The following is a 274,491-nucleotide window of genomic DNA, read 5'->3' on the forward strand; positions in this document are numbered from 1 at the left end:
CATGGCCCAAAACACTCCAACGGCGAACTTTGGGACACAACTTCGCCTCTTAGATCCCCCAGAGAGTGCTTGGAGCTAGTCTGGGGTGCTAGTCTGAGAGCAAGGTCTTGGAGACGGTCCTGGTGGAGGCTTGCAGATGGGTTCCCTTCTTGAAGCGCTTCCTTGAGCCTCAGGGCACAGACAAACGGATGCCTTTTAACGGAGATTAGAAAATGATGCCCTGGAAAAAATAAAGGACCCAACGCAAGACCTTTGCTAGCCAGAGGAGGGCATGAAATCCAGTCTGGGCTGAAAATTCGTAGGGGGACCCACTTTCTCCATTCTACCCTCCACACTGCCTGGGGGAGGAGTGTGTTCCCTGCAGTTTACTTTTTGTGTCCCAACCAGCAGGTGCCTTGCAGAAACTGAGGCTAGCAGCCACTTCTGGGCCACACATAGCCTAGGGAGCGTCCTGACCTTTGCATGCCTCATTTTCTTCATTGGGGTCCTCCAGTTGCACAAATCTGGTAGAGCTAGGAGGGAGAGGTCATTAAAATGAGGACAGAGCTCCCTCCTTCTGGATAGCGACTGGCCCATGGCAGGGCATCTGTCTGTGCAGCAGACTTCAAACTCTCCATATCTGTCCCACCAAGATCCATTCTATCTCCTTCACTCCTTACCCTGACCCCGGTCAGGTCTATGGTGCCCGCACCAGCAAGCAATTGAACCTGGGATTCCTAGTAGCCCTGGGAGGCTCTCTTGCTTGAGTATACTCCAACCCTGCGCAGGTGACTTTACACACAGGAGACTAAGTTAACTTTCCCACTGTACCAATAAAGCCTGGGAAAGAAAGGACCACTGTCCACGGGATCAGGCAGCAGTCTTCTTCGCCAGCAATGCCCAGAGGAGGGACCTGCCCCAGAGGCTTGTGGGTCAGTCGCGAGCACTATTTGGTCTCTTCAGAGAGAAGCAACTCTAACCTTGAGCATTCCTCCGCACTTGCTTTTGAGTTGCAATATCTTTCACCAGCCCCTCCCCTTCCTCCACCACCTCCTGGGCACACTCCCAACTCTACAGCCCCGAAGAGTGACATATTTTTTTCTTTTTATTAAAAACAAAAGTCACGGATACAGTCTCCCCAAATTGGCTCAAGATGGTCGCCATCTCGTGAGTCAGTTGTCGCCCTTTAAAGTGCTGTTATGTTACACAACAACGAAAATCATAAAGCAAAATCCAAAGAGGAATGAATGCAAAATGAGGACTGGAAACGGGCCGGGGAAGTAAAATAACTTACAGCATAAATAAAGTGAACCTAATACTGAACCAAGAGACTCACAGTCCGTTTATATCCATTGCACATAGCCACGTTGTCGTTAGGAACAAGAGTTTCAGAAGTGGATGGGACGGGGAGCACACAGCTGCAGCCAGCGAAGATGCTACAGTGTATTAACAATCCGGGTCTCAGGACCTACTCAGGCCGGAGTGGGGTGTGTGTGAAAGCGGTCTTCCCTCTCCCGTTTCTTTCCCTGGTGGGTCCAGTTTAACCCCTTGAAGTCTGGTGCCTTGGAGTTCAAAGGAGGGGCAAGGCAGTATTTACAGTGGGAAACCGAGCCGGGCCCGGATGGGGACCAGCGGGCAGGCGGCTGTATTTACAACGGTCCGGTCCTAATGGCTTGTTCCTCGCTCTGGGCCGCCACAGCAGCGGGTATTTACAGAAAAGAGCAGCATGGCTTGAGGGCGCGTGGGCGCGGCCAAGCCGGCGCTAGGGCAACAGCGGGGGCTTGAAGGAGCAGTTGCCGGTGCAGTGCCGGGGTGTCAGCATCTTGCAGGAGAAGTGGTGGAGGGCGTCGTGAGCTTCTGGAGAGAGAGTCGCACCAACCATGTTGGCCACCTCACCTACCTCACTGGCGCTCGAAGTCCACCAGTTCCCCCGCACCCCCCCCCCCGCCATAACAGAAATTCTTAGTGGAGCAGAAAGGAGGTAGGAGGGCAAGAGTGACACCCTTGTCAACGTCAACCAGAACCATTTCTAAGGTCAATTAGCCTCATTTTACAGAAGGGGAAACTGAGGCACAAAGAGGTCTTATTGTTTAAAGCAAATTTTTGGATGCTCAGAGCTCACAGGGTTCTTTCTTCCTACCTCACAGTTACAGAAAATTTCCCTCATTTCATTGAGTTCCAAGTTCCCCTCTGATCATGTGGGCCTGGGCCTCCTTTCTTACAAGCCTGCCCATCCATCCATCCATCCATCCATCCATCCATCCATCCATCCATCCACCCAACAGTACAACCAACAACACCCACCCAAAACTCATTCATCTTTGTTTCTGGGTTCACACCTTTTAATTTCTGCTGGATGGCATAGCGGGCCTTCCTCTCCTGGTCCAGTTCGTTACACAGCGTGTCTGGAAGACAATAAAAGTGCTATGTATGAGACCACCCTCCAACCAGACTGTGCAGGTCACAGCCAGGGCCACAACCTCTCCTGGGCAGAACTAACTCCGGAAACTGAGAAGAGGACACTAACACTTCAAACTGCAGGCTGGGGATGGGGGAAGGGGGGGGGAGGAAATGGCCTGGGATGGCGCTTAAAGGCAGACGGATCTAACCAAAATTAAAGCAAACTTAGGCATTACTTTCCAGGTAATTTTACGCCTCGATTTTTAATTTAGAAACCATGGAAATTGCCGCGCTAAGAAGTTCAATCACTCCACGTAATGATGCCTGCAAGCCGTTTGCTGGGCTCGCTTGCCATTCTGAGGCTAATCAGACTATACAAAGGATATTAAATAAAAAAAATAATTGTTAAATTACCTTCAATTTAAATCCAAATGACTGAGCCAACATTGCGGCTCCTGCCAGACGAGAGGCAGTTACGGCAGTGCATGCGCTCACCTGACTCCCGTCTTACCTCTGACAATTTGCAGCTGTTGCACCATTTCTTCCCGATAAGCCAATTCCCTCTTCATTTGATCCTGAAAATTATCTGTGCAAATTGATTAAGTGAGAGCTGTTAAGCACAGCCTCCTCTCCCAGCTCCACTCCCCGCTCCCTCCCATCCTCACCCCTACTCCCACCCCCATCCAGTCCTTCACCTAGCTGGAAACTGGAGTTCTCCTCTGCCCCGGGGGCAAGTGGTGGCTGCAGTCTGCACCCAGTTCCTGGGGCAGGTTTGGGAAGTGGCGTTGTGGGGTGGGGAAGGGCATACCTTTGAGACTCTGGAATTCCCGTTCCAGCTTCTTTCGAAGCTCCATCTGCTCCAGAAGCAATTTCTGCAATTCTTCTGTGAAGGGAGACAGAATAAAGGGAGACTAAGGAAATCCAGAGCACCTGCAGGGGCCAACAGTCCTGACACCTGAACAGAGGCCTTCAGCACTTTGGCTTTCATTTTTCATCTGAACTCCAAGACTTTGATGGAAGCTAGGGGCCTTAGGGAATAGTCCCAGGATATTCAAATTCAAAATAATTAGAAACTATTTTGCATTTCTGGACCATGGCTCCAGGAAATAGTTGAAGCCTGGGTCTGCTTTAAGTTACTTCTAACTCCCCAAACTCAGAAGATGACACACAAAACACTATTCCCCATTTCAAACTTCTAATCTCCCCTTTAAAGACAAATCAGGGAGAATCTGATCAGATCCATGGATAGCCTTCCTAGAGAAAAAGACAAACACAGAAAGTTTGTTTACAGTTCCAAGGGGTGGCTTTGAAGCTGTGGCATATCCTGCAAAATCTGCAACTAAGAAGAGTGGAGGACTACTGCTTCCACACATCCCACACCCAATTTCTACGATCTTCCATTGGTCTGTGTGGGCAAGGCCCAGTTCAGTTCCTCTAGAAGCCTGTTCAGGGGGAGTGGAAGGATAAGCTGCCCCCAACAGGAGGCCACTAGTATCTAGGTCCTCCCAAAGGAAGGTTCCTCTGCAATACAGGAATGTAAGATGCAGGGCCAGAGTAGAGTTCAAAACCACTGTCCTACTGTGCCTTAAGCTATCTCCCAGTCAGACAAGACAGCAACCAGAGGAGGTGTGTACTGATCAGCAAATGAGCTCCAACATTGTTGCATGAAGGGTTATGCATTAATCCTGTTGGGAAAAGTAGCCTTTGAAACATTCCTGAAACAAACACCTGTCCACCATCTTGTTCTTCAGGAAAAGTTCTGTTTTTCATGGGATTAGAGAGATTCAAACTGCCCACCAGTTAGAAGTTCTGAAAATCAAGGCTCATTCTTCCTTTTCACTGGGCCCTTTAAGGCAGGTCATGAGCATCCAAACTTCAATAAACTTCCTGGGCTTTGGTCCACACACCCTACTCTCATGTGAACCTCTGTCCTGTGCATCCAGAGGGTTATCTTTTCTACTGGGTGAAATGAAAACTGACTCTCCCACAGTTATGCCTTTGGCACACACCCACTGCAGTTCCTCTCCTCAATGAACCCATTTACCTCAAGCATCTTATAGCTCCATTTCACAGATTGAACCTCACCTCTGGCCAGGTTTTCTATATCTTTCTCCACCAGTTGAGTTCCTGTGACATCCAAGGTGAGCCCATCTTCACCTAGGATACAAGGGCAGGTAAGGGGGGGTTCTGTCCAGAAGAGCCTGGGAACTCTGCCAAATTAAGGACTTCTGCCAGACCCGCTGCATTCCCACCTTTCAAAACACTAATTTGGGGGGAGAAGGAAAGTGGGTTCAGGAAGATAAACCCTGGCAGGAAGCAGCACCCTTTGATCTATTCTAGGTGAATGAGGTGGTCCCTCTTCCCTTTCCTTTTAGTAGGGATTCCTCCCTTTCTCAGAAGAACATCAAGGCCAATAAGGAAGAAACTAGACCTAAAACCTGGCCTGCACCTTCCCCACAACATTAGCTATCAGTTCAATGGTACAATTTCCTCACGATTAAAACCTTCCTCCAAGCATGTGGTGACCCTGACAAGTTAGATCTCAGCTCAAGGCCACCGGTGAGAGCGAGATCGAGGACTGTTGGGGCTCACCTCGCTCTGTATTTGCAGGGCTTGGCTGGGAGACACTCCTTTGGTCTGATAAGGATTTTCTAGTGTCCACGTCGTCAGCTGTCGTCGAGTGATTGTCTTCCTTATCTGGCTCTAAAAGGCAGGCTGCGTTTCAAGGAGGGGCAAAGAAACCGTGACCCGGATACTACAGAGCGGCCTCGGTTGGGGCGCCCAATCCCTAATTAAAAACGTAGTGGCTGCCTCTGGTTCCCGGCTGTGCGCCCAGGAGCGCGCCCTGAGGCCTTGTGCCCCGCATCCCCCCCCACACACACACACAAGGTCGGCTCCATCCCAGCTTCACGCCCTCGCCCTAGCCTCTGGCCCCCAGGAAAAGATCAAGACTAGCAGCTGAGACCACCAGGGACAAGCGACCTACATTGCGCGCGCAGATACTGGGGCACTGTGAGAGCGTGCGTGCCTGCCAGGATCGTCCACGCGACTCCAGCGGAGATCGCAATCCAAGGGTGACCTTCCGGGTTTTGATGGTTTAGGGGGACATTGTCCCGCACCAGGCGGCAAAGGTCTGCTTGGATTTCTGTTGCCCACCTCCCCTCACCACCACCCCGCCCTGCTCTTCCTCTGCTAACAACCTAGTCCTAAATGCAAATGCAGGGTTGCTCTTTGATTGGGGCCGCAGCTATGCCAAGCTTCTGGGGTACCCAAGCTCACAGCCTGTAGCCCTCACCCTGCACCCAGATAAGGCCTCGCCACCACGCAGTCAGAGGCTGAGCGCGTTTCTGGATAAATGAAAGGACCTGAAGGAGACGCCTGCCAGGCGTAGGTTTGAGAAAGGTTTACATCTCCGATAAGGTGTGCTGGAGTGTGTGCACACGTGGAAGTCAGGAGGGTGGGTCGTGATTGCTGTTCACACAGAGAAGGGGAGTTCGCAGTTTCCCTTTTCATCTATTGTTTTTATTTCTTCCTCTTTTTCTCCTTGTCTTTCCGCCCCGCCCCGTCCGTTTGCCCCCTCCCTTCCTTGAAAGGCCCAACTTGGCTCTGGGTTCTGGCTGCACTCCCTGTATTATTAGGGACGGAGGCCACGGGAGGCATTACCGTGGGCCTCCGGGGTGCAGAGGTACGAGGCCGTGGGCCCCAGCGCCGCCGCCGCCGCTGTACTCTTCACGTGTTCGTCCCTCTCAGGCGCATACACCTGCGGCAGCCGAAAATGACAGGTGATTAGGAGGACAACAGTGTCCAGGGGATGGGGTGTCAGAGGCTAGTGGGCTCTGTAGGCCTGGGCACGCAGAGCAGCCATGGCACACTTTGGTTGATTTGGGATAATCTTTGATACACACGAGCAAATTGCTTGAAACCCAAAGCCAGTCTCACAAGCCATCGGCTGTTCAAAGTCACCCCCTCGATCAGCGCTCCTCCTTTTTAGCTACTTTCCCTCCCTAGGTCGTTCTCTGCATAAACGATGCCTTTCTCACAAGTCAATAATTCTTGTTTTAATAAACTCGACGTAAATGTACAGGTGTGCGAATCTAATTTCAAAACAGCCAACCCTCTCTGGCCTAGTCACAACTCACTCTCCAGCCACGTTCCTGCCAATCAGGGAGCCTGAAAGACTAAGCTTGCCAGCCAAGAGCTGTGTAGTTAGTTCCTTAGGCCTGAGTTTCAAAAGGCTCAGAAAACTGCTAGTTAGGACGGCGAGGACTCTAGAGATCTCTTGGCAAGAGATTGTCCTCTTCTCTGCCTACTTTCCTGGTGTTCCTTGGGTGTCATCCTCAAACATGCAGGCACTCTGCGGCCTCCAAAGCGCCTTTCTCTGGCTTAGGGTTCCTTTCTCTCCTGCTCTTTCTTCCTCTTTTGTTTTTCTTTCTGGGTGCCTAGCGGTCTCTGCAAGGCTCCTACCACTCCATCAACAAAACCAAAATGCACTCGCTGTTTCTCAGGCCTGCCCCCCGGATTTTCCGAATCCCTCATCCCGGGGGTCCCAGCGAGCCCACTTCCACAGCGCGCCCTAAGCTGGGGCTTTGAAGAGCTACCGGGACCTGCTGCTCCAACGCCTGAGCAGAACAAAGTCCCACTTCCCTCATCCGGCCGCGGCTGCAGTGTTCGCAGGCAGAATGAATAAGGGAGCAGGCGCCACCCGTGGGAAGCCAGGCTCACCTTGGCAGCCGCGGGGCCTCCCAGGGGCCCGCAAGACTCTCGTAGCTCATAGCCGCCGCTTGGTGGGCTCCTCTCAGTTCTCCGCACCACGTCATCGGCCACCAGTTCCCCGAATGCGGATCTGCCAGCGGGCGGTGGCCCAAGGCGGCGGGGAGGGCGAGGGCTATCGCCACCAGGAGAGTCTGTGGGACCCTCTGCGCCTGAGGATGTGACAGATGGTGGCCCTGCGGACTGGTCACCGTCTGGGCCACCTCCCGTGCTGGGTGCCCTGGCCTCGGTGTCGTCCTGGGCGCCTTCCTCATCGGGAAAGCGGTTGGACTCAACGTCCACCTCAGGTTCGTCCGCGGTGTCCACGTCGGGCGAGGCAGAATGGTAGCTGGAGCTGCCCTCGCTCAGAAAGTCCGGGCTCACATAGCCTCCTCCAGTTCCCGTGCCCGGCACTGGCCCACGAGCAGGCCCTGAGCCATACGCCTCGCGTGCGCTGCCGTAGAGTTTAGCGATGCTCTCCGCGTCCTTGACCACGGGTCGGAAGGCTGACACGTAGGAGCCTTTGCGGGCGGGTGGCGGTGGCGGAGGGGGCAGGGGGCCCAAGGTCTGAGGCAGTGCTTCGTCCGCGCCGTCCTCATCCAGGGGCCCGCGGGACAGAGCGCTCGGGCAGCGCTCCTCCGCACTGAGGCTGCCCTCCTTGGCTGTCTCGGCCCCGTCCAAAGACTCCGGGCCGCCACCGCCAGCCGCTGCCGCCGCCGCCGCAGCAGCAGCAGCCACCGCGGCCGCTACGGCTTTGGCTTGGCTCTGTGCGGCAGGGTAAGGAGGCACCGGGAGGCTCCCGGCAGCTGGCCAGAACATGGGAAACGTCGGATACACAGTGGCGGCGGCCGCTGCTGCAGCTACCGCCGCTGCGTCCTTGGCTGCGCCGGAAGGTTGGTGTCCCCAAAACATAGTGCCGCCGCCGGGGCCCGGCCCGGCTCCCGGGGGCAAGTGGCCAGCCCCCGGGCCACCGGAACCCGCGGCAGTGCCGGCACCCCCACCGTTCCCGGTGCCAGGGCCGCCTTTGGGTTCTCCGGTGACCAACACTGGGTCGTCCTTTTTGGGACACAGGCCGAAGGCTGTGGGGAAACCGTAAGGATGTGGGAAAAGAGGCGGGGGCAGCTTCTGCAAGAGGCCAAAGCCTTTGCTGGGCACTGGAATCACCGGGTAGCTACGAACTCCCGCGCTGCCCCCAGACCCTCCAGGTCCCGCAGGGCCGCTAGCTGCCGCCGCCAGACCTAGTGCACGCTGCGGATGCGGTGGAGGTGGCCCCGGAGGCCCAGTCACCTCGTCTTCACCGCAGCGCAGACTTTTGTGAGGCGGTGGGCCTGGTGCCATCTCTACGCCGCATCCCGGACCGCCACCTCCACCTCCACCAGCACCGCCCTTCCCTGCACCACCAGGCCCACTATTAGAACCGCCGCCGCCGCCGCCGCCTTGCAGCGAGAAGGTCCGCTTGCGCGTCCCGCCATTAAACATAGCCTTGACGTCCTCCCAAGCGTGGCTCAGTTCGTCGGTGGCCGACTTGTCACTGAGTTTGAGGTGCCGACGCCACGAATTGAAGTTGGCAGCATCGGGCTGAGTGTACTTGGCGTCGGGTGTGCGGTGCGAATGGAAGATGAACTTGTTGGGTGAAAAATACATGCTGCAGTAACCGCACTTGATGCACTTGGCCCGAGAGCTGTTGTAACGGGCAGGAATGAAGCTTCCCCGAGAACCCCACGCGCACTCGTGCACCACGTCAAAGGCAAAGTTCTCAGGCAGTTTGGGTGGCTTGTGCTCCCCCAGGAATGATTTGCACAGGCGTTCGGCCTCTCGTTTCGTGATCATGCCACAACGGCGAGAAGAGATGGGCATTGCCCCGGCCCGACGCAGGATCTCCAGCTGCACCGGCGTGCACTGCACACACGTGATGCCCAGGGCCACGCGGCGGTTGTGGATCTCATTGTAGCTGTAGTTTTTGAGCAGGGTGTTGGAGATCTGGGCTAGGCACAGGCGCTCCTGCCCATCAATGACCAGCGACACGATAGGCACCCCGTACAGCGACGTCTCGCCCACCTGGTTGGGTTTAAGAGCGCTGGATCCCGAATAGGGCTGCAATTCTTGCTTGGAGTTGGGAGAGGAGCTGCCCTCGCGCCCCGGCCCCAGCTGAGTGGTGAGAGCCTCCATGCCGCCGCTCCTGCGAAATAGAGAGAGCAGAGAGCAGATGAGCCATTTTTAGCGCTGCTACCTCGGTTCAGGCCCGCCCAGCGGGGAGCAACATGTAGAGGGTGCGAGGGGGTTACTTGGCAGTGGGGAGTCCAAGCTCATTCGTCCCCTGGACTGGCCCCTTTTGTTATTCAGACCCGTGCCTAAGCAGAAACAAAAGCACCCGGGGGGCTAAGGGAGGAAAAGGGAAAATCGAAACCTCAGGAAAGCCTGGGCTGCCAGGAACCCAATCTTGTTTTCAGATTGGGAAGGAAGTGAGACCCAGAGACGGAGAGTGACTTGCCCAAGGCCACACAGCAATGCCATAGCCAAATCCAGGCTTTCCGGCCAGCACGCAGGTTCTCTTGCTTTCAGCCACCTCGCAGCCTTCCCTGTCGGACAGGGTCCTGAAGCCCGGACTTCGGGGACCAGCGGGGCCCCTCTGCTCAGTCGCGCATGCACGCGTAAGGGCGGGGGCAGTGAGGGGAGAGGTGGAGGCGAGGGAGGGGCAGTCACTGTCCGTCACCAAACTGGGGGATTTAGTGATGAGGGCAGAGAGAAGGAGGAGGGATGGAGGTTGAAGAAGAGGAGGCCACCGCTGTTCGCGGTGCTGACCCCTACCCTTTCCAAAGCTTGTCACCTGCACCGCAACCTCGGGTGGCCCCCACTGCACCCAGCTTCAAGATGACCGGCTTCTGGGAACGACAGTACCGTCTTGCACAAATCTGGACTTCTCCTTTGACGCCTTGCGCCCCGTGTTCCTTGAGCAGAAAGTGTCCAGCTGGATTTATAAAACGCTTTCTTGCCAGCCATTAGTTGGGCCAGGATCACACAGTTTTTAAACACATTTTCTGCATTTTAGCTGCATTCCAAACAAAGCTGGCTTCTGTCTGGGTCAGCGTTTGGGACAGAGAGGTTCTCCCAGAGGTTCCTCCGGAGTAATTTCTTAGCTTTTGAAAACAGTCTTCCCTGAGCCATTCTCTTTCACATATGCCTAATATCCTTAGGTCAAACACCCAGACTCTGGACTGCCTCTTTTGTGGGGGTTCCCACTCTTGGAGTATTCTTCATGCCCTGATATCCCAGCTCAGATGGGCTAGAAAGAATCTTGGCCACTCTTGGAAGCCACTGTAAAACTCCAGGCATAAAAAGTTGCTGGTGGTCTCCCGCTTTGGTCTATGGAGGAGGCAGAGAGGAAGCTGTGCCCACTGACTAGCCTGGTGGAGGACCCAGAAATTAATATTTAGGGCCTTCTAGGTCGCCTAGTCACCCCACTTCATATACTCAGAGCTCCAACCCAATACAAGGCTGCAAGTGCTCTTGTAGCCCATTCCAATCCCTAGGTCTCCCTCCCCTGAACTCGGCTGGAAAGGCAAATCATTTCGGGGGTGGGGTGGAGGGCAGCTTCAACCAGGTAAGGGCTTCGAATTCTGAAGCCTTCAGCGAAGAACCTGAAATCTTTACTCTGTAGGTCTCTCTCCCTTCCTCTCTGTTTGCTTAGATTCTCCTTATGTCGATCTTATCTGTCCCTGAGCTGTCTGTCGCTGCCAGCTCACTCCTCTTTCGCCCATCTATCTTGTATCTTGTTCAAGTATCAAGCAATTTATCTATTATCTGTTTCATCTCTTCCAGTCAAGCTGAAGCAAGTTGATCCTCTCTTCACACTGAAGTCCCCGCTAACATTTAGGAGGCAAACAAACCACTGTTCTAACTCCTTGGCTGAGGGGTCAACAAGGCAAGCCAGGCATCCCAGGCTGCGGAGGTGGTTGGGGGAGCGTGCAGCTCTGGGAAATGACGATGGCTTCTTGGTTTTCTGGGCAAATGTACCGGCCCGCTTACACTGAAGAGGACACCCTGAGCCAGGAGCGTCCACCTGAGTCCCCAAGGGGTTTGCCCAGAGGGCTTCCGGCCTTGGAATGCGGAGAAGTGGGGAGCCCTAGGAACGAAACAGCATTTCGAGGGCCAAAGGAGAAAGCGTCCGCGAAGGGCCGCACTTAGCCACAAGAAGCAGCGGTCGGGGCGGCTTGGGGCAACCCCTGGCCGGCTCCCGGGGCTTGAGGAGCGAGCCTGGCGAGGGTAAGGAGGCGGGAGACGGGCAGCGGCGGCAGTGGGACTGTGGAGTCGTTTAGTAGAATAGATAACAACAGCCACCGAGTCTAAAGGAGAAGTCAACGAAAGAAGCGCTGGGGCGGCCGGCGCCGGGGTTGCGGGCTCGCGATCGTGGGTACTCACCGTGGGGCGGCCGAAGCCGGCGAGCGGCGAGCGGAGGTGCGCGGCGGGCGGAGCAGCGGGCGGGAGTCGGGGATCCGCCGGGCTCTCCGGGTGACGGCGCGGCCCCTCCCCGCGCGCGCGCACAGCCGCGCAACCCGGCTCCCCGCGCTGCCACCCGCGGCCCCTCCCGCTCTCAACAGGCGTGGGGCGCCAGGGTCCCCGGAGCGGAGCCGGGTGCCTGAAACCGATGCCCCCGAGGCCGGGGACTGGCCCGAAAAAGAGGCCGAAGCCTTGAGCTCATGGCGCGGCAGCGGGTACGGTCGCGGTCACTGGCGGGAGTGGCGAGGCCGGCGCACGGCTGGAGCGCCTGACAGCTGCGAGCCGGAGCGCCACACCCACCACCCCTCGCAGTTACTCGCGCCCTCCCCGGGTGCGCCCGCCGCCTCTCGGCAGCCCCAGGGCCTGTGCGCCCCAGGTAAGCGGCCGCCCACCTGCGGCCCCGCGGCTCGCACCTGCGGCCCGAGGCAAGCCAGAGAGGTTGAAAGGGAGGAAGGGCCGGGGAACCCGAAAGTTCGCCACCCCCCTCTCCCCCGAATCAAGTGCTGAGGGTCCGAAGCTTGCCCTTGCCAGCAAAGGATCCCTAGTGGGGCAGGCCGGGGCAGAGTGACGGAGTTGGGGTTGACTCAAAAGAAAAGGGAGTGGGGAGGGTCACATTACTCTCCCGCTGAAGGGACGGTGCCTCTGTGAGTGGCCCTGGAGACTGGGAGTGGCGGGCAAGAATGGGCTAGGGCACTGAGCACTGGGGAGCGCAGCCGGGAAGGGGCCAGTGGGAGCAGGCTAGAATGCACTGTACAGAAAGTCACCCTCCTTCCTTCTTCACTGGGCAGGGGACTGGGGAACTGGGTTTGTGCCCCAACTCCAGTATCTCCCGTCATCTCTAACAGGCCTAAAGCACGAGCTTAGTCATAATTGGGGGGAGGCATGAGGTCAACTACAGGGTCGTAGTTGCTGTTTCCTAGTGGTGAGAAGTCCATTTTCTGGACACACGGGACACCACCCCTTGGTACTTTCTTATACCCCAAAGCGCTCAGTTTCTCTCCTCTCCTCTCCTCTCCTCTCCTCTCCTCTCCTCTCCTCTCCTCTCCTCTCCTCTCCTCTCCTCTCCTCTCCTCTCCTCTCCTCTCCCCTTCCCTCTCCTCTCCTCTCTCTCTCTCTCTCTCTCTCTCTCTCTCTCTCTCTCTCTCTCACATTTATTTCCTTATATCAGGTCTCTCTTCATCTTAATCTATGAGTTACTAGTAGCACACCCTTCGCCTATTTTCGGGGGGCTCTCAGCCATTTTCACCTCCTCTTCCTGCCCCCGTGGCATTGCGTGTTCTTAATGGACACGTTAATTAAACTGTAATTAATCATACTGTCCAACCCAACTTTGAACAATTACCCTAATCAAACAGAAGTTAATAATGGCAAGGATGGCCCGGGGCGCGGTGGGCTGCCGGGGCAGGGGGCGCAGCGGCCACAGCGGCTACTGGCGGTGGCAGCAGTGGCGAGTGCAGCCTGTCCTTGGAACCTGAGCGGCTCCATAAATCTTCCGCGGGTAGCGGCTCGGGGTCGCCCTCGCCCCCGCCCTCTTGTTTTTCCTTCTGGCTCTGGGTTATGGGTCCTCTTTTCTCCTGTGTTTCAGCTCCCATGGGTTCACTCCGGTTCTCTTCCACTTCTCACTTGCTCCTTTCCTGTTTTCTCTCTGGCTCCAGGAGACCCCACAAAAGGACTCTGGAGTACAATTAGATAGCTCAAGCCCTCGGAGAGAGGAGGTGCCAGGCCTGGATCAGGTGCCCAGCCTGTTCTCTGAAGCCTCCCAAGCAAGTTTCTTCTAAATGGATGTCTCTCTTTCCCCTCCATCAGTTTCTATTTCTCTTTTGCTTTCTCCCCGCCTCTCACTTCCTTCAGCCTGGAGCCTGTTCGGGCCCTTTTTTCTGGCTATCCCTTTCTGCCCCTTTCGCAGGTGCTGTCTCTGCCCCACTCCAACTCTGCACTTTCATCCTCCCCGCCTTCTTTCGGAGGCAAACGACCTGTTTCCTGTCCTAGTACTAGAGGCTACCCTCAGCACTCCTACCCCTGCTCATCTCTCCTCCCTCAGCCCAGGCTCCCCCATCCCATAATTACAATCCCACTCGGTAATTATTCCTAGAATCCTAATGATTTTTTAAAAGCAACCTCAGAATTCGGTATGGTGTGAAAACGATCGGATCGAGAAGTCCGGCGCCCCCAGGGTGGTGGAGTAGGAAGGGGAGGACAAAAAGTCCCCCTCCTGAGGGGGCCTGTCTGTTTTGCCTTTATTGTACTGCCAGGGCTAATAACGCCTCCGGGACTGGCTTAGAGTGAGCCTGGCAGCTAGGAGGCAGAGCCCCTGGGGACCTCTCATACAAAGGGTCCTAACCTAGGCTACTGCACTAGCGGACTACCAGTGTCGCGTCTACTCCCTGTTCAGCACCAAGCTAGGGACAGCTCCCAGCCCCGTCCTTGTCTTCATCTTGGCAGCTTCCAATAAGCCGGTGGAAAAGCTGGGGATCGCCATTACTTGGGGTTGGTCTCTGGAGAACTTGTCTGGGGATCCGAGCTCGAGTCGAGTTCCATAGGGACACTACTACAGCCATCCACATTTTAAGATTTGTGAGCCTGTTCTCACAGCAGCCACCATCGGATCATTTATTCCCATTTCACAGGAAAAGAGTCAGGCACTGGAAGCCAACAGAGCCAAGGTTCCTCAGTCAGTAAGACAGTCGGGCAGGCTGAGCTACACCCAGCATGCCCTGTCTGACACTCTGCAGAGGGGGTCTGGCTGGGTGAAGGGACGGGGAGAAATGTGCAAACTCAGCCTGGGTATGGAGCAAAGAAGCCTAATAAGCCCAGGTCATCTGCTCAAGTTCAGAAGGCCAATGGGTGGACAGAGCTGGCACTGAAACTCAGGTTCAGATGCGGTATGTGACACCCCCACCTCCCCCCTGCCAGTGGCGGCTCTGGGTCCTGTGGCCCTACCCGGAGAGCAGGGGACATTTCACTGAGTTGCTGCCCTTGGCCCATCTCTCTCCAGTTCTTATTGGGGTTTTGTTTCTTTTATCCGCTCTTGGCTGTGCACTCCTCAGTCCTCGTCAGTTCCGCGCTGTCCCCTATTTCCGGCGTCGGGTCCACATGGGCCCCCAGCCTCTAGCGCCCATTCGGATTCTGGCTAGGGCAGGGCTGTGCTGACGTGCCTCCGTCTCAAGCACATATCTTTTACCAGTTGAATTAACGGCAGTTTTCGTCAGTTAATTAGGTTTAATTTACATAATTAGTACAGTATAAAGAGGATTGGGGATAATCATGGGGTACGTAGCGCTTTCTGTGTAAACACGTATTCTGAATTAAAAATCAGATGTAATTAAGGCGCGCAGGCCCTGTTTAGGCAGGGTTTTAATTGTAATGAATTTCTAATTAACACTCAATGATTGCCAAATGCAAAGGGCTGTAGAATTTTCTTGTAGTTTTGTTAATTTATTGTTTACTTAATATCTGGATATTAGTCCAATGGCCAAAAACAGCCCAGCTTAGTTCTGCAGCCTTGGCCCCAGAAAGAGAAGGCGCCTGGGCGGGGCCTGCTGGACCCCTACTAGAGTGAAGCATCAGGCAGAGGAGGAAGCCACAGAGAAGCTCATGGCCCACCTCATTCTTGGTGTCACTGAGGCCACAAGACAGTCTCTTCTCAGGCTCCAGGTTCTCGTTGGGAACAGGGGAGAGAGCAGTAGACTGTCGGGAAGAGACACGGGTCCCTGGTAGATTCTTCCATTGATCTTTACAGGAGGGCCACACACCTGACTTTGTCTCTGGTTGGTGGGCACTGGCCAGTGTAAGGCTCTTGGGGACTCCTCCCAGACACCCCATCTGTGAGCAGTTTTCAGATGGGATTCTGACCTGGGGGGAAGGGTGATTTGTTTACAAGTAGCAAGCTTATTATAAGTAGAATGCTTAAGCTTGGGGAGAGAGGGGCAGAGACTGGAGGCCTGGGAAATGGTCTGGAGGTTTTTGTCCCAAGGTTCCTCCTGCACTTAGAGATGCAACCTAGGCTAGGGGGAGGAAGAAAGGAAAACTAGATGGCCTCCTTTGCCCCAGCAGGCAGCAAGCTGGGAGGCCTCTAGTGAGACCTAATGGAAGGAGTGCAGGAGCAGCCGGCTAGCCTGCACTTTTCCCAAGGGGCTCTCCCTTTCCTTGGGACTCTGGGTTGGGTTCCAACCTATAGTCCAGCTGGCAGCCTGGGAGAGGAGTTCCCATCCAGGCTGCTCCAGCTTCTCCTTTGGTTTGGAAGACTCTATTCTTTGTACTTAGAAGTTTACTCCGATGTAAGAAAACACACCAGAAAAAAACATTAGCATGACCCAGAGGCTCCTGCCCAAAAAGCAGGTGGCTTTAACTTCTCCCTATGTGACAGAATCTCCTCTAAACCTGACTGCTGCTGCTGCTGCTGGCTGTTCTGTTTTCATCTTTGGTTTATGATCACTTACTTGTGTTTTCTGTCTCTCACACTAGAGTGAAACATAGTGGCTACTCACCATGTTTGAATAAACAGCATTTGATAGTGAGGGCTATAAGGAGTCTAATGTCCAATGTGATACCAAAGTTCTGTCCTCCCAGGTGCTGTTTAAGAGTCTTGGGATTCCCATCTTCCACATGGACTCAGGCAATGCCTGACACCTAACGGCTTGCAGAACTCTGGTGGTTGCACAGGACACTTTTCCCAGGGGTGACTCAATTTATTCTCCTAAGGAAGCTGCAGGAAGAACAGACTCTAGAGCCAGCAAGATCTGTTCTGGGCTGGGAGTGGTAGTGGATGCCGATAATCCCAGTATTTGGGAGGCTGTGCCAAGAGTTCAAGGTCAGCCTGCACTACAAAGTAAATTCTAGGCCATTTCCCACAAAACCAAACAAACAAAAGACCTGGTGTGTTACTGTCTGTGCTGGTCTGAATGAAAGTGGCTCCCATAGGCTCATATGTGAATGTTTGGTTCCCAATTAGTAGTCTGTTTTAGAAGGATTAGGAGGCGTGGCCTTGTTGGAGGAGGTGTGTCACTAGGGGTGGACCTTGAGGTTTCAAAAGTCCATGCCAGGCCAGTCTCCCTCTCTTTTTGGCTTCTGCTTGTGGATCAGATATAAGCTCTCCTGCCAGCCTGCTGCCCCACTCCCTAATGGTAAGCAAGCCCTCAATTAAATGCTTTTTTTCAGAAGTTGTCTTGGTCATGATGTCTCTTCACAGCAGTAGAGCAGTAACTAAAACACTGCTGAACTTGAAGAGATGTCATAAAGACTGAGTAAGACGCTGGGTGTGTGACACATAGCCAGGTATGGGGCCTCCAGGGAGGTGCCTAGGATGCAAAATTGGTAGGTACTTTCTAAATTTTAGAGTTCTTCCCTAGTTCCCACCCCATGTAAGTATACCTCAAAAGTGTTTCCTCAGCGTATTTGAGCCCCCCCTTTCTCCTTCTTCCTTCAGGAGGACTGTCTTTGGAGTTCAGTCTGCCTTTCTGGAACAGGTCAAGGAACTCTATGCCCAGATGCTGGGCAGACCAGCAGATGTTACAGCAGTTGGAGGGATGTTTGGGATTGTAGGCCAATAGTTCAACATGGGCTCACTGACCCCAGAGAAGCAAAGTCAATATTCCACTCACATACATATATGATTTAAAGCAAACAGGTCAAGCTTTCACATCTCACAGCACTGTGAAACTGTGACCACCATTTACCTTAAGGTATTCCCATCACCCTAAAGAGAAGTCTCATGCCTTTCAGCTGTTACTCTTCAGACCCAGACAAACTCTAGTCTTCTTTCTGTCTCTGTAGGTGTGCTTGTGGTGGATATTTTGTGTAGATGGAGCCAATAAGACAGTGTGAGGCCCTTTCATGACCGGCTTCTTGTGCTTAACATGGTGTTTTCAAGTTTATCTTATAGTGTTCATCAGAATTTCATTCCTTAAAACTTTTCTTTTACTTTACATTCATTCATTCATTGTATATACATTCATCTGTGTCCACCATGATGCACTCATGGAGATCAGGGAACAAATTGTGGGAGATGATTTTATCTTTCTATGGTGAGAGTCAGGATTGAACTCTGATCATCAGACCTGTAGGCAAGCACATTTACTCACCGAGATGACTGTCAGATCTCTATTCATTTTCATTGTCAAACACTCTTCCACTATATGGATCTCACATTTTGCTTATTTTGGTGGTTATTTGGATTGTTTTTATTTTGGGGCTTTACTGAGTGATGCTGCTATGGACATTGGTGTGTAAGCTTGTGTGTGGCTCATGTCTTAATTTCTCTTGAGGATATACCTAGGTGTTGACTTGTGGGGTCTTGAGACTTTATGATTTGCTTTTTAAGGAACCTCAAAAAGTTCTTTATATTTTTAGACAGTGTCTGTTCTGTCAGGAGAATGATCTATGATAGCCATACTTTTGGTTTTGAATGAGTGAGTTTATTAAGTATGTAGCAAGCAAAAAAAGGAACACCAAGTAGCAGATGCATATACAGCATTATCCAGCTGGACACTTAAGTGTCCAGTACAAATAACCCAGGGAGCTCTGCAGAAATCATGACATTAGTGTTCCTGACGGAGGCATTCCTGGCAGAGCAGAGCTATCTCTGCATGGGTGAGCTTCTTCCTTCTTGGTGACACAGCAGGCCTTTTTACATCTATGTATTTAGAGGTGGTGTTGTGTGTGTGTGTGTGTGTGTGTGTGCTAATGTGCTGTGGAGGTGAGAGAACAACTTTTGGGGGTCAGATCTCTCCTTCCATCTTCTGGGTTCTGGAGAACTGAACTCGGGGTTGTTGGGCTTGGCAGCAAACTCTTTTACCAGATGAGCTATATCACCTTCCTTGGCTGTAAGAGTTCTCCAGGCTCTCTGTACATAGGTCCTTTGTCAGCTGTGTGAGTGGCAGTCACTTCTCACTATGTGACTTGGCTTTTCCACACACTCTATTCCTCTCCTCTTACTTTTGCTTTGTGGTACCAGAGACCCACCGGGCCTCTTCTAATGGCATTCCATGGAATAGGAACATTTAAAATTTTGATTTTTTATTTTTACATTTGGCATCATATCTAAGAGGGCTTTAAGGGCTGGAGAGATGGCCCATTGGCTAAGAGCTCTTATGATTCTTGCAGAGGATCTGAGTTCAGTTCTCAGCATTCACATGGTGTCTCACAACCATCTGTAACTCCAGCTCCAGGGGATCCAAAACCCTGTTCTGGCCTTCACAGGCACCCTCACTCACATGAACATACCTGCAAACAGACACACACATGGAATTAAAAATGAAATAAATCTTAAAATATCTTTGCCACAGGAGTTACTCCTACTTTCTTTTTTGTTTTTCCTTTTCTCCCTCCTTCCCTCCCACCCTCCCTACCTCCCTCCCTCTCTCCCCCCTCTTTCTTTCTCTGCCAGAATCTCTCTAAGTACCTCTGGCTGTCTTAGCGCTCACTCTGTAGACCAGGCTGGCCTCAAACTCACAGATCTGCCCGCCCCTGCCCCCCAGTGTGGGGACAGAGGTTTATGGCTTCCCTTATCTTGGTCCTACTTCCCACCCATCTTGAGTTAGTTTTGGTGTGTGATGTGAGATTGGGGTCCAAACTCATTTTTTTCTGCATGTGATTAGATCACTCTCAGTTGTCTTTTGGCTTTTCTAGCCTGTAGAAAGGACTACATTCCCTTCCCAAGAGAGATAGACCAGCCTTGCTGGGATTTCCAGCGAGCAACTGGGCAGCTCCAGCTGGGACATGGGATTTAGATATGGGGTGACTGAGGTGCTTGGATTCCATTACTGGAGTGAAGGCCATCAAGAGTGTAGCTCCATCTTAGAGCAGCAGCTTCTCCTCTCCCCCTCAGTCACACTGACACAGGAGAATGGCAATGGAGGCCCATTCAGACATCACACTGCAGAAGAGGGGAGCAGGTTTTCAGTGGTGGGGAGGAGTGAAGGGAAGCTCAGATAATATCAGCCCCTGAGCACCTGCAGGAAAGGTCCTTGTGGGGGTAGCTCCCCCTCTCCTAGGGAAGATGAGAGCTATGGAGGCTGTCATATGGATGGGTTGTGTGAGTCTGTGTATGTAGGCATAGGGTCACCCAGCAAGAGGAAGCTGGGGAAACTGGCTCTTTACAAGTCTGTTTATGAATGTCACAATGTGTGGCAGGGATGGTTGGACAATGACCTCCAAAGACTAGCATGATTTCATGGTACCGATAGGGAAATTGAGGCCCAGAGAGGTTAGGCATTCTGCCCAGGGTCACACAGGAAGTCAATGGAGAAACAAGACTGGAACCCAGGGCTGCATGGCTTCAAGTCCCTTCCCTTCAGAGCTCTGTTCCATTACTGCCTACATGGACACTTTGGGACAGAAGAAGGCTCTGTCTGGAATCTGCCTCTCCCATGTGATCTGGCCAGGGGGATTAAAATGGTTTAAAAATGGAATCACGCCTGTATTTTTAACAGTCTGGAGGTAGAGGCAGGAAGACTGCTATAAGCTAAAGGCCAGCTGGGGCTGCATAGCAATACCATCTTTCAGAAGGCCACACAGTATGGTTGTATAGCTTGGTGTTCTGTCGGGACTCCTAACAGTAGGAGTGGGGTACCTCTGACTCTTTCGCCTGCTTTGGAACCCTTTTCATCCCAGTGGGTTGCCTCATCCAGCCTTGATTTGAGGGTTTGTGCCCAGTCTTTTTGTACCACATTCTGCTGATAACCCTGTCGGGTCTGCTCTTTTTTTCTTTTTTTTTTGGAAAAGAAACAGAGGAGGAGTGGATTTTGGGGAGAGGGGAAGTGTAGGGGAGGATTAGGAAAACTAGAGGGTGGGGGGAAAGGAGGTCAGGATGTAATATATGAGGGGGGAAGAAAAAAGGGATAAAAAGAAGAAACTAGAAAAGGAAACAAAGCAATACCCAAAACATTTTGTTATAGAAGTACTACCTGTTCATCCCGTTACCTTTGAAATCTGCAGACCGATCCGATATCGATATCCAGGGAGAAGAGCAGCCACAGTCCTGCCATGCTGGGGACCACACATGCAGTGCCTCTGGGGAGGCTGGAGGCGAGGGCACAAAGGCTCTGCAGCCCTAGCTGCCTTGCCAACCTGCGTCTAACCTCAGTTTCTCCAGCTTGTGACTCTTCCCAGCTTCTCCTTAGGCAGCTGGTGTGAGAAAACAGCTAAGCATAAAACACTGTGATTAGCAGGGAGAGGCCTCCCGAGGAACAGCACTGTAGCAGGGACTGGAGGATGAAGACAGGGAAGCTAAGCTGTCCCAGGCTGATAGCAGCTCAAGGCAGCAAGGGCTTGGCCCAGTCAGGGAATGTTAGCATTAGTCTCATGGGAGGAATAGGGAGGTGGAGGTGTTGTCCCAGGCCCTTTCAGGGAGCCAGAAGGACCAAATCGGACCAGGATGAAGGTGGTTTGCCATGCTCAGCCCACAGTAGAAGACCGATAGGATTTGTCCTCTTTCTCAGAACTTTGCTTTGTACACACAGTGCATGTGTTTGAGATGTGTGTGATTATGTTTGTGTAGGTGACATATTCCTATGTGTGTGAGGAGGCAAGAAGACATCAGATGTCCTTGAGGAAGATTTTTCACTGGATCTGAAATTCCCCATTTTCCAGTCAGCCAGAATTGCTGACCAGCAAGCTGTAATGACCCCGTGTCTGCCTGGTGACCCCATGGTGCTGGGGTTACAGCCACACTTGGCTTTTACATGGGTGCTGAGATCCTAGCCCAGGTCCTCATGTGTGTACAGCAAGTATTACCTTCTGAGTATCTCCCCAGACCCTTTCTCAGAACATTTTCACCTGCTACCTCTCTTTTCCACATGTGGGCCATTGCTCTTGATGTCCCCATTCCCCCAGAAGTCGGGGGAGGGGGAGGACAGAGAGAATGAACTCCTAGGAGGACCCAGCAACACAGTGAGACTGGCCGCCTTTAACCAAGTCTGCGGGCAGGAGAGACTTTTTATCCCCTGCAAGTTAATGCAAGCTGTTAGGGAGATAAATAAATGACAGAGCTGCCGATGGACTGTTGGGCTCAAAGCAGGAACATTTGTCTCACTTTAGAAGAAGGACCTGGAGGGCTCAGTCCCATCGACTCCTTCATTGTGCTGTTATCTGCCAGAGAGGTGGTGACACGGCTGCAATTAAGACAAACTTTAGTCTCTAAGTTCCCGCTTGCAATCTTGGGGCTTCAAAACAAGACAAATGATCCCGCCAAGGGAGGAAACAAAGTCTTTTCCAGACTGTGTCCAAAGTCACAGTGAATATTTGTAGTTGTTCAGCAGAAAATTTGTCATTATGGGGCTTGGCTCTGCTGGCTTCCACATCTTCAATGCCCTCCGTGCTTTGTGATGGCCCAGGTCATCTGCGGGACCTCGCTTGGCCTTCCCAAGTGGCTTTATCCCTTGCCAGTCCCCAACTTCTCCTGCCAGCCTGCCGGTTTGCAAGCTTCCCTAGTATAGCAAAGATGTAATATTTGCCAAGGCAGGGCTGATAAAGTCAGTGCCTCTGCAGCCCAGTAATGCCAAGGAAGGCACTGGTTTTGTCCCCTATCCTACACTCTAGTACTTAGGCACTCACCCACGAGGATTACTTAGGGCCTGCATCCTAAGATGTTGGCTGCTTCTGCTTGCCAGGCCTCCCTTATCCCACCATCACAGCAATCATTCTCTGCCACAGTGCCTGGCCCTGACACTGGCCTCTGTCACCCTCCTGCATGGCCCCCCACCTTTGGATGTTATTTTCTAGCTGCATGGACTGAAACTCTCTGATTCCCTCAATGTGGACTTGGTCCAGGACCAGTCTCAGGGGCCAACCTGACCCAAAGAATGAAATCAGGGCCCTGTGTAAGCTGCTGTGAGTTCACAGCGCTCCCGTTCCCATTACTTAGTCCTTGGGACGGGGTCTTTGTTCTTTCTCCTCACAACCTCCTTCCCTGACCTTCTTCCCCACTCCAACTTGTATGTTAGGGGCTGCACAATAGCATATGGTCATGAACTCTGAGGTTAAGGGCCCTGTGAGTCCCCAAACTGAACTCTCTCTCTCTCTCTCTCTCTCTCTCTCTCTCTCTGTGTGTGTGTGTGTGTGTGTGTGTGAGTGAGGGTGCATGCAGGCATGTGTCTGTGGATGGGCGTATGCAGGTATGTGCATATAGATGGGTGCGTGCAGGTGGGCGCTTGTTATTATTCTGGGCTGGGGATGCCCACAGGGGACCATGGTTCAAGCCAGAAGAACTTGTTCAGGAGGCCTGAGAAGACTGCCAAGACTCAAAAGCCCCACCACTTCACGACAAACGGAAACTGAAGGCCAGAGGGTCTGTGTGAGGCTGGTCTCTGAGTCTGGCTCAGAGGTGGTACCTCTTCATGTTGCCATGGGAGTCACAACACGACATTCTTGATGAGCTGCTCAAAGAGCAGACCCCAGGCTCCACCGAGATCCCAGGCTCATAAGAGCACACTGTCTTTGCACTTCACAGTTTAGGGGCCTTTGTTTTGGCATGTGAGGTACATGTGCTGGAGCTCGGTTTGGAACCCTAGCTAAGAGTGAGTGCCAGACAGTAATTTTCTATTTACTTGTTGGTGACCTTGGGCAAGTCATTTTGCTTCCATGGTTTTGCTTCTCCATCTGTGAAATGGGCAGAAGAGTAACACCACTGTCTCTCTCAGGGAGTGTGGAGGAAATTAACATACTGAGTTCAAAGAACACAACCTGGTTTGCAACGACTACTCTCTCCCCACACTTCTGCTGAGATGGAAGACAGATATAGCTCATTTTGTAGAGTGTTTGCTTGCCTAGCATGCCTGAGGCTCTGGGTTCAATTCCCAACACTATAGAAAAATGGGTATGATGGTACATGTAGTAATTCTCAACATTCTGGATGTATTCCCAGTTTAGAGGCAGAAGTTCGAGGTCATCTTTAGCTACATGTTGATTTGGAGGCCAATATGGACTATATGAAACCCTATTCAACCCTCTACCACCAACTGTCAACAACAAAACCAATAATAGCCCCCACTCACTTCTGCTGAACTGGGATTGGGGGACAATGGTTGCTGATGCATCTTGTAAGAACAAGGCTGATTGCTAGCTAGTTCTGGTTTTGGGGTGGTCAGGATCAAGATGCCTCTCTTACAGAGCTCCTCTCATTAGGAAAGCTACCTTACACATTGTTCGCAGAACTTGTCCTGGGCACTGGTCCTAGGGTGCATGGTCTTTAAGGCTCGGGTCTCACTAAATTCTATGGCTGCATCAGGCCCCGAGTGATGGCAGGAGCTTGGTGAGATGAACCCTGAGGTCTGGGCCAGCTGTAGGCTGGCACGCTGAAGTATCACTAAAATCATACAGCCTCTCCCTGGAAGGGCAATAAAGCCTCGCTCAAGGTCCCATCCATGGAGCACTGGACAGGGCACTGGTTGTGAGTGACAATTCCACCATGGTGGTCATTTGGCCAACAATGTTTATCAGGAGCCTCCTCAGCTAAGGTTGTTTTTCTAGGTCTGTGGAAAGCAGGCCAGAGCCTCTGGCTGGTGAAACTTCCATTTTAATGGAGAATGGGAAGGTGTAAGTAAACAATGGGTTTATCATGGTTGCCAAGAAGGGGTACCAAGTCCTGGGAGCACGTGCACTTGGAGGACAGAAGTTGACACCAGGTGTCTTCCTCAGCCCCTTCCCATTTTATCTACCAAGACAGGATCTCTTGATATGTCCTGTGTGTTTCAGTGGTGTGGGTAGTAAGTCTTTCTGGGAAGCCGTCTGCGTGAAGACCTGTAAGGTGAAATGGGTCATATGTAGACAATGGTGAGAGAGATTACCAGGCAGGCCAAACAAAGGTCTGCAGGAGTTGTCACATACTGATAGTAACATGAAAGCCCGAACAGATGTCTAAGCCCAGCTCATTTAATATTCATTGCACTGAATTTGAGGCTCAGGGTCCTCCCACCACTCTTCAAACTCTCCCCCACCCTTTTGTAGTTGTCTGTTTTCCTTTGTCAGGAGGATGGAGATGGGTAGGGCCTGAAGCTGAAGTTTCTTGGCCATCTTCCCATTATTGAGAAGACCTAATCAATCACACAGCTCCCTATTAAACAGGGGTTTTCTGGGAGATGTAGTCTTCCCAGCTCCAGCTCCATGTAATGGAGGGAGTGTGGGAGTGTGAACACTTAGTGGCTTTTGCTTTGGACCTGAGGTGGCTGCAAAAGAAACAAAACTGGAGGCAACAGGAATTGGAGTCACGGATGACGTCACAGGCATGTGTGCATCTGTGGCTTCTCCCCCTCCCATTCTCCCTTATCCTTGTATACCTGTGGTGTGCATGCACACATGCTCGTTACCCGTATGTGGGTCATGCCTGTGTGTGCATGTGCATTTGGAGGTCAGAAGTCGGCATCAGGTATCTTCTCTGATAGCAATTCACTTTATTTACCAAGGCAGGATGTCTTGATGGTCCTACCGATCGGGCCAGTCCAGTTAGCCAGCTTGATCAGGGGATCCTATTCCTTGAGGCCTGGGATTACAGGCAGGCTGCTACACTTACCTTGCTTTTATATGGGTTCCGGGGGTCCAGACTCTGGTCCTCATGCTGGGAGGCCAGCGCTTCATTCGCTGAGCCACCTTTCCATCCACTCCCTTCCCTTGTTTTTTTGTTTGTTTGTTTGAGATATAGTCTCTTATGGCCCAGGCTGATTTTAAACAGAGAATGACTGTGAATTCCTGATCCTCCTACCTCTAGCTCCTGAACGTTGCAGGCATATGCCTGCCCTTTGGCTTGCTCTAAGTGGCTTGAGAAACTTTGAAGGTCAGGATCAACTCTGCATGGTGTTAGCTGCTATGAAGGGCTGCCTTCAGCAGAGGTGGGATTGGAGCTTGGTAGGTAAGAGGCATGCTGACTATCCCCCCATCCCAGGCATTACCAAAAGGAGAGAAAAAGCCCTCAGACATGGATGGAGTAGAGGACAGGAGGCATGAGAGAGTGGACCACTAAGCCTAGCTCCCGCTGCACACTCCTTGGGCACTGTCACTGAAAGGACACAGCAGTGCACAGAAGGCCATGGATGGGATTGGAGTTTGTGTCTCGGCAAGCGGGGTTGTCTCTTAGACCAGGTGGCAACTGGCTTCTCAGGGCTTCCTTGAATCCTCTGCATAAGGGGTACAGCCACACTTCCTCTAGGTGGCTGCAGGATTCCCTCAAGTGGTCACAGGCAGTGAGAGGGACTGGTGGCTGGTGTGAGGAAGGGTTCTGAAGGCCTCTAAATTCTTGCACCTCACTCTTGGTGTCCAGTTTCCTCCCCCTGGCCCCTGGCCACACCAGTGTTGGTGTTGCTTTGCTGCTGGGCCTGTGGCCCGCTCCAGACCAGGAGAGGACTACATTATAACCCAAAGCTTGGGTCTGGACCTGGCCTCAGTACACCTTGCTGTGGGACTTGGTGCAGGCACCTCTGAGCACTGATTTCTCATGTGACAACTGAGTTGGGGCATGCGCCTCAACACAGGAAATGCACAGGACCTTGCAGGTGTCCCTGACAAATGGGGATGTGTATGACAGACTTGTCAAAACAAACCCATTCCAAAGCAATAACAATAACACTTTTACTCTCACCAGTGCTGCCAATGGGGCCTGACCCTTTACAATGAACAGCAGGGAAGGTACCATTCTCAAAACTGCATCACCCTCCCCCCACACCCTCTGTACCATCTCCACCTGCCACATTCATTACCACCCTCTAACCCCCAGATTCAGGGTTCAGCAGAGGCTCTCTCTCGATCGAGGGCTCCCTAGGTAGGGTAGGAGGTGAAAGCAGGAGGCTGGGCCCAGGGCAGCTCTTCCCAATCAGGCAGCAGATGGAGAGGGGTCATGGCTTGTTGTGTCCTTGGTGACTGGTCCTGGGTAGTCAGTGTCCTGCTGAGGCCTCATGGGGGGCCCTGCTGGCTCCGCCTCTCCTCTAGTGCTCTGCACACCCACATGGACACCACAGTGGAGTTTCCATCATTGAACTGCATGATGAACGGATGGCCCTGTGGGTTAGAACAGTAGGTGTGACAGCAGTCTCCAAGCTAGGTGCCTGGTGCTGAGGATGTAGCTCAGCTGATAGAGTACTTGCCTAGATTAATGCAAAGCCCTGGGTTTGATCTCAAGCACCATATAAACCAGGTATGTTGGTATGTGGCTGTAAACCCAGAACCTGAGAGGCAGAGGTAAGAGGGTCAGAAGTTGAAGATCATCCACAGCTAGGTCTTGTTATAAAAAGATAGAGGAACAAACAGATCAAACAAAAAGACATCTAGGCATCTTAGTACGTATTCCAAGGTGTGTTCTAGCCTGGACCTGATTTCTTTCTTTTCAGTAACCCTTCATGGTAGGAAAAGCAGACTAGAATCTTGAGATGTCTCAGCAGGTAGCAGTGCTTGATGGCAGCCTGGAAGACTCCTTGATCTCTGGGACCCACATGGTGTTAGTGGAGAACTGAGTCGGGAAGCTGTCCTCTGATCTACACAGAGGAAGCCAAGCATCTGAGACCTGCCCTAGGAAGCTTAAAGGCACAGTCTGTCTGACTGCTCCTTTCCCAGCTCAGTTTCATGCCAGAGCCACTAGGCCAAGGCCTGGCCCCTGGGCGGCCAGCTTTCCGGTCCAGTTGCTGCCCAGAGAGCAAAGGATCATCTTGTCAGAGGTGTTGTCAATCCCTATTAGTTTCCTCCTTTGTCTCCTGCCCCACCCCTGTAAGTGACTCAGTCTGCAGACAGCAAGCTCCAGGGGGAGGTGGCTGGCAAGAGGAGGGCTGAGGAGTGGCCGTGGTGGTTCAAGGCAGAGGGCTGCACTTCAGAGGGCCCAGCTTTGTTTCCATGTGCTCCTTCTCCTGTTCTAACCTACTTAAGCCCATAGCCAGGCCAGGCTATATTTAGCTGGCATCCTCCCCTCTGTTCTGATACACTAAGATCAACGTCCCCAATCTCAGGCTGTCTGGGGGCTTCCAGGGAGGACAAGCCACAGGGCTGTGAGAGCCACATTGGGGACGAGACTGGAAAGCACTATCCCATTCACCAAGTAGCTTCCTTGACCAAAGACCTTCAGCAGAAGCTTTGTAGCCTCCCTGGAAAACAGGCGCTGGGAAGTTATAGTAAGTGAGCAGGGAGATGAGGGGCCCTGATGCTCACCCTCAAGCCCCTGCTTCTTTTCCCTTCCAGCTGCCTCTTTCTTGCACCCTGGCTTTTCTGAGCCTCTCTCTGACTGTCTCTGTTGATTCATAAGGCTTTGAGCTACTTTTCCAGTGTACCTGTGTGTGGTCCTGGGAATGTGCTAGGCACCTTAGTGCCAGCAACATCTCAACACATCTTCTGCCCCATGGCTATGTGGGTCTACAGTGTCGTGGCCCCCAGCATCTACCAGGATCTGCAGAGGAGCAGGTGGAGCTTGGGGAATGGGAAGAAATAAACACTACCCAGGCCTCTCCAAACTGGCTGATGGGGGGTGGGGGGGAAGGAACGGTCTTTGGAGCTTGTGTTGAGGACTCAGAGCTATGCCTAAAACCTAGCTGGGTACCCTGTTATTTCTCAAGGAACACTGTGGGGGGTTTTCAGACATGACTATAGGACCCCAAGAAAGAAGCCAGGCTGGTGGGGGACTGTGGGTGGCACATGCTTGGGTGGGGTGAGATGAGAGACCCTCCATTTTGGCTTCCATATGCTTTCCTGCCCAGCCTCTGCCTGCTTTCGTGATGGCTTCCTAGATAGAGGACATCCTTCTTGAATTCCCGTGCATGTTCTTTTCTGGACTTGGGAGAGGCGACCTTGTACCCTTCTGAAGAACAAAGACAGAAGCTGTGCTCAGGAGGATGGGCCCCTCCCCCCCAAGCCCAGGGTAACACAGTGTCACTTTCCCAGAATGCCGGGTGACTTTGGGGCCATATGCTCCATCACGGTTATCATCTGTCTGAGAACAGGCAGAGTGGAACCGCAGGAGGGGAGTGGAAGCATCCCTCCTCAGTCCAGCAAGGGCTGACGGCTGCATGGCCGGCAGCATCACCCGGCTGCCCTGTGAGAGTTGGGAAGTAGAGGGACCACCAAGTTGCTGGCCTCCTGGTTCTGTGCAGGCACCTGCCCTTTCCTGACCCTGCCTGGGAGCTGACTTCCATCTCTTGTGTACCACTGATGAGGCGTGCCCTCCCCTGGGTTCTTATATCACCTCACAAGAAAGAGAGCTTGACAACAGGTTTTGTCCCCAGTCAATGTTGACTGGTTTTAGGCACGTAGCTGAAAGGCAGTTAAGGGGGTGAATTGCAGGAGAGACACATGTATGAAGCATGCCAGCAGCCCTGTCTGCAGAGCTTGGCAGGAGCTGTGCAGCATCTTGCTGGCTTCCTCACCAGGCAGTAGGCGCTCTCATTTCCTGTTCTCTTACAGGGCCAAATGCAACAACCGAACTGGCAGGGGCTTAAGTCTTCTGCAACACGTCACAGAGGATAACGATGTAACGAAAGCAGAGATCGGGGCTTGAAGAGGTAGGATGTATTCAAGAGTGGGGCAGTGGAGCGAGCAAGATGAGCCAACAGCCAGAGATGGCTAGCATCATTCACTAGAGATACCTTCCAAATAGCAGCAGGAGGAGCTGTACTGTCTGACCGGCCTCCCCCCCACCCTAGCCTGCTACTGGTCTCTGATGTCCCAGCTCTCAGCTGATGCCCTGCTTTCTGCTCATTTTGGTCTATTGCAATGAGAACTTTCCTGCAGGAGAGACAGCAGACCCTGCTGAGTCTTAGAAAGGCACAGGTGCGGCTGTTATACGGCAGGGCAGGGGCTCCAAGCCTGCCTGCCATGACGGTAAGTGCTACCTGAGACCCAGCCTCTGGATTCCCAGTCTAGTGCTGAGTGAAAACTCCCTGTCTGCTATTAGTTGCCTGAGTTTCCTGCCATATAAGAATTTACCTTTTGGAGTCCCCATGTTTCCCCTCTCTGTGTAATGTTGCTAAGGAACTCCCCACATTTGAATTGAATCTGTGCCTGGGCTGCAGGACCTGGTATGATGTATGATTTGCAACAGGACTCCACACACGCTTGTGGTATGGGAAAATGATATATGTGTGTGTGCAACCTGTATCCACCCTTACCTACCAAGCCTTCACTCTGTACAGGTACTAGCAATTCTGCATATGTATATAGCTAACTTGAACTCTGCTGTGCAGTTATTACTTTGGCTAGGCAAAGATGTGTTACATTTATTTATTATAATGCATTTGTTTAACTATGTAAAGATGTGTTACATTTGTTTATGCTGCATTTGTTTATATAAAGATGTGTTACATTTATTTATGCTGCATATGTTTAACAGTGTAAAGATGCCTCACATTCCTTTATGCTACATTTGTTTAATTATGTAAGGGAGTGTTGCTTTGTCTGTCTAAGGCACCTGTTGGTCTAATAAGAAAACCAACAGCTAGTCAGAGGAGAGATAAGTGAGGCTGGCAGGCAGAGAGAATAAGTAGGAGGAGAAATTAGGCTCCAGAGGAGAGGAGAGAGGAGAAAATGAGGGAGAAAGAAAGAGGGATGCCTGGGGCCAGGCAGTAGCTAGCCAGTCGGGCACAGAGTGGGACATATAGAACGAAAGAAAGGTAAAAAGTCTCAAGGTAAAATGTAGATGAAGAGAAACAGGATAATTTAAGTCAAAGAAAGAAAAAAAAAAAGCTAGCCAGAAATGAGCCTAAGATAAGGCCAAGCATTCACAGCTAATATTACATCTCTGTGTCATGATTTGGGAGCTGGTTCGAGGCCCAAGAGAAGAAAGCCTGTTTCAGAACTCCCCTACCACTAAGGCTTCAGAAACTGGAACAGGGCAAGGAGAGAGCAGGGTGGTTTAAGACCAGGGCACTCTCTCCATGCCGCTTGCCTGCCTGCTGGTATTCTTTGACTTAGGGCACAGTCAGTTTTAACTTTTTGTTTAAAGATTACTGTACATTTCAGGCAGTGACACATTGACTTTAGTGTGGGTTAAAGCCTGTTTATACTCTCCTTATTGAGATTTGTGTGCCAGGCACTGCCAACCATTTATTATTTATACAGTAGCTACACTGAACATTAACATTCCCATTTTACAGATGAGGATACAAGGCACAGAAGACTAAGGCAGCTGTCTAAGGCCACAGAGCTAACCCTTTCTTCTCACTGTCTCCAGAGTCCAACCCTTGGATTACACCATTCTTTCTCTTTAGTGTGGGATGGGGTGGTGCCTGCAGGAAAGCCTGCAGTGACATCATCTGCCTGCTGATGTCAGCTTCTCTGGCTCTCGGAGCAACTGGGTCCAGACTTGGAGGCCAAGGCAGAGGAGCCTCCAGAAACACTGGCTAGTGGCAGCTGAACTCCCTCTGTGGAGTTTGCTCTCCCCAGAACACATTCTTGCTGTTCTTCTTGTGGCACACACTCTCCTACAGGTGTCCTTGTCACCTGAGCATCTGGTCCTAACTCCAATCTGGCTGACAGCTATGGTAGGGCAGCTCTAGCCACAAAGTACCCCCAACAAAGCTTGTGATCAGCTGAGGTTGATCCAGATCTCCTCTGCAGGGCTCATCCTTTTCCACCAGCAACACTAGGTGGGAGAGGATAGCCAGGACCCTCAGTACACAGGTAAAACTGGCTTAGGTGTCTCAGTCATACCCCAAATTAGCAGAGTCCAACAAGCTGCTGTAAGCCTGACAGACAGGGCTGTCCAGTGGCCAAGCAGGCACCTATAAAAGTTGGTGTGCCTGGAGAGGGTTCTGTGAGGCTTGTTGGGAGGCTTTGGGCATCTTTCTGGAGCCACAGACAGTGGGGCATGCTGGCTTCTAGAGATGTTGTTTCATTCTAATTCTGTTAAAGGATACTCTAATCTATGTTTTAAAAACTCAACTAATGCTGGGCAGTGATAGTATATGCCTTTGATCCCAGCACTCGGGAGGAAGAGGCAGGCGGATTTCAGTGAGTTCCAGACTAGGCTAGTCTACAAAGTGAGTTCCAGAACAGCCAGACTGTTACACAGACAAACCATGTCTCAAACAAAACAAACAAACGAATAAACAAAACCCTTTCAACTAATAAAAACAGCATGTGCTTGGCCTTGCTCAATTCAAAGTACAGCAATGAACACCTTGTCTTTTGATGTTGTTTGTAGGTTTTAGAGGCAAAGCCAGTCAATTTGTTGAATCTGTGCACCACTGCTGATTTCAAATGTATGGGCTGTGTGGTACACTGGCTATCTGAAAACACTCAGGGCTGTGATATGCCACTTTGACTGTACCTGAGTATAAAGTCATGTGAGCACATCATCAAAGCCTAGGCACATGGTCAGCCAAGTGACACAATGAGGTGGGGAGTGGCCAAGGCTGACTGTCTCACAGCATCAGTTCTAAAGCCTGGAGCAGCTCTGTCTGCACTCTGTGTTCACACAAGATTATATAAACAGTGCATACTGTCAGTGGCTAAGTCTTGAAATAAAATTTTCCAGCTATTCCTTTAAAGTTCTTAAAATTAATTTAATTTTAATTATGTATGTACATGTATGTCTGTGTGTGGCTATGTGTGTTTCATGAGTGCAGATGCCTGTGAAGTCCAGGAGAGGGCATCTGATCCCCTGGAAGTGGAGTTATAGGGGGTTTTGAGCTGCCTATGTTAAGGCCGGGTCTGGCAACACAGGCCTAACAACTCCAGCTATTTGGGAAGCTGAGGCATGGGTATCACAAGTTCAAAGTTTGTCTGGGTTACAGAGTGAGTTCTTGGCTAGCCTGGTTAACTTAGTGAGGTTCTGCCTCAAGTAAAACAAAAGCTAGGGAATACAGCTCACTGGTAGAGGGCTCGCCTGGCAAACACAAGGCCCTAGGTTAAATAACCAGCATCACACATATACACACTTGATGGGAGATGCCATTCTGTAAATATGTTTCTCTTACTGGTTAATGAATAAAGCCCTGTTGGCCAATAGGGAAGCAAGATAGATGGGACTAGGAGACAAGGAGGACTCTGGGAGGTGTAGTAAAGATGAGTCAAGATGTAAGATGTAAAAGAAGAGGTCTGGACCCTCTCTCCAGTAAGCTAAGACCACATGGAAACACTTAGATGGATAGAAATGGATAGAATCTTTAAGACAAGCTAGCCAACAAGAAGCTCAGACCTTGCATGTAACACAAAGGATTGAGAATGATCAGTTCTTGGGTGTGGTGATACATAACAAAAAAACTCACTGTTCTGGGGAGGCAGAGGCACAGATCCCTGTGAGTTTGAGGTCAGCCTGGTCTACATAGTGAGTTCCAGGACAGCCAGGGCTACATAGTAGTGAGACTCTGTCTTATAGAAAGAAATGAAAAGAATCAGTTTTATTTTCCATTCAAAATTGTATTTCCTTTTCCATAAAAAAAAAAAAAAAAAAAAAAAAAAAGTCTGTCTAGGAGAAAAGAAGCAAACTGGTTGAAAGTTTGGATCACCAAGCCCTGTGCAGTATTTTCTAAACCAGGACACGAGGAACTTGTGATACTTAGCTATTCTATTATTGAGTCACAGTGCTTTGTAAGGGGACACTGAAGGGAAATGAATGTGTAGAGCCCATGTGCTTCTGTGGCTGCGTGTTCAGAGGCAGTGTAGCTGGCCATGAACAGGCTGAATGACAGAGCGGGCACACTTTGTCTGGTTATGAGGGCTGCTTTTAGTGTGCCCGCCTCACTGTTAAGGAAGGCAAAGGGGCGATTTAGTAATAAGCAATGTGTTCGGCTTTTCCAGGAGACTTGAATTCAGCCAAGCTCTCTGTGAAGGTGCTGGGGTTGAGCTATGCCTGGGCTTCAGGGCCCTGGGGCTTTTTATTTGGCATTTCATTCTCTTTCCTTCTCTTATTTTAGACAGGTCTTATGTAGCCCAGATGGCCTCTATACTTACTACATAGCCAAGGATACCCCTGAACTGCTGATCCTCTGTCTCTACTTCCCTTATGCTGGGATGATGGACATGTATCCTATGCTCAGTTTTATTTATGCTAGGGATGAACATCAGGGCTCACTAAATGCTGCGCAGGCATTCTGCCCACTGAACCACAAAGGCACAGCCCTCTCTAGCACATGGTTATTTGGTGACCTCAGAAAATAACAACACCTCAACAATTTGACATCCAATTTCATTACTAATTTAAAAGCAAAGGATCATACTGCCTCTCACAATTTATATAAAATATTTTGCTTAATTTTATTTAGTGAGACAGCTTTTGCTTCCAGATCTACAGCTGCTGTGCAGCTTATGCCACTATCAAGTAACACCTCACCTTAGACAACGAATCTGGAAGTTAGACTACAATTTGAACCTTTGGTTTTTATCAAGTTCTTCAAGGCACTGCTCAAGCCGATTATCTTGGCTTGAAGACTTATTTTTGGGACAGGGTCTCTCACTGCAGTAGGAGCTCATGTATTTGGCAAAAAGGCTGACAGTGAGCCCCAGATCTCTGCTTGCCCAGTGCTGGGATTACTGATGCACAGGCCATGATGCCCAACTGTTTTATTTTTTAGGGGAGTGTGTGTGTGTGTGTGTGTGTGTGTGTGTGTGTGTGTTCGGTCTCTGTGTAGCCCTGGCTGTCCTGGAACTCACTTTGTAGAGCAGGCTGACCCTGAACTCACAGAGATCCGCCTGCCTCTGCCTCCCTCATGCTGGGACAGCTTTTGTGTGGGTGCTGGAATTTGACCACATCTTCAAGCTCATGGCACAGCACTTTATCCACTCTGTCATCTCCACAGACCCTGAAGGCTTAATTGTAACAAGGGCAGCCTCCCCTTCTTCAATCTCAAACACAAAGAAATGACCAAATACAAAAAAACAGAGAAGTGATGGTGCAGAAGGGAGAGCAGGGCCAGAACTATGCAGCACCTATTAGCAAAACTACACAAGGAGGATGAAACTGAAAGACGGGTCTGGGGTCAACCAGCCATCATGGGCACACGGCTCTATACATGGTAACAAAGAATCCCACTCAAGGGCAAGAACCTATGTAAAGGAATTAAAGAATCAAAGAAGATGATGTCTCCAGAAGTGTAGATATGTAGAGTCTTTAAAAAGGAGTGTGTGATACATTTTAAATATTTATTTTTTCAGATTTGTTTTTATTTTATGTGTAGTGGTGTCTCCCCTGCCTGTCTGTCTGTCTGTGTGAAGGTGTCAGATCCCCTGGAATGTGAGCTGCCATGTGAGTGCTGGGAATTGAACCTGGGTCCTCTGGAAGAACAGCCAGTGCTCTTAACTGCTGAGCCATCTCTCCAGCCCCTACATTTAAAATCTTTAAAATATAGTTTTCCTCTCTCTCTCTCTCTCTCTCTCTCTCTCTCTCTCTCTCTCTCTCTCTCTCTCTCTGTCTCCCCCCCACCCCATGTCTCTCTGTTAGGTACTGAGTTTATATGGGATTTGCTTTAGTTATCTGGGAGCTTCCTGGGATGGAATAGCTCATTCACCAGAAAAACTGAAGTACACACTCTGCCACCTGAATGTTGGAACACCAATATTAAACACACCAAAAGATATCATTTTGCCCATGGCCTTTCTGGAACATTCTCTAGGAAGCTATGTGTGTTGTCACAGGGGCATAGAGACCTGCCATCCTATAAATTCAGTAAAGACATATGGGGCACCTAGGGTCCAGGTTGCTCTTGGCTTCCTCTGGAGTTTGGTTACCTCTAAGATTTATGCTCACAATGGAGGCAAAGAGGAAAAAAAAATGTCTCCTAGAGTAGATATATAACCTCATTTTGTTTTTTAATAACATTAGGGATGACACCTTCTGACATAATCCTGGAACGATTGCAGAACAGCTCAGAAACTCGGTGGGAAGTTTTATATTTTGGCTCTGAAGCATTTTGTGGTGGCAAGGTCAGGTAGAGAGGGCCAGGGAAAGGAGCCAGAGAGCTTCTGAGAGTGAGTGTCAGCTGCTTTAATTTTCTCTGTCAACTGTGAAAATTAGATAAACAATGACAAACCAGGCTTTTTAAATGAACTTGTCACTTCTGGTTTTCTTGATACAGGGTAGCATTTTTCAAGTCCTTGTAGCCCCAAAGACAGATTTAACCCCTGAGAGAGCCACCTAAGCTTTTGAAAGGCCTCACATCTGAAAACAAAGGCTTTAGTCCAACTTCATACCCCTTAAAAGAAAGCAAAATTCTCCTTGAAATCCAGGCATTCCTCTCACAACATTAAGGGGACTTTGCCAGCAGGTGTTTCAGGGTGTATAAGGCTGTGGGAGGGTTTGGGAGGGCCTCAGGTCCCTTCTCACATCATCATCTTTGTTTCCCAGACCAAGTCAGTCCTTCATCATAGTCCCTCTGCTCTTGCCCTCCTTTCCCAGTGGAAGTCCTTTCCCAGTGTTCTGGAATATAGAAGGTCGCACAAGTCCCCACCATCCCCTCCCCACACAGGTGAGCACAAACCGCCTCCAGAGTGCTGGGGATTTTTAATTACAATTACTTGCTTGCTTGCTTATTTATTTATTTATTTATTCATTCATTCATTCATTCATTTATTGTGTGTGTGAGCTTGTGTGTATACATGCTATATCATATATGAGGATATCAGAGGTCTACTTGCAAGAGTCAGTTTTCTCTGTCTACTGTGTATGACGTCCCAGAGACTGAGCTCAGGTTATCAGGTGGTGTCAAGTGCTTTTATGCACAGTGTCACCTTGTCAGCCCCAGATTAGTGGCCCTTTCTGCCTTCACAGCTTTTGCTCTTGGGGCAGCTATTCTGTGATGACATGACTTAAGCATGCTTTGAAGAGAATGTTTACAGGCAGTGGCTTCTGGGCAGGTGTTCATTCCACAAAATGTAGTCAAGTTCCTTCTCACAGCTACCCAGCTAATGGCACTGCTGCTACTCTGTTCCATTTGTTTGTTAGAAAACTAGGCTCAGCCATGCTAATTGATTTGGCCAAGGCAGGTGTGAGATTTGAAGTGGAGAGGCTCTGAATCTGTGCCTTTAGTTCTAATGTAGCAACATCACATAGGCTTACAACAGGTCAAGGGCCCATGTTATCACCAAAGGCCCTATCAGAAAGTTATATCAGCCAGGCATGGTTCAGCACCTGAAGGACAGAGGAAGAATGAGTTCGAGGTCAGTCTGGGATACATAAGGAGCTCCTGAGTTATGTAGCTAAAAACAGACAAAGACAAAATGAATGAATGAATGAATGCTAACTTCTTTTACAGGCAGAGCTCCTGCACTTAGAGGTGGTGATGGTGATGCTCCAGGCTCAAATCTCATTGGCTGGTGCCTAACCTTCACCTTCTCAGTTTCCCACTACTCTTGCTCCACATCCTACAACCTGTAGAAAGAACTCCCCTGCACACCAAAGTTGCAGATGCCACGTCTGCCCTGGAGAAACGTTACCGTAGGTGCTACGAAGCCATCTGATCCCTCTGCCTCAGCCTCATCTTTGATTCTGAGGCTGTTCTGTTCACTGGAGGAAGACATCCTCCTCTAAAGAGCCCAAGATTCCAAACCATTTCTGATGGCAGCCAATGATCTGGAAAGGGCTGTGTGTGTGTGCTCACTAAAGAGGTGCCGTACGGGCTGACCACCATCTAAAGGTGCATCGGGGCTGTATGAGGAAGCAGGGAACAAGCTACCTGTGGGTCCCAGGCCTTCTTCGTTCTGTGAACACTGTCTCCTAAAAATACAGGAATAGTCTCACACCTCTGTCACAGGGAGATGGTGAGAAAGTCAGTGCAAGCTGTCCAAGGCCAATCCTGTGGTCGTGACATCAACTGGCCTCAGTTCTGAAGCACCTATCACAGTCTTCTTCAAGAAAAGGTACTGCACCCAACACCCATGCTAAGAGCAGTGGACACTAAGCCAGGTTTTGACATGATTTGCTGACCTTACACAGCACACAGGTTGTAAGATGGGTAGTGGGGTCTGAGACTCTGCTTTCTAAGTACGAAGGCCCCTCATCACTTGGAGGTGCAGCCCTACCCCCTGGAGTCTTAGCCTTAAAGAACCAACTTGCTCTCATGTGAAACAAGGCCAACCTGACTTCTCCTGGGCTCAGCTGCCCATGTGAGAAAAGCACAAAATAGAAACAAGGAATCCAACTGTTGCACCCACCAACAGCCTACAGACAAGACTGCAGTGCCCTCAGACAGCATTTCAAATACAGTTTATTAGTGTGTGATATGAAAAGGGTATTTTTATTGCATGATATAATGCAATGGGACCTTGGGCGCTCTGTGGAAAGACCTCACACTCAGAAGTGTAATGAACCCATAGTCCCAAAAACATTATACTGTACATTAACCTATCATTAATGGCACATTAGGGCTAGGGGCATTGCACGCTTGCTGGTCAGGGCTCCATCAGGACAGTGTTGAGAAAACCACACAGTCTTCCCAGGCTTAAAACAAATAGAGAAAATAAATATTCCTGATATCTACAGACAGCTTTAAAGCAAGTTCAGTCCTAGCTCTGCCTTGCAATTTCAAAGCCTGCTTTTGAAAAAAGGAAGTTACACACTGAACAAAGAGAGAAGAAAATGACTGTGTTGCTCTGTACCCCGGCTAGTAGTGTACCCCAGCTAGTGGCTACACAGCCTCAGTGCTGGCTCAGCAAGGTCCAGAGCAGAGAATACCTCTGGTAGTGGGAAAACTGCCTGGAGGGGACACAGATCTTGCAGGGGTGGGAAGGTGCCTTGGCAGCCACGTATCCATACTCTTATTTTCCAGTCTGGGAAGTCAGGCTCAGAGATATGAAAAATGGGAACACAGCCAAGCAGAGAAATGGCAAATGATGTAAAAACAAAATAAACAACAACAACAACAACAACAAAAACCCCAACTAGCCAACAAACAGAAGAAAAACTTCTCATTCTCAACTTAATAAAAGAAATGCCAATCAAACAACAGACACACATTTAAACACTGATCAGAAGGCAAAAATTAAAGGCTATCTACAATTTATCTCAGATGAGGTAAGGAAACAGTTTTTAAAATATATGTAAAACAATTGCCTTAAAAATTAAATGTATGGGCTGGAGAGATGGCTCAGTAGTTAAGAGCACTGGCTGTTGTTCCAGACAACCTGGGTTCAATTCCCAGTATCACATGGCAGCTTAAAACTGTCTACAACTCCTGTTTCAGGGATCCAACATCCTCACAAGGATGTACATGCAGGTGGAACATCAATGTAATAAAATGTAATAAAATGCAAATAAATTATTTAAAAAATTAAATGTATGTATGTATGTATGTATGTATGTATGTATGTATGTACATATGGTGCAGAGGTCAGAGGAGAACCTGTTGGAGTTGGTTCTCTGCTTTTCCAATGTGGGACCCAGGGGTTGAACGCAGGTAGTCTGGCTTGGCAGCATTCACCTTTACCCACTGAATCATCTTGTCAGTCTGAGAGTCATCATCTTAATAGTAAAAATACAGTAACAGCTAACATGTTCTAGGAGAGTTCTGGTTAAATAAACACAGTACAGCCCTGTTATGGAATACCAAGTATTCACTAAGAATGATGACTTTTTGATGATGTAGGAGGATCTAGAAGGCATGTGCAAACAAAGAGCAAAGAGAAGAATGAAAATAATTTAAGCTTGAGGATATACACTGGTGGTCAGCTCTGGGGATGGGGCTGGGCCCCTGAAGTACAGAGGAGCCTGGCTTCTTGTCCTGGGTGAGGCATTAACAACAGTTTACAATCTAGTTTTGGGACACGTACTTGGGAACCTAGCACTTCCCATCACCTGTGCTGAGCGCTTTTCCCGTGTGCCTGACCTTGATCGAACTTTCACAAAATATCAACAGTGAGTTGGTCACAAGGATCCTTTCCAGGAAAGTGGAAACTCCAGGACATAGTTCTTTCTAGATACCCCTTTTACTGACCTCTCTTCACTAGAACGCCAACATTTACAGCATAGAGGAATTCTTCCCAATTCACAGCAGCTTCCCAGGCACCTCCTGGGTCATCTGACAGTGACAGTGACAGGAAGGAGGACATGGAAACTGCGAAAGGCCAGGGCTCTGACTTTAGCTGAAGTACAATCAGATTTCTTTCTGGAAACATCTATCTCCTTAACAGAAACAAGGAGAAGACCTGGGGCCCAAAGATTAAACACTGCTTGTATAGTGTTCAGGACACCTAGCAGGGTGTTAGGCAGGAAGGTTGCTGGCAGTCCCTGCTGTGCTGAGGGCTAAGTGGTTTCCTCATCCCTTCATCTTTCCATCTTCTTGATATTTTGGGGTGAGAGACTTGGTGGCAACAACGTGAAACCCTGGATTTTGTTTGTCCCAGGGTTTGGCAGCACACACGGTAATTAAAATGTTGATTAGTAAACAGTTTCAACATATGACAGACAATGCGGCTAAAGCCTACAGTTAGGTCAATAAGTGATTTAGACTTGCCATTTAAAAAAAATCTCATTTAAATTTTGCATACATTAATCACTACCATACTTCAAGGTTCTGATATCCACCTGACTACAATATTAAAATAAAACTTGCTGCCCCAGGGAAATCCTACTTATTCTTAATTGTTTCCAGGCTTTGATGGGCTTTTAATCTAAGATTAATTTATGCAATTTTAAATAACTCTTCTTATGATTAATAAGCTTGAAAATTAAAAGGAGTCTAAAGCAATTATAATGAGCATTTGGTCATAACCTCATTAGATGAAGGAGTGAAGGGTACAGCTTTGGAATTCTTACAAGACTACAATTTAAGGTTACTTTTACAGAAGTCAAATCCAGTCCCTGCAATTGCAAAGGCAGGTTAGCAGGGGTCAGTGTTAAAATGATGGCCGGCAAGATTAGCATAGTAATGATGTTCGCTGACAGAAGGAAAGGACGCTGGGAAAAGCAGAGACAAATGGCATGACGCCAAAAGGCTACAGGCTTGGAGCTCCGTTTCCGGTCCCCGGTCCCCTTGGTTAGAGACTTTCAAGGGGTTTTGGAAAGACAAAGAGGGCTAGGGCAGTTTTTGCTAGAAGATCAGTTTTGGGCTAGAACCTGGCTCCTCCATTCCAGCCAGCAGAACTCAGCCTTATGTCCTTCTTGCTGGCTGCCTGTTTGTTCAGAGGCTCCTCTGCTGGACAACCTGCTTTACTGTTCCACTCTGGAAGGTTCTTCCACGTCTAGTCCAGCTAATGTTACCTACAACACATCCAAGGTCATCTTTACTTTGGCCAAGGTGGGCTCCCCACTGTCCTGTTACCTCTAGTCTCAGCCTGCTCTGTTTTCTCTCAACTCTTTAATGACACTTTATTGATCACGTACTTTCTGTTAGGCTGTGCTAAGCAAGGAACATTTTTTTTTTAAATCTCATCTAAAAGTGATACTGTGGGCTAGGGAGATTGCTCAATTGGCAAAGCGCTTGCTGTACAACACGAGGGTGTGCATTCCACCCCCAGGATGGGATGGGGGATGTGTCGAATATGTGTAATCCAGTGTTGGGGAGGCAGGAAGCAGGCATACCGTCCCTGAGGTGTTAAGTTTCAGACTACTGAGATACTCTGTCTCAAAACAAAAACAAACAAACAAACAGTCCAAGTGCCTTGGTTAAGGTTTCTATTGCTGTGATGAAACACCATGACCAAAGCAACTTGGGGAGGAAAGGGTTCATTTGACTTATACTTCCACAGCACTGTTCATTACTGAAGGAAGGCAGGACAGGAACTCAAGCTGGGCAGGAACCTGGAGGCAGGAGCTGATGCAGAGACAATGGAGGGGTGCTACTTACTGGCTTGCTCATCATGATTTGCTTAGCCTGCTTTCTTACAGAACCACCAGCACAGAGGCGGCCCCACCCACAACTGGCTGGGCCCTCCCCCATCAATCACTAATTAAGAAAATGCCCCATCAGCTTGTCTACAGCCTGATCTTATTGAGATATTTTCTCAACTGAGGCTCCCTTCTCTCTGATGACTCTAGCTTGTGCCAAGCTGATATAAAACTAACCTGGACACCAAGGTTGACAGCTCCTCAGAAATGAAACCTGGGATTGAAGTCTGGCCTCTATATACAATCATACACACATGTGCACACACACACCCTCCTCACACACAGTCATGCTCTGTGGAACTCAGGCAGAAAGTGGGGGGCTGGAGGGAGCTGCTTTAGCACTTTCTAATTCCTGAACTTAGGTCAATTTCTCTACCTGAGAGGCTGGGATGGAGCTGAGCATTCTCCCTGACAACTATGAATCCCTAACCACACCACCCCGACCACCACTCAAGAAGGGAGTGCGTGGCTTGTCTAGTTTCTCCGAATGTCACCAATGGGTGTGCCTTGGCTGCTCCTGAGGACAGTGATATCCTTTCTGCTCCTGGACACATACTCTTGGTAATTTCCTCCATTCACAGGCTCATTACATCCCAGTGCTGATAGGAATGGACACAAACAGTCAAGATTCCCAACGGTGGGGAGCAACAGTACACCGGTCCCCTCTAGAGAGACTGCCAAACCAGCAGATGTTAACTGCAAACATCCCATGTGTCTGTATTTGTTCCAAATCCAAGAAGTTACAAACTGGAGATGTCCAGGTATCTTAGATGTGAAAACCAGAACCCAATGAGGCTGCATGAGTGAAACCTATGCATGTCAAGCAATTAACAGTTTAAAAACATACTTTGATAAACTCCACCTTACGCTGGAAGTTCAAAGCAAAATGTTGCCCTATGACATGGGCATTATCATTTCCACCAAAATTTAGTGCAATTACTATTTTCAATACAGGTTCTCATGTAGCTCAGGCTAGCCACGGAACTTGTTATATATAGCCTCGGGTATCTTTGAACTCCTGTTTTCATTGCCTGAGTGCTGGGATTCAAACCTAGGGCCCTGTGCTTGCTAGACAGGCACTGTGCCAGCTGAGTTGCACTGTCGGCCCCACCTCTCCCATTTTACAGGTGAGGCATGCACTAGCTAGACAGCTGGAGCTCCCCCACTTTCCTAGAGGTAGTGCCTGTCCTGGAAGCTCTGCATTGGATGTCTAAACTCTGGCTTACCAGGCTGCTGGTCTCACCAAGAGAGGGAGGCCACACAGATGTGATCACACACTTTTGTTCACAAGCCTCTCAAAGCTCTTGCCAGTTTTGCATCTATAGGGTCTTATGTATCCCAAGCTAGTCTGCAACTCACTATGCTGCTGAGGGTGACCTTTGTTCCAGACCCTTTCTGCCGCTATTTAAAGTGCTAGGATTCCAGCTGTGTGCCCCATGCCCAGCTCTACAGAGCATTGGTGGTTTGCTTTTTAATCATTTATTTAACTGAAACCACTGAAGACTCTTTGGTGCCTTTACTGGGACAGCTGCAGGGGCTACACTGACTGCCCTCTGCCTTCTCTTACAGCCGTGCAACTCAAGTGGCTGGCTTGGAGCTGCTTGTGCCCACACTTCAGGAGACAAGACTAGAAGCTAGATCCCAGTGAAAGCTAACACGTGGCTTCTTCTACAGAGAAGTTCTGACACAAGGCAATGTCAGTTGCTTCAAGCAATGCTCTCGGGCTTGATTCCTTTGCTTGGTGGCTGGACTCAAGAAGCAATAAAGACACCATACTGTCCACCGCCCAAACTCTGAGCACATAAATCTGTATCCATACATAGTATGTCTTCAGTAAAGTCAGCCAGGTCACAGAAGCCTCTCCAAGGGGAACCGATTATTTCTATAATGGTAACCGGGATCTGGAGAGTGGTAAAGTTGTGACTAGAGAACTAGCTGGGCAAACTTTGCCCTCAGTTTTTGGCACAGGTTGCCAGAACCAATGAACACTAAAACCTTCAAGTGCTCTTGGCTTCCCTTTTGATAACCACTTAGCAGATCTGGTGAAAGCAGCTGGCCGTTCCAGTTTCTCTCCCTGTTGTGCTGTTTGTACTAAGATTCTGGCTCCAAGAAGGCCTCGGCTGCGCATGTGCAGACCTGCTTGCGGCCTTACTCAGAGTCCTGCAGACGTGGAAGGGTTTATGGACCACAGCAGTGAGCTGGGCAAAGCATCCAGAGGATGCGCAGGAACTTGCTTTGGTAGTCTGACACATTTCTTTGCGGAATATTTATACTTTGTTGTTCTGGAATAGTCACTTGGCTGAAATCCTCAAAAACCACCCAGCTGCCTACTACACACTGGTAGGGGACACAGCTCTGATGTCCAGTACAGCGCAGCCCTGTGCTCTTCCCTGGGTGGAGCGAGTGGCAAACCTCTCAATGCCTGCTGTATGCATCGCCACCATGGAAGGAAGAGTAAGCCATAGTATCCCCATGGAATGAAAATGAGATAATGCCGTGGAAGCACTCTAACTCTTGTTATTAAAAGATGTCATTGGCTTGGGATAACTTCCTTTTGAGATCTTGTTTTTATAAGCCAGGGTCTCTGTGCCACAGCGGCTCTCTCAAACTCACCGGCTCAAGAGAGCCTTCCACCTCAGCCTCTCAAACAGCTGTGACTGCAAACCTATGCCAATAAATACATACTTACTTTTTAAGTCAGCACACACATATTCTATCAGAAGTCTTCCTTAATGCATCACAGTCACAAGGTTCTATGCAATCATCATTTTTATGTCTGTCAAGCTGGTCCTGGGGAAATAAACTGAGGGAACCACACTGGCCAGTGTGTGGGTATCAGAGAATGGTACTTTCCCTTAGGAGCTGAGCTGTGTTTCACATTTGTACGTAGAAGTGGCGATTGTACATAAATACCCGCCCTGTCCTGTGAGGCCTGGTTTACTGGCCACTCCATTCACAAAGTCTCCTTAGATATCCAGAGCCAAGGGAAATCCTTTCTTCTCAGAACTCATTTTACCCATCAAATAAATTCCTATTATTTCAGTCCAGTAGCCATTTGCTGAGTGTTGGTCTCAGGCTGGGCTAGATGCTACAGATCCAAAGAGGGTGATAAATGGGACTTATGTGTCCTCTAGGAACCATGATTTGGTTTATGACTATCACCAGCTGCAGTGGGAAGGTAACACACTAGAGTAAGCCACTTCCTTCACCACAGCAGCCTGGAAGGCAGCAGGGAAGGCTGAGTGACAGTTCACCATGTTGCTGGGGAGTGGGCTATGGCAGAGCACAGGACAATGCTCCAGGCACCCAGAGACTGTCAGAACTGGTGGCTGAGGCAAGGAACAGGGGTGGGGTGTCTGAGGGAGGGCTGGGTGCTCCTGTCAATTCCATCACCAGTGGCTGATTTATCCTCATCTCTCCTGCTGGACTGCAGGCCAAGTGGAGTCAGGACCCAGGGTCCACATTCCCCCCCCCCCCCAAGCTGGCTGGGATACACTGTACTGAGTTGGGGCTCAGGACACAAACTTGCTTAGCACTCACTGGAATTCTCTCTATGCCCCTCCATGGCAGAGAAAGTTTCTGAAACAGCCTGTGCAGGAGGCTATAATCTCCCTGGCCCCCAAAGCCCACCATGCTTGCCTCTGGATGCTTAACCCACTTTTCAGGAGCCCAGCCCAGGCTCTGCAGACCTTCTGACAGGGGGCCAGACCTGCTCTGGAGAAAGACTTTTCCAGCATCTGCTATCTTCTAGGGTTGCCTGTCTGCCTTCTGAAAGCTAGAGGGAGAGCATTCCAGAGGCAAGGCTGTGGCTTAAAAAAAAAAAATCATGTTTAATTTAAAAATTAGAAGCTGGAGCAGGCTGTGAGCACAGGGGTTGATTGAAACAAAATTTAAATTCCTGTCAAGCCCATTTAAACACGGGGGCCCTTCATAGACAATTAGCTGCTCCCTGTGAGTGCCGAATAAACTCAGGCCTGGTCACTGTGAGAACAGAGGCGCCTACTGCGAGGCGCTGGAAAAAAAATTAACTAAAATCAGGCGGTATGAAATATTTAGCCTTCCAGTCTATCACAGGGGTCTGCAAGTGTAAACAAGACAAAAATCGATTCCTTGGTGCCCTCAAATCAATCCCCAAAATGGCGAGGGCATCTGCTTTTGCTAAATTTTGTTTACATCGGCAGATTTGCCTTAATTGCGGTTGTTTATCTCTCATGGTCCCTGGGGCCCTAATCTCCCGATTACTAATACTTAACACTCATTTCACATCTAAAGCTACTTCTAATCCTCAACAGGTTTGGGGGGCTCTTAAAATTATTGAAGCCACAGAGGCGGGGGACTCAGCCTCTTTGTGAAAGGCCCATTTTCCTATCTACTACCAGCTGGGCCCAATCATCACCAGGGAGCTCACAACAAAGGTGCTAAAAGGCTTCCCTCCACAATGACTGCTGCTCCGCTGGGGACTGAGCGATGAAAAGGAGCTTTGATGGGAAATCTGAACAAGAGGCTAAAGCAGTCCAGCCAAATAAAGTTACTGTCATAATCAAATGCTGTCAATCACCATGAAAATCCAATTAAAAAATGTCTCAGCACAGCCCTCTTAAGTAGAAAAATGTACCCTATTTATACAAATTTTTGTCAACTCCACACCGATCCCACAATTAGAAAGTCCTGCTATTAATTGAATCCCCCCCCCCACTGCAACTTTAGACAGAGATGCAGGTCGCTCTGAAGCCTTCTTAGGGAGCCAAGACAAACACAGGCTATTGGTGTACAATTAAGAGTTAATCGGGTTACATTTGAAAATTCCATTTTTATTTGTACCAGGGGAACCTTTGCTCGAATAAATGAAGGGTTCCTATTCTCCGGCTTCAGAATCAGTGACCATTTATACGGAGAGAGCAGAGGAGTGTGGTAAAGCAGGGTACAGGGAAGAAACTAGTCCATGCTCCAGCAAATGTCTCTCGGTAGACCAGGGCTTGATGTTTAATTCGAATCTTGAAAATTAAATAGAGGACAGAAGGCCCAAATGTCTGCATTGCCTTCCTATAGTCTCTAAATGGCCATGCGAACCTCAAATTATCTGCAGACAGGTTTAGCACCCCTCCCCAACTGTATCTGAACCATAAGACTCCCAGTCCCCAAAGGTCTCCCTCAAAACTGCTACAAATTAAAAAGCAAACAACCCATTAAACAAATCCAGCTGGCTACAACTGTAAACAGGAGGCTTCTCATATTCCCCCCCCCCCAGCCCCTGACATTGCTGGTTAGATGCATTAATAATTGATAGGAATTGCATCTATTTATCAGTGTGTTCTCACAGGGAAAACAACTCTGCTGTCTTCAACAGAATTCCCAAGTCCTGGGGAATGGCTTTCAGATCCTTCTGTAGCTTCAGCGACCTGACACTACTCCTGTGAGCACCACACCAGGGTGGAGTGCTCACCATGGAGACCTGGGGCTCTCCTGCTATTATCTCATTAGGAGAGGAGGGTGCAGGCCAGCAGGTCTCCTCTAGGCCTTCGCTTGAGAATGGTCTCTTGATTGGGAATTAACAGTTGGAGGTGAGCTAGCTCTCCAGCGGTCAAATGACGGTGGCGTGGAGCAACCCCTGCCTAGCACTCTGGGCTGTCCTCACCTTCAGGGTAGGATGAGACACTGTTTGCTCTGCTGTTGATGACCATGTCCCACTGGTTTGTAAAATGCTTTGAATATCATGCTGTGAACACAGAGATGTCTTAGGAAGCTGACTGGACCCACCCAGATGAGCTCTCCCAGCAGGGAGTCAGACAAAAAATTTTAATCAGATCACGTTCTACCGTATGGGTGTGTCATAATTTCCAGGGATTGCCTGTCCTTGGGTGAGCTTCTCCTGGGGACTTGTCCTGTTTGTCTTCAGCTGCTCCTGTCAGAGCAGCGTTTATTGACTGGATTATTGAGAATGGTGCATGCAAAGAATGATCAATAGTATTTAGTCTGACTGATAGGCAAGGCCTGCCTGAGATGGGCACTGAATTATGAGACCATGCTTTTCCTTCAGCAGACTTGTAATCTAGCTAGAGAAAAAAGAGAGTTTTGTTAAACAGTGAGTGTTCCCTCTGGCTGCCCCTTCTAATCACCCAGAGGGCTATAAAAGACAAAACAAAATATATCTGTTCCCTGACCAGAGGGTTGGGGATGCTCAGTCTAGTTAGAGCCCTCACAGTTCTTACCCAAAACCTCTCAGCTGATTCTGATGAGCTGTGAGGGTTGACTGCATACACTGACTGCCTCTGGACAGATTTGTGTGTCACTGGGTGCTGCTCAGAGTGGGGACTGAGCCCTGCCAGGGGTACACCTGCAGGAGGAGTAGACCTTAAGAAGGAACAGGGCCACCTTCTAGGCTGGACACCCAAAATCAGAATCTGCAGGTATCTCAGTGCATCCAAAGAAGGGGATGCAGGCCAACAGTGCCCCCAGCAAATCTGACATGAAGGGAAGAGAAGGCCAAACCATTCCTCCTCCTGCACTATCTATCCCCTTTCCTTGTGGGCTGTGACTACAACGCCTCCTTGTGCCCTGAAGTGAGATGCTAGGAAGGTAACAGCTCCATGAAACATGAAGCACTGCAGGCTAATGCTCAAACAACTGCAGTCTCAAACAGGAGAGACATAGTCATAATAACAGATCAGAATTGGAGCCATCGGGTGGCTCTCCGGTTAAGGCGCTTGCTGTCAAGTCTGACCTTCTGAGTTTAATCCTCAGGGTCCACATGGTGAGACGTGATCCCTGAAAGTTATCCTCTGACATCCACTTATGTGCCATGATGCTTGCACATACAAAGAACAAACAATCAAATACATACATACAATACATATGTGTAATTAAGAAAGGGATCTGACTTAAAAGATGGGGGAGTTATCCTCATCTGAAAATAAGAACTGTCAGATCACCACGACTAAGGCTAGGCTGTTTCCATCTGTATCTTGCCATGTGCATGCATAAAACACACACATGAGTATACATACATGTGTTTATTCTTTAAAGTCTCATAGTAGTCCTATGTAAGGAGGAAAGAAGCCTGTTTTCTAGGGTTGTAATCCTTCTTGCTGAAGTGCTAACATGGCATCAGAAATTCAAATTAAAGCTGACTGATTTAGCACTGTCTCAGGCATCCAGCCCATGACTCTAGCATTGTAATTATATGCAGTTAAAGTGCTAACATGGGTTTCATTAGAGGGTTCCTGTGCACAAGGAAACACAGACATTACTCTGATGGCCTTTAGAACCTGTGGAGAAAAAAGGGATGGCATGGCTGTCAGTTGGGCCCTGTTTGGAGCCACCACCATCCAGCAATAACTTTTGTGCCCATAGGGGCCCCCAATCAGTACTTTCACCTGTACATTCTGGGTGTATAGGCAAAGTACAGAACCCAAAGCGAAAATGAAGTCTGTAAGAATGAGCCACACACCCAGGAACATTCTAAAAGCAGGATTGTATGTGGCAGGCATATTGGTATAGGTCTGTAATTCTGGACTGGGATTGAGGAGGACCTTAAGGAAGGGGAAGGAGGTGGGGGGAGGAAAACAAACATATTGTACTTGACACAGGCAACAGCCAGATGTAGTGAATGGCATTCCCATTCACAAGAGCTTGCTTACACCCTTAGTATTTAAAAAGTGTAGGTTTCCCTTAGCACAGTGGTTCTTGAGCACCCAAGGGGGCTGTGGAAGTGTACCTTTTCCGGCCTTCAGCATCTTTAATAGGGTATAGTGCTGATGCTGGACAGGCTGGGTTCTGTGCTTCTGGCCTTCAGCCTCTTTAGTAGGGTGTGGAGGTGATACTGGACAGGCTGGGTTCTGTGCTTCCAGAAAGCTCAGCATCTTTCCTCTTTGTGTCACCCACAGAAGACCTCCTGGTCTTAGAGATGAGCCCCTTCTCTGCCTTTCTTCAGCTCTTTTACCTACCTCTATGGAACCCTGGTTACCCCCTTTCCTTTTGGTCTTTCTGGTTAATGAATGTTCTTGTTATTAAGATAGCAAAATAAAAATTATCTTAGTTTTCCAAGTGCATTTTGCCTTTCCCAGTGATCAGAAGGTCTGTGTCTCAAGGCAGGCAAAGATATGCCTGTGAACCCCAAAGTCATGCTGGGGTCTGAGCACAGGAGGGACAAAAACCTAATCCGGCGACTCTTCACTTGTTGAAAGGGACTATACAGATGTCTGATTTATCATACACTTTGATTAACTGAGAGAATAACCAACCACAGTATTTGAAAATGTAATTACAATCAGGTTCAAGCAAACAGAAAAGCTACCAGTGACAATTTAATTTAGAGGAGTTAAACAAGTTAACATCTCTTTGCAAGTAATTAAATGTTTAAACAGGTTTTTTCTGGAGCAGTTTGGTGTTTATTAGCCCCCAAACACTCCCACCCCTCACACACAAAACCTTCATGGAGAAATTTGAGGCCTTCATGTTTGCAGCTGGGATCAGGTGGAGGGAGTGAACATCCAAAAACCCTGTTGTGATTATGGCTGAACCCCTCCCCTAAGGCCCACTCCTGCTTGTATATCCAGCCCCACAATTTACGTAGTTCCTAAGCAAATAGTGACATTCTAATCGCAAACTGAGCCCCAGGTTGCTTCTTAGGAATGGAAAAACCAAACTGGGGGGAGTCTAACATAGGATACCCTGTTCTGGAATGCACAGAGAGATGCACAGGGAAACACACAAAACAACAGGCATTATTAGAACCTACAATGAAAACCCATGTTTTTAAACAGTTACCGAAGCAGGATAGTAATAGCATAAAGACAATTTCTGTGCCAGCTTGTTTTTCTGAAATTCTCTCTGTCACTGAACGGCGAGAACAGATAATAACTATTAGTAAATCAAACTCCTCTGCAATATCCAGCTGTGCCTCACACATTTACATACAGATAGAATGGGTATATGTTTTTAATATGTATGGGATCCGTACTTTTCCCACAGCCCAAGTGCTGGCTACAAAGGAGGAGGAGAATGGATTCAGATCAGCATGAGATAATAAAGTGGCCTCGATAAAGTATTAGCCGGCGATTGATCTCAAACCGGGACGCTGCTTTCTTCTGACCTGATTACTTACTATGCATAGATTCCATTAAATAGAGCTTAGACTAGGGAAGCTAGGAAATGCTCTAAATGCACCGAAGGAAGGATCTTCTGAGCTGAGCCCCTGATTGTAACTATGGGTGCCTGTGGCCCTCACCCGCCTGCTCCTGACTGATGACCCTCATTGGGGACAGGCTGGGAGGTTAAAGGGTTGCCTGACAGCTGGTGGGAGCCTGGCAGAGTCCCACTGGGAGGACACTTCCTTTCCCTCCCCCAACCCTAGCAAGCACCCTCCCTGTGACTGGCTCCTCCTGAGCTGCTTATCTGGCCTTGACAGCAAACTGGAAAAAGCAAAATGGGGGTAGCCTGGGAGCTGAACAATCACTGAGGGTCAACAGTCCCTTTGAAAAACTGGTGACAACTATGAATTCCTCTTTTCAGGAGAAAAGAAAAAAGAAAAAAAAAAAAAAGCAAATCTGCACACGAACATAGGCTTTTCTGCCTGTGATCTCGGGCTCCTCATAGATTTCGCTGGCCAGGCCCTCTGATCCACTATATCTCCTGGCTTTGCAGATGAACATGCTGACATGGAAAGGGAAAGTCATCGCTTTGGGGTGATACAGAGAAGAACTGTGGCTCAGATCCTTACCAAGTCACAGCCTGACCCTCATTACCACAGACTCTAAAAGGAATCATTTGCTTTAGATGCAATTCTTTGTGGTTTGCAGATGCAAAATGTCTATGTAGGAACGTTCTGCATCCTAGCTTCTTAAACATTTGAACATACAAATTGAATAGCAAAATAAGTCTAGAATGCCTATCTCAAGTTGCCCCTCTGTGCTTTGGCACGATGGTCATCTGAAGTCCGCTGAAGGGTTTGTCTTCTACCTCATTAGTTTCCACTGCCCAGAAGCTCTGTCAGGGTTTCTTGGTACAAGGCTACAGAGCCCAGCAGCATCATTTGGCTCTTCATATGTGGACTTAAGTTTACAGGAGAAGAGAGAGCTGGCACATCAGCGTGCTGAAGGCTCACTGTGGCCTTTACTTCTTGGGGTATAAGGCTGACTCCTGATTTATGTATTAGGCTCTAGGTGACTGAAGAAACCTCATTGTCCCCAGCACAAGTGACTTCCCTGTAGTTGAACAGGATGTGCAACTCAAGAGCACTTACTCAAGAAGAAGGGTTTACAAGGACAGACTCTGTGCTGCTCGATGTAGCGTCAAAGTGTTTGGATCAACACTGGAATTGGCAGTGACTGACACAATGCCCAACTCAACTCCACCTTTGTGGGTTTGGAAATCTACAGGCCAAGGTCAAAGGTTTCTGTGCTTCCCCTGCTCTGAGAAGGTGTGGGGTGCACACACATGGGTGCTTTGCCCATTCTGTCTTGTTAGCCTGGAATGGACCTTGAAAATGAACACAGCTCAATCCACCCTTCAAAGGCGCTTTCCACACACTACCCTCTCCACATAGAACTTCCCCTAACCACCCTGGTGGGTTCCACCTATCTCTTGTTGCCCCTTTAGAACTGCTACTTCCTTCTGGCTGGCCTGGCACCTGCCCTCTCCCCTTCGATACTCTACCTGTATGGTTTACTGTCCTTTGAAGGAGCTGCTGGGACAAGTACAGACTCTGCTCATAGTGGTCTTTAAATATCTGAATTTGCTTATTTGCCAGGCTCTGTGATCTCAGAAGAGGATAGCGGTGTGTGTGTGTGTGTGTGTGTGTGTGTGTGTGTGTGAAAACTTGGAGTCCATTATTACCTGTGTGTTGTATGCACACATGTGTGAGAGTGTGCCTAACCTGTGGAGGCAGAGGCTGGCAGTGGATGTCCCCTTCTATCACTGTCAACTTTATTTTTTGAGACAGTGTCCCTCACTGCACTTGGAGCTCACTGATTAGCTAGACTGGCTGGCCAGTGAGCCCCTCTCAGGAGCCTCCTTTTCCCACTTCCAGCACTGGAATCATAGGTACATGCCATGCTCCACTTTTAAAATTTATTTAAGTTTTATTATATTTGTACATGGTGTGCTTGTGTGAGGTGTACATGTGTACATGCATATGCGGGCCACAGAGGGACATCAGATGTCCTGCCTGTCCCTCCCCATCTTATTCCTTTGAGACAGTGTCTCTCTCACCTGAAGCTCTCCTTTTCAGCGAGGCTGCAGGCCAGTCATCTCCTGACACTTGGCTTTGTTTGTTTCTTTTTGTTTTTTTGAGACAGGGTTTTTCTGTGTAGCCCTGGCTGTCCTGGAACTAGCTCTTATAGATCAGGTTGGCCTCAAACTCACAGAGATCCTCCTGCTTCTGCCTCCCAAGTGCTGGGAGTAAAGGACAAGGATTTTTAAAGCTTGATATTGGGTACTTGGGTCTGAAAGGTTATTTAACTAAATACTAGGTCTGGATGTTGCTAATATTCATGGCCAGAACCTGAGTCTATGGTGAGCTGGACCACCCATCCTGCACTCAGATTTATTTAGACAGGTCCATGTTGTATTCCCAGCCACAGCCACAGCCACAGCCACAGCCACACCTGGAGTTCATATGAGAGTTTCTTCCTGTGACTTGGAAGATGCTGACCCACAGGGAAATGTTGACAATTCTGTGGGCCCTGAAGCAAGCACAGCCCAAGTATAGCCCTCTTTGGCACCCTGCTGGCTGGGGTTACTGTACTTGGGACATAAATTGCTCTTTTTTTTTTTTTAAAGGCACAGATTCCTCCCGTTCCCCCCCCCCCTCAACTCTCCCAGTGACAAATAGGCTCTATAGCTCTTGTATTCCAGAGGAGGCTCTTGTCTTCAGAGGGAAACACCATCTAATAAGTTGTAGGCAGAGAGGGTAAAGAGAAAATGAAAGCTATTAATATGTTACAAGGAGTAAAGAAATGATTCCTTAAGGCTAGGTCTCTAGGATGTGACTCAGGCACAAGACAAGGGACAGCCCACTCTCTTTCCAACTCCCTACTGGGTCCAAAGGACTTTTAACCAAAAGCAGACAGGCAAGTCTCCATTACCTCCACCACTGTGGCTACCTCCACATTGTTACATTGTTTGTTCCCTCTTCACCAAGTTGCTGTTTTTTTTTTTTGAGACAGGGTTTCTCTGAGTAGCATTGGCTGTCCCGGAACTCACTTTGTAGACCAGGCTGGCCTGGAACACACAGAGATCCTCCTGCTTCTGCCTCTCAAGTACTGGGATTAAAGGTGTGCACCACAATTGCCCAGCTCAAACAAAGGTTTGCCTCACTTCTGCTATACCTCTGGGGATAAATTCTGCCAAAATTTTAATAGTGAATATTGTTAAAGAGAAAATTAAGTACAGGGCAGTGTTTCCTGAGACTATATTTTTCAAAAATATATTTGTTAATTGAAAAGATGGGACAGCACATATAAGGGATTAAAAAGCTAAGTGCCTTCCCTGTACCCTTATTTTTATGACTTGTACCCTTCTCCTCAGGGGGCATTCCTCACTCACACAGACATCTACATGCATTATGGATGCACACATGAGCTGCAGCTGTTTTGTTTCTAAGTGGCCAGCTCACTAGAACATCGAACATACAGTTGCACACAGGTATTTGTTTTATGAAACCCTCTTATTTGTTTTAATAGCTGAGCTATCCAGCCATAGCACAATAATGACCAGGTAAATGAGTCTCCATTTCTTGAACCTGCTCCAAGCTTTCTCAAATGTGACTAACTGCAAGATCTCCCAAACCATCAGAGACCAAGCAAACAAAGCCCAACAACAGATGAACAATAAAAACCCCAAACCATTTAAATAGCAAACCAAACAAAACCTCAGGCCCCACCTTCAGTCTGGACATAAGACCCACAGTTACAAATTGCAAAGGTTTTGGGGATGAATTCTTACTTTGATGCCTTTAAGAAAAGTGAGACCTAGTCCAGTGTGACATGAAAGAGAAATGTACCTGTCAGTGATGTCAAAGGGACATGCCTTTTGTGATGATGGACTCTTGTACATAGAAGTTGGATGCTTATAACAAAATCCAAGGAACAAAACCCTCTGAACCAAGAGGAGTAAAACGCACCTTGTTTAAAGAGGCCGTGGTTGGCTGACTGCAGTCACCTGAAGACTAATACCAAGTGCAGGATACTCACTGTTACCAATGCTCTATCTACCCAGCCCTGTTCTAATAGCTATCACCCTCAAATCAACAATCTGTAGTAAATGGATGACCATTTGGAAATTGAAAGGGACCATCTCTGCCCCTTTCCTTGCTTGAGTAAAAATTGTCATTTGCAATCAAGGCAAGCTTGCATTGGAGCTGGGAACACAGCTCCAGCCACCTCACAGTATCTGTTTCTGAGGAAAGACCAAAGATTCACAGTAAATTGATCCCATTTCTTTCTATGTGAATCAAGAGGGTACTGATTTCCTGGAGGACTGCACTACACACTACAGACTTCTCTTGCTGCCTTCTGTCCCCAGCCCTGGGACATCAGAAAGACAGTAACAGCAAATGCAATAAGATGTGATCCTTGAGTGAAGTAGATAAAGAGATCTCTTCATGAAGCTATGAAATGGTGGGGTTTTCAAAAGTTAAACTTAAGTCCCAGGGTCTGAGCTTGCAAAATACCTACCCAGGGCTGCAGGTCAACAAGAGAGCTTCCTGGTTCAGTTTCCAGCATGGAAAGGAAATAAGAAAAACCCTACCCAATATGGTAAATAATGTTAACTCTCTAGCCTGTGGATTTCTTAAATGTCCAGGTTTTAGGGAGGCTGGGGTTGGGGGCAGATTTATGTATCAGTAGGCCTTACTTATAGCTGAGGATAATCCTTCAGTTTCTGATCCTCCTGCTTCTACCTCTCAAATGCCACAACCCACAGGCCTGTACAACCATGCTAGGTTAGCAGGTGCTGTCGACGGATCCCAGAGCTCTGAGCATGCTGGGCAAGTGCTCTATCAAGGAAGCTACATCTCCAGCCAGGTTTTGTTGTAATGTTGAACATAAACACCCATCTGAAGAACTCTAACATGCCACCTAAGAAGATTTCACTCACCATCAGTTCCTCCGGTGCTGGTCTTTCTTTGGGCTGTTTCCTCATGCTGCAGTAGGAAGACAAAAGACCCTCATTCATATTGGTAATTTTTTGTTGCTAATTTCCACCAGTTTCTGCTGGAATCTGAATGGTTGCAAAATGTTTCGGGATATTTGATCACACTATGAATCTCAGAGACTATGTTAATAAAATTAACCTTGGATCTGGGGTGGAGCCAGCATCTAGTTGACTGGAATTGGGCTATAGTGAGGTCAGAGGAGACAGGAATACGGATAGAGAGATGCACAGGAAGGAGTAGGGAGAGACTTAGAGATTCTGCCATCTTTTTGGTTTGTGACTAGTGGAGAGACACTTCTCTTGTTGGCTCTTCAACCAAAAAGAAGGTCAGCTGGCTACTTCTGGGCTTTTCTGATCTAGCAGGTTTTCGCCCAACATTTGACTCCTGGGTTTTTCTTGGTAACAGAGTGATAGATACTTAGTTAAAACCTACATTTGGTGACTGTGGCAGATGGCTACAGATGGTAGTTAAAAATATCAGTAGATTCTGGTACAGCTACTAAGCTGACAGAAAACCAACAGCAAAATCCACCAGCTCAATGCTTGTCCAAAGTACTAACACACATTCCTCATCTTATGCTGGCCTTGAGTCAGACATCTGGGAACACCATGAATCAGAACTCTTTGTTGAAATAAAGGTAAGTTATTATAATTCTATTTTCAAAAGATATTTATGTGTTTGTTTGCCTGTCTGTCTGTATGTACAGCACATGCCCGGAGCCGACAGAGGTCAGAAGAGGTGTCAGATCTCCTGGAACTGGAGTTTCAGGTGGTTGGGAACTGAACTCAGATCCTGTACACGAGAAATAAGTGTTCTTAATCACTGAGCCATCCATGCCTCTAGTCCTATAATTCTATTTTTGAAATCATCGTGGAAAGAGGAGCCATATTCTCTTCCTCAGTTGCCAATTTATTTCAATTTTAAATTCAGAGAACAATATACTTGTATTTTGATCATTGGGATAAGAAGGAAACAAAATGGTGGTAAGTCATATGAGAAAGCACTAGTTGGTTCTGGCGCTCAGTCATGAGCTGTAAATACAGGCCAGAAGTATAGATGATGCTACAAGACCACAGATGGCTCCTTACACATCTTCTTGACTTGCATTTATTTTAGCTAAAATGCAAGGTGATAAATCATTTCACAGTTGTAAGACAGTTAAGTTTAGTTAAGCCCCTAAAAATCCACATTCTTCATGAGAACTCTTTCCTGTCTTCTCTTCAGGAGCTATAATTAGTAGCAGTTGCATCTCCTTAGCTGTGTGATGAAGGACCCCAAATGGTAGGGAGGCGACTGTGAGCAGCTGCCTACCTGTAGCCATGTTTGTTTTAAACTCAGAGCATTTGTGAGATGAAGTCATGAGAAGAGACTGCTGCATTTGCTGATAATAGTTTTTTTTTTTAAATAGAGAGATTTAATGATTATTTGGTAAACAAGAACCATAGCTATGAACCATTAATGACATCGAGGACATTTGCCTTCCCTATAAATAACCATATGCACCTCTCAAATGCTGCATCCATTAGCAAGTGATTCAAGCTGTCTCGCCAGTGGAGTTGGTAACAGTCCTAATCTGACATTCCAAAGTAGCTGTATCTCTTGGGAAAACAAGGCTATTACCCACAATCACTTCTGTTTTGGCTGACATCTGTGGAGATTTCGACACAGGTTATCCCTCCCCCATCTCCATAAAACTTTTATATAACAGCCAATTAATGTTTTGGATGGGAGGGTGGTAAAGCTTCTCGCCCTGCTCTCTCTGGTTACTCAGCTTGTTCCACCTCCAGGCTGGTCTCAGACCACACAGAGACCATGCAGATATCGGAAATCCAACCTCTCTTTGTGATGCCCAAAGCCAGGGCTCCAGGCAGCCTGGAACTGAGTTTGTTTCCTAATTTCTGCAGAAAGTGGGCATGATGTACTTTGTGTTTTCAAGAATTGCAGGTATAGGACATTAAGAGCTTAATCTGTTTCTGGACAAGGGCTCTGGCAAACCGTTTTAATGAACTTCAAGAGCTCACAATCCTGGTGTTTAATTAATAAGCATTTTCCCCGAGTATGGCATGCTTTGGAAACAAAAGATTTTTTTTGGAGTAAAAATAGTTCCTAAAAGCTACAGAATATGATGTAAGTATTTTAAGTAAATAGAAGCAATTACAATTTTTAGATCTGAGGGAAATTTTCTCCCTCATTTGTTTCTGGTGGAATATAAACCGTATGAGACATTTTCATTAAGAGGTAACATATTACACTCAGTCAAAAAGGTGATAAAGCTTGACATTTATATTAAGGAATATTTCTTGGTTTCACTTTTGTGTAACCATCATATGGATCATGAGAGGGGGGAGGGGACAGCACACAGCCACTCTAGTTGAGCAAGGACTTCACGCAGCTGCCCACACCATCTCCTGGCAGCGGCTGCCTGTGCACCTTGCAGGGAGGGTGAAGGGGGGGGGAGAGAAGCCAGGGAATTAGGAAGGAGTTTCAGAATGGTTGGCGTGTCCTGCCTCCTGCCCCAGAGGTCACCATCCAAGGGTCCCGAATTGTTTTCTCTCTCTGGGGTAATTCCCCATGCTGGGGTGAGTCTGAGGGCAGTGGCACAACTGGCCTCCTGAGGTTACACCACAGAAGTCACCAGGACTGGGGAGAAGGTGAAAGGGCTAATAAAAGAAAGCTGTGTCCTGTCCAGAGGAAAAGGCAGAGGGCTGGAAGAAACTGGGGTGGAAACTGTTTCTTCAGGGTAAAACACTAAGACCTTGCTAGAAAGATCCAGTGACCCCTTGTGCAAAATCCTGGATTTCCTCTCAGTTCCTCCAGGACTGGAGTGGGCTCAACAAAGGTCTCTATGGTCTCTTTAACACCAAACTTCAGTGAGTCGTGACCCTAGGATTGTGTTTAAAATATACCTGCGGACAAGTTATTTACTGAGAATCAGGTGAATTAATAAACAGCTGCTTATGCTAAGTAACAGGCAGTTTTATGGGTAACGAGGTTAACATTAAAAAAAAAAAGCTTCATAGGTCTACTAATAGAGGTTATAAAATTATGTATATTTTGGGAAGAGAAAAATCAAAGAGGATAGCAACAGTGCCTGTGTTGGAGGGACCCCCTTCTCAATGGTTCATTAAGGGGCAAGGGGTTAGGGAAGGCTCTGAAATTTATCCACAACCCTTTGTGTAAATAACATTTACATAATTTAAACAATTTCTTGGCTTTGATGATCCAGCTGCCCAAGGCCCAGAAGTCTCTCCCATCTCCAAAAGGAAGCAGGGAGAGTCACAAGGTCTCCCAGAGCCTTGGAGTTAATGGCATGTAGCATTTACATTGAGGGCATGACGGGTTTGCAAACGGGGACTCACCACTGAGTGATGAAATGTACGAATGGCTCCGAGAACTCTCCAAGCGGAAGGACTGGTGAATCCTGGGAGGGAGGAGGAAACAAGTCACCCAAAGTCACCACAACACGTTCTTATTCTTTCCTCTTCCACCCTCCACCCACACATCACAGAGGAGCTGAAATGGTGGAAGGCCTCATCCAATTAAAAGGACTGGCTGCACCCTCCTCCACACAGTGAAGTAAAGATGCCAAATTTCAAGCCACACACATTTTACAATGGTGAGAAACAGAGAGCAGAGAGGGAGGGGAGGTGAAAAAAGGACAATGATAGCCACAGGGTAGGAAGGAAGGTAGGGAAAGTGTAAATGAGAAATTAATGATTATTTAAGTAACACACAAATGGTCTTGTAATTAACAAAGAACTGGGAAATCATTCTTGTTTTGACCTTTGTTTCTTTTCCTGGATTTGCTATTTATTTACCCTTCCTGTTATTTACATTTTATTTGTATATCTGACTGCTTTTAACTGCTTGCCCCTTGCTGCATATTCGAATAGTGCTTTTGTGTCTTCTAATTTAAAAGTAAGACACTTTAGAGGGTGGGTTGTCTCCAGAAAAGGGGGTTCAGCCTTTCTGCCAGCCTGGGCGACCGTTGTGTCTGGAAAGCTCGTGAATTGGGGATGTAATGAGAAACTCCCACTTCTGCAACCAGACAAAAAACCAGGAGTGACGGTGGGAGCAACTCAGAAAGAGCTGAAAACTACATGGCAACAAATGACTGGGCTTCGTGACCCAGGGAGAGAACCCCATTGCCATTCGCAGAGGAAGGCTTTAAGAATTTAGGAGTTTTTCCACGAGTGACAGAGAGCGCCGCTGTGTTTATAGCGTGGCAGCTCAGGATGTAATGAAATTACACTGCAGAGTACTTCAACAGTCATCTCATTAGGCCTACAGTTGGAACAAGAGAGCCACATAAAGTAGGCAGCTGCAAATGACTCCATTCTCATCTCTTCTCATTTGCTATTAAAAATACCTTTCGGCGCCTTTTCCCCCTCCCTGACATCCCTACACAAAGTGCCCTGCAAAGTATGATACATGCACCTATTTAAATTAACAAAGGAATGACTTATTTTAATCTCACTGTGCTTTGGAGTGCTTTGGCCATTTGGATGAGCAATATATCATTACATACAACCTTCCAGCGCTGCAGGCTAGGAACTCAGAGCATGCAGCATTTGGTGGGAGCCAAACAATTTCTCTAGCACACAACTGTGTCAAATGCATGCATGTATTCATTATGGAGAACGAGAGGAAATAGCTTTGATGTCGTGGAAAGGAGAAGAAGATAAAAGCACCTCTGCACTATGTGTGTCATTATCAATGGTGGCAGATAGACACAACAGCACAGCCTCCTATGTGATTAGTAAATATACATATAATTGCTGTGGCCAATTATCAGAAAAATGAGATCGGTAATTACAAGACAGAAAATTAACTAGAACTCTTATTAAGGCTTTGTTTCCGATTCAAACAATTTGGAAACTGCTGGAAAATACAATTAAATCAAAAGGAACTGAGAGGGCCAAGGCAGTCAAAAAAAAAAAAAAAAAAAAAAAAAAAAGGTATGTGTGTGAACAAGATTTATATTGGCTTTTGCAAGTGTACCCTCTGAATTTATTCATTGAGATGGAGGGGACGGCTGCAATTCCAAACTTGAAATTGTCATCAGTAGAGAAAACCTTCCAGGAGGAAAGAATACAAAGGGAAGGGGGTGTGAATAAAAGCTCATCAAGTTCAAAGCATCACTCACAGGCAATACACAGAGCAGGGTAAAGTGGCCTCTCAAAAGGCACAAGCCCCACAATAGCAGACTAGCCTCAACAACACTACTGCAAAATGGCCACAGACATCCCCATTGGTTTAAAAAGCAAAAATAAAACAAGGTGCCAATCTCCAGCCCAGTCTATTCTGAGGAAAGGCACCGTGTGTGTGTGTGTGTGTGTGTGTGTGTGTGTGTGTGTGTGAGTCCCAGTGTTCAGGAGGCAGATGGATCGATCGATCTCTTGAATTTAAGGCTTGGCTGATGATTTCCCACATAGCCAAGGCTATATAGTGAGACCCTGTCTCAGAAAAGACAAAGAAACCCCAGAAATGACATTAGTGTCTTCAACAACCATGACTGAGAATGTAGTTAAAAGTTGAAAATGCAAAACCATTACAAGTCTCTTATCCATGAAGACACACCTCTAAATTGCCCTTGCATGGTCCTTTTCTTTCTTGGGTGTGTGCCAGTTGCTTTATTAATTAATTTATTTACTTATTTATTATTTTTTGAGACAGGGCTCTTATTCTGCAGCCTTTGTTGGCCCTGAATTCACAGATCCTCTTGCTTCTGTCTCCTGAGTCCTAGTACACCATCAAACACTGTCCAGGAGTTGCTTTCAAACCCAGTATTTAAGAAAATAAAGCTTAGTGCTTAATGTGGCCAAATATTTACCAAGATAGTTAAACTTCTGCACTGGATTTCTACAGTGATCCTGCTTAAAATATGATGCTAATGAAGACTTCGCTTCAAGATGGGATGCCGGAAGTCAACTATGAACCAGAGACCCGGCAGCTTGATGAAGGTGTCATTTTAACACAGCAGAAGGGAAATGAGACATGCAGCACCTTGCATGGATGTTTAATTTTATTTAAGACCTAATATTATATCTTGTTACACCTATGTTAAAACTATGGAACACCGGGTGGTAATCGTGAATAATTTATTTTACTTCTGAAAACTCTAGCCCATGTTGAATTTGGAGAGCCATACCACCATAGTGAGCAGATTCTCATCTCAGTGGGGCCTGGAAGAAATCACTCATCAGAGATGTGTGGGGGACATCCTCATCTCATGTGCATGCTGCCAGATATTTCTTTTTCATTTTAAAATCCCTCTCTTGCCTGCCTCAAGGAAGGATGTTCTGAGAAGCAGAGGACTTGCTAGAAGGCAGGTGGGGGAAACCACACAGAAACAGGCAAAGGTGGTCCTCAGTCCTCAGAGAGCTCTTTCCTGTCTTCTTCTTCCTTTTTTTTTTTTTTTTTTTTTTTTTTTTTTTTTTTGAGACAGGGTTTTTCTGTGCAGCTCTGGCCATTCCTGAACTCACTATGTAGAGCCTGCTGGCCTCAAACTCAGAAATCTGCTTGTCTCGGCCTCCTGAGTACTGAGATTAAAGGTATATGCCACATCTGCCCAACCATTTGTTCTTTTTAAAAGAAAATAGAATAAGAAGTTAGTGTAGCTCAGGATGAGAAAGACTTCCAGGAATCTGCCTATTTTTTTTATTTTGTTCAAATTTTAGGGAAGGAGGGAAGTCAGGCACACACTAAAATTTGAGTTCTGGCTTCCCTAGGGTGTTCCAAAAGGGGAAGCCTCCCATCAAAGGGGCAGGGAGCTGGAGGGGCTGAAACCCATCCTGAGGGATTCAGAGACTCCAGTAAAGAAGATGCTATTTATCAAAAATATCCTCTTTTGAACTGGGCAAGAGGGAGAAATGCCCTGGAAAATCTACACATTGAAGAAGCCGGTACACTACCTCCTCAAGCGTGCTGGTGGGAACTGGGGTGAATGGCCAACACAAGCCTTTGGGCCCTGGGTACTGGGTGTCACCTTAAGGGTTTTGTTTTTTACAAGCTTTCTGTAAGCACCTAAGCATGAAGGTCTGGACCACAAGAGTAGGCACAGCCTTAGCCAAAAGCTTTAGCCTGAGATTTAAGTCCCCAAACAACTTTACAGTCCTGGTAAGGACCACAAGCTGGATCCTGTCACCGAGCAGGGAACTGCTGTAGGACAGCAGCCACCACAAAGCATTTCAGTAAGCAGTTCTGGGCTTGCAGGGGGACAGTCTGCCAGTCTCAGAGGTTTCATAACTATCTGGTCAGTTCCTTCTGCTAAACAGCTGAACACAGGCGGGCCACACACCAGAGAACAGCGAAGGACACTGGGAAAAAAGTTTGAATGATGCCTTTGCCTTGTGAGTAATGAACAGTTCAGTGAGGTCAACCCATTACAACTGAAACTGTTTAATTATTAATTATGCACAATCTCTGAGCAAAGGGACAAGTCCAGAATGTTTAATGTGTGCCAACTTCAACTGGACTCTCTGGGTATTTTGTTATTAGCGCTTGTCAGCAAGGTACTCAGGCATAAAAAAAGGCAAGCAGCAGAAAAACGTTCTCTCTCTTTCTCTGTCTCTCTCTGTGGTACGTGTGTGTGTGTGTGTGTGTGTGTGTGTGTGTGTGTGTGTGTGTGTACCCGTGCTCACTCATTGAGGTGGAAGAAGGAAGAGGTTTAAAGATATCTAGTCCTGACTACAGCTGCTGCCAGCTCGCTCGCTCACTCACACACACACACACACTCACACACACACACACACACACACACACACACACACCAAATCTTCCAATGAGCACACTTGTGACTATAGGGGCAGGAAGGTGGGTATCCAAATACAGATAGCATAAGTGAGAAAATGCTTTGGAAACAACTGACTTAAAAGGGAGGCCACTTGCTGGGCATTGGTGACCCACACCTTTAATCCCAGCACTTGGGAGGCAGAGGCAAGTGGATCTCTGTGAGTTCGAGGCCAGTCTGGTCTACAAACTGAGTTCCAGACAGTCAGGACTATCACACAGAGAAACCCTGTCTAAAAAACAAAACAAAACAAATTACCCCCCCAAAAAAATTATTTGAAAGGATCTGTGCCATTAATGCTTATCTGTAAAACCTCCTTCCCCATCCCCACCAATAACCACGTTATACTGTAAAATCCAAATAAAGCCAGCACCCAAATCTGTGCCCATGTTGGCTTCTTGGTTACCATACCGAGTTAGACTTATGAGATTCGTAAGTGAGGAAATAGGTATATTTATTTGTAGTGGGATATTCACTTTGTCTCCTTCTGTGGCACTGACCACGCCCATTGAGGGGTGGAGCCATGGGCGGAAGTGACCTGTGGAAGGAGGTCGGAGGGGGCCAGGAAAGGCTTCTCTTTCTGGCGTGACTCAGACAGGAGAGGATCGGGTTGAATTTCCTGGTGTTCATCTGTCTAGGTTGTAAGTTATTTCTCCCTGAATAAACATCTATTCGGCCTATTTGTTTATCCTGATCCTTATTTACCGCGATATTTATTGTCTCCAACTGCATGTGAATCTAAAATTATATTAAGTGAGAATGCCTAAAAAGAAAAAGCTATTGAAAAATTCCTAGGAAGCTCAAATTCTTAGATTTCTGCTTTGTCACACCTGGAAAAAAGGTGATAGACAATTGTTTAGAAAATATTTTTAAGGACTTCAGCTTTATATTCTCAAAGAATTAAAGACTAAAATAGACTTTTATAACAATGTGGTGGTTCATGCACACACTGCTAGTCAACCATGAAGTACCACCCCAAATGGTAAATCATATATTTTCTCAGTCATGTGATAATTTTCTCAACTGAGCATCTACTATATATTGAAGGCGATGTGAACCTCTGCTCTTCAAATGCCTTCCTTCCCCACTCCAGAGAACACACAGGGTATGAGCACCCTGAACATTTCTATTTGCACAGAAACAGATGTCTCTCCAAATGAAGATTTTATTTTATTGACATATAGAAGACAGAGGGATAACTAAATAATTGTCCAGTTATTGACTTTATTTGGGAGTTCTAAGGCCAATGTTAAATAAAATGCAATAAAGTCTTCCAGTGGGGGAGGGGCTGGAGAGATGGATGGCTCAGTGGTACACAAGGAGGAGGACTGGAGTTTAGATTCCAGCACCTGCGGGCCCTGCAAATATCTGGAACCCAAGTACTAAGGGGAATAGACACAGGATGACCATTAGGGCTGGCTGTTGTCAGCATAGATGAAAAATGTGAGCTTCAGGCTCAGTGAGAGACCCTGCCTCAAAGGAATGAGGAGAGTAATAGAGGGCTCCTGACTAGACAGACCTCTGGCCTCAACATACGCATCCTGTGAACACCTTACACACATGTGCCTGTACCCCTCTCTCCTTACACACAAGAGTAATATTTCTAAGTTGTTTTGTTTATTTATTTATTTTCAAACAGGGTCTCTCCACAGAGCCCCAGGTGTCCTAGAACTCATTATATAAGATAGGCCAGCCTCAAACTAAAGGCTTGTGTCACCATGCCAGCCTGCTTCCTAAGTTTTAAAATAGCTCATTTTGAGATATATTGTTGCTACAGTACCAGTACCAAGACAGTAAGTAGTTAACATTAGAGAATCGCGTGGAGCCAACACTGAATCATGTTCCACATTTAAGGTTAAGTCTTTTAATTCAAGTCTCATGCTCCTGTGGCTTGGCCCAATCAGAGCTGGTGTTAGGTCCTGTGGCTCACACTAATTATCACAGCTCTCTTAGATCACTCCATTTCTACTTATGGTGCTGGGTCAAAGGCTTTTTGTAACTTCAGTGGCTTCAGGTCAGGCACAATAGCATTTTGCTGTCAGATCCCAAATTGGTTTTTGATCCTCACTGTTCATTCCTGATGGTAACCCCCTCTGTGCAATGACTGGCAGAATTCACAGGACAATCTGTGCTCTCCTGGGGAGGAAACCTAGTTGGTTTAAAAATGAAAATCAGGGGTCAGAGATGCTACTCAGCTGGTATAGTATTTGTCTAGTATGCTTTAAGCCCTGGGTTACATCCACAGCATCAGGAAAAACTAGGTGTGGTGTCACAGGCCTGCAATCCCAGCACTTGGAAGGTGGGGGGCAGGAGGATCAGAAGGTCAAGGCTATTCTTGGCTACTTAGGAAGTCCAAGATCAACCTGGAATATAGAGACCCTGTATTTAATAAATAAGAATCCAACACCAAAAGAGAAGAAAATTAGACCTCCCCCCTTTTGTTAAATATGTGTAAAGGCAAAAGCTGGTCAATAAACCAAAAGCTTCCTTTGCAGTGGGTAGTTGAGGTCTTGGGTGGATGGGCTCAATGGATAAGAGGGCTTGCTGTGCAAATGTGAGATCCTAAGTTCAAATCCCAAGAACCTACACAGAAAGTGGTCATATGTAGCTGCATGCCCAGCCCTATGTATGTGTGGTAATGGTGCTAGGGCAAGAGTCACCTGGGCTCGCTGCCCATCAGTCTCCCTCTGGGTTCAGTGAGTGACCCAAGAATGACAGAGTGGGACACCCAGTGACCTCTTCTGGCTGCTGTGCTCACACAGGTGTGTGCATCCACATACATGTGTATATATGCCTTATATAAATACATACACATGCATGTTCTCACACACACATATTTAACAAAGACAGTGTTATGGAGGGGTATGAGAAATTAGTAAAGTTTTCATATCTCAAAAAATCCTTGAGGTTGGTATCTGTACATGACTGAATCAGGAAAGGGAAGAGACATGTAGGAAAAGGGGCACAGCCGTTCCTGGCTGGTTAGCTATCCTGTTACAGACCAGCCATGCTTCAGCAGATCAGTACAATGTCAAGGTCTGACTGTCAGATGTAGAGTTTATTTAGAGCATGGCCACTTCATGACCTGAAGTGCATTCATTATTCCATGCTGAGATGAACTTGCCCAATCCCGGGAGTATTCTGGGACCAGCACTGGGGCGGGAATGAGGCTCTGCATTACCAAGGCTTTCGAAAGATGTCAGCAGAGAAGATGCCTCTGAAGGCTCAGCTGGGATCCCTCAGCTACCCACTCGACTCTACACTAGGCCTGAGTGGAGAGAGTGAAGGATGATTCAATTTCCACCCTGGGTCACTCCAAGACTGGTTGTGCCAGATGTGACAAATTACACGAGTGGGCATTTTGGTGTGAAGTTCTGTCTGCTGGGCCTGGGTTGACAGTAGCAGTTCATTTAACTTGTCTCAGATGGACCTGGAACTAGGGGCTACCGAAAAACCCACCCTGCCCATAAACCCTCAGTCAAGGGAAACAGCTGTTAGCCAAGAAAAGGCTACCACCAGATGGCTTATACAAGCGAACAGGTCTAAAGGAATTCATCTTTAGGTAATTGAAACTGACTTCACAGATATTTTTTTCAGTCACATGCATTTTAGAAGTTCTTTAATATTACAGCGAAAAAAGAAAGATATGCCTCTCATCAATGTCACAATGAACCTTTTGCTGTCATTTGAAAGATTTACATAGAGAGTTTCTAAACACGGCAAAGATTGGGTGTTTTAGAACATTCTTTGAAAACAGAACTGGAAAGTGGGTTCACTTTCTAAACCATGTCTGAGGTAGCTCCCTTCTCAAAGCAGCTAGCATCTTTTCTCTTGTTATTCTGAGTCTCTGGCTGCTCACAAGCTACAGGGAGTGGCATCATTTAGCGGTACCTGTGTGAACAGCACCCTGCCACCCCCAATATCCCTCCCTTGCCTGCAGCTCAGACACAGCCGCAAAAAGCACACTTTGTCTCATAGCGATGGGGTTTCATGTACAACCCACCACTATCCTCACTCTCTGCGGCTTCCCAATGCATTTCATAAAAACACTGCTGCAGATAATCAAGCGTGACCACTGACATGCACAAGATTGAGTTTTAGGGACCATTAAATGAGCTCACCCTCATGGGAAGTCTCCTGCTCAGGCTGGTCTAGAGGTAATTATTCAGCAACTCCTACCTGTGGTTTTACCTAGTCCCCACATAGTATTTGAATTCCATACATTGGTAAGGTCAAGCTTTTCTTCCTCAGGAAAAGTCCAGCTACACGTGTTGGAGTCAGGATCCACATTATCATGCTAATATACGCAACTGGCATTTCACCAGGTTCTGACTGTAGAAGAGCTGACTGAAAGGCTCTAGATGAAAGCATAGCACAAGCTATAGTAAGCAAAAACAGGAGAGGAAATAACTCTCCCTGGGTTCCGAAATGGAGGACCAATCCCTTTTTGCACATCCCCCAGATGCGCAAAGGCACCTGATCCATACACACACTGCTCAATTCAAGAACCCGGCAGGTCCGTGTCCTGAAAACTCAACAAGCCAGAACACTATCAAGTCAGACTCTGAGAATTCACTATACACCCAGAGTCCGCATCGCACGGTGTGTCCTCCTGAATGTTCACTCGACTGTTAGGATAATTACTGCCATTTGCCACCTGCACTGTAAGCTACGGATAAGGGAAAAACCAGAACTTCAGTGGCTCGTGGTGAAGGAGCTTGGGTGGCATCTGCTTACATTTTTAACCAAATCCACAATCGCAAGCTTGGGATTGTATGTGAAACTGCTACACTTGGCTCCGGAGAATAATTAACAGGGAGGGAATTTAAATCTGGCTGAAGGAGATATTGTATCAGTTTAAAATTAGTTTATATGAGAGGAACAAAGGGGGGGGCAGATATGAAACAAAACAAAACAAAACTACACACTGTGAAATGAACAAGTTCAGTTAGAATGTTCACTAGGATTTGGAAAATCATAATGCCATCTGCTACTCTGGACCTCAGAACATCAGGGATCTCAGGGGCCCAGACGCTTCCATTTCCAGGAGGAAGGAAGACAGCCGCCTCCTCCATTCCGGAATAGAGGCCAATGCCGAGCTGACCAGTTTGTGGTCTCTTTTGAGGGCATTTCACTTCTCACGCGATCATTTCCCCTGGTTTAGGGAAAATTAACAGCAGGCAGCATCATTACAGCAACTGACCCTGGCAACCAACTTGGGTTCAGGGTGTGAAGGTCCCATCATGGTGGATTAAATGAGCACCGTCCTACGGCTGGGTAAGACTTCACAATAGCGCAACACATGTTAAATGACAGCAGCCAAAAGTGGCCCCACCGGGCAACTGCCCATTCACACGATGCTATTCACAGGCCTCCGTCGCCATGAAATTAATTCATTAATAATACATCAGGCTTCGTGGACAATTCAAAGAAACAACACAAAGCTACATATCCTGTTTGGTCTGAAGATGTGGATCTTCCCTCCCAGATCAGACTTGATGAAGTAAAAATCACAGTGATAAAATATGTTAGTATTTTTGTTAGTAAAAAAGGAAAATATGGGCAAAAATCTCCAACTGAATTTGTTCAGTGCCGCTAAGAATTCATAAAAACACAGACTTTTAGCATTAGTTAGTAAAACATGATTTTATATAACTGTGTTAAAAATTATTTTTTTTTTCCTCCAAGTGACTTTAAACATCTTTCAGACTATGAGAGGAAAAAAATTTCTTTTACATTGTTTTTCCTGTAACATTTTTAACTCATTTCTTTCTTATTCCTCCCTCCCATGAACTCATAAATATGAATTAAATATAATTATAAGTGAACAGAACATTAACTTTTGGATTACTGCTGTGTTTTGGTAGAATGTTAATGTCATTTCTAAAGAAACGGTTATTGTCAATAGAAGAAAGTAATTACTAACGGAATCTAGCCTTAACCTATTTGCAATCTTCAAACCAGCCAAACTGCATTAATTTAAACACACTGGACGTTTTCAAAGGCGGTCTCTAAAGACTGCCTCACATAAAAAAGGAATATTGGGTGTCAGGCTTCCAATGAAACAATTTCTGGTCATGGAGAGACAGGCCTAGTTAACACAGGGCTGGAGAACACCAACACTGTGAGCATCCAGGTGCACTGGCCCTCCCAGATGCTGAGGCCTCTGCTATCAAACCACACAAGCTGCAAACCGCATCTGACAACTTCCCATTTGCCAGGGAGGGGAGGGTGCTGATACACGGTCAAAAGCAGTGCCTGCACGGGCTGTGCTCAGGTGAGGGATCTGCTGTCTTTTTTGAACACGTGTAGTCATGCGCTGTGGAAGATGCAAGGACCCTTCATGTGCTGTCAGCAGGGGAGGTGGAAGCTGTTCTTTTCCATTCTTGCTAGCTTGGAAACCCAGGAAAAAATAGCAGGGTGCCGTTCCTCCTGCACTTAATTGCACTTTGGGAATTTGGAAGGTACTGTTAGCTGGTCATCTTCACCAACCTCCCCCTAACACTGCTTTCTGTTCACAGCCCAGAACCTTCTGAGTCACCCTGTTAGGAACGATTCATTCTGCAGAGAATGTCTTTCTTTCCCTTGCTCTTCCTTCCCCTTTCCTCTCCCTCCTGCTTCAAAGAGAGCAGAAATTCAAAAGAGCCAAGCCACTGAGCCACATCCCAGACACAAACTATACAGTATTTCTTAATACTGTATACTAGTATTTCTGTAATCATTATATAGATGACAAACAAAACTGAATTCTCTCTCGTTTTTTCTTTCTTTCTGAGACGGAGTCCCATGGAGCTCAAATACCAGGAGATAAATGGCCTTGAAATCACTATGCAGGTGAGGTTGACCTTGATCTTTGGGGTTGACAGGGGTAAGGAATGATAAAGGGATAGTTTTTAAATAAAATATTTATTCTTTTAATTTATGTGGACATGTGTGTATGTGCATGGGTTTATGTGTATCATGGATTCCTGGAGGCCTAGGGACATCAGATCTAATACAAGGGAAGTTGTAGATGGTTTCTGAGCCACCTGATGTGGGTGCTGGGAACCGGGCTGGGTCCTGTGCAAGAGCAGTTAGCACCCTTAACCACAGAACCATCTCTCCAGCACCAATAGTCAAGGTTTTAAAAATTGTAATCCATGGAGGTCTTGTACCCGATGCTGTGGGGTGAGGGGCAGAAAGCTAAGTCACTCAACAGCGCATCAGCTCAGAGTAGCTGCATGTTTGCCAGGGTGGGCTTGAGTAACATAAAAGAAGAATTTAAAGGTATGTGAAAACTGTGTGTGTGTGTGTGTGTGTGTGTGTGTGTGTGTGTGTGTGTGTGTGTTGGCACTGAGGACCAAACCCAGTACCTCATGCTTGATGCATTCTACCATTGAGCTAATCCCTAACCCATGAAAATGAACTCTTGATACAATGGGAAAATAAATCCCATTTGTACAGGTTGTTTAAAAGTGTGATACTGAAAATAATCAAAACCATAATGAGCTCAGAATGGTGGTACAACTATAATCCCATTATTCCGGAGGGAAAGGCAGGACGATCATAAGTTTGAGGCTAGCCTGGACTACTCAGTGAGTTCCAGGACTGCCTGAGATATAAAGATGCTGTCTTAAAAGCAAAACAAACCAACTAACCTACAGTGCCATATCACTTCAAATCTGCCAGCAATGGTTAGTAGCATATATATGTACTTCTCTGGGATTACACCTAAGGAGTGGAATTGTTGCATCGCTTTCAACAGGCCAGATTGTATTTCATAGCAACTAGCTCACTTTAAATCCTACAAGCTGCTGAAAAGGGGTTCTCCCTCTTTCCAGCCTGGCCAACACAAGCTCTTACTGGTGCCACAGAAATTACAGGTATTCTTCTGGACTTGCTCATAACTGGGTGCGTGAGTCTCCTTACTGGCTATTCACAGGCCTTTGGAATAATACTATTTAAATCCTTTTCTCATTTGTCTTTTCTCTTTGCCAGTGAGTTGTGTGTCATTACATACTCTGGATACTAGATCTTTATCAAATACATATATTTAAAATAAATACTTTCTCTTAGCCCCTAAATGCTCAGGATTGTTTTAAATGTATGATCCTCTGAGGGCAGAAATTCATTCTTTTGCATATGAAGAACCAGTGGTCAACGTAGCTGAAAACACTCTGCTCCTGCCATGGGATAGTCCTGACACTTTTGTCTGGAAACATGGCTATGCACACCCACACTATTTCTGGCCTTCTGGCTCTATCCTAGGCACCTTTATGCCACTGTCACACTACCTTGATTGCTGTAAGTTTTGAAAATACACCAACTTTTTTTCCTCCTCCCTAATGGTTCTGGATGAAGATTTAAAAAAACTTAATTATGTGTATGTGAACATCTGTGGCTGGGCCGCTGACCATGTAAGCCAGAACACTGTGTCACCTCAAGCTGGGGTTGTATGTAACTATGAGCTACTTGCTGTGGGTGCTGGGAACTGAACTCTGGTCTTCTGCAAGAACAGCAAGTACCTTTAACTGCAGACCTCTCTCTTCAGCCAGATATTTTGGCTACTCTTAACTCAGCATTATGCATATGGATTTTGGAATTGGTGTATTCATTTCTGCATAAAAGTATCCCACTGGCATTTTGACAGGAATTGCATTGGTTTTGCACATCAGCTGGGACATTATCGCCTTTTCCAAAAAAAAAAAGTCAATTAGTTAATATGTTTATTTAGTGTAAGTGTGTATGTGTGCTCTTCCCATGGTTTTGATGTGGAAGTCAGAGGATAAATTGCAGGGGAGTCAGTTTTCTCCTTCTACCATGGAGGTCACAGGGGCCAAACTCAGGCAGCCAGACTTGGTGACAAATGTGTTAACCTGCTGTGCCATCTCATCAGTCCAATGTCACTTTCTTAGCAAAACTGAGTTTTTACTACATAGAATATATTTTTCTTTATGGTTTCAGTTTCTTTCAATATTCTATAGTTTCTTTTGTTATTTCTTTTTTTTTTCCTGCAACTACAACATGATCTGCTTCGCACTGTTCCTTATGTGTATAGAGACTGTAGTTACAAATGATGTTTGTGCATCTGTCCTGCAGTCTTGCTGAAGCCATTCACTGGTTAAGATTATTCTGTGGCTTTTCTAGGGCTTTCTTTCTATAATGACAACATATGTAAATCCAGTTTGACTTCCTTCTCTTTGATCTGGATGTCCTTCCACAGACATTCTAGTTCAGTGCTGAATAGAAGATGCACTTTGTCTTTTCTTGACTTTAGGAGAGGGAACAGCCCTTTACCATTACAATGTTAGCTGTGGGTCTTCGACTTCTTATCTGGTTTGGGAAATTACTTTCCAGTCTAAGTTTATTGAATGTTTTATTGTAAATGGATGTGTGTGGTTTTCTCAAGTGTTCCCCCAACCAGTTCTATTGAAGTAATTATGTGTTTTTGTTCCTTACTGAATGAAAATGGTATAGAATTGATTTTCACATGTCAGACCAACCTTGAATTCCTGGGATAAACCTCACTTAGTTAAGACATTGTCCCTCTCTGATTTCTTTTTACTGCTGTGATAAAACACTGACCAAAAGCAACTTAGGGAGTTAAGAGTTTATTTCAACTTACATTTTCAGTCATCATCATGGGAAGCCAAGGTAGGAACTCAAGGCAGAAACTTGAAGCAGAAACTACGGAGGGGTGCTGCTTACTGGCTTGCTCTGGGCCACATTCAGCTACACTTCTTACATAGCCCACCATCCTAGGAATGGTTACACCCACAGTGGTGCCCTCCTACAGCAATCAGCAAATGCTCTGCAGCCATGCATGACCATGTACAATGGAAAAAAGAAAGCATCTCCAATAAATGATGCTGGCCTAACTGGATGTCAACATATAAAAGAATACAAATAGATCCATCCATATCTATTGCCATGCAAAAAAACTCAAGTCCAAGTGGATCAAAATCCAGGTACACTGAACCTGATAGAAGAAAAGGGGAAAGTGGTCTCAAATGCATTGGCACACTTCCTGAACATAACACCAGTAGCACAGACACTGAGATTGACAATTAATAAACGGGACCTCCTGAAACTGAGAAGCTTCTGTAAGGCAAAGGATACAGTCAATAAAATAAAATGGCAGCTTACAGAACGGGAAAAGATCTTCACCAGCCCCATATCTGACAGAGGGCTGATTTCCAAAATATACAAAGAACTCAAGAAACTATCACCAAAACACCAAATAATCCAATTTAAAAATGGGGTGCAGATTTAAAAAGAGAATTCTCAACAGAAGAAACTAAAATGGCTGAAAGACATTTAAGGAAATGCTCAACATCCTTATTCATCAGGGAAATGCAATTAAAACAACTCTGAGATATCATTTTACATCTGTCAGAATGGCTAAGATCAAAAACATTAATGACAGCTTATGCTGGAGAGGATGTGGAGTAAGGGGAACACTCCACCACTGCTGGTGGGAGTGCAAACTTATATAACTGCTTTGTAAATCAGTATGACGCTTTCCCAGAAAATTAGGAGTAAATCTGCCTCAAGACCCAGCAATGCCACCCTTTGGGTGTATTGCATACCCAAAGGATGCATAATCTTACTACAAGGACATCTGTTCAACTATGTTCATAGCAGAATTATTTGTAATAGTCAGAACCTAGAAACAACCTACATGTCCATCCATTTACACAATGGAGTACTACTCAGTGGTAAAAAACAATGACATCATGAAATTTGCAGGACAATGGATGGAACTAGAAAAAAACACCCTGAATGAGGTAACCCAGATCCAGAAAGACAAACATGGTATGTATTCACTCACTCATAAGTAGATGTTAGATGTAAAGCAAAGGGTAACCAGACTACAGTCCACAATCTCAGAGAAGCTAGGTAAATATAGGGACCTGAAGAGGGACACATATGGAGGGCCCCAGGAAAGGAAAATAGTCAAGATCTCCTGCGTAAACTGGGAGGGGCAGAAGAAGGGAGAGGTGGGGGATGAAAACATGAGGGATCAAGAAGATCAAGTTGGGGGACAGAGGAGGAGAGTAGTGAAAGATGTATCTTGATAGAGGGAGCCTAGTTTTCTTTCTTGTCAAGTCTTTGGGCTCAGGTATCAGAGTAGTGCTGACTTCACAGGAACAACAAGAACAGTGTTTCTCTTACCCCTATTTTAGAAGCATCTAAGAAGGAGGAGAGCTGTTAATTCTTCATTAAACACTTAGTGACATTCACCATTGAAGCAATGGTTCTGTGCTTTTTTTATTTTTTTGTGGTTTTATTTATTAACTTTATATTGCAATTTGTGCTTCCAGGAGTTTGTGTATTTCATACAGTTGTTTTAATTTGGTAGCATACAGTTGTTTCTCAGAGTATTTGTTCCATTCATTCGTTCAGTCATTCATTCTTGAGGCAAGCTTTTCTGCGTATTCCAGGCTAGCCTCAGACTTGGGGCAATCTTTCTGACTAAGCTTTGAATGCTGGTATCCCAGGCTTACATTCCTGACAGCTTGGCTGGAGGTGCTAATGGGGAACTTGGGGTATATGCCCTTGACTAAAGGTCAAGCATGCAGCTTCAAGAAAGGTACACAAGGAGCATCAGGGGAGGAAGAACACCCTCCTCGTTAGCCTCCAGGTGTGCGTTCCTGATTTCAGAAGTTGGAGTTCTCCTTCTGTCTCATCATTCTAGCAGAAGCCTGACATTTTAATGGTCTTTTCAAAGAACCAATGGCTTTGTTGGTTTCTCTTTCTCTATATCATTTATTTCTGCTATAATCGTTGTTATTTCTTCCTCCCACTAACTTGGGTTCAGCCTACTGATCTGAGATTTCCCTCTGTGCACTGCAGACTTCCAGCTCACTGCCTCTGTGCACTGTGGATGCCTACAGATCACACGCAGCCTTCTGTACACTGCTTTTGCCGCTGTCCTGGCAGTTTTCTAGTGGCCTCTTTGGTTTTTTTCATTATTCCACTGAATGTATATTTTCACCTACTTGTGAGTTTTCCAGGTTTCCTTCTGAGCACTTCTGCTTCCTACCCATTGTGGGCTACTGGCTCACTGGTCAGTTATCTGGTTCCTGGATTTTATATGTCAGTGCCTTATCAAAGCCCTACTCCCATGGTCACCTTCCTTAGGGAGTCTTACTAGAGAAAAGAGAGGGATGTAAGACCAGCATCTTCTGTGAATGGGGAGAAGAAGCAGCATCCTCAGAACCACTCAGTGCCTAATCCAGGCCACTGTGCGCGCGCGTGCACACACACACACACACACACACACACACACACTCACTCACACACTCACTCACACACACACACACATTCACTCACACACACACACATATGTGCGCACGCACTTAGAGTACTAATCTATTTTTCTAGTTGTCATATTTTAGACAACAGGAACATTCTGTGATCTCAAAACATGATTCATTCATAAGATAGTTTCAGGTCCTTCTGCCCCACACTAACATTTCCTCCATTTTTGGTATAGGCAATACCATTTATCTTTTAATACTGAGTTTAAATGCAATGCCTCCTTACCCCAGCTCTGGGTTCTGTAACAGTAACCCTACACTGAACCATGCTTATTTGCTCTGTGTACATCTCTTGCCCAAGGCTATGGCCCATGTGGGGTCAACAGACTCCCAAGCAGGGTTCCCTTCAGACTTCCTAGTTCTCAGCCCCTCCATCCATTGGCAGCTCTACTAGCTGGCTTGAGAGATCTTAGGCAGACATCTGGTCTATCTCTATCTGTATCTGGTGTATCCCAGACATGCTGGGAGCCCAGAAACTGAGGATGAGGGAGCCTCTAGTGCTACAGTGTGAGTGTTTCAATGTTTTTGCCTGGACATCTGGTGGCTAACTCTGTCTCTGCCTCACACTTCCATCTTTGACTCTCATCTGGCTCTAACATTCACCTCTGGCCACTTGATTAATCACTGTCCAATCTCTGCTATGGTCAAGGTCAAGCTGAAGCCAGTAACATAATACACCACACTAGGATTTGCTACTGGTATGTTGTATATGACCCTAAATGTGTATGAATTAGGATCCCTTAGTGTGGGGGTATGTGCACACGAATGCTGGTTCCCACTTAGTCCACAGGTCTGGGCTTCCTTGAAGCTAAAGTTACAGTTAGAAGTCACCCAAAGTAGAAGCTGGGAACTGAACTTGAGTCCCCTCCAAGACTAATGCATCATTTTAGTCACTGAACCATCTCTCCAGTCCCTGGTGATACTTTTTGCCCTGAAGGAAATAGCACACACTAGCATCAGGTCCTCAAACCCAAGTAGTAAAATGCCTCACTTCACTCACAGAAGCCCTGAAAGTCAGAAACAAATCAAGTTGGAAGAGAGCTCACAACTCTGTGGGACGGAAATGAATAGAAGCCGTCTACATTTAACATGAGTACACAGTACCCAAGAGGCTAGTGCATTGGAAGTACCACCACTAAAAAGTCCAATGACCTGGGTCCAGGACTTTGTTTGTTTGAGATGGAGTCTTACTATAATAATACCCTAGGCTGGCCTCAAACTCACAGTCTTCCTGGTCAGCTTCCAGAGTACCAGGAATATAGGCATGTGCTTAGATTCTGCATTTTTGATGAGTCTTCACTATTTTGAAACAGTCAGCCATTGGATCACTATATGAGCAATACCCAGAACATAGTGACAATGGACATAGACAGGGACAGGAATACAAAACATAACCCATGCTTTCTTTGATGCCTTTATGTACTGTGCACAAGGAGGTTCATCTGGCTGGTCCTTTCCTAATGATCTTATCTGATTTAAGATTGGAGAGCTTCATTCTTACTGATGTTGGTATAGGATGTCACCTCAGTTTTAAGAGCAACCTGGTTTAGTGAAGACAGTGTCAGCTTCCCAAGTTTCTAGAAAGAGGTGTTTTAACAGGATTTTGGAGTAAGCAGAGAAACTAAGCTCTGTTTTTCCTTAGCCTGAGGGAGATAGGCTATAAAGAAGAACATGACATTTAAGCAAGATACTATTGTCCTTCAGTGTCACTCTACAATCTTTTCAAGTTTCATGAATTTACCCAAATTAAACAAGCAACATATTTTAAATGTATAACAACCATCATGTCTTGAAATAAGGAATAAAAACATCCATTTGATCCATAAAATCTTCAAATTAGCTCCCTGGCAACACACGCATCATTGGTGAGGAAGACACGTACCTGAATACCCATGTACTTTTGATGTCTATGAACCAGGCACACCAAGAGTCGTGGAGCCCAAGAAATAGTGCAGGCTATGTACTGACTGACTAGGCCAAGTTTCCCAACTGGAGGGGGATTCGGGAAAATGGCTTAATTAGCAGGATTCTGATGGGACAGGATGCTTTTGGAAACTACGATGACAGAGATATTGATGCGCTATTAGGTCCAGGAGGCCTGTCTGATATTGAGATATAATGGAATCTCCATTTGTTTCAGGATGATGCCTTCATTTTCGCACCAACATGGTTTATGGCTTGCAGGGGATAGATGGACTGGTGGATGCAGGCATTAAGGATCTGAGAGTCCCACTCTCACTCCTGCTGTGATGTGTGTGTGCTTATTCTTTTCCTAGGAGGATCTTTATTTTTTCTCCCAAATCTCGTAACTGGTTATGCAGATGTTTAATTGAGAAGACTAGCTATGAGATTACTGTTTGTTTGTTTTTTCCTTTCAAACTTTCCTATCTGGACCATTTATTGTCTCTCTTTTCTATTTACAAATACTCTAAACATTATAAAACTAAAGTTTTAAAAATTAAACTTTGCTAGGAGGCTAGGGTTTTAAAAAGGTTCTGTGTCTCCATTGAGAGCCTGGCATACTAAAAGAAGGCTAATATCAAGAAGAGATGTATGTCAGAAAAAGAAGTAGAATCAGTTAGTTGAATGAGTAGATGAGCTCCATGGAGGCAGAGGGACTCAGGGAAGGATGCTCAAAGCAAGAGAACTTAGTGAGAAAAGTCTCCTCACTGGAATACTAGAAGACCCAAGAAGTTAGGGGCCGATTCTCCAGAAAATGCCTCATGAGGTAATTAAAGCTCAACTATTGACCAGAGCCTTGAACAAGCCCCTCCTTCATTTTAACATGGTTTGCTTTGATGGATAAAATCAGAAGGGCATATTTTATCCAGCCTATGTTGCTATTCACTCAACTCTGACCCTTCTCTATGAAATGCCTTTCAATGTCTCTATGGAAGAAGTGGTACCACTTTAATTTCTAACTCCATCCCCATCTGGCCAGGAAGAGGATCAATTAATATTATCATGTTTTATCTTCAGGGCCTCTGACATCCCCAAGGACCAGCCTGTGGGACAGTGTGTCATCACAGCGCTTCTCAGCCCAGACAGGAAGAGAGCAGGATTCAGGACAAGGCCAGCTCGTGTAACACAGCTCAGAGCATACCACACAACTTGCTTCGAGGATGTTGGGCATTGTGCTTCATTAGGAAACAAAATATAAGCTTTCCACACCATTAGGGATGACTTTAGGAGTGGAAAGCACATAAGACGATGCCTCACCTCATCAACAATGCACTGCAGAAGCTGGAGAGGCTGCAATGGGGAAGAAGAGAGGAAAAAGTATTAGCCTGTGTGCAATATCTTTACAGTGGAGTGGAAAGAAAAAAAAATCATTAATGCAATAAAATATAGCAAGATTAATCAACAACAGCAAACTCTTATAAAAACATGGATGCTCAGGACGTCCTATTATTTCTAATGGTACCTAATCTAATACAGGCAGTTAAAGGTTTGCATTTTCTTCAAAATGCAATTTGCTAAGTTTAAAACAAGGCATTCAAGCATGCAAAGGAAGCAGCCATCAGGAAAAAGAAAAGTGAATTTTTTTTCTGAACTCATAAAGCTTACCATTAAAGATCCCTGGTTTTTCTGAATCTGAAAAAAGGCAATATGTAATTAGCATGTCATAATCAAAATGACTCACTTGGACACATTATGATCACTGAGAGAAAATTATTGCATTGCTGGTGGCAATTTGTGGGCATGTGTTAACACAATTTACATAATGAAAATACACAAATGTTAATAGCTCGCTTCTCATTTATAGGCGAAAGTCAGCAGAATGTTAATTTCACACAACACTTTTTAGTACCCTCCAGGTTGTATTAGAATAGGGAGAAAAACCATAATCCATTTCAAAAGGCTGTTTACGATTCAGATATAAATAATGTTTTATATTGCTAGATTGTGAACACTGGGCTTAATGTTGCAATCATTGCTAATGTTATGAAGCTCACTCTTTTTAAATTAAAAACCGATTTATTTAAAATTGAAATTAAATCATAGTCAGAAATTAGAATTTTGGATTCCTGCCAGCGTCTGCTCACAATCCCCTATTTTGTGAAGAAAACTTTAATTATGTGGCTGAAGTGTTTGCTTGGAACTAAGGAGTGGGGTAAAAACTCTACCCTTTTCAAAGTTCTTTTGGTCTGCTTCTCGAGCAGCAAGGCTCTCTGGGAAAAATCAAATGCATGAAGTTTAACAATGCTTTGCTAGGGTGCCTGTTCTCACTCAGCATTCTGTGGGCAGGCTGCTCACATCTAACACAGACAGTTAACCAAATGTGACAAGATCAATCAACTTCAACTTACTACTCAAAACATTAAACACATCACTGTCCCCCCAGGTACCTACAGTTAATGTACCCAAACCCAATAGAAACTGAGTCCTAGGTCCAGCATTTTGTAAACAGAATTTTTTCTTTTTTTTTTTTTTACAACAGGCCAGTTGTTTTCTGGGATACATGAGCTCCGAACAGCTGGTTAGATGGGAAAGAGTAAAATCCTGTTTTCCTGTAGTGCTGGGAATCAAGCTGGGGGCCTCAGACATGATGGGTAGATGTTCTACCACCAAGCTGTATTCCAAGACTCTGTTTTTTTTTTAGTGGTACTGTGTATGTTTTGTACATGTGTATACGTGTTGTGGAGGCCAGAGGCAGATATTGGGTGTCTTCCTCTACTTCTCTCCACCTTATATTTTGAGGCAGGGTCTCTCAGAACCTGGAGCTCCCTATGTCAGTTAAGCTGGTTGGTCAGCGAGACCCTGGGAGCCATTTGTCTCTGTCCCATCAGCATTAAGATTACAGGTGTAGGCCATAGCACAAGGCTTTTACATCCGTTCTAGGGATTCAAACTTTACCCACTAAGTCATCTCTTCAGCCCCTTAATGATATTTGAAAAGTTCTTTGTTACACATACTCATTTGACCAAAACAACCAATCCAAAGGTATGCAGGGGTGACAATCTCTATTCTATGTTGGGGACATAAGGCTGGAGGTGCCAAGCCTTTCCAATGTTTCTTCACCTGTAGAATATCTGCCTATGATCACAGCAGTCCTTAAAACAAAACAAAACAAAACTAAAAAACCCCACAAAAAACGACAACGACCACCACCAACTGGACATCATGCTTTTACTTGCATGGTATGGAAAATTAATGTCAATGGTCTAAGGATTGGGGTTTCAAGGGTAGGTGATAGGTGTATGAGTTTCTTTTACACCAGTGTGGCCGATCAGCAGTCCTCCCTCCCTCCTCCCAAGTCTTGCCATGGGGCCCAGGCTGGCCTAGAATCCACTACCCTCCTGCTCACCTCTTTGCTGGGGTTACAGGTGTTTTAGAAAGCATTTCCCATGCTCCATCTCAACTGGCCAAGCTTCCTGTTCATGTGTAGCCACCTTTCAGTCACCACACTGGGAAGCAGTTTCCTGGGGGCCTGGTTCTCAGTTTTCACCACTAGTGCCTGACTGTCCATCCCAGACTCCAGACAAGGATGGCAGGTGGAGATTCAGTCTACAAGGGGAGGTTGAGCTGCTCGCCCCTTAGACTGATGAGAAATTTAGTAATGATTTCCAAGAGCCGGGTCCCTTCTCCCACTGTGTTTGTTTTTCTTTTGTTTCTTTTAAGCACACACAGGTAGCTGTGTGTCCCATATTAAAAAAAGATATATCTACTTCTGCAGCCGAGCTGCCTGTAATAGACAAAGCATCAGAAGTATTTCTTTTAAGATTTATTTTTATTTTATGTGCAACGGTGTCTTGCCTGCATGTGTTCCTGTGTGAGGGGGTCCGATCCCCTGGAATTGAAATTTTACAGACAGTTGTGAGCTGCCACGTGGGAGCATGGGAATTGAACCTGAGTCCTCTGGAAGAGCCAGTGCTCTTAACCACTGAGCCATCTCTCCAGCCCCTAGAAATCCATTTTTGACATCAAAGAACATCTTTCCCCACAAACTTCCAAAAGTTGGGAGATTATAAGATTCTCTGAGGAAAATGTGGCAAAAATTCTCTGAGATGCCTTGAAATGAGGTTAGGCTTCGTTTGTGGCACTGCCTTCAGGAACAAGAGATGTGTGGACTAGACAGACAGAGGGGGAGAATTTCCTCATGACCCTAAACCTTACAGGGCTCTACTGCCTTGTTTTGCCCTATCTTGCAGGTTAGAAGCAGAATAACTTAAAGACAGCTTAAGATTGCACTACATTGACTGGACCAGTGAGGTGACTCAGCTGGTAAAGGTGCTTGCCAAAAAGCCTGATGACCTGAGTTCGATCCTCAGAATCCTCATGGTGGAAGGAGAAAACCCCCTCTGGCAACTGTGGCATGCAGGTGCCCATACACAAATAAATAAATGTAATTAAAACTGTCCTATATTAAGGCTGCAACAAGAAAGTGAGGGATGACCACTCGGTCTCGGTCTCTCTCTCTCTCTCTCTCTCTCTCTCTCTCTCTCTCTCTCTCTCTCTCTCTCTAATGATCCAGTTTTGCCCTGGATCTTAAGACATGCTGTGCCAGGGTTTTATTACAGTCTTGATAGCAACATACTACAGTATGTCAACTTCATGCATTTTGTATTAAGGTAGCAGAGCCTGAACCTGAAATTGATTCAAAATGCTTATGGTACTCAATTACTTCTGAACATTGTTACACAATTTGATGACTTATGTCTTCCATTTCACATGGGTCTGATGCGATGATGCAACATCATCATAATTGATTCATTTTCTCAATTAAATAAAGCTACTGTGCTTTTCTTTATAGAAGTGCCACACAAACCATGGAGGCAGATGTATTATCTCCTTGCCTTGTCTCAGATATATTGCCTTAAAGGCTATGTTGTGTTCCTCTGTTAATTCCACCAGAAAAATTTAATGCCATGGTCATATTTTTCAAGTTCTAAGCTGCCAACATACACGACCGTATTTATATTAGGCATATTTTTCACTGCTAAACTCTTTGTTGTTTACCTTTTTCAAGATCATATTACTGTCTGGGCACTGTGACTCTAAAACAGATCTGAACCAAGTCAACCTCTAGCCACCACATCTGTTTTTGTGCACAGTTCATGTAAAATCACAGCCCTTTGTTTTATAGCACATTAAAAGTGGTACTGACTCAGTGTAAAACGCCTGCTCCATGGATCCCCATCTTTATGCTGGATTTGCCTCTCCAAAGGCCTGACTGAGAGTGCAGAGTTCAGAGGCACACGGTCATGTTAGTGCTGATGTACAGCCTGTGCCGAACAACATCTCCGGCACTCTTTGCAAGTGGCCTGCCTGAGCCCACACTCCTGCGAGTATATTTTGCTTGTGTTGAGGGTTTTTGTAGCTAACTAGGACTTTGGGACAACTATCAGAATTAAATTGCTCCAACACTTCACTCACCACGCTCTGGAATTAGTAGTGTTTTTATACATTAATGAGATGAACTTCCTTCTTCTTCTGGCCTTCTTTTTTTCTTTTGTCAATGGTCCTAACAGGAGAGTTAGGCCTCCTGATATAAGGCAGACCCTCATATGTTTAAACAGGATGGACGACTGGTAAGGAGGCAGTCACAAGAACCAGCCAGGCTTTGCTGACTGCATTAACATTTATTGTATCTCTCTTTGCAAGAACCACACAGGTGGCAATTAGAAAGCCCCATAACATCACTCAGGACTCTGGAAAGTGATCCAGGAAATGAAATCGTTAATGCAAAGGCTGGTTGGTGGTGGTGGTGGTGGGGTCTCAACTACTTGTCAATGGTGCTAGCACTGAAAAACAATTTTGGGAGTTTCTTTTTCTGCTCCCCGCTCTGCACACAACAGCAAAACAGACCTTGCTAGCAGGTCTTTCACATCATATTCAGAGGCATAATCAGAAAACCAGAGTGGGTCCACTGTGGAGCTGAGGGAAGACACCAGCCAGGCCTTCATTTCCCCTCTGAAATGATGACTTGCCCTGCAGCTCTTGTCGGAGAGATTTATGTATGACCTAGGTCACATTTTCCAATATCAGTTGACAAATTTTCTCTTTACATATTTACTGCTTTTCAAGCTTGTGTTATTCTCTCTTAGACAGAAAAAAGAAGTCTGAAATTACATAGTATGGTTGGAATTTTTAAAGAATAGCAGCTTCATTTTGTGTGACTTGAGCCATTCTTCAGTTTTCAGTGTTAAACTCATTGTCTGTGTGTGTGTGTGTATGTGTTTTTCTTTAAAATTTAACCCAAATGTAAGGATCTGTAGACAGTTTACAGATACTCTTTTCAAAGCTGATGCATTAAGCTACAGTCCCAGCTAAATCTACAGTGATTATAGTGAACTGGGATTTTATAGTCTACATGAAGAATTAAGACCTAAAGAATTTTTCAAGTGGAAAGGACCTCAGAGATGCTTAAGCTCAATCTATTTACTTTGCCCTTATGGAAATTGAGGCTCAGAGAGGAATAATATTCATGGTCCCAGATACAGCCTGGCCTGACAGCTTGCTCAGGATCAGGAGGCTGCCCATCTGGGAAAATGCATGGACCTGAGAATTAGAAAGATCCATGGAATTCCAGGCAGATATCCACTGCCTCAAAATCCTCCTTCCTACACTGGGGCTATGGACCATTCTCTGTACAGTTCAGGGCCAAAACAAAAGATCCCAAAGCCTCTCTGAAGATGACGTTCTCCATTCAGGAGCTGTGCTGTTCACCTATGCCGGGAGAAATGGTCCTAGCTTTAGAGTCATGCCAGGTACTAAGAGGGAACACACCATCCCCAATCCATTATAGATAATAAAGCTTCCCGTAAGGGTACAATTTACTTCCATAAGCTTCAACCTGTTGCCTTGTGCCACTAAAAAAGCTTCCAAATGGCTGTTTTATAAAAAGGAATAGAATGAAATTTATTACTGGGTCTAACTATGAGTGGGAATGTTCATAAAATGCCAATTTTCCTGAAGGCAATAAGAGACAAAATAAAAGACAATATACATTGTTTCCAATGAGCTAGCATAAACGAACATAATAGCTTTGCTCTTCCTCTCTTCCCAGGTCACCAGCCTTTATCCTTGCTCCCCTTCTTATCACTCGCAGGAGTCGTGTATAGATAGGGTTTAAAAAATATTAAATCATAAGAGGTTTATCAGACAGATCCTAACCAGGGCAGAATGTGCTTAAAATTCCAGTCTAAAACCCACTTTCATGGGCTGTATATAGTGGCACATGCTTTGAATACCAGGAATAGAGAGCCAGAGGCAGTTTTATCACTGTGAGTTCAAGGCCAGCCTGGTCTACACAGTGAGATATCCCCCTCCCGTGTGTGTGTGTGTGTGTGTGTGTGTGTACACAAAAGTAACTGACTAAATAATTAAAACAAAAGTTTAAAACAAGTATTTAAATTCAGTTTCAGACCCTTTCTCCGTCACCTTATCTCTGCTGCAGCTCAGACTGCAGCCAGGGCTTGTACTTGGGAGCTACCAGCTCTGAAAAGGGAAAACTAACTGGCCAAGGCTGGGTGTTACAGAAAGGCTCCAAGATGCCTATAGCAGGGCACGACTCAGATGGGGCCAGATAGAAAAACCACCAAGGCCATAAATTAGATCACTTGGCTCTTGCGGCTTCCCAAGGATCAAGGACAATGCATTTCTATACAGAATACAACAGCTGGAGCACTGAGGTGCAGGACGACATTACTCATCTGCTGGCTCTGCCAGGCAGTGAGCAGGAGAAAAGGGCCTGCTCGCCAGTCTCTTCTCTACCCTTTGTGTATTTAAAACTGACATAGCTCATGTCCCACTCCATGTACACAGAGAGCAGCCATAAGCAAATTCTCCTTTGGACAAAAATTCACTTCAATGTCTTGACAAGAATGCAATTTAAAACAGATGAGAGTGTCACAGTGAATTTGTTTCCTCATGATTCAGAACTGGCCAAGGTGTTCATTAACTATTTTGCTTTGAGAAGTTGTTAGACACATTTCTGTCTCTAACTTAGTTCCTCACTTTCTTTGTTTTGTCAGGGGGATGAGCTTGTGTGAATCTATCTTAAGACCATCAGAGGGATGTGTGCATGCTTTTGTATGTGGGAGTGTGGTATAGGTGTGTTTGTGTGGGTGGAGTGGAGAGAAGTGTGATGTAGGAGATGCAATTGTTCTGGGTAAGGCCTATGGATGATATCAATGTTCGTGGTCAAATAAACCTGACCCAGTGAAGATGCTAGACAGGGGTTTTCTGGACCTAGCCTTCAATTTGATTCTGTCAGCTTAACCCGCCCCCATGCTATGGAACCCAAAGTGATGCTGGCTTCACCTGGTCCATATCTTTGCCCACATGGAATCTTGCTTTGTAATATTCCAGGCAGAGACATCTTCTAAGGCTGGAATTCCAATGATTCTATCTTGGGAGCAGGAACTGTTGGGAAGTTTCCTTCATGAATGTAGTGTACAATTGTATTTTCTTCACAACAATAAAAATCAGCTTTGAACTGGATCGCTGGCCCTTTGTAGCTCCCAGTCCAAGCAGCTTGTGTCTCTTAACAGACAGCACCCTCTCACATCTGCAGTTAGGCTCACTACACTCAACCACCACACAATCTTCTTCTCTGTAGTTTTAGTCTTTTTCCAGAAAGTAGGCTTCATCTACCTGCCATAGCTACACGGCTTCTTGTCCCCTCCCTGGACACACAGGGAATCCCTACTATTCCTGTACTGTGTCACTGTGGGGCTGGGGCTTGCCACCTTCCCTGCAGAAGTTTATGGAGTTTTAGGAAGGCTCACTACATTTTCTGGTATCTATCAGCACAGAAGACTGCTAGAAAGTTCGTTTTCAAGTCCAATTAAAACTTAAATGTAAGTCTGGGACCCTTGAGCTGTGGTGAACAGAACTAATTTCAGTTCCTTCCACATTTGGAGAAAGGGACCACCATCTTCATCATCCTCTATGCTGAATATGCACAGGGTCCTTCCTCCCCAGGACCAGCTGGAGCTCTTGATGCCCTTCACCCTTCCTCCTTCCACAGTAATGGCACTCTGGCCACATGCTCCACCCTCACAGCCCTTTTGCTTGTATCAAGATGACTCCACGTGAGACAGTAGATGGGGCATGGGGCTCAGGCCTGAAGTATTAAGCACATGTACATCCTCTGGACGCAGAGAATTAAACAGCTATCAGGTACTGACGGGGAAACAGAGTTGCTTATCCCAGCAGAAGCAGGTTACTCTGAGAGCCCCAGAAGTCACCATGGGTCCAGGAATCGAGCTGAATCCTAGCTGCGGTGGTACACACCTTTAATCTCAGAGGCCAGGCTTGTCTACATAGCGAGTTCCAGGCAATCCAAGGCTAATATGGAAACCTTGTCTCAAACAAAACAAGAGTGAGCCTAAAATCACTGGGTAGATCTACCGTTCCCCAAATCAGAGGCCAGGTTTTCACTCACTGAATTCCTCTGTGGCTAAGTTGACTTTGAGCTGTTTTTTTTAAAAAAGCTGCCTGAAGGACCAGCTATGATTTTATATCCTGTCACTTGTGGTCAGCTTCCTCCAACTCTATGTATATGGATGACAGCCCCTCTTGTCCTTCTGGCTATGATTCAGGACCGTTGGTGGGAGCCTAAAATCCTACTCATCCCTGCCCATTCTTTGTCTTTACCTATGTACATACACCCCAACAAGCTTTCATCTTTCCTTTAAAAGGCTTATTTTAGGCACACTATAATTGCCACTGTCACTCTTCTTGTGCTTTGGGACTCTTACTAAGAAAACCAGTGTTACCTGAGTACAGTGCTGTGGCACCTGACAGTTGATCTGATAACTGAGACACTTGCCAAGTGATTGGCAGGTGGGTAATGCATATAACATGGAGGTACTGCACAAAGGGACCATTCAAACACACAATGTTACGAAATAGGGTGACATGGGGTCCATTAGGCCACTCTTAGTCATCTGCTGCAGAAAACTTAGAATGATTTTTATAAATTTCTGCTTCATATTTCAGACTGAAGTTGACTGAAGGCAGAGACTAAAATGATGGATAAAGAGGAGACGGTCAAAAGTTCCTCATAAAGCAGGGTGTCTGCCCCTGAACACACACTTACTTTGCCTTGACTGGTTTAGCCCTCTGTGTTCTGGCTCCTGTGGCAGAAATTCATGGAGGCTAAAAGTGCAATGGGTTTTTGGTAGCCACATCACATGGTTGACTCAATTGAGAGAAAGTAAATAAAAAGAAGCACTATTCTCTTTCTGCTGTGTCTCATACAGACATAGTATTAAAAAGGATGGTTTAACTAGTTAAGGACCCTGGGCAGATCTGAAGAAGCAGCTTCTTGTGCCTCTTCCTCAGGACAGACTAGACCCGCCTTTTTGTTTGGTTGGGAAGAGGCCCACCAGCCCTGCAGCAGCACAGACTTCTGGGATCTGAAAGAACATCAGAGGTTTTTGAATACTGCTTAGCTCCCATCTGTTTCTGATCTTTGAAATCTTCTACTGTCTGGATTCATTTGGTAAAGAGGAGCTTACTGTTTCTCCACCCATCCCCTCTATCCTTGGTCCCATCTGGACTCTCCTGAAGGACCAACACTCACTTTCTTTAGAGAAAACGATCATGCCTCTCAGAAGGACTTGTCCTAAAGAAAGAAGATAAAACAAATAATAGGGAGCCTTGGGATTTGAGTTTAGTTCTTGGCTCTTTCTAAATACAAAATTGGTTTTGCCAACATATAAATTAGTAAAATTGAGGTAAATAGTCTCTTTTCTGATTTCATTTATATGTACCAAGTAGTCCTCTAATGTCTGACACTATAAGTGACTCTAGAACCCAAAAGGCAGGAAAGACACAACTGCTGGTCTCCAAACATGGATGACTTACTAAAGTTCCCTGGTACTAGCCAGAGCTAAGACTTAAGTATAGAGCTTGTCTTTCCTCTAAATGTCACTCATTACTGGGACAAAACACAACTACCTAGGACTAGAGAGCTGGCCCAGTAGTTAAGAGCACTTCTTACTCTTGTAGAAAACCTAGGTTTGGTTCCCAGCACTCACAAGGTGGCTCACAACTGTCTGTGACTCCAGTTCTGGGGACATGACACACTATTCTGACCACCTCAGCCACCATGCATATACGTGGCATATAGACACACAGGCTAGCAAAACAACCATACACATAAAATAAACAAGTCTTTAAAAAAAAAAAAAGCCCCCAGCTTCCTGTGTTTTGCTGCTTTCCCCCAGGTCTCCAAGATTTGTAAGATCTTTTCTTCTACCTCACCCTAGCCTGGTTATATTTTCAGGCATCCCAGGAAAGTTTGTTTCTTAATCTAGGCTCTAGGCACTACATATCACTGTATTTTAAAACCCTCACATATGTGACATCAGTTTGGCTTGCTGAGCTCCTGTGACAGCTTCAACAATAGCCCTACATGGTTCATGTGGGATGAGGGCAGAAAGAATTTGGACACATCTCACACATATCTTTCAACCCACATGTTCCTTGTTGCTTTGGCAAATGAAATTTAAAAACACATGTGGAGCAAACAGCCACAGCTCCAGATGAAGTTGAACTATGTTTGACTTTTCAGAGTTCCAGTTCACTCTTTTCTATCAATCCCAATGTAGCAATGAGAGGAAAGCTAGGAAGCATGCTCAGTTTGTTCAATTCCTTTCGAGAATTAGCAGGCTTTTGAAACAAGCAAATCTAGCTGAAATGCCCCAGTATCTTGTGTCTAGGTCTGGGTGGCATGCCACTTGCTCTACACACTGTCTTCCCAGGAGGTGGCTAAGGCCTGAAAAAAGGAAGGTCAAAGAGCTAGTAAGAAATGCCAGGCCCAGAAATCAGGATAGCTTTGCCTACACTTGGGTGGAAGTCATATACCAATGGTAACATACACTGTGACCTGGGGTGGTGGATATCATTTGCTGTCTCTGGCTCTCTCTGCCCAGGAGTCTCTAGCTAATGAGGAGGCACAGAGATATCCATAGCAGATGAAGGAAGGCCTCTGGTCAGTAACTTGGTTTTGCTTATGGCATTTGAAACTGGACTAGTCCTGTGGAGGAGGTGTCTTCAGGCCCACAGTGCACTGCTGCATCCCATTTCTGCTCAGAATTAAAACAAGCTCTATTACTTACTTCTGTCTTTCCTCTATGTGCATGGACACCCATAACTTCCCTCATCAGGCTGTTCTACTGCCTGATGTCACTATATACAGACAGTGAGGCACAGCCTAATTGAGTCCACACTAGATTCTAATTGGTTCCCACAATCCTTAAGAGCTTGGCTGTGTATACAAAGGCCCCTGTCTTGGCTCCCAGTTGTGTCCAGGACCTCTCTGCTCCTGGCTGTATTTCAGCCATTCCCCAGCCCTAACCTTCATCAGTTCTTGGCTCCTTTAGAGACTTGTGTTTTTAATGGACTTGTCTGTTTTATTGGCTCTAAAGAGGGTGGGGTTCTTAGGATCATTAACATTTTAGTTGAAGAAGATTCTTCAGCACCCCAGGCATTAACCCAGAACTATTAAACATTTAAAAGTAATCTGTGATCAAACAAAGCTTGGCCAGATCTGCCCTCTTTTAACTTAGATGCCAATGGACTCCTAGCTCCAAATCTATCCCAAGTTCTCCACGTGGAATGGTAATGAGCAGAACAATTGAGAACAATAAAAGTTGATGCCTTTGTTACTGCTGCTGCTGCTGAGACTACTTTCCTCCCCAGGAACCCTCAGTATCCAGTCAGCAATTACCTGGTAGGCAGGAGCATCCAGGTACTGTAATTTCCACCGCTGTAGATACACCAGTTGGAGGCAGTACGTGAGTGGCAGGATGTGTAAACTAAGAATGGCTATTTGGGATCAAAACCTCTGGGTGCCTTATCATACATCCTGTCCCCACCTTCCTCCAGACAGAAAAAGGCACTGAACTAGGAGTAGGAGACAGAAGCCCTGCAGGTCAGTTAATGGCCATGGTTCCCATTCCCTCCTCTGCAAAATAAAAGCTACATAAGGTCTTCCTGTATCTGAAACTCTAGGATTTCTTGAGGTGGCAACTACCAATAACAATACCAAGGGACAAGAACAGAAGTCTCTGGGGTCTAAGCGGAAGACAAGATGGCAAAGTCATCAATTGGGAGCCAAAGTGGGACATCAAGGTCACTGCTTTGCATTTCAATCTTATTTCTTGGCTGATTATTTAAAAAATTGTGAAAGAATCATGGCCCCAGTTACTGGGCTAAAAATGACTATATATAATTCTGTGTATTATGACTGTGAATGACAAATTGTAACTCAAAAGAGAAGGACTGGACAAGAAGGCTCTGGTGGGATCAGAGAAGTAATTCATTTCAGTCCAACCTAGCAGGAGACATAGTCATATATTTTCAGAGCTACATAGGCAAATCCCTGAAGTACTTTCTGGAAATATAAATAATACCACCATTGACTTGGTCTTGTTAACCACATTATACTTTTCAAAGTGCCTTTTTAGGTCTTGGCTCATCTGATCATGATAATTCTGTCCCAGGAGCCTAGAAATTGTCCTGGAATGTGTCAGGTCAAATTCACCCTAGTTGGGGAGAAGCTTTCAGGCATATGGCAACTACCTTCAGGGCACAGATCTGGAAATGCAAATCCTTCCAACCTCAGATAGGCTCAAAAGGACTCATGACATTCTGGAGCCCAGCTTCTGTAATGGTCTGTTACAGGGTCAGCTACACCCTCCAGAATACTGGAAAGAGGCTATATGCACCCATGTTTAGATCTGTGGCTCTTGGTGAACATACCTCTGATTTGAGTGCTTAGACTGGTCCTTTGCCGCCTTACCCCAGCTCAATCATCTCCTACTCTATGAAGCAATCTCGGCCTCTTTTAAATAAATATTACTTTCATTATTTTAAAAATTATGTGCATACAGGTCCAGTGTGCTGGCACATGTTTTTAATCCTAGCACTTGGGAGGCAGTTAGGCAGATCTCTGTGAGTTCAAACTCAGCCAAGGCCACACAGAGACTTTGTCTCAAAAAAAAAAAAAAAAAAAAATTGCGTGCATGTACCTGAAGAGGCTAGAAGTGTTGGGTCCCAGTGGAGCTGGAATTACAGGTGGTGGGGAGCTGCCTGATGTGGATTCTGGGATCCAAACTTAGGTCCTTTTCAAAAGCAGTACACACTCTTAATAGCAACCCATCTTCCCAGACTACATGATTTATTTGCTTTTTAACTATGTGTAGAGGTTAGAGGTTTAGAATACCCTGGAGCTGGAATTACAGGCAACTGTGAGCCATGTGATGTGGGTGTTGGGAACTGAACTATGGTCTTCTACAAGAGAAGTATGAGCTCTTAATTGAGCTATTTTTCCAGCCCTGTCTTGGCTTCTTAACCACGCCCCTTTCTGAGGCCAGCATCTTAGCTCCTGGAGGTTCCATTGATACAGGCTATCAATTGTTCTACACTTTTCTTTCTCTTGGAATTGGACTTCCTCTGCTGCAGTTCTACCCGGTGTTAGGCACTGGGTAGGTACTCAATGACAGATAAACATCCGACCAAATTAAGATGAACACCATAGATATTTTAGATGGTGCTACAGAACCTGGAGTTGGCTTATCCATCCATCCATCCATCCATCCATCCATCCATCCATCCATCCATCCATCCATCCATCATCTGTCAGCCTGTCTGTCTGTCTACCTATCATCTATCTTATCTTATCTTATCTATCTATCTATCTATCTATCTATCTATCTATCCATCTATCGGCAGTATTAGGGGGTCAAACCTAGGGCCTCCTCAAGCTAGGCAAACGTTCTACCACTGAGCTCAGCCCTAACCCTTCAGGTTTGTTTGTCTCTGTTTTTTTTTTTTTTTTTTTTTTTTTTTAATATAGTTATCCTTTACCTGGCTGGCTAAGCAACCTACCTCAACTACAGTAGTAACTGTGATGGGAAAATACCATCTTTCTAAGTTTCCTAGACTCTAGGGACAATCTTCCATTGTTGCTGTGTGTGTGTGTGTGTGTGTGTGTGTGTGTCTATGTGTGGAAGCACATGTGCATATGTATGTAAGTCAGTGGGCAATCTCAGGTGTCATTCCTTAAGAGCCAAATATTTAGTTTCTTTCCTTTCCATTTTCTTCTCTCTCTTTTAAATATATTTTAAAAAGATTTATTTATTTTTATTTTGTGTGTATGAGTTTTGCCTGTACACACACACACACACACACACACACACACACACACACACACACACACACACACGGCATGCTTGGTGCCCATGGAGGCTAGAAGGCATTGGATCCCTTGAAACTGGAATTAGAGATGGTTGTGAGTCACCATGGAGGTGCTGGGAATTGGACACATGTCCTTTGTAAGATCGGCCAGATGTTCAGCTACATCACCAGCCCCATCTTCCCTGCCTTGCTGGCCTGCAGCCTGACAGAGTGGCTATGCTGGCTGGCCAGCGAACCTCAGGGATCTGTCTGTCTCTGCTCTCCAGTGCTGGGATCTGAAGTGCACACTGCCACACCTTGCTCTTTGATCTGGGCTCTGGGGACTGGATTCAGGCCCTCATGTTTGCAAGTAAGCACTTTACTCAATGAGCAGGATGGGGCAGCCCCGTTGTCTCTATTTTACAGACAGACTAGGAACTCACCTGTCTTAGAAGTGGAGGAGATAAAGTGACATCTCTAGGTATGTCTGAGGTGGAGACTTCCGGGAGACTTCGAGGAGAACTAGGCAATTTAAAAAAAACCTGGGAACAATCGAAGGGTACAATGGACTATCTCCCCACATCTCAGGTGTGCCTCTGCACTTTATGGAGCAGCCATCTGATTCTATGGCTGAGGATATTGGTATATTTTAATTTATGGTTGTGAGCCTAGCCTTTAACAGCTGAGCTATTCCTCCAGCCCTAGTAGATATTGGCATATTTTAAGTAACTATATTTTAAATAATAAAGCTAGTGAATAAAAATAAGTGCTGGTGGAAATCTGTTTAAGTAATAAATTGCACATCAGTTAAAAGGGAACACTCATAATTTGGGGGAATATCCACTGTCTCTTTTTTTGTTTGCTTGTTCTGTATGAGACTTAACACAAAACAACAGATACTTACAGTTTACTTAAATCGTTGATGCTATTAACTTCAAAAAGTCTGACCATGGATGATTCCAAAATCATTTGTTTAATTTAGATATTTGCAGTTCTAGGTATGATTATAATTAGGAGGTAGATCACATAAATAAGACAATGATATCTATGGGCTAAATTTAATATGTTTATTATATTATCTCTCTCTCTCTCTCTATATATATATATATATCTGTAAAATAATATTAAATGATCAATGTTGGCATTAGTAACAATTATACCAGTGAAAGGCTTTTAACACACACACACACACACACTTAAATGTAAAAAAGTCTAGTATTTTGGCACTAATTTCACCACTAAGGAGGTTGAAGAAAAAACATTGCCAGGAGCTTGAGGCCTGCCAGTGCTACACAGTGAGTACTGGTCTGCCAGGGATCCGCAGAAAGACCCAGTCTCAAAAAACACAGAAAACTCCTTCAGTGTTTTGACATCAGTATTTGAAGAGTGCTTCTTAGTGTTTTAAACAGCTAAGAACACAGGCTCCACTCTATTCTAAAGCAATACTCTGTCCAAGGAAATGTTTACTACTACTAAACAAGCGAAACATCAAAAAGCCAGTCTCTAATTGACAGGGGGAAGAAAGGGGAAAAACATTCAAAAAGCAGACTTCTAAAACACGTTAAAATATTTTCTTCTTGACAAGTTGCTTCTATTTACATGAAAACAGGGCAAATTTGGTCAATAATATGGATTACATATAATAAAAAGGGCCTTAGATCACATTAATACTAGAATCAAAAAGCAGTAACTTCAATTAAAACCACCCAATTATTTAGCAAAATTTTAGGTACAGCAAATAAATCAATCTGTTTGCAATGTAAGCACCTCATAAACAGCTGACCTACGAGAGGGTCTCATAGCAGTATTCACGGAGAAGCCAGAATCTGCTGAAGTAGGTGAGGGCCCCAAATCAGACAAATGCCCTATTAATCTAAAAAGCATGTGCAGAACACAAGCAAGGGGCTTGGACTCAAATGCCACCAACAGCTCCTCTTGTACCTTGACAGGTTGTGTATGGGATGAATATACACGGCTCCTAGCCACGAGAAGCTGGGCATCTTGGTTGTAACAAGCGATATTTCCATTTCCGTACTGTCTGTGGGAAGGCTAGTGTTGATACACTTCACTTAGGGCTGCCTTCTTTCACTAAAGACTGTCTATAATCTATTTATGTGCAATTTATACTGGGGCTGAAGAATTCCTCTTGGGTTGGGACTAGAAATAACGTTGTTCCTTTGGCCGGCTAATAGCTGTGACAGCCCTGTGTCCTCCAGTTCAGAGCAGATCCCTGTATGCACACTGGTGGCCAAAGCTGGCAGAACACAAGAGAACTGGCCAGTTGATAACAAGGCTCATAATCCCTAAGATTAGATGTTCTTTTAAAACTTAGACTTACTTATTTTCTATTTGGTCAGGTGACAATAGAAATTTTTTCAATAAGAATGATCTCTTCATTGCAATAATTTGATGCCATTCTTACATATTTCTAATAGATGATGCCTCTATTCACCATCCTTTTCTCTTTTTGATCCCTTTTTCTACTTATCATCTTCTTTATTTGAAACAGATTCTTAACAGATAATCTTGATCGTTACAACAATATCTTACTTGCATTTTATTCAAATAATTCTTAAAAACAGCTTAAAAAGCCGTTTGGAATAACATCAAGCTTGCCATCAATCACAGGGAAAAATTCCGCTGGCGGTTGTATAAACATCAGATCAAGTCTGATGTCTTCAAGGATTTCAGAGTGAACCATAAAAAACTCCATTAACTTCTGACAAAGAATGCAAATTAATCACAACATGGGGTGAAATGAAATTAAAGGCTCTTTTCTAATCAATGACAAGGCACGATGAAATATATGTTACTATCTCTGCACCAGGGCTGCCGACAACGTCTGCATGATGCTTGCCAAGCCCCAAATGCAAGGTGTGGGCACAGAACCACCCACCCTGGGCTCAGGCCCTCCGCCCCTCCCCCAGTGTGGGCAGCTTACAAGTCTCAGAGATTCACAGCGCACACTAATCATCCGAATCTCAGGTGCATCCAATTTGTTATTCACACTCTCCCATGCCAGTGAAAAGCCTGGCGCCGACAGATGCACCAGGAACCCTAAATGACAGTTTTGGCCTCCGGAAGTAGGATCACTACAGCAAAATCTAGTACAGCCTCCAGGTGAAATGTCTGGAGCTCCATATGGAGCAGGGGAAATTAACAACAAGATGGAAATCACTGCAGCAGCGGGGAGTCGGAATTTTTGAAAAAAAAAATGAAATTTAAAGATGAAGAAAGAGAAGTAATAAATTAATGGGGTGTGAAAACATTCAAAGCTTTACAATACCAGGGGCACTATTTGCTCAGATCTCCCCCACCCCCTCCCTTTTTAACTCGGGGTCATTTTGATGTAATTTATTAACCAAGATCAGGAATTGTAGCCAAAACAAGAACAATATTTTTACATATGCAAAGTACTTTAAACACATTTGTGTCTGTGTTAGCTTTACTTTCCTGAGGCATCCTGCCTACCACATCCCCTGGTGCCCTATTGGGGCTGGCCCCTGAGAAGTCTCCCTAATGGATTTACCATTGTCCAAATGCAGGGCCTTGCCACAAAGTTTGAATGAAGGATGGCAATGTTTAGTGGGCAATCATTTTCATTTCTCCCAAATTATGGTGTCATTAAACAAACCATTGCCTACTGCCATGTTTTTAAGTCAACTGACTTTGGATCTACATGACCAACTACACACGGTCTAGTTCTTGTTGTCTAGACCCACAGATCTTTCCATATCACCATCAAAGCTGAATTCTTCAATGGAGTTACCTTTGAGATGCTGCAAAAAGCAAATACCCGCCATCTCGTTATGGGATACGCTCCACAGGCATCCAGAATTTCAGGGCACTGGGCTTGGTGAGGGCTCTGAGGCCATCTGCATCTCCCTGTCACTCTACTAAACACATAACAAGAAAAGCAAAAGGGCTCTAGGGAATAGCCTTGTCATCTACATCAGCACAGCCCATGATGCTCATTCTCCCCGTACCCTCTGGCAGGAGGCAGGGTGAGAGCAGGGCTTGGTGAACTTCCCAAGAAGGGGGGCAGAGTTATGAACAGCCACCAAGCTGAGGTGACATGAAACAGCCAGTCACTGAGTTTAAATGCCTCCAAGTCCTAGACCTAACTACCCCCACTCCTTTTTAAGATGAGGTGTGTGGCCTGTTCACTGGGAGGCTGGAAATAATATTTCCCTGTGGTGGGACGTAAGGCTTGGGATCCAGGCATAGAAAGTGCTCCCTACCCAGGAAATCTGGGTAGGAAAGGTGCTGGGTGACTTGAAGACACCATTCCATTGTTTGTTTGTTTGTATGAGACAGTCTCCTGTATCCCAGGCTGGCCTCAAGCTTGCTACACAGCCAATGACGTTCTTGAATGTCTCAGCCTCCTGTCTCCACTTCCCAGATACTGGGTTGTTAGGTCAGCACTCTACCAACTGGGTCACATCTCCACCGTTTTCCTTGTGACAGCAGCAATAATGAAAACTGCTGTAATGGAGGCCCCTAACCGTTTTCTTAGAATCCAGACTGCATCCCCATGAGCCTGTGCTACTCCAAGGCTGAAAGGGAACCCTGCAAGTGTTGCCAAACAGCAAACACCCAATTACACAAAACAATGACATTCACACAGAAGGATGATCTCAAAGAAATCCATCCTTTTCCCTTACACTGTCCCTGGCCACGGACTATCATATCCAAGCCCTTCTCCCTCATCTGCACCCCACCTGATACAAACACCCTGTCACCAGTTGGAAGAGGGACTGCTAAAGATGTTGTTAGCAGCACTGGTGCTGGGCCGGAAAAAGGAAGTCTGGAAGCTTGCTGCTCCTTCCTCTGCTCTGCTCTGCTCCAGAGGGGCTGAAGGTTGTTCAGAGGCAAATGCTGTTTTGAGTTACAGTCTGCACTGGGGGCCATGGTGGCACTGGGAGCTCTCTGTACTTGCCTAAGTGGCTTTTATCCATCACTTCATTTGAGCAGCATAATATCTTAAACCAGAAAGAGAAGGCAGATACCATGAGTTTCCTCTCCAAGATGGGAAAGATAAGGTCTCAAGGAACTTACAAAGCAGGAGTGAAGGATCAGTGACTTTATGGTAGGGCCAATTCTTTGGATGCAAGTTCAGACTCACCTCTGCATTCTCAACTAGCTTCTAAGGAAGAGAACAGCAGTCTGGGGCCTTGGTTTGACTTTGGGAGCAGAACTCAAGTCTCTGGCACTATCCCCAGTCCACGTATGGAGGGATTCAAAAGGATACAACCCAATCGGTCAAAAACCATATGCAAGGTACCAGAGTCTTCAGTGTGGTGGACAGAGGACTGCTGGGTAAAGTGTTGAGCTTCTGGTCACTCAAAACAGTCAAAGGCAAGGAATCTGCTTTTTTGATACCATGGTGTGGTTTGACTTGATGACACAATCCTTTTCAACTCCAGTCTATGGCTCATTCCTACCCACCCCACTTGAGAGTTAATGTTACCGAATCAGACACAATTAAGCAGTCAGTAATGGTGACTGTTTATGTCACACAGGAAGGATGTCTCACAGCACACAGAAGTTCAAGTGTGGCATCGTGGGACAAAGTAAAGGTGTGCTCTCATGATCGGTCTCTGCAACACCTCAGAAACATTTACCTTTACATCTGAGGGAAGAAGAAAGGAGCAGAGAGACAATAATTGACAGATTCGTTTTTACATGTGTGTGTCTATGTGAGTTTATGTGCACCACATGCAAGCAGGTGCCTGCAGAGTTCAGAAGACAGCATTCGATCCCCTGGGGCTGGGCTTACAGGCAGTTCTGAGCTGCCCAACATGGGTGCTGGGAACCAAACCCTGGTCCTCTAGAAGAGAAGGCAGCAAGGGCTCTTAATTGCTAAGCCATCTCTCCAGCCCCTGGAAAGCATTTATAAAGGATCTCTTCCCAACCTTTCAACAGCAACATAAAGCCTGTAAATGTAAAAGTCATTACTGATTTTCAGTAGTGAATCACCCAAACTTCTGATGAAAGATCTGGGGAAGGACCTGATGGCATCAAGGCTACTTTTATTTGAAATAAAAGCATCATTTTGGTGATAGTGCTCTATCATATTTCAAGGAATAATCCCCTACCTAGACATACCTTGGCGTAAAGGTTATTCCTAATGAGGGAGCTCAGACTATTAGAACTTTCCAACTTCCATGCAACTGATCATGTGCAGGGTACTTCGTCATTCAGTGAAGTACACCTGCCTGTTCCAAATCCAACTGTGGCATTCAAGGGCTCCAGGTCACACAATAACAATCACACTGAGACTTCTCACTCAGCCAGTGTCACTGCTTACTTACTCTGCATATTGAGGACCTCAAGGATCTGGCTACAGTTTCAGTTTTCAAAATTTAAAACACATTTTATTTATTATAGAGGGAGGTACATGTATGGAGGTGGGAGGTTACTTGTGAGAGCCAGTTTTCTCCACCACCCACTTTGGGTCCCAGGGATCATACTCAGGTCAACAGGCTTGCATGACAAGCCATTTTGAGGGCCCTTGATCTTTATCTGATGGCTTTTTAAGTGTTTTATTAAGACCAGTTTAAGAGTTGGGTCATGAAGGGCCTCATGTTCATTTCCACAGTCTTATAGGATTACATGCATTAGCCAAACACTGGATTGTTTACAAATTACCGACAGACTTAAGAGGCTTAACAAGATAAATATTCAAATGACTATAAATCTTGACAATGTGATTTTAATCTGATGGACTACCTATAGAGCTGAGTGGCATGGCTGTGCATGTCAAGATCTCACTATGTGCTTGTATGTGCCAAGTGGCTGCATTCTAGCTTTTCTCTTTAAAGAAAAAAGATTATGCTTAAGCAAAAAGACTTTCCAATTTGAAAAGTGAGACCTAACAACATGGATGTTTTCTCTTCTACTTATCTGATGATTTTAATTGTGAAGGAAAAGGGCTTCAAAAGAGACATTTCGGTGAGTGAAGACTCTTTAAGTCCACATGGGTACTGGGAGAATATGCCGAGAACTGCTTCTAAAGGTGGTTAGGGAGAAGGAGCCCCTTCCTATTATTCAATAACCATGTTTGTGATGCATCTGCATAATCTAACCATGCATAAATTAGTATGTGTAATACAACACTTATTTGCATAATAATAGCAAGTTAATAGATGCTTAAAGAGCAGAGACCAACACCACCTTTAAATCAGACATGCCTCCAGGCACTTTGGCCTGTTCAGACCAAGATGCCAGAAAAACAGCACACATCAACCAGAAGAGACCCGTCAGCCGCTCATTTTTCATCCCTCTGGACATTTTGCTCATAGGGCCCCCAACAGCAGGGAATCATTTTCAAGCCACAAAATAGCTTTATATCTTAACGGGCAGCATCCCTCTCTAGTAAAAATTGTGAAGAAATTATAAAAATTTAGGATTTTTATACTTGATATACTTGATAACAAACTCTTTGTGAACAGGAAGAAGCAAAATGCAAAAAGGTGCAATGTGTTCAAAATCACAGGCACAGGAGACTGGGGCCTGTGCACCCCATAAAAGCAATGACCCACATCAGGTATTTCCATCCTTTGTTTTCATCTTTTAATCCAAACAATTTCGATTGACTACAAAATGCTCATAAGAAGTATGAAGAAAAGAGTGGGCCCCTCTTGCAACCTTGGCATGAGATATGGAGCTGGGCAGGAAGGACAAAGAGGAGCATGATGGTCTCAGTCAACTTCTGACAAGGGAAAAAGTCGAGGTTTTTTTCCCCCTCCCTCAGTAAAAATCCAGTGGAGACTTCTAATGATTCCTTTAAGATACTACTTTTCATTTTAACAGGACAGATTTATTTGTGTGGGGCTCAAATGTTCACAATCGCTTCCTGTACCTTCATACATAGGAATGAATGTCACAGTGGCAAATGGCAGTAATGAACAATCTTACCTGAGGATATGGAAACCTCCCAAGAGCAAGCTGGGAAAGGAAATAATATTTGTCTAGTTATAGATTTGCATGCAAGGCAGATCTCCTTAAGACAGACAAGGACTACATTTCAAAATTGCATCTAGCAAACAAAAAAAATCCAGAACTAATGTACGAACTAAATTATTGCTGTAATTACATTATAAACTGTATTTAGAATGGACCTCTTTCACAGACAATATTTTATCTCTGATAAAAACAGCCCAATTTTAATAACTGAACATTACCCCACATACTTTCTTGTAGGTACCTTCTCAACTCTGGGGGTATTATTAACGTGTGTGGGGACAGTTGTCTTGAGACAGAGATATACAAGTCTGTGGGACTTCCTCCTGTGAGATGGGATGGTGGTACAGTTGGTTCTAGAGCACAGCTCTGTGTTTTCAGGCTACAGGGCTGAAGGAAGGGTTGTAGGAAGTGGGAGTGGGCTGTAATATGAAATTGAAACTTGGACCGTTGTTCTCACCCACTTACTGCGTCAAGCTTTCCCATCAGTTAGGGCCCTACTGGTACTGAACAGGCCACAGAGGGCTGTGAAGGTGGAACTGGAGGTCTCATCTGAACCTGGGAGAGTGAATCCTCTCCCCTGTGCCCGTTTTGGTTCGTGTACTGCTCTTTGTTTCTGGACTAGTCACTTTTGTTAACCCACATGTAAAAACTAAATGACTTAGACAAGTAAAGGCTTGATATGTAATAAGATCAGACTGAACAAAGAAACTACAACCTATTTACATTTATTTATTTATTGAGACAGGGTCTTTGCATATAGTCCTGTTCTGTCCTAGAACTCACTCTGTAGACCAGGGTGGCCTCAAACTCACAGATCCCTCTGCCTCTACCTCCCAAGGGCTGGGACTAAAGGTGTGGACCTGCACACCCAGCTTACCAAAACCTACTTAAAGGAAATGATGGTGAAAATGTGCAGCTTCCCAGTGTGGCCCACTCTCAGTTCTGAACCCCACACACATCTGTAACTGCTTGCAAAGTAGAAGTGTAACACCCAGGAAGCAAGGATGCATCCAAGCACATGGACCTATAGGGCAGACACAAATCCTAGAGTCCCTCAAGGCATTCTCACACGTTTAGGCAAAAGAAATCTAGGGGCTGTCCCCAAACCTGTTTTCAATCCAGTGTTCTCCCAGCACACAGCGCTATCTTCCGAGAGTCTGACAGTTACATATTTGTATCAAAGACACTGCTGTTGTGCAAACACTTCTGAAACCCCTCTTTTAAAATGGTGTTTAAAATCATTTCATGAAACAAAAGAACACCCTTTTCACTTTGTGAGAACTAATCAAAGCTTAGATTTAAAGACACTCCTCGGCTTGGTGATCATGTGACTCCTGTGTAGCCTGATGCCTGAATGACCCATGTATGTTCAAACCCCCAATACCAGCAAAGATCACGTGCTAAGGGCAGGCTGAAGGGTTGAAGTTTTCAAAATTCTAAAGACAGTCTGAACAGAGATGTAATAGGGACAAGTCATATGACTTTGTATGGTGGACTCCTTTGAAAAGGCCAACACTCATTTGGATATTTGCGTGTGCACATGTGTGTGCTGTGTATAATGGAATATCTAAGTGCCATCTTATACTCATAGCTTACATACATTAATAAGTGTGTGTATTTTCAAGATATAAATTTAAGGTATCATTAGTTCATTTGATGGATTTCCTTAATCTTTTCACATAAGATGTGAAAAATAGTGTGACTGTCAATGAGAGTGTGCACACTGACTCAGGGGTCACTGTGGTCCTTTGTGGTGGGTATACCATTCTGCAATGACACAGCAGGCAGTGAGGAGTGACCAAAAGCTGTGACCTATTATCACACTGATATGTGGAGTATGACTTTCATCTGGGGTAAAGAAACAGCAAAGGAAGGATCTCTCATCTAAAATGGCTAAGAGCCTGATAACTGTGGTGATACACCTAGAGCTTAGAGAGATGTCACTATTTGTGTGGGTACATGTTGAACACATCAATGGGGGCCATGGAAGATTTCTGCTCACACAATTTACTGGCAGAAGCAACATGCCTGCCACACACACTATCAAGATCTAAGAAACCCACAGTGCCAACACTCTTGGTTCTTACAGTATAAAGAACCAAGAAGGAGACAGGTGTGATTGTGTTTGTCTGTGATGTTAGCCCTTTAGAAAACTGTGGCAGTAGGATCCTGACTAACATCAGCCTGGGCTACATAGTGAGGTCCTTTCCCGAAACAAACACAGACAAATACAATCAGCAGAAGGCTTAAGAAACAAGAGCAGACTAATGGGAGAATAGAAACCCACCCATCTTATCACAGGGTTACTGACTTGTCGGTCATCATTGGCCTACAGCTGGGATCCAGCAGACAGGAGTATGTGCATGCATGCACCTGGCCCCTCTTTTATAACAGGGAAGCAAGGATAACTGCTGTCGTTCATTTAAGACACCACTATGTGGGGAAGCAGAGAAGACTTGGTGTGGCAGGCTGGTGGCTGTCCCTTTGTTCAGTTTGTGTAGGAACAGTTAGCAGTGGCTGACCTGGGGCAAGCAGCATTTTTGGGTTTAATTTTGTTTTGTGTTTCCTTGGCATTCTATCCATTGGGACCTCAATCCTACCAGACATCTTGCAGGTGTGATCTCTTTGGATTTAGACGACACAGAAGGGTCTCTTGCCCTTGGTACAGGGTGATCACTTTTTTTTTTTTTTTTTTTTTTTTTAATGGAGTGTTATCACTGGGCTGCTGTGGCAGCAGGCTTAAGGGTCCCAGCTCTACACTAGTGAGCTCAGGCAGAGTGTGACTGGGTTGCATTGAAGGCAGTTGTTTGAAGGCCCCTTCAGAGGATTCTGCCTTCCATGTGTGTCCTTATCCCTGGGTATAACGTAGCCCCAATGCTGTTCACTCCCACAACCTGCCTATGACAACGAGGACGGAAACACATGGGTAGGCCCCAGAACCTCTTTGCCAAGCTATTAGGTGGAAGTAGAAAGCACACTCTGAGCAGACATGGCTGCATGAAGAACTTCTTCACAAAAGTCAGAATAAACGCCTCGGGGGAGGGAGCACATATGCTCTGAGCATTTCAGATGGCTGGGCCTGGACTGGTTTGTGTCTTTTAGCCTACTGGCCTATTAATCAACTTGCATTTCCCCAGTTTTTATTGTCAAGGTATTATAAATTAGGAAACTTACAAAAGAGAGTATGTAATCTTCTCTGAAATGGCCTGCAGATATGTCACTGTACTAAATGTGTTTCAGATTTAATGAAGCTTTAATGTCCTTTTTAATTTTGCCTGTTTCTGTATCACCAGGGGTCGGGCAAGGCAATCAGCACTCAAGAGGGTGGTTTGGTTTAAAACTAGGAAAAAACTCATTTGCTTATGAGTTGCACTGTATTTTCTTAATTAAATTTACTGAGTAAAATGGTTTAAGTTCAGCCAACCAATGACCTCTGTGTGTAGATTTAGATTTATAAATAGGTTAACAGTTAAAGTAAAGGGGGAGGAAAAGAAAGATTGAAAAAAAAAAAAAAAAGCAAACAGATTATGGCTTAGCCAATAGAAATCTTCACTGGCTCTGTCACTTTACATGGGAAGCACTTAAATATAGGCAACTTAAGTCTAGTGTTTAAAAAAAAGCATATTGAAAAATGAAGACACACCAGCAATCCACCAACAGACCCTCTTACCCCCTCCATTCTCAGGAGAAGAATGGCTGACTCCAAGGACCTGGACCAGGTCTATTTTTGGGTGGCTGGGGTGCAGGTGGGCAGGGCAGGAGGCAGGGAAAGGATTCTTTTCAGTGTTAAATACACAAGTGCATTTAATTCCAAACACTTAAGAGCCAACAAACTGCTAAAGAGGGGTTATGGGACATTTTTTTGTGTAAAGCACAGGAAAAGGAGACTGTGGGCATGGTCACAAGTTGGGAATACATTGAAATAACAGGAACCACTTACACTTAACTGTGAAACTAGAAAGGTTCCTTAAAGTCATCTATTGATCTTTGATTTGACCAACCATAACCTACGAATTGTTCTTGAGGTAGCAGTACTAAAGTATGGTGGGTTTTATAGTGTAAATAATATATATATTTGGGCCTGTTAGACAGACAGACAGACAGACAGACACACACACACACACACACACACACACACACACACACACACACACACACACGAGAGAGGGGGGAAACAAAGAGAGAGGGGAGGAGACAAAGAGAGAGGGGAAGAGGGAGGGAGGGAGGAAGAGAGAGAGAGAGAGAGAATGAACTCTCTGGTACTCTGGTATTTTTACAGAAAGTTAGGATAGAAAATATTTACAAAGTAACATGACAGGAAAATAACTACCATAGTGGAACTATAAAGAAAGAATGTGATGTAGCCAGAGCAGTGGCGGGAAGACTCAGATCAGGGAGCCTACTCAGGCCATGGGCAATGCAATGGGACAAGTTTTAAGGTTACACCTGCACTAAAAAACACTATTTTTTTTTTAAATTCTTCATTTAGACATATCCTATGTTTCTCTGCATATCTGCAAATTGAAAATAAGTGTTGTTTTCAATATAGCTGAAGGGAGACTTTATAGTCCAAAATGTCTTAAAATTTGTTCTTAATTACCTTGTACACATTTTACACAATTAAACTTCCATCTAAGGGTTTTGCATTTAGATTGTACGCTGCAGTTAAGCCTCCATTTCATAAAAACTCGATAGCTACTTGGTGCATCCCGACACAGGGAAACTTCAGGAAAAAAAGAAAAAAAAAAGAAAAAAAAAAAAAAAACCAACAGACTTAACTACTGAATGACACAAAATTCCCCAGGTGAGGTTTCATCCTTAAATCAATTTGCTCAGGTTGAAAGAAAGAGTTTAAATCACCTCCAACTATGTTGGAGAAGACCCACAATAAATATTAAACACTTTAAAATCTACCCTACGATCTGACTTTTCTTCCCATGTATCAATTTCACTGTCCGCTTACGAAATGGTTTCAAGACAATCCGAAGGATATAACAGCAATTTGCCAGTGTTAAAGAGCTTCGGAGGTTAAACTGACAACAAAGAGTGCACAAACACAAAGCGTCTTGAAGTAGGGTTTCAATTAAATGCACAGGATTTAGCAATGCAGAACCAAAAAAAAAAAAAAAAAAAAAAAAAAAAAAAGAGTTACAAATTAATTTAATCTTCTGCCTATAGTTTGCAGCTGCACTCCAAAGTGTCTAGGGCTTAAGAACAAAGCCTTGCAAGGCCTTGGAGTAAGGGAAGCTTCAATTTTTAATGTATAACGCCATTAGCTGCTAACTTGTGGAATCTGCGACCCCTGTGGAGGGGCATAAGTGCGAGTAACAGAGACTGATGAAATGACATATCTGTTCCTGTCTAGAACCACGAGGAAGAGGGTTATTACTAACACCATCAGGCCCCACAGAAATCTGCCCTAATAACCTTTGGGACCCTCCACATCCTCAGCTCTCACTACATCAAATATATTGAAATCAAAACCTAATTCACTTTAATTAAAGACAATTAGTTTGTTTTACTATTATTGTTTAACTCATGTGATAATGCATTGGAAATTAAAGATGGGATAATAAATGCAATGAAGGTGTCACTATACACCTTCCCATCTATGCTTGGTGAGATTAGCTTCGCACTAGCAGCTATCTCAGGGATATTATCATTAGAAGCCGCATAGAGGTATCTCATCTGCAGAGAATGTGGCAGAGCCGCTGTCTTTTTCCTTATTCAATTTATACTTATCTTGACATAATGCTTTCCTACAAACTCCAAGGATTTCTTTAACACAAACAGAATTATGGCCCAATGGAGGCACCAGAAGCTTAATTAATTTGCCCAAGGTCATACTGTAAGTTGGTGGCAAAGCTTGTTAAATTATTAGAACGCTGGGCTCTACAGATGTTTTGGCAATGGCAGGGAACCCTGTCTGTGAAGGCCCTGGAGACTTCCGGTGCACTGGGTGAACCTCAGCAAATAACTCATTATGCCTGCACGAAGAGTGCCAAGTGCCCCTGAGAGCTGGTAAATAACATTTTTCCACCTCTTTGTGTAGAAAAAGCCTAACTGGGAGGTCCCCACCAGGCTCACTCCTTAACATGTGCCAACGTTTCTAAAGAAAATCCTCATCTTCGCCAGACTCCGCAGATCCTGAGTAGATTTATTGTAACTTAAGGAGCCCAAACACAGTAGCACAAAAGGATAAATTGAGCACTTCTCCATTACTCAGAAGGTTCTGTATTCTACTACTACAGATTACCAGTAACCATGGAGGAAAGACAGCATTACAAAGAAATGATTCTAATACAGCGTTGCTGTTTTTCTAATTAGAAATGGGCTTATTACAGTGGATGCCACAGTAATTCACAAACACAATATCCTAATGCTGGTCCTTTAATTGCTTTGTTTCACTGTTAGAAATGATTGCTTGCTGTGGCCTGATCGTGAACACTCAAAACCATGATACATGGAGGTCTCAACCTGGGCAAACTGTACCTAAACTTACACTTTATTGCAGCTTAGTTCACAATCTTCACCTAATATAGGGTTATATCCCAGTGCAGCAGGAGGATAAATCATCCTGGAATATTACTCCGGCAAAGTTTAGCTGTGACTGCAGCATATGTGTTTTCGAGCCACTGAAGCAAAGGCCCATAAAATACACTAATTACTGGAAGTTATGGTCACTGAGTGATTGATAGCGCTCTTCGAGGCAACTTCCTCATTTTCAACTCTTTTGACGGGCTCATCCGCCACATAGCAATTACTAATTCATGACCCACCCCTGAGGCGGCAGTACCTTTACTCCTAATTCTGCTAGCAAACTACTGCCAGGGCTGGACAGTGTCTTTTCTTCATCCTGAGCAGCAAGGATGATAAAAAGTAGATTCCACGCTGAATGCAACTGTTTTGAACCTTTAAAGGTTGCGAGGGTTTCTTAACCCTGCTGACCTGAAACACAATCCTTCTCCTACGCTGTTTTACCTCCATTGCTTTTTCTCTATATGAATATGTACCTGTGTGTGTGTGTTTGTGCGTGCACGTGTGAGTGTATTTGTCTATCTGTCTGTCTATACAATATTAAACCAAGACCTAGCTGAAAAACTTTTGGACTGAATACTGTGTTTAAAGGTAATATATAAATTTCAACTAGGCCACAGTAAATATGAGGGTGCTAATTGTTAAACTTAATAAAAAAAGAGGAGAAAAGAAAAGCCTCTCAATTTAAAAAGACTCACTTTTATGGCCTTGTACACATTCTAATTGTTCTGTGCTGATTTTCATCACTAGCTCTGCTATCAGAAATGCTAATTAAAATATCTGGGCACATAACAAAATCTCTAAAAGTCACTTGGAAACAACTGCAAAAAAGGTCCTCTTTGATGGCAGTCCTTGCATTAGAGGAGATTTGGTGTGAGATTTTGAATTAGAAAGATGTAAAGTTGAGTTAGGATGGATGAAAGCAACCATTTACGTTTCTAATAGAAAAATCATTGTTCTTCAAATGACTGCACAGCCCTGACTGCCGGAGAAAGGGTGGTTCCTATAAGGAACCTTAGCCTGTGCGACAGATGACAAATGGAAACTGCTTGTCTTTCAGGACATGGCTCCCACACAGCCTCTTGTTCCTCCTCTATGGGGTATCTGTTCTGGAAGACTCTGGCCACACCTGTGCAGATGATTCCAACCTATTCCTTGCCCACAGTTTTTCCTCAGGGAATTTTACCGCAACCTACCTGGTAATGGCCAGTATACATCTCCCCGTGTCTCTAATACCCAGTGGATTTTAGCCTTGTGTACAAGCTAAAACAGCCTAGAGCTTTTTATGTTCTCCACCACACAAGAAATACTATTACGGCCAACAACAGGCATGAGATGTTTATACTAAATCGGGGTGGAAACACCGTCACTCAGCCTACATGGGGATGGTTTGGTTGCTTCTAGCTACCAAGCTGGACCACACTACGTGCTCTTGAGCATCAGGATCTGATGCTTAGCAAACAGGCCCTCTTATATAACACATCTCTACTTAGAATGATCAACAACTACCATTTTTACATATTTAAGCATTATAATTAATTCAGATGGATTATTTCTTATTAAAGACTTAGAAATGGGAACACATCCCATATGTTTAATTCTAACTACAGGAAGGAAGCCTTACAGGGATTGGGAAATGACCTCCTGTAAGGTGATGTGTGATGCCGGCCTGTTCTCTCACACAGCACCTTTAACCATGCCACCTCTCTTAGAGGGCAGCTTCTGTGGGCTCCCCACCCAAACTGGTCCCTGATACCATGCAGCTGCAGATATTAGAGAATACATCAGGGCTGGGGTTTAGTCTACTGAGCTTCTATTTCTAGTTCAAGGTAAAGGGGGTCAAAATGGGATACTACTATAAAACCTCTGCCTTTGGCACCTGCTGCTGCTCTAGCTGGAAAGTTATCTTTTCTATCTGCCCCATTCATCAAAAACTTAGCTCAACACCATTTCTTCCAGAGAGTCACCTGCAGTGTACTGTTTCCAGAGGTAGACTTCACACAACCCACTAAGCAGGATGCCTTTACAGTGTGGTCTTGGAGCTTCCTTATCAGTAACCTATGTTGTTTCAGCAAGACATGGCAGAATCCATTTTGTGTCATTTTTCTAGTTGGAGCTCAACAGATCTGCAGCTTTCTCCAGCCTATAACATGAGGTACCAGGAAGTCTACGCTAGCCATGAGGTGGCAAAGGAGGAGAGTGTCGGTGTAAGCAATACCAGAGTAGCCATGCCCCAGCCTCCCATTTTCCACGCTGGTGAAGCAGTGTGGATCTCCTACTCTTATATACTGCCTGAATGCAAGCTCCCGAGGCCCTACATGTTGAAAGGGATGGCTGAACCCTGCTAGGACTCCTGACTCAGGAGATCCTGAGTAAATAAATGTTTTTTTTTTTTTTTTTTTTTTTTTTTTTTTTTTTTAGGACTAATTTGGAGTGGCTTATCAAACAGCAATGGAGAAACGCATGGTTCTCCCAGACTTTCATGGCGGCCTTCCCTCTTATCAGTGTAGCTACCAAGCCAGGAGTTCCCAGGGGCAGAGACTGGATTCGTAGTGCCAACGCAGGGCAGCACAGGACAGATGGTCGCACTGCACTCTTATCCACACACTTCCTACTAATCCATGAATAAAATAAACCAGGCCTTGGTTTCTTGGCGAGAACAGGCACCTTGCAAAGTTCTGTGAGGCAGGCCTGCCATGAAGGCATTGTACAGTGGTCCTGGGAAACACTCTTGATCAGAAACACAGCCAGCCTGCCTTGGCCTTTACATAATGTCCTGCTCACTCGCTGTCCTTCTGTAACTGGACAAAAGCAGCACACCTCATACATGAGGCAGGAACTGGCTGCTCTATGCACTGCATACAGCCATTTAACATTCTGGAAAAGTCCTTCCATTTCTCTGGATCTTAGCTTCTTCACTTAAAAAAATGGGACATTTGACGTTTAGAAAGTAGAACCCCTTTTGAAAACAGAAATCACTAATATCTCATCATTTTCCATCACTCCAGGCAGAAGTTTAAGTATCAAATGACAAGTATCAAATGCTTAGTTACAATATCTGAACAAGTAAAGAGCTACACTGTCACCTTTTGTTGCCTGATAGTTTGTGTTCTAACAAATAAAGCTTGCTTGGTCAGAGGGCGGAGCTAGCCACTAGTTAACTACAGAGGTCTGTACAGAGAGGAAACAGGAAGTGAAAAGTTGCCCTTTTGGGCAGGAAGGGGCAATGGCTGCTCCTCTGCTCTTCTAATTGTTAAGCTTTTCACCCTGATATCTGACTCTCCGGGTTTTGCTGTTGCTGCTGTTTGTTTGTTTTTCTAGACAAGGTTTCTCTGTGTAGCTTTGGAGCCTGTCTTGGAACTAGCTCTTGTAGATCAGGCTGGTCTCAATCTCACTGAGATCCACCTGCCTCTGACTCCCAAGCACTGGGACTAAAGACATGTGCCACCAATGCCCGCCCGGCTGACTCCTGGTTTTTATTGATAAGATTAATTAGATTTACACTTAAACCCTTCTTATTAGAATGCCACTGAGCAGAGGGATGTCAATAGCTCTAGAGACTTAGGAGTACCAGTCTTCATTCCTGAAAGCCTCAGTCCCACAGGGGTGCATGGTATAAGCTATGTGTGGGCACAAGCCAGTGCTAAAGGGAACCAGTCATCGAGTTCTACAGTCTTTACATGGTTAAAAAACAACACTCTAGTTTCTAAGTAAAACATAAGGGGTGTGAAAGAATTTCCTAGATAGATATTGTAGGCATGTCGAAGTTACTGTCAAGTTCAGAACTGAAGTACCTAAGGCGGTCTACAGGACAGAGAACAGGATTTTAAAGTTATCCCTAGGTCACTGGCTTGAGGAGAGGGAGGATTCTAGGAACAGTGAGTGGGTCTTGCCACGGGGTATCTCAAAGTTGAGCTGCTACGGTGTCCTGAACTATCAGTGTTGGGGGACACAAGCCACAGGAGACTGCTTTCCTCAGATTCTTTTAGATCTCTACTCAGGAAGTCATCACATGACACTAGCTCCTCATGTCACCCCAGGACATCTGCCTGAGAAATTACAATTGCCAGACACCCTTCTTTAAACTGTGGGCTCCATGAAAGCGGGGCCTGCCACATGGTAGTTGGGTGATGAAATGTGCAAAAATGACTGCATCTGACCTATGCTCACACTGTCCTACGAAGACTTTCTTCTGGGACAAGTGGCTAGTCAACTCCAATTTAAATGTTCTTAGGGACCATTCCATCATTGAGTGGAAAGAGTATTGGGATTCATCTATTAGAAAAGTATTTTGAACTAGGCATGGTGGCACACACCTTAGATTCCAGACTCAGGAGGCAGAGGCAGGTGGATCTCTGAGTTTGAGTCCAGCCTGGTTTTCAAACTGAGCTTCAGGGGTACACAGAAAAACCTTGTCTTGAAAAACCAAACCAAATCAAACCAAACCAAACCAAATCAAAATGACAAACAAAACAAAACAAAGCATATTGAAAAGAATACTGAGGAACTTTTTCAATTGCTTTGATTTTGCTTCTACCTTGGGAAGGTTTGTCTCAGTGGACGTATATCAGCACTTGCTTCTGCTCCAACAACAGTACTTGCAAAGAGCTGTCAGAGGTCAGTAGTGTCTTATTTCTTTATTGTTTATATCAAGACTATTGAGTCTGTGTTTTTTAAGACTCAAAATGTGATGTGTCTGTGTCTATTCCTGAGGTGACGTTGGTGTGTAATGCTGGGGGAAAAAAAAAAATCTTTCAATCAGCCTGAAATACATCAAGATGATAAAATGCTTATCCGGGATTGCATGTACCTGCCCTGCCCTGCTTTGTTGGCCTATGGCTGCTGAATGTACTGAGCACAAGGCCAGCTCAATGGTGCTGCATCCAGGGAAGCTGCTAGCTAGCTCTGTCTGACAGTTCCATATTCATGCAGTCACTGATGACCTTGAAAACGCACATTTAGGCATGGCAAGCTGAGACAGCTGGATCCCTTCACAAACCTTGCAAAGGACTGGACCAGCCGATCCATCATCTGCTAAAGTCACTTCAACAGCTTTCCCCCCCTCTAGCAAGTTACATAAAACATCAGATCAAAAAGTCACAAAGTCTGAAAACAACAAGTTAAGACTAATTACAGAAAGATGAGCAAGAGTGGGGGATGGGTGGCAGCACAGTTAAATGCTCCCTTTAGCCATAAGATCCAATGGAAAGGCAGGAGGCCTAGACATGGGCTCTGGGGCCACACCCTTCCAACTTGCCCATGCCAGTTTCCTGGCAATGTTCTGTGATGTGTGTACTCTCTTAAATGGGGATACCACCTCACAGATGCAAGGGCAAACCAGCTCACTGCAGCAGAAAGTTCAACTTCTGCTTACATTTTTAAAAAGGATAGAGCAAGCCAGGCACAGTAGCACAGGCCTGTTATCCTAACACTGGTGTGTATATGGGTTAATGGTTGTGGTGGAACACAGAGGCAGGAGGATAGTTGTAAGTATGAAGTTAGCACGGCTTATATAGCAAGTCCCAGGCTAGCCAGGGCTACATAGTAAGACCCTGTCTCAAAAAAGGAAACAATAATAAATTTAAAAAGGAAAAACATCTGTAGCTTAGCAAATCATACCAAAGGCCAAGTTTTTCTAGGATCTAGGAAATTGGACAGGAGCTGCTACAGGCCACCAGAGCCTTCTGCTGCTCTTCAGACCAGGCTTACAAATCACAAGGGGCTAAGCCAGGAGACAAAGCCTCAGCTTATGCCCACCTAAGACGCCTGTCCCTGTGTGGGTTTGTTTTGCAGTTTTGGCAGGAGGTAGAAGACTTAAATCTAGAAAACTCAAGACTAGATAAGCCTAGCTCTCTAGTTTTTGTTACCTGCCAAGAACAAGTCACACACAGAATGCTAGTCCAAAGAGCTTATCTTCCCCTTCCTATTTCCTCTTTCTTCTCCTGTCTTGAAGGCAGGACCTTGAGGTGGCCCAATCAGGTGAGGACCCTGCCTCCTACTTCCTCATGCTGGAATGACAGGTATGTGCCATCTTACCTGGCTGAGACTTACTTTTAAATTTTATTTATTTATTTAGAGATAGGGTTTCTCTGTGTAGCCCTGGCTGTCCTGGAACTTGCTCTGTAAACCAGGCTGGCCTCAAACTCACAGAAATTCACCTGCCCCTGCCTCCTGAATGCTGGGGCTAAAGGTGTGCACCACCACACCCAGCTGTGGCCTACTTCTTAAAGTGATTTTATGGGTTTCTTAATGTTAAATATTTATAAAATAGCCCAGATTATTATGCTCTCATCTTGATTTCAAGAATCTGTTGACTTGTTGCCTTGTAGGTACAACATGGAAAGGGGTTGTATTTCCAGCATGCAGTAAAGGGTCTGACAGTCTCTCTCTCTTTCTCTTCCCCTTTCTCTCTCTCCCCCAACCCCCACTTTCTCCTTTTTCTTTTCTTTTTTGTAGCCCTGGCTGTCCTGGAACTTACTATGCAGACCAGGCTGGACTTGGACTCATAGAGATCTGCCTGCTTCTGCCTCCTGAGAGCAAAAAAAGAAATGTACTATATATGTGTATTATAAAAATTCACATTATGAGGGTAAAAAAATTGCCACATGCCACTTAGAAAAGAGAGTAGTGTTTTATTTTCTCCTATTAGAAGGTCCAGGAGGAAGGCAAGCTCAAACATGGCTCTCTTAGTTACGTCTTAGTTCAAACACGTTCTCACATTACACTTGTTCACCATGTTTTCTAATTTTCCTCCCTCCCTATTTGTTTTGCTTTTCTCTGGAGGTTCTCTTCCTACAGCAGCCTGTTGTCCCTGGAGCATAGTATTTTTTCTCTCACTCCTGAGGGCATGCTTGATTGTTCATTTTTTTTTTTTCTCCACTGCATAGGTTTTAGGTACCCATATTGCTTGTTCTCAGTTATTGTAGGCCTCTGTTCTCACTGTAAGTCTTTCACACATATCTCATTAAGTATAAGCCACAACTGTAACCCTAGCAACTCAAGATGCAGAAGCACAAGTTCAAGGCCAGCCTGGTCTACATAGCGAATACTACATCAACTTGGGCTACAGAGTGTATATTTTCTTGTGTGGAGAAAAGTAGACTGGCTGAGAGTTTCCTATGAGCTTCATCTGTGAAGCACCCAACCTCTGCATCTATTAGACTTCTGGGCCAGAGTTCCCTGGAGAAAATCCCTGCCAATCTCCTGCCTGTGGTCATGGCCACAGGTAACCTAGGAGCAATGCAGAGCTATGCAGTATTCAGAATCTCTTCTTGGTTACAGGACCAGGTTTTTATGGTCCCAGATGCCATCTTTCTCTTAGAGCCTCTACTCTGTCTCATGTTGGGCCTGGGGAGGGTCACTAGTTTGTTTCATATGCTGAGTTAGGGAGATGGTCTGTGGTTAACAGCTTTACTGCCTCTCAAACAGACTCTGAGGGCTGGGGGCTATGCACTTGCCTAATGAAAAGCCTTGGTTTAACCCCACAAAACAGAGAAGAAACAAACCTCTGAAACACTTCTCTAGCTCCTAGCTTTAATCCTAGCTCCAAATATCAGGAACACCAGGTGTGGAGCTTTGGGGATGTTCTACTCCAGCAAGACCGCTGCCCTTGCTTGTCCTGATGCTGATGGAGGCCTTCACACCCCACATGTGCTGTTTTTTCACCAAATCACTGTTTCATTACATCCAAAATCTGATGGTGGCTGTTTCCAACCATGCTGTGCCTACAGAGACTGTCTGGAAACGCAGCACAGAGGCTAACTGCCTTATCTTGGGTAGTTCTATCCCTCTCGAAAAGCCATTCTCTGTCCAACTCTGTGTCTGAATGATCATCTTGTGACTAACAGATAGGAAGCTTTTAGAATCTGTTAACTTAGCAGACCACTAGTTTCCACCAACCCAAAAGCTAAGGACATTATCAGAGAGCATCTCGGGCCTATAAGAAAGCTTCCCCCATCCCTCTGTAACTGCCTTTCTGATATACCACTGATGTAACCTGCCTTGATTTATGACTTCCTTTGTTCTGTAAAACTAGAAAATATCCCAAAACTGCTTCCACATTGTAATACAGAATTTGGGATAACCTAAATCTGTGTTCTGGGACCAATGTTCCAGAATCAACTGTTGTTTACTCCCTTTAAGATGAGAACTGTGGTTTTTGTGCTGACACTGAATCCCTTGATGAGTCTTTATGGTACCAGGCCTCAAGGAGAGCTTGAGGTGAATGGAAACTAACACCCACAATCTACTCATCTTTAGTCAAATTGGCATAATTTTTGACCTAGATGCGAATATTTTAGAAGCTGCTTCCTGTTGAGGAGAGGGCAGATAACACTTCCATTTTCTCACTGTGACTTGTCCCTATACTCCGGAGTGGAGCTGCCACATTAGATGAGGAAATAGGTCCTGAGAGCCTGTACTGCAACCAAGGTTTAGCTTAGGCTGCTGTGGCCAATGTGGAATTTGAATCTTGCTGTTTTGACAAAGACAAATCACTTCTTCATACATAGTGTCAAGTGATACTGCACAAACATGAATGGGCACTTATCAAACTTAAACTCGGGCCTCTAGGACTACTTTAAAACTATTATAAAAGTTGGGAAAATACTGAGCCCAAAAGATTCTTGAGTACTTGCTAGGGCACTAGAATGGCACTGTAGGCTGTAAGAGAATCAAACTGAGTTTGTATAAATTACTCAGCTGTGAAGTAGGAAATGTTTATGTGACTGGCCAGATGGAGATGACGGTCCATATGAACAAGGTGTTCCTCCCAGCTGCCAAGACCAGGGTCAGCATCATGAAGGATGCATATTTGAATTATAACTCAGGCAGATGAAGGAGAATAGTATTCATATGACAGGAGAGTGTCTTAGTACAGATTTATTTTTGTAAAGGTAATGCTAAACTTTGAGAAAGGGCTAGGAATACAGCTCAGTGGTAGAACATGTACCCTATGGAATGCCATCTCTAGCATGCACGCATGCGCGTGGGCACAAAAAAGCCTTAAAAAAAACTCTTGTCAAAACAATGGAGCCCACAGAAATCCTTAGACAGTGGTGTTACTTTGATGACAATGACCTTGTGTGGCTCTCTGAGTATGCTCTCCACCTATCTGGAGACATGTTTCTAAGCCGTGGCCCTTGTTTTCATCATTTAACACATCAGTCAAAGCACTTCAATAAAGCAGTGCCCGTGCTGAAGAGGGGCCTCGCAGGACCGGATGACACACCAATTAACCAAGCATGTCGAGCCAGCCTGCTCTGCGCCTCAGACTCAGGAGACTAGGAGGGAAGCTGCAGACAAAGGCAGAAAGAGTGGGGACAAAGTGAAAAGAGCAAGTGTGTGCTGGAGAGGACTTGCAGTCTGGCTCCCGCAGAGACATGGATCAGGATGCCACTCAACCCAACCTTAGCCAGGTTTGTGAGAGCCCTCCCAACAGTCCCTCAGCAGAGCCCGCGGGCCTGGTGCCTTTCCAAGGGAAGCTTTTGCTTGTTTTGTTTACTGCATTTTAAATGGTTTATTTATTTATTGAGACAGGTTTACACCACGTGCCCTGGATGATCTGACGCTTAATCCAAAGACTAGACAAGATCTGTCTGCTTCTGCCTCCCAGTGCTGGGATTAAAGGTGTATTCTACCATGTTCAGCTTTTAACCCCCACTCCGTGGTACGTGTGCGGTGTGTGTATGTGTGGGCCACAATAAATGTATTGGAGGTCAGAGGACTGCTTTGTGATCATTGTACCTTTAGATAGGTTGCAAGGAACAAACTCAGGCCATCGGGTTTGCAAAACAAGCACCTTACCCACTGGGCCATCCCAGCAGCCTCATTTGTTTTTTAGAGATAAGCTTTTACTATGCATGAAGCCTCAAACTCAAGATCCTCCTACCTTCATCTATGGAGTACTAGGGTTACAGATGGGCGCCACCATGCCAGGCCCCTGGTTCTTTTTTATTTTAAACACACATGCTTTCTGCTGGGCACACAGGTTAGAGGAGGCAGTGCATTGACTTTCCCCTCTAGAGAGACCATCTTTTAAACAGCCAGATGTTTACTTCCTGTTTAGCCATTTATGTTGTGATTCAAATGGTATAACATGAGCAATAATCAATATAGTGAAAAACCAAGGGCACAGACCCTCCTCAGCCTTTCTCTGCAAGACTAGGTAAATACTGCATTGTTTAGGAAATGAAGATGCTGCCCCAGTGTGTTTGGAACCCCCACCCTAACGATTAGGAAAATCCCTCCAGGCTAGGTGAAAACAAAGCCAAGCCTCCAATGGCCCTGAAGTACTGATAACAGTACCAGGTGAACAAGTCTAAATCACCCAAGTCATGGAGCCAGTGCGAGCTTTTTAAACTTGTCAAACAAGTCTCCTGAGGTGGAAGGGAGCTTCCAGCTCTTCACAGCTCGGGATTCTGTGGTCTTGTTGGTCTCACCTCTCCGTCCACTGCTTTACTCTCTGCATTTCCACACTCTTGGTGCATTCTAACGGAAGAATTTAAGTCTGCATGGGATCTCTTCCCACTACAAAGTGAGCCCACACAAACCCATACACTGAGACTTCTTTTATTTGGCTTTATAACCAATCCACAGGAGGGGAGCCACAAACACTTAAAAGATCTGTGTGAAAAACCGTAAGCACACAGCAGACAAGGGGCAGAATCTCTCCACCCCCTCCCAAGAAGCCACTGTCCTCAATCAGGTTAAACAGTCTTATTTCAATCTTTGTGTTACTTTGCCAACTCCAAATACTTCACACAGATGACATCTGGAGGAGACCCACTCTATCCCGGGGGCAAAGGGCTGCTGACCTGAGAGGAGAGGGGGACAGATAAAAGATAGTCTGATATTAAAGGTTCTTTGCTTAAGGCACAAATGCAGCTGTCTGTGATTCTTTTTATCTGCACACTTTAGTGGTATGTAGCATCATCTCTTATGAAAGAGTGTGGCAAGAGGTCTTGTTATGACTTCCTATAGGACCATGACAGCATATGAACAGGAAAGGAAGGGGCAGCAGGAAGGAGCTGCCAAGGATGAACCTTAGAGAGGAAGGTTTACAGAACAGGAGGCAGGGTCCTGGGGACCTCAGCAGACACAGGAAGCTCCCATTTGTCTCTATTGCATCCCCGGGTGATTCTGGGAAATGCCCTTGCTTGGCTTCCTATTCTGCTGCCCATCTTTTATTCTTTACCACAGATTATCTATGGGAATGAACCGTTTGGCTCAAAACACCCTGAGAAAGGTGTGTGAATATGCCAGGAGACTGTTGTGAGACTTTACCTTCCTCCCTGCCATCTAATCTTTCCTTAGGGGTTTACAGTAGTCTACTTCAGAGAGGGCTGAATGGGTAGGAAAGGATAAGCATTTAGTCCCTCCTTCTCCTGGTGGCAGGCTCCCTTCAGGACCAATTCCACTCTGATGCCAACCTCTTGTCAACCTCCTGCCTTCACCCACACCTTTGCTGAAGCCTGTCACTTCAGGGTTCTTGCATTTTTCTTCTCAAAGCATCTTCCTAGTTATGTGGCCAGTGCTCTGCAGAACCAACCCATGGCATTTACACTGGTGAAAACTGATGAATGAGAGAAGGCTTCTAATCTTGAGAGGACACACGGAGAGGAAAAGCTCTTTGAATGTGCTGACTGTGGTTCAGGATGCAATTTGTCCCTCAGATTTTAAAATGCCATTGCAACACATATGCCTGCCTGTTGGGTGTTTATGTGTGTATGTGAAGCAGTATGTGTGTGTGTTCATGTGTGTGTGTGAAGGCAGAGGTCACCCTCAGGTAACACCCTTTAAGTTTCAGGGGATTTTAACACAGGGTTCTTCAATTGGAGCCTGAGCTCCATGATTAGGCCAGGCTGGCTAGCTGGTCACCCTGGGTTACTTGTCTCTGTCTCCCCAGTGCTGAGAATATGCACATGCTCCATCAGCATGCATTTCTGTGTGAGTGTTGGGGACTGAACGCAGGTCCTTGTGCCTGTGTGGAAAGTGCTTACTTAATCAGCTATCTCCCCCGACCTTGTGTTTTCTTTCTTTCTTTCTTTCTTTCTTTTTTTTAAATGTAGCTCAGGCTACCCTGGAAATCATGATCTTCCGGCCTCAGGCTTGAATGCTAGGATTACATGTAGTGAGATAGTCCTTCTGTGGCACTGACCACGTCCATTGGGGGGTGGAGCCATGGGCAGAAGTGACCTGTGGAAGGAGGTCGGAGGAAGAGCCAGGAAAAGCTCTCTTGCTGGCTGGACTCAGACAGGAGAGCATCCGGTGGAAATTGCTGGTGTTCATCTGTCTAGGCTGTAAGTTATTTCTCCCTGAATAAACATCTATTTGGCCTATTTGTTTATCCTGATCCTTATTTAACCGCAATAATTACAGGCTGTAGTGGTTTTGAATAATATTCATCACATTTAGACCAACTATACTCTGATAAAAAGAAAGAGGAGCCCTAGCCTTGGAGTTCTTATTTTGACCTAAGTTCTAAGGCCCTTTGGATGGTGTTTTCCTCACACTGACCCCAAGAAGGAAGGTATCCTGAATACCACAACACTTCAGCTACAGAATCAAAATCTTCTCCCTCATCATGCATTTCTTTACCTTGGACCCCAAATACATTTGGTATGAAATATGTGCTGGAGGATGTACTCTATTCTCTAATGACTTTTGCTCCACTACTTAAGCTGGTCACATGTCACTTGCTTAGTGGGTCAGGAGCTCTAAGAGGACAGGGACAGCCACCCCATATTCCTCTGGATGATACTTAGTTAAACACCCTGTCCCTCTTGGCCACTCCAAGTACACTTCACCTTACAGCCTACCTCACAACTCATTCCTTCTCATCTACTTATGAACACAGAGCATTGGAGAGCCTACCCCTCCCTGGCCCTTATCCAGTAATGGGGTTCTCCTGCTCTGCACTTCGCTATACTCCTGGCACCCAGTCACCCCACACTCAAAGCTGACTTTTCTCACAGTTCCCTATGCCCAGTTCTTCTCAATTTTACAAATGCAAAGAGTCTGTTTTCTTCAGTGTCCCAGAGATTATTTCCAGTTTGCCTCCAGGGCAAATACACACACTGGCAATCTCCCTGCCTACAGTACACACACTGGCATTCTATCTCTCTGTCTACAATGCAGTGCCTCTTTTTATTAGGCTTCACATTCCCAGTACCTAGTAAGACAGTGAGGATACATACTTCAATACATTATATTTATTGGGCATATTCCAATCTTTCTACCCAATCTTTCTGATCCCTGATTCCACACCTGTCCTCCTACAGTCATGTCCACAGAGCACTCTTGTGATCTGATAAAAACTGAAGTCAGATCACTCACTCTCAGGGCAACATCTGAAGCCCTGAGCCTGGTGGTATGTGACCTAGCCCCAGCTACCTCTCTGATTTATTTTTTCCCATCTATACCTTAATAACTCTAGTCAGGTGGGGCTCTCTTTTTCTCTTTATGAGACTTGTCAAGTACAATAGAGAGAAAGAGGAACAACCAATTAATATCATTCACTAATTCACTACTTCCTTCAGACTAGCTTGGACATGCCCTCTCTCTCTCTTTCTCCAAGACAGGGTTTCTCTGTGTAGCCCTCTGGCTGTCCTTGAACTCATAGAGATCTCCCTGCCTCTGCCTCCCAAGTACTGGGATCAAAGGTATGTGCTGCCACTACGCAGCCTGATATACTTTCGTAACAGTACTTTTTTTTTTTTTTAACACAGGATGCTATCATATAGCCCAGACAGGCTTCCAACTCACTATGCATCTGATGAGGATGATCTTGAACTTCTGGTCCTCCTGTCTCCATCCCTGAATGCTGGAATCACATTCTAGCAAGTAAACCAGGGCTTGGTGCATGCTATGTAATTACTCTCCCAATTGAGCAATATTCCCAGCCCTCTTAACAGTGCTTCTATGCTTCCAGGAGGTGAGGGTGCACCTCTACCTCCAACACACAGGAACTACAGGAAAGATAAAAGCAGCAGAGCAGTGGAATGTCAGTCTGCACTGGGGCTCAGACCTCACTATTGCACAGAAAAGGAAATGATCCTGCTGGGCACTGCAGGCTGGCCCAGGACCACCTAGGAAACTATTGCTAGTACTACAACCTGGGCCTCCTGTTTCCAGCATCTGATTCTGAACTATGTGACCTCTCAATTGTTCTGCACTGTATCTGATCATTTATAAAACTCAACCAATGAGGATGATTAAAACACCAAAGGGAAATTTCATCCTAGCAAAACCTGAGTCCCACCGATCACAGTCAGTTTCCCTTAAAACAGGCTAATACTAGAACAAGCCTCAGGTTACTGCTGAGGGCTAGACCCCGAGATCTACCTGCTAACTTCAGCCTCTGGGCTGCTGTGCACATACTACAGTTTCTCTTAGATTACCTTTGGGGAAAAGGCAGACGAATATGGTTTAATAAACATTGAGCATTTGACTTTGGCATTCTTCCTGCTGTGCAGGTGAGCTGGGTCTGAAGATATTTCCTTCCAAGTACAATGGCATTCAAGCGTTACAGAGATCATAGAAAATGTATTTGACCAAACAAAAGCAATGGGGTTGTGATGGAAACTTGATCTGTGGTGTTATTTAAACATGTTTCTTTCTTTCTTTCCTTTTTTTTTTAAAGGCATCCTTGATGGGAATAGACGGAATTGAAAAGCTGTTCTGAAAGCCCCAATGAGTGCCCAGGTTGTCTAGAAGTGCAATTCTAGTAAGCCAGGTGTCTTTCTAATGTGAGTTGTATGGCTATTTCTTAGCATGAGTTCTAATGGGGCTGCACCTGGCTCACTAAGGAAAAAAATCCATTCTAAATACAGCAACAAAGAGTAAAGACATGAAATGATACTACACACACATCCCCATCACACCACCTCCACCCCACATGTCATTTTTTTTCTTTAAGAAAGAAAATGATATATGCCATATGTTCAACCGATGTATCCACATGACTATAGCTTATCTTATAAAACCATCCCCTTTGGATGTCACACATGCACACTGCAAGGCTGCGATCACCCTGTGCTGTTATGGAATCCCCTTTCAGAGAACGGGACTCCAGGCCAAGCAGGCTCCCACCCAGTGAACAGTTCCCACACACATTCTCAGAGCCTTCGGCTGACCTGGTCTTGGTCAGGGCTAGCAAAACAAGCACTTCAGGTATGCCTTACACAGGTGACATGTGAGAAGCAGTGCTCTAGAATAATGCAGACTCAGACAAAAGTCACATCAGGACTTCAGAGTCAGATGATGCATGTGTGCACAACACCCTGGGAAGTGCTTGTAATACTCTTTCAAAGCCTCCATTCTTCCCAATGGGATGTATTAGTACAGATGTATCAATGACAACAAACAAAACCAAACATACCTCCATGAATGAGATTCCTAAGCTCCACACATCAGAGTGGATGCCATACTGCTCTCCTGAAATTCTTTCTGGCTGTAAGAAAGCAGGAGGGAGCTTGTAAGCTGCTGAAAATTACCCCAGGCAGAACATACTGAATGTGAGCTTAACATGGGGAGCCACCAAATTTGCATGGCATTTACACTAAGCAAAACAATTTCCCATATATGTATATATACATTCTAGAAGCAAGTCCCTACGAGAAAGACCATTGTCACTGCTTCATCAAGAAAGTGAAGGTAGCCAGTTAATGTGACAGAAACCAAGGTAGCAAAGGAGCTAGGGCTTGGACACTATGTCCATCTCCCTCTAATCCAAAGATCTTAACTGGGGATAGACAAATTGTATAAAGTTGTATATGACTTACTTGGATTTGGACAGAAGGGTCTCAAAGATTATAGCTCAAGTTTTATTTTTAACTTTTTATCTGAAAATAATTTCAACTATACAGGAGGGTGGAGAGTCAGGCTGGTGCAAACAGCAGCCATAATTTGTCTCCCTAGATTCACCTCCTGTCACTGTTTGATTCCATACAGTAGAGTTTCTTCTGACAGGAATCAAGGTGCCTCATGGGACTCCTGGCCCTTCCCTTAGGTTGTGTAGCAGGTGCCTGGTCCAGGAAGCTCTGGCATGCACAGTCTTCACCAGGAATAGCTGCATACTGAGTGAGTGACTACTGGTCTGTTCTTCCAGGATTTGGTCTCCCATAGATTACTTACAGAAATGTTTGCAATGATCAGACAAACAACTGAATTAAAAAAAAAATGAGGTTCCACAAAAGTACAATAGTTCCTCAAGTCAGCAGAGCTAGTCATGGCAGGGCTGAGATCCTAACCCACACCCCATTATCCAGTCCTAGTCAGTTTGACAGGTACTAGGAGGTATTTGTGTGGAAATGGCCATCCAGTTATGGGAATAACAGCATGACTACAATTGTTATCATCAACAATGCCAGCTAGTCTAGCCAAACTGGTGGGCTCCAAGTTCACCAAGACCCTGTTTTAACAAAATGCAGGTGGAGACAACCAAGGTTGATCCCTGGCTTACACACACATACCCTGTGCACATACAACTACACACACCTCCATACACACAGAATACCGTGCATTACTTTCACTTTTAGTTGTCACACTGCACTGCAATTATCCCTCTCCATGTCTACTCCCCTCACTGGGAGCCCTTCGAACCCCAAGCCACTACTGGCACATCACAACGAAGCCAATGAGTGCTGTTAAGGGACCATCACTCATGTGGTTCTAAGGATGGATTTAACCCTTCATATATATTATAGCTATCAAGTCCATCAAAAACTTGGAATGAGGGCCAATAGAATGATTCCATAGGCAAAAATGCTTGTCTCCAAGCCTGATGACTTGAGTTGGGGTCCCATAACTGACATGGTGGAAGGAGAGAATCTTCTCCCAGAAACTGTCCACTGACCTCCATGTATGCTGTGGGTATACACACACACACACACACACCACCACCACCACCACCACCAAGCACACACGTATGCGCGTGCACACACACACACACACACACAGTCTCCTGCACAATTTAAACAACAAAAAAGAACTTATGATGATGCTCTTTCTAACATTAACCCTGTAGACTTGTTAAAGAAACAAGCAAATGTTGTCTCCCTCCCTATCCTTTTCCCCTTCCCCTCTCTGGCTTTTCTTCCTATTGGATGACAGTTCTGAAGCTGTTGTATTTATCTAGAATACAGAGAAAATAAACAAAGAGAAGTGGCACTCTCATACAAAGTACCTGGGTGGGCTGGATGATGAGATTACATACATTTGCTTCAATTACCCACTGAGCTACCAAAACAAATATAAACTGAGAACTGAAACTAAAACACAGAAAACTGAATTAAAGGAAGAAAAATATAGAGTGAAAACATTCACAAATATGAGGTGGCAATAAGAGATGTCCTTAAGACAAGGTTCTGAATGCCTCTAGATGGAGAACTTATTACAGCATGCAGCAAACCAAGATCACTCACTGGTGGAGGACAAGCAAATGTAGGCAGCAAGGTCTGAGGCCCACTCTACAACACACAAGGCAGACTCAGGCCTCTGACCAATTTAGGCACAGGATGAGCCTTGGAACCTCATGAATGTAGAGTTAGGATGACAGCCTGAGGCTTCATAATCTAAAGCAGAGCTCACACTGCAGTCATAGTGTCATGCCCTTTCCCCTCCCCTCAAGTACAATATGAAAGAAGATAAAACCTAAAACCAGGTACTGCATTGCTGACAGAAGGGCTACAGTCAAAAGGCTGCCTGGTGTTACTTCCTCACCCGACAGCTGTCAGCAGTATAGAAGCTATATAATAAGGACAACACAGCTCTTGTCTAGAGCACCTTTGTGTGATTAAGCGAAGAGCACATAAAACCAAGCAAGCCAAACAAAAATCCTGGCCAGTTTCTGAATATACCCCAAAAGCTGACTCTCCAGAGGATTTTCAAGGCAGCATCTTCAAACTAGCACACGCCAGTCCCTCCAGCTATTGCCTGTGACTGGGCATTTAGCCAGGACCCATATTTAGTTAACAGATTCCAGGACTGTTTACAGCACAACACTCCTGGGTATAACTGTCAGGAGCATGAAGATAGCAAGGTACATATTTTATCTCTTCTGAAGAGGGGGTTGCTGTTCTGTTGGGCTGCTCGGAAAATTACCAGGCCAGGTGCATATAACTCAGGGTAGCATGCTATTCACAGGTGTACCAGGGTGACTGGAGTTTTCTTTTAGGTGGGCAAGGCCAGATCCCCACAGAGCAAAGCAAAATGGTCAAGCAGAGTCAGTAGCAGTACTGCAGACTGAACTTCCAGTTCACTAATCCTCCTGCTGCTGTGTCCAATATGCTATCAGGTCAAGTGAGACCTTTAAGAAAGATGTAGTTTTGGTGTGTGTGTTAGTGTATGCGTACACGTACACACACACACACACACACACACACACACACACACACACACACACACACACACACGTGGCTTTGAACTGCCTGATGTGGGAGTTGCAAACCAAACCTGGGGCACCTGCAAGCAGTGATGCTTACAGCCGCTGAGCCATCTCCCCCAAGAGAATCTGGGGACTGCACATCCACTGTCCTCTTTTAACTGTGTGATCCTAAGTCTGTATGCACCTGCTGTACTCCCCAACCATTCTTCATGCTGCCTTGTCTGTTGTCTTTCCTTTGTCGGCCTTGGAGGTCTGTTGCTGTTCCTTTTAAAATCTGGGGATGTTTTCTGCAACCTAAGGTGGAGAGGCCACTCCAGACCACGTTCTCGGCATGCAGTCCTGTGTCCCACTGGCTCATGTATGGCCAGGCAAAGCTGCCCAGGTCCAGCTCTGGTCATAGCCTGTTCTGCTCTCCTCTCACTCTTCCTTCTCTGCTCAGCTCTGAGGTTCCCTCTGGTTCTGGACGGGGAGGAGCAGCTTCCGAGTGTGTGTGCTCCTCCCCACAAGGGAGCAGGTTGGGCTTCCAGCATGGAGGGGAAGGGGAGCCTGATATTGCCTTCAGCATCATGTGCTCTCTTCTGTGAGACTTCACTCAAGACCTGGTGGGGGAGTTCCCTGTTATCTCTTGAGCTTTTTAGTGCTTTCTGGATGGTTTGGAGCTTTTTTTTTTTTTTTTTTTTAAGATTTTAAAAAAATTGAAATCTATTCTATAAATAAAAATTTAACCTTATTATATATTTATTTTATTGTTTTACATGCCTGAATATATGAGCGCCATATATGTGCCTGGTGTCAGAGGAGGTCAGAAGAGTATATTGGATCCCCTGGAACTAGAGTTATGGGCAGTTGGGAGCCATCATCTGGGTACTAGGAATGGAACCCAGGTCCTCTGCAAGTGCAGCCAATGTTCTTAACAACTGAGCATCTCTGTAGTCCAAGTTTGACACGTTTAAAGCTAGCATTCCTTTTTCAGTGGTGGAGTTGGTCCAAATAATGTTTTATTTGAAGAAATGAGGGTATGATGTCTTAACTAGATCCTGCCTCCAGTGACCTGCCAACTCTGAGACAGTGGTGACAGTTACTTCTTCTGTGGACTTCTCTGTAAAATGAAAGTGACAATAATGTGTCTGTAGCACAGCACTGTGTGAGGATAAAACGTTATGTCCTCAACAGAGAAATACCATGTGGGAATGCCTAGCAAATACCAGGTCTTTGTGATGGTCACCATAGCCAGTTGAATTAGAGCATGCAATCTGAGTAGGCTCATGCCCAGCTAAAGACATTTTCAAGGACATCAAAGCCTGAGCATGGAAACAAAAGCAAACTCCTAAAGCAGTCACATAGGGGCTAAGAACAGTCAATTAGGCTCTGATCCCAAAGGATAATATTTGAGAAACATCCTTGAAAATTTTCAAATTTCCAGATATTCAGTAACCATAACATCAAAATGTTTGACTTGATTACTCTGTATTTATGTGTGTGCAGGAACATATAGAAGCCAAGGGAGGGCACTGGGTCTCCTCTAGCACTCACTGCCCTATTCGGCTGACAAAGTCATTTCTTCCGCAGCTTGAAGCTCATGTGTGCTCCAGCCCCCGAACCTTCCTGTCTCTGCCTCCCAGTGCTTGGGTTACAGGAACCAGTGAGAGCAGCCCAGCTTGTACTGTAGTGCATGGATCCAATCTCTGATCTTCATACTAATGCCACAAGTGCTCTCCCTGCTGAACCATCTACCCAGTCCCGCCTTCTCCCGAGTCTCAGCCTATACACAGTACTCTACCTCATGCTCCTTTAAAACAAACAAACAAGCACCAAGAGATCTAGTACATTTGCCAGTGCCTTCTGCACATCCTATTACAATTTCTATGTATATGCTTGGTACACTAAAAATCCAATTATGCCAAGTTCAGTGTTGCCATATATGAGGGTGTCTTTCCAATTTTACCCGTGTCTCCTCTGGATTCACAGCATGGAATGTGATCAGTGGAGACCAGCTCAGGTAGCTGAAGGTACTTGATATGTGCGTTACTGACATACACCAGGGGCTGGAAAATGCTTTTTTCTGTGAAAGGCCAGCCTGGAAATAGTTTTCACTTAGAGGGCTGCACGCAATTGTACAATTGCTGCTGCTATGGTACTACTGAAGTCACACCCAGGTACATTCCAGTAAAACTATACTCACAAAACAGGCCTGGCCTGGGTGTGGTGGTACACACTTTAATCCCAGCACCTGGGATGCAGAGGCATGCCAGCCAGAGCTACACAGGGAGATCTTGTCTTGAAAACAAACAAAAACTTTAAAATAATTAATGAATATTATAAATAAATAATACAAATAAACGAAGAAATGAAAAAAAGCAAGTGAACAAACAAAACAGAGGCCCAGGAGCTATAGTTTGTTAACATTTGGCATAGAATCCCATATGGAATGCAATACTATAGACTATAAGAGTTAAAACAGAGGTTTACATAAAGCTAAAGAGCCCCGCCCTTCTCCCAAGAGACTAGCAGCATGGGCAGCAGCTGGATCAATACTGCACTAGAGTATTGAAGGGCACCCCCATGGCCAGCCTTTGGCAACTACTTGGCCAATTAGAGCCTACTAAATTAAGCAAAGCTGCAGCTTTTACTCTCACACTTTCATTATTTCCCTCCTTGGCTTCTTAGGCTTTCTACAGCTTGAACTACAAAGTTGATGACTAGAATTCACTCACCCAAGAAACAAAGCAATTTCAGCTTTGCCAATCTGAGCTAACATTTCATATTTTTAATCCTCACACTTTCAATTAACATATGGACGCATCACATTCATCCATAAACGAAAAGGGAAAAAAGTAATTTCTTTAATGTACACCTGGGAAAGACAACTGTAATCTGGATTTGTAGCTCAGATGTGATGCAATTTAATTATCAGAGCAATTTAAAGCTACCAAGAACATGATGGGCAGTTGAGAAGTTGTTTCATGGATAGCTTTTTTTCCTTTTCATATTCACAGAGGCCGACATTCAGGAGGGCTCTGTTAACTAGAAGAGTAACTCACCAATGTCATTCACCCTGGGATAGGCATGGAGGAGACTAACTTTTAAAAAGAGACACAATAACTTTCATGACTTATCTACTTTTTCCACATTAATTAGAGGAAACGCAAAATATAAATTTTCCTAAAAATAATGAAAACTGAAATAAACTATTTTGACCATCTAAAAGAAAATGAAATGCCTTGTATTGTTCTGAGGATAACAAGCTGTAGACCCAGTTCGGCCTACATCAAAGATCTTTTAATGATGATACCATATGGACAAAAAAAAAAAAAAAAAAAAAAAAAAAAAGAAAGAAAGAAAAATACCGAAAATAAGGTCCACGGCTTAGGACTGGCAGGATGGCTCTGCAGGTGAGGGCAGCAGCTTCCAAGCCTGGCACCCTGAGCTGGACCCTCAGGGTCTACATGGTACGTGGCACCTCTCAATAAGTAAATAAAAATATAATATACTTTTCAAAAGATCTACATTGCAGAGAAAATTAAGTATGGAACCTTAACATTGGGAGATCCATAGGTAAAGACCGGTAACATCAGTAATTCAATTTTGATCTGGTGACGAGGCATGTTCCTATCCTTAGAACAAACAACTGACTGATGCCTTGGCATTTATTAGGGTTTATTAGGGTTAATTAAATAAGCACTGTGAAAAAATTGCCAAGATACTATCAAGTACAATTTTTCTGTAGGATTAAACTTCAAAACTCAGCAATTTCACACTTGAACAGACCAGTTAAGTCAAGGAAGTCAGATAAGTAGATAGCTTGAGCACAAGGCCTTGAATGTTCTCAAACAATCTGAAAACTGGAGAGTGACTGGGTTGACTTTGTAATTTATAACTTACTAGTCTGAAGTGGTGGAATTAATTTAAGAATTATACATTTCCAAGTACATAAAGATAAAGATGTTGGCTTTAAATGTTATTTTTGCATAAGTTTACTTACTGCCATATAAGCATTTGTTCCAACATACGTCTTGGCTATAGAATTCACCAGCTATGAGACAAAACAGTCTGTTAGAACAATATAAAGATAATGTGAAAATAAAATGGGCAATTATTCCCCATTTAACCTACAATCAGCTCTCCAATAAATCAACTAAAAATTATGTAAAAGGGAGCAAATTCATCCACAAAGGCATTAAAAATGATTAAATCTCTCTTTTCTTTTGGATGTGATTTCCAATTTAAACAAGCACAACATTATGGTTTATAGCAGATAACCTTAAACAATTCACTTAAGCGTGATGCTCAGTGCTTTAGTGCCCCAAACCCGCCTGAAATAAAAAGTCAATTTGAAGTAGAATTTGAACACCCTCATCTTTCAGTCAGATGGCTCAAGATGTGAATGGAGCCCCACACGTTCCTAGAATGAGACAAACTGAAGAGGCTGGAGGGATAACAGACTTTGACAACTCATAATGCGAAGATGACCTTCGCTTTGGTCTTCATGTTTGGATGGGAGGAAAGGTGGCTGCAATTCAAATCAACATCACAGCACGCGCATGGGTCACTATCACTGGGGTTCTCAGGGGAGGCCCAAAATGGAAATTAATTAAAATTGGTGCTGCACATCGTAATGGCCCTCCACTATTGTTGCTCCCAATATTAATTTTTATTGTGGGCCAGTTGGTCTCCCCAGGCACGGCTCCCTCGCTGTCCTCCCTTTTGTCTGGCCAGAGCGCTTTCATAGCCAAGCTGCATAGCAATGAAGTTTGCTATTCGTAAGTAGTAATTACAATATCAGCAGTTTTTACTGTCATTAAACAATGAACAATCATATTCTGGTGAAGGAAACCCGCTCAGAGATTTAAAATGAATAATGTGTGCCTGGCGATGAGCAGATGCACAGTTCCTGTTTGTCTGGAATCTAGGTGATTTTCAATCCACGGGGCAGGCTGAACAGCAAAAAGACCTACCTGTGTGCTAACGCCAAAGTCACAGAGCTTGACTTGTCCACCTGTGTTTACAAGCATGTTAGAAGGCTTCACATCTAAAAGGGATCAGAAAAGATGCAGTGATCAACTCCATATTGACACAGTTTGTTTTTAAAAAGGACACATGTGCACCATGTAACACTGTAGAAATGGCATCCTAGGTTCACCCAAACTTATACCACAAATTTATTACAAAGCTTTTAACTGAAAGCAGAAGGTCAAAAATGAAAGTTGACTCAAATCTTGACTTGCAACAATAGGAAATACCCCAGTCAGTCACCCTGTCCCATACTTTCTTAGAAAGAGCAGCTAGATCAGAAAAAAATGCAACCTTTTACAACATAAATGCACTAAAAGGGGTTGTTTACACTGTGGGTGTACCCACTAACTTAGGGCTTCCATATAAGAAGTAGTAAAGTCAAAGGGGGAAGTGGGAAAAACAAAAACAAAACCTTCATACATCACCAGTAACAGGTTCTAGCTGAGAGAAACAATGAGAAAATGACACATGATACCACTACCTGAGTTTTTGGTGACAAATGCTATTTCTGATAATAATTAGAAATTGACCTGAAGAAGCTTGTCACATATGCATGCACTATGAACCTTCCTTTCATTTATCCTTCCCCTCCCAAAGTCATTTTTGACTACTGTTACAGTTAACAAAAGAATGAACATAGCTTTGCCAAGGCAGTCAGTCAGCCAGTAAATAATGATACAAAAGGTCCCTGTGAGCATCACCACTGACAACAATAAGCCTTTTCTGGAATTCAGGGAGATCATAAAAATGATCTAAGAAAGACAAGATCAATGGAACAAACAACATATGTGTTATTTCATCTTGAATAGTAAAAGTAGTCTAGCACAGGCAGCTAGTCATCCAGTACCCTTAAGTAGCCTAAAATTTTCGGTAAAATATTTAAAAAATAATTCTGCAGATGAGTTATTCTTCCCTTATCTTCTAGCCTGCAGTAAGGTATACCATCAAATTATCTTGCTTCTTAGCAAGATGCATATTTAACTTAAGTTTCAAGTTCCAACTCCAAAATGACAGCTAACGTACTTAGTACGTGAAAGGCAGTGAAGAAGGGGCTTCTTACATACAAGCTTATTCAGTATTGTCTGACACCAAAGGCAAACTCCATGGAAATAGGAACTTGACCTTCTTCTATAGACTGCCTCCTCCCCATCCCCTGGAAGAAGGACAGGCAGTGACCAGTGATCAGCAAATGCTCAATGAAAGGAGGAAGTATAATGAACGGAAAGCATGAGCTCATAGGATCATCTTTATGGGGCTATATCTACTTTAGTGAGAAGGGGGTAACTGTGGAAGCTGTCTGTGCTCTGCCCTTCAAGTGAAGCAAATTATAATGAAAGCTGAGGTGGGGAGAGACTCTTTGGGTCTAAGTTGGTGCATACAGGTTGGCACAAGCCTTGCCAACTCTCAACCTCTCTCTCTCTCTCTCTCTCTCTCTTTTTTCCTGATTCCCATATACTTCTTACAACACCACCATTTTAAACCTTAAGTATGCCACTGACCACATTATTTCTCTCCTTAACGACGAGGTTAAATATATTCCTTGACATTTTGCACTTTCCAAGAATAGAGTTATAGGTTTGTGTGTGTATTGGTATGTAGCCTAGGCTGGATTCTATCTGTCCTAGCTTGTTTTCTCCTGCTCTGACAAACACCATAACCCAAAGCAGCTTGGGGATAAAAGGTTTTTATTCCATCCTACAGCTTATACTCCATGACTGAAGGAAGCCAGGGCAGCAGCTTAAGCAGGAATTTGGAGGCAGGTAAGAAGCAAAAACCACGGGGGGGGGGGCGGGGGGGAAGGCTACTAATTGTCTCGCTCACATTGGTTTATTCAGCCTGCTTTCTAACATAATCCAAGATTACCTTCCTGGGATGGCTCTGTCCACAATGGGCTGGGCCCTCCCACGTCAATTAGTCAAGATTGACTGCCTACAAGACAATCTGATGGAGGCATTTTCTCAGCTGAGGTTTCCTCTTCCTAGATAACCTGAGGTTGTGTCAAATTGACAAATAAACAAACAAACACTAATCAGCACACTTGTGGTCCTCTAGCCTTGGCCTCCTGAGTGCTCAGATTATAGTACCTATCAACATACCAGGTTCCACGTTGAACTTTCAAGTGTGCCTCAGAAGTAAGTAGGATATGGCATAGCCAGCCAGAGAGGTCTGAGCCATCCATTGCCAAACTGAAGCTCATCTTAAATTCTACTTAAGCTGGCTTTATCTTGCAAATAAAATTCTTATTATAGGCTCTCAACTTAGAATATTTTAAATTTGGATCATCTACTGTCTTAACGTTTTGAACTTAAAATTAATTTGTCTACCACAAGTCCCTGCCTCCCTGCTGCAATAACCTCTCAGGCCACCATCATGACTTCCTTTGAAGCACTTGTGTGAAACTGAGCAAGTCACCCTTCACTAGGTATTTACTGCTCTAGTGTCATCACCACAAGAAATAAATTGACAGGGTTGGAATATGCTTCACACATCTTCATACCTATTCCCTTTGCACACAGGGTCTTGCTCACTGGGGGATGTTTTAAGAAGACATGAAACTTACTAACATAAATGTCCCCTTTCAAGTATAATCTTCAAGCATAATCTGAACATAATAAACTCCTTTCACAAAGTCAGTGGATTCATGTGGAGACAGAGTTGTACATCTGTCTTTTTGACCATACACAAACTTGCCATGTGACTTTGGACTTGGCTTGTAACATTTTAGCTTCTAGGTCTGCAGGGAGATAATAGTTACTTTGTCAGAATTGAAAAACTGTAAGGATTAGCTGAGACAGTGGATAAAACAGTGTCTTTTAAATGGTCAATGCTATAAATCAAAGTAGAAAATAATTTCCAAAGCACAGTTAAGTAGAATTTATAAAACAACTTGACATTAAGGAAACTTTCTTGGCAGACGAGCGAACACATTCCTCCAGGGACTACTGAACCAATGTCCCCAATTTTATACTTCTATAATCCCCGTTTAAAACAACAAAGTGATGCTTTAAGACCTATGCCAAATATGAGCTGATGTCACCTCTGTACCTCCTGCCCTGCCCATTCTGGCTCATCTGCCAGCCACACTCCTGCTCAGTGGCTCCTAAGACTAGAGAGTTCTGCCCCCTCATTTACTCATAGCTAGCTCCTTCATTTTCCTTAAATTCCTGCTTAAATGTTACTGTGTAACTCAGACTCACAAGCCTACAGCTCCCTCCCCTTTTCCTTGGTTTAATTCTCTCCTTAATCTTTTGCATTATTGACACCCTGTTATCTTCACACAGAAATCTGCACTTCCTGTTTCTCTGCTGGGGAGGAAGGCTCCATGAATGTATACTTTTCATTCCATTCTGGAGAAGTTGACACAGGAAACGTGTTAAAGCTATACGGTGAAGGATACTGTTCCTTGAATGGGCTGGCACACTCAGCCAAAAGCATGCATTTGGTCTGAGAAGGTGGTGCATCTCTGACTTAACTGAACACTCTTTAGAATGGGTACATTGTTAAATGAGTCTTCATTGTGAGACAAGTCCACAGTTGTTTAAAAAAAAAAAATGTTCACACAGCAAATGTTTACCGTTACTTCACCATATAAAGACTTTGTGACAAAAGTGAGTCAGACCCCACCTCTGGCCTCTGAAGGCATGCCCACAGCTATGCAGGGGTTGTTGATATATCCCAAAAGATTGCCCAAGAGACAAAGAACAGCTTATTATCTGTCACTTCCCTTCTGAACAAAAAGCATGATTCTTACAAATATAGTCAGTCATGTAACTACATGGCTCCCAAGCCAGGCTGTGCTTTTATAAAACCTGAACCTTTTGGGTTCCATCTCAGACTAAATCAGAAACTAGTCCGCTAGAGCGTGGAGTCAAGTCAGCCTTGAGAAAAGACCAAAGGAACCCACTTCTCTTTGCTTCTGAGTAAACGTCTGCAAAGTTAAGGATATGTCAAGAATTTTTGCTGTTGTTTTATTTCACTTTAATTTTAAGAGTCCCTTAATTCATTTTTTAAAAAACAGTTTCACTGCAATCACTCTGAATGCTGTTTGAGAACCTGGCAGATATATCCACCAGGTGACCACAACTGAGGCAGGAGTCATTTCCATCATCCTCAAGGTCATCTGTGTTCTGCTGCAGCCCACGCTTCCCTGACCTTCAGCTTTGGTCAACCATTGAGTGGCTCCTGTCATTACCAGTTTGTCATTCCTCACACATAAATTCCAAAACCTGCTGTGACATCTGCTTTAAGACTGGTGTTTGTTTGCTTTAAGAAGCCTGATGACTGATGTTCATCAACTGTCATTATACTAAGAGATTCTTTTTTTTTTTAACCTCTAAACATGTATTTTACATTTTAATTCATTATTCGAGAATTTTATATATAAATACAATGTATTTTGATAACATCCATCCCTCTCTACTCTCCTCCGACCATGTACCCCTCCCAACTTCACGTCTTTTTTTAAAAAAAAAAGTTTTTTGAATCCTATTAGTGCTGCCTGTGTGTGTATGGTTGCAGGGCCATCCACTGAAGCCTGGAGCATGGGCAATCTACTGGAGACATACCCCTGAAGAAAACAGGCCCCCTCAATTGCCAATAGCTCCTCAGCTAGAGGTGGGGCCTTGTGAACCCTTCTATCCATGCAGGATGTTAACTGGATTGATCTTGTACAGGCAACCACTGCGAGCTCGTAAGTACAGTGTGGTGCGGTGCAGTGCACGAGTGCACATGTGCATGTGCATATGATGTGTGTGTACATGCGTGCGTGTGTGCATGCGTGCATGTGTGTGTGTGTGAACTTTATGGAGTTGATTCTTTCCTTTTACCATGTGAGTCCCAGAGATGAAACTCAGGTTGTCATGTCTGGCAGCAGGTGCTTTTATCCACTGAGCATCTCAGTGGGCCCTCATTTAAGAATTTTATTTTAGTCCCTTATCTGTTACTCTGACCTCAGAGCACAAGCCAATGTAAACTGTTCAAAGCAGTGGTTCTCAAACTCCCTAATGCTGCAACCACTTAATACAGTTCCTCATGTTGTGGTGACTCCAATAAAATTATCTTCCTTGCTACTTCATAACTGCAATTTTGTTATTGTCGCTAAATGTAATGTAAATATCTGATATGCGGATACTACATCAAGTTTTCATATCAAATACGTAAATTCTATGCCTCCCAGGAAGAGCTCCAGGAATACTGAGATCAATTTTCTGTTTTACGAAGAGATACAGATATCTGATTGGGTATAAAGATTACTTTAGAGGAGACAGTTCTACGTGCATTTATTTTAATATAATGTCAAGTTATAAAAAAGAGAAGCAACAGAAGGCTCGAAGCTCTCCCTTCAGCTCGCCTAGAAACATCACACCTGCCTTCTGTAAGCAGAGCACAAAAAAGATGAGTCATTAAGCTGACTGATTATAAATAGGAACCATCAGGGCAGATGTAAGACATTTTGGTTTAATCAGGCCATTAATTATTAGGGTTTATCAATTAGTTTTATTGAAGGCAAGGGAGCTTAAATGAATGGTAGGACATTGATTTTAACTGAGGCATCTCCTCAAAGAAAATACAAATGAGGATTTAGAAGCCTGGGATCACCTGTTTGTTTCAAACCTTTAAAGAAGGCGATGCTTGCATTAGTGCCATGTAAAATCTTTAATGAAAAAGAAAACCAATTCCAACCCCCTTTAGCATTAAGCATGAGATGTCGTTTGCTTATGTACCCCGCTTCAAAGTCTGTTTCCAAGAAGTGGGTATCATGCCGGAGAAAGTGAGATAAGGGTGAAGGCAAAGTGGTTTACTTTAATGCTCGATGTTCTAGATCACTTAGTTATGATGGGCTTTTGTTGGAAACAATGTAGATCCTCTCAGAGGAAGCAGAGGGGTGCTATGCAAAGTGGCTGATGAACTTCATCTAAGACCTGCTAGTAAGCCCTGCACATGGACTGCACCAAACAAGTCATTAAGGTTCTGAGCAGAGACAAGTCCAGTCTCACTGAATTCTCAGACCACCCTGAACTCACACTGGCAACATTCTGAGAGTAGGAAGATCAGCTACCAACCCAACTGTGCCTATACATGATTGTATCTGGATATATCCTCAGGTTTCATCTTCCCACAGTGACAAAATTGGTGGGAGAGACTTCAGGGAAGCTGCGCTTTTGCATGGCCTGGCACAGAACTAAGTGCTCAATGCATAATGCACAGTCTGTGAATCAAGGTTCCCAATACTTCAATGTACTATATGTATTGTGAGCTTGTGTTGAGGAGCTGGCCACACAACCCCCACTCCACGAAGTCTGAATGTGGACTGTCTGAGGTGCTGTGCCAGACCCAAGTGCCAATCGAGGTTAACCTTCATTATGCCAGCTCCAGCTCAAAGCAAGCCTCTCTAAGAATGGCAGTGCTGTTCCACTGGGGCCACAGAGAAACCAACAATTATCCTGTTACATCATGTGTCTTGTCAAAGTATTTCTCCACCCCCTCAACAACACTGCCCAGTGAGCAGGACTTTTTCATGATGATGTCATGAATGTGATCTGCAGGAGTGTCACGGAGATGATGGGTGGGTCTCAGCACTTCTGACCAATATTGTTAAGTGCTTAGACAACTGAAAAAAAAAAAAAAAACCCAGAACAGGCAGAATGTTGGAGTTTACAAATGATGTTTTGGTTCATGTTAAGGAGCACACCAGGTTTCCCCACTACAGGAGTCTATAAATGAATAAAAACTAAAGCATCTTTAAAAGTTAAACATAAGCTGTATGGTTAATAAACCAGGTAATCCCACCCACTCAGAAAGCAGAGGTAGGAGGATGGCTGAAGCCTAGGAATTTAAACAGCATGAATAATTGTGAGGTCCTTCTGTCTCAAATAAATAACCATAAAACTTGGTGATCAAAATGCTTCCCTGTCTTTAGCAAAGCATGAAACCTCAGGCAGTAACACTGACTGCATACTGTACAGCAATGGTAAAATACCAAGTTCTTAAACTCTGAGATTGTCTGAATGGCTGTGGATTACAGATATTTAAAAATCAGATACTAATTACACTCTCTGGTGTCTTTTCAATAAAAAGAAACAGACTCTTCCAAATACATATGCACACTGCACAGGGCAGACATGCACTTAGCACTTGGGAGGTGATGGCAGGAGGCCTGCCTCAAGTTTGCAGCCAGCCTGAACTACCTAACAAGTACTGGACCAGCCAGGGCTACATGGTGAGAAGCTACCTTAAAAATAAAAACCACCAACATTAAAAAAAAAAAAAAAACACATATGCAAATAGCAGCAGTATTATTCCTAAGAGTCCCAAACCAAATACAATTATAAATGTACCTCCCTCCACTAGTAAATGAATAGATAAGGTACGGTATACCAATATAATAGTACTCTGCAAATAAAGGACTGGCCAGCTGACAAATGTTACAACATAGGTCAACATTAGAAATATGTTACATTAACTAGAAAGAGCAAACACAACAATTCATATCATATGGTTCCATTTATGTCCAGAAAAGGGAAATCTATATAACCAGAAATTAGACTAGTGTTCCCTAGAGAGTGGGACAGGACCTGGGGTTGGATGGGAGGGGGACAAGGACTGGGGACATAAGGAGGGGCGGTGACAGGGGCTGACTGTGAATGGGTATGAAGACTTTTCTTTTTGGTAGGGTGATGGGATATTCCAGGACTATATTATAGCAGTAGTTATGTAATAGTATAAATTTATGTAGCTCATTTTCAAATCACATCCTTAAAATGGGTGTCTTTTATGGGGGTATAAACAACATATCAATAAAGTTATTTTTAAAAAGTCTCAAAACACAACTTACAAGTAGCAGTACTATTTCCTTACCAGTAGCAGTACTATTTCCTAGAAAACTAGTTGATTTAATCCATAGTTTTGCAGATACTTTCCAGCCACCGTGGTCACTTGCCACAGTGGGACACACCACTTAGCCACCCTTAATTTTTTATAAGTGGTACAATGGCTACTTCCTCTTCATAACTTGTATGTACTCAAAAAATAAAGCCTGGGTAACTGCAATGATTAGTATTTATTAGTATTTTTAAAAAGGTACTAATTTGACTGTGTCATTTTGTATGTATGAGATTTTCCCAAATGACCAAGGCTATGCCTACAAAACACAAAATGAACTGGTTCAAACATGAAAAGCTCAGTCAGGCGACCACGGTTGCCTCAGTAACCTCCCATAACTGTTCAGACTGATTTTTCAGGATGGTCTGATTTTTTTCCCTTCCACTGAATTGACCAAATTGACTGTGGAAATTGGTATCATGTCGACACGACTCATGTTGCCGCCCATTAAGTGCCTCACACAGGAAACTGGATCTTTACACAGACGGCATCAATTAGCCATTACAGAAGCTGCACAAACAGCAGTAAGATCGGGCTTGTTAATCAAGGCCGAGCCCTCAAAATCAGCACTGGCTGCAGCTCTTCACAGGGCGTCTCCTGCCAGCTCTGCCCCACACACCACTAAGGATCAGGGTTTGGCTGCAGGCTCCAGACACAGCAATCTGCACAGGGTCTAAAGAGGTGACTTCTGGTCAGAGCAGTGTTGGGGAAACTGACTCTGCATAGAGTGTACGCTTTTGTCAGAGAAGGAAAGCAGACAGACGGTGACCTCTGTGAGCTATTTGCCACAGGTGTTGGTGATGGCACTTGATCTCCATTGTATGTTGGCTTGCTTTGTCTTTCAGGGTCACCTCACTGAGTGTGGTGGTCTGAATGTAATTGGCTCCCATAAGCTCATAGGGAGTGGCACTATTAGTAGGTGTGGCTTTGTTGGAGTAGGTGTGGCCTGTTGTAGAAGTGTGTCAGCTTCCCCAGCACCACCTTGCAAGCCGCCATGATGATAATAGACTAAAGTTTTGAAACTTTAAGCCAGTCCCAATGAAATGTTTTCCTTTATAAGAGTTGCTGTGGTCATGGTGTCCCTTTACAGCAATAGAAACCCTAGCTAAGGCACTGGGTTATTTTAAAAGCAGGCATGGTACAATTCTTTTTATTTATATTTATTTGTCTTGTATATGCATGCATGAGCATAAGGATGTGTGTGCCATAGTGCAGTCGTGGAGTGAGAGGACATCGTGCAAGAGTAGGTTCTCTCCTTCTACCATGTGGGTCCCAGGGATCAATCTCAGGCCATCAGGTGTGGTGACAAGCTCCTTTACCCACTGAGCCATCGCTCCAGCCCCCATGATAAAATTCCTAAGGAAATATCAGTCAGTCGGAAAATGTGCCACACAACTCTGTTGTAAGACCATGTCAGAAGCAGGACTAAACTTTTCTTTGATGTTCTCCCTCCATAAAACTACTCTTCATTCGTCAGGAATCAGGGGACACATCGAGTGTCTCCATTCTCAGAACCCAGCTCTGGACTAGGGCTCTTCAGCAATATCCCTTCATTAGGTTTAATTGTCTTATGAACATAACACTCGATATATATCTCTCTAGTTATTTCTTAGGGACTGCACTCTAATGAGTGAGAACAGCAGGTACAATTAACTACAGTCTGTGGTGACACTGCATTACCGAGTAATCTGCACACAACAGGAATGAAGAAAAACTACCCTGCAATATCAAAGCTCCTCTAAGCACTCCATCATAGAATAAAGAGTGGTCATCCAAACATTCTTGCAAAAGCCCTAAATAAAATTAAGCAGCACAATTAGTTATTCTAAGTGGCGGCTACTGTCTAGAGTCTCATGATTCAGTTTGCAGGAGGAACAATATATGGCTTTCCCTTCTTGTTGGTCAATAGGAGACTTATGTGAGGTTAATATTAAGGACACAAGCCTGGGACTCTCAATTTCCCTTTCCTCCAAACTTCATTTCTGGTTTTATGGTGCTAGGGCCCAGCTCACTATGGGTGGTGCCATCCCTGTGCTGGTGGTCCTGGCCTCTATGAGAAAGCAGGCTGAGCAAGCCAGTAAGCAGTACCGTTCCATGGCCTCTGCATCAGCTCCTGCATCCAGGTTCCTGTCTTTTTTGAGCTCCTGTCCTGACTTCCTTCAATGATGGACTACACTGTGGAAGGGTAAGCCAAATGATGTCATGGTGTTTTACCACAGCAATACTAAACCTAACTAAGACAGTTGTTTTGAGATAATCATAGAAACATATAGTTGGACGAAACAACAGGGACATAGCATACTAGCCTCTATGCAATTTCCCATGATAGTAGCATCTTGTTTAACTATATAGTACAATATACATACCAAGGGGCTGGATTAATAATACTCTCAAGCTGGAGAACATTTCTATCATAAGAGTTATTCACTGTGCCCTCTGTAGGCAGGCTCCCTTCCTTCTTACCCCTGCGTCTCCAATCCCTGGAGACCACTAATCTGCCTTCCATTTCTCTAGCATTATCACTCAAGAATGCTACATAAACTGCAGCAAAAACTGTGACTACCTCCTTTACTCTGAATAATTCTCTGCAGGTTTATCCAGTGTATTGACAACAGTCCATTCCTTGCCACCACTGTGCAGTATTCCACTGTATGAATGCACTAGGGTCCGTTTAACCATTTGCCTGTCAAAGAACATGTAGGTTATTTCTGGTTTTGTGTTAATGTGTTGCTGCAAACGTGTATACAGGTACTGTGCGGACTTAAGTCTTCATTTCTGAGTTATAAAGGCAGCTGTGTGCTTAGTTTTCTGGAAAATGTCAACAATGGGACTATCCCCTCTTTCGCTGCTGATAGCAACACACCTAATTCCTCTGAGGCCTCCCTGGCACTAGCAGTTGTCACTGTTGATTGTAGCCATTCTCAAAGGTATGTAGCAGTGTCTCATGTCAGTGTGGGTCTACGTTCTCTAGAGGACATTGAGGGCGGCCTTCTTCTTTATGTGGTTATTTGTGACCTGTACAACCCCATGTCCATGGACTGATGTTTTTGTTTGTTTTATTTTCCTGTTGAGTTTTTTTAAACACCTTTTTTTTTCTTGCAAAACAGAACACTTTTAAGTAACAATGTATAGAATTTATCCTTTAAAAGTCATTATTATGCATACAGAAATCTCTGTAAACCCAAAACAAAGAGAATGAATGACCAACAAAAGCAAGGAGGCTTGATTTCTAGAGATGTTCACGTATGTAGTCAGAGCTGGAGAAAAATCAACAACTCACTCTTTAGTTTGTCTACTTCAGTTAATTGGCTAAGTCAGCTCATGAGTTACGATCTACTATAGCATTGGCACATAATGAACACTTACATTTAAAGGATATTTAAACAGGCGCCAAGGTCTAATCGTGGCTCTCACAACTAATACTTGTTCAACACAAACATCCCCTACCAGATCCGCCTGACTAAGCAGCCCCAGCACTAGGAAGAAGGCGCTCACACCCAGTTCTCCCGTCATTACCCTCAGAGACATAAAACCAACTGGGGATGACTTCTTTAAATTGACTTGGATCGCTCAAATGCTAACCAGTCCTTGAAAAACAAAAGCAAAGTAAAGTAAAGCAAAACAACAAAAAACCCTCTGGTATATCAGGAAGCAGAAATTTAGCTTGGGCCACTTGAGCTCCCTATAACCTGAACTGAAGCCCCAGCTGTCTGGTCTCTGTGAAGAGGCTGTTATGGAAGCACTATATGGTTCACTATATTATGGTTCACTATAAATCACTTAAATCAACCAGGCTGATTTTCTATTGGTGGCAATGCCACACCAGTAAGAAATCACTATTGGGAATGGAGTTTAGTTTCCTACTTACTGTTGTCCCAAATCCCAGCTTCACACACACTTAGACAGATTTAAACACCCTGACCTTGACACCAAATGCTCTTTTCTAAGAAATTTAAAGATTTTACTTCTCTTTTCTCTTCTCATGGACACAATAATTTTGGAGTAGAATAGGTTTACAGTGGTTTTGTTTTTTTTTTTTTTTTTTTTTAAATCTCACAGCCTGCATTGCTGTAATTTAGAAGATCCTGGCCACCATATGACACAGGCCAGCACTTTCCTGGTTACTCTCTTCCAGATGCCCAGCCTCTGGTCCTCTCAGAATCTTTGTGAGACATCTCTGCACATGCTTTTCTGGAAATTTCTTAGGAATCTACAGTTATTTCAAGTTAATACACCCCAAGATTTTCTTGATGCTTTTCATCCAAGTTGTGCCTCTATTTGTCATTCTTTATTAGGGCCAGTGAGATGGCTCAGAGAGCAAATGAACTTGTCACCAAGCCTGATGATCTGAGTTTGACCTTTGGGACCTGAATGGTGGAACTGTCACATGCCCATGCACACATACAATTAATGAATTAAAATTTTTTAATTAAAAGTATCTATTAAAGACACTACTTTAAGTGCAAGCATCTAGGTCACTGGTAAGACCTAACAAGAATCTTTGTGTGTGTTGTATGTGTGTGTACAGATACACGTATACCTATGCACACTGGTCAGAGGTCTACATTAGGTATCTTCCCTAATAGCCCTCCACCTGATTTTTTTTTCCCTCAAAGACAGCGGTTCTCTTTTTATTCTTTACTGTCCTAGAACTCACTTTGTAGACTAAGTTGGCCTTGAACCCAGAGCTCTGCTTGCCTCTGCCACCTGAGTGCTGGGATTAAAGATGTGTGCATCCACTGCCAGGTGTCCACCTGATTTTTTGAGGAGCTTACTGATACGGATAGACTAGCTGCCAGTGAGCCCCAGGGACCCTCTTCTATCTGCCTCCCCTACTGTGGGGGGTCACAGCCCGTCTTCTTACAGGGGAGCTGGGGATCCAAACTCAGGTCCTTAAATTTGTTCATCAGGCACTTTATTGACTAAGCATCTCCCCAGCTCAGGAAAGTTCTCCTTTGCTTCTTTCCTTAAAAAACAAAATACCCCACCCCAACTGGTTCCCTGAAGCTTGACTCCTCTAAGCTCTCCTCATGTTTTACAACCACCCTTCCTAGGTCAACTACTAAGGCTTTCCATGCTCTACCTTTCCCAGAGTACTGCTTAAATGGAATCTCACTCAGTGTCTGAGATTTGCCCATTCAGAGACAGTTCAGTCACTTTACTTTGGAGTCACACCCCACCGTGTGGATGCTCCATGATGTGCTTACCTGTTAAAAGACTGATCAGTTATTTCCAATTTGCATCATTTATGAATAAAGCTACCGGGTAAAGTTGCCCACTAGTTTTTGTGGGGGGCAAGCTTCATTTCTCCTGTGTAAATGTCTAGGAGAGGAGGTGATAGACCATGCTGTCGGAGATATACGGGTATAAGCTTCATCTATAACCACCTTCTCTGTGAGCACCACAGAATCAAGCCTGCCATGCCACACTGCAGTGCTGGACCTACGAAACACTTCCTTCCTTTAGCAAACCACTTTCTAGTGTATTCTATATTTACTACTGTAGTTATTATTTAAGAATCTTTCCTTCCTTCCTTCCTTTGCCATTTCACCCACCCTGCTAAAATATATTTAATAAATGTAGGAAGCTGGTGTCACATGTGCTGACATCTCCCAAGCATTTACAACAACACCTGAAACACAGGTAAATAGTTATGGAGTAAATTAGTATTAGCTTAGACCCTAACTAAGATAGCACCTGAAGAAGTCCAGGTGTGGTCAATTTTAGGAGGGTAACATCCGAGGAAAATAAGACCTCCAGTGTGTTTGCTGACACTGTAAGAGCTGGCTTGGTTTTTCAATGAGATCAGATGAGATCCGGTCCATTCGGGGTGGTATGGCCACAGACAAAAGTTTGTTTCTTTATACAGAGATCTTGCTGGGCAAAAACTATTCTACAAAGCTGCCCCCCACCCCACCCCACCCCATTTAAAGAGAGCGTTTCACCTATAGCTCAGGCTGACCTGAATTCACAATCTTCCTGCTCCAGCCTCCCACAGGCTCGGCTTACTGGTATGCACTATGCTCAGCTTTCCTAGTGGAGAAGGCAAGTAAGAATGCCCAGGTTCATACATAGAAAGGTATCCTGGGGTACAGAGGTCTAGCTTTCTCTTTCTATAATTTTCTGCATCTCTGTACAGTGGCCCCCGCTGACAGTGGCTTTATTTTCTTAATCTAAGCTCTATTCGAATTACCCTTCCATTCCTTTTTTATCCTCGGGGAAAGCAAGAGCAGTTACTGCCAGGGCATTCTCACGTTTCCCACAGAAATGGCATAGGTGTTAATCTTGTATTTATGTTTGATGTGGGTAATGATGGCTGTGACTGGAGCCGTGGTTTATTAATATGCAGGGCTCTCACCTCATTAGTGGTGATGTGTGTTTTGAAGTTAAGCTGCAGTGTTTGCTGGAATGTCGGATGTGGCCCAGCACACATTCTCACTGTTCACTTTCTTTGTTTTTACTCACGGTCAGCACAGGCTGCGCTCACAGGGAACTCACTTATATCTGACAACGAAGACAGCTTTTCCACAGTAGTTAATCTTCGTAGGCATTTCAAACATTTTAAATAAGTATATTTTCATGTAATGTCATCACATTTGCTTTAAGCTTAGAAAAAGGAATTATGGAATTTTTGACCCTGTATCACAAAGCACAATAAACTCTCTCCTTAGCTGGATTTGGTGATGGAGTATTCTTATTGATTGGATGAAGTGATTAATTCATAGTGACAATAAAAATCCATCTACAGGACTAACATTTGATCATACACAAAGTCATCTAACATCTATCATCCCAAATATTAAAATGCTATACAAGAGAAACAGCTGGCCGAATAGAAGCCTTGGTGGTCCAGCCTGGAAAGTAGCCATTGACCTCCAGGTCCCACCATTTCCAGGTGACACAATGTGCAGCCGAGTTAACTAATGGGACCCGACTAATAAGCATCATGGGATGAAGGTTCAGGGCCGCTTCTTGTTTAGACTTTACTCTGCTCTACCGAGAAAAAAGCTCTGGACTTAATTCATCCATTTTTCTGTAGTAGTAAAAAAAAAAAAAAAAAAAAAAAAAAAACCCAGACACCAAACCAAGCCATTTACACGGGAGAAGTCTGTTCTTTTGTATCAGGCAAGCAAACACGTCTCTAGTTCTGCATGTTCAGAAGCGCGTGCTCCTGAGTGTAAAGTAATGTCGTTTTAATAATTCTCTGCTGATCAGAGGAGAACTCAGGTTCTCAGTTCTCAGACCAACACAAAGCAGGACAGCTCAGACCACTCATTAGTGTTTTGTTCCTCTTCTTTTCACCGGCTGTCTTCTCACATAGCCTAGACCAGACTCCCCAGCCTCCATAAAAGGACCCCGCTTTGATTTGACAATGTGACACATATTCAGATGTATTCCCATCATCAATCAGAGGAAGCAAAAATGAGTCTATGTGTGTGTAAGAAGGAACAGCAGTGAGCGTATATACAGTACAAGTGTATAAACAACCGTATTACCTACTTAATTGCCTTAGCTGAACTTAAAAGCTCTGATCTTTAATTGCCTGATTGAACTCATCTAGAAAGCTACAATTTTTTAATCAAGGAGAAAATTAAATAGCTTTTTGGTAAATAAAAAGGCATCTTTAATCTTATTTTTATGAAATCCAAGTTATTAAATATGGACAAAACCTATTCAATTTAGGCTAAGTTTCTCAGCACAGCCCTTTACAAAAGTCTTCAGGGCTCCGACTTCTTTCACTCTACAGTCAGAAGGTAAAAGCCTCGGTGAATAGCTATGTGACTCCAAGGCCAAACATGTAAAACTATTGTGTGAGGTGTATCACCACAGCATGCTTTCCGAGACGGGGTGCCTATTATTAGGCAGCAACAGTCACCATCCTAACTAGGCAGCTGCACATTACTTCCCTGATTTGTGCTTAAAACTGAAGTCCCTGGAGAGGGCTTGAGGCACCCCACCCAGCCCCATTGCTCTTGCGGACCCCTCCTGAAGTAATATTTTATGCAGGCTTACTCTGGGTGTTGAGTGGGCCACAAAAACCTGACAAAAGACCCAGGATTCTCTTTGGAAACCTCTGTATCAGCAATCAGCCAAGGCACCACAACCGTGTCCTACAACATACCAAAAAAACCCATCCTTTCTGAGCCCAGGCTGCAAACAAGAGAAGTATACACTGGTCAGCAAAGGCTCTAGTCAACTGTGCCTGCCTAAATGACCAGAGGAGAACTTTCCTGGTAATCTGACCCTAGGCTTTATTTTCAGAGCCCCACAAATCCATCTGAGACATGTCCACCAGTTACACCATATCCACTATAGAGTTACAGCTGGGGAGAATTCATTATTTCAGAATGATTCTGTCTGCCTAGAGTACAGAACAACCCTAAGTTTCAATTTATAACAACACTCCCATTTCCACAGCACGGTCCTTTTAATGAAGGCTTTGCTACTGAGCATTGATGCCTTCCCTCAGATCCCATGCCAAATGAATAGCAGACGTCTAGAAAAGGCAAGCAAAGGCTAGGTACCGGGCACTGGCTGTAATGGCTCCACGGGTGCTATACAGGGGCAGAAGTACATGGAAGAGACAGCAGAGCTGCCAACCAGGTTAAAATGTCTCCTTTCTTTTACACATTACTCACCAGATGTGTTCACATATCGACACCCAGGGAAATGATACTAACCCAGCGCGGCTCACTCTCTCAGCCACCACTTCGGTAGCATTTACACTCTAGAAACAGAATGGTTTCACAGGGATGGAGGAGGGTGGGGGCAGGGGCTAAGATTTCATTTAGTCAGCACGAATGCCTTAAAGAACTGAACATTATGCTTTTCCAGATGTAGATATTCTCTTTAAAAAGGATGAAGAAGATTGGAAGCATGGGGCTATTGAGACCATCTACAAAGAACACAGGCTGGGTAGGAGCCTTTAGCTGAAGATAGGGTGAGTTCCCCCCGCCCCCAAAACTTACACTCGCTTTCTTAGGGAAAAAAAGAATTAAAATAAATAAATAAATAAAACCTTTAAAAACAACAACAAAACCCCTTTCCTTTAATTGCATCTCACTGTACCCCTCTGCATTACCCAAATATACACAGAACCAGGATAAGCAGATATGTACTAAGTTGAATTGGTGGCTTGGCTTTGTTACCATCTCTTTCTCTTTTCAGAATTTGCTTCACATGAATTCTGATGTTTTGGGAAACTAAACAAAGAAAATGAGGCTTCTCCTGTAACATGCAACAGTTACCAGATCATTCTCTTTCATGTCACCAGAACAAGTGAGCAATTCTGATTCTTCCCTAGGGCTTTGTCTAAAGTTTCATTTCCAGGGAACAAGGAAGCAGTCTCCAGGAAGACACCTGCAGTTCTCTAAGGAACTGTGGAAAGGGGAGGGCTGTACCCAGAGTTAAATAACACAGCTTGCCATTCTCAAATAGTTCAAGATCTGTTTTGCATGTTTGATAAACATGATTCACAAAAATATAACTCCCTAGTCTGCACTTGCAACAGATAAACAAATAAATAAACAAAAGGGGGAAAAAGATGGAAATAAGAGGGAGAAAATAAAAAAAGTAACATTTACAAATAATCACATTTATGGTCATATTAGCTGGCTGAAAAAAATTTTTTTTTTTTTGTTCTTTGTTTTTTTAACCAAGTTAATTGCAGAGCCTTCTCCATTCCCACAATAGGTTGATGTGTGAAACCCAGAACATACCTCTGTGTAAAATCTTTAAACTCCACAAATAGGTAAGGCCTTTAACAACCTAAAATTATGAAAGAGAAAACAGAACAATTATGGACATTATAGGAGATACTCCACAGTTAAACAAATCCACCACAAATTTTCCCTGAACCACTATTAAAGGGAACCCACCTCTTGAACACCCCCATCTGTGTGGGCTCTCTGGGGTACCAACTGCAGAGCTCCATAGCTCTTGCTAGCGGCTAACTATACTCTGAAGATTGGGTGTGTCCGGAAAGAGATGACCTTGTGTCACAGAATACACTAAACCCACAGTGGTGCTATGGGCAGGTTAGGAAGGCAGAAAAGAGGAAGAGGAACAAGGACGTTTAAAACAATTCTTCAATATTTCTGTGTGTGTGTGTGTGTGTGTGTGTGTGTGTGTGTGTGTGTGTGTGTTTTCCAGACAGGGTTTTTCTGTGAAACTGCCCTGGCTCTCCTGGAGCTAGCTCTGTAGACAAGGCTGGCTGGCCTCAAACTCAAAGAGATCCACCTGCCTTTGCCTCCCACATGGCTGGGATTAAAGACATGTGCTACCATGTTTGGCCTCTGTGTAGTTTTCAAAAAAATTATTTTTATTTTATGCGTGAGAGTGTTTGCCTGCATAAATGAATGTGTTCTATGTGTGCTTGGTGGTCATGGAGGCTAGAAGAGGGTATCGTGTCTCCAGAACCAGAGTTACACACAGTTGTGAGTTGCCACATGGGAACTGCGAACTAAGCCTGGGTCGTTTTAACTGCTGAGCCATCTCTCTGGTCAGTCCCTGAGTGACTTTTAAAAATCATGCTATTTATGATAAAGGACATTTTTTTATTTTTATTTTTTGATAATGCTGGAGCGTAGGCCCAGGGCCTGTGTGCTGCGTTGATGAACGACATCTTTAGCCCAAGAACATGTGAAAAAAGTGACTCAGGAAAGGAAGCAGCTAAAGCAGAGATCACTTTTCCCAATAGCAGCTAGGGAAGCCTGATCAAGATCCCAGGTCTTGAGTGGCAAACTTAACTGACGTGAAAAAAAGAGAGAAAGCACTGGGCCAAGCCAAAGATACATCAGTCAGATGTGGAAACTGTTCTGTTCACTGGTGGACTCTGACCTGGGCTCTGTGGGAACTCCTAATGATTACGACTTTCAAAACCTTTCTGGAATCTTAAAATAAAATAAAAATTAAAAATAATTTTAAGAAGGGTTGTAATTACTGTACAGGAAATAATAAAATGCACCGAGATGACTGTAGAAGGCACATTTGGTGCACAAAGCATGCATGGGGAGCAAATAAGCAGACAGCATCAGGGTGTAGGCTGGAGAGGAAATGGGCAAGTAGCATGGCATAAATTCCACCCCATCTTCCTTTTTAACTGCCAGAGTTAAGAAAGATGGTTGGATAAAATTCTGAAAAAGACTTGAACTATACAGGCTGCAATCACTACTTTCTCTATGGAAAATGTAATCAGAAATTGCCATTAGGATCTTTCAGTCTTGAGCTGAATGTGTGGTGGACTAGTAAAGGGTTTAGCTAGGCGGCAGGATATCCTAAGTACAGATCATAGCACATTAAACAAGTAAAAAATAAATCTTCAAAACAAAGTGGTTGTTACATGAAATGCATGTTTTATTTACAGCACGTGAACAGAAACTTACATTTTCTAGGTTTAATATTCATAATCAGATTTAAAAGAAAAACAGTGAACAAATTGCTGTTACTTAAAATGTACTTAGAAGCATTTAATAGAATGCTTCTGTTTGAGTCAGGACTATGTAATAAGAAAACCCACCATGATGAGAAATAACTAAGGGGCTTGTGTACCTCAAACATGACTTTAGAAAAGGAGGGTTAGGGCTCCATATACAAAGGATTTGGTTGATCAAAAAATGACTAATAGCAATAGTAAACATTGGAAATACAAACAGAGAAAAGTAATTCCCAAATGTTAAAGACCTAGAAACCAACTCCATGTCAGTTAATGCTGAAAGAGGCCAGCCTGAAGGTACTGGTGGGGGGGATCAACTAATAATACAGTGCTCAAGTCTATTCCTTATTTACCAGAATACATTTTTTTCAAAAAAATTTTTTAGAGATAGGGCTTCTCCTGTAATTTGCTCTGTAGACCAGGCTGGCCTTAAAATCACAGAGATCTGACTGCCTCTGCTTATAAATACATATAAATGTTATGATAATAAAATTAGAATATGCATTTAAAATAAAAGCATAAACGATGATGATAGTTTATAATCAATGGAAATAAGACAAATGTTTATAAAAGAAATCAGCAATGAAAACAGCTTTTCTTTGAGTAGTAAGGGGAGGCCCCATGGTTAGTGTGGGAGCATGAGGAAGTAGGGTTCAACTTCCTGACTCAGAAGCTTAACTATGTACTGTGAGATTTCCCTGTTACAGGCTGTGTTTTACCAACGCTAGCTCAACAGCAAACAAATGGTCAGAAAACACACAGACAAGATACAACCCACTGGATTCAGATTGCAAAGTGGTAAAAGAAACACAATACTGATTTTATGATAGTTAGTAAACCATAAATTTTATTAGAGATTAAAAAAGAACTAGTATTTCTCCAACTTGGAAAATAGATGATATCTCCCTTGAATGTGTGTATACATGAGCAGGAAATCTGTCCACTAATCTGGAGTACCATTGTAATTCAGTAGGCTAGGCTGCATGAAAGCTCCTAACAAAGCCTTGACACTAACAGTACTTATATCTGCTGTCAATCATTCACTCCTTGACATGTCAAGTGCTCATCTTTTTAGGGACAATGTCAATCAACATTACCATTAGCATTCAAAGTACAGCACAGTGTGCCGCTGCTTTAGACCTAGGAAAGAAATAAATGTGGGGCAGTGGAGAAAGGCACTCTTCTTTGTAAGGAGCTAGATCCAGTGGACAGAAGTCTAGGAGCTGGGAGGCTAAGATCAGGTACATTTTGTAGATTTCTTCAAGGGAAAAACACTCTCTTTCCATATATCCTACAGGAGAAAGTTTGAGCCACATCTCACAGATGCTGACATAGTCATCTGGGGATGGCCTTCAGGTCTGTGAATCTGCCTTGCATGCAAGATTACCAGGAACCAGGAAAACTAAGTTCATTTTGGGGTAAGATCCATAAAAGAGAAGATCTTCAGGCTGAACACAAGCCTGGAGTCCCAGGGGACTGAGGCTTGGGAAGGAGCTGAGCCCAGGCAATCAGAACCCCCAGAGCAACATCTTCTTTTCAGGATGCCACTTGAAAAAAGACTCTGAAGCAGCTGTGTGTTTGTATATGCTTCTCCACTATTCCCTCATTCTTATCCTTACCTTTTTCTCCCCCCCTCCCTCTCTGTTTCAACCTGCTTTCCTCTTTAATTCCTTCTCTTCCAACCCCTGCCCCAACTTCTCAGAAAACAGGGTGAAGGGTCAGTGGCCCTGCATCTAGGATAGCACTGGTCGGGGTAAGTTATTTAACTGTCTTAACTGTTCTGTACTGAAGTGCTCAACCATCCTTACATTACAGAGCTGCTCAGGTGGCATACTCAGACATAAGTAGATCACAGAGAATGGCACTCAAGTACTCACACAGACACATCTGATTCTGTTGTTGGGCTGGACAGAGCCGAGGCTATTTGATGTGCCTTCTTGGCCCCACTGAGGAACTCAAAGGAATGAAACTGATGCTATCTTTGAAACACTCAGGAAAAGTAACCAGGGAAACTGGGAACCAGAACCGGCTGTATGCACATGCATCTTATAAGCCACAAGGGACCACCCATCAAGGTGATAAGATGCTATCCCGAGGCCAGAGTGGAAAAGGATCATCCATGTTTGGAGTCTATCCAGACTATACACACACACACACACACACACACGCACGCACGCACGCACGCACACACACACCACTCTGAAGGTACTACACAAGTGTAGGGCACCAACAGAGTTTATAAAACTGTCAGAAAAGCAAAGTTGTCCAATATGTGTCTTCTGCTCCTACCACTAAAGCTTGTATCCCTGGGGCCTGGAGCACTGCAAAAGTGGAGGAACAGGCCTTGTTTTGTAGAGTCTGCCAGGGATTAAAAAACCTGGACTAGCACTCATTTTAATGCTTCTAGCTAAAATAGTATTTTGCAATATTTACAATCACTGAAAATCCATATTTAAAGCTGGCCGTTTTTCTGCTGACTCAACACTTTACAACCTTCCCATCCTGGTTCAATCAGAAAGCCCAGTGGCCTTGTTTGTACTCTTTGAGGGAGTGAAGCAAGATTGATGAGGTCGGGAAGAACACGCTTCTTTACTGAACAAGGTGGATTTCTATTTTCCCAAGTTCAGTAGAGGAGAGAAACACAGGACTCGTGGGCTCCCCTGGTTTCCAGCAGCTCTCTTGCCTCTTTTTGCCCTTTATTATACACGTTACTAAACTCTAGAGACAAGAACTGCCAAAAGCCACAAAGCAATCATTCCCCTCGGAGATGAGAAGAGGAAAGGAAACATTTTTATTTTCATCTAAAACTCTGATTTAAACACTCAGATTGCATCCTGACTAATCTGCCTCATGTGTAGATTAGAAGCTGCTCCGCAGAGGCAGACAGAAAGGAGAGTGTGTGCATCACCCTGGGCAGTTCACACCAATAATTAGAAAGAAAAAAGGAAAGCTGTGAATTACAATGAACTAAGCCTGAATAAGTGTCCATGTTGGATTAAAGAATTTGAGTTGTCAGTTTGATGTATAATGAATGTGAAAATAAGCCATTTAATTAAATGGTACATGATATAATCACTTTGTTCTGCATTAAACCACTTAATTTAACAGAGCATCTTTACTTTAGCAATTGTTTACGATTACAACACCCAGTGACTCTTCTTAAGACACGGTTAGCTTACATTATTCCAAATCTCAAATCTGGGGCTTACATAATCATGCCAGTTTAGATGATATAATTTGTCTATTTATGAGTACAGAAGACAGGAAAACTGCTTTTCCTCACGAAGGGCACAGAACCCTGCATAAAGTCTTTAAAAGACAAGATAAAGACTAAAACCAAAGCATAAGAAGACTGAAAAACCATTTAAGAGAAAATGTATTTTGTTCACAGACTATTCCACTAATTTATTTTCAAATTCTGTAACTAAAAATGTCCTCTGTATCAGTTTTCTCTTTGATGAACTTAGAAACCCAGGCACTGAAGTCTCTGTAATCATAGTACTGACAAGCCAGAGGGACTATGCTGGAGGTTAGCCCACAAAGAGAAGAAGACAGAAACAATGGATGGTAAGAAGGACACAACAGCCAGCTGGGACAGAAAGAAAGAACACATCTGAGGACAGAGGAATAGACTTGACTGGAAGGATTAAATAATCAAAACCCTCTTAGGTGAAGCCAATATACTTACTGCCACTGCAATTCTTCCCAGGACATGCTCTGGAATTTTCCTATATACATCCAAAGAACCCCCTGTAGAGACAAAGATGTTGTATTACTATAAATGAATCACTGGCACAGTGCTCTGGACTCTCCTTTGTGCATGCCTCGTGAAAATGTGCTTTCCATTTTCTTATGACACATTCTACATATGGAGAGCAAAGTTGGGTTTTAGTTCTGCTTTGAGGAATGATATAATTGTACTCCCGGAAGAGCATGGCCAGTTACTCCCATTTAAAAATTCACAGTCATTAAAAACTGAAGAAAACTAGAGGGTAGACTACAACCTGCCCTCTACGTAAATGTAGATGGAAACAAAACTATAAAACTGAACCTGATGGCCACACTGGCCATCATGCTTCATGTGCCACTTTTCCATGTGGGAACCCGGAGACGCTATCTCAGAATTTTCACACTCATCAAACAAATGTTGGTGGGTAACTAAGTTTTCTAACTGAAGTTACTTTGACATTAGGTAGCATAAAAAGCAACTGGCCATCTCCTGGCTCCTTGATGAAAATCAATCACAAAAACAAAACAATCTCTTCAAGTTCTAACGCGTTTTATTTTAATTATATTTCATTTATTTGTTGTGTGTACGCATGGGATGTGTGTATGCAGCTGTGGAGGTCAGAGGTCAGCTTTTGAGAGCATGTTTTCTCCTCCCACTGAGGACTGAGCTGAGGTCACTGGGCTTGGCTTGCAGGTGACCTGGCTTGCAGCACCATCTCACTGCTTCTCCTGTTTATTTTTACAATACTGTGACTCGTTACTGTACTGCTTTATTTGTTAACTTCAACTTTTGTTAAATCCCCTTTGACAATTTCCAAAACCGAAAAAACCACTAAACAGATCTGTCCTATTGTCCTTTCCATGCTCTTCGGCGATGAGCATTGGCAGAGAAAAAAACAACACGGCACAGCCCCCCAGAATCAGGAGACCCGCCACCTGATGAGTGCTCTGTGTAGCTCAGGCCTTCTTGAGTTTTTTGTTTGTTTGTATGCTTTTGACTTTGAAACAGGGTCTCACTATACAGCCCTGGCTTGTCTGGATCTCACTTTGTAGACTAGGTTGGTCTCACACTCAGAGATCCAGCTGCTTCTGCCTTCTGAGTGCTGGGATTAGTGTGCTCCATTATACCTGGCTAGCCATTCTTAGGCTAAAAATGGCAGAGGATTTGGGTTTAATTCTTACTCAGTTCCACTATCATTTCTGTCCTATACATCAAGCCAAAAAGGTCACTCTTAGACTTATCAAAAGAAACATCAGTTCTAGAAGAAACACTAATCTCACTGACTCTGAGGCTCTGAAGCAGCCTCTAGAAAAGGACTTTAAAATGAGCACAGCAACAGCATCACCACAGTCCCCAGAATAAGAGCCCAACTCATTGGGAAGTACAAACAGGAATGTGTGTTAAGAATCTCAACAACATAACTTATATACACTCTGCAGGGAAGGAATACTTTACCCACTAACAATACGGTGAGAACTAAGTCAAAAATACATAATATCTCCTTAAGAGTCAAACTGAGGTGTAGTCTTTCATTGCTATGGAGAGGGTACCTAGGATATTTGGGAAGTAACTTTTTTTTTTTGTTTTTGTCAAGGCTAACATTTCACATCTATGATGTGCCTACTGATAATTTTAAAAACACCTAAAAAGGTTTGAAGATGAAACATGTCACTTTTCTGAAAGGCAGCTAAGGACAGCCTCTGTGCAAATAGACTATTATGGTATGTCATGTTCCCCAAAGCTACTGTTCTGTTAAAAATGGCACACATCACAGAGGTATATATCTTCCTATGTACCCTGATGAAAGCAGGTGTAGGAAAGCGATCCCTCCTTTAGATAACTTCTTGCAGATCCCAGACTCTCAGCACAGGCTGAGTAACCAGGGTATAACTAACTTTATGCTATGGCTCCCAGAGATACTAGGAGATATGAAAAAAACAAAACAAAACACTCATGCAGTGAGTGGAAACATCCTTATTTACCAAAACATTTGTATTATAGATGTAATAAAAGTGAAAATGTGACAGAAAAACAGTTGTGTTCCCATTGATTTTTTTTTTTTCCAGGTAAACTGGTAGTTGCACGGATGAGTAAGTTCAGGATGAAAAAGCTCGACATGTGGTATCTGGAAAAACGACAGTATCAGCTTACTATACCAATTCCTTAGGAAACCAATGGACTCAACACTTGGGGGAATGAGTGACCCTCATGCACCAACAAGGAGTCCAAGAAGGGGATTTAGTTTATGTAAGTTATAGAAGAGGCTATAAGGACCTAAGTGGACAGTAGTCTCACCAAGCTAAACTAAACCAAAGGTGACATGACAACCATTACCAATAGAATAAGAAAAAAGGAATCTTATTTGGAGGTAGTTCACTGGCACTTGTAAACACCCCTGTAGTCCTCAGCTGCCCATCTGGACAGGCCGTTATGTAGCTGGCTCTGTGACATCAGGTATACCCCACCCTTCCCATGCTCACAGAGATAAATTAGGAGGTGAAAAGCTGATATTGCAGGTCCACTCGGTCAAGAGAGCCTGTTAATTCCAATGAGACTCACTTTCAGCAGGCTACATGGCGGAGGGTTTGGGTTAGTCTTCAGTTGTTTCAGTACCAGCTCTATTTTATACACCACTCCATAAAAGGCAACTTTTTCTTAGCACGTCATAAATGTCAGTGTTAGAAGGAGTGTTAATGATGAATCCAGAAGGAGAGGCAGGTGTTTCTCTGTGAGTTCGAGACCAGCCTGGTCTACAAGAGTTAGTTCCTGGACAGGCTCCAAAGCTACACAGAGAAACCCTGTCTCAAACACATTCTTCCCCTCACCCCTCCAAATGACAGACTCCATCAACCTTATTCAATTTTATTTGAAACTAAGTCCCATAAATGCAAATGTAGCAATCACACGCAAGAGTCAGCTGATGGCAGAGTTCAGAGAGACCCAAACCTCTGAATTCCCCAAACAAACTCCCCTCTTTCCCAACATGACATAGCAATAGAATCGTGTGACCTTTATGTGCATCCTACATCTCTGCCACATCATATGATGCCACAAACTGATAGTTGTATGTTGCCTGAGATTTGTTATTCAAGACTGTGTTTTGACTGGACTGAGGATGGGTCCTGGGATCTCGGGCACTCGAGGCAAAGCCCATCCCAATGCCTTTTGGAATTCACTTGTCTGTGGTTCCAGCATGGGAACTTTTAGCTCCTTATTTAGGTCACAGGCTTGTTCCTTATGAGTGTCACTCTGTTTTCCCTGGCCATCCCCACCCTCCACAACCACTTATTATACTGCATGCCACCGTCTACATGTAAGCCAGAGGAAGACTGCTCATAGAGCAGCAGAAACCCAGGTAAATTACTGAAGAGCCATGTGTTTCTGCTGATAGATTAGGACTACCATCTTCACTTAAGCAGAGTTAAAGTTCTGTTCTAACATGTTACAATATCTAAACTGCCAAGTAGTGTCTTTCCACATAGGATAAATAAGTAAGTATAAATATGAAGTGAGGAGTGAGAAGCAATGATACCATGATGATAATCTCTAATCTATCTGAAATGGCCACAGTCATTATCGAGAACAATGTGAGCAATAATAATAATAATAATAATAATAATAATAATAATAATAATAATAATACAAGATCTCTTTAAAAGATTTTACTAGTTAAAAATATAAAAACTCTTTCCTTTTTTTATAATACAGGATTTCTTTTTTTCTTTTTTTTGGGGGGGGGAGCAATTTATTTCTGTGACAATGACCCAAACATGTTCGTACTCTGAGATCTTCCAGCTGGATATTTCTGAGTAGAATTTGTTTTGACTGAGTATGAGGTTGGGTCACATTCTTTCCCTAAAAACCTTCCCAATATCTTCCTAATAAATTCAGCCTCAAACATAAACTCCTTGACATAGCCTCTGTGGCCATGAGGTCTTGATTGGTTCTATGCTCTGCTCATTCATGCCTCCTGGCTAGCCTCTGGTCCTTACAGCATCACTCTCTAGCCACCATGGTGGTCTTGCGTTCATCTGGAAGTAGTATACATGCTACTCCCTCTGTCTATAAGAGCATCCCAGTGATCCTTGAATACCTCAATAAGGTTTCTGCTCATTGTCACTTCTGTCTCTGATGTCCCATTCAGCACCTGCACTATTAGCCTACCCATCCTGTTTCATGCTCTCATGAATTCTCCCTGAGAATGTACCATATGTCTTTAGAATATACCCTGTGAGGACAAGGGTTACTCTAAAATACGTATCCTATGAGGACAAGGGCTAAGACTTAGTCACTGTGTTGTCAATAGGTTTAGAGCAATACTGGAAGAAAATGTTCAGTAAATATTGCAAATAGATCATACTATGAGATAAATATAAGCTAATCAGAGAGGAGGTTGTCCAGAAATTGGACTGCACAGGAGAAGGAATAAAATATAGAGGGTGACACACAAATTTATAGTGATTTTTGTGTGCTTTTGTTATATATGACCAGAAGATGGTACGCTAACACCCAAAACGCCCTATCTATATAACTAAGATAAACCATATTTAAAGACATAAAGGGAGGTATGAAGCTAGCACCTTCTGCCTGAAACAGATTATTAATAAAGAGTTAGAAATTACAAGGAACAAAACAGGAACATCTGAGGTTAAATGTAGTTACTGAAAGACAGGATCAATAGCACAAGAAGGCATAAGAAAGATACAATACAGAACAAGCATTCCTGCTCGCTGAGCCCTCTTGATGGCTGGGGATATGTCCTCTCTTGGTGCCATGCACACCGTAGTACACCACTGTGTATGTGTGCTGCTGGTCAGTTCTCTTGGGTTTCTGTAGTAGCAGACTTGGTAAGGCCTGCGGTAACTTTAATTTGTGAACAAGTGTCAAGCTGTTTAGTCTATTTTATGCCATTTCAGATTCAAACCAATTTTGTCTGAGGATTCCAACTTCTCCATGCCTTTGCCGACAATTATTTTTACATCGTTGATTTTGGTTTTTAATGTGTGTATGGTCTCAGGTGTGAACATGTACTTAGTTTTGATTTAGGTTTCCTTAACCACTGCTGTTGAATATCTTTTCATGTACATATTCCTTTGAGAAATACACATTCAAATCCATTGTCTGTTTTTTAAGTGGTGTTTTTATTGCTGATTTTTTTTTTTTTTTAATTATAGTAACTGCAAATGATTTGAACACTGACAGACTGGAACACCTTGAAAGTTCCTCAGAAATGAGGAGTTGCCACAGGTTCTGGCAACTTCACTACCATCAAGCCCGATGACCTGAATTTGATCCTGGTGACCCACGTGGTGGAAGGGGAGAGTCAGCTCCCACAAGCTGTCCTTTGACCTCCAGTGGCAAGCAGCAGCACACATGCATACTTGCACGTGCATTCATTCATTCGCACAGATACACACCACAAAAAAATACACTTTTTAAATGTAAAAAGTGGAAATACCTCAAGTGACCATCGACTAAAGAAAAACAAATGCTGTATAGCCACTCAATGAAATACTATTCAGTGCTGAAAAGGGATGGTGGACTGCTACTGATGAACTTGGGAACAATATGCATAGCCAGCGATGCCAGGTACAAAGGCTGTAATCTACAGGATCCCATTGATGTGCAATGTACAAAACCCAGAATAGGCACATCCAGAGGCAGGAAGAAGACTGATGACTGCCGGGGGAGATAGAGGGGATGAGATGAGCAACTTATGTTGGCTGGGGATCTCTCTTCAGAATGTTTTGAAATTAGACAACAATAATTTGTAGGTTTCAAAAAGGTGAATTTTATAGTATCTGAATTCTACCTTAATAAAAACTATTTTATGTAGATCTTAAATGGTGAATGTTCAAAAGAGTGACCTGTACTGGGATTATGAATCCATGCTTTCTAATCAGTGTCCATCTATACTGCCTATGTGGTTATGTGATTTGGTATCATTCCAAGGATACCCAGAAGGGGGGTGTTGGTGTGTGTGTACCTGTATGTTTGAGTGTGTGCATGCATGTGTGTATACGTGGCATATGTGGTGTGTGTGTGTGTGATGTGTATGTATGTATATTGTGTATGTGGGGTATATGTGTATGTATGGTGTATGTGTGTAGTGTGTGTACAGGTGAGTGCATTTGTATATGTGTGTGTATATGTGTATGTGCAGTGTCTCTCTATGTGTATGTATGTATATATGTGGGTATGTGTGGTATGTATGTATGTGTGTGTGAATGCAGTGTGTTTGTATGCATATATGGTATATTTGAGGTATGTGTGGTGTGTATAATATGTATGTGTGTACGGCGTGTGGGCATGAACCTAAGAAAGTACAAAGGCGTGTATACTACATTTTAATAAAGGCTAGATAGTGAAAAACTGACCTTGTAAAGGTGAAAAAAATTGTCCAGATTTAAAGTGGATAGCCTATAATAATGACAAGACTTCGGTGACAGGATTCCCAGAAGTCTGTATTCTGTCACAATACTCAAATCAAGGAAGAGCTACTGATAGCAGTGAATGGAAAGTAAGGGAGAGCAGGGCTGAAGTCCAAAGAGAGCCAAATGCATCTCGGCTAAACAGCTGTGTTGAAAAACAATTTCTTGTCTAGCAATTAAGAACCTATTTCTTTCTGAAAGACACAGGACATTGGGTTAATAGATTTCTTTAGAAGAAAATCTGTTTTGGCGACTGAAACATTAAAAGAACAGAACATCTGTTCCCCGGCAAAGGCATACTGCACAGAAGCAGCAAGTACCACACACTGACTGGACCTGCTTGCCGTCTGTCCTATTTAAATTTTTAGTAAAAGGAAACCAACTTGCCTTCTTGAAATTATAGCCCAGCTCCAAATACTTAACACTAGGACCTTTACAGGAAGAAAATTATTAGTGTAACGGAAATAATAATTAACACACTTCAATCATTCTAAAATCTCAACTTCTATATCAAAACCAAGTTTAAAGCAACCGATTCCAAAAGTCATTTTTAATATAGTTTAAAGGGAAGAACTCACCATCCATGAATTCTGTACAAATTGAAATCCTATTTTCTACAAAGAATGCCCCGTAAAATCCTATGATATACGATGAATCACACTGCAACACAAATAAGACAAAAGTGGATTAAGACCTGGAAGCTAACACATACACATGTTTATAGATAAAAGTGACCAAGAAAAAAATTACCTTATAAAGAATTTCCAACTCAGACATGATCTGCTTCTGAAGCTCCAGTGTAATGTCTAACAGAATAACCTGAGTCAGACATACAACAGCATCAGCACATATCTACCTTTAAGTTACACAGCATGTGAAATACAAGAACTAAAGAAATGTGGTAGTTTCTTTATGTAGCTCCCCCCCAATTATAATCCCAGCACCAAAAATTGTCTCAATATCTGCCTAAGCCTTTGTACAGGAGGATGCGGTACAGAAGTGATTGATGGGACCCTGGAAGAAGCCAGGTCTCAGAGGTCAGTATTAATGGCTTTAAAAGTCAGTTAAGTTATAACACTCAATTTATGTACCCTATTTTAGCCACACTGGTTATTTTCAGAAGAAGATCATTAAAAGAGAAGAGCCCTGAGTGCCACAGACTCAAAGATAAGCAGAGGGGATGGTAAATAAAATAACATTTTAAAATGGGATTTTTAGAAATAAAAGAAACTGGAGTTTAAAACCCTGTCACCTTATTTCCTCTCACGGGGGTAACACTTCTTCACAAATGCTGACAGAATGGAGTGCTAAACAGCTTCTCAGGTCACCTGATTCCACGCTTTGCCAGGGCCTCCTGAAGTGTGCTTTTCCTTAAGGGTGCCACTAAGGTGATTGCCTAGGGCACGCTCAGGTTTAACTCAGACTCTTCTCTTTCCTCAGGCAGGTTTGTGCACTGGGGCTTGAACTCAGGCCTTCTCACAAATGCTGCTCAAGGCTGCTACCACAGAGTCATACCCCAGCTCAACCACTAAACACGTCAGTGGAAATAAATTTAAAACGTTGTTCTTTAGGCCAAGTAGTGGTGGCACATGCCTTTAGTCCCAGCACTCAGGAGGCAGAGACAGATGGATTTCTGTGAGTTTGAGGCCAGCCTGGTCTACAGAGTGAGTTGCAGGACAGGCTCCAAAGCTACACAGGGAAACCCTGTCTCGAAAAACAAAAACAAACAAACAAAATGTTGTTCTTTTAAAACTATATTTTCAAAAGACAGTAATGACATAAAATAGGTGGATAACACTTTTTAAGAACTGTGGCAGAGTTTGATTCTAAACAGTTCTAGGTAAAAACTTAACATTCATGATTGCCATAACAGCATCATTCTACAACTTACACTAAATTACACTGTATCACAAATGAAAAATAAGTATCATTACACTGAATACAACAAAAATTAGGAATTACAAACTACAAGGATTGAAAATGACTATCTTAATAGACATATTTTTGTTGTTATTTTTTGGTTTTTGAAACAGGACTTCTCTGTGTACCTCTGGCTATCTTGGAACTGTCTTTGTAGACCAGGCTGGCGTCAAGCTCACAGATACACCTGCCTCTGTTTCCTGAGTTCTGGGATTAAAGGCGTGAGTCACCACCTCTGGCTAATATGCATATTATGTATATTTTTAATGCTGACACCCATTTCAGTAAGAAAGAAAGGCATGCAGGGGGGGGGGGTAGGGTTGGGTACTGCCTTTTCTATCAATGCACACCCCCTAGTCAATACTTTGGAATTAATCCCAGTCTACAGAGATCTGTTCTGTCCCTTGATTGAGAACCTTGTATGAGTTTCCATCACCTGGAGTAAACTGCAACTCCAGAGCACCAGGAGGTTGTGCCTCGTGCTAACCCCTCCCCTTACTTGTCCTACACAGCCTCCTTCCTGCCCATCCACATCACCTTACTGGTGTTTCCTCTCTCCACTCCACAGTCACTAATTACAAAAGCCTGTTTGACCTTTCAGACCCAGCTTGAATGCCTCACCACCTCCAGACACCCACCTCAAATCCGAGTTCATCTCTGGCTTGACCCTTACTCATCTTTACTACAGCTGGCTTTAATGCCCCCAGACATCTCCTCAAAGCTCCCAGAGCAGAGTGCTATACGCTTAGAGGGCAAGGCGGGCTCTGAGTATTCTTTATTTCTCAGCACCCAGCACAAGGGCTCACAGTAGCACCCTTCACTGAGAAGGACCTTAATTAAAGTGTTCCTTAATAACAGACCTCCAGACACAAGGGATGTCTGCAACTAAACCAGAAACCAACAAACTAAAGTGCCTCACTGACCAAGACTAGAGTGGGGACTATTGTATTCATGGAGCTGGTCTCTAATGGGTTTGGAGCTCTCTTCCATAATCCAGAAAAAGCACATCAGGTCATTTTTTGCAAATTTGAGAGGGGAAATCCTCTCCATGCTGCCACAGTGCATGTGCATTCACTCTGTTTCTGGGAGCCTGGCACTTGGTGAAATGTTAACTCCTTTCCCCTGGGCATTCTTACTAGTGAGCTTCAAAACTGCTAAAAATAAACAGACCAATCCATCCTCTAAAGGTAAATGAGAAAAGCACAGTGAATGTTGATTTTTCCTTTTGAAGTTTGGGGACAGTGTGGACTGCCTGAGTCATCACTCCTCGGGCAGAGCCAAGTGCTTCAGACTGAAGAGAAGGAGCTAGAGAAAAGGTTCGGCCTGCATGGAGGTACCTGCCTGCCTTCCCATTGCTCTCCCTCTGCTAACACCTCCAGGACACACAAGGATGCGGATGTGCTGTCAAGTTAAATACAAGCAGTCAAGTGACTGAATTATAATTTACTCTGTGCTCAATTTAAATTAGTGTGAGACTATTAAAATATACAGTATAAATACGGCAATTCATCACAAGCTGTCATGGATGACTTCATTTATTTGCTGGAGTGGCGTGCGCTCCACTAAAGGCAAGGAGAACAAAATCACAGGTCAAATTAAGCTGCTATTCTGTTTTAATTCACTTATTTAATCTGTGGCGACATAATTGTCTTTTACAGTATGTACAACTCAGAAAGGAAATTTGGGAGGATTACAGCCAGGATACAAATGATTAATCAAATGGTCCATTTAAATGCTGTTTTAAAAGCTGCAGAAATCCAAAGCACTCGGGGAATGATAATCAACATATACATGCAAGGCTAAGAAATCCCGTTAGATGGATTCTTTTCCCACTTAGAAAACAAACAATCTCGGGGAATCCAGTAAATTCCCCAAGCATTACTATTGGAAAGATTTTATAGGAGGCATTAATGGTAAAGAAAGGTTCTGTTTGCTAGATGGCTAGCAGTATTTGTGTTTGTTTTCTGCTCTACTTATTTGCAATGGTCTCACTACTGATAGCAAACAAACAAAAGCTGGCCAAATGTGTTTCAGTGAGTATGCAGGTGGGTATCAATTATTCCTAACATGAGGTTAGCATCATTTTCTACATGTGCATTGTGAAGTAGGAAAAAAAAAAATCTAAATTGCATGGTATGGAGAACTTCCGATTTTTCTTAAAATTAGCTTCTTTTTAAAAAATTGCTAAAAAGTTCTCTTGTCACATCTCAAGTCTGAGGGAAGAAATGCTGCCCTGTGCTGATTGTCTTTAAAAAGTAAGGCTCAATTAAAAATGTATAAAATTGTAAATGCTATTAGCAGACGCTTGAAGTGTGGCCAACTGACCAGTGAGTTGGGAAATAAACTCCCAGGGCTCCAGGCGGGCAGCAGAGCCCTGCAGGTGATTCGGATCAGACAAGATTTGCTGCTCTGCACAGTTCCTCTGTGACACCAGGCATCTGGGGTCATTGAGAGGTTCAAGTGACATGCTTCAAGTCACACAAAAGTCAGGAGAGGGTCAGGAAAAGATCAAATGTGCTTCTAACTCTTAACCTTCCATTTCACCCTTTAATATAACAAAAGAAGCTAAGAAATATTCTGGGGGAGTGCAATGGCCCATACAAAGAATACTAGCAGGTATTCTGTATATCGCTGAACCTGTTTTCAGTAGGTTACTTCAAAAGATAAACAAACAAAACAACAAAAATGAATGAATGAATTAAACAACAATAAAAACTATATTCAATCAGTAAATTATGTGTTGAGACATTCACTGCATGTAGTGCTGGGCCCTATAGGTAAGGCAAGGAAATGTTTAGTTCGGTTCTCCACTTTTAAAGAGATTTCAGTACTTAAGGGGAAATGGACATGATACTAACAGACATGTGCAAGGTGGCATGTGCTCACCTTTAAGAATTACATGCAGAGAATTCTGGAAGATGGCTGGCAGATACAACACATGTGACAGGGCTTAGGCAGAATCAGAGCAGGCCCTTGAAGGTTGTTAGGGATTCTAATAGTTGAAGACACGGATGAAGGCATTCTAATTAGGGAGGCGCACATGAATTAAGTGTTGCAATGGGGAGGAAAAAAAAACAAGCCCAGGTTCAGATGAGGTCACAAGTTCAAGTAAAACAAAACAAAATGTACAGAGATCAGGAAACCTAAGAACATACTATAAAAATAATAGTAGACTGCAAATGCACTGTGGAGGGTTCCACCTTCCCTCCAAGAGGGTTTTCAGTTTGTCTAGGCTGTATGGTGGTTGATATTGCTTGTTTTGTATTGATTGATCTAACTAACAGGTCCAGAATCACGAATCACCTAGGAGACGAGACTTTCGGCATGTCTGTGAGGGAGCTGGACTGGGTTAACTAAGAAGGGAGACCCACCCTAAATGTGGGCAGCATGACTCCATGGGCTGGGATCCTGGAACAAACGTAAGAAAGAAGAGGAATGGAACACACAGACACAGAGTGGCCAGCCACCTCACACTCCTGCTGCTGTGATAGCTACACCCTCCAACTGTACGACAAATAAAGCCTCCCTTCCTTAAATTGCTTCTCTGAGGCATTTATCACAGCAGTGAGAAAAGAACCAGTAGAGAAGTAAGATGGAGCCTTTAACACTTTTGAGAGAGGAACTATGCTTCCGGGAACTGAATCTAAATGTGGAGATCAACAAAGGCAGGGGTTTCCGTCCTGGCTCCAAGGTTCTCTAGGTAGAGGACCTTGGCCAAGCTGTTTAACTGTTCTGTGCCTCAGGTTCTGCATCTGCTAAATGAGAAGCAGTAACAGTAGCAAAGGTCATAAATGAAGATAATATATGCAAAATACGTTGTAGCATAAGTCACCAATAAGTTGACCCTTCTGTTCTGAAGCTGGCTGACAGTCTCATAATAGGCCAAAGGCAGGCATTTGGATTACAATGGTGACAAGAAAAGAAAGGAACGAAAAATCAGACAAACAAAATAACCCAGATTACTGAACATCTTGGCACACACCTTTAATGCCAGAACTAGGGAGGCAGAGGCAGGCAGATCCCTGTAATTTGAGGTCAGCTCAAACTACATAGAAAGCTACAAATAAGCCAGGGCTACATGGCAAGACCCTGCCTCAAAAAAGAACAACAGCAAAAAATTCACAAGCTCCTCTCCAACAAACCACACACACACACACACACACACACACACACACACACACACACACACACACACAGAGCAGTAGCCAGAACAGCACAACCTAGAGCATGAACCTTAGGCTGCTCAGTTCCCTGACTCCTGGTCCCTGTATAGGGTGGGAAAGCAGGCGGAGCTCACAGTCTCCTTAAACTAAAAAGACAGCCTAGGAGTACAGCCGACCAACACTGCTAGGATTGGCTGGCAGAGTACCAGAGGGAGTGCGACAGACCTTAGAGTCCACAGCAGAGTGATGAGCTCTATGTGGAAACAGGAAATTACCCAGGCCAGGGAGAAAGAACCAGAGGGGAATAGCCCTGCAGCCTGCAGTTTGTACTCCTTCAGCCAGGGTGGAATCAGGAATCCCTTCAGGAGAATGGGGAAAATACATTCCAGGCTGATTGTTGGGTTTGCCCTTCACATAAAGTTCAGAATTAAGTCTTAAAAAAAAAAAAAAAAAATCTGATTGTCTCAAAGTCACTAACATCTCAGAACAAATTTTTAGAATATTTATAGGAATGTAAAACTATCTAGCTACCTGTACTACATTGTCAGTATCCCATAAAAAAGAAATACAACCCAAAACGAAGAGAAAAGAATACGCTGAAAGTAATCCAAAAGTGACATTGCACAATAGCATTAGCAGCTATGTCCAGTTGTTGACTTGTCTGTCCTAGTCAGGGTTACTATTGCTGTGTTGGAACAGCATGACCACAAGCAAATTGTGGAAGAAAGGGTTTCTTTGACTTACATCTCCACATCACTGGAGAAAATGACTACAGGAACTCAAGCAGGGCAGGAACCTGGAGGCAGGATGAGATGCAGAGGCCATGGAGGGGTGGGGCTTACTGGCTTGTTCCTCATGGCTTGCTCAGTCTGCTTTCTTACAGAACCCAGGACCACCAGCTCAGGGATGGTTCCACCCACAATGGGCTGGGCCCTCCATCAATCACTAAGTAAAAAAACATCCTATAGTCTTGCTTACAGACCACTTTTATGGAGGTATTTTCTTAATCGAGGTTGTCTCCTCTCAGATGACTTCAGCTTGTGTCAAGTTGACATAAAACTACCCAGCACAGTTGCCATAATTATTTCATATACTCTAGAAGGTTTAAAAAAAAAAAAGGTTGGGCACATCAAAGAACAACATGGAAAATGTTCTTAAAGCAAAAGGGCCTACTTAACACTTCTAGGGATAAAAAAAAAAAAAAAAAAGAAAGAAAAAGAAAAAGAAAAAAGAATAAAAGAGTATTTGAAATGAGGGAAAAAAACAAAAACAAACAACCACACTGGGGCAGGAGGAAAAACACATTAGACAATGAAGAGGAAAAGATCAGTGTATCGAAAGGTTCTGGAGGAGAAACATTGCACAACTTAAACAAGTAAAAGACTGAAGTGAACAAACAGGCCAAGTTCTCAATGTGAGAGCATGATTTGATGAAAGGTTACAGTGTTCCAAATCTGATGCAAGCTAAAATCCAGAATATTCAAGAATTTCAACAAACCTCATGCATATTGAATAAAAAAAGAATCACAGTCAAGCCCAGCATACCTTTGTACTATACACTGTAACCATGACCTCTAACAAAGAAAGAACTCAAAATGAACAGACGCCAGAGAAGCCAGGTGAGGAACATGCAGAAGAACTAACACAAAGGACAGCCAGCACTTAGCTGGGAAATGTAAAGACAACATTGGGACAAGATCTTTAAAATTCAAAAGAAAAGCCCAATTAGTCTAGATCCTGCCTCTAGTGACGATCCTGGACTAACCCTCTGAAAGTGTAATCAAGTCCCCAGTTAAATGCTTCCTTTGATAAGACTTGCCTTGGTCATGGTGTCTCTCCACAGCAACAGAGAACTAACACAGTTCCTATTGTAAAAATCTTATATGATAGACAAAAGATGCATGCTATAAACTCTAGGCAACCATTTAAAACAGTGGAGGCGGAGTGGACCCAGTTACTTAACTGGGTGTGGCAAAGGACCAGTAGCTGGTCCAGAAAGGATTAAAGGTCACTCTTTTAAGAATATATTTTTCAGAAGTGCTGAAGAGATGGTTCATTGGGTAATAGCACTAGCTGCTCTTCCAGAGGACCTGGATTCAATTCCCAGCACCCACATGGCAGTGACTACTGTCTATAATTCCAGTTCCAGGGGATCCAATACCCTCACATAGATGGTCAAACCACCAATGTACATAACATTTTTAAAAAGTAAAAAAAAAAAAATATGCTTTACAAAATAGCTGTTATAGTTTCACTATATGATGAGGATGGCTGGAGTTTACAAATAAGCCATTCTCTAGGCTGTACCTTTGAACTGGGCTTTCTAGCAAGACCTGTATTATGCCTGCAAATCAAGTCAAATGGTGATTGACTTTTGTGTATAGATTTGGTCTTGATATCCAAGCAAAAATCATACAGGAAAAAATATCATACAATGGTTATAATTGGATAAAATGTACCATTTATTCAAAACAGCCAGAGTGGTGTATTAATTCTTAGAAATTTATCATTTAGTTTCCAAATATTTGGAGAATTTCCCAGTATTTTTCATGGCCTAAGAACATTTTGTATAATTGAGATTATTCTAAGTTAATTTGGCTCAAAATATGGTTTCTGTTTGTGAATCTTCCTTGTGCACATAAAATGAGTCTACAATCCAAAGAATATGAAAAGTGTTGTGTAAGCCTTTGTTTGCTCAAGTTGGCTTTTGTATCTAAATAGATTTTGTTCTACTTGTTCTATTAATTACTGAAATCAGTGTTAAAATCTCCAACAATAGTTGGACCTTTAGTTTGGTTCTTTATTCTTAAATTTCCATCACTCTTTGCAATCATTTTTTTGAAGTTGTGCTATTAGTTTCAATAGGGTTCTTATCATTTAGATGAGTTGGCCTCTTTATCTTAATGCAGTGACTGTTTTGTTCATGGCAATCTGCACTCTGAAATCCATATTGGCTAATATTACTCTAGCTACAACAGCTAGATTTCTGTTTATGTTGGCCTTTTCCTTTGAACATAGTGCATCTGTACATTGGAAATGAGTTTCTTGTAGACAGCATATGTTACTTTATTCTAGATATACTAGATCTTACTTTACAATCTAGTCTGATGATCTCCACTTTTTAATTAGAGTGTTGGAACCATTTATATTTTCTGTGATATGGTATGATTGGATTTATATCTCTTATTCTGTTCATTGTTTTCCATTTGTTCTGGTTGTATTAAGTCCAGCACTGTAAGAGGAGGAGACAGGAGGACCAGTCTAGCTCCAGGTTCAGTGAAAAACCCTGTCTCAAAGGAATATGGTAGTAATAAGGAAGGTCTCCAAGCATCCTCCTGATTTCCATGTGTACATAAGCCACATGGACCACACACACACTTAGTCACTTACAAATTTGCTTAAAATATACCCAATGCTTACCTTTACAGCTAAAATTTTCCCACTTGGGACATGATATGCTCTATAAGAAGAAAAAGAAAAAAAAAAGAAAGAAAAAAAATTAGTTGATATCATTATGTAATCTACAGAATGGCTAAGGACATGGTGTCAACCCAAACATGTTTGCAACAATGGGAGATATACATGGTACTTTCAAGGCAAATGGCCCATGCTAGCAACATATATTTCTGTGGTGCTAGATGGTTTATGTTTACTAAAATATTGCTCAAAAGTCACACTGTTATCATTACTCTCCTCTTAAAGATAGAGTGCTGAAGCATGGGAAAGTTGGCATTTGCCCAATGCCCAGTAGCAGAACCAGACCTAGGGATCAAGTTTTCTGGCTCTAGATCCCTTGCTGTGTCATTGTGTGCATCTATAGTCATGCATAAGCAGCAAAATGAAGGTTTCACTGCATTTCATCAAAATAATCACTAATCACAGGATGGATTTTAATGTAATTTTTCATGAGACATACCGCTATGAGGCTTGAGCATGTGGCTCATTTTTCCTCCTTAATCAGAAGTAGGGTCAGTGTGGTATTTGAATGAGGGTGACTCCCAAAGGTGCATACATTTCAATGTTTGCAGTTGGTGACACTGTTTGAGAAGGATTAGGAGGTGTGGCTTTGTTGGAGGAGGGGTGTCACTGGGGCAGGCTTTGGGTATTCCCAGTGTCTCTCACTCTGATTTCAAACTGCAGTTCAAGATATAACCTCTCAGCTGTTCCTGCAGCCATCCCTTTGCTCCACCATCACAGACTCTATCCCTCTAAAATCATAAGCCATGAATTAAACGCTTTATTTTTAAAGCTGCCCAGATCATAGTGTTTTATCACCATAACAGAAAAGTAACTAAGACACTCAGATACACTGAAATAGCATAACCTAGATTAAGAAATATTAATAGGATTGAAGATATAGCTTGTAGAGTAATTACTTGCCCAGCATTTACAATACACACTATTATATCCCCAGCACAAGAGAAAGAAAAGAAAAGGAAGCATTCATTCATTCATTTATGGAAAGTAAGAAATTAAGATGTGCAGAAATAAAGTAATTTTCCATCAAGACTTAATGTATATAAATGAAATGGGACCTTTTACTACACACTGCATAAACTACAATTCTCACTATTAATGGGACACAAACTATTTTATATATAAAAAATTTAATGCCTTTAATCCCAGCACTCAGGAGGCAAAAGCAGGTGGATCTTTGTGAGTTTGAGGCCAGCCTGGTCTACAGAGTGAGTTCCAAGATAGGCTCCAAAGCTAAACAGAGAAACCCTGTCTCAAAAAAACAAAACAAAAACAAAAAACAAACAAAAAAACCAGTTAAAATGAACTATATAACCCAAGCAGGTATTGTAACTGCAAACCCACAAAAGTACCAAAAGCAAATGCCCTGGGAAGAACTACATCAGCTCCACGGAAGATTTCACAAATTCCCATCACTCAGCTAGTGGCTGAGATGTCAGTGGACAGGAACAGTGTCCACTTACACTATACTAGTATATAGTATATTCTATATTTTCCCCAGTGGCTGCAGAAGTTCTTGGACTATGCTCCTTTAAAATATATGTGAGGTTTAGATGCTTTTTTCCATGTAAATATAAATAATTCAATATGTACTATAAAATAATAACACTATTTCCACTGGTGTACCATAACTGCTTCCAACTTCAGCTTTTTAAAATACTGAGTAGTAAGTCACTAGTCAAGGACTAAAGAATGACTAAAATTTGAAGCTGTGGGGAGAGCAGTGCTGGTACTTTGAACAAGGGGTAACACATGGACTTCTGAGACCAGCTGTGGCGATAAGAACTTGATTAGCTGAGAGCCCAGCATACATACACCTCACCAAGCAGTTTGGCAACTTAATTACCTTGTCAAGAAAGCTGATCTCTTTCCCAAAAGAAAGGGTTCCCATTTCCAAGTGAATTAAAAGGGAGACTTGATGATTTAATTATGACGGATGCTAATTCATCCATGCAAGTTTGGGTTCCATTTCGAGCAATAAAAAAGCCTTGTGGCTTGGTTTACAGTCTGGTGACAGGGCCGATTTCACATTTAATCATCAGGGAGAAATGGACAACAAAGGCAATGCCAGGCATGAGCTAAGCCAACTCCCTCTGCAACTCTGCAAACAGCATCCTACCTGGAGAAAGAGTTTGTTTACTTTCAGCAGATAGTACATCTCAATTGTCTTGACCTTCCTCAGCACATTAACTGTAAAGTGATTAATGAAGTCTGAATGGAGGCTCTGGTTACACCAAAAGACAACTATACACCTCTGCAATGTTTTAATTAACAGCTAACGCTTCAAATTAGTTTGTTGTTGCCACAGTAATTACCTGTTCCAAAGAGCTAAGGGAGGAAGCATTTGTATGAGGCATTTCTTAGTGCTTCTCCCTGTGTGCTCCACTTTGTCTTTTGGGACTAGAACCCCTGGAAAACTGAACACCTGGGGATGGCACAAGATATAATAAATAGTCTGGTGTAAATGTCTGAATGTGAGAAACCTGTGAGGGTTTTTTTTTTTTTTCCTCGTAATTAAATCATTTCAAGTGGGAAGATACACCTTTAGTTCAGCTCTTTTGAGGTGGGAAGATTCACTTTAACCTAGGTCACAACTTCTGCCGGCAGCCTATGTAAAGGACATGGAAGAAAGGAGCTCTCTGGCACTGGGAAAATGCCCAGAGATCTACAAGGATGACCCCAACTAACAATCTAAGCAATAGTGGAGAGGCTACCTTAAATGCCCTTCTCCGATAATGAGATTGATGACTGACTACCTTATATGCTATCCTAGAGCCCTCATCCAGTAGCTGATGGAAGCATCCACAGCTAAACACTAGCCAAACTCCTGGAATCCAATTGCAGAGATGAGCAAAGGGGTCAAGACCAGGCTGGAGAAACCCACAGAATCAAGGGGAGCTCATGGACTCCAGAGTGATAGCTGGGAAACCAGCACAGGATGGACCCAGACCCCCTGAATGTGGGTCTCAGTTAGGAGGACTGGGCAGTCTATGGGGCCTCTGGTAGTGGATCAGTATTTATCCCTAGTATTCCAACGGACTTTAGGAGCCCATTCCACATAGAGGGATACTCCCTCAGCCTAGACACATGGTAGAGGGCCTAGGCCCTGCTCCAAATATTATGACAGACTTTGAAGACTCCCTATGTAAGGCCTCACCCTCCCTGGGGAGCAGAAAGGGGATGGGATGAGGGTTGGCAGTGGGGGGGCAGGGGAGGGAGGGTGAGGGATCATAACCATGTGTTTCTCCAGTTCTAGGGGATGACAACCTCTTCTGGCCTCTTCAAGCAACTGCATCCATGTGGTACATGTACAGACAGTCAGTCACACAAAAACACATGAATAAAAATAATCCCCCAAATATTTTACAGATTCATTTTATCTGATTGTTCAATTGTTGATTGCTGGGAGATATTTTCCCACTGTGTGAATTTATCAAATGTTCTGGGTAATTGTATAAGATTTTGTTTCATGTAAGATGATATTATTAATTACATATTAAATATGATTGCTAAGTTAGTCTCCTTTCCTTATACCAATGCACAAGTCCTTTTCTGTCCCTAATAATTATTTTTGACTTTTAGTTTGTCATATATCAATATATAAGCTTTTAAGAAAAAAGTTTTGTGGTTGCTATTGTGTTTGTCTATCTTTTCCCACTTTTTACTTTTAACCTTATTGTGTCTTTGTGCTTTCAAAATTTCTTCTAAACTAATCTAAAATAGCTATATTTTTTAAAAACTCAGCATAACTAATATATTAAATGGCAATCTTTATTTGTGTTTATTGTAACTACTTATATATTTTGGGTGTATTCTCACCACTTTATTCATTTGTTTTATACTCACTCTGTCTACTATATTGTTGTCGCCTATACCACTTTTAGAACTGGAGCAGATTTAAAATATAGAGTTAAGTGTTCTCTATCCTTTTCCAAATAATATAAAAACCTTAGAATGCCTTAATTCCAATCACCTCTCCTCATCTTAATACATCATCTTATGCAAGCAGTGACACAAGTTCAAAGGCCCAGGGTAGAAATGTGTGTGAAACAAGGATGAACAACACGCCTAACTGAGGGACAGGAGCCAAAGAGGCCTTGGGAAGCTGGGCTGTGTCGCACTGCTTAGGTCACAGTGAGGTCTCTGGCTTTTATTCCAAATTGTAGAAGGCACAGATAGAAGCAGAAAGTGAATGTCTGAAAATGCACACTAGCTGATGGATGGTGAGACTGAAGCTAAGGGTGTGCTGAGAAACGATTGCAATGATCCCTACAAGAGGTGCGAGGGACATGAGTTGGAGGGGCACAGAAGGCAGGGGTGAGAGGAGATTAGCTTCCTATCTAAAGATTGATTCATGTATTTATTAAGTATTCAGTGTTCTGACCTCAGGCCAGGAGAGGGCACTGGATCTCATTACAGATGGTTGTGAGCCACCATGTTGTTACTGGGAACTGAACTCAGGACCTCTGAAAGAGCGGCCTGTGCTCTTAACCTCTGAGCCATCTCTCCAGCCCTCAGCTTCCTATCCAAACTGAGGCCAGAGAGAGGAAAGGAGATGGCCAAGGACATGAGAAGGGATTCTGGTAAGCCTACAACAGACCCTAGAGGCTGTGAGTGCTGGTGTTATGTCTGCCCTTTATACCAAGCACTCAGTGGCTGGGCAGAAAACATGGAACTAAACAAACTTTGGAACCAATGCAAGTGACTTTATTGTTTCCTCTTTCAATGCAGCTCAGAAGGTGGTAAGTGTGCTTACTTCATCTAACTCCTAATGAAAATTTTAGGAATGATCGCCACAGGCTGGAGAGATGGCTCAGTGGTTAAGAGCACTGGCTGCTTTTCCAGAGGACCAGGGTTCAATTCCCAGCACCCACAACAGCTGACAGTATTGCCCCTGTCCTGTGAGGGCTGGCTTGTTTGCTTCATAAACCATGCCTACAGGAGCTCTCCCCACAAAGCTTATGGCAGAGGTTAATGGAAGGAGGGAGGATCATTTGATGAATTCTTCAAAAAAAAAAAAAGCTATCCACTGTTGGGCATCTCTCCATACAGGTGGAAAACCAAGGAATCACCTGGCCAAGAGGCAGAGAACAACAGTCCTGAGAACAGGAAGTAGACAGTGGTGCTGGGGTGGGGGGATGGTGCTTATTTTGCTTCCTGGATCTCAGAGGGCAGATGGATAGGACCAGAAAGAGAAAAGGCTTATTCAAAAATAAACAAAAGTTACAATGCCAGCCACTGTGTTAGCTGGCTGCCCAGACAGCAGCAGCTCTCCAGAATAATAAAACAGGTTTTCTGCTCTTCAGACAATGGTGTCACTAGTAGGTACCCAGATGTCTGCCTTTCTTTCTGTAGTCCTGGAGCTTCCCAGGCTATACATCAGACCAGGGCTGGATGCCAGAAGGTAGGACCAAGGAGAAACATGGGAGATTTGATTGGAAGAAGACAAACCATTGCCTAAAGGGGGATTTAGGGTTAGTCATCCACTTTACTTAGGCAGCTCTCCATTCTTACTAGCACAACTCTAACTAAGAGCTGTCACATTCAGATCCATTATTAAATGTAACCTCTTATCAAAAAGATGGCAGTCACTAAACCACCCTGAGATGGAAGCATCAGTTTCCATATTTACATATGGTATTTTAATTGCTGTTTAAATGACATCTATCTATATATATATATATATATATATATATATATATATATATATATCTTCTTTTATTAAAAGTACATATGTTTTCATTCAGGTGTGTGGTAGTACGTTCCTGCTATGCTGGAAGAGCCAGAAGAGGCCAGCCTGGGCTAACATGAAGACACTGTCTCAAACAAACAAAAAGAACAAAGTAAAAATAAAAGTTCTTGTGATTCCATGTAAACTTAAAAAACAAAACAAAACAAAAAACTGGATGAAGTGTTTCTCTAAAGTAGGTTTTCCCATTTCCAATCACAAGAAAGAGAAGGAGGAGGCAGAGCCCCAAGGCCTAAGGAACCACCCACAGGACCCATAATGGAATCTGCACCCCAAACTCCTAGGCAGCCAAATCTGAAGCCAATACAAGTAAGCCCTTCCTTATGGAAGAAGTGAAGTGCAAGGATGCCTGGACAAAACCAAGCACTTTCTGCTGTTTTCACAGTCATTTAAAAAATTATTTTATTTTAATTAGTTTTTCTGCATGTCATCTTTGAATTGCAATGGCATCACCAGCAACCAGCTGTGGGGTCAGTCAATGAAAATGCTAGTCTAATGCTTAGTCCTTTTCTTTGGAGGGTGGGAATAACAGTCAGCTGGAGTATTTTAAGGAGTACAGTTGCACACTAAAATAGCCATTCACAAAGAGGAAAAAAAAAAAAAAAAGTTTCAGGGAAATCCACATCGACAGTTGTTGCCTTCCATAATAGATAAACACATTAGCCAGGCTCTGGCTGTTAGAACAGAAAATCCAAAGTAAACAGCAGTTGTAGAGAGAAGCTTCAAATCATGAGCTATGCCAATCTTCTTCTGCCCATTACAGAAGCTTGATTGCCAACTGTAAGATAATCTGTGCTTAAGTAACACCCCCCCCAACTGTTTACACACCAAACCAAACATGTTATTAGGTTACAGATATGAATTCCAAGATATACTAGTTGTATATAGGCCTCATAAATCAACCCAACATAAGACACTGGGAAAGTTAGCTTGGTTAAAAAGATTTTTAGTCAGGAGAAAGGTGAGAGCAGCCTCATGTTCACGCCTCTCTATTTAGTTCGGTGAAACACACCTTTTCTTCTCATACTTCCCTCAAAGTTATTGTCGCTAAGCTTCCATTTTTCTTTTGTAAGTTGGAGAAGCCTGCTTTGAGCCTCTAACACTCTCCACATTAACTAGAGTAATGTCTTTTAATATATGGCCTAAATACCTTTGAGATAGGGGAAGCTCCCGACACAGTGAACTCTCGATCATAGGTTCTGAAGGAAGACAATGGGCAAAGCAGGGAAACAAGAGTCATCACAGCAGGAGAAGTAGGCTGAGTGGCTAAGCGATACATGTGGGGAAATAGGAACACACCAAGGATTAAGAAGATAGGGACCCCTCTCCAGGAATGCCTTGAGTACAGGGTGGTCGCTGCTCATAGATCCTTGTAAAGTTAGCAGCAAATCTCTTCTCCCAAACTGGCCACAATAATGGGTACTTCAGAAAACCTTCAGTCAGGGCTCAGCCTTTGATTGTGTATGGTTCATAAACTTTCCAATTTTTCCCTATTTTGAGAATTTCACACATGTATACAACGAAATATGACCATATGCACTCCCATTTCTCACCTTCAATCTTCAAATCTCTCTCTCTCTCTCTAACCCACAAAGTCCAATTAAGCTTGCTGTCCATATGTGCATGGATGTAGGGCCAACCACTGGAGCATGGGAAACCTATCAGTGAATACATCCTCAAAGAATGATCAAGCATTTATTGCCAATAGCTCCTCAGTAAGCATGGATAGCACCTATCCTACCTCATTTATACCAGAGGTTTTGCTGGCCTGATCTTGAGCTGGCAACCATGGTTGCTGTGAGTTAGGATCACCACAGTCATGTCACATCCAGAATACAACATGTTACAGCACTCCTCCCATGCTCTGACAGCCTATAGGCCTTGGCATTGGGGTGGGTCTCTCCTCCTTAGGACTCTGGTCAGCCATACATCTCTCCATTGGCTGTCGTCCACTTGGAAAACAAGCTTCTCTGACCAAGGCTGAGAACAGCCCAGATCTGCTGGCACTGGGAGCTGGGTGTGGGGAACATGAGAGGGAAGTCTGGCTAGGAAATAATTTTATAGAAAGGCTATTCGCATTGTACAAAAAAAAAAAAAAAAAAAAAAAAAGAAAGAAAAGAAAAGAAAAGAAAGAAAGGAAAGAAGAAAGAAAGAAAAGAAAAAACAAAACAAAACAAACAAACTTTGTCAGCAAGGTATCTTAGCCATTCTACAGCCAAGGAGTCAAGGCCTGGTGAGGTTTATGGCAGCTCCAAATTTCTGTTTGATAAATAGAATAGGAAGTAGATCTGGTCCTTGGAAGTCAAACCCAAGCTGTGTGTGAGCGTGAACTGCTTGCTTCTGGAGAGCTCTTTCCAACAGTCTTCCAGGCTCTCTGGATATGGTTGGTGCTGATTTTTAAAAAGCAATAGGAGAAATCGATTGAATGCCTCACTTTTCAGGGTTGCATTAACTTTTTCAAGCCACTGGGGTGCAATTTACTAAATTACCTCTTCTAGAACACTAAATAGTACCCTGGTGGGTCAAAGAGTAAGTGCACCTCTGAAAAGTGAGCCATTTATTCCCTTCCCTGTAGTGCCAGATGTAATATGTCCCTTATGACAGAAATATCAACCTGCTTCCATTACAAACCAAGAGACTGTCTTACACTAGATAAAACGAGTGTGGGAGCCTCAGAAGTGGGGAGATGACAAAAGTCTCTCCTACAGTCCTACTCACAGCCCTGTTGAAAAGTCAACATGGGCGTGGCGTACGTGAAAATACTTTTTAACCATTCAGTGGAGACTTATTTCACTTGAGACCTCAAAACAGTGAAAAACATTTGATCTGATAGTGTCAAAGCCAGAGACTCACAGACTATTTTGATGGCTTTTTCACACCTACTGTGTGTTAAAACTGAGCACCAGCACCCACGGCCATATAGAAAGACAAAACACAAAGAGATGGCCCTTTGTCTGTATTTCACTACAGACTACCTCTTTGCTAAAAGCAAAAGCATCCCTTCTAGCCCCCTAAGCCTGTGTGTGTCTTTGGATTGCCAGAAACTGTTCTTAGGCAGTTTCACGTTCATGAGCTATCTTACAAAGCTGAAGTTTTAAGTTTTCAGCACTGTTAGCCCCTCACTCTTCTGGAAGATGGCAATGCGATGAGAACAAGACGTTTAATTTAAGAATCACCCGGCTTCTAATTAAACTGCCATAGGCAGCTGGTTGGATAAGTTTTAATCAGTTTCAATCACCTATTGATTGGTATACTGAAGCCTAAAAAATTAAAAGTAAAAGATGATTGGGGAATTGTCCCATCTCAGAACAACAGTAGAGGCCTCTGTAAATAACTCCTCTTTTAACCATCAGCTAAATGAACACTTCAATACTGCAGTACAAAGTCTTCTGCAAAATTACTTTAACTAACAAGCAGAAATTTATCAGCTTCAGCCAAAATCAATGCTGAAATCAATTTGAACACTGGTTGTGTCTAAAGGGGCTCATTGGCAATTTAGGGAAATTACACCATGTAAATGCCTGTGCTTTAATTGAACAGTTCCATCAACTAGGCTGTGATTGCTGTCCATTCATTTATTTACTTTCACTACAGCTACCATTCTGCAAAGGAATGGCTTTTGTCAGGCTGGAGAGAGGCACTTTATCTTCATTTTGTGCACTTTTGTGCATAACAGAGTTTGTGGAATGGACACATCATGACCAGGTCAAAAATAAACCAGGAAAGACCTGTTACTTTGATGTAAAAAGGAAACACAAACTACCACCAGACCTGCAGTGCCTTCAAACCAGCCAGGAGAGATAAAGGTGGCCTATATTCAGCCACAGCTCTGTGCCAATGCCCTTGGAAAACATAGCATATTTTTTATTCCATATCTAGTGACATCTAATAACATATGTAATGTGTAAGAATGTTCTCCTTGAAGGTAACATTTTGCTTCACAGAGTCCTGAGAGATCAGTCAAGAGAATATCATAGTCTCTAACCCATTTAGGACAGTGCAGCATAACACAGACACATGCACTTTCAAAGTCAGATATGTAGAAGGTGAATGTGGTGGTGGGGAAGCTAACTGCCTTTTAAAGACCAGCAAGCACAAACACTAACACAAGGGATGTAAAATACTCACAAGTCACCACAACAACAACAGGTAAAATTAGCAGGGAAACATATGAAATGACTAGGGGTCAGAGGTCAGCATCAACAGGTCTGATGCTGGGTCCAAGTGTTCCTTCAAAGAGCTCAGGTTCCCAGCGAGGAGTAAGGACGAGCCAGTGGCTAACTGGCATGGCCCCATAGGTATGATACATGAGCCTGTGCAAAAAATTACACCACAGAGTCCAGTGGCAGTCCCCTGGAAAGGCTGGCACAAATCTGTCAGCTGAAACACACTCTGCTCATTTGAGGTGCCTAAAATCAAACTGCAATTACTTTAAACTATCTTAAAGGAAAGGCAGGGGTGGGGGTGGGGAGAGAGAGACAGACAGACAGAGAGACACAGAGACACAAAGAGAGAGAGAGGGAGGGAGAGACAGAGAGACAGAGAGAGAGAGAGAGAGAGAGAGAGAGAGAGAAAGAGAGAGAGAGAGAGAGAGGGAGGGAGGTAGGGAGGGAGGGAGGGAAGTTAAAAAAATAAGGAAGCATGTGTTTGGGAAGTGAACTGCTCTGAATCTTCAGGGAATCCATTTTCTCAGGGCTGCAGTTTTTCCAGTGAGGACTGGAGGCCTACATGCAAAAAAAGAATTAGCATTTTTTAAAAATTAAAAGGGAGAAGAAATAACTAATGGATACAAATTTGACTCAGTGTGTCTGTGGTAGAGTCATTCTGAGATTTTTGTTCCATGTGTCATTTTAAACCACACTTCAAGTGTCATTTGCTCTAGTTTTTGTTGCTGAAACAATGTAAAAACATATCTTATTCGTAGTTCTTAGCTAACTGTTCTGGAAACTTAATTATGGTTTAATCAAATCTTTACATTTCCTCACTGAGAATCCTGCTCCTTTCCGCTGCTACAGGCAGAGCTGGAGAAGAACCAGGGTGCTGAGGGCTGACACGTATGTATTTTCAAAATACAACCAAGCCAATTAAAGTGCTGTATTGATTGTGCCTGAAAGCAAGTTCTAATTTTATCAGAACACTGTTTTCATTATATTATGTGAGTTCACAAAACAAAACCACATGCCGTGTTCTGAGTGTAACACCAAATACTTTGCTTTTGTGTAATGAACTCTGGTAAGGAAAACTATGGAAATCTTATAGTCAAGAAGGTATTATACAAAGCCACATTGAAAAAGCAAATTAATGCTAAGATGAACAAACAAAGAAGAAATAAAACAAAACTACTTTAAGCTTAATATCTATAACCTAGCCCTCTATTGCAACCTCATCTAGCTTAGTAACTGTTCCTGCAATCCCATGTTAAGGTGTATAGCAGAGGCTGAACATATTTCAATCTAGAAAGCCAGAAATTTAACAGGAACATGGTCTCTTACACCAAAATAGCCAACACCAGAGTAGTGGCATAAAGCTATATACAGTAAATTCCTTTTGGGCTTTGCAGTGAATTATTTTCCAAAAAGGCAGTTTAAGTAAATGCCCTAGACACTGTTGTTTACAAATACTGACTTGTGCAATATGCCAACAAAGAGACTACAATTTTCTAACACATCAACTACTGCAAAATAGACTTAAAATCTTAGTATGTCTTAGGAGTCAAGAAATGCTCCACCACCACTTGTACAACCATATAATTAATCTAGGGATTCAATTACTAAATTCTGTGCTTTTGATAAGAGACCCAAAGGGTAGACTAGTAGCCAGTCATGCTGTTGTAACTGTCATCCAAAAAGTGTGCTAGCAATCACTAAAGAGCTTCTAAAATTAAACCACTAGGCAGAGTTCACCAATGACATACATTACTTTCTATTTTACATTAATAAATTATTTGCATTAAAAATTATAAAATCCCAAGAGTAAAAGGCATAGAGAGAAACCATGGCTTAAGAAGAACCCCCAGGTATGGGTCTCCTGATCTCAGAAATGCCACTCGCCCCTCTATGCTTTTCCTTACTGGAAAAAGCAGGAAACCATCCTCTTCACCAGGTCTAAAGGCCAGGTGTGACCAGTCCCTGTCCATCTGTCCACTCTCCCAGGCTTTCTCTGCTCCAACTACACTGGCCTGGGTGGGTAAACCCTGTGCCTATCGCAGGGCTTTAGCTTGAGTGGTCCCTTCTTTCTGGAAGATTCTTCTCCAAGATTTTCTAATTATCCTCCAGGTCTCAGCTCAAATATTACTTCTTCAGTTAGGTCTCCCTCAGGCACCACTTTTCCATACTTCACAGCACCCACAAGTATCACCTTTCTTTGGCATTTATTTCTTTGAAGACCTCTGATTGGGACCCTAGACTATCCTATTTGCTACTAGGCTTCATGTATTCATGACAGCCCTGGCACATAGTGACACTCAGTAACTACTAGTTCAGTGAATAAATGAATACATAACAAGATAAAATTTAACAGCAAAATGATACGGATCTGACACAGACATTTATGGCTGCTGGGTGTTACATTTAGATGCTTTTTATTAGGTCTGTCAGACTCAGGGAGGTCTGTGCAGTTAGCTTATGCCTAAGGTGGAGGGACATTTCTTTTCTCAGGAGTTCTGGGCAAGAGCCACATCTTTCTGCTTATGCTAGGTGGTTCTACAGTTACCCTACTGTGGTGGTTTGAATAGGAATGCCCCCCACAGACACATGTGTTTGAATGCTTGGCCCATAGAGAGTGGCATTACTAGGAGGTATGGCCTTGTTGAAGTAGATGTGGCCTTGCTAAAGGAAGTGTGTCACCATGGAGGTGGACTTTAGGGTTCATATATGCTCAAGATACCACCCAGGGTGGCACAGAGTCTCAATCTGCTGCCTGTAGGTCAAGATGTAGAACACTTAGCTCCTTCTCCAGCAATATGTCTGACTTCATGCTGCCAGGATGATAATGGGCAGCCTCTGAAACCGTAAGCCAGTGCCTATTAAATATTTTCCTTTATAAAGGTTGCTGTGGTCATGGTTTCTCTTCACAGCAATAGAAACCCTGACTAATATACCTAACCATGGTCAACACCTTGTATTTACCCTGCGTGAAGACCCTGTCTCTGCAGGTTGGTTCTAGAAACACTTGGTACTTAGTGTAGGCAGGCACGGGAGGACTGCTACCAAGATGACTCAAACACCAGTGCCTTACAGGAAGGAGCACATAGTGGGAAAACATAGGGAAAGCATACGACTTAGAGAGACAAGGAGAAAAGTAATTTAGCCTTCAGAACATAGCAAACTATACAATAGCAGCAACCACTGCTTCCATAGATCTCTTATTTTCTCTACACTGGGTAAAAGCCAACTCCATCAAGTATCAGTTCCTCCACAAGGATGTTCCTGATCTGTCCCTTATGCTCACAGAGCTGGTGGCCCACACATACAGATACACAGTCTAACCTGAATTATGTATGACCTGTGGGCAGAACTTCTGAGTCTCTCAGAATATGGGGCGCTTGATGACACACACGCTCAGAACTTGCAGGTTAACAAATGAACGAGGTCTGAAGAGGCAAAATGCCAGGCCCTCATTACCTACCCGTATTTGTTCCTTTGAACTTATGTCTCTGTCAACACCAGGAAAAAACAAAAAGCAAAAAAACCCTGTGGTGATATATTGTTTATGATCTAATAAAGCCACTGAAGATCAGAATACAAAGCCAACCACATTAGTCAGACATAGAAACTGGGCAGTGGTGGCACACACCTTTAATCCCAGGACTCAGGAGACAGAGACAGATAGATCTCTGTGAGTTCAAGACCACCCAGGACTACATGAGAATGATGCAGTCTAAAAGAGAAACAGAGCTCATGCCTTAAATCCCAGCACTAGGGAGGTACCTAAGATAGGAGCAGGGCATTCGGTATTCAGTCTTTTGGCAATTAGTCTCTAGCCACGCTGAGGTCAGGCTCACTCCAGTCCTGATAGAGAGAGGTAAGAGGTCTCTGGTAGCTTGGCTGCTCCTCTGATCTTCACCTTGAACCCCAGTATCTGACTCTGGATTTTTTATTTTTTGTGCTATGAAAACCCTCATGAATGAAAAGGGGGTATGCTACAGGATGGTGTTGCACTCAGTGACCTCTTGATGCAGCAGGAGAACTGACGTCAGATGGAAGCAGAATCTCTCTCACTTTCTGTTAACAGATGCGTGTGCATGCTGCTTGAACCTGCGCACGAGCACTGTCACTGGGGAGTTAACATTTCTCCATAAACAAAGCATTTTATTAGCATAAAATATTACAAAGAAGTTTTGCTATCTCAAAATTATTTTTCCCTGAAAGAGAATGTGTTGAAACACTTGGATTCAGCAAATTCTTACTTGAAATATTACCATAATGTATTGATTTTTACCAGACTCAATTGACTGAAAAGTTGTTTGTATAGCAATATTGGCCAAACCAATATAGTAGAACAATTTTGTTACCCATAGTAATCAAGTGCATTTCTGAAGTATAATTATACTGTCATAAAAATAAAGCCAAGATACCCTTTTCCAAGCAATAAAACTATAGGGGCTATAAAACAGGAAGAAGAAAAGGCTAAATAAATGAGATTTTTAAAAATGAAATTTAGTGTCTTTCAAAAACACCACTGTCTCCTCTTCCTTCCCTTAAGCTACAGTTAGGGGGGAAAAAGATCAATACTTCAATCTCAATAAACTATTTCAATAATAGTTAATTCAAGTGGAAACATAGTCTGAAAGTCTCTGCTCAGCGACCTGTGACATCCTGTCATGTTGGTGAGATGCCAATAATCCATCATTGCCATAATGGATATGAGCACGTGTACACAGAGGGGCGGGTGGGTAGCAAAGGTGGGAAAGGTGTGGAAGAGAAGTTTGGGCACAGGTTTCTTCTCAAGCTTCTGGTCAATACAGTACATATTACTGCAGGGAACAAGCCCAGAATGGCGAGTGCTAAAGGGGAAGGGGGGCATACATAATTAATTTTATTTGACAAATACTCATTGATTTTCTGAAAACATTACTATCCCTGCTTGCCAAGTGATACCATAATGCAATCCAGCCATATGTAAGTATTTAATTTTACATTAGGATGATGTCTTGTTGCTTGGTTAAACTATGATCTCGGCTGCAAAGAAAACGCTCTTCATTTCATTGGAAATTTAAAGTCAAGATAAATCAAACAAGCACCCTGGCTCTCAGGTCAATATCAAAACCATTTAAAAACTACTTTTAATATACGAGATACATGTCAGGGGAGTATGAAGGGGCAGGGTCACTGCTTCCATTTGACACCTGCAGGTTGGCTGGTGAGAGAGGAAGCCAAAGCTTCTGGGCACTATGTGTTTCTAAGTAAGTAATTTCAATAATAGTAAATTCTACTGGAAATAACCTCAGTGTCTCACTCAGCAATGGCATGCAGTCTGAGAAACCCATTTAAGCATTTTCCCCACAACATAGACATCAGAGAGTGTACATACACTGTGAAAGATACCTACAACCTACCCTCTAGGCCAGTGGTTCTCAGCCTCCCTAATGCTGTGACCCTATAATATAGTTCCCAACCATAAAGTGATTTCATTGCTACTTCATAACTGTCATTCTGCTACTGTAATGAATTGTAATGTAAAGATCTGATGTGCAGGGTATCTGATATGCAACCCTAAATGGACCCTGAGCCACAGGTTGAGAATCGCTGTTGTAGGTGACTACAACATCACCATGGACCACTCTTGTCTATATATAGCCTGCAGTGTCACTCTGCATTTTCACCATCAAGGCCAGTTTTGCTGTTTTAAAGAATCCTATGATTTTGAAATATTTTGCCTACTGAACAGCATTTAATTGGAAAACTCGTGTATTTTCCCACTTTATGTAAATCCCATCAGAGATTCCACTTTTCAATACATAAATCACATTACTAAAATGGTCTATTAGAATCTCAGCTTCTAAGCACACATTTATTTTAGTTGGTTTATAGTCATATCACAGGGGTAAGTGGTGCCTGGGGAACTGATATGGTCTTTGCCATTCCCTCCAAGGACTGTCCCCACCTCAGTGTGCCTAAGGAACATCACTTAAGATAAAGGAAACAAAAGAAACCAACCCTTGAGAATTACTCTCTTCTTATGGTCTCCAGATAAAAATTTTAAATAATGATATATATTCAATCTTTAAAACACCATGTGAGTGGAATTATGTTACCTATCATGTGACTGAAAACTTTATCCAATATCCAGACAGGGTTCTTCACTGTACCACAGGAAGGAATTAGATATGGAAAATTCATTACTAATTTCTAACATCTAGAGACTGAACTCATCATCAAAACATTAACAATCTAATACTTAAAGAAACTGCATTAGGAAACAGTCAAACAAAAACTGGAAATAATGATTCTAGGTGACTTGGGCAACTGTTAACTAACGAGCCTCCTCTGGTGACTTGGGTGACTGTTGGCTGATGGGCAGCCCCTCTGGTGACTTGGGTGAGTGTTAGCTAATGGGCAGCCCCTCTGGTGACTTGGGTGACTGCTAGTTAGTGGACAGTTCCCTCTAACGACTTGGGTGACTGTTAGCTGATGGGCAGCCCCTCTGATGATTTGGGTGAGTGTTAACTAGTGGGCAGCCCCTCTGATGACTTGGGTGAGTGTTAGCTGATGGGCAGCCCAATTTAATCTCAAGACTTAACCACCCTGCTCCTCTGAAGCCTGAGTGCAGAAGCTCTGTTCAAAGCAGAGTCCGATAGGCTGGCTTTGGAACCAAGGGATGTGTCCTGTTAATCACTCTGATTTCAGTGTCACAAACTATCCAAGAAAAGGGAACAGGGACTAGGACTAGTATGCTGGGCCAGGAGATGGTAAGTCATCAAAATCTTAATAGATGCAAGAGAGCTAATCATTAAATAGATGCCTTTGGTCTGGAACCCCACTTCTTCTGGGTGAGAGAGACAGGGGAGGGTGCAATTAAGGAGCCCACTGAAACCTGACTGAAAATCCTGAGTTCCTCTTGTCCATATGTCAACCAGCATGCACCCAGCATTCACTCAGTCCTTGACATGTACTTGGTATGCCAGGGAATACAAAGGAACACAATAGAATATGCCTGACCTTGAGAAATAAGACTGCCTAGGGGAAAAGCACAGAGGGGCCAAAAAGAAAAGGAGAAATTGCCTAGGGTTCTGACTTGGCCAATGAATGACTAAACAAACAGGAGCCCTCTTCCTTTCCAGAAGCACACAATGGGTTTACAACATACAAGCCATCCTGTGACAATCTGAAAACAAATTGTGATACCAGACAAAATACTGAGCTTTCAGAAAATCATATTGTGATAATATGATATAATAACATTTTATTAGTAGGATGATTAGACAATAAAAAATATAACATGAAGCATAGTGAAGATTTCTCCAAGTTAACTGAGTCCAAATATGATTCTGGGATTTTATACATGTTCCTCAAAATGAGCTCCATGGTCACATAAGAGTGATGTGGGATAATGCTCTTGTACACTGTAAAGATTTGTCACTCGTATTGGTTTAATAAAACACTGATTGGACAGTAGCTAGGCAGGAAGTGTAGGCGGGTGACCAGACTAGGAGAATTCTGGGAAGAGGAAGGCAGAGTGTCAGTTGCCAGCCAGATGCAGAGGAAGCAAGATGAGAATGCCTTACTGAGAAAAGGTACCAAGCAACATGGCTAATCACAGATAAGAATTATGGGTTAACTTAAACTGTAAGAGTTAGATAGCAATAAGCCTGAGCAATAGCCCAAACAGTTTATAATTAACAGAAGCCTCTGTGTGTTTATTTAAGACTAAATGACTGTGAACTGGGTGGGACAGAAACCTCCATCTACCCAAGGGTAGAAAATGAGGGTGTAAACAAAGTTTGTGCGGTCAGTACTATTACTACCAGCAGCCACCAAGGAAAAGTGCCAGCCCTGGATCTCTCATTTAAGTGTGCAGCAATCTGAAAACAGAGGTCCCATTACTATCCCCACTCTACTGATTGAGGCAGAAGACTATATATAAACTGTCTCATTCACATGGCTAGTTAGCAACAGACACAGAATTCAAACTCAGAGTCCTTATACTTAATTAGAACATATACTGTCTTCTATATCCACTACATTTTTGAAGTTCATTATGAATCTGGAAATAAAACATGCCTTTCCTGTTTAAAAAACAAACAAACAAACAAACACAATTGTTTTTAAGAATTTATGGGTTTTGGGTAAGGGAGTAATAAAAATGTACCTCCCTAAACTTTCCCTCTTACTACACTTAGGCTATACTTCAAATTTCAATTTCCTTTATGACTCAAATTAGTAATATAAGAAATACCAACAAAAACCATCTGCTTAGGGGACTATCAAAACACAGAGAATGGTCTACATAGAATCCACGTTACACAAGTTCCACTGTCTGGAGCTAGTTTCACACAGCCAACTGAGGAAAATATCTAGATTAAAACGATGAAAATGTGCCTGGTGTTGATGGATCACGCCTAATCCCAGCACTCGGGAGGCAGAGGCAGAGGGAGAGGCAGGCGGATATCTGTGAGTTTGAGGCCAGCCTGGTCTACAGAATTAGTTCCAGGACAGGCTCCAAAGCAATACAGAGAAACCCTGTCTTGAAAAACCAAAAAAAAAAAAAAAATCATGAGAATGTGTCAACTATTAAATAATATACATTGCAGTTACAGGAGGTACCACATCGCTTGAAATTGACAATATCCTAACAAGTGAAGTGAAAAGATTGAAATATTAGATTTTTATACATACTTATTAGCTTTATTATGCTTCCTAAGAAAAAAAATTAAATAGAAACATTAGGCACTTTTGTTACCAATGAGTGGATTTTCCAATATTTTCTTCATTTAGTTTATGTAGCATAGCCTGTAATGTAATCATTTTATTTCTGGAAAAAAAAAAACCCTATAATTTTTTATAGTAAATACTGTAAAGGTAAACTTGGTGTAAGAGAAACCCAATCCCAACCCATCAGACAGTGTTATTTAAAGGCTCCACTACACTTAACTCTATTCTTGACGGCTGGAGCATCGCTCTGTGGAGAACTGAAAGCCGGGTTACAAGGACACTGCACACTGAAGCCCAGAAACGAAGGGCAGTCATTAACCACAGTGGCTTTGGATTTGGAGATCTTCACATTCTTTCTCCTTAAGAATTAGGTAAGAACCAACTGCAGTGACACACACCTGTATTCAGGAAGCTGAGGCAAGAGGATTGCTTGAACCAAGGAAGGAATTCAAGACAAGACTGGGCAATGTGGCAACAACCAGTTTCAAAACAAAATATACTAGTAACAGAACTGTGTAGGCAATAGGGTATATGGGAGTTTTTCAAGAGAATACACTAATTAAATAAAGTACTCTATCACCATGCCACTGCCGTTCACCTACCTGAAGCACCTGCTATCTAAACAGTAACCCTGGAAGACTCATATGAATGTAGATGACAGCAGCTAGGTGCACCCTTGGGAGAAGAATCCAACAACTAAAGAAACCCACAATACGGACACTTTCAAATGTCCCAGGGACATTTCCATCCCAATGAAAGGATTTCTAGCCTAGCTTGGTGGCTACAAGTGTAAGGGGGTAAAGAGGCTATTTAGTGGGAAAGAATTCTGCAGGAGAGTTCTGCAGATGGGGGCACTGATGGCAGCTTCTGAGTGGGAACACACTAACACCACTACACCACATACTAAAAATGCTTACAAAGTGAGGTGTGCTGGAGCAGCCTCTTAGTCCCAGGACTCAGGAGGCTGAGGCAGGCCATCCTGGTCTACATAACAAGTTCCAAGCCAGCCAGAGCTACACAACATGACCAAGTCTCAAGAAAAACAAACCCAAAATTTGCATAAATGGTTATGATGGTAACCATTTAAACCATTTAAAATGGTTTACATTTTAAAATGATTAAAAATATTTTTAAAACAATAGCAACATAATTTCATGTTGTAATCTTCCCTTGGGAAATGGACAAGTTATTTCTACTTCCCTGAAAAATCCCCCCTTCCTTATATTTGTATTACAACTTTACAGATGGTTAAAATTTTAACATCTATACTGGAGGTGCAGCTCAGGAACTCTGGGCCCTGGGTTTGCTTCCAGCATTATTGTGGCAGGACTTAATTTCAGACCAACAATTCATTTTATTAAATTGTCTGAAGAAAAAATAATCCACAAGATGAATATACATTTTCTTCTTCTTCTTTTTTTTTTTTTTTTAATTTTTTGAGTCATGGTCACACACTGTGGTTTACACTGGCCATCAACTCACCATTAGCCCATGCTGACCTCAAACTCTTAACAATCCTCCTGCTCCAGCATCCTGAGGACTGTGGTTACTAAAGGTTCCTGGTGTTGTGTTGTTTTGGAGACAGGGCCTCACCATGCATCTCTGGCTAGCCTGAAACTCACCAAGACCCACTTGCCTCTGCCTCCTGAGTACTGAAATTGGAGATGTGCATGATGCCAAGTCCTGGCTATACTTAGGGAGACTGAAGACTTGGGAGAGGATTCACATCCTTGCTGTACTTAGGAGGACTCACATCCTGGCTGTATCCTTGCTGTACCTGGGAAACTGAACCCTGGGCGGAGGACCAGGATCAGATGACTTGAAGAATCTCTTAATCCTTGTCGAGTTCCATGCAAGATGGCATCAATACACAAGGATGTGCTAGGTTCCCAAGGAACCAATCAGAATACAAATTAATTCTTTTATAACCCCAATCATTTTTTAACACTACACTATCTATGGTAAAAACACAGGCGCAATGCAGCATGGGGCTGGTGTATGTGCAAGAAAGCTCTGTTACCCCGAGGGCTTTCTTTGGAGGATGAATTTGCTAATTCCTAGTGGAATATTTTTCATACACCACTGCAGACTATTAAGTGCCACATATTACATTATGTAGTTTAAACTTTGCACTGCCGTGAGAGGGACTTCCCTGTCGAGAGAACTGTTTTTTATGCTTAGCATTTTTAATATGAAAATGAACACTCCTTTAGGGTAAGATTACTGCAACTGGAATTTGGGCGAGTCTTCTAACTTAACATATTCATCAGTGTGTGCAGAAATGCTAGCATGGAGAGAAGGAGCGGCATACAACAGGAAGAAGGCTTTTTAATAACGGTGTCAACACAGGGCAGAGCAATAGTATTTGTAAGGTTTGGTTTCCACTGGGCATAACTGTAAACAGGCAAGGGACCAGCACAAGGTGAGAACAAGTTTCAAAAATAATAATAATAAGTAAAGGTGTTAAAGAGCAAAGAAAAACATGTGCTAAACTTCAGGCTAGTAAAAAAAAAAAAAAAAAAAAAAAAAAAAAAAAAGCACACTTGCTAATGGTGGACTAGTAACCACTTACCCAGGAGAGATGCAGACTCAGAAATATTAAAAAGGCAATATAAATGCATTTTCAGGCAATTCCCCAGAAAATAGAAGTTGCCTTGCAGATTCTGGTGTCAAATGTGAAAATGAAATCCAAGCAGTGGTGAACATGTAAAACCTTTGCCATGAGGTATTTGGCTCTCAGCACTTGGCAAAGTGGACATCAAGTTTAAACAGAATAACTACTCACTTGTAGACTGTGCCTCCGTTGCCATGACCAAGGGTGTCTCGATACCGTATGTCTTGTTCATTCATCTCCACGGGAAAGAAAGAAAAACAAAAAGGGTGTCATGCTGTGGATGGAAATGTCAAGGAAAGCAACTCTGGGCCATAAACAACAAGCACGCTGGGTCATTCCAAGTTCAGCTGCAAGAACGAGAGGATCAATACAACATTTGCTGTCCAATTTATAAAAGACGATACCAAGGGACAAAGTGATGGAAAGTTTAATGACAATTTGTTTGCCTGGGTCATTTCATTAAAGTTTGATAAAAGGTGTCAAAATGGAATGATATAACATAGCTCAGAAGGGTCAGGTCAGAGATACTGATAGGAAAATGCTCTCCAGCATGGCACAGAACTAATGCCAAGCAGCAACACACAGAGGACCAAAACCAAGCTCGGTAAGAGCTCACATCCATGCGCATGCACATGCACGCATGGACGAAGATGAAGACACACACACACACACACACACACACACACACACAGAGAGAGAGAGAGAGAGAGAGAGAGAGAGAGAGAGAGCCAGTAATTTATGCATGCTGTGTAAATAAACCAGCCCCTGAAAACTCCTTGGGTGACCCTATAATTAACATTGAGCAAACTGAATAACGTTTATCATTTTCCTCTAGTGGAAACAGCTTTTCTTTGCAAATGGTAAGTTAGTATACAGCAATAGCTGGGTAGAAATCATATTATACTGATTGGTAAATGCCAACATCATAATGCCTACAGGGAACACACAGCGTGTGCGTGATATCAACTGATGCCACTCCTATAACTTAATGTCCAAGACAGCATGCATGTTTTATGAGGCTCCACAAAACTTATACCAAAAACACTACTCTTGTTTGTAACCATGAATGGCAGGTAAATTATGCTGGCACCCACAAAGTAATGTTTTCAAGTCTGCAAGGGACTCCCTAAATAACCATTTATCAAATGACTTTAAAGCTAGTCAGACTCCATTGATATACTCAGTAATTCTTTAGGCACCGCTACGGCTGCATAAAAATTAACTGCCAACTTTATTCACAAAGTAGATTTAATAAAGGTATTGTTTTCCATATAGCTAAAGCTTGGGAAAGTGAGCCCTGGAAAAAAAAAATCAATTTCCAGGGAATTGCATTGCCTTGCATTGGGCAGAAAATGGATGGAGTTCTTAATTCAATATCACTTGGAAAATAATAGTTTGCTTTTGGACCATTATTATAGTAAAGCTTTAAATATTTGCACTGCTCTAAACTCCCACCTACTGAATACAGCAAAGGCTTCATTTATCAAGGGAAATAGTTTTCTTCTATACATTTCTGCGGTTGAAGCTTCAGAGGACTGTGATAATTAAGTGTGTGGTGCAAGCAAAAGCGACAGCTTCTTTGCCAAGCCATTTTGCCAATTCCTGAAAGAATATCGACAGACTCATGTGTGAGGGTCAATTCAGCACCAGATTTAATTGTTGTACAACCTGATTGATGCAATTTACAATCAGCTAATTGCTATATTTAAGGTCACTGGAAAAACACTGGCAGACAAGTCAGAAAAATTGCCAACTGCTTCCCCATTTGAGGAAAATTCTGTTCTTCATGACCTTTAAACTATTAATGTAATAAAATGATATTTTACCCCGCAGAAAAGATGTGGCATGAAGGAAAGCAAGCCACATTACTCTGGACTTAAATGACACCTTTTCCAACAGCATTGAGAACAGCAGCCCAGGAAGTGACCTGAGATGCTAAGCGAGCAGGACTGCCACTTGCTTCGCTTTGATTGATGAAGGGTTCATAAACAGCGGTGTCTACTGGCAGGTATGAACAGCTACCAAGCCAATTCCCTGAGAGCATTTCTCTAGTAATCTAAACATGCCTCCAACAAACTAATTTGCACCATTAACTTGCTTAACGAAATACATTTTCACTGTGGCTCCAAGTAAATTTCTAGGAGAGAGAAATGTCACTTAGTCAAGTGCACAAGCTCTGACTTGGTGGCAATAAGGTCAAAGGGTAGTTGGGATGTAGACATACAACACAAAGGGTCAGGGTTCTGGAAGAGCTAACATTTGTGAGCAAGTCCTTCCCACTGGCAAAGGGCAACTTATGGGTATCTCTGACCACCTACACCCACAACCCCAACAGTACTGACAAAAGAGGAGTGGCCAGTATTCCCACATGTCAACTTCATTAGGAACGATAGATTTACATCATCAGAGGAGGGGGCTTAGAGCCTCACGAAGAATGTTGGTGAGAAGTTGAGGGGAGGCAAAACCTGTTGTTGCATGTGTACATGAGTAAGTACTAAAAATTAAGGTGAAATTATGGAATCCTCCAAATAATGAGGAAGATTATGCATATTCATAAACATAGAAGTGGTTATGAATTATAGGTTCTAAAAGTGTATTACTTTAAAAGACTACATCCACAAGAAATAATCGAAGAGTCTCTATGCTGTTACAAGGTACGCAAGCCCTTTGCCCAGCCAATGAACTGATAGTATTTTTTGTAATATTAAGAAATATCAATAACCAGAGAGCTGGTTCAATGGTCAAGAACTCTTGCTGCTCTTGCAGAGGACATGGATTCTGTTCCCAGAACCTAATTGTAATTTCAGTAGCAGAAGAATCTAATGCCCTCTTCGAGACACTGTGGGTACTGCATGCAAATGGTATACACACAGACAAGCAGGCAGGCATACACACACAAAAATAAATACGTGAATAAATAAATAAATAAATCTGACAGGCATGGTGGCATGCTCCTTTAATCCTAGCACTAGTTAGGCAGAGGCAGGAGGATCACTGTGAGTTTGAGGCCAGCCTAGTCTACAAAGTGAGTTAGAGGCTATCCAGAGCTATATAGTGAGACTCTGTCTCAATAAATAATTTAATACATATCTCTATCAGATTCCTTTTCTCTTTGCTTATGGCTGTTCCTTATTTTTATAGCATATGAATATTTCTCATGTTTTTAAAAGTATGGGTTTGAACCATTTGCTTGTTTTATGTAACAGGGACTTGAAGTCCTAGGGTCAAATAATTTTTTTTTTTCTGGTCTCAGTTTCCTGAGTTTGGGACTACAGGTCCATGGCTAGAGTATCATATCGTATCATATTATATCATACCATATCATATTATAAAAACAAAAGCTTATTAAAGCAGAGCATATGAACTGAATTTAAAATTATTGAGGATTTCATACATGATATAAAACTATAAAAACAGCTAAAAGCAAGTTTGCCATTTATAATTAGATAAGCACACTAAAGTAACCTTTCAAAACGAAGTACAGGAATGGTGTTTACTATGAAATGAAGGTGGGATTTATAAACCCACAGAATAATCATGTGACCACTACAGTGCGGACCTAGTATCACACAAAGCACAGTTTTATAGCATTTTAAGACCATTTAACCTGACTCATGAGATTGTGTAGCTTGTTGATAAATACACTAGTTCAGTCTGTTTTGGGTGCAAGGTGTGGGAACATTCCTTTCCAATGTCAATATGCACAGACCAACAGTCACTGACCAAAAGACTCTCACTGACAGATAGCCACTGAACAAAAGGCTCTCAGAGGTTAAAGGCAATTTTCTAAATAAATAAATTTCATTTATTTCTAAGAAAGTACAAATTTACAAAGCAAAACACTTAGCTCAGGTGCCAGGGAGATGCTGGATGGTAAAATGCTTGTTATGTAGGTAAGCATGAAGACTTGAGTTCATATACTCAGCACCCACATAAACATCGGGCATGAAGACATGCTCCTGCATCCCACAGTAAGGGGACAGAGGCAGGGGGATCGCCAGAATGTGTTAGCCAGCAAGCTAACCAAAATAGCAAGCTCTAGGTTAAGTGAAAGACCCTGTCTCAAAAATAGATAGATAGATAGATAGATAGATAGATAGATAGATAGATAGATAGATAGATAGATAGAGATAGGTAAGTACAGCAATAGAGGAGGACACTTAGAGTCAATCTTCGACCTCCATGTGCACACACTACTATTACTACACCCCAGCCATCCCCACACCCCCACAGCTTTTCAAGCTATAAAGATGTGAGACTGTTTAACTTAAGTTGTAAATTTTTAATTTGATTTTCTTTGTTTTAACTTTAAAAAGCAAATAAGAAGCAAAATAGTAGAAGTGAGGGAAGAGGAAGGAAAAGCCACAGCAGCTACATATCCACAAACAAGAAAGGAATGACTGGCAGTGCCTCTATTCTGGTTCAGAGAAGCAGGCAGGCGGGGCAGGGAAGCAGCAGGGACAGCAGTCCCTGAGGTCAGGCTCTGTCTGGGCAGGAGAGGGGCTCTGCTCTACTCTCAGACTCATTCCTGCCCCAGTTCTCAACAAGGAGCTGAGACAGCACCGTTTAGAACTGGAGAGTTTTACCTGCTGGTGCTGATGGGGTTTTTAAAGGTAGTTTTTACAGCTGATTCTTACTCTCCCCAGGTTAGAGAATTTTTCTAAAGGTTTCTGAAGTTCTGCAAGCAACAAAAATGTGGCAGGAAAGGAATGAGCTGTAGTGTGATTTCCCGGTGTGTTAACCTGGACTTTCGCTAACAGTAAATACAGTCAATCTAGCTACAAAATCAAAAACCAAAGGGGGAAAAAAACCAAAAAAGCAAAACAAAACAAAACAACAACAAAAACACTTTAGAGATACAGAGGTAAAAGTCACAGGTCCATGGAGTGACAACTATGTTTTTAAAATCCTATGAATCGACTGAACTACTTCCAGTCATTTTCACACTCAGGGCCATCATTAGACAGACAGAGCCATGCTGGACTCAAATGGAGGAAAACACACTCCAAAAATACCACAGCAAGTCTGATTCATAGCTCTCAATAAAACAGGCCCAAAATATCTTCTGATATATTTATTAAGCTGGAAACTGAAGTCCGACACCATAAAGTGACAACTGGAAAAGAACAGCTCCATTCCAAAGACTAAAGGTCAACTTGTAAAGTGGTTCTTGATTTAACATATTAATGAAATTAATTGGGACAATGAAATGGAATTTAATTATCAATAAGCAAAGACTATGTTCTTTGTTTATTGTCTGACTGTGTTAAAAAGAATATCACTTATAAATCATTAAAATAAAAATGCTCAATTAATCCTATTTTATATGTAAAGGCCTGACAGAACCCAGTCCCAGCACAAGACCTTTGCTTCACAAATCGAAGCAATAATGGTTTCAGAAGGCGTCACACTCTATGAGCAGACAATTGGGGAGATTTAGTAAATCCCACTTTATAGAGCAGAGACTAATCGGAAAACACAAGCCAGTCAAATGTTTCTTATGAACTGTTGACACTCTATCAATGCTGAATCAATTGGTGGCATTTACTCTGAGTGACAGAAAAGAAATAAATATTTATATCACATAACCTATATCAATGAACCCAGGCAGAAAGCTATTTCTAACCTGTCAATATTTGATTATCTTGAAGAATCATGTCCCTTTCTGTTAATGATTAATATGAATTCCTTATGAAATCTAAGTGGAGGCTAGTGGAAAGGCAAATCATTATTAATGCTTGAGAGCTTAAACCACTAAAATAAAACTACACTCAAGTGTTCAAGTATCGTTAAATGTGACTTACATCTTCCATATCAAATAGTGTCAGTGTTCAGCCTTGAGATTTACCGATGCCCTGCCATCTGCATTCTTCACCACATGAAATCTCACCCTCAGTTAGTTACTCCCCGGCACCAACAGAAGAATTAGTACAAGTAGGTGTTTTGAAAGCATACAGAAGAGCAGTATTCTTGCCTCTTTTTAATTCATTTATTTTTGAGCAAAAGTAAGCATAAGATAAGCTTATCTTTAAAAATAAAAAGAAAGAAACTGCCACACTGTTTACTGTGGGGTTAACATACTCCCTAGAGAAAGCAATAAATAATATTTAAGTGTCAAAAGCCACTGTCGAGTCAATCTCACACTGCAGAAGACCCTTATAACTGACCCTCCTACGATACATGTGGGCTGTTTTTTTATCAGAACATTAGGGGCATCTCGGAATGCTGGTGTGTGTGTGTTTGTGTGTGCATGTATGTGTGTGTGTGTTTGTGTGTGCATGTGTGTGTGTGTATGTGCATGTATGAACAGTGAAAATGAAGTTTTTCATTTTGAAAAGAACACTGTATGACAGGCTATCTTCCATTGCCTAGGTTGAATAAATGTAGTTAAAACTTCTTAATTTATGTCTATTTTGAAATATATTTTCCAGCTGAAGAACACGAGAGACTAGTACATAAATTATAATTAGTAATGAAAATGCAAGCATGCTGAAGATATATAAATGGCCTGGGTGCAGTACTCTGGCTTTTGTTTATGCTCATTCTGCACACATACCAGGCACAAGGCATCAGGTGCAGACCCTGACCTAAACTAATCCAAGGCAAAAGTAGTAAGTAAATGCTCTCCAACACTTGGTTGGAGGCTGAGGGGTTAACACTGGCTGAGAATGTAAAGGACCCAGGTTTGACCCCTTGCACAGTCTATTTCAGAATTTGAGACCACTGGGATGAGACACATATACACAACCACTCCAGATTCTCTTTCACTGATTGTGGAACATTTGCACACTGGCTGAGAAGCTGTGAGAACCAAATCAACTTAATTTTTGGTAACTATTCCAAAGATTGAGTGGTAAACTTCCAAAAGTACTTCTACACATGCCACTCACACACAAACACACACACACACACACACACACACACACGTTACAGGTGTTATTAAAGGACAAGTGTGAGGATTTGGCTTTGTCCTTTTGGCATGCTCCACTACAAGTCCTTGATTCATGAAATGCCAGCAAGGCTTGGAGAGGTCGCTGTGCTGAGGCACTGAATAAGCATCGGAGATAATTAAGATCTCAGCCTTCGAAACATGGACGGAAGTGAACAGCAGTTAAGAAAATCAATAAGAGTCTTTTATTTGCAGTGACACAGATGTCTCAGTCAATAGAGCCTAATAGGCAGGCTTGATCGCAATGGACAGGCACTGCCTGCAAGGCTATCAAAGGGTTTTTGCTGTAACAAACATTAAAACGCATTTATGTTGCTACTGAGGAATTGCAGCCCCTGTAGGTAGCTTCACTTACCAGTGAATATTTAAAAGCACTATACTTTTTTTAGAAATATCTATTTACTTGAATCAAAATTAGTGAAAGATAAGTGGCCTGCGTGCCTGTTTGTCCTTCCTGGCTGGGTTAGGTCATTCAGTTTTGGATGGCTCATCGACAAGGCAAACCAAGGTTCCCTGAAGCCCAGACTCACGTGCCACAGTCTGCCCAGACTGCCTTCAGTCCCCAATGCTGGTTTCTGGACAAAAGAGGAGCTAAGGCAGGAAAGTAACAGTCTTCCCCTTTTGTCCCCAAAGATAATGAAAGAAACAGTCACTTCAGAACACAGGGCCCTGTCAACAACCCACGGGTGATGACTTGTTCAGAACTGATTAAGTTTTTTAAACTGAGATGGCAGTGGGGTGTGTGTGCAGTGCCTCAATCTGCTGGGAGTGAAACCCATTAGCTCAGGTTGAAAAACGTGCTGAGATTGTTCTGCCAATCAAATTAAGCTGTGGCATTCATTTATGACAAGAAGAAATGTGCAGACTCTTCATTACGTAACACTTAAAATGGCTACACTCTGGAGAGCAACAGAGTACTAGTCTGAAGTTCAGTATGCAACAATACTTACCTGGCCATTGGCCAGTATCTTTCTCAGTTCAGCCGAAGACTTCTTCAAGCTGCAAAGAAAAGATACTGTCAGTGACAAAGTCACCAACAACTCTCAACACAACTGCAAATTCCAGGCCAGGGGCTGAAGATGTGGCTTGGGTGGCACATGACTTGCCTCACATGCACCAGCCCTGGGGTTGATCCTCAAAACAAGGTAAACAGAATGTGCGGGCACACATCTGTAGTTCCAAGAAGCAAGAGGAACAGCAGTTCGTCATCCTCAGCCACATGAGGAGTTTGAGGCCAGTGTAGGCTATAGAAGAACTTGTCTATCAATTAACAATAATAATGACATAATGGTAATAAAATAATGTGGACTAAAATGTGTCTTTGAGGTACAGACTATGCTACTTTTCCCCATACATGGTTTTTGTTGCTTTTAAGTAACTGGTAGAATGTCACAGATGTCATGGAGTACTAAAGCCCGTGAGTCTAGGAAGTGAACTATGTAGTGGGACAAAAGCCCCTCCATGATGACCTGTGGGCTTCACACCTGATACACTGAACACTGAACATGTGCACTCTGGGAATATTCTCCTGCATCAAAGATTCTAGAACTCCAAACGATAGATGGATTACGCTCTGGTCTCTCACTACAGATAAGAGTTATTAGTCACTCAGCTTCCTGGAAACAAACATGCAGTAGCCAATGTCAGCAGCTATGAGACCTGGGACCCATTACCTCTCCTCTTTCTATAAAATAGGCAGCATATCAGCATTATGGGTAAGTAGACAGGGAATGTCACCAAACAGCAGTGTCTTCTACACCACAGGCTGCCTTCTCTCTCTCTCTCTCTCTCTCTTTTGCTTTCCTAGGAAACTCAACTTCCTTATTTAGTTAGTGATTATTAAAATGTCCTCTGAACATATATGGCTATTTGCTACCTAGTAAGTTCATCACACAGACCTTCACCTCAGTACTAACTTTAAATACTGGGGCCTGTTTAAGTTTGTTGGGGGCATGCTCTGCACAGAGATTGTGGGATACCCACCTCCTTCGTTTTGCCTTTCTCTGCTTTGCTCACCAGGAAGTCACCACATGGTCTCACTATGAAATGCTGCCCTATCATCAGGCAGAAATCAATGGGACCTAACCACAGACTGAAACTGTCTATACTGTGAACCAAAATAAACCTCCTTCTTTAGCAGCTCATTGCCTCAGGCACTTGTTACAGGAGCAGAAGCTAGTACACCATGTAAACATTTCTACAGATAAATTTAGTTACAGGGCTTAAGCAAGAGGGATGGCTGTATGAAGCTTTTAAGTTCTCAAATTTTTACCAGGTTAAACCTCTACATAGTCACCCCACTAAGTAGCAAGGGGTATAAAATGGCACTTTCCAGGCTAGGAAGCACTGGCTGCTCTTTCAAGGGAGCCAGGTTTGGTTCTTAGCACCCACATGGTGGGTTACAAGTGTCTGAAACTTCAGTTCCAGGTAATCTAACACCCTCTCCTGGCCTCCGCAGGTACAGCATGAACATGATGCACAGACATCACACACACAGGTACAACAACACTTGCACACAAGCAAAAAATACATCAAGTTTTTAAAAAACAGCACCTCTGCAACTACAATTCTCTTTGGAATGCAGAGCTCATCAGCTCTATCCTCAATATTGCTCAGACTATGTTCTCTGCTAGACAAACTCCCTCTTCTGGTTTTTACCAATGCGGATCTTTCTTCCCCTACACTCTCACCTGAGACTGGAAGCTACCTGAGAACACAGCCTCAATTTATTCTATTATGCTCCATTCCCTGCTTGCCCCTGAACAGTCAGGTATTCAATGTTCAAGAAATGGTGGTCAATGTTACTCTGTGACAGGTGTAGTGATAACATGGAAAGACATAAAGATCTAAACACAGTAGGAAGCAAACAGGATCAGGACCACAGTGCCGTTCCATCTGACACCTTTTGTGCATAAAGCTGGAGATGACCTCAGACTTCAAATTGGGCCTTCAGCTGATAATCATTCTCTCCAAACACTCCTGAAAATTCTGCTGAAGTCCAACACAGACTAGTGGGCCTCAGTTCCTACTTTTTACAAACTGTCTTAAGATGTGCCTTCACTTAAGGATTCTAGACCAATAAATAGTGTCCTCCAGAGTCCAAATCAGCCCAGGGGAATAGTCAAGAATTCTGTAGACTGGAACAAAAGCTACAGTACATTCCAAAAAGTGAGCAGTTGCCTTAAAACCAGTCCAGTTACCAACATGGTCATGGCACTTCCATTTACAGGGTGCTGAGCAATGGCAGGCTCTGCCACAGGGACCCCTGAGGATCTCTACTTTCATATGTATAGTTATTATCCCTAACTTACAGAAAAAAGGATCTTGCTCAAATTCAGATTATCACTTACATGGATACACACTTGTTTGAGAAATATTTTAATCTTTGTATTACTCTAAATGATGCTCAATTTGATAATTCTGGTTACTGTAAAGACATAAACAGCCAAACAAAGGCTCCTCTATGTTCTCTCCACAGATAGATAGTCCATTATGTAATAAACTTAAACAATACTTCTGATTCATGGCATTTACAAAATGCCTTTCATCCAAGAAACAAAATGTGATTCTATAACATAGCTTCATCAATCTTACACTAGCAGTGGATGGGCCAAGGACTTAATCATCCTAATTTTACACAAGAATTCAGTAATTTTACCTGAATTCAGTAATTATGACCTAGGAAGGCCATGTAGGTTGATAAGCTCAGTCTAATAAAAAGTCATTCACCTCAGCCAAAGAACAACCGACAGTTTGAAAGTAACAGAGGGAACACTGATTCCATTTACATGACAATATCTAGATGTGTTGACCTAGTTTTAAAAAGGGCAGGAGGAATAGCACTCAGGAGTAGAATATATATTTAGCATGTGCAAGGTCTTAGGTTCAAGTCTTAGCATGAAAAACAGAAAACTTTCATTCAGTAAATTTGTTTTGGACTCTGATTATTAATTTCATTTCTGCCAGAACTTGTTATCAAAACCATTTTTAAATGTTTTAAAATTTAAGTGCACATAATTGTAACCTGGCTATGATACCCCAGGAAAGACGCTGAGATATCCAAAGTGTAAAAGAATAAAAATACAGGGTGTCCATTTGGCAAAAAAAATATGAGTCAAGCATCAAAGGAGAGCAGGGTAAGGCTAGAGCTTTCCCTCCTTCTGCTTCCCACAGACAAACTACCTACGATTGCTGGCCTGGCTTGCCTTCTGCTACCACAGCCCTCTCTGGCTCTCCAATCCAATAAAGGAAAGGTAAGGCTTACTGGACCTTCTGGATCCCACATGACCTGACTCCTGTCTGCATCCTTGCCTTCCACCACTTTGTTATTCTCCTCTAACTTCCCACACCCTACCCTAACCAGGTACCTCTCTGCATGTTCCAGCCAATCAGCCCAAGTACAGACAGGGCCTTGTCGTAGGCACATCCCTCTAGGTGAAATGTCTTTATTGTGATATAACTTGGTCCTCCTAGTGTACCATGTCTAGATGGAATATCACTTTCCTCAAGAAGCCAGCTCTGAGTACTCGGTTTAAATAGAAACATAGTCCCGTCTAGTGTTTCTCTCTGCATGCACTTGATTCCTTCACATTACCATTGCCACATCATATTCCTAGGAAAGCAACTAATGAATAAGAGGCACTCAATAAATACCTGCTGATTAGTTATCAACCTGGGGCACAGAACATGGCCAATGTAGGGTAACATATTAAAAACACCCGTAGGACTTTTTCAATTAACATTCTTCCCATGATAGGAATCACTATCCTTACGCTCTAGGAAGCTGCCATATCCCCATGTGAAGATGCCCAGATGAAGCCATGAGATAATCAGATGGTGAAGTTTCATCCGATCCAAGAGTCTTACAATACTTCACAAAGAGACGTGACAGCTTTTACTCCAAGCTAATCTTCACTTGTGGCTGCAATGACTGTGGAAGACTGGAAGTAACACTGCTTCTGTGATCTGAAATCTTTTCAAATCCATCTGGCTTTTTATGCCATAAAGAAAGTGTAATCTAAACCACCAGGGGAAAACCTTGTCCTACCCTAGACTCACATGCTGTTCGTATGTATGCCATCTTTTCTGGAATCAGTGGTACCGGTGAAATGTTCTATCTTCCTGGAGCTCTGTGAACAAGCAGTCCTCTATCCACACTCCTCCACTCTGCAGGACCATGACTCACATGTCCAGGCAGCATGGAAAGAGGGAATGCAAAGCAGTGTCCGGCAGAGCCAAGCTCTCTGTGGACAAGCAAACATCTGTCCGGCAAGACCAGGCAGGTGACACACAGGTAACTAGCTAGCTAACAGCACTCTAAGATGGAATCAACTGTTAAAGGAGACACCCTTTGAGAGTTCCATGTTCCCAGCTGGAAGGTGAGTGGGTAGACAGTGACAGCAGCTTTGGGGGCGGATCTAGTGGAGGGGCTCTTAGGTCAACTGGGATTGTGGAGATGGTGTGGTGGCACACATCAGTAATGGTAGCACTTGGGGGATGAGGCAAGACCACATGTTTGAGGTCTACCTGGGCTACATAGCAAGACTCTCGAAAATTAAAGAAAAAAAAATATGTTAGAGAGGTGGCTCACTAGTTTAGAGCACTTGCTGCTCTTGCAGGGAACCCAGGTTTGGTTCCCAGAGTCCAGGTGGAGGCTCACAAGCATCTGAAACTCCAGTTCTAGTGGCTCCAAGAAGCTCTTCTGGCCTCCATGGGCACTGAACACACATATTGTATATTCATAAAGGGAAGCAGACATAAAATAAAATCTTTTAAATTTTTAAAAGGAAATAAAGAAGTGGCAAGATCACAGGAGCAGAGGGTCTCTGTGGCTCCCATTACTAAGATGCAAGCACTCCTACAGATGTTCCCACCAGGAGGAGAGTGGCCAACCCTTACCACAGCCTGTGCCAGATGGTAAGCCAGAGTCAAATCAGAAACCCACAGCCAAGGATCCAAGACTGTGGGTAAAGGAGGACAGAAGGGAGTGAAGGGAAAGCAGAAGCCTTAGCTGCACCTCAGCCCATAAAAGGCTATGTATACACTATTAAAGCCCAGAGGCCAGGAATCTTCAGTGCAGGATGGAAGAAAAGTTTCCCAGTTCTGTCAGATTTTCAGGAATCATTGTTCCTCTACAATCTAGAGCAAGCACCCTTCCAGCACCACCCCCACAGTGAGCAATGTGATATTTACTAGCGGACTAACTGGACACATGGACAAAATGTCCCAAGTCACCCCTTTGACCTGAGTACTGCCATAATTTGGTTAAGCCCAGACATATAAGAAGACTTTGGAAGGCTTAAGACCTGTCCCAGTGTGGGGTGATGCTAGCATGAATTAACAAAAATGACCTTCCTGTTACAGTAGCTTTAATCTCTTGGACAACCAAAAATGCCATTAATGAGCAGCACTGCTGGTCAAGTTAAATGTCAACGTCTGACTCTTTCCCTGACTCTGACTGGTGAAGATGCCAGCAGATAATAACACTGTCAAAAGATGGACAAGCAAGAAAGACCTGGTATCACACAGCTTGTAAGCATACCAAGATTGAAACAGGCACAGAACAGTCTATGCAATTTGGAGACTGAGGGAATAACTACTCTAAAACAAAGTTAATGGTGTAACATGTGGATTCCACCTTTTGTATCTTCATCCATTCATCCATCCATCCATTCATTCATTTATTGTGTGTGCTTGTGTGGGTGTGAACACATATCTGTGCACATGTGGAAGCCAGAGGTTCATATATGGTATCTTCCTCAATGGCTTGCAATCTTGTGTTTTGTGAGAGGGTCTCTTACTGATGAACCTGAAGCTCATGGACTCAGCTAGGGTGGCTGGCCAGTGAGCTCCTGAGAGTTGCCTATCTCCACCTCCCTAGAACTGGAGTCACAGATGTATTCTCCCACATCTGGCTTTTACATGGGGGCTGGGATCCAAACTCAGGCCCTTACGCTTGCCTGGCAGGCACTTTATTCACTGGCTATCTCACCTGTCTCTAATTTTAGCTTTTTATGTTAAGTCTTTTTTTCTCTTCAGCCAGTATGCACCGAGGGCTATCTGGCTAGTCTACTTTTCTTTACATCCGCCTACAATTTTCTACCTCACAGAACAGACTTGTGTTGACCATGCCTCTTCCCACCCCCACTTGGAGAAAGGATCAAAGCAGGGCACACTTCCCTTGTTTGTCCTCACCTATTGCTTGGAAGTGAATCTGAGACTACAGGGCTGGTATGCTGAGATGGTCCAGCTCGAGTATTCACCTATAAGTAAAGAGAAAAGTCTGATCAGCCTTGTGTTCTGAGGACACAGTTCTAATTAACCTATAATTCACCACACAATGCCTCACCTCACTATGAAGGTTAATTAGCTTGTTGCTAGATAGACCCATGGTTGGAGTGTATTCAGTATATAGGTTACAGAACTGTACAATCCACATATTACATAATCCCCTATCCCTGGTATTATTCAAATACTGCTGAAAGAAAGAAACACTGAGGGGTGAAAAACCTCAGTTCACTACCTAAAACAATATAAAATCGGATGCCTATGAAAGTGCATTTAGCTTATGTCTGAGGTTAGTAGCAAACCTCAGGATACTGCCCCCTTCCAGCTCTACAACTGCTTCTCATTCACCAGAAAATGAGGTCCAAGTAATTAATTACAAAACACTTGAGCCTAATAAAATAGCCAGCTTTTCTTTCAGATGGGAAGCCTTGAGCAGAAATCCAGAATTTAAAACATGCAGAACAATGAAAAGGCATTAACTAGATATGTGTTCCAAACATAAATATGTCGAGAGAAGAAGGAGGGCACCTTGCGTGCAATATGCTTATGCGCTTAATTAATCACCGAAATGAAGTCCATGTTCGCACTCAAATGAATCTTTGTGGAGAACAGACTCCAGGATCATCCTGGAGAAACTGACCAACAAAACAATTCCAAATAATTGAGAAATACAGCACCAAAGACCTTAGCTTCAAGTAGATACACAGCATAAGCAAATACATCTGTCGCCTTTTCACCCCCACCATATGAGAGAGAGAGAGAGAGAGAGAGAGAGAGAGAGAGAGAGAGAGAGAGAGAGAGAGAGAAGATTGCTTGTCAGAGCTTGAGAAAGTGCAGTTTTATTTGACATTTCAATAAGTGGAACACAGCATTACAAATCCATCTAACTTTACTGAAACAATTATTGAAATTCGTACCTTCAGGCCATGTATGTTCCGTTCCCCAGGAGGCTTGCAGGCTGAAACAGTAATTGACTAAATTGTAGAACACATCAGGGCCATTTACAAATTTGCTCAAAATGAATCGTTTAAAAAGAAATGAGGGTGACACCAAAATTAGCAGAGAGAAATGATTGAAAAGTAGCCCCCAAGACCCAAGGTGGGAATTATGAACCGGGTTTTTAACTTGCAGGAGTGAATGCTTATAAACGCACAGTGCTCTCTGACACCACTTCATATGAATTCCAATTTCTGCTTAAAACATACCAAAACCATGTTAGCCGAGCTAAAATGATGAGACTCCTCCAGTGGCTCAGATGACTGAAGTCCTCACTCACTCTATGTAACTGCATGAGGCAGTCAAAGGATGCGAGAAACAGCAGTCTCTGCTTTGGTTGCTTTGAAGGAAGGCATGAAGGGGTAGGGGAAAGGGGGCCTTGAAAGCCAAAAAATCTGACATGGACTCCAAGATGGAATATGCAAGTCTGGGTGTATTCAAATTGCATGTAGCCATAAGCAGTCTGTATTTACTAAAATACAGACATACAATTTAATGAGGTTTCTTGTATTTGTTCCGATTTAGCTCTGAAGATAATATCGGGCCAGGGAAAATGACAGGGATTTATTTCCAAGCACCATCCCTGGGCTACAAGTGAGGCGTTTCTAACCCTGCAGATGCTGCTTCATCAGGTTTAAAGCACAAAGCTTTCTAACCATGTTATAGACAGAGTCCAGTCCAGTCTTACAACAGGGTGGTAAGGGGCTGTCGATTTTCACTGATTGTTTAGGGAAGGGTGAATTTGATTCTTTTTCTGACAACAGAAATTGAGCTGCTTAAAAAGACATGCATGGTATTTACAAGGTGTGGGTTAGTTTCACTTGAGGACTTCAAGCAAATTTTAATTTATTATGTTATTAGGACTGGAGACATGGCTCGGAGGTAAAGAGTGCTGGCTGCTCTTCCAGAGGACCTAGGTTCTATTCCCAGCACCCACATGGTGGCTCACAACCATTTCTAACCCCAGAAGTTCCAAGGCATCCAACACCTCATCAAACCTTCTCCAGTTCAAATACACACATGGTCAGGCACACACTCAGGTACACAAATACACATAAAATAAAGTAAATAAATATAGTTCTAAAGATGAATTTCTCAGGTTATGCCAAAATATTATCCCCAAAATAGATCTCAACATGATTAAATGTTTTTATTTTTTAAGTGCATAAAATACTTAATACATTGAAGCTCCAAGTCTTCTCTCTTTAAAACACAAAACAGCTCTTTGAACAAAACAACAGCTGTATACATCTGGTGCCCAGCCCTTGAAGGACCCTCAGTATTCCCTTAAGACTATTGCCTCTGCAAGAAAAAGGGTAAGCCAAGGAATAAGAGGGACTCCAGCAGTCTCCTCTAACCTTAACAAGCTTGCTTCTCAACTGCCTCTTCAAAACTCTGTGATTAGAAATCTAAACAGCCATATTGCATTCAAAACCCCAGCAACCTCATACATCTTGGAGTTAAAAAGGCAGCTACTATAATGCTAGCCAATTTTCATACTTATTAATATTTAACACAGCTCTGAGCCACAGGGAGGAGTTGGCCATGAACTAAGACAACAGTGATACTTGGTATGAGGAGAATATGTGATTAGACTAAAATAACTATCTCCTGTCCTGGCAACTTGCTCAGTCTAAAGGTTCTTTTTAACATGGGGCCCAGGCCCAGACCCTATAGGGCTTCAGACCCTCTGACCGACCAGGAAGGCCCAGGGAAACCTCCTGCCATGCCCACATTCTAGCTGTACATTGTCCAGGTATGCACCTCTATTGCTGTGATAAACAGCATGACCAAAAGCAACCTGGGTAAGAAAGGGTATATTTTAGCTTACAGGTTACAGCCCATCATCAAATGAAGCCAAGGCAGAGATCTGGAGGAACTGAAGAGAAGCCATAAAGTAAAGGGCTACTAAGTGATTTGTTTCCAGACACACGTGCAGACACCTTTCTTACACAATCTAGGATGGTCTACCCCATGGCTGGCACTGCAAACAGTGGTCTAAGTCCTCCTTCATTGACTAGAAATTAAGAAAATGCTCGCAGACATGTCCGTCTGATGGAGATAATTCTTCAATTGAAGTTCCCTCTTCCCAGGAATCTCCAGTTTGTGTCAGGCTGACAAAATATAACCAGTGGGGTGATACATTGCATCAACCCACTCATCTGCATCTGCAGTGAGGTGGCAAAAAACAAGACAACAGAAAGAACCCGAAAGACCCAAGTCACAGCACAGAAAAGGACCCCAAGAAGGGGGATGAAGTCACATTTTCTCTCAGTATGCCTTGGTGAGACTGCATTTAATATGCATTAAGCCTCAAAGGTGCTGTGCTGGGGCTGCAGGTCATACCAGCTAGCATCTCAGTCTCAATTTTACAGCAACCTCTTCTCCCACTTGTCCACTAAGCCCTCCAAACTCCCCTCACACACCTCACTGGTACCTGAAATAAATAGGCGTTTCCCCAGAAACAAACTGTAACTTAAACCAACTTCTCACTCAGAGCACACTAAACACTTCCAGTTACTTCACCCCTCTGAGCCCCATACAATGGAAGCAGTAAACCTTTACTGTAAAACTGCTGGGAGAGCTACCACCAAGAGGGCTCTGCATAGGAACAGTAACACCCACAAGGCAGATTTCCCATGGAGAGAAGGAAGCAGTTTACTGAAAAGAAAAGCCCTCCAGCATGGCGACTAAATTCTCTGGGCTCTGTACCTGGCTTTGCCATAACAGAGCTCAGAAGCAACTACTCCTTTTGGTGGAAATAATTTTTTAAATTTGCTCCAATTCTGCAGTCACTGAGAAAACCAGAAAGTAATCTGTGTTGTTGTCAGGGACAATATCCGTTTGCCTGTTCAGTCAAGCACCGCATAGCCCGATCAATCAATCATATTTTTCTTTTGGATGACCACTGAGCTTAGGAAGCAGTTTTATCCCCTCACTTAGCCCTTCATTCAGTTCTTACTACTAATAAAATAAGCTCCCTGGTTCCACTGCCCACACAAACGCCCAAGGAGGAATACTGCACTTGAACCAGGATCTCCTCCCCGGCTGACCAAGCCAGCTGCCTTTGGAGACCATCTCTGCAAATAGAGCCCACTGGTTAATTGAGCCATTCAAACTTCTGAGTTACAGGTAATGAAAGTCTAGAATGTTTAATTGGAAAACTCATACCATGATTATCTGTACAGTTAAAGAAGGTGAGTTTAACTTTTAATTATTTCAATTAAGCTATTTCTAGAAGAGTTACTTAGAGGATTTCCTGGACTATTCCATTACTGAGAAAACATGGATTTCAAGTGGGACAAAAATAACGGTTAAAAACACTGGTCTATATATATAACTAAGTCACTCTTTTCACCATTATTCAAATGTTATGGGAATATTTGCACAATTTGAACAATCATAACACATAATGATACAAGTGTGGTCCTACTCACCTAAAAGAAGGAGTCTCACTGTGACTCACCCTCATCCACTCACATATTTGGAGACTTAACCAACTAACTGCCTTCCCTACCCCAAGACAAATATCAAGCTCTGCCCAGAGCCCTGTCCAGAGCCCTATCCAGAGCCCTGTCCAAACCCCATTTCTCATAGTTTGCACATTAGGTGAGAGCTCTCATCTCAACAGCAGCTTTCACCACAATCATGAGTCACAATCTATAAATCCAGAACTAAAGGCATCCATTTGCCCTGGTTTAGATTTATGGGGACTCCCAAAGAGTTCTTTAAGCGAATGTAAGTATGTATATCAAAAGCAAAAAAAAAAAAAAAAAAAAAAAAAGAAAGAAAAGAAAAGAAAAATCTAGTTAGTTTAATTTACTCTAGCAGATTAGATATTTTATCTGCTATAACTATAATATAGCTTGCAATCCCCCATGATAATGAATACTTCTTTCTTTTGTTTTGTGCTTTTTTTTTTTTTTCAAATTAAGAGCTAAACATCATGTTATGTGCATTTAAACCTTTGGAAAACATAACTGTTGATGAAACAGTTTGCTGAAATAATCATCGTTGATTAGAATTTGTTCAACATTACCTCTTGGAAATATCTGCAGTGGCTCTATTAGCTGGCCATTTACTTGCTGTTCCATTACTGTGGAGTAATACTGCAAAGAGATAATAGAAAGAAATTACTCAGTAATGTACGGATACTAGGACAGACACTTACGGGCTGTTTAATTCATTGCACTTTTGTAAATGGCTGGTATGCACATATCAGCCTTGAGAACACATTCCCTATATTTGCACATAAAAATTACTACAGTGGGTATATTCAGGATTTGAAGTCCAGTATGGAATTATCATCCAATTATCTTTAAGACTAACAGTATTAACTAAGATGCCATGATAGTATTTATCATACTCAAAAATAATATATATTTTAAATGTCACAAAATGCATTTTGATAAAAATTACTCAGACTGCCTGTCCTTTTCTTCTGCATTTGTAAAGCAAAATGAATAGGCTCAATATTTGGCTTGAATCTACATGTCAGTTAATCAAACATGTACATCTGTGTATAAAAACACACAGATAATGAATATCAAAGTTTCAGAGACAGTGGGACCAGTAAACAACATATTACTCAATCAAGGACAACACAAACCCCAAGCAAAAAGATAGGCCCATTCTAGAAAACCTACTTCTGATGCATAATTTAGCCTTAGGCATAATTTAAGGTGGATCAAATTCATTGTAAAACTCTAGGCACACAAAATACAAGAGCCTCAGTAAGACAATAGCTCACTGCGCTTCATAAAATAATCCCAAGGCACTAAAAAGACTGGACTAATGTCCCATCCCCTTTCCCTAGAATACTGCCTAGACCACCTGTCCACCTATACCTGGAGATGGCTTCTGTACTGTGTTCATCAAGAAAAATGCCTACAATGAAAACCACTGACTTGGCCCAAAATAATTTTTAAAATGTTTTGTGTCCAAGTGTTTTGCCTACATATATGTCTGTGTACTACTAGCATGTCTGGTGCTTGCCAAGACCAGAAAAAGGCCTGGAATTACAGATGTTATGAGCCACCATGTGGTGCTGGGAATCAAATCCCAGTTCCCTGAAAGATAGTCAGTGCTCTTAACCACTGAGTCACCTCTCCAGCCTCACTTTGTGTTTTGAGGGGCTATCAAAAGCAAAACTCTCTCTCATCTTTGCTGTTTTCATATTTAAACATACATGTATCACTTAACAACCACATTTTCAGGGAATTCCTGAAAACTGATTATCATGTTCACTAACATACTAAAAGAAAAAAACCTTGTATCTTGGGACTGAAGAATGGCTTTTGTTGTTTAGAGCACTGGCTGCTCTTCCAGAAGACTCGGGTTCAATTCCCAGCACCCACATGGTAGGTAGCTCACAACTGCCTGTGACTCTACTTCTAGGAGACCTGACAAAACAGCAATTCACATAAAATAAAAATAAATAAGTTAAAAAAAGAAACATGTGTCTTTCTATTGGTTTTATATAAAGTTACTTTAGAATGAATCTTTTTTCCTTAGAAATATGCAGAGGCCTCAGCATTCTACATCATTGTGAGGATCAGAAGCTGAGAAATCCAAGGCTTTCTGTCCTGCAAACAAGGAAGGTGAAGGTGAACATGCTGGGGAGGGGCCCAGGGGGGACTGCTTGCTAATGACTGAAATGAGCATGGCCTCCCCTGCAAAGGCTTTCAAATTGTAAAGGAAGGCAATTCTCTTTCTATGAACCTAAAAACTTAAACACACACAGTGTAAATATGTGCAAATCACTCTGGAATATACGAAGGCAAACATGAGACTGTTTCTGAAAAGCCCAGAAATACAGCGCTCACACCATTACTCACACGGAGAAGACAGGTAAGTGAGATATCAATCATGTTGGCTGTCAACCTTTTGGGACAGCAATAACTGTTAACAAGTAGTCTGGAAAAATTGTCCGAAAATGACTTGTCCTTGGCACACAAGTATTTGAGGTTTCCGTGGAAAATTAAGATGCCAGTGGCTATTTGGAACATTGCTCAGGTATTCTTTTTAATGGGAAATTTGCCGGTTATTGATCCACAGCATGTAACCATGCTTCTGGAAGGCTGCAAGCAACTTTCCAATCAGTGGCTGTCAAAAAAATTCCTGCCTTTTTATACTGATACAAGACAGGGCCATGGTGGAGCATATAGTTAATGCTTTTCTTTAATTAACTGCTATGTATAGTAGGTTTCTACTTTGCCATGGTCCTAGAAATCAGAAAAAAAAAAAATATCCTTATGCTTTATCTAACAAACTAATTATAGAATTGTCTGAAACTGATGCTTGGGGTCAAGTTTGAAAACAAATAACCTCAAGTGTGAAGGGTCAGAACAGGTGCAATGCCTTTTTCCCTACTATAAAACCTTGCATGCATGAAATTGACCTGTTTTCCAGCTTTATTTATTTACCTCACAAAATAAATAAAAAAAGGTTTCCCTTTCATCTTAGCACTGAGCCAAATCAACTGGAAAACTACACATATATGTTTGTAACCATTGTGAAAAATCTAGGCAATCTATACCCAGCTCTCAGTATCATGATTAACAGAATCCCTCTGCAATGATACATACTGTGCAGAATTGAGACTTTCTCAGGCAATTAGGCGCTTCCAAATCCAAGTATCTTTTCTCCTGCTGACAAGCTAGGATAGAGCAGGACACACACACAGACACACAAGGGTAGTCACCAAACCCATGGTGTGAACACAGTGTGCACAAGTGACTTCCGAGCAGCAGGGCCAGAGACCATGAGGCCCCAGACTGAGCTCAGGCTCCCACACATGCAACACTCCCTACAGGCAAGGATAAGACCTGACCTGGGGTATGTGTAGTACATTGGCACAGAGCACGCCCACCAGGTCACTGGGCCACCAGGCTGCTAGTCCTGCTGCTGCCCAGGTAAATGAGCAAGGCACTTAGGAGTTGGAGGGCTCACTCCTGGGAGCCTCTGTTGGCCGTTTCCTGCTGGGTCTCACTCTGCTGGGTTCTAAAGGTGGGATCCAGCCAGAGGAGTGCTTTAAGCCTCCCAGAAGAAAAGAGCAAAGACCACAATTACACCACTGAAGAGCAAGCTGGAATTAGGTCTGCCCCTATGTGTCTTTGCAGGCCCCACGTGTCTTTGCAGTATTGTCTTCCTTTGTTCTCTCCCATTTGGCTCTAAACAGTTATTTAAAAAAAAAAAAAAAAAAAAAATCCTTAGTGATAGCAAAGACAAGACTCTGACTTGACCAAAACAAAAATAAAAACAGGTAGTAACAATGAAAGCCTATACCTCTGACACCAAGATAGCTAACATGAGTTGAACAGAAAAACCACAATGTGACTCTACCATGTCTTGGTTTTATCATCCCAACATATGCTCTGCATGTAGTAGGTGTCAAAGTGTCAAATAAATATGTATTGACTGAAATGGGATTGAACCTTGATTCTACCAGTCACTACCGTGCACAGCCTCCAGTAAGTCACCTAACCTTCTCAGCATCACAGCTTCCAAATGAGTGAAGATGTTCACCTCATCACCCAGGGTGACTGTGGGCTCACAAATATAACTGTGGCCATAGCACTAGTGAAGGGACTTTGTAAGCCCAAACCCAGAAAGTCCATCTGTCGACACTGAAGCAGCACTTAGCCTGACACTTTCTGCCTCAGAATCATTCCAGCATTTAAAATACATAAAAGATTATGCTTAGAAAGTACAGAATAGGTGCCAAACTAAACCCACAGGCAGCAGTTATAAAGTGTGTTTGCTTCAGCTATCCTTCACATAATCCATTACAGGCAGTAATTGCAGCAATAATCAATATGCTAACAGGGTAAAAGATTAATCAGTTTTATGATAGCTAATGGAATCTTGAGTTCCAGGCTTGGATTGGTTTCAGGGTTCTCTAAAATCTTTAAACAGTTGTAATAAGGATGTGGCAGTTTAGTGTACTTATCCTATAATAAAATTAACCTCCAACAAGAGGTAAGAAGTACAACCTTTGCTTTGTTTGTTTGCAAGTTTATCAAGTCGTGTTCCTGTCTGTTATGAACTCAACCCCAATTCTAACAGCACAATTCAATCAATAATTAATTTTTTTCATGGAAATATACCATATTTAAACAAAAAACCCGAGATCAAAACAACACCGTTTACTATTACAAGGCTTAGATTGTCTATTAGGGGGGGACAACCCTCACTCCCCCAAACGCCTGCACATTAGGCTCAACACTGCATATCTCACGTTTTTCTAATTTCCCATACCTCTACCCTATTCATCTCTGTTTAACTGATGAGGCAAATGGCTTACCAATGAGCATAGGTTATTAGTAAACAAAGAAAAACATTTTACTCTAGCATACGTGCTCAAAGCATGAAATATGCTCACTATTTAAGAATTAAAAAGTAGGTGGGTCTCATTCCTCAAACATTGAACTGTACTTGGTAGATTGCTGAGCTAGCTCTCAGAGAGCTCTGGCTTCTTCACTCATTGCTTCCATGATGGGAGTTTAGCCATGTTCCCTGGCAGAGGGAGTGACACAAAGCCTCTGCACAGACATGGCCCTACTCAGCACCCCTGGACACTAATAGTATCCCCTTGAAGTGGGCAAGGTCCTTGTGGCTCTGGAGCAATCCTCCCTTCTCATTATGTATTCTGCCTCTACCATTTCACAGGTTTCTATCACCAGAGGAGTCATGGAGACTAATTAGGACCTGATGAGTCACAAATCTTTATTTCCAGCCTGTCTCTCCAAAGATTTGGAGCACATCCAGTTGATTGCTGGAGCCTCCTGCAATGCTACAATCCAAAACTGAATTCCCCTACGTCTCCACTCCCCCTCGGACCCCAGACTGGTTTTCTGCCTCACGGGTTTACCAAGTCATTAAATGCAGGTACCCAAAGCAGATGTCTTGAATTGACTCTGGCCACATGGATTCATTCACTTGACCTCTTCCCAAATCTACTGACCTCTCATTGCCCTGCAGCCACCACTGTCTTTGACCTGAAATAGTCCATACTGCTTCACTTCTGTGTCTCAGAACTCCTGTCCTGTAAGTCACCTTCTAGAGAAATAAGCTGTGGCCACACCACTCCCCTACACTTTCAAGCTAAGGCCTACCATGCTCCAACCCTCCATTCTCCACAGCCCATCACACACCCTCCTTCCTCTGTTATCCCTACAAGCTGAATCACAGGCAGCTTCTCCTGAATTCCCCAGACAGTCTTTGCCCCCAAGCCTTTAAATATAGTGTTCCTCTACCCAGAACACCCTTCCCTTCCTGTCTACCCCACCAGGACACCACCTTCTTCAGGAGCCACCTCAAAGATGGAGTAGGTGCTCTCCTGTGCTCACAGGGCACCTCTATGCTTCAGCACTTATCACTTGTCACCGTGCCTAGTGAGGGTCAGCTTTCACTGTCCTGATCTGGATTTTCCCTCTGTTGCTGTCTCAATGGAACCATGAAAGACAAGCATGTGTTTGTCGGGAGGAAGAGAGGGTTTGCACTGCACTCACTGTGCCCACTGGCACGGTGCTAGGCCAGCAGTGTCATCCAGTACACCTCAGCTGGTGTGTGGAAACTAGCTGTGTGGGGGAGGAAATGAATCACAGAACAAGTGAGGTTTGGCCACAGCAATGTTTACTAGTTGTGACCTAAAGAAAGGTACACAGGCGTTTGTGTCCCAAAATTCTATTATAAAAATGGAGAAAGTACCCACATCACTCACCTTAAAGTCATTAGGAAGATCAAAACTAAAGAAGTTGATACTTGGGAAACCTTCCATAAAATACTTAAAAAAAAAAAAAAAATCACGGGACTATGACTCTCTTACCATTAGGCAACTGAACCCAGAAAAACAATATTCCTATCAACAGGTGATACAGGAAGCTCTAAGCAAGCTTGCTGAGGTGCCTGGCCCACTACAGAGTCAGGGCTTTAGCCAATGGCTTAATAAATATGAGTTGGCGTCTCCTCCCTTGCCCTCACTCACTACAGTATTATCAATAATACTCAAAGTGAGAGGCGCTCTGTGCAAGGGTGGGGTTTTCCTCCAGAAACTCATCAAGGCCATGCCTCAGCTATTTTGTTTTCTCATGGCAGATGTAAGCACTCGGGACCTCTGTGGGCTTTAGGGAATCCCTGGAGCTCCTGAAATGATATGTGCTACGTTGTCTGATGTGAACATGACAGCCATGGTTAGTAATAATACCATTTGTTTGTGCTAGCATAATTATAAAGGACTTTAGGGAGCTCTAGATGGTCTTACTAGAAGTGTGGGAAGCCAATAGCTAAGTTGAAGGTGATTTGCCTGGGTAGCAGAATTTTAAATTGGCACAGCAATGGGTCCAGCATGTTCAGGTGTTCTCAGCTGAAGCTTTGAGTTTCATGGTGATTAGCTTAGGGCAGTGTCCACACTAACTTTTCACTTGCCTTCTAGACATTCTACTCTCCTATCTGAAGACATTTAAGCTGCCAACTTAAGCCATCCCCTGAAATACAACAAGACCATCAGGCCATGGAGGCAGTAAGCCAAATTGGACATTTCCTTATAAATATGCTACAAATACCCATCACAGAGAGGGAGTTCAAGTAGAAGCAAGCAATATCAATATCCAATCAATATCTCTACAGCTCAGAGCTATAGAGAATCCCATTTCCTGGTGCAACTGAAGCTGAGTCGACCTGTGCGTCTCTGTTTCCAGAGCTGCACAACGAATCCCCACTGGATGCTAGGCATACCCCAAGCTGTTTCACAAGGTGGGCAAACAAGAGGCCCCAGGTGTCCTTGGCCACACAGAAAGGCAAGTAAAATATAAGTTTTATTCTTCTTATTCTCTCATCATTCCTCCACCATGACTGAATAGTACAGTAAGTGCGTGCGTGCGCATGCGTGCGTGTGTGCGTGCGTGCGTGTGTGTGTGTGTGTGTGTGTGTGTGTATGCATGTGTATGATCACTGAATAGGGTGTGTGTGTGTGTGTGTGTGTGTGTGTGTGTGTGTGTGTGTGTGTGTGTGCATGTGTATGATCACTGAATAGGATAAAAAGCAAAAACTACTTTTGGTTTTACCAGTAGCTTGTGGTCATTATTTGAGTAAATAGAATAATGTCTAAATCAAGTTCTTTCATTCCTGCCTCAGTCACTGTCCTACTGCTGTCAAGAGACACCATGACCAAAGCAATTCTTATAAAAGAAAGCACTAGGGACTTGCTTACAGTTTCTGAGGACATGCATAGCACTGGAGCAGTAGCTGAGAGTTACATCCTGATTTGCAGTAGAGGGAGAGGTGGGTGGGAGACAGAAAGGAGAGGAAAAAGGGAAAGGGAGACTGGGCCTGGCATGAGCTTTTAGAAACCTCAAAGCCCACCCCCAGTGATAACACATCCTCCAAAATGGCCATACTTCCTACTCCTATCAAAGAATTTTTTCCCCTGGTTACTAAATATTCATATATATGAACCTATCCCCCCCCCCTTTTTTTGAGACAGGGTTTTATTATGGAACTTGCTTTGCATTTGCAGACCAGGCAGGCTGGCCTTGAACTCACAGAGATCTGCCTGCCTCTGCCTCCAGAACACTGGGATCAAATGTGTGTGCCACCACTGCCTTACTCAAACCACCACAGTTCTGTTTTCTCTTCTCTTCATCATCTCTCCACTCTGTCTCAAGGATGTTCCGTGTGATCAGTTGTATACATAAATGGCATGGAACTGAGAACAAACTACGTGTTGAAGGGTGAGCTGATTTTGTTCCCTGGTCAGTAAAGAGCACACTGAAAGGCATTATGTGGATAACACTCTCTACAGACAACTCCCTGCCTGCAGACCCTGGGTTTCTTAAACAGTCTTCTCCCAAATGGGCAGCATACTTTGTGGTAAAATTTGGCCCAGATTTTTCAAACTTCAGAAGCCCATAGAATTTTTTTTTTCATTCTTGTTTGAACTCAGATGCACAGTCACTGTAGTAAAAAGCATTATTTTTAATAATCAAGGAAAAACAGTAGTATGCACAAGACTTTCTCAGTAAAACTTACTAGCAAAAAGACAAGAACCATACTTGAAACAGGTGGGGGTCCTATGGAGTCTCTGCTAGGCCTCCTTGGTCCAGACCTGAAACCCATTTCTGAAGCTGATGTCAAGGGCCCCGGTGTTCACCTGTGAAATGAAGGTGATGCCCTCCAGTTCTACACAAGTTAACCACGATTTTAGAGGCAATCTCCATGTTATGCAGACCAGGGTAAAGATAATTATAGCCCAATTTACAGGGCGCTTCAAAGGTCAAAGAGTGCTTCTCCCTGACGTTACCCACTGTCTAACAAGGTACACGATGGTCAAGTATACCAAAGGGAATACTTACACTCCACGGAAACACAAGGTCTCTGCTATAATGAGAGGCATTACAGTAAAACTCATTCTGTACTCTTCTGGCAATGTGAGTATGTGGGGGGGGGGGGAGGAAAGAGAGAGAGAGAAGGCAAAATGAAGAGTATTATTCTTGTTCATACTCTGCTCTACTAGCACAAGCCTAGGAGGAGCAAGAGAATCTATAGAGCACAGAAAAGTCTTTGCTAGACACAGGACCCAGAAGAAACTGGTATAAATCCATTCACAGCTGCACCGTGCACTGCTACATTCCTCAGTGAAAGGCCACCCAAAAGAAGAGGTTAGCATGATGAAAGCCCTTCAACAAACAGGCCCACAGCACTGCCACACAGTCATACAAAAGGAGAACAGCAGCGCCTGTTTTTCATCTCTCTAAAAATTGAGAGGGGGAAATAAGAACAACAAAATTTAAACTACATTAAGGGAATATTTAACAGGGTCCTTTAAATAATTCGCAATGATCAGGTATTTAGTTTTCAGAATATGTAGGTTGTATGTTTTTCTAATAAAGCATTTCAAATTCTAATTAAAAAAATACTTTATGGAGGAATTAAAAAGATACAATAGTGTCAGAGGAGAAGCCATGATCCCAGAAGTGGAATATTCTAGTAGTATAAGTTACAAGAAAATATGCTATAAAAACAGATTGTTGATTAACACAAACTCATAACAAAATGCAGAGAGCTATCACCATGCTGCTGTAATAACACTTGGCTGCTGAAGTCTCTCAATACATTAAATATCTCCTTGGAGACCAAATTACTTTACATTTTCTTAAAAGACAATTTATTATAGCTTTGTTTTCTTCTCATTATCTCTTAAAAATATATCGAATGGAGAAAAGAATACAACTTCTAAATAACTTGTACGAAATGGTCCTGATGTGAAACAACAGCCTTCAGTTTGTTTGCTAGCTATTATTTAACAGCACACAACCTGCTGCCAGGACATGCCCTCACTGCCACTCGATGGGCCCTGACTCACATGTATCAAAAACCATGGTATGCCATTATTATAGCACTCATAAAATTAACAGCCTCGGGCTGCCAGTGACTTAAATAATTGATAAGTTTTCAATTAAAAAGCCAACATTTTCAGATCTAGTACAAAAATCTATTTAAATTACTGATAAAAAAAAAAAAAAAAAAAAAAAACTTACACTTGTGTTGGCCCAAGCCAGAAAATCCCTGAATCCAACTGGGGGTGGGGGTGTGATTCAGCATGCTTTGACTCTTATGCAGACCTAGGCTGTCCACTCCATTTTTGTAAGCAGTAGAAGAAAGTGATTAAAGGACAGTGGCAGAACATCTCTACTTTAAAATGGCCTTACTTTTATTGAATTCCATATGAAAGCTTAAGCTGTTCTAGTTTGAGCTTACAATAAAAATGCAATTCTCTGGTGAGATCTTCACACACCCATATACTCCATGCCAAATCCTTTTTCAGAGCCAAGTTGAATTTATCTATTGTATTGGGTGGTTTTCTGTGTCAACTTGACACAAACTAGAGTCATTAGAGGAAGGAACCTTAGTTGAGGAATTGCCTCAAGATCCAGCTTTAAGGCATTTTCTCATCTAATAATCAATAGGGGCAGGCCCGGCCCATGGTTGGTGGTGGTCCTGGGTTCTATAAGAAATCAGGCAAAGAAAGCCATGGGAAACAAGCCAGTAAGCAGCTCCCCTCCATGGCCATTGCATCAGCTTCTGCCTCTGGGATGCTGCCCTATTCCTGTCCTGACTTCCTTCAGTGATGAACAGCAATGCTGAAGTGTAAGCCAATAAATCCTTTCCTCCCCAACTTGCTTTTTGTCATGGTGCTTTGTTGCAGCAACAGAAACTCTAACTATGACATCTATTTATTTTATTATTTATTTATTTATTTAGTTTTGATAACGGGCCTCACTGTGTAGCTTTGACTAGCCTAGAACTCACTATGTAGACCAAGCTAGCCACAAACTCACAGACATCTGCCTGTTTTGGGCTCCCCAGTGCTGGGATTAAAGACATGAGCTACCTACCACACACAGCACACCAATTTGAATATATAAAATAAATACCAAGGAAAGTACCCAATTCTTTTAGATTTTCCAATTATGTGAAGTACACATTTTTACAAGTATGACCTAAGGATTCTTCAAATTTCCTAGGTGTCTGTTGCTACATTGTGTTTTAGTTAGTTTGGATAGGGTTTGTTTATTTTGTTGACTTTCTCAAAGAACCAGCTCTTTGTCTCATTGATTCTCTTTGTTTCAATTAATTGATTTCAACCCTAGGTTTGATTATTTTCTGCCCTCTACTCCTCTTAGGTATGCTTACTTCTTGTTTTAGAGCTTTCAGGTGTGCTGTTAAGTTGCTAGTATGAGATCTCTCAATTTTTTTTTACATAAGCACTTAGTGCTATAATCTTCATCACCTCCCCACCTTGGAGCTTGGGGAACCCCACAGAAGAGAAGAAAGGATAGTAGAAGCCAGAGGGTTGAAAAATCCAGCACCACATGGCCCACAGAATCAACTAACCAGGACTCATAGGGCTCACAGAGACTGAAGCAGCAATCACTGAGCCTCCATGGGTCTGCAGTAGGTCCTCTGCATGTTATGGTTGTTAGCTTGGTGTTTTTTGTGGGACCCCTAACAGTAGGAAAGGGGTGTCTCTGACTCTTTCACCTACTCTTGGGACCCTTTTCCTCCTACTGGGTTGCCTTGCCCAGCTTTGCTGTCAGAGTTTGTGCCTAGTCTTACTGTTATCTTGTTTTGCTTTTGTTTTTTATTTATTTTACATTCTGATTTCAGTTTTCCCTCCCTCCACTCCTCCCAGTGCTTCCCCTGTAATCTCCCCCAGCCCCACCTCATCCTCTCCTCCATTTCTATTCAGAAAAGCAGAGGCCTTCCATGGACATCAACAAAACATGGCATATGAAATTGCAGTATAGTTAAGTAGTTCCTTGTATTAAGGGTAGGCAAGGCAACCCAATATGAGGCATAGGGTCTTAAAGGCCAACAAAAGAGTCAAAGATAGCCCCTGTTTCCACTGTTAGGAGTCCCACAATTAGAACAAGCTACACAACTGTTGCATGTATACAGAGGGCCTACATCAATATCATGCAGGCTTCCTAGTTGTCGGTTCTTTCTCTATGAGCTCCTGTTAGCTAAGGTTAGTTGATTCTGTGGGTTTTCTTGTGATGTCCTTGACCCCTCTGGCTCCTACAATCCTTCCTCCCACTTTTCAGCAGGATTTCCTGAGCTCAGCCTAACATTTGGCTGTGAGTCTTTGCATCTGTTTCCATCAGTTACTGGATGAAGCCTGTCTGATGACAACTGGATTAAGCACGAATCTGTGATACATTAACCTTTTTTTCTCTCCAGTCACATCTGGTTCTATCCTAGGTCTCTGGGAAGGAGATCTGGGTGCAACATCTATCACCAATTGATCATTAGAGTTGATTTGGTTGATCTAGCTGGCTAGGAGTGTGTTCCCTTCTTCCCTCACAGCTCCATGTGCATCTCTCTGGAAGTTGCATGCTTAATGGAAGAGGACTACCTTCCCAGAACAGAGGAGGGCTAGTCCAAACAAGCTCTCAAGGTCCATTTATTGTGTCTTGTTATGCCATGTTTGGCTGATATCCCTGGGAGGCCTGCTCATTTCTGAAGGAATGGCTCAAGGGTAGAAGGGAGAGAGACTAGGAGGGGTGGAGGGCGGAATGTACTGAAAACAAAACAAGCAAATAAAATAAAATTTAAATAAATACCAATGCAAAATTCTAACACCAGGCTGAAAATCCCAGGGACTATCAGTGAAACCTACTATGAAGCTAGGTTTACATGGTTCTGTATGACAAAGCTGACCCCAGAAGAATTTCCAACCATAAGAACTGAGACAGACTAAAAGGACAGGGAACCTCTTCAACTATATTGTTTTCAGACCAAAAATTACTTCTCAAGAAATCTCAGGGACTACTACATTTAAGGATGTGTCCTACAAGGTTATGTGATCATGACTAATGTTTCAATAACAAAAAAATAGTTAAATACTGCATTTGAAAAATAAGCATAGGTTATAAGGAATGTATAGTACAGACAGCACAACTAAGACATTGTATAAGCAAATCATTCAGATTCTATAATGGCTTTGACATAATTTCCAGTAGGATTTTCCTGGCAGAAGACCAAAAAGACACTGTGTGAAAGAATGAATGGCTGTGGGATTTGGAAAGTCTAAATGAAAAATTTGTATTTTCTTTTAAAAATTTACTTTCAGTTATGTGTATGTGTGTATGTCTGTCTGTGTGGGTTTGTGCATGTGCACGCAGGTGCCCACAAAGACCAGAGGAGCTGTCATGTCTCCTGGAACTGTAGTTACAGGCAACTGTGAGCCACCCAGTGTAGGTGTTGGAAAACAAATTCAGGTCCTAGCTCTGCAAGCGCACAACCAGCTCTTTACTTCTAAGCCATCCATCTCTCCAGCCCCAAGTTCTGAACTTTCAATATAGCTTTAAGACCTTGGGTATGTCTCTCAACCATTTACAAAACAGAGACTGAGGGCTGGAAGGGCAGCTTAGCCACAGGGTACATACTTGGTAAATAGGGGGCTCTGGATTAATCTCTACCACCACCACCACCACCACCACCACCACCACCCCCCACTGAAAGAACCAGGGCTAATATCCATAGAGTGGTTGGATTATTCTCCCTTTGTAAGGGCTGAGGAGACAGCAGTCACAGGGAAGACAGGATCTCCTTTTCAGCCTTGGTAGAGGTAAGAGCTAGTGGCTGGCCGCTTTACTCTTCTGATCTTCAGCTTTAACCCCAGTATCTGTCTCTGGGATTTTATTACTCGTGCTACTGAACCCTCAGAAATGGAAAGGATTCAGAGCATCCTGAGGATCACACTCGGAACTCTCTTCCACAAGGAACCATTCACAAGGTCTTTTGAAAAGTTCACACTGCTTTTTTGTGGGTATGCTGAATGTCTGTGGAAAGGACACTGCTGTCAGTTCTCTGCCAAAGACCTACGTCAGAAAACCAGAACCCATCTGTGTGCATGTGTTTTCTAAAAACAAAGGAGTCATACTCTCAGGAGAGTTGGCCAATCCATCAATAGCAGTGCCGCCTTGGAAAAGACAATCCCACTCTGCCTTCCACGTACCGATGATCTCAGCTCTAAATTCTCAGTACACAAAGACTCCCACATAAGTTAATGGGAAGTCAATGGGAAATTGACTTTTCCTACTCTGGGCTGGTAGCAATGCAATGCTCTGTTAATCATGCCATCCTTCTTGTTCCCCTTCCTCCTACCCTAAATTAAAACTATTGGCGGAAACCCACACAGACAGTTTACAGTTTTCATTACGATGAAACAATATGCTGGTTGAAGTTGAAGGCTATCAAAACCATCCATCCTAACTGTTGTCTACAATTAAAGTATCAGAGAAAAGCAAATGTCTGGTCTTGTCCATCATGTCTACTGTAGTATCACTTTGCATCTGTAGAGTGTTTTCACATCTATTATCCTATTTGATCATTATAATTGCCCCGTGCTGTAGAAAGGACGTATGTTATTACCCACCAGTGACAAATGAGGCAACTCTGGTACTGAAAGGTTACATGATCCGCCTCAGGCCAGGAACCCAAAGCAGAGTTGTGGTTTCCCCTCCACCAGACCACAAGAAGAGGTTTTCCAAACAGATTACAAACTCAGGTAAAATAAGACTAGGGAGGAAAGCTCAAACCAGGGCCCAGGGAAGCTATAAATCTCTTGTTGTTTATGAATTTTTCTCAATTAGTACTGAAGCTTTAGATGTGTACCCTATTTTAGTCTCAGACAAACATTAATGCAAATTTCCAGCAAAAGTCGAGATACCAAAGAGAAGTCCACCTAGTATATATTCAGATGTGTTTAGATCAGTGAGCAGCCCTGCTGTTCATTTCAGGATACAAGCAGGAGGATGGGCAATGCATAAAATAACCAGGAGTACATCTTTAAATCCTGCGTCCATAAAAGCCTGCAGCTATATTATAGCTGAAGTCTGGAAGGGTGAAAGAGATCTCCAGTCAAAAGTAGATTTTGAAAAATTTTTTAGAGCCCAGGGGTTCATTTTTAATGAGCCGTTACTTTAAGTACTGCATAAAAAATACAGGAAATTGATAGTCCATTTAGTCTGCACCATACCTAATGCAAAAGTCATTAAGATGCATTATTCTTAATGTTCATGATATGATCAGTAAGTGTCTTTTGAAAATAATGCCCTTAACTTTCACATATGGAAATCTTAAAAACCTTATCTATTATACAGAAAAAAATGCTATGCCAACTGTGATTTACTTACATATCTTCACTGTGCCCAAGAAACACCATCCTCAATTACTTTAAAAATAGTCCTTGTTTGCTAGGCTGATGAGATGGCTCAGTGGGTAATAGCACTTGACAACAGGCCTGACAACCTGAGTTGGATCTCCAGAACTCACATGGTAGAAGGAGGAAACTAACTCCTGCAAGCTGTCCTCTGACACACACACACACACACACACACAGACACACACACACGCATACAAACGTGCAGACACGCACACACATACACATGCAGACACATACATGCACGCATACAAGCTCATACACAGACTGTTTTAAAAAAACTAAAGCAGCCCTCATGTGTAACACACTTACGTATGACAGCATAGCCTCCATTTCTTCATCACTTCTCACTGTAATCCTGTCACCATCTTCATCTTCGTCTGTTTAAAAAGGAATATGATGAAAGCAGTCAGACTTGCGCTCTTTTTTGGAAGATTTATGTTATTATTTCATTGTGTATATGTGAGGGGATATGTACACATGGATGCAGTGCTCACAGAGGCCAGAAAAGGATTTAGATCCTCTGCTCAAGAAAGAACTAAAAAGAAAAAAGTTTAAAAGGTGAAAAATCAAGATATTTCTCTAGATATTCTAGACTCATATCTAGATCAGGTATATCTAACTGGAGTATGACAAGACTGGCCTTTGAAGGAAGAGAGGATTCTCATTCTACCATCAGTACTTTCTTATGTCTCATGTGGCACTGCGTTCCCATTCTCTGTTTTTCCTCTCTCCCAGAAAACCCATCACATGCAGGGTGAAAATGTCTCCCATTTGCTAAACAAAGCCTTACAAAAGGGACTCTGACTTGTGCATCATACACAATACCGCCTGAAGAACCATACTACAATCCTGCAATGTGGACAGCAGGATCATTTCTACCTTATAGAAGACAAGCCTGGGTCCTCGCACAAGGGTAGAATCTAAGTGACTCCCAACAGTGACCTTCCATATTCCAGCTTCCAAGAGTTTTGTTTGTCCCAGTCCTCTGACCAGCAAGACTCAAATGGTGATCCATGCTATTTTGAAATAATGTAATAGTTTTAAAACTCAGGGATATTAAGTCTTAAAAAAAAAAAACAAAAAACAAAAACAAAAAACCTATTACCAGAATGTGCACATCTGAATAAATAGTAAAGAGGCCACATCTAGAATCAATGTGCTCAATTCAGTAATTCTCTTGGTTTTAAAAACTACTTTTAAGAACCTAAAGACAGACCTCTTGAGAAGATCAGATCTCAATTTTAACCTAAAATAGAATGGTTGGCCTAATCACCACCCACATTTTTTTCTCGGAATGACTTCTGGCTATCAAGAGTAGGAACACATGGGTGACCAACATGGCTCAGTGGATAAAGCATTTGCTGTCAAGACTGAAAACCTTTATTCAGTCCCTAGAACCCACACTGTTGAAGGAGAGAGATTCAGTCCCCAGAAGTTGTCCCTCTGGCCTCTGCACATATGCTCCAGCATATGTATGATCACAGGTACACAAGTGCACCCACTGAATGAATGAATGAATGAATGAATTGTAATAACAAAATTTTAACAAGCTCAGAAGCATTTGAAAGCTGATGTGGAAGCTCTAAATACAAAGTTCAAAGAAAAAATGCCCAAACATTTGAGCAATATAGAAAGCCTGCCCAGGTAACAATCTAGAAGGCACAGGCACTCGTCAGGATGCTCAGACTCTGGGTACTTGCTAAACAGTCAGCATTATATATCTGTTCACTCATGGGCATACAATTGCTGATTTGATTAGATGGGCCCTTTCCAAATCTGGCACACTAGACACCTCATCCTAAGAGAGTAAGTTTGCACAGCTCTGAAAGAACACAGGGATTTAGTTCAATACACAAGTCTCCCATCACACACCAACAGACATACCCACCCTCCTGTTCAGAGGAAGACATTCTGAAGCCATCCTCCTGTTTGGTGACAAGGCCATGGGGGACCATGGGAAGGAGTCTGTGCTTTTCCCAACTAGCCAATTACTAAGCAAACTACTAGCAGTTCCTTTTTGTTCTCAGTAGCCAGCAGCAAACTGACAGCACCAGGGAAAGCAGCATTTCCCTCAGGTACCCTTGGTGACCTGAGCCAACAGTTCTCAAAGGATCTATTTTCCAAAGTCTCATGCTGCAGAGTGACCCAAGCCTATTGAGACAGTGTCTCTAAGTCACTGTCTCAACTGCTGGGAGTTGTCAAGAACCCCTACTGAAAACTCTACAACCAAGAGTAAGGACCTCCACACTGGTATGATAAAAGGTACGTTCCTGCATGCATCCCTGCATGTCTGAGAGATTTCTACACATAAAGAGCTGCTTTTTCTGTCTGTGTTTGGTTTTCAATATAGAATTTCTAAGGACACACTGTAGAGAAACACCATCCTGGCAGAAACAAAAGAAAGGTGTTTCTCTACAGGTCTTAGAAACTAACATACTCAAGGTTAAGTTGGAAGTTTCTGATGAAATTCAAGAGATAAGGAAAAAAGAAAAAAGGGCAGTATAAAAGCATATAAGGCACTTCACACTTTTGCTTTAAAGCCGGGTCAAAGAGGGTTGGGAAGATAGTTCAGTTGGTAAAGTGCTTGCCAAGCAAATGCAATCCCTGTGCTAAGGAGGTGGAAACAGGAAAGTCCCTGCACCTTGCTGGCCAGCCAGTCTAGCCAGGCTCCAGATTTAGTAAGAGAATCTGTCTTAAAGACTAAAAAAGACATCTGAAGTCAACCTGTGACCTCCACAGACATGTTCACATACAAGTACACACATATGCATGAGCACACATGTGATCAATCAGTCAGTATGGGCCAAATTCTGTCCAACATAAAGGAGCTTTTGGCTAATCTCATTTCTGCATCAGAGTTAACTATACAGATGATGGTTACAAAGGGACAGCTCATATTCAAATCAACACACACACACACACACACACACACACACACACACACACGACCTCAGGAAGGTATTCCTTGAACAGAACAGGAAAGCAGTCCGAGTTCAGTGCAACAGGTGAAGAGTCTTTTATGACTTCTGATAAAAGGCCATAAATTCCTAAGTATCATTCATGTAATCATCCTCCAAATTAAGATAAGGAAGTATTGAGAGTATTGAGGGAGAGAGAGTGGTGGTGGTTGGGATGGAATGGGGTAGGGAATTTCTAAATTTCAGACCCAGACTTAAGTGCCTAAGACTACTTAAAACAAGTGTTCTGGAATCCTGGTTTGTATATAAGCTTGAGGATTTTTGCCAGGAAGTCAGCTAGCAGAGCAATTCTTCACAGTGCAGCACTCCATGCATAACAGACAGGCCCCGCCACCAAGGTACTTAAGCATTCAGAAGGTGTGGAAGAGAAGTGCTGATACTAGCCCACAGCATGAGCTCTGACTCCAAGAGGGACATCTCAGACAGTTGAAAGGAGCATTCCATTAAAGCCTGGTGATAAAATCAGGCTTATGTGACATGGTGACTAATAGCTCTTATGGCCTAACAGTATGGATGTCTTGGGGACTGCTTTGCCCTCTAATTTCCGTGCTTAGCTGCTACAATGAAGACTCCCTGCTCTTATCAAAAGGGAAGTTGGGTTGGAAAAATAACCACACTCATGAGAATGCCCATGTGGTGCTGGCCAAAAAGTGAAATGGAACCTGTCCCTGACAAGCTCAGGAATGAACCACTCACCCCAGCCTTTAGAGAAAGGATGCATCTCATTCCAAAGCAGTTAAATGACAGGCCCAGGAAGCAGGTGAAAGAGGAAAGCAGACCTGCTGCCAAGCAGCTTGGCAAACAGTGACCTGAAACACCTTAACCCCCAAACAGCTCCAGCAAACACCTGGCTATTTGCCTTTCAAACTGCACCAGCTATTTAAAAACTACACTCACTGGAATTATAAATCCTAAGAACTTATTAAAAGGGAACCAAGAGTTGGAAAGGTACAAACTGCAGGTATAGAGCTCCCAAAGGAAGCTGTGCTGAGTAGATAGTAGGAAAATACAACCTGAGCTCTTTTCTGTCTTATATATGAAGGTTCTTTGCCATCTGACCAAAATAACATTACTGGATATAACCGGGAAGGGGGGGGGGAGCTCAGAGATCTGACACACTGGTTCACAATGACAATCCCAGACTCCTCTAGTTGCCTGGAGCATAGTAATATGATTTTCCAGCACATTAGGGAAGCAAAAGGAGAACCGGAAAGTCTATGAACTGGCTGGATTTTGTTAATGTCACTTAAAATGGAGGCAAAAATCCTAGCAAGATACCAAATAGAGTACGGCAGATGGCAAACAAATATTATGAAGCAATCTTTACAAAATCTGCAGTGTGTCACAAATATACAAAATGGCAGAGTTTGGGGAAAGAGAATCATAACAGGCCATATGTTGTTCGCGATTTTTATCTGAAACAACATGCAATCTGAAAGACAAACCTAGAGGAGGCATATAAAGGCCCCAGAGGAGAGCAGTACCTCAGGTAGAGGTGGTCAGAATGGCCTAGTGGGTAAACAGCAGAAACTGAGGTACCTACAGCACCCACTGTGGTGACAGGAGCTGGGGGGGGGGGGCTTTCCACAGAGTGACAGAAAGGGAAGGCAATATAGTATGTGTCATTTGTTACACTCCTTCTGTACCAAGGAATCCAAAAGAACTATAGTAATGGCAGGAAAGAAATGGAAACATGGTTGTAAATGTTAAAAAGACTTCAGTAGGAAATTATCAGAAAAGATGTCAAGTTCAGAGCAGTTCTTAGGGATGGGGTCCACTGATCTAGGCAGGATAACAGACTATGGTTTCTGTGGTCACACCTTCATATCCATGAGATATCACTTAGCGCCTTGCCTCCCCTCAATGTCCCAATGCTTTCCTGTTTCTTTGTTACCTTCTCCTTGTTGAAAAAAAAAAAAAATAGTGCCTACTATGTGCCAGGTATGATACCCAGGCACAGAGATGGTGAAGTAAAGACAATGTGGGTCATGTACACACAGGTGATAACTGGGAAAGAACACTGTGGGCAGAAAGAGCAACTAACACAGAGGAAGAACTCCCAGCATGTTCCAGAGAAAAAAAGGTGATGATGGCCTAACAAGCTATAGGTGTTCTGAGTTTTGTGCCACCCTCTCCCCACCCCAAGAGCTAAAGTTTCCTTGTGAAGCCTGGGCTGGCACAACTCATGCTTAAGCAATCCTCTTGCTGTTGAATTGCTGGGACATAGTGTGTACCACCACACCTAGCCAAGTTGAAGTTTTGAGAACAGACCTCACGCTGGATCTATTGAAGACAGATTCAACCGGTTTGCAGATAAATGAGATAAACAAACTTGTTCTAGGTATTTCACTTCTTCTAGCACCCATGCATTCCAGAAAACCATCTCAAGCCTACCATGTGCCTGGTGCTGCAGGGTTTCCAGGGATTCAAATGCAAGCAGCTCTATCCACTGGTCCCCAGGAACACCTGGTCCACTGCTTGCTTAAAGAACTTCCTTATACTCATGCAAATTAACAGTATTATATATAAGAAAGAGTCTATAGTCTTGTTAAAGCCAAAATTATACAAATTAAAGCTCTTCTCAGCTGGTGTTGGTAGCATACCCCTTTAATCCCAGCACTTGGAAGGCAGAGGCAGGCAGACTTCTATGAGTTTGAGGCCAGAGTAAGTTCTAGAACAGCCAATGCTACACAGAGATATCCTGTCCTGAAAAGAAAAAGCTCTCTTCAAATTTGCATAATTAAGTTTTATGTGTTCAATATTTTTCAGACTCAATGTCTGAATTACAATTTTCCCATTAATCTATCTAGTTTGCTTATAAATAATGACCTTTTCCTATATACAATTAAAGAAAATGAAACTTCATTTCTTCCAAAATCTTTAGACTTGAACCTTTTCCATGATGCAAAAAGTGGCTGCTACCCAACCGTTCTCCCTCAGCTGCCTGTGCTGCTTAGACACGAGGCACCTCCTACACATTTACTCCAACACTCAACTGCAGTTGTCTACACTCTGAAAAACTACAACTTCCATAATTCTAGTTTTCCTTCAAAAGCCCATGGTACACACAATTAAAAATAAGACACGATAATATGTATTTAAAGGTTCTTAGGTAAGGGGGCTGAAGAGATGGTGGCTCAGCAGTTTTGAGGACTTGTCCTTCCAAAGGATCCAGATTCAGTTCCCAGCACCCACTTGAAGGCTCACAACCATGTGTAATGCCAGTTTCAGGGCACCAGATGCCCTCTTCTGATCTCCATGGGTACCAGGCACCCATGTGATATACATACATAGATGTAGGAAATTTTCTTTTAAAGATTCCCATCTAAATCACAAAAATAAACTTCTGAAAACTCATAGAACTACTGAGAATATTTATTCAATAAAAAGTGAAAATAGCTGGGCAGTGGTGGCACACGCCTTTAATCCCAGAACTCGGGAAGCAGAGGCAAGCAGATGTCTGTGAGTTTGAGGCCAGCCTGGTCTACAGAGCAAGTTCCAGGACAGCTAGAGTTGTTACACAGAGAAACCATGTTTCTCCCCCAGTCCTCCCCCCACCAACCCCCGCAAAAAAGTGAACAGAACACCTTCAGAGTTGGGAGGGTGGAGATGACTCATCAATTGAGAACACTTGCTACTCTTCCAGAGGATCTAAGTTTGGTTCCCAGCATCTACAATGGGCTTCTTACAACTTTCTATCACTCAAGCTCCCAGAGATCTGATGTCCTCTTCTGGCCTCCACGGGTACTACATTCAAATGCATACACACACACACACACACACACACACACACACACACACACACACACACACACGTATATAAATTTTTTTAAATTAAAAATAAATATTTGGGACACAAACATTTATTTTCTAACCATGTTTTCTGAGTCAAATTCTGATATAGACTTGGACAAGGATGAAGATACAGGATGGCTACAGGCCTGAATATGTGAAGCTAGTATCATGGAAAAGTGAAAACACATGGTGTGTCTGAGCACAAGGCAGCATGTGTCTGGATGAACTTCAAGCTCATCCTTCAATTGCCCCTGAGACTTCCCTGTCCCACAATGTCAGGCTAATAGTTACCAGTCTCAAGAAAAATGCAGAGTGATGTGCATGGAGTAGACACACACAGGAATTGCATCTGTGGGCATGGCTGATGTTTATCACCTGGTGTGTTGGAGCACTCATTAATCTGCTAATGAAACTGAGAGACTCAGCAGGGACCCTGGGCCTTCATAAGTGCCAGGCTCCCACAGCATCCGTTAGGCCCACACATGCAACATACAGGAATTTTTATGGTTATGGAATTTAGTCTCATCTCAGAAATGTTCTCACATCTGGAAAAAGACAAATATTCAATAATTGGCATGGAGTCAACTATCTATCTGTGTGAAAAATAAAACTGGACCCCATCTGAATGTTTCACCAAAATAAACTGAAAATAGTACGATAGTAAAAATAAACTATTTCCAATCTTGGTAATTAAAAAAAAAAAAAACTCATGCTTTTTATTTAAAATACTGAAGATACACACAAATACACATATTTAACAAATAACATGTATGTGCAAAACCCCATTAAAGTAGAAAGAAAAATCAATGCAAGTAAATGTGTTCAGCACCCTGGAATGTAGAAGACCTTTTAAAGCATTACAAATTCAGAAGTAATACGGAAAAATATTGTAAGTTTTCCCACATAAAACTTTAACCTTCTCTATGGAAAAAAAGGGAGAGACTAAAAAGCACAAAACAAACTGAAAAGAACAACAAACTGGAAAACAATACTTGTAAAGACAAAGTGCCAATGTTCTTCCTTTAGAAAGCTCTCAGATCAAGTAGAAAAAGGCTATCTAAAAGAAGCATGGGCAAAGGTGATGAAAAAAATAGTTTATAGACATTAAGTACACATAAAAAGATACACTCAAAGAAATAGAAAGAGAAAGGCAATAACTTTTGCACCTATCAAACTAACATTGAGAAGAAATTCACTAGTACCTAGAGCATTGCTGAGGGTAGAGAAAGGGCTTTCTGACATGTTGGGGGGTTGTGAATGAGTCCCTTTTTGGAAAGCAAACATGGACACGGAAGTTCAGAGCAGAGGGTTTTCTTTACTACAGTGACTTCAAATGCCTAGCACTCGATCCTACATATCAACTTCCTTAATGTGGGAAGATCTAAGCCACCACTGTTGATTTCTGCATTTTTTTTTCTAGTTCTAAAGAGCTGGTAAAAACTTAAATGTCCATCTACTAGATTAAATAATTTAAGTCACAGCCAAAGACTGAAGTTAATATGTATACGCCAATGCTGTCAGGAAGTCTAATAATACAGGATAGCAAATGAGGGCAGGAAGATGGCAGCCACACAGCATATAAGGGAACTCAACAAAGTGCTAACAATAAATGAGAAAATGGGGACTTTTTGCTTTATTTCTAAGCTACTTAAAATTTGTAGCAATATACCATTATATAAAAACAACAACAACAAACAAGCAAACAAACAAAAAAAAAAACAAGCAACCCACTAGGTATTAATAAGTACTTTTGGGTTACCAAGTTGGCTCAGAGGGCTAAGGCACTCATTACTGGGCCTGAGCGCCTGACTCTAATCCCTGATACATATGGTGGAAGGAGAACTCTACTTCCTGCAAGCTGTCCTATGACTTCCACATGTGTGACATGGCCTACGTGTATAAGCATGTGTAAGTGCAAGTTCCAGTACACACGCGCACATGCCCCCACAGACACACACTAAATAAATGCAAAACTAAATAGGCTCATTTGTGCTCTATTATGTGGCAGAAGAACCTACATGGGTAGTAAGAAAAAGAGGCTTAGGGCCACCACCCCAGGAGTGAGTGTGGCCCACAGGGGCTTCTCTCCTATCCCATACAGCCCTAATTCCCTTGGAAACACCAGCCCAGGGAGAAAACAGCAACTGTGGAACCTCTGACCCCTCAGAACTGTACTGGTGGGAATTTGAATTGGAGCCCAACTTGTCCCACCATAACCAAACACATCTAAGGTCCAGGCAATAGCACAGATAATTCCAAAGCAAAGGACAGTATCCATTTAGCTGTAGCTCATGTGCATTTCACAACTTTCATTTGAACATAGACACATGGGACACTGATTCTTCAACAAGCATGTCCCCCAAAGATCCAGAGTTAGTGCAAAGAAGTGAATGAAGGAAGTGACTGACGCTTTGAGGGAAGGAAAGGCAACCAGAGGCAGCTGGCCTGTCCACTCTGACAACAGTACATGGAGAGACAAGCCCCATAAGAGCTGCCACCAGGCAATCTGTTATGTCAGCAACATTTCTCTTTTCTCATTCTTTCAACTCGTTCCCCCTATCTTTATGAAAACTGGTAGCTTTGAGCTCTGTGCTGTCTCTTGCTGCTCCATAATTATCACACTATCTCTCCAATGTGAGGAGTCAGGGTTGGGTACTCGCTGCAGTGTTAAATGGTCCTTTCACAAAGTTTTATTTATTTGAGGGTTACTCATCCACAAACCACCAAAATGCCTCAGACTTCCCAGCAAAATCACCTCCAAACCAAATCTTAACTATTTCTTGCATATTGGTTTTACTTAGTGGTTCAGATTTTTGAGTCAGACAATTGAGCTACTCAAAAACAGTCATGAGAAAAGCCAGGCTAAGTTTATGATGATCAGCCAATAACAACCAAAGGCTGTCATTATTTTTTCTCTCTGTGTGTATATTGTTATTTTTGTTTGTTTTTTGCCTTATAGCTGGTCCAGAGTTGGATGTTGAGGCAAATGTCCACAGTCCTAGCACTTGGCGAGAAGAGGGGGTGGGGAAAGGAGGAAGAGCAAGAAGGGAATAGAGGAGAGAGGAAGAGAAGCTTGATATAATCTACAGATGAGCAGAGCAGATCTGCAAACGGCCAGATACAGAATTGCTATCCTTGCTGGAGAATACAGAGCATGACATTAAAGAATGGACATCTCAGCTGGGCAGTGGTAGCACACTACTTTAATCCCAGCACTCAGGAAGCAGAAGCAGGTGAATCTCTGTGAGTTCAAGTCCAGCCTAGTCTACAAAGTAAGTTCCAGGACAGCCAGAGAAACCCTGTCACACACACACACACACACACACACACACAAAAAAAAAAAAAAAAAAAAGAAAGAAAGAAAGAAAGAAAAGAAAGAAAAGAACAGAAGAAACCTCAAAGTCTGACCAGTTTTTAATTTATGCTTCAGAGATTTCCATGTGCTTCCAATGACTGTTCGTGTTTGAGACTGGGCTCTGTGACTTCCTGGCCATCCCTTCATATCTGTGAGTTACAGTTGCCTCACTGGTCTAATTTTCCTACTTTGCAGAGTCGCTGCAAAGATTATTAAGCCCCAGCAATGATCTATAGGAAGAATCTAGTACATAGGCTGGCTCAGAGAAAGCCATCAGTAAGTAAGTCAGAACAATTAGTACTTTATTATGAATGCTAAACCTGGAAGTTAGTGGAGTAGGCTTGGGTCCAGAGTGGAGAGTATAAAGTTAGGCCTGCCTGTGCAAGCCTGATGATCTGAGTTTAATTTCTAGAGTCCAATATGAAAGGAGAAAACTGACTCCTGAGAATTGTCATCTGATTTGCACAAGTACCTGAGTAGGGAGTGTGAGAGCACACACACACACACACACACAGAGAGAGAGAGAGAGAGAGAGAGAGAGGAGAGAGAGAGATTGAGATTAAAATAAAGTAAAATGAAACTCTTTGCCGTGTTTATGGAAAACCAGAGAAAATACACTTCAGTTGTGGCAACTCTTACAAGTCCCGTGCAATGGTTGAAAAAACATGCTCCAAAACGCACTCCCACTTACACATATGAGCAAGCTGTTCAGCTGTTCAGTTCTTAGAGATGCCCTTTCTTGGGCTGAAACAGCAACAACTGTCCTTCAATATACTTTGTGGGTATCTTGTGAAGGCTAATGAAAATGGGCTAAGTCATCTGGCAGCAGTATGAATACCACTCAGTCTTGAACTATTCCTGGGCTCAGGCTACTTGAAAGAAGTCTAAATAGAGCTTTTCAGGTGTGTGTGTGTGTGTGTGTGTGTGTGTGTGTGTGTGTGTGTGTGTGTGTGTGTATGTATATACCTATGTATATATACATACACACACACACACGTATATTCCTCAATAGCATGAAGAGCCTAGTGCCATTAATAAAATAGTAATTCATAGTCCTACTCACTGTAGTAGCTAAAAGCAAGTTTGATTACTGAACACTATTCTAGCAATAGGGACATACATGAAGTGAACAGTGCCTTACTCATCTCTAAACCTGCACAGCCCATGTCTGCACTGCATTGGGCCCTCTGTAGATCCTGTCCCCAGTAAACCTATGAGGTGGGTAAGGAGGCTAGAACTTTGATGAAATGGGATTGCATCATACACATCATTTGTCCATTTAACAATGAATCCTGGTCTCTTTCTGTCTCAACACATAGACTCTGAACTTGTTCTTTTCAGGTACTGCTGCATGCTTCAGAACACAGACACATTATCATTTATTAGTGCACTCTGCAGAGGCATTTTTCTTACATATAGTTTTTTACTATCAAAAAAATAATCCTACCATGTACATTTTGTTTCAATAAGGGCATACAATGCTTCTGTTAGACAGCTTCCAAGAGAGATCCGCTGAGTCAAAAGTGCTACATAGCTTACCTGTTAGTATGGTCAAATTGTCCTGTAACAAGGGCACAGCACTGTACTGTCATTTCTTACTGTATACTCTACTAGTGATCATTTTTAAAACAAGAACAAAAGCACAGTCACGTGCGGGAAAAAGTGGCAATTATTTCCATTTGTAAAGTGGCACACATTTTATGTGCATGTGTGTATATGATGTGTATATGTGTGTAGGAGTACATATGGGCATGTTGCTATGTGTGAGAGAGGATGAGCATATACCACACAGCACATGTATGGAGGTCAGAATCCAGCAATAACTATTGGTCTTTCTTTCTATCTTGTCTAAACCAGGGTCTCTTTTTTGCTGTTTGTTGATCAGGCTAGCTGGCCCCATAGCATCTGGACCTGCTGTCTCTATCTCTTCCCCTGCCATAGGAGTACTGGGGTTGCAAATATGTGCTACTATGCTCAGCTTTTGCACAGGTTCTGAGGATTATAACTTAGGTTCTCACAATGGCATAACAAGTATTTTGCCACTGAGTAATCTCCTCAGCTCATGACCCCATTTTCAAAAAAAGGCTAGACTACAATTCCAAACCCTGACTTTCTTTACCCTTCTCCATCGGTACCTGAGGTCCTAAACTACCTCTAAATTAGCATCGGGACTTGCCTTGCAATGACCTGGACTGTAGTCAACGTTTCCTAACACATCCCAGCCCTGTTCATAAAGCCAGTTCAATGGAGAGCAAAGGATTCAGGACAGAGGTGGCCCTGTCATCATCTAGCAGGGAAGCCAAACCCCACTGAAACAGAATCATTGCACACACTGCTCTTGAGAGCTTTCCTCTGCTGCTATGTCCTAAAGCACTAAGGATTAATACCTCTTCATCAACAATCATTGCTCTACAGGTAGTTTACACGTTTCATTTTGCCCTGCACTATTATAACAATGAGAAGAGCAGATAAAGGTCATGTTGGTAATTAAAGCTATATTGTAGAGATATGCACACCCAAGATATGATTAAATAAGAAAATATTACTCAGTTTAGTATCATCATTAAACTTGCATTAATTTATAAATATTTAAATGTACCATATGATGATCATAAATAATCTGTTTTTGTCAGTTTTGAAAGTAATGCAACCCATAAAGCATATGAAATATCACTGCAGAAAGAAAGAATCGGGAGAGCACACAAGCCAGACTCACATTCAAATGCTGTCGTCGTTGCTTCAGGCAGAACCTGGCCTATCACATCCTAAACAAAGAAAGAATAAAGAAGCACAATTAGCCATCTTCTTGATTGCCAACATGTAGCAAGTCCAAAAGAAAACAGGGGAACCTGGGAAAGATTTTTGAAATGCTGACATGAACTATAGAAACACGAGCTTACACTCACACTTATCCAGAAAGTTTAAATCTCTATTTCAAGAAAAAAGGGGTAGAAACCCTTCAAAATATATTGAAGACAATCTTTTATTCTCAATTCAACAGTGCATATCAATCTCTTTTTCTCTCTCTTCCCTCACACACAGTTTCTTATATCGGAGGCTGGGTTTGGGGGTTGGGAGAGAGGTTCAAGAGTTAGAACACCCTAGGTTTGGATCCCTACTATTAGATGTACCTGGGAAACATTTTACTTAACCACTCTGAACCTCATTCTCATTATTTTCCAAATTGGATCTAGTGACACTGAAAGGTTAATGTGAAAAGTAAATAATGTAATAAACATAAACTTAACACATGATACATTGTAAGCATTCAATAAATGTGGTTCCTGATCTGTAAAGACTACATAGTGCCTTGTTCTTATAGTAGTAGATTTAGCAAACAACTTTCTGTGATGATATTCAGCCAAGGGTAATAAGACAGTTCTCATTAACCTAATCAATGGAAAGATATTTAATGTTGCTGAATCAAGTTAATTTGGGGAGGGAGTCCTGGAAGGTGTATATAATCTGATATTAATATGTAAATGATTCTCTAAAGTTGAAAACACTAAAAAATTAGTGTGCAGGGCAACTAAATTGAAGAGGCACAGAACACCTAAGTTCTGGGAAAAGAGGCCCTCCATCATGTCCAATCCCACTGCAAAAGCCTTGCAGACCTCATTTCTCCCCAGGAGCACTGCAGTGATGGCCCTCCCATGCCCAGACTGTGCCAGAACTGGCACCAGGCAGCCAGCTGACAAAGCAGGCTGGCAGTGTGTCTCAGCAGGGAGCCCAAAGCCCTTCCAAAGCAGGGCACTTAGCAGAGTAGAGGCTGCAACTTCCTTCTGAAGGCAATTCTTCAGGAGCATTTGCTGCAGTGCCAATATGCATAATCATCTTGGCATTTCTTTTTCCTCTTTTTTTTTTTTTCCTTCAAAAAATAAATCTGTGCATTAAAAAAAAAATTGGTCAGGGAGAACAACTAACCTACATAACCCTTATTCATCAGTCAAAATGAGGTGATGTCTTCTCTGCCTCTAATTTGATCAAATGAAACATCAACTTTGTGAGGAAATGTAGGGTTAGGAAATTCTTTCTACACACTCATAGATAGCAAGCATCTCTTAACAGGGAGCTAGCTATACACTGGCTACAGAATTAAGTATACAGGCAGTCCTGGGTGAAAGACAGAAGCCTGCACACAGCCAGAGGGGCAGATCGGTCTCTCCAATCCCTCTATTGGCCATCCCCCCTCCTGCCCCCACAGGGCACATTTAATGGCTTTGTGTACATTTCCAGTTTACTTTAAGAGCTTATTTTGCACTTGTTTCCAAGGGAATTTCTGTTATCCTCAAAATGTAAAATTTGTCTTTACCTAAAGATGTTTTCAAAAGAAAATTTAAATTGACACAACTTGACAGTGATCATTTCTTGATTTCTCTTTCTTCCCCTCAATCAGTCATACAAATATCTAACAAAAGAGATGTAAGACAGTCTCTGTAGAATGCCAGGAGCTTTGTAAGTTGGCGCAGGTTAAGACTTGGCTCTTGACTTCAGCAAGACTATAATTTGTTCTCTGAGATAAGATGGGCAACAGAAAGTACTTCTTGTAACAAAAAGAGCCAAGTGAAAGATGTTTAGAGCAAACTATTTGTTCACAGTGATCATTAACATTGCCTGTCAACCTGACGGGACCTAGATGCCCTTAAGCGGCAAACCTCTGGTCATGTCCGTCAGGGAGTTCCTACATTGTGTTAACTGAGGTGGAAAGGCACACTTTCAACATGGCGACACCATTCCATGGACATGGGCTGAACAGCATCATCGTTTTATGCTTCCTGACTGCAGCTGCCTCCTGATCCTACTGCCCTGCCTTCCCTGCCAGACCCTCAGACTGTGAGTGACAATTGAACCTTTCTTCCTTAAATGGCTTTTGTTAGAAATCTTGTCACAACAAGGAAAAACAAAAATCTGACACTCAAGATGAAGAATCACGGATTCAATTTTCGCAGAAATGTCACAAACAGGGAACAACCGGAAGTGGGACTTCAAGCCAGCATTTAAAGAGAAAGGGAAAACTCACTCTCCTGTCCTTCACAATAATCAACCCAACCCTACAATTTCTAGAACCTGAGACTGTCTCCAGGGATGAGGGGGAAGGCAGAGGAAAAACAAGCCCAGTGTCTTTGCCCTTGGTTTTGGCTTCTTCCCACTGCATTTATTTAGCTCCTGGCAACAGGCAAGCCTAGAGAGGACAGGATGAGTGACCAGCACAGGGTCTCTCAGCCATTAGGAGAATCAGCCACCAGAATCTTCAACTACTGACTGCAGTCTCGGATACTCAATCACTCTGACTTGGTGATTAAAACCTGCTCTCGCTTCTGTGTTAGGTTTTCAAAAAAAAAAAAAAAAAAAAAAAAACTAGTTTTATGGCTCTGCAAGGCCCTTCCCCTTCAAGTACAGCTTCCTCATCTGAAAACTGGGAAGTATGAGAAGGGGCTCAGGTTAGACAAAGGGGCCACCCAAGTTTCACATGGCCTTAAAGCTTTAGGTTCCAAGGCAGAGATGTTGATTTCTTTGGAGTTTTGTCTTTTCTGATGGAAGAGGTGAGGTGAAGCAGGAGAGCAGACAACAAGGACCTTAGGCGGCACCCTGCCAGACTTGTCATGAGACAGCAGCACAGGCTGGTTCCAAGTTCTTTGTTGGCATTTACTGACAAATGTGTTCCAGCTGCTCTCATGAGCAAAATGTCCCAACAAACAGCTCTGAGCCCTAGTTGTGGGCCACCAGTGTGATGTCTCCTGGGGGTAGTGAGAAGAGGGAGGCCAGGTCCTATCCCTTACATGATAGTGTCAATATTTACAGAGCGCTTTCTGTGTGCTTCATCTTCACCAGTCTTGATGCAGGTGTCCCATTTAGAAACAAGGAAACTGAGGCTCAGAGAGATAGTGACATGCCAAGCTAATGGCACACTGGCAGTAAAGTCCAAACTGCCTGACTCAGAATCTAGCGCTCACCCAGCATTCAAGAACTAGAGGGATAGGGAGTTAGAGGATACCCTTCATAAAATAGGCAATTTGAGATCAGGCTGAGCAATATGACATCATGTCTCAAAACAAGAAGCCAGTGGTCTGCACAAATTATAACTGCACATATCTGAGTTGTTTTTTTGTTTTTGTTTTTGTTTTTTTGAGACAGGGTTCTGTATTGTTTTGGAGCCTATCCTGGATCTTGCTCTGTATGTAGGCTTGCTTGCTTGCTTTCTAAGCTAAATATTCTTTTTAAAATCTTTCATTTATTTTATAAACATGTGCATGTAAACATGGATGAACACGTGTGGAAATCAGAAAACAACTCTCAGGAGTTGGTTCTCCCATGGGTTCCACGGACTGCACTCAGGTTGTCAGGCTTGCACAGTATGTACCTTTACCCACAAAGAGCCATCTCACTGGCCTTTCCTCCTGTTCTGAGCTCTAGCAATAAATAAATTTCAGGGTCCTATGAAGCAACATAAACAGAGCTCTCTCTCTCTCTCCTTCAGAAGTTTTACCTTCTAGAATAATGGACAAGAAAGTAATCATGACTAAATGTATGCTTTGCCACAGGAATAGACACAGGAATACTGATGTGGCCACCTGACCAACACTAACAGAAGGAAGTGAAGCTTGGTGTGGAAGGACAGGTGAGAGTTGGCCAGCTAAAGAAAAAGGCAAAGTGGAGGCGCGGCCTGGGTACCTGGGAGGACCAACAGTAACTCAGTATACTTGGGACACAGGATGCTCGTGAGGGTGCTGCAAGAAAGGACACATGTACCAGACCAATCAAGGTGGAGCTGAGGACAGTGATGAGGGCTGTGTGGGCTTATGAGGAAAGATAGTTATCAATGGGCATGTGTGTGAAAGGCATCAGATGCAGGGGAGGGATGGCATTTGGTGTCAAAAACTGGGGGCTGCTAGCTCACTACAGGTGCCACACTCTTGTTCTAAGTACCTGAAAGCCTTTATGGCCTGGATGGTCAGTGCCATCTAGCTCTCAAAATGAAATTTTATATATATAATTTTGAAAGCACACACACACACACACACACACACACACACACACACACACGCAGGCTACACATCGGCCTGTTAGAACATTCTTACTGGTATATCCAATTCTGTCTCTGAGTTACTTCCATGCATAAAGTGAATATACTACACCCTATTGATATCAAATAACTAGAAAGATGCACATGGGCTGCAGTATGTGGGGATAGTATAGAATGCAAAATTAAGTTTGGGGCCCAGGGAGATGGCTCAGCTGGCCAAGTGTTTGCCATGCAAACATGAGGACCTGAGTTTGATCCCCAGAACCGTAAAAAAGCCAGGTGGTAGAGGCTTGAGAGGTGGTCCAACATGGTGGTACATATGTTTGTAATCTCAGCACTGGAGATGCTAAAACAGGTGGGGCTTGCTGGCCAGCCAGCCTTGTCTCAAAATACAAGGTGGATGGCACATGAGGAATCATGCCTGAGTTTGATCTCTGATCTCAACATGCATGCATGGACATCTGCACACACATGCAAAAACATATTATATAAGAAAGCTGGAGTTTTAGCACTCATCTTCAGAAGCAATAATTCCAGAGAAGGTCCTTTTACTATCAACTCAGTACATGTATTCATACATATAGTACTATATAATTTATAGTATATATGGACTCAAGGGTCCACCTACATTAACCTTTATAAATCTGTGTGAAATATATTCTGACTACCCCCGAGGCAATGCCCTGTCGATTCTAAAATGCATATTTTCCTTCAACACTCAACATCTCTGGAATTTTCCCCTCAACACTCAAAATCTCTGAAATTGAGCTGCCCTCCACATCCCCGCCATGGGATGGTTGCTGCTGTTTAAACAAGCAGCATTTTTTTTTTCTTATTGATAGTTAAATTTATGTCTTTCAATCAACGGCATCTAAGGTTTGCTTTAAACATTGTAAATTAAGGTTGCACTGGTTTCCTTTTCACAAGAGGTCACAAGTTCAGGGAACTCGGCAGTGACAGGGCTAAAATGAGGGCAGGGATGCTTCCCAAACACTTGAGAGGAAATTAAAAAAAAAAAAAAAAAAACTTTTTTTAAATTCATCTTTTTATACACCCGTTGCTTACTCTGATGTGTAAGTCCCAGTCCAAGCTGTGAGCTTCCTGAGGGCAGAGGTTCAATCAATCAGATTCATCTATTTCCCCAGGACCCTGCACATTTACCAGTTTTCAGTGGATGCAATTAATCGATACTGTGGGTGAATCTAGTAAGATGACCCCTCCAGGACCAGCTCCAGCCACTCTAGTGGCCAAGATGCTGTCAATCCAGGTCTTATGCCCCAATGCTGGAATTTGGCCACTAAGATTACCACTCACCAGCACATCCCTGAAGAGTAACTGCGGCCCAGAGTGCACGGTCCAGTCCACCGCGCCACTATTTGGAATCTTGATCCGAATCACCAGCCCTTGGTTCTCCATAGCAGGGAAGGGGCCAAGAGCCAGCCACAGCATTACAGGTTAAAGGGTCTCACATCCTGGGGTGAGGGGTACCGATTAGCCCCTGCTCAGGAGCCCCAAGAAATGACAAGGGGAACAAGAGACGAGACACAGGTGATAAAAGCAGGGAGCAGGAAGGTGGGAGAAGTGAAGAGGGGCGATCAGGAGGGAGTTCACAGACCCCGAACCAGGCCCAGGTCCTGTGGAGTTTTGAGTCTTTGGGGATAGATGCACTGGGGAAGGGGTACCGGCCAAAAGGGATTAGCAGAGAGCGGAAGGTCCTGGAGTTACAAAAGTGGACAAAACAAAATCGAAAAGCATTTTGAAGTCCATGAGGGCAATAGGAGACAGCAGAAAAACGGCCTGGTTTAGGGGAAGTGCATCAGTCAGTGTCCTGCTGTCCTGGTGGGCAAGGGGAGGGTGGCTGGGTGCCAAGGGCTGGGTCGGGGCTGTTAGGGAGAAGCACCGGTACCGCCTGCCCTCCACCAGACCGGAGAGCCCGGCACCGCGAGGTCAGGGGGCGGACCCTGGGCTGCAACCGGAACCGGAGGGTGTGGGGCATGCGGGCTCGACCGACGAAGGCCCGCGTCCCGGCGGCAGAAGTGGCGGCGAGTGGGGGAAGGAGGCTGCTAGAACGCTGTTACTCCGGAACCAAAACTCACGGCGCCGGAACCCGGGGAGCCAACGAGTGGGACCCGCCTCCTGGGGCGCCATGTTGGAAGAGGGCAGTTCGGGGCGGAGCTAACACGGAGACCGCGTGCTAGAACTGGCTGACTACCCCATCTCCAGGCGGAGGAACACACCGATCTATGGCCAGGACTGCCAGTAAAACAATTGAAGGCTTAAGCTTGCAGAGTGTGGCTTCAGAAAAGACGTTGAAAGACGGGAAGGCAGTTCCAGCTTGTCAAGTTGTGTACCTTTTAATATCCATGGGGTTTGTGCACCAAAATCTCCAAAAGCCAAGCAAGACATTTCTTTAAAAAAAAAAAAAAAAAAAAAAATTAGTAAATGTTTCTGCCCCTTCTTCCAAGGAACAGTTCCAAAATATCTCTATTTTTCTCCCACGTTAGCAAAGTGTTCATGAAATTTCAAGGAAGTCCTGTCCCAGAGTGACCTACAGTACCAAACAATCCCCTACTCAAATGCAGTAGTAAAGAAACTCAATAAAGAGCTTAACTGCCTGGGGACAGCTGTATTTCTGGCATCATAATATCTTATTCAACCGTTGCAAAAATATCCCGTCTGTTCCATATATTTCCAACTAAATTGAAGTGTTTATGCAGTCAGTGATAGAGCAGTAGCCTTAAACCTTGGTTATTTTTAAATGCCTTGTTACCTCACTTTTTAAAGTGCATAATCCTGTTGATCTATGGTACCCATACAAAAATTGCTTATAAATGACAATGTGTAGGTAGGTCCTTTATGTGTAATTAAACTGTGCTATTGTCTCTACCTTTTGGGGCTGATTATACATAAACAATGCGTGGGGGTGGGGTGAGGGGGAGTGTCCACTTTAGCCTGAACTAACAGGCATGTGATTAATATAAGAGGAGGAAAAATTAAATGCTGATAATTTTCAGTATAATACCAAAACTTGTTGCATAATTCCCTCTGCCTGGGCTTTTTTCCTGTTGCATTCGAAAGGCCATTGTAGGAGATAAAATGATCATCTTTTCGTTATTATTCCTTAATAGCTTAGGTAAAAATTCATTTAGTCAGATTCTTCAGGTACTATAGAACTTCCCCCTTTCTACCTGCTCTTCAGTGCCGAAAAATACACTATTCACTCATTAAGAACGTCCTTCTTAATCTAACGTTTATTCTATTATTTGAGAAAATTAACTACATAGGGGAAATCAACTCCATTTGCCAAATTTTCGCACATGTATTCTGAGTGGTGTGTGTGTGTGTGTGTATGTGTGTGTGTGTGTGTATACTAATGGCAGACCCACAGCTTTCCTGATATTTACAGCAAATAAATCACATTTCAGGTTTCATAGTCTTTATATATCATGAAATCTTAGACTTGATGATTTGAGTGAAGATTTCACAGAAAACTCTTAATATTACCAAAGTATCTCTTTATCAAGTAGAATAAGTACCACTGTCTAAAGGTATATATGTATATGATTTTAAAACTTTTACACATAGTATTTTCTTTTTAACAGTGGATATAAATCAATTAGCCACTCAAGTACTGGCTGAAGTACTTTGGTAGCCATAAGGCACTTTGAATGTAGAAAAAAAAAAAAAAAAAAAAAGCTATGCTTGTCTTTGTTCTACTTGAAGGGTGTTAAGGGTGTTATAGTTGGGATCTGAAATGCCCCCCTATGTGTTCAAGTCTTGGTTGCCAGTTGGTGGTGCTGTTAGGAGATGGTAGATTCTAACGAGGGGCCCAGTGGAAGTCAGTCAGGCCATTGGAGGCATATGTAAGACATATTGGAACCATGGCCCTTCTTCCCTCTTTCTCTCTGTCCTCGTCAGCCATGAGGAAAACACCTTTCCTCCTGCCTTTTTCTACACACTCCCTGATATGTTCTGCTTAACCACAGGCCCAGAGACTATGTGGCCAACTGACCATGACCTAAAACCTGTGAGCCAGTGAACTAAAAGAAACATCTCCTCTTATACGTTGTTTATTGTTGAAATCTAGCACAAGGAATTACTTCTCAATGAATATAATAACATGTGTCTTTCTAAATGAACTAATCTGATGAATGAGACACAAAAATAAATAAAATACACCAGAAGTTGGTAAAAGCTAGGAGAAAAATGAACCAAAGGGGACATGTATTAACTTGTGTTAACATCATTCCAGTGTGTTGACACTAAGGGAGATGACAGTTGCCCTGGTGAATCCTGCTACCGGTGACAGTAACTGAGAAGAGGACATTTCTAAAAATTAGGTGTTATGGTGGTTTGAATGAAAATGGTCTCCATAGCTCATAGGAAGTGGCACTACTGGAGGTGTGGCCCTGTTGGAGGAAGTCTGTTACTGGGCTTGGGCTTTGGAGTTTCAGAATCCCAAACCAGCCCAGTGTTGTGATCCATTCCTGCAGTCTGCCCATCTGGATGTAGAATTACCAGCTCCTTTCTACCACCATGTCTGCCTGCATGTTGCCATGCTTCTTGCCATGACAATAATAGATTGAACCTCTGAACCTGTAAGTGAGACCCAACTAAGTGTTTTCATTTGTAAGAGTTGCCATGGTCATGGTGTCTCTTCACAGCAATAAAAACCCTAAGACAGGTGTTTACTGGTTTTTAATTTTTTATGTTAATTGTGACAAAACATAAGATCAGATTTACCCTTTCTAAGTGTGCAGTTCTACAGTGTTTAAGTACATTTGTATTGTTACACAAAAATTCTCTAGAACTTTCCACTTACAAAAGTGAAATTTTTTATCCATTAAATGATAGAATTCTATTTCCTCTTCCTTTCACCAGAATTAGCTTTCTGGTTTTGAACTTGAACATTTCAAAAACCTCATGCAAGTGGAGTGAGACAATGTTTATCTTTTGTGCCTAGCTTATGGTTCATCTCCATCCATTGAAACTTTGAACCAAAGTTCTTTATTTTCAGGGCAAAAGGGAAGTCCTTTGGATTTGAAATATGTTCATTCATTCATCTGTAAGGATGGAAAAATACAGCCTAACTCTTCACTAACCCCAGAAAGCTAGAAGTCTAAAAATAAGCCCTAAATACCTTAAATTCCAGACCCTGTCCTCTGGCAGTAAGTAGGCAAAAGGTCACATTCTTTGCTGTTTACAACAGGACCTGTGAGTACCTGTGTATAGGAAATGAGCTTTGTCACCCCACCCAGGAGCCTGAGCAAATGCAGACCTCTGACCTCCTGAGCTATAGAAAACTGATTGGTCTATAAAGTGCAGGCTTGGATGGTTTAAATTGATTGGTCCGCACCACGTGGGCTCTGGATGCTATGAGATGATGGGTTTAAGATGCACGGGCTTTGTTGTAACCCTATAAAAGCTGTCTCAATTCTGTACTCAGGGTCCTCAGTCCTCTACCCCTGGGTGGCACATGACTGTGGACCCCAGTGCACTTGAAATATAAAATACCTCATGTTTTTACATCAAGATCTCTTCTTGTGAGTGATTTGGGGTGTCACCTTTCTTGAGTGGAAGCATGAAAGTCCACGCTCTGTGGGTCTTTCACATCTACAAATGGAATTTTTGATTGCTTCTACTTTTTGACTGTTACAAATAATTCATCTATGACCATGGACATAAGATCTCTATTCCAGGGATGGGTGTATAACTCAGTGGTACAGGGTATGCTTATCACAGATTAGACCCTGGATTTGATTCCTACCATCAACAATAATAGATAACAATTGTCATCATCACAACAAGAGTAAACACTAATGTGTTACTATAATGAAATACCAAAGGTATGCTAACTTTACGTATTTTTTATTTTTCTTTTTTATCAAAAATGACTTTTCTATATATTAAATATGTTCTAATCATGACTTCCCCTACTCCAATTCCTCTCAGATCATCCCCACCACAAATGCTATCCTTTTTCTCATTCTTTTTCTAGACAGGGTTTCTTTGTATAGCTTTGGAGCCTGTCCTGGAACTAGCACTGTAGACCAGTCTAGCCTCGAACTCACAGAGATCCACCTGCCTCTGCGATCTCAGTGCTGAGATTAAAGGTATGCTTGCAACTAATGCCCAACTCTTTCTTTCATTCTTACGAAACAAATATACAGGCAAACAAATCAGAATTTTAAAAAGAAAACTAATAAGAAACAAGAAACACAGACACACACAGAACAAAATCCATAAAAACACAAAATCAGAAACCAAAGTAAACAAAAGACAAATCATACAAAAAATACCCAAACAAAACAATATGAGAAAAAAAGTCTACAAAAATAGCATTTAGTTCAATTTGTGTTGGTCATCTACTGCTGGCCTTGGGGCCTGCTGTTGAGTGTGGTTTATATACCCAGGTAGACTCCATCAGAGAAAATAATTTTCATTTGCAAGTGGATGTCTGTGGGGTCTTGGTTAGAGATAGCTCATGTCCATGTCCCCGTTTCAGTGCTGAGACCAGGCTAACTGTATAAATATTATATTTATTTGGCATATAGTATTGGAGGTTCAAGGACATGATGCTGACATCAGCTTGGCTCTGGTGAGAACCTCACAGTTGACACAATGAAAGTGTGTACCAAGAAGAGACTGCAACTCAAAACCAGAGACCAAAGTGGCCATGTTCCACAATTTCTTCCAGAAGTACAATCCTAACAACTTATAGAACTTCTGCAAACACATACCTTTTAAAGGTCCCACCACTTCCTGGTATTGCTGCCCTGAAACTAAGCCTTCAATTCATGAACTTTGGGTGAGGAAAGATGAATCATAGCCACAGCATGACAGAAACATACCCTATGCATAAGGACTTTAAGTTCTTCATGGCACTAATACTTGTTCATTTTTTTCAGTACTTTTGTTCTAGTAGATTCCTGTGGCTGAGGTGCTCTCCTGTGTTTGTTTGTTTGTTTGTTTTTTATAATTGGTGTTGTACCTATATTATGTCTGTGTGACGGTATCAGATCTTGGTGTTACAAACAGTTGTAATTTACCATGTGGATGCTGGAAATTGAATCCAGGTCCTCTGGAAGAGCAATCAGTGCTCTTAACCAGTGAGCCATCTCTCCAGTCCCCATCCTGTGGTTTAGATGTGTGTGTGTGTGTGTGTGTGTGTGTGTGTGTGTGTGTGTGATGGCATATTTAACTATGCAAAAATGTGTTACACTTGTTTATGCTGCATTTGTTTAATTATGTAAAGATGTGTTGCTGTTTTACCTTGCCTGCCTAAAGTATCTGATTTAATAAAAAGCTGAATGGTAGATAACTAGGCAGCTGAGGAATTAGTTGGGATGATGGGCAGAGAGAATAAGTAGAAAGAAAAATCTAGGCTCAAGAGAGAAAAAGGACAAGAGAACAAGGGAGAAAGAGTGACATGCCCTGGGCCTGAAGCCAGAAAACCACCAGCCAGACATGGAGAAGCAGTGAATGTAAGGCAGGCAGGCAGGCAGGCAGGCAGGCAGGCAGGCAGGCAGGCAGGCAGGCAGGCAGACAGAAAAAGAAAGGAAGGAATGAAGAAAGAAAGGAAGGAAGGAAGGAAGGAAGGAAGGAAGGAAGGAAGGAAGAACAAAAGAAGTGGGGAGGAAGGAAGGAAGGTAAAAGGCCTGAGAAACAGATTAATTTATAAGAGCTAGCAAGAAATGAACCTAAGCTAAGGCCGAGCATTCATAACTAATAATAAGTCTCTATGTCATGATTTGGGAGCTGGTTGGAGGAAAAGCTAGCTGTGTGTGTGTGTGTGTGTGTGTGTGTGTGTGTGCGCATATATTTGTGTGTGTGTATGTGTGTGTGTGTGTATATATATAGAGAGAGAGAGAAAAAAAAATTCTACCCAAGTCCTTTGCTAAGATTTTTATAGTTTTTACTGCTGTTTTAAGTAATTTAGTGAGGAGGTTTCATTTTGCTTTTATAAGATCAGAGATGCTTTCTTTTCTCTCTTATTACCTTAATCTCAATATCAAATCCTTAACCCAAATTCTGAGTCCCACCCATGACCATTACTCCTCTTTTTAAATTATCCTTTCCTAATTTTTTCTTGTCGTCCTCGCCTCTCCTGAAAATACTTTATTTTCACTGAGGGACTATAGTAACTTCTGTTCAACTAGAACTTTCCAGGTGGAAATTTTTGTGCAGGCAAAAATTAAATCTCTCTCATTGTCCTATGAAAGTACATATTCTGACCCTACTCCTTCTGAACTATTCCTATACTTATTTGGTTTTTGGCATAGTCCCAGGACCTCCTGCTTACTAAGTATGAAATATACCACTGACAACCTGTGTTAGCAATTTTCAATCAGGTTTGCATTCAACTTACAGCATTCATTCTATAATAGGTGTTGCAAACAAAAATTACCAACTCATGGTTCTCAGCCTGTTGTGTGCAGAAGCAGTCTTTTTCAGGCTGGCTTCTTTATGTAGACTCAACACTACTAGATTTTGTTGGCAAGTAAAACTACTAAAATTGATCTTCAGCTTTGTCAGTGTTGAGTACTCATTGGATGTATGAATGACTGTCAGTTTTTAAATGCCATGTAAAGTTAGTGACACTCTGGGGCTAGAAAGATGGCTCAGTGGTTAATAGCATAGGCTACTCTTTCATAGTGTCAGGGTTAAATTTCTTGTACCCACATAGTGGCTCACAGTTGTCTGTAACTCCAGTTTCAGGGGATATGATGCTGTTTTTTCACCTCTGTGAGCACCAGTCATGCTTGTAGGCAAAATACTACATAGAAAATATAAACAAACAAGTATTGTTTAAGTTAGTGTTACTTCTTAGGTGTGTGTGTTTATGTGTGTGTGTTGTTTAAGATTGAATGTGGAACCTTATATATTCAAGGTTAATGCTCTAACACTCAGCTAGCCTAGATTTATATTCAGACTTCCAAATTGTTGGCTACTTCGTTTTGTAAATTTATAAATTCAAAAATGTAAGTTTGGTATGGTATTGGTGGTATATTGGTGAGCATAGCTACCTTACAAGAAAATAAAATTTTGTTCTTCATCTCTTAGCAGTAGCTGTAATACAATGTGTAAAAAAGGATTTCAAGATAATTTACTCTCATAAATTATTGTCATCCAATTCTTAAGCATGTAACATTTTGAAAATAGAAATGGTCACTCTTATTAAATGTGATTTTGCACTTTTGTATGCTTGAGAAGCATTTATTATTTTGTATGGTTTTATTCTTTAGGGTTTTGGTAGAGTTTTTTTAAGGTGGGTGTTTAAATTATATACTAATATGGAAATAAAGTAAAATGAATCACTTTGTGTCTTGCTAATTCTGCATTCTGTTCTTGGGCAGATTGTTACACAAAATCACTGATAGGTTTTAGCAGAAGCAGTAAAGGTTATGTCAAATAGCTGCTAAAAACCAATACTGTATGTGTTAATGATGTTACCTTAACATGCCAGCTTCTCAGGCTACATAATTGTTTCTACCAACCCATAAATTTTTGAGTAACAACAAAATTATTGTGATTTTTCTTACTAAATAATTCATACATTACAAAGCATGTATGTAACAAGGCTCATGAATCACTAAAGCACATAATGATCATATATCTAATGACATATCTTTTTTCATAAGATGAATCCAAATAGATTTATGTATTTAGGTTAACTAAAAAGTACTGACTTTATAAGGTTCATAATTCTATCACCCAGAACAGCAAGAAACTCCAAACCTTCTTCTATGAAGTCTAGTTCCTGTGATTCCCTTTTCAAAACGGCAAGCTTTTGTTTGTTGAAACCCTATAGCATAAACTACTTTTCATGAAGTTTTACGGCTTTTAAATTGATACTATAAATATCTCTGAAGATAAATTAATAACATAATGGAATAGCACTGTGTTGATAAACTGTATTTAAGATGACATGAGTGCAACTAAAATAGCTTCAAGCGATCCTACATGAAACCTTGAGCCAATATAAACTGACATTCCTAATCCAGCAACGAGGACCTAATAAAGTAATTTCATCTACTACCACTTCACATACTTCATGTGGATCTTGTTTTAAATACTCTCCAACAAAATAGATCTTTTTATAATGCTACTAAAAAAAAATGGTCCCAGGTGAGATTTTTATCTACTGAATTAAAACTAAATGTTCTAGCTAAAATTTTGAAAAGTCAAAGACTGCAACATACAAAACAATATTAAATTAACCACAATTTAATTTTAAAATCTCAATGTATTTCTTCTTTGACAGTTTCATACATTGTGCACTGTATATTGATTATATCGCTCTACTTTCTCCTCTGTCTCCGCCTCAATCCTCCCAACATGTCTCCTCCTACTTTCAAGTCCTATTTGATTTTTGTTTATAACTTACTGAGTCTAAGTGCTTCCTACAGAACATGCTGAGGGACCATCTCCTTGAGCATGGGCAACCAACCAGGAGCCATACTGTGGGAGAAAATAGACTTGCCTTTTCCCAACAGCCATCAATTACCCACAGCTCCTCAGCTAGGAATCTTGTGAGCCCCTCTCCAATCGATACTGAAATAGTTTTCTTGGATGAATCATTCTAACACAGTTATCTATATGCTCAGTTTTTGTACAGACGTTTTCAGTTCTCTAGGACTACAAAGAAGCAGAATTGCTGTGGAATATGGGCTTTTTTTTTTTTTTTTTTGAATGTGAAACTTGCCCCAAATAGTTGCATCCATTTTCCATTCCCACTTGTGATGTCCCTACATCCTGAGGTTTTGTGAAATCACATCTTATTTAAAACAACCCAGGACTAAAGAGATGGCTTAGAAGTCAAGAGGAGATACTTCTCTTCTAGAGGACTTGATTGGGTTCCCAGCACCATTAGAGGGCTCATAACTGCCTGTAACTCTAGTAGACAGGGAATGGCATTCTCTTCTGGCTTTTGAGGGCACTGTAGCCTAGGGACACATAGGCAGAAGTTAAAAAAAAATGTTTGTTTTCTTCTAATTGTATTCATATTCTCAATTAGCAAGATCTCTAATCAGTAGCTGGATAGCCAAGGGTTAGTAGAAACTATCTTAGCCACAGTTTTATTAGAAGAAGAAAAAAAATGAACGTCTGACCTCTAATTTACATTAAAACAATAACTTGTAGACTCTGGATACTGCTAGTGACACTTCTTACTGTTAAGGAAAGCTCATGTGTATTTGTCAAACACATAAAATAGTATGAAAGTGAAATATAGTAATTAAGATTTGTGTTCTATTGATTGTGTAATTTTTCATTACTAACATAAGATTTAATACGTATAAGTAGTTAAAGATTCTGACTTGGCACTAGTCATTAGCATGTAATTGAACTAGTGAAAAAGATCAGTTAAAGCTGTGTTGATTACTACCTTATCTTTGAAAGGCAATTAAAGGCCTCAATCATTGCAACAAGATTTGATTGTGCAGCCTTTATTGGACATTGATCTTTCAGCAAAGTGCAGTTACATTTTCCATTAATTTACAGTAGCATAGTTTAACTCTGATACCCTAGACTGTTGACCCAGGTGAGATGTAATGCTAAGTACTTGTTTAGGTTAAGGTGCTCCCAAATGTCATTACCTCATTACTGTCTCAATGCTGTGTGCTGAATATAGGAGATACCTGATCTGCTGGTATTAGGGTAAGGTTTCTGTTATCTGCATTAACTTTCAAGTAAGTGAAATGAAGATCCTTGTCTTTGATGTCATCCCACACACTTAGACATCATTACTCTTTAATAGATCTAAAAGGCATTTTATGAAGACCTGCAGATGTCCTGAGCCTGAGGTTCTGGGCAAACATAAATATAAATGACAAAATAAATGTTCTTACAATACATATGGCTTTATATTTAAAACATTTTTTATTACTGGTGTGTGTGTGTGTGTGTGTGTGTGTGTGTGTGTGTGTGTGTTTCATGTGTGTATGTGTGGGTCCATGTGTAGAGGTCAAACGACAGTTTTATGGAATTGGTTTTCTCCTTCCACCTTTATGTGGGTTCTGGGAATTGAACTCAGGTTACCAGACTTGCATGACAAGTGTCTTTACCTATTGAACTATCTTATTAGCCCTCCATATGGATTTTTAATAATTAAAATGTATTTCAATTTTTACTTGTGTCAACAATGAGCAAAACATTAAGCTAGTCATCAAATATATGTGACAATAGAAATATAACTATTTGTACAACATGGTGTATGGGAATATCACCACAGAGAAAGCTGGGGCTTTTATACTTTTCCTAAGATTTATTTTTATTTTACCTGTACATGTCTTATGCATCGCCCATGGAGGTCAGAATAAAGTGTCTGATCTCCTGGAACTGGATTACTGATGATTGTTAGCTTTCATGTGGATAGTGGGAATCAAACCTGTGACCTCTGGAAGAGCCTTAAATGCTCTTAATCCCCAAGCCATTCCTCCAGCCCCAGAGTTGTTTTTTTTTAGTATCACAACATCTTTCATATTCCAGATATGTTGATGTCTCTTAAAGCTCACAGCTTACATATGGACTAAGAATTTTGCCTATAATTTTTCTAGCACTTAATTGGTTGTGTGGAAATGCGAAGAGAGTAAGGTGTACCAAAAGTTAACATTAACATCTTCATTAAAAGTGATGCCGGGATTAGTTTGTCTTTATTGACACTGTATTAACTCTCTCTCTCTCTCTCTCTCTCTCTCTCTCTCTCTCTCTCTCTCTCTCTCTCTCTCTCTCATAGGTAGGGTCTAGAGAGATGCCTCCACAGTTAAGAATGCTTATTGCTCTTTCAGAGAACCTAAATTTCATTCCTGGAACCCATTTAGGTGAATCACAACTACCTGTAACTCCAGCTCCAGGTGATTTGACCTTTTCTAGCTTCTGTATAAACAGGCACACTTATTGTGCGTGTGCGCGCGCACACACACACACAGATATTTTATTTGTATATAATAAAGTTTTGTGTATATATACACAAACTTTACATATATAGAGACAGAGAATATTAGCATACTCACCCCATCCCTTCCCCCTTCCTTTCCCCTTTTTGAATCCTTTCTCCTATTAATCTCCTTTAATGCCCTAGACAATTTCACTTCATTTACTCATGATTCATGTTACCATATAAAGTCTAGAAACTATAAATAAGAGAATATATTTGTCACCCAGTTTCATCCCATTTCAGTTCCTGAAAATGACACAATTCTATCCTTTGTCACAAGACCAGATACTGTTAAATATAAATTGAATTAAGGAAATGCAGGTAGAAAATCTTGGTCAACAGTTTCATAAACCAAGAAGGGCAGGGCCTACTTGGTTTTCTCCTTGTTGTCTTAGGTTAGTGGGTGTGGGCAAATATGCACTCAGTGCCTTCAGTCTCTCTCCCTCTCCTTCTCACCTTATTCTTTTGAAATCTATTAATAAAACCCTTTATGAATAAAAGGAACAAAAAATGTGTGTTAGGAAAATAGACTTTATTCAGGATAAAAGTAAAATGTGTGCTAAAAAGCATAATTATGATACATGTTTTTTTTTTTTTTTTTGTTCTCTCTCCTCCCTCTCTCTCCTCCCTCCCTCTCTCCCTTCCTCCCTCCTTCCTTCCCTTCCTGTCTTAGTTAGGGTTTCTATAGTTGTAATAAAATACCACAAACAAAAGCAACTTAAGGAAGAAAGGGTTTGTGTCAGCTTATGGCTGTAGTCCCATCCGGGGAAGTCAGGAGAGAAACTCAAGGCAAGAACCTAGAGGTGAATACTAAAGGAGAGGCCATGGAGGAGCCACTGCCTGCTGGCTTGGTCCTCAGGGATTGCTCAGCATTTCTTAAACCACTCAGGACCACTGACCCAGGGTGACACTACCCACAGTGAGTTGAGCCTACCCACATTGCTCAGGATTTCTTTTATTTTTTTTCTTTTTTATTTAATTTTATATAACAAAGTCCAATTAAATGAAAACAAACATTTATACACAATATTTGGGAATTTGGGCGTTGTTCTTTCCAAACTACTTCCTGCTGGTAAGGGGCGCTGTCATGGGGGATTCGAAGAAGATTCAGAAATCCTGGCTGTAGTCTGTAGGGCTGTTTTGTCCAGCTGTTTTGAATGTAGGATCAGCTTGTACTCTGTTTCAGGCGGTCTGGCGTGATCAAACCACATTAGTCTGGAAGGAATCCACATCTTTTCATTTTCTGTGGAAACAAAAATAGAAATCCTTTTCCCCAGTAACTTGTCCTTCAACTTAAATTTTGGAGTCAAATAATTTTTTTAAATTTAATTTATTATTTTACATGTTGATCCCAGTTCCCTCTCCCTCCCTCCCTCCCTCCCTCCCTCCCTCCCTTCCTTTTACCCTCTCTGCCCTCTCACATGCACTCTAAACACCCTCCCCTCCCATTCCCCCACCCCAATTTCATATGTAGGGGAATGCCATCCAGTTGGGGTCATGTAGATCTGACAGGTCCTGTGGAGTAGGGACTAGGGCTTCTCTCCTGTCTCTAGATTTCTAGATTAAGGCAGTTATCCCTCCATGGGATACATGGTTTAAAACTTTTTTTTTTTTTTTTTTTTACAAAAACAATTGTGTGTCACTCTGTGTGTTGCACATGCGGAGTTGGTCTGTCTTTCCATCCTTCCATACTATCCTGGGATCAAACTCAGGTTACCAGGCTTGCATGGCAAGAGCTTTACCTGACAAGACATCTTGCCAGAGTCATGATACATCTTAGGGTGGAAAGATCCCTTGTTCTTCTCAACTTACAGGTGGAAAAAAAAAAAAAAAAAAAAGCGAGACACAAAGTAGTAGATATTATCCTTAAGGCAAAAAGACAACACTGAAGTCAGAAATAGACTCAATCTCCTGGCTTCTTAGATTTACACTCATTCCTTCTGGGCTATGTTTGTCTGCAATACACAACATTTAAGAAAAGAAAGAAGGAAAAGGAGAGAGACAATGAAAGGAAGGAAGGAAGAAAAAGGAAGAAAGACAAAGAAAGAAAGAAGGAAAGAAAGAAAAAGTTAAAATCTTTGCTGTTTCTTGGAAAGCAAGTTTCATAACAAAAGATTCACTACAATTTAGTAAATCCATGAGTTATATTTTAATTTTTGAGCTCTGTCCCTAGCCATCACTGGTTCATCCTTCACCATGATCAACTTCACACGAGCAAGAGGTCTATTGATTTTCATGTAATACAAGAAAATATTACATTTGCTTAATTGTTACACAGCAAACACACCAGACAAGAAATCAAGCCTCTATTTAATGCTGCAACAGCAGAGAATTACAGAGATCAATAAGGTAGTTTGTCAAAGATGTTCTCCTAGGAGACTTACCTATCATCATACGGACAAGAAGTCACACTGACTACAGCTATCGAAAAACAGGTAAGCAGAGTCAGCAGTAAGATTATCAGAAATCAAACAGACCAGTATGGAAAGAGGTACAACTGGACTGAAAAGCTTTATTTATGGTCTGGTAATAAAAACAACTTTATCAACCTTGTGTTGAGACCAAACCTTTACGGCATGTATTGACATGATCAGCAGCAGCGAATGAGCAATATTTGACTTAAAACTTATGAGCTATAGTTATTTAACTTTGTCCTTACAGAGGAAATCAGTTTTAGCCTTCTTTGCAAAATGCTAACAGTCGTTTTATTATTAATGAAGCTTATTGTAACACCATTTTCTTTGGACAAGCCATTCATTTAACTAGAGTCAAGCATATTTTTCTGGACTAAATATATTGGCATAAGTACTTCTTTGACTAAAGTGTTACTTAGAATTGTGTTTAGACAAGTGAACAATACATGTATTAGTACAGCTCCCTATCTGTAGCACATTTAAAATGACTACATTTGATGGGCCCGTTTGTGACTTTGTTATTCTGATGGTCTCACTTAGTCATTTCTGGAAGTTCACTCTCTATTAACTCATCAGAAATAACACCCAAATGTTGGTTAGATGAAATTGTGTAAAATGTTTTCCTACAAAAATGTGTAAACACTGCAGTACCAGCAACACATTAACATAAAACATTATACAATGCATGTCTGTAATTATGAAGTGATCATAAATCTTAAACACCCATTGGTTTAGGAATTAAATAGTCCTACTTAGTTCTCCCTAAATTACTCCAAATTTTGGAAATTTACCATTCATCTGGGTACTTTGTGACAATCTCCAAGGATAAATATTTTTAATGACTTTGCTTTCAACAACACAATTAGCTTAATAAAATTTAATACAAGAGTGGTATCGGGTTTTAAAGTTTCAGCCCACTCTCCATGGTCACTAAGTCTGTGAATGTGTGGTGTTTCAGTTCACTGCTTTCCTAACAGCTGTCAAATTCTGGGTCTTCCTAGACCTCCATTTTCTTACAGCTTTGCAGTATGTTACTTTAACAATAATAATGAGTATTAATTTCACTCACCTTGTTGAATTTACAATGACAAGATCTATAACTACATTAAGAAGAACTATGGCATTGTGTTCTTTTTGTTTCTTTTGTTGTTATTAGGGTCTCAAGTTGCCCAGGCTGATGCTGGAGATGCCCTGCAGCTAAGAGTGAATTTGAATTCTTGATCTTCCTGCTTCTACTTCCCTACTGCTGGGGATTATAGGTATACACCTGCCTTTTATTCCTACCACTTAGTACAGACAAAATAATACAAGAGCTTAAAAAATAAAACAAAAGAAACCACCTCCATGCAAAATCTTAACTGCGGAATGCTTAAGTTTTCAGTTGCAATCAGATTCTCATATATATTCAATTTGTCAATGACATTATATCATCTCCACTAAGTATTCAACATCATCTCCTTTCCACCCACATTATATTCCCCCCACCTCCACCATGATTTTCCATTTTTTTTTTTTTTTTGTGGAGAATTTTTTTCTTCAGAGCTAATTTAAAATGTTAATATCTAGCTATAGAATCTGTCTTTATAGACTTTTTTTTGTTTTTTTTTTTTTGTTTTTGTTTTGTTTAACCTAGTTCTGGGGAAGCAGGAGTGAAGCCATGTGTATTTCTAATTCCCATTAGCTAAACAGTACACAATATATAATAATGTAGAAAAAGCTTCCCTCTAGGGGGTAGTGATTCATCTTAAAAAACTACACACCACAGAAAGACAAAGGTTTTGCCAGCATTTTATTTTAAAGGATCAAAAATAAATATTGCACACACACATACAAACACACACACACTGGGGAACAAATTCATTGACATTTGTATTTTCCAATGTACACTCTCAATACATGGCACCTTCATCTTCTTTATTTAGAAAATAGATTGTTATTGGTCCGTAACTGGTATGAACAGTCTCTGTGACTCTGGCAAATAACCAGGAGCCAAGTCCATATAACAAAGTTGGAATACCTAGAAAACAAATGAATATGTTACATGAGATCAGTACTTATTAATCATGTACTAACATATGTCATGTTACTGATCATGAAAACAGTCTTCAGCAATGTTAACAAAGCTGTAGAAACAGAAATGTGTGACCAGATGCTCACTATGATTACTGATGAGCTAAACTTGATCTCTTTGTGGAACATAGTAGCAATTATGTGAGCCTAGATTTTTAAAACTATAAATGAGACTGATATAAACTTTAATACAGATCACCTGCTTAATTCATGATCCTTAATTAATTATGAAATAATTTTATATTCTCACAGATAAGTAGAGGATATCCATTATTGTCTGCTTTGAGCTAAAATTACTAGGTCCACTTTGTTGTTCTTTAAGTTAGGTTGAACAATGATGGATAAAGAAATTTTTGTTCAACTTAGAAACTTGTTCAAAAACCTTTTTAGACAAAACTCTAACTTTTAGGAAGAGTTTACTGTACCCAGCATGACACTCCCATTAGTAATTCTATAACTGATTTGAAAACAATCTTATTTCAGCTTATCTGCACGGACTCCAATAAGTCTTTCTCTCTGTCTTTGAAGACTGCCATTAATAAGGCTTCCCTGTTTTATTTGAGAGTAACTGCTGCATGTTATATATCAAACTAAACACATAATACTATCCAGAAATATGGATTCATATGCATATGATGCTATGTTGGATGCAAAACAGACTTCCATAATTCTTAACTTTTAAGGTACTTATTTAAAATCAATGACTATTAAAATATTAAAAAAACACACTGTATATATGTATGTCTGTATAAAACCACAGGCACACAGATCAAAAACAAATACTGCAGGCCCTGCACAAGTATTAATTTTATTGCTGCCATGTGGGAAATGGGCAGAAAGAGGCAATTCAAAAAGATAACTGCTCATTTGGAAAATCACTTTCTAGTTAATAGAGAAAACAACACATATTCAACACTGATCTGACTCTGAGTTTTTCTTCCTTTCCCGAAGGGCTATCTTTGAATATATATGTTGGAGTATTCTGTGATGCCAGAGCCAGCAGAGGAGGCTTTACCAGCTGGTAATGGGATGGTGGAGTGGGAAGCCAGATGCCTCCTGCTCAGGTACTTTTCTAATTTTAGAAACATACCAGGTTACAGTTTGTAAGTTATTATCATAGAATCCCCTGGAACTCCCAAGGAACTTTCTACAGTACACTGCTGTCTTTGCCCTCGTCATGCTCCAAAGAATCCCAAATGTCTCCAGGGACTATCACAAAATTAAATCCTCAAAAGCTACTCTATAAAACTATTTGCAAATCATTCATCCAAAAGGAAAAAGAAAATCAAGAGGTGTGTGGTGAGAAGGCAGAGGGACAAGAAAAGAATGTGACATGGTAGGCATACGTAAGAAAGAATTATGGGGTACAGACTGAAATAATAATAATAAAAAATGAATTCCAATATGACACTACTACTCCAAAACCTGAAAATCAATAGGATGAGGAATTTTAAAAGGTCCAAGAAGAAATTATTAATTTTCTACATACACTGAATGCAAGATATATACAATGTGCCCTTTAAACCAAACACTAAGGTTTGAGTGTAGGGAATGGTAGTGACCCTGAGAATTATTTTTTATGGTAATTATCAGTTTTCAGTCAAATATTCTTTTCAAATTTATACTTTTGAAAACAAACCATACAAATAAATACCCCCAATAAAATAAAGAACTGATTAATGATTACTAGTGTAATAGTAAGCAGAGAAAGGAACCATTATCATTCATACTTGCTGACAGGGGTCAGAAATTCTCTGTTGGAATGAATGAATATTTTGGATTTTTTTCTTTCCCACCTTAGAATGCAGATAATAATGCACTAAGAAAGATTTGTTGCCTCTGTATTTTATGGATTTTTTAAAAATTCAGTCTGTATGCTTCAAAATCAAATCTTTACCATTCCATGAAAAAAAAAAAAAAAAAATCAGACTACCAGAGACAGAAAACATCAAAATGAACTTGAGAAATAGTTCTTTGTATAATCATTCATTTTGAGTTAACTGAACAGTAGGTAAACTACTGCTGAATTAAGTACTTTAAAAATGGGAACTTTGTAGTAAGGCTCCTATTACCCATTTATTTCAATGGTAAGTTGCTTTTCTTAAATCTTAATTTATTTCCCAGCAGGATACTTAGACTGATAAATCATCAGTAAAATGTCAGAAGGGAAGGTGGAGGAGAAAGGGGGAAAAAATGAGTAAACAGAAATCCTTATTATTTACAAAACAGAAAATGAGTTATTCTGATTACTACTAGTTTAGAAGGGAGGATGAGGGGAAAAAATCCTTTGTATTCTTACTACCAACTAAGGATTTAATGGATCCACAGAGACAAACTATACATCACAGACTAGGACCCTGTTAATTCACATTTCTTTTAGTTCAGGCCAAAAATGCAAAATAAATATCACTAAATTGGTTTAAAAAAAAAAAAAAAAAGCCCAGAAACATTTTCTGAGTAAAGCAATTTGTATTGAAGCATGCAGGAACACTTTCTCTCTTGCTGCACTTGGAACTCTTCTTCCCATTTAAATAGCATTGTTTAGAATTTCAAGAAGTTCATAGCTCACAGACTATTAAATCACTCTTCCACATTAAAAACAAACAAAAATCACCCCTACATCTGTTGTTGTTGTTTTAAGGTTTTATTTACCTTTCTATGTGGGAATGTATTTTTTTTCCCTTTTGGTGTCTTAATGACTTACACCTAAAAGAGATCCCTTAATCATGACAGGTGTCTTAAAAGAAAGTTAACTGTAAATTGTGGCATTTTAAATAAGGGATTTAGTCTATATGGTTTACCTATCCCTTATCCTTCCAGTCTTCCTAATCTATCACTCTACATTTGGAAAAGAATGATTCCTACTGATTCTGAAAATGCTAAACTCATTTTCACAACTAGTTAGCACTCCAGCTTTTCCACATACTCAGTCTTAAGTTTCTAGATCATCTCATACCAACTTAACTTTCATATCAACCTCAAAATTATTGGGTATGCTCTATATAGTCCATCAGCCAAGTAATGAGACATTTTTTAAAGTATTATATACACTGCTGTATAATCTCCTTCCTAGATTGAGCCTAAGGCAGTGCCAGTGGGACAATAGTTCAAAAATCCTATGTGGCATGTGAGTTTCTTATAAGCAGAAACGACCATGCCTTATTCAATTTAATGAACTATTGGATTACATATAGTACTAGTATAGCCCCATAGAGTTTGGTTTAATTTTGGATTAAAAAATATTTGGGTTATGCCGATTGGCTTCCTTGTGTGTAGTTTGAGTAACTAAAATTTCAATCTACGTTCATTTTTTTAGTAGCTATTAATAGGTCGGAAACATCTCGAGGGCTTGTATTTTTCCAAGATCTATATAATGCTATTTATTACATCTACGATCCATGATCCTGACCTGCTGTTAAACCAAAATAACATAAACATCTAGCGGGAAGAGATACAGTCCGAACATAAGTACTAAAAAAGGCACCCTCTTTTAAGTATCTTTTAAGTCTAGCACCTGAAAAGAATTATGTCTGGAGAGAACCTACTGCTTTTAGCAAAACGCCTGCTGAGATTTCACATAAAGAAGACAAAGAAACTTTAAAAGTCGTCCTGTTTATGTCCTCCAAAGGCTCCCTGCCAGTGAAGAGCGCAGGAATGACTCCTGCTAAGGAAACTTCAGAGCTACTGTCCAAGTGGGGGCGTTTCCTGACTCGCTCCTCGCTGCACAAGGCAGGGTCCTCCTGCAAGAAAAGTGGCAGGGCACGACCTCGAGGGTGATGCTGGCAGCCCGCTGGGGCGGAGCAGCTTGCTGGTGAACCTGCAGCCGCCCACCCCCACCCACCCCCTCGCCCCGGGCTGGAGGAGTCCCTGGGTCAGGCGAGGGCTCCGCCACTCACCCAGGTTGATGACCTTGAGCGCCGTGAAGAAGCGGTTCTGTGGGGCCAGGTCCTGCCAAGGAGCCTTGGAGCAGTGGTACTTGATGAAGGGGAAGCAGCCAGTGCGCAGGATGTGGTAGTTGGCGCCTAGCACCGGCCAGTTGAAGTGGGACAGGCCGAACTGGTCGTTGTGGACCGCGCTGTAAGGCACGCAGAAGGAGGTCCAGTGCGGCAGGCGCCGTTGCAGCAGGTGCAGCGTCAGCACCTCCGAGGCGCGGGGCTTCGGGCGGGGGGCGGTATCCAAGGCCCAGGGCCTGCACAGCAGCAGCCGCAGCACAGACTCGTGGGCCCTCCGCAGGGCCTCCATGGCCCGGGCGCTCCAAGGAGTAGGCCCCAGGCCCCTGGGGGCGCGCCCCTGGGGGCGGGGCACCTGGAGTGCGTGCGCATGCGCGCTCCCCCTCACCACCCTAGGCTAGGGCTGGGAACGCCCAGCGGGCGGCGCGTGGCTGAGAGCGCCCCCGGGTCTGCGATGCAGCGCGTGCGCAAAGCGGCCCGCGGCCTCTGGCGGACGGGAGGGCGGAGCGACTGCGCAAATCTGAATAATTGTCGCCTGTGGCCTCAGGTATCATTTGTAACCGTGGAGCGGGGAGTGAAACCCGAATGTTAAAAACCCGAATGTTAAAACAATACACCTGAGCGACTGTCAGAATTCAAGCGCTCGGCTTCAGGGAATCCCTCAGGAGGAGGTGTGCTCAGGAAAGTGCGCTGACACCAAGGCCTGGTGTTTGCTAGGCCTTGACATCTGGTGATCTTGGACAGCACTTTTTTGCTGATGTCCTCACAGACGCGCTTACTGTCCAGATTGATTCCTAGATAGTGCATGATTAAAAAGGCCCCCAAGTCAGGTGTGGTAGCACTTACCTGTAATCACAGCACTGAAGAGGCTGGGGTGTGAGGATGAGGAGTTGGAGGCCAGCCTGGCCTATACAGAGTAGAGCCTGTCTCAAAACAAAGCCCCCCCCCCCCCCCCAAAAAAAAAAAAAAAAAAAAAACCTGAAAAGAAGAAATGAGTCTTCCCCATTCAACACCTTGAAGCTCAGAGACACCTCCCCCCTGAGAAGACAGTAAATACCAAGTCAGGGTATGGCAGTCACCAACCTATATAATCCTCAGTCACTCACTTTTAATCTATTACTCTAAGGAAAGCGTTTCTCAAACTTTGTAGCACACTGAGATAATGCCTTATATACCACCTGTTTTCCAAAGTATTGTTACTCTTATTTGTCCTCAGTTTATATGAAGAGAACACTTAAATAGGATGAGGTTTCTGGAAAGCACCTAGTTAGCAGGCAGTGATGGTACACACCTTTAATCCCAGTAGCCACATAGATTAGCCACAGAGGCCAGACAGAGGTTGCTTACACCTTTAATCCCAGCACTTGGGAGACAGAGGCAGATGGATCTCTGTTAGTTCAAGGCCACCTTGGGCCACATGAAATTGATCCAGTCTAAAAGAAAAACAACTCTCACAAAGGTGATCCCAGCACTTGGAGTGACATGTCTTTAATGCCAGCACTAAGGAGGTGGACAAAGAAAGGGATATGGTTGAGTAGAGAGAGGAATATAAGGTGGGAGCAGACAGGAGCTCAGGGCAGTCTGAAGCATTCTGAGGATGTAGTGGCTAGCTGCTTTTTTTCTCTGATCTTTCAGCTCCTCATCCAATATCTGACTCAAGTTTTTATTAAGACCTTTTAGAACTTGTTCTACACCAGCATTTTCAAAATAAGAAATTTAAAACTATGGTATTTTTTTTCAGACAAAATCTGTCACAGAATTCCAATATATAAAGTAAAATGCAATGCAATATGTTTATTTCTAAACACTTGCAAATTCATGTTTTTAGTAGTAATTTCATAAGTAAACTGGCACCACAACAAAATCAAGGATGGTTTATTGTCGGGTTTTGTTTTGAGTGTGGAGGGGATTTATTAGAAGTAAATCAGGTAGATAAAAATAATAAATGTGGAGTTTGCGGAACCAAACTCAGGAAGTGGGAAAGAATGGAGGAAGCATAGATTGTGAAGGCATGGCTTAGAGCAGACCAAGAACTGTTGTGATGAGGGTGCCCAGCCAGTCCCACTGTCACTGTACTTTCAACTATGGTTTTTTGCTTTGTTTTTTTTTTTTTAATTGCAAAACAGTGACAATTACAACTGCCAGTTTTCCTGAATTGATCTTTCCAGAGAAACCGTGTGTGTGTGTGTGTGTGTGTGTGTGTGTGTGTGTGTGTGTGTGTGTGTGTATTTTTAATGATTTACCTTAAGTATGAGCACAGGCTTCTGTTATATATATTTTCAAATGGCAGTAGGAGATTAATTATGAGAACTTCACTAAACTAACCAAACATCAAATGAACATATGATCAGATTGCAAAAATGTTAATTTTGAGCATTATAGACTTTTTGATGACATAAAACTCAATTAAAAATGAAATTGAATTAAACTTGTACTGAGATCCTGGAATACACTGTGTCTGAGAAACTAAGTCCTGTGGCATATGAGATTTAAAAGAAACCACTGATATAGGTAACCATATATTACATAAGTTCACTTTTTTTGTCATTATAAGGGCTTTGAAAGGAGCTATCGAACAGAAGGACTAATGTTGGATGCTGCTGTGTTGGGTAAACATAATCACAGGTAAAGATTTTCCCTAATATAAGACTGTTTGGCTTTCCCCTCCTTTTCTATTATAATATAAAAAGTTCATCGAGTGAAACTAGGTAGATGTGGGCCACTCTTCACTTTAGAATGTTCTATAGACCAGAAGAAATATGTAAACAAACACTGTGTTCATTCCACTAAGATGCCAAAACTTGGGAGTCTTCTAATCATGCAAATAGTTTGTCACATATATGTATATAGAATACTCTCCTAAATACTAAAATATTCTCTTAATTACTAAAATACTCTCTTAAAAATCATTAAGGCAAATGCAATACAATACAAAGATAAATAACTTGATATATCAGAAGTGAAGACATCCTGGTATGTAATAAATGTGCATAATTTCAACCATCATTTGAGAAGTGGAAATTAAAGCCACAATACAATAGCATCATATACCCTTTAGAATTGTCAAAGTTGAAAAGACAGAAAAGTCTAAGGGTTGAGGATATGAAGAAAGCTTTTCCAATGTGGAACAATTGGATTTTTAAAAAAATACTTATTTCTATACGTTTTATGTTTGGGTGTTATATGTCTGTGCACTGTGTGTATGTCTGTGCCAGTAGAATCCAGGAGAGGGCATCAGATCAGTTGGGACTGGAATCACTATGTAAGTTCTAGGAACTGAACCCAGATCCTCTGAAAGAGCAGCCAGTGCTCTTAACCCTAAGCTGTAGGCAGAAGTTTCTGTCCTACCAGCCAGCTCCCAAATAACCACACAGAGACTTATTATTAATTATAAATGCTAGTTACTAACTAGCTCTTACAACTTAAATTAGCCCATATTTATTAATTTATGTGCTGCCACTTGGCTCATGGCTTGTTATCTCATTTTCTACATGCCATGCCCCCTCTGCATTTGGCTGGTGAGTCTGCCCTTCTTCTCCCCAGCATTCTGCAAGTCTTGTTTTTCTGCCTAAACTCTTCCTGCTTAACTATTGACCAGTTGGTCTTGTCTCCTAGGTCTGTACCCATATTGTTTTACTTGGGCTACCATCACAAAAATGCCATTCACTGTGTGGTTTTACCAATAGAAATTTATTTCTAACCAGGGCTACCAAAGGTATTGACCAGTTCTGCTCCTCTGAGGGTTTTCTTCCTGGCTTGCTGCTGGCTGCCTTATCATTGTATCCTCATCTGGTTCACCTACATTTTCCAATCTCTCTCAGATTTTAGCTCCTCTTTGGTGACTTTTTAAAAAAACCTATAGCACCTCTTCTCAGGCCCTATTTCCAAATTCAGTCACAATAGAGTTGGAGCTTCAATGTATGAGCTTGGATGTCTGTGGAAGGAAATACATTCAGCTATAACAATACCTAACATAAATTGTGCATGTATGTTTTCCAAAGCATGTGTACAAGAATATGTACAGCATTACTATTCATATTTGTAGTATTTGGTCTATGAATTACACGTATCAACTGTATGTTCATTTTTTATAACTTATTAGTGTTTTCAGTTGTGTGTGGTTTATTCAGCACCTCACACATGCTAAGCAACTACTCTTGAACTCTTGAAGCTCTACTATTGAACTATATTAACAACCCTTATTGTTTGTGATTATTAGGGATCTAGAGAAAAGATATCTCTTTAGACCTAATCTTGTGTGTATGCTAGAGTGTATATGTGCATACACATAATATTTACTTTCACATTATTATAGTAAGGTCTTTGTTTGCTTTTTTGTTTGTGCTTTGTTGTCTCAGTTTGTTACCCCGGCTGACCTCAGACTTAGGAGCTGATGTGGTCCTGACACCTCAACCTTTCAAGTAGCAGGATCTATAAGTGTGCATCACCACACCCAGTTCTTAAATTGTTCTTACAATCTTATAGTGAGATCCTAATTTACTTATGTCAAGTAGTTCCCATTTCCTGAAGTTTTGCTTGCTGAACATTGTTGTCCATGTAAATTTTAATTCACTTACATTCTCAGAGGAAAAATTAAGGAAATCATACTATTATGAATATGTCATCATGTTAGTAAAAGATGGAGGACATACAAATATGGAGATTAAAATGTTTGTATTTAAGATTTCATTTAAAATTTCCTGTTTGGGGTTTAATGACTTTTGGTTCAAGGAAGGAGATGATTTTGTCCAGTTGATGCTCCAGCATGGTTAGATGTGATCACAGGTACCAAAGTAGCTTTAGACACAGGCTTCCTCAATATCCATCTTTGCTTAATGACTCAATAACCTCTAAGACAAGCTCAGAACTAAAAACAGTGGATTTAGGTTCTTCTACAGCCTAATGAATACTAATTATCCCACTCTCATTGGTGGCAAGCACTACTTATTGCTCCATTCTGTACTCTTATATCATCTTGCATCTTGTCACGGACGATATTATGAGCTTTATGCAACATTATTTTTTCCCCATTGGTTTGAAGACACACTTTTTTTTATTTAATTTTATATAACAAAGTCCAATTTAATGAAAACAAACATTTATACACAATATTTGGGAATTTGGGCGTCGTTCTTTCCAAACTACTTCCTGCTGGTAAGGGGCGCTGTCGTGGGGGATTCGAAGAAGATTCAGAAATCCTGGCTGTAGTCTGTAGGGCTGTTTTGTGAAGACACACTTTTAAGCAGTGAACCACATATCCTTCTCCCTCCCATCCTCCCTTGACCCCACCGACCCCCCCCCATCCCATCCCCCATCCACTCCCCAGGGAGGGTAAGACCTTCCATGAGGGATCATCAAAATCTGTCAAGTTTTTGTGGTAGGGCCTAGGTCCTCCCCTATGTATCTAGGCTGAAAGAATATCCCTCCATAGGGAATGGGCTCCTGAAGTCTACTCATGCCCTAGGGATACATCCTGGTTCCACTCCCAGAGGCTCCATGGACTACCCAGTCCTCCTTGCTAACATCCATGTTCATGGGGTCTGATTTGGTCCTATGTTGGTTCCCCAGCTGTCAGACTTGCTCAGGTCAGCTATTTTTGTGGGTTTTCCCAACATGGTCTTGACCCTTTTGTTTGTCACTCCTCCCTCTCTGAAACTGGCTTCCAGAAGTTTGGCTCAGTGCTTAACTGTGGCTCTCTGATTCTGTTTTCATCAGCTACTGGCTGAAGGCTCTAGGATGGCATTTAAGGTAGTCATTATTCTCATTATAGGGGAAGAGCATTTCAAGTAGCCTTTCCACTATTGCTTAGATTCTTATTTGGAGTCATCTTTGGGGATCTCTGTACAATTCCTTAGTGACAGATTTCTCTTTAAACCTATAATGGCTCCCTCTATTGATGTGACTCTTTTCTTGCTTTCCTCTATTTTATCTCCCCACACAATATTCTCCTCCCTCTCCTCCTCTCCCCTCCTTTTTTTTTCTATCTCTCTCCCCTCCCCCCATGTTCCTAATTTGCTCAGGGGCTCTTGTCCCTCTCCCCTTCACTGGGGGACGGTGTATGTCTCTCTTATGGTCCTCCTTGTTTCCTCTCTGGAGGTGTGGCTTGTAATCTGGCAAAACTTCGCTCTACATCTAATATCCATATATGAGTGAGTACATACCATGTTTGTCTTTCTGTGACTGGGTTACCTCACTTAGGATAGTTTCTTCTACCTCCATATATTTGCCTGCAAATTTCAAGATTCCATTGTTTTTTCCTGCTGAGTAGTACTCCATTGTGTAAATGTACCACATTTTCTGTATCCATTCATCCATTAAGGGGCATCTAGATTGCTTCCAGGTTCTGGCTATTACAAATAATGCTGCTATGAACATGGTTGAACAGATGTCCTTGTTATAGGAATGTGTATCTTTTGGATATATGCCTAAGAGTGGAACTGCTGAATCTTGAGGTAGACCGATTCCCATTTTCCAGAGAAACCGCCATACTGATTTCCAAAGTGGCTGTACAAGTTTGTACTCCCCGCCCAGCAGTAGAGGAGTGTTCCTCTTTCTCTATAACCTCTCTAGCATAACTGTCATTGGTGTTTTTCATTTTAGCTATTCTGAAGGGTGTAAGATGGTATTTCAGAGTTATTTTGATTTGCATTTCCCTGATGGCTAAGGAGGTTGGACAATGTCTTTCTTTCTCCCTTCCTTTCTTTCTTTCTTCCTTCCTTTCTTTCTTTCTTTCTTTTTTCTTCCTTCCTTCCTTCCTTTCTGTACTTATTTTTCTTATTTTACATATCGATCCCAATTCCCACTCCCTCTCTCTCTCCCACCCTCCCATGCCCTCTGACCACCCTCCCATCCCATTACCCCATCCCACTGCACAGGGAGGGTGATGCCTTCCAGGAGGGGTCAACAAAATCTGTCAAGTCATTTGGAGTAGGGACTAGGCTCTTACTCCTGCCTCTAGGTTAAGGGAGCATCCCTCCATAGGGAATGTGCTCCCAAAGTCCTTCTGTGTAACAGGGATACATCCTGGTTCCACTGTCAGAGGTCCCTTAGACTGCCCAGGCATTCTAAATGAGACCCATGTTCAGGAGGTCTGAGTAGGTCCAATGCTGGTTTCCCACTCTGGGGGGTCCGTTAGCTCCACCTTGTCAGGTCAGCTGTCTCTGTGGGTTTCTGTAGCCTGGTCTTGTCCTCCCTCTCTGCAGCTGGATTCCAGTTCAGCTCAGTGCTTAGCTGTGGGTGTCTGCTTCTGTTCCCATCAGCTACTAGATGAGGGCTCTATGATGGTAGATAAGTTAGTCATCGATCTCATTACCAGGGAAGGGCATTTATGGTAACCTTTCCACTGTTGCTCAAATTGTTAGTTGGGGTCAGTCTTGTAGGTCTCTGAACATTTCTCTAGAGTCAGTTTTCTCTGCAAACCTATAATGGCTCCCTCTTTTATGGTATCTCTCTCTTTCTCTTTTTTTCTATCATCTATTCCTCCCCTGACTCAATCTTCCTAGTCCCACGTGCTTTCCTCTCCTCCCCTTCTCTTTCTCCTAGTTCTCTCTCCACTCACTACCCCACCCCCTCCCAATATGCTCAGGAAATCTTGTTCCTTTCCCCTTTTGTAAGGGACCTTGTATGAATCTCTTAGATCCCTCCTTGTATCCTAGTTTCTCTGGCGGTATGAATTATAGGCTGGTGATCCTTTGCTCTGTGTCTAAAATCCATATATGAGTGAGTACATACCATGTTCCTCTTTTTGTGGCTGGGTTACCACATTCAGGAAGGTTTCTTCAAGTCCTATCCATTTGCCTGTGAATTTCAAGATTCCATTGTTTTGTTTTTGTTTCCCCCCCCACAGAGTAGTATTCCATTGTGTAAATGTGGCACATCTTCTTTATCCATTCTTCAGTTGAGGGCCATCTAGATTGCTTCCAGGTTCTTGCTATTACAAATAATGCTGCTATGAACATAGTTGAACAGATGTCTTTGTTGCATGGATGTGGACTATTTGGGCATATGCCTAAGAGTAGGATTGCTGGGTCCTGTGGTAGACTGATTCCCATTTTCCTGAGGAACTGCCATACTCATCTCAAAATGGCTGTACAAGTTTGCACTTCCACCAGCAGTGGAGGAGTGTTCCCCTTTCTCCACATCCTCTCCAGCATAAGTTGTCATTGGTGTTTCTAATTTTAGCCATTCTGGCAGGAGTAAGATGGTATCTCAGAGTTGTTTTGATTTGCATTTCCTTGATTGTTGAGGATGTTGAGCACTTTCTTAAGTGTCTTTCAGCCATTTTGGATTTCTCTATTGAGAATTCTTTCTTCAGTTCTGTACCCCACTTTTAAATAGGGTTATTTGGTATTTTGGTGACTAGTTTCTTGAGTTCTTTGTATATTTTTGAGATCAGCCCTCTGTCAGATATGAGGTTGGTGAAGATCTTTTCCCAGTCTGTGGTGTTCTGTTTGGTCTTGTCAACTATGTCTTTTGCCTTACAGAAGCTTCTCAGTTTTAGGAGGTCCTATTAATTAACTGTCTATCTATCTCAGTGTCTGTGCTACTGGAGTTATTTTCAGGAAGCGGTCTCTTGTGCCAATTCAAGGGTACCTCCCACTTTCTCTTCTAAGAGGTTCAGTGTGGCTGGATTTATGTTGAGGTCTTTGATCCATTTGGACTCAAGTTTTGTGCGTGGTGATATATATGGATCTATCTGCAGTCTTCCACATGTCCACATCTAGTTATGCCAGCATCATTTGTTGAAGATGCTTTCTTTTTTCCATTGTATAGTTTTAGCTTCTTTGTCAAAAATCAGGTGTTCATTGGTGTGTGGCTTAATATCAGGGTCTTCAGTTTGGTTCCATTGTTCTACCTGTCTGTTTTTGTGCCAATGCCAAGCTGTTTTCATTACTATAGCTCTGTAGTAGAGTTTGAAGTCGGGGATGATGATGCCTTCAGAAGTTCCTTTATTGTACAGGGTTAGTTTGGCTATCCTGGGTTGTTTGTTTTTCCATATAAAGTTGAGGATTGTCCTTTCAAGGTCTGTGAAGAATTGATTTTGATGGGGATTGCATTGAATCTGTAGATTGCTTTTGGTAAGATTGGCATTTTTACTATGTTGATTCTACCTATCCATGAGCATGGGAGATCTTTCCATTTTCTGGTATTTTTTTAAATTTCTTTCTTTGATGACTCAAACAGGTCTTTCACCTATTTTGTTAGAGTTCCCTCCAGATAGTTTATGTTGTTTGTGGCTATTGTAAAGGGTGATGTTTCTCCTGTTTCTCCAATTTCTCAGCTCCTTAGGGCTAGGAAAGAAAGGGAATGCTGTATTCTTTTTTTAATATGATTTATTTTTATTTTATGTTCATTGGTGTTTTGCCTGCCTGCATGTATATCTGTGTAAAGGTGTCAGGAGTCCTGGAACTGGATTTATAGGCAGGTGCATGCCACTATGTAAGTGCTGGGTATTGAACCCAGGTCCTTTGGAAGAGCATCCACTGATTTTAACCACTGAGCCTTCCCTCCAGCTCTGGAATGCTGTATTCTTATCCAGATCTTCTTGAGTCTTCTGTTGAACTCATTGTTGTTCCAAAAGCTCCAAGGAATTGGCTGGTTGCTGAGGCTGTTGTTGTAAAGAGTGACAATAAGAATTACTCTGGCAAAGAATTTACTGTTAGCACTGGATCTTATTACTTTGTTCCCAAACACCTTGTGTCTAAATATTCTCTTGGTGTTTCCCTTCAATGTGTATAAACTTCCCAGTGCTGAGTATATATGTGTGATTTCAAACTTTTGTGACCCCAGTACCTAGTACAACACTTGGCATAGTGTAAGTGCTATTCTGGAATGATTGAGGATGAATGGATGAAAGGGAGTACAATTAGGAAATTTAAGGGATGTTGGAGAAAATAACTTATACCATGTAGGATTAATGGTTTTAATCTAATTTAGTTAAAATGTTAATTTGGACATTGGCAAAATTAAACTGCAAAATAGGTGTGAAATGTATCCAAGATCATCTATCAAAATCAAGTATAAAAACCCTAGACTCTGGCTACCAGTGAGCTTTTCATTAAAGGCAGTTTTGCTCCCATTGTCTGGTGTAAGTGTTAGCACTCTAAAATCTGTTGGCAAAAGATATGTTTGTAACTTTGTAAACCAGATAACCATATATGCTGGTAGATAATCGAGTCCATCACATGCGCGTGTTCCTGAGATTGCAGGTCTTCATAATATATAGTTAAATGTTGCCCTTGGAAAGATGGCCAAATAAATTCAAATTCATATTATACATGGATTATAGTTATGGCCCTGCTATTAAAAGGGGCTTTAATTTATTGACAGATATATTTATGAAATGTTTGTAGTATTTTGTAACACAAATCATTTTCAGATCAAATCCCAAAGATGTTGGCTTCAACTGACAGTGGCTTTTAACCCTGTAACTTTAATTGTCTCTGTACCTCCCCAGTGTTGCTGTCAAATAGTTAATGATCTATAAACAAATACTGCCCTAAGGGAGCTCTCCATTTAAAGGGACCCTGAATCATTTTATAATGGAAGTATAGGAGAATAGTCACTGGTTTATGATTTGTCAGTAAAGGTTTTGAAGTGAAATTCCATGGTATTTTCAGAAGAAACAGGATTTTCACTTCTATCTCATCATACTAAGTTTTCTTCATTTTCCACACTTTGGAGAAAACTTTCAAAAAGTTGATCTGCAGTTATGATTTTCATTGTATGAAATATCATCTTACCTGTATGTCCATGTTTTAGTTCCTTAAACTAGAAGTAACCACCAGTTGCTGTGCATTTATTATATCTTGGTTGGTTTACATCTATTTTCTTAGGTAAACAGTTCTCCTCAGCAGTGCATCATTTTCTCATTGCCAATCTGGGGAAATGATTTCAGGGAGTAGGAGGGTAATCTCATGTGCAGTCAAGAAGCTAGTGCTAGGGCTGAAATTTGAACCTACATAGGCAGAACTATAACAAATTCTTGGTTTGTCCATAATTTAGAAATGTCAGATTGAGATATAACTGTAGGTAACACACTCTAGAATCTCTGGCATCCTGCACGATTACTAAAGATAGATTCAGGAAATAACATTCTAGACTCACAAT

At 43.0% G+C, this 274,491-nt stretch overlaps 3 protein-coding genes across 7 annotated transcripts; all 3 read right to left on the minus strand.

The window, feature by feature from the left end:
* Positions 1-1,476: 1,476 nt before the first annotated feature.
* Positions 1,477-9,642, minus strand: Skor1 (SKI family transcriptional corepressor 1). The gene is made up of 9 exons (XM_051197714.1): positions 9,536-9,642; positions 7,102-9,307; positions 6,043-6,139; positions 4,972-5,082; positions 4,465-4,536; positions 3,188-3,262; positions 2,891-2,965; positions 2,319-2,384; positions 1,477-1,836 (listed from the first exon to the last, which is right to left on the minus strand). The coding sequence occupies exons 1-9, from the start codon at positions 9,640-9,642 to the stop codon at positions 1,742-1,744; spliced, it is 2,904 nt and encodes a 967-aa protein (XP_051053671.1). The 3' UTR covers positions 1,477-1,741.
* A 16,628-nt stretch (positions 9,643-26,270) lies between these two features.
* Positions 26,271-243,553, minus strand: Map2k5 (mitogen-activated protein kinase kinase 5). 4 transcript variants are annotated; one of them, XM_051197715.1, is made up of 22 exons: positions 243,326-243,551; positions 237,704-237,752; positions 225,169-225,236; positions 210,169-210,238; positions 206,051-206,091; positions 205,041-205,108; positions 198,797-198,845; positions 191,069-191,133; positions 169,606-169,645; positions 160,853-160,921; positions 160,681-160,762; positions 153,630-153,691; positions 148,227-148,275; positions 130,569-130,642; positions 129,596-129,646; positions 122,608-122,679; positions 100,644-100,673; positions 79,155-79,181; positions 78,807-78,839; positions 58,853-58,914; positions 55,436-55,481; positions 26,273-26,607 (listed from the first exon to the last, which is right to left on the minus strand). In XM_051197715.1, the coding sequence occupies exons 1-22, from the start codon at positions 243,458-243,460 to the stop codon at positions 26,503-26,505; spliced, it is 1,347 nt and encodes a 448-aa protein (XP_051053672.1). In that variant the 5' UTR covers positions 243,461-243,551; the 3' UTR covers positions 26,273-26,502. The 4 variants fall into 4 exon arrangements, with proteins under 4 accessions (XP_051053673.1, XP_051053675.1, XP_051053672.1 ...); XM_051197717.1 differs by lacking the exon at positions 26,273-26,607 and adding an exon at positions 54,452-54,499 and having other exon boundaries at positions 243,326-243,553; XM_051197716.1 differs by lacking the exon at positions 100,644-100,673 and having other exon boundaries at positions 26,271-26,607; positions 243,326-243,553.
* Positions 243,554-259,211: 15,658 nt separating this feature from the next.
* On the minus strand, positions 259,212-263,711 carry CUNH15orf61 (chromosome unknown C15orf61 homolog). Of its 2 annotated transcripts, XR_007835308.1 has the most exons (3): positions 263,329-263,711; positions 263,029-263,172; positions 259,212-259,379 (listed from the first exon to the last, which is right to left on the minus strand). XR_007835308.1 is itself a non-coding variant. In XM_051197719.1 (2 exons), the coding sequence occupies exons 1-2, from the start codon at positions 263,672-263,674 to the stop codon at positions 259,252-259,254; spliced, it is 474 nt and encodes a 157-aa protein (XP_051053676.1). In that variant the 5' UTR covers positions 263,675-263,711; the 3' UTR covers positions 259,212-259,251. The 2 variants fall into 2 exon arrangements, 1 of the variants encoding a protein (XP_051053676.1); XM_051197719.1 differs by lacking the exon at positions 263,029-263,172.
* Positions 263,712-274,491: the final 10,780 nt, after the last annotated feature.

This window comes from Phodopus roborovskii, unplaced genomic scaffold, assembly GCF_943737965.1.
Source record: "Phodopus roborovskii unplaced genomic scaffold, PHOROB, whole genome shotgun sequence".
Lineage (NCBI taxonomy): Eukaryota > Metazoa > Chordata > Mammalia > Rodentia > Cricetidae > Phodopus > Phodopus roborovskii.

Bases quoted from the DNA above. Each gene is read 5' to 3' on its own strand.
- Map2k5 (XM_051197715.1), bottom strand. From the start codon at position 243,460: ATGCTGTGGCTGGCTCTTGGCCCCTTCCCTGCTATGGAGAACCAAGGG. The intron at 205,109-206,050 runs GTACGAATTTCA...CTTTACTTATAG, and splicing joins GGAACATACATGGCCTGAAG to GTGAATACTCGAGCTGGACC. The intron at 78,840-79,154 runs GTAAGCTTTATG...TCCCCATTGCAG, and splicing joins AAAACCAGGGATCTTTAATG to CCTCTCCAGCTTCTGCAGTG.
- CUNH15orf61 (XM_051197719.1), bottom strand. From the start codon at position 263,674: ATGGAGGCCCTGCGGAGGGCCCACGAGTCTGTGCTGCGGCTGCTGCTG. The intron at 259,380-263,328 runs GTGAGTGGCGGA...TTTGTTTTCTAG, and splicing joins GCTCAAGGTCATCAACCTGG to GTATTCCAACTTTGTTATAT.
- Skor1 (XM_051197714.1), bottom strand. From the start codon at position 9,642: ATGGCATTGCTGTGTGGCCTTGGGCAAGTCACTCTCCGTCTCTGGGTC. The intron at 6,140-7,101 runs GTGAGCCTGGCT...CGGCTGCCGCAG, and splicing joins GAGGCCCCGCGGCTGCCAAG to GTGTATGCGCCTGAGAGGGA. The intron at 5,083-6,042 runs GTAATGCCTCCC...CCTGCCTTTTAG, and splicing joins CTGCACCCCGGAGGCCCACG to AGCCAGATAAGGAAGACAAT.